The sequence below is a fragment of the Tachysurus vachellii genome, chromosome 18 (genome assembly GCF_030014155.1).
Source record: "Tachysurus vachellii isolate PV-2020 chromosome 18, HZAU_Pvac_v1, whole genome shotgun sequence".
In the NCBI taxonomy this organism is placed as follows: Eukaryota; Metazoa; Chordata; class Actinopteri; order Siluriformes; family Bagridae; genus Tachysurus; species Tachysurus vachellii.
This window is the reverse complement of record NC_083477.1, coordinates 18,961,696-19,232,722: the sequence shown is the minus strand read 5'-3', so window position 1 is coordinate 19,232,722 and position 271,027 is coordinate 18,961,696. Positions and strand designations below refer to the sequence as shown.

Below are 271,027 nucleotides of genomic sequence, written 5' to 3'. Positions count from 1 at the left end.
AAGACAGAAGAGATTGACGATAATTTCTGGACTGAAGTAAAAATGTGACATTTGACTTCTCAACATCAACATCTTATTATTAAAATAAAGATGTGGAAGAATTTGCCCCACGTGACCTTATTATTATTGCGTAACATGAAGTTTGTGGCTCTGTAAAACATTTCAGGTGGAGAATGGATGTGATGCAAACTATGAAAAGTAAAAACAAAACAAGCATATGAAATATAAAAAAAATCACCTAACATATGAGGAAAATGTCCTTTACATTCCTCAGCATGATTTTATTTAGTGAAAAATCACAGTGTGCGATATCTAAGTATTGCAAATTGTATTGCTCTTGTCTCTGGACATGATTAAGTGCAAAGCTGCAGTGTTTATCCTTCTATCAGTCCAGCCTTTTTCCTGGAGGCTTTGGATTCCATCCCGTGCTGTAGCTAGTGAGGGTTATTCAGATAAATAAGAGCCTAGCTGCTGATTCATCTAGGAGAGAAGAAATTGTTGTACTTGCTTTACTCTGTCATTCAAGTAGTGCATTGTAAATTATATTCATTCATTCATTCATTTTCTACTGCTTATCTGAACTACCTCGGGTCACGGGGAGCCTGTGCCTATCTCGGGTGTCATTGGGCATCAAGGCAGGATACACCCTGGACGGAGTGCCAACCCATCGCAGGGCACACACACACTCTCATTCACTCATGCAATCACACACTAGGGACAATTTTCCAGAGATGCCAATCAACCTACCATGCATGTCTTTGGACCGGGGAGGAAACCGGAGTACCCGGAGGAAACCCCCGAGGCACGGGGAGAACATGCAAACTCCACACACACAAGGCGAAGGTGGGAATTGAACCCCCAAGCCTGGAGGTGTGAGGCGAACATGCTAACCACTAAGCCACCGTGCCCCCCTGTAAATTATATATATATTTTTATTTTTAAGCATTTGCTTACAATCTCTTATATAGAACATTTAAGCATATTAACATTGCTAAATTCCAAACATATAATTTTTTCAAACAAAGCTGTGTAGACAGATACTTAAAGAAACATGAATAAATAAGTGAGTTAACAAATTTACCCCGAATATATTTTGATGTTGTTGGTGAGGAAACAAATGAAATAGCATTCTTAAATAAATAATTGTAACACCATTTAATTTAATACTAATTCATTCATCTTTTTTTTTACTTTCTTTTATTTTCTTGTTTGTCTTCAGCCTGAATTAATAGACAGATATAATGAAAAGAAAAAATCTGAACATATAAAAAAGAAAATTTAGAGTTTGAGAAAAGAAGAAGTAAAACTGAGAACTATAATGTCTAATAAATGTCATTGGGGTGCAGGTCCCTGCTGAGGGAATATTTACAGCATAGGAGGATGTGCTGGTGTACGTTTCTGAAGTCTGTTGTGACAGTGTGGCGGTCGTTCCCAGTTATATCTTTATTTCTCAATATGCAAAAATGCCAAAAGGCATGAAATTAATTTTCTCTTGCATTAAACTATTATTAAGCTTCCTCAAACTGATTCAATAATCTGTATTCTTTCACAGTTCACAGAGTTTATATAATTTCACTATTTATAAATATATATAAGTATACAACCAGTTTAAATATCTTGGTTTTAAAATATTACAGATTCTCTCAAAATTTCAAACATTTTTGATATTTACATGATTTTAGTTTCAGCAGCAGGTTTTTGTATTGGCATAAAACACTGTGCCCCACCCGCTACCAGCTATCACAGTGATACAGTCCGGTACAAAAACAACTCCCACATGTTGACTGACCATTTTAGCAACATGTATTTGCCATTACTTTAAATATTTATGTTTATTGGGAAGACATTTAATGAAAAATCTCTTAAATCACTGTGAAACCAGTAAAAATGTATTTCTACAATATTTATTAATGTATAAATCATTTTAAAACTAATGAATGAATTATGGTTAAAAGAAGCTAGTGACATTTATATTAGGAGATTATATTATATTAAGATTATATTAGGCATGCATTATATTATATTAAGATTATATTAGGCCTGCAGAAGTAAACAGATTTCCAAGGACCTGATTACAACCATGTCAAAGTTTAGGAGCAGAAAATGTTGCAAGCTTTGGAATTTTATATTTTAGATTATAAGATAAATATTAACCAAATTTTAGGATTTTTGCAAAAATGCTGATTCAGTAAATTAACACTGTGAAATCAGACATTGATGAGGTGTTGATGTAAAGGGGTGACCTATTGTATGTGATGCAATGTGAATTAAACAAAATAAATGATAAAAGGAAGGGGGACACGGTGGCTTAGTGGTTAGCACGTTCGCCTCACACCTCCAGGGTTGGGGGTTCGATTCCCGCCTCTGCCTTGTGTGTGTGGAGTTTGCATCCCCGTGCCTCGGGGTTTCCTCCGGATACTGCGGTTTCCTCCCCCGGTCCAAAGACATGCATGGTAGGTTGATTGGCATCTCTGGAAAATTGTCCGTAGTGTGTGATTGTGTGAGTGAATGAGTGTGTGTGTGTGCCCTGCGATGGGTTGGCACTCCGTCCAGGGTGTATCCTGCCTTGATGCCCGATGATGCCTGAGATAGGCACAGGCTCCCCGTGACCTGAGGTGGTTCGGATAAGCGGTAGAAAATGAATGAATGAATGAATGAAAATTCAGTAAACCTTGTTTTGCTAGCGTATTAATAGGATTTTGGGGACATCTTTACGGTGGCCGAGAAGTGCAAAACAAATTAACAAATCCGAGAACAAATTAACAAATCCGAAAACAAATTAACAAATCCAAAAACAAATGAACAAATCCGAAAACAAATGAACAAATCCAAAAACACATTAACAAATCCGAAAACAAATTAACAAATCCGAAAACACAACGACAAGTCAGACAACCCGGAAATGGAAACTTACCGATCATTGGACAAGACACCTGTCACACAAGATATACAGGTATGGAATCTTATGTGTAAAGTTCTCCGTTTAAATATAAGAAAATAACAGAATTAATCCACAGTAATCCATTCCAACTTTTCCCTGCGGCAGACTGTTGTACTTCCTGTACTGTATACCTTGAGTGACAGGTGACGTGTTCCAATCACAAACTATACCAACCTCTTCCGGGTTGTCTGAAATGTTGTTGTGTTTTCTGATTTGTTAATGTGTTTTCAGATTTGTTAATGTGTTTCGTGCACCGATTCAGACGACCCGGAAGCGGTAGGTATAGTTTGTGAATGGAAACTTACCAATCATTGGACAAGACACCTGTCATTAAAGATATACAGGTGAATGAAAGGTGATGATGGTAAGTTTCCATTCACAAACTATACCAACCGCTTCCGGGTTGTCTGACTTGTTAATGTGTTTTCGGATTTGTTAATGTGTTTTCGGATTTGTTAATGTGTTTTCGGATTTGTTAATTTGTTTTCGGATTTGTTAATGTGTTTTCGGATTTGTTAATTTGTTTTCGGATTTGTTAATGTGTTTTGGGATTGTTAATGTGTTTTCGGATTTGTTAATGTGTTTTCGGATTTGTTAATTTGTTTTCAGATTTGTTAATTTGTTTTCGGATTTGTTAATGTGTTTTCGGATTTGTTAATGTGTTTTCGGATTTGTTAATTTGTTTTCGGATTTGTTAATTTGTTTTCGGATTTGTTAATTTGTTTAGCACTTCTCGGCCACCGTACAACTTGGAGCAAATGTTTATAAATTTTAAAATGTCATAGCAGTCTACTACACAGTCACCTGAACACGTGCTTTATACTTAAAAATCTATGAATGGAGAAGAAGGATAACGAGAAGAAGAACCATAACAAATTCTGCTAACAGAAAAAATCTTAACTGTTTTTGGACTGTTCTTGACTTAACCTACAAAAACATCAAAATATTAACTTCTTCTAATTTTAGTTGCATAAACTGTGGCCTGATATATTATTGAATTATTAAATATAATATCTATATAATTATAACTTACCCCCTTTTTTGATAACTTACCCCATAGTCATCTACCACTGTTATGCAGTAACTATAGCACAGTGATTCATACCATAACAAATACCTGATATCCCCAGTGTTCAACACAGCACAAGTCTCTCAACAGGATACACTTTTTGCTATATTAAATAATTCTTATCCCAACATTTTATGTCAGTGCGGACTTTTAATTTATTGCATTTATTTGTCGTATTGTTTGTCGCTCTCTTTAATTAGGGACGTTTAAAAAGCTTTTGACTGATATTTATTTGATTGGTGAGCTTTTCAATCCTTTCAAAATATTTTCTTAGATTTTAAAAATACATCAAACACTAAAACAACAATTTTATGTGTTTTTATGAAATTATTTTTATTTTTGTGCATGTGCTAAGCACCATTCATTTATTTCATATGTTATTTGTAATTTTGTCATTATAACATCTTATTCACATGAATTCACGTGTGTTTACTTGAGTACTGTTGAAACAACCTTGTTTTTCATGACAAATCTGTTGTGAAATGAGACATATCTGCCCCTAAAGTTAGTGGTTGACATTATTAGATATTTTACATAATGCATCGTGAGTCATAGACACAGTTCGGGGATTTGGGGACTTAGCCTCTGTGATCAACTGTTAGTGGAGGTTTTTGTCCCACTGTAAATCACCGTGGCCGTAGTTGCCATAGTTATCACAATGATATACAACACAACAAAAACCACATCTATAATTTTAACTTCTGCCATTCACTGGATTCAGGTGAGTAACATTTATATATAAATAATATATATAGTTTTAAGAATTGTTATTAGATTAGTTTATTACAATATCTACTACTTTCAAGGATCTCTTAGATTTTATTGTTTAAAATGTTTTAATTTGCAAATTGTTTAAACATATTTCAAAAGAAATGTTAACATTTTTTAAATGAACATGAGAATGAACATTGTCTGTTTATTGAAGTTATACAATTTTTTCCCTAGAGGCTTCCTGATCAATCCTATATGCTTTAGCTAGTGAAGGCATATCTAGAAATCAGGCAGGAGACAAACTCAGGGTGATGCCATTATATAGTCTTTACTTCACCTTAGACTGAAGCTTTGCTGTACTTGCTGTGTGCTTTCAGGATGTTTACATCTATACAAAGTGTGGAGATTTGCATGCAGTATTAGTTACATTACCAACGTTTATTAGTGACATTAAGTTATTACTTGCAGTATGAAATATAAGGAGCACAAATTTTCAAGCATTTGCTCATTATCTCTTATGTCGAAGATATAAGCACACTAACATGGCTAAATACATGGCAGATACATCTTTTTACATATGTGGGGTACCTTTTCCTGCTGAGGGAATATTTACAGCTCACGAGGACGTGTTTGTGTATGTTTTTTCACAGCTCTGGAGTCTGTTTGTCAGTGTGACACTAAAATGGTTAAATTTGTGTTGTGTAGTTTTGTTAAACTAAACTGTTTAATAATTGATGCTTATTTTAAAGGGACAAAAGATATAAATGACAATAAAAATGTCATATTATTGTTACAGGACATTTTAGAATAGATAAGCAGAGTTTATATACAGTTTAGATCAAGCTTTAGAGAAGGATTTGGGTCTGTTTGTTTTGGTTTATCTTTACTTAGCCATGTCTAAAGTCTTTCTTGTCCCTTTATTCCTTCACTTTCTTTCTGCTTTTGTTTTTAGTTCCTTTTTATCATTTATTTTGTTTAATTCACATCTGCGTCACATACAATAGGTCACCGCTGTACAAAACGAGGGGACGAGGAGCTGAGACAAACGCTGGCCTTAACTGCAGGCGATCCAAATGAATGAACCAGGAGAATTCTGGGTAACCGAGCTCTCCTGCAGCACCCCGCTCAATGTACAATGAAGATTTTGGACCTCCACTGAGACGAGGCCGACTCCGTGAGGATCCTGAGGCATCTAGAGATGTTCCAGGTCCAGTTGGACTCTGCTATATTGAGAGGAGATGCCAACTCCATGTGGTCTTTGAGGACAACAATCTCCTCATCAATACAACTTTTATCAGACTGTATATTTATAATCACACCATCCAGTGTCTCCCATATGAGGATGAGGTTCCCCTTTGAGTCTGGTTCCTCTCAAGGTTTCTTCCTTTACCATCTAACGGAGTTGATTTTGACGTGGCTGATTTTGTTCATGTGACTGTCTCGCCTGTACAGACTTTAACTAGTGGCTGTAAAGTGTCTGGATTCAGCTTGACTGATAGCAGATATTGCCACTGGGGTGCAGTTTCCTGCTGAGGGAATATTTACAGCTCACGAGGACAAAAACATCAAAGTATTAACTTGTTTTAATTTCAGTTTCATAAACTGTGGCCTGATATGTTATTAAATTATTAAATATAATATCTATATATATATATAACTATAATTTAATATCTTTTTTTTGATAACTTACCTCATTTTCATCTACCACTGTTATGCAGTAACTATAGCACAGTGATTCATACCATAACAAATACCTGATATCCCCAGTGTTCAACACAACACAAGTCTCTCAACAGGATACACTTTGTGCTATATTACATAATTCTTATCCCAACATTTTCTGTCTGTTCGGACTTTTAATTTATTGCATTTATCTGTCGCTCTGTTTGTCACACTCTTTATTTAGGGACGTGTAAAAGCCTTTTGACTGATATTTATTTGATTGGTGATCTTTTTAATCCTTTCAAAATATTTTCTGAGATTATAAAAATACATCAAACACTAAAACAACAACAATATTATGGGTTTTTATGGTTATTTTTATTTTTGTGCACATGCATATAATTTTGTCATTATATCATCTTATTCGCATGAATTCACGTGTGTTTACTTGAGTACTGTTGAAACAACCTTGTTTTTCATGACATTACACGTGAAAAAACAATGATCTGTTGTGAAATGAGACGTATCTGCCCCTAAAGTTAGTGGTTGACATTATTAGATATTTTACATAATGCGTAGTGAGTCATAGACACAGTTCGGGGATTTGGGGACTTAGTCTCTGTGATCAACTGTTAGTGGAGGTTTTTGTCCCACTGGAAATCACCGTGGCCGTAGCTGTAGCCATAGTTATCACAATGATATACAACACAACAAAAACCACATCTATAATTTTAACTTCTGCCATTCACTGGATTCAGGTAAGTAACCTTTATATATATATATATATATATATATATATATATATATATATATATATATATATATATATATATATATATATATATATATATATATATAAATATTATCTATAGTATTAAGGATTTTTATTGATTAGTTTATTACAATATCTACTACTTTCAAGGAGCTCTTAGATTTTTGTGTTTAAAATGTTTTATTTTGCAAATTGTTTAAACATATTGCGAAAGAATGTTTTGAAATTTTTAAATTAACATTTAAATGAACATGAAAAATTTCTAAAATTTTTTTCCATGGAGGCTTTCTGATCAATCCTATATGCTTTAGCTAGTGAAGGCATATCTAGAAATCAGGCAGGAGACAAACTCAGGGTGATGCCATTAAATAGTTAAATAGTTACATTACTAAAGTTTATTAGTGACATTAAGTTATTACATGCAGTATGAAATATAAGAAGCTCAAATTTTCAAGCATTTGCTCATTATCTCTTATGTCGAAGATATACAGTACTGTAAGCACACTAACATGGCTAAATAAATGGCAGATACATCTTTTTACATATGTGGGGTACCGTTTCCTGCTGAGGGAATATTTACAGCTCACGAGGACGTGTTTGTGTACGTTTTTTCACTGCTCTGGAGTCTGTTTGTCAGTGTGACACTAAAATGGTTAAATTTGTGTTGTGTAGTTTTGTTAAACTAAACTGTTTAATAATTGATGCTTATTTTAAAGGGACACAAGATACAAATGACAATAAAAATGTCATATTATTGTTACAGGACAGTTCAGAATAAATAAGCAGGGTTTATATACAGTTTAGATCAAGCTTTAGAGAAGGATTTGGGTCTGTTTGTTTTGGTTTATCTTTACTTAGCCATGTCTAAAGTCTTTCTTGTCCCTTTATTCCTTCACTTTCTTTCTGATTTTGTTTTTAGTTCCTTTTTATCATTTATTTTGTTTAATTCACATCTGCATCACATACAATAGGTCACCGCTGTACAAAACGAGGGGACAAGGAGCTGAGACAAACGCTGGCCTTAACTGCAGGCGATCCAAATGAATGAACCAGGAGAATTCTGGGTAACCGAGCTCTCCTGCAGCACCCCACTCAATGTACAATGAAGATTTTGGACCGCCACTGAGACGAGGCCGACTCCGTGAGGATCCTGAGGCATCTAGAGATGTTCCAGGTCCAGTTGGACTCTGCTATATTGAGAGGAGATGCCAACTCCATGTGGTCTTTGAGGACAACAATCTCCTCATCAATACAACATTTATCAGACTGTATATTTATAATCACACCATCCAGTGTCTCCCATATGAGGATGAGGTTCCCCTTTGAGTCTGGTTCCTCTCAAGGTTTCTTCCTTTACCATCTAACGGAGTTGATTTTGGCGTGGCTGATTTTGTTCATGTGACTGTCTCGCCCGGACAGGCTTTAACTAGTGGCTGTAAAGTGTCTGGATTCAGCTTGACTGATATCAGATATTGCCACTGGGGTGCAGTTTCCTGCTGAGGGAATATTTACAGCTCACGAGGACAAAAACATCAAAGTATTAACTTGTTCTAATTTCAGTTGCATAAACTGTGGCCTGATATATTATTGAATTATTAAATAAAATATCTATATATAACTATAATTTAATATCTTTTTTTGATAACTTACCTCATTTTCATTTACCACTGTTTTGCAGTAACTATAGCACAGTGATTCATACCATAACAAATACCTGATATCCCCAGTGTTCAACACAACACAAGTCTTTCAACAGGATACACTTTGTGCTATATTAAATAACTCTTATCCCAACATTTTCTGTCTGTTCAGACTTTTAATTTATTGCATTTATCTGTCGCTCTGTTTGTCACACTCTTTATTTAGGGACGTGTAAAAAGCTTTTGACTCATATTTATTTGATTGGTGATCTTTTTAATCCTTTCAAAATATTTTCTGAGATTTTAAAAATACATCAAACACTAAAACAACAACAATTTTATGTGTTTTTATGAAGTTATTTTTATTTTTGTGCATGTGCTGAACCTATGTCAGATGTTATTCATAATTTTGTCATTATATCATCTTATTCACATAAATTCACATGTATTTACTTGAGTACTGTATAAGCGACCTTGTTTTTCACAACAGTACACATGAAAAAACAATGATCTGTTGTGAAATGAGACGTATCTGCCCCTAAAGTTAGTGGTTGACATTATTAGATATTTTACATAATGCATAGTGAGTCATAGACACAGTTCGGGGATTTGGGGACTTAGCCTCTGTGATCAACTGTTAGTGGAGGTTTTTGTCCCACTGTAAATCACCGTGGCCGTAGTAGCCGCCGTAGTTATCACAATGATATACAACACAACAAAAACCACACCTATAATTTTAACTTCTGCCATTCACTGGATTCAGGTGAGTAATGTTTATATATAAAAATTATCTATAGTATTAAGGATTTTTACTGATTAGATTATTACAATATCTACTACTTTCAAGTATCTCTTAGATTTTAGTGTTTAAAATGTTTTATTTTGCAAATTGTTTAAACATATTTCGAAAGAATGTTTTGAAATTTTTAAATTAACATTTAAATGAACATGAAAAAGTTATACAATTTTTCCCCTGGATGCTTTCTGATCAATCCTATATGCTTTAGCTAGTGAAGGCATATCTAGAAATCAGGCAGGAGACAAACTCAGAGTGATGCCATTATATAGTCTTTACTTCACCTTAGACTGAAGCTTTGCTGTACTTGCTGTGTGCTTTCAGGATGTTTACATCTATACAAAGTGTGGAGATTTGCATGCAGTATTAGTTACATTACCAAAGTTTATTAGTGACATTAAGTTATTACGTGCAGTATGAAATATATGGAGCACAAATTTTCAAGCATTTGATCAGTATCTCTTATGTCGAAGGTATAAGTACACTAACATGGCTAAATACATGGCAGATACATCTTTTTACATATTCAATTCGATTCAATTCAAGTTTATTTGTATAGCGCTTTTTACAATGGACATTGTCACAAAGCAGCTTTACAGAACATAAACATAGAACAAAAGATAAACATAAGGAGTAGTATAAAGAATTAATACAATAAAAATTCAAGATATACAGTATATAGTTCACAGTGTGTATGTATGTATGCATGTATGAATGTATGTATGTGTGTATATGTATTTGTCCCCAATGAGCAAGTCTGAGGAGGCTCAGGCAGCAGTGGCAAGGAAAAACTCCCTTAGATTGGTAAAGGAAGAAACCTTGAGAGGAACCAGACTCAAGGGGAACCCATCCTCATATGGGTGACACTAGATGGTGTGGTTACAAATATACAAGTATCACAGAGTCCAACTGGAGCCGGTAGATCTGTAGATGTCTCAGGATTCTCACAGAGTCAGCCTTGTCTCAGTGGAGGTCCAAAAATTTCATCGCACGGAAGACGATCATAGCATGGGTGTCTCAGCATGGGTAGAAAAAGAGAAGAGAAGAGAAGAGCAGTGCAGAGGGATTAACATATCTGCTGTTCATAAGAATGTGCAAGTCTAGTGTAATAGTGCACAATATAATGGGATGTGTTATGTCATTGCTATATGTCAAGACTATTCCAGAGTTTGGGAGCTAAATGAGAAAATGCTCTTCCGCCTTTAGTAGACTTAGATATTCTGGGGACTACCAGAAGTCCTGAGTTTTGTGATCTCAGAGAGCGTGAAGGATTGTAATGTGTTAAAAGACTAGTTAGATACATGGGAGCTAAACCATTAAGAGCCTTGTACGTAAGTAGCAGCAGTTTGTAATCAATTCTAATCTTAACAGGTAGCCAGTGTAGAGATGATAAAATTGGGGTTATATGGTCATACTTTCTTGTCCTAGTGAGAACTCTGGCAGCTGCATTTTGGATTAACTGTAGCCTATTTATTAAAGATGCAGGACAACCACCTAGTAATGCATTACAATAGTCCAGTCTAGAGGTCATGAAAGCATGAACTAGCTTCTCAGCATCAGATACAGACAGGATGTTTCTCAGCTTGGCAATATTTCTAAGGTGAAAGAAGGCTGTTTTTGTGGTTTGGGCGATATGATTTTCAAAGGACAAGTTGCTGTCTAATATAACATCCAGGTCTTTCACTGTCGAGCTACTAGTAACAGTACATCCCTCTAAATGGAAGTTAAATTGTGAGAGTTTCTGTGTACTGGTTTTTGGGCCTATACGTAGTATTTCTGTCTTATCAGAGTTTAACAACAGAAAATTGCAGCTCATCCAGTCTTTTATCTTTCTAAGGCATTGAGTTAATTTGGACAATTTAGTTATTTCATCTGGTTTTGATGAGATATACTGTATAACTGTGTGTCATCAGCATAGCAATGGAAACTAATCCCATGTCTTCTAATAATGTTCCCTAATGGAAGCATGTATATCGAGAAAAGCAGAGGTCCTAGAACTGATCCTTGAGGGACCCCATGTCTAACTGGTAATAACCTAGAGGGTTCACCATCTAATTCTACAAAATGGTATCGATCAGACAGGTAGGATCTAAACCAACTTAAAACCTGTCCATGAATACCTGTGTAATTTTGTAAGCGATCTAGGAGAATGTTGTGATCTATAGTGTCGAATGCAGCACTAAGGTCAAGTAGAACTAATAGTGACATACAGTCTTTGTCCGAAGCTAAGAACAAGTCATTTGTAACTTTAACAAGAGCAGTTTCTGTGCTATGATGGGGCCTGAAACCTGACTGAAACTCTTCGAGGATATTGTTCTCCTGTAAGAAGGAGCTCATTTGAACAGACACAACCTTTTCTAGTATTTTAGACATAAACGGAAGGTGTGAAATAGGTCTGTAATTTGAAAGTTCATTAGGATCTAAATTAGGTTTCTTAATGAGTGGCCTAATAACTGCCAACTTGAAGGATTTAGGGACGTAACCTAAAGATAACGAGGAGTTAATGATATTAAGGAGAGGTTCACCGGCTTTATATAACACTTCTTTCAGTAGTTTAGTTGGAATGGGGTCTAGTGAACAAGTTGTTGATTTAGCTGTAGTAATAAGTTTAACTAACTCTTCCTGACCTGTACTTGTAATGCAATGTAGTTGTGTTTTTAGAACCTTAGGTGAGACTGGGTAACTAGTTGCTCTCATATGTTGAGCGTCACCTATTTTATTCCTGATACTTTCGATTTTATCAGTGAAGAATCTCATAAAATCGTCACTACTGAACTGTGATGGAATAGTGTGTTCAGATTTCTGGTGTTTTGTTAATCTAGCCACTGTGCTAAATAAAAACCTGGGAATGTTCTGGTTATTTTCTATGAGTTTGCTCAGGTGCTCGACCCTGGCAGCTTTTAGAGCCTGTATATAGTTCGACATACTTTCCTTATACGCAATTCTTAAAACCTCTAATTTAGTTTTTCTCCACTTTCGCTCGAGGTTACGGGTCTCTCTCTTGAGGGTGTGAGTATGACTATTATACCACGGTGCAAGCGTTTTATCTCTAACCTTCTGTAATCTGATTGGGGCAACAGTATCTAATGTGCTAGTGAATATGGCGCCTATGCTGTTAGTAATTTCATCTAGATCGTCTGTGTTTAAGGGTGCAGTAAGAAGTCCAGACAGATCAGGCAGGTTATTTGTGAATCTGTCTTTAGTGGTCGGAATAATAGTTGTACCGAGACGATAATGTGGTGAGACGCAGTTAGCCTGTTCTACAGGTAGTGTGTACTTTATGAGATAATGGTCTGTGATATCATCACTTTGAGGAATGATATCTATATCAGTGACATCTATTCTGTGTGATATTATTAAATCTAGTGTATGATTACGACGGTGAGTTGCTCTAGTGACGTTTTGTTTAAGCCCAAGTGAGTTTAGTAAGTCCATGAATGTGAGTCCTAGCGCATCATTTGTGTCGTCAACATGAATGTTAAAATCTCCTACAATTAATGCTTTATCAAAGTTAACCAATATGTCAGAAAGAAAATCTGTGAATTCTCTAAGAAAATCGGTGTAGGGCCCTGGTGGTCTATACACGGTCGCTAGCGCAAGAGACATCAGGGATTTTTTCGTGTGCATGTGCGATAGTGTAACATTAAGGACAAGCACTTCAAAAAACTTATATCTATACTGTGTTCTCTGGGTAACAGTAAGGCAATCACTAAAGATAGTGGCGACACCACCTCCACGACCAGTCTGACGAGACTCGTGCTTATAGATATAACCTGATGGTGTAGACTCATTTAGACCGATGTAGTCATTTGGTTTAATCCAGGTTCGGTGAGGCAGAATGCAGTAAGGCTATTGTCTGAGATTATTTCATTTACGATAAGTGCTTTGGGGGGGTCACGGTGGCTTAGTGGTTAGCACGTTCGCCTCACACCTCCAGGGTCGGGGTTCGATTCCCGCCTCCACCTTGTGTGTGTGGAGTTTGCATGTTCTCCCCGTGCCTCGGGGGTTTCCTCCGGGTACTCCGGTTTCCTCCCCCGGTCCAAAGACATGCATGGTAGGTTGATTGGCATCTCTGGAAAATTGTCCCTAGTGTGTGAGTGCGTGAGTGAATGAGAGTGTGTGTGTGTGCCCTGCGATGGGTTGGCACTCCGTCCAGGGTGTATCCTGCCTTGATGCCCGATGACGCCTGAGATAGGCACAGGCTCCCCGTGACCCGAGGAAGTTCGGATAAGCGGTAGAAGATGAATGAATGAATGAATGATCTAATGTTCAGAAGCCCAAATTTTAGGAACTGTTTTTGTTTGTTTCTTTGGCATTTTTCTGGTCTAATTACAGTAAGATTATTTCGAGAACGTCTTACATAATTACTTTTTAATCTCACTGCTCGGGGAACAGACACAGTTTCTATGGGGAGAGGTATGTGTGCATTTGTATCGATGTGTTGAGGTGAAGGATGGCTATTGAAATTTAAATTTAAGGCGTAGTTTACCAGTCAGAAGGTCATATGTGGGGTTTCATTTCCTGCTGAGGGAATATTTACAGCTCACGAGGACAAAAACATCAAAGTATTAACTTGTTCTAATTTCAGTTGCATAAACTGTGGCCTGATATGTTATTGAATTATTAAATAAAATATCTATATATATATAACTATAATTTAATAACTTTTTTTGATAACTTACCTCATTTTCATTTACCACTGTTATGCAGTAACTATAGCACAGTGATTCATACCATAACAAATACCTGATATCCCCAGTGTTCAACACAACACAAGTCTTTCAAGAGGATACACTTTGTGCTATATTAAATTATTCTCATCCCAACATTTTCTGTCTGTTCGGACTTTTAATTTATTGCATTTATCTGTCGCTCTGTTTGTCACACTCTTTATTTAGGGACGTGTAAAAAGCTTTTGACTGATATTTATTTGATTGTTGATCTTTTTAATCCTTTCAAAATATTTTCTGAGATTTTAAAAATACATCAAACACTAAAACAACAATATTATGTGTTTTTATGAAATTATTTTTATTTTTGCATGTGCTGAGCACCATTCATTTCTTTCATACAACCATTCATGTTACTTGTAATTTTGTCATTATATTATCTTATTCACATGAATTCACGTGTGTTTACTTGAGTACTGTTGAAACAAGCTTGTTTTTCATGACATTACACATGAAAAAACAATGATCTGTTGTGAAATGAGACGTATCTGCCCCTAAAGTTAGTGGTTGACATTATTAGATATTTTACATAATGCGTAGTGAGTCATAGACACAGTTCGGGGATTTGGGGACTTAGTCTCTGTGATCAACTGTTAGTGAAGGTTTTTGTCCCACTGTAAATCACAGTGGCCGTAGCTGTAGACGTAGCCGCTGTAGTAGTTATCACAATGATATACAACACAACAAAAACCACATCTATAATTTTAACTTGTGCCATTCACGGGATTCAGGTGAGTAACCTTTATATATATATAAAAATTATCTATAGTATTAAGGATTTTCACTGATTAGATTATTACAATATCTACTACTTTCAAGGATTCTCTTAGATTTTAGTGTTTTAAATGTTTTATTTTGCAAATTGTTTAAACATATTTCGAAAGAATGTTTTGAAACTTTTAAATTACCATTTAAATGAACATGAAAAAGTTATACAATTTTTCCCCTAGAGGCTTCCTGATCAATCCTATATGCTTTAGCTAGTGAAGGCATATCTAGAAATCAGGCAGGAGACAAACTCAGGGTGATGCCATTATATAGTCTTTACTTCACCTTAGACTGAAGCTTTGCTGTACTTGCTGTGTGCTTTCAGGATGTTTACATCTATACAAAGTGTGGAGATTTGCATGCAGTATTAGTTACATTACCAACGTTTATTAGTGACATTAAGTTATTACGTGCAGTATGAAATATAAGAAGCTCAAATTTTCAAGCATTTGCTCATTATCTCTTACAGTATGTCAAAGATATACAGTAAGCACACTAACATGGCTAAATACATGGCGGATACATCTTTTTACATATGTGGGGTACCGTTTGTCAGTGTGACACTAACATGGTTAAATTTGTGTTGTGTAGTTTTGTTACTGTTTAATAATTGATGCTCAATTAAAAGGGACACAAGATATAAATGACAATAACAATGTCCTATTATTGTTACAGGACAGTTCAGAATAAATAAGCAGGGTTTATATACAGTTTAGATCAAGCTTTAGAGAAGGATTTGGGTCTGTTTGTTTTGGTTTATCTTTACTTAGCCATGTCTAAAGTCTTTCTTGTGCCTTTATTCATTCACTTTCTTTCTGATTTTGTTTTTAGTTCCTTTTTATCATTTATTTTGTTTAATTCACATCTGCATCACATACAATAGGTCACCCCTGTACAAAATGAGGGGACGAGGAGCTGAGACAAACGCTGGCCTTAACTTCAGGCGATCCAAATGAATGAACCAGGAGAATTCTGGGTAACCGAGCTCTCCTGCAGCACCCCGCTCAATGTACAATGAAGATTTTGGACCTCCACTGAGACGAGGCCGACTCCTTGAGGATCCTGAGGCATCTAGAGATGTTCCAGGTCCAGTTGGACTCTGCTATATTGAGAGGATATGCCAACTCCATGTGGTCTTTGAGGACAACAATCTCCTCATCAATACAACATTTATCAGACTGTATATTTATAATCACACCATCCAGTGTCTCTCATATGAGGATGAGGTTCCCCTTTGAGTCTGGTTCCTCTCAAGGTTTCTTCCTTTACCATCTAACGGAGTTGATTTTGCCGTGGCTGATTTTGTTCATGTGACTGTCTTGCCTATGCAGGCTTTAACTAGTGGCTGTAAAGTGTCTGGATTCAGCTTGACTGATAGCAGATATTGCCACTGGGGTGCAGTTTCCTGCTGAGGGAATATTTACAGCTCACGAGGACAAAAACATCAAAGTATTAACTTGTTTTAATTTCAGTTTCATAAACTGTGGCCTGATATATTATTGATCTATTAAATATATATATCGTCGCTGTCGGGCGGAATCCTCGTATCTCCAAAACCGTTATTTTTCAGGAAATAAAAAAACACAGTATCTTATCGGCAGTGCACAGGGTTTAGTCCGCGTTGCAGTGGATTGTCTTGCGCTAAATTCCTGTCCTGTATATATATATATATATATATATATATATATATATATATATATATATATATATATATATATATATATATATAATGTATATCACTGATTCTTGAGATAAGGGACAAAACATGTCCCCCATCAAAATGTTACAATTTGCCTTAAAAAACAATAAATTGTTTTATTTAAAAAGGCTTTAAAAGTTGGATATGAAAGACTTGTGTATGTTTAGACCCTTAGTTTTGTATATATTTATGTTATTTCATAGTAATTTTATGAAATACCGGCACTGTACTATGAAAGCCCATGCAAATGAACTCGTCCTCTGTAGAGGTCACAGTATCAAACTGCAAAAAAAAAGTGTTTTAAAATGCCCAAAATGCACAAATATGAGGTTAATTGCATGACTTAATAAAATATCACAAAATACTTAAAGTGAAAATTACATTATTTTATACATTAACAACAGCCTTTCAAAATCTGTCATCAATTCATGTCAACTCCGTCAGATATTTTTCAAATTCGAAATAAATCAGGGATATTTTGGTCAGCTTTAACCCTGAGGACCCCCTTTGAATTTTGTCTGTTGATGGATGCAGCAGTTCAACACATGGCCTCGTAAGTTTTACATTTTTTTTTAAATATACAGCAAACAAGTTGAAATCCCTGTGGTCACAGCTTTTATGTGTCAACACTGTCTTCAAAGTAGGGATGATTTTAATCAAGAAATTTGAAATAAAAGTTGGTATTTTGGTTTAGTTTACTGGCAGCTGACCACTGAGGAAAATCAAAATGGCTACCATTTATTAGACATGATTAAGTTGAAAAAACATTTTGTTTTGTCAACTCCGTCAGACGTCAACTCTGTCAGATATTTTGTCTGACGGTGTTGACATGTAAGCTGACGGAGTGGAAAAGTGCTCCCAAATACTTATTAAGTAATGCTTGAAATTACTTTTGTAGACAAAAATATACCTGTGCCAAACAGATTAATTTCTGTTAGAAAACTAATATTTTATTTTAAAATATCATTTTTGAAATAGATGACTTACTGTACACTGAATATTGAAGAAAAACAGCCAATAAGAGCCCAGATTAAATATGAACTTCTTCTATACTATTTAAAATTCATCCTAAATTGAAAATTTAAGAAGCTTTTTGAAAAAATAACACGCGTACGGTTATGCAATTTCTAGGCAAAGGGTGACTGCACTTCAGATGATAAAATATAACAGAGTTTTGATTTATTTTGGATGCTTTTAGTCACCAATATAATTCTCACAGTTACATTTGTGTTATGCCGTAGTTTGGACGAGTTTATTATTTATCTGTAATATGGAAAAAAATATAAATAAAGAACAAGTGAGTGACGCTAAACTTTTGAATGGTACTGTATAACAACTACATAACATGATATTATGATCTAAGTATACATGTTGATTGACTTAAAATATCGTAATATATTTCAAATATCTTAATATATTTTATCTCTACTGTAGGCAGACATGGCTAGACCAAAACTGTCAGTGGAGGAGCAAAGAAAAAGAAAGAAAGAGTACCAGAGAAAAAGGAGAGAAAGAATTAACAGTGACCCAGAAAGCAGAAGAGACCAGTTAGAAAAGGAGAGACAAAGATGGAAGGACAGGGTCCAAAACAAAAAAGTAAAACAATTAGGAGAATTAGGACCAAGAATCCCTGTGTTAAAGTATAGATGGAATTACAACAGACATTTCAACCAATTTAGATTTACAGAAACACTGACATTATGGGTCTGATTGTTCAATTTTTTCAGTGAGTCTTTGGAAGTAGTCAGGAAATGCATGGGGAGAATTCTGGATCCTGTTACACTTCAACATTTGTACACTATTAACACTATTACATACTTTTCTTAATTAGATCTCAGCTTATTGTGTCCTCTTTCAAATCAGTTGTTAGATTTACAGTTTAGTTCGAATATAGATGAGCAATAGAGGAGCTCCTGATACATTTGCTTTTTTCTTTTGATACCAGGACATTTTGACATTTTCATGTGTGCCTTAAAGATCCTGTCACCAGGTACTCTTTGTTTGAAGTTTGATACCCTTTCCTTTGATTCTCTCTCTTTTCCATGTTAAAACTAGGTAAATATCTTTAATCGGTTTAATTCTCGATTAGTTTGTCAACACCGTCAATTGTGTGTCAACACCGTTAGTTGTGTGTCAACACCGTAAGATGAAGATTTTTTATTTTTCTAAAAAAATGTATGTTTCTTTTGTTCAATTGAGTGTGTTCATACATTACAACACCAACTTATCTACATGCATCAGTGTCTTGTGTGCACAAAACCATTGATTTATATATATTAAAAATGAAAAAAATCAGTAAACTAAATGAAGGTAAAATGGCTAATTCCAAAATAATGTAAAATAATATTAAAAGTGTATACAATACAATTTATCACTTAACCTTATATATATATATATAAAATTTAACAACTTTTTTTGATAACTTACCTCATTTTCATTTACCACTGTTATGCAGTAACTAAAGCACAGTGATTCATACCATAACAAATACCTGATATCCCCAGTGTTCAACACAACACAAGTCTCTCAACAGGATACACTTTGTGCTATATTAAATGATTCACTTTTGCATTTATCTGTCGCATTGTTTGTCGCACTCTTTATCTAGGGACGTTTAAAAACCTTTTGACTGATATTTATTTGATATTTTAACTGATATTTTTAAAAGATTGGTGATCTTTTTAATCCTTTCAGAATTTTTTCTGAAATTTTAAAAATACATCAAACACAACAGCAATATTATGGGTTTTCATGAAGTTATTTTTATTTTTGTGCACGTGCTGAACCTATTTCATATGTTATTTGTAATTTTGTCATTATATTATCTTATTCACATGAATTCATGTGTGTTTACTTGAGTACTGTTGAAACTACCTTGTTTTTCACAACATTACACATGAAAAAACAATGATCTGTTGTGAAATGAGACGTATCTGCCCCTAAAGTTAGTGGTTGACATTATTAGATATTTTACATAATGCGTACTGAGTCATAGACACAGTTAGGGGATTTGGGGACTTAGTCTCTGTGATCAACTGTTAGTGGAGGTTTTTGTCCCACTTTAAATCACCGTGGCCGTAGCTGTAGTAGCCACTGTAGTAGTTATCACAATGATATACAACACAACAAAAACCACATCTATAATTTGAACTTGTGCCATTCATGGGATTCAGGTGCGTAACCTTTATATATATAAATATTATCTATAGTATTAAGGATTTTTACTGATTAGATTATTACAATATCTACTACTTTCAAGTATCTCTTAGACTTTAGAGTTTAAAATGTTTTATTTTGCAATTTGTTTAAACATATTTCGAAAGAATGTTTTGAAATTTTTAAATTAACATTTAAATGAACATGAAAATGTTATACAGTTTTTCCCCTGGATGCTTTCTGATCCATCCTATATGCCTTAGCTAGTGAAGACATATCTAGAAATCAGGCAGGAGACAAACTCAGGGTGATGCCATTATATAGTCTTTACTTCAACTTAGACTGAAGCTTTGCTGTACTTGCTGTGTGCTTTCAGGATGTTTACATCTATACAAAGTGTGGCGATTTGCATGCAGATTAGTTACATTACCAAAGTTTATTAGTGACATTAAGTTATTACGTGCAGTATGTAAGAAGCTCAAATTTTCAAGCATTTGCTCATTATCTCTTATGTCGAAGATATACAGTAAGCACACTAATATGGCTAAATACATGGCAGATACATCTTTTTACATATGTGGGGTACCGTTTCCTGCTGAGGGAATATTTACAGCTCACGAGGACGTGTTTGTGTACGTTTTTTCACTGCTCTGGAGTCTGTTTGTCAGCGTGACACTAAAATGGTTAAATTTGTGTTGTGTAGTTTTGTTAAACTAAACTGTTTATTAATTGATGCTTATTTTAAAGGGACAAAAGGTATAAATCACAATAAAAATATCCTATTATTGTTACAGGACATTTTAGAATAGATAAGCAGGGTTTATATACAGTTTAGATCAAGCTTTAGAGAAGTATTTGGGTCTGTTTGTTTTGGTTTATCTTTACTTAGCCATGTCTAAAGTCTTTCTTGTCCCTTTATTCCTTCACTTTCTTTCTGCTTTTGTTTTTAGTTCCTTTTATCATTTATTTTGTTTAATTCACATCTGCATCACATACAGTAGGTCACCCCTGTACAAAACGAGGGGACGAGGATCTGAGACAAATGCTGGCCTTAACTTCAGGCGATCCAAATGAATGAACCAGGAGAATTCTGGGTAACCGAGATCTCCTGCAGCACCCCGCTCAATGTACAATGAAGATTTTGGACCTCCACTGAGACGAGGCCGACTCCGTGAGGATCCTGAGGCATCTAGAGATGTTCCAGCTCCAGTTGGACTCTGCTATATTGAGAGGAGATGCCAACTCCATGTTGTCTTTGAGGACAACAATCTCCTCATCAATACAACATTTATCAGACTGTATATTTATAATCACACCCTCCAGTGTCACCCATATGAGGATGAGGTTCCCCTTTGAGTCTGGTTCCTCTCAAGGTTTCTTCCTTCACCATCTAAGGGAGTTGATTTTGGCATGGCTGATTTTGTTCATGTGACTGTCTCGCCTGTACAGGCTTTAACTAGTGGCTGTAAAGTGTCTGGATTCAGCTTGACTGATAGCAGATATTGCCACTGGGGTGCAGTTTCCTGCTGAGGGAATATTTACAGCTCACGAGGACAAAAACATCAAAGTATTAACTTGTTTTAATTTCAGTTTCATAAACTGTGGCCTGATATGTTATTAAATTATTAAATATAATATCTATATATATATATATAACTATAATTTAATATCTTTTTTTTGATAACTTACCTCATTTTCATCTACCACTGTTATGCAGTAACTATAGCACAGTGATTCATACCATAACAAATACCTGATATCCCCAGTGTTCAACACAACACAAGTCTCTCAACAGGATACACTTTGTGCTATATTAAATAATTCTTATCCCAACATTTTCTGTCTGTTCGGACTTTTAATTTATTGCATTTATCTGTCGCTCTGTTTGTCACACTCTTTATTTAGGGACGTGTAAAAGCCTTTTGACTGATATTTATTTGATTGGTGATCTTTTTAATCCTTTCAAAATATTTTCTGAGATTATAAAAATACATCAAACACTAAAACAACAACAATATTATGGGTTTTTATGGTTATTTTTATTTTTGTGCACATGTATATAATTTTGTCATTATATCATCTTATTCGCATGAATTCACGTGTGTTTACTTGAGTACTGTTGAAACAACCTTGTTTTTCATGACATTACACGTGAAAAAACAATGATCTGTTGTGAAATGAGACGTATCTGCCCCTAAAGTTAGTGGTTGACATTATTAGATATTTTACATAATGCGTAGTGAGTCATAGACACAGTTCGGGGATTTGGGGACTTAGTCTCTGTGATCAACTGTTAGTGGAGGTTTTTGTCCCACTGGAAATCACCGTGGCCGTAGCTGTAGCCATAGTTATCACAATGATATACAACACAACAAAAACCACATCTATAATTTTAACTTCTGCCATTCACTGGATTCAGGTAAGCAACCTTTATATATATATATATATATATATATATATATATATATATATATATATATATATATATATATATATATATATAAATATTATTTATAGTATTAAGGATTTTTATTGATTAGTTTATTACAATATCTACTACTTTCAAGGAGCTCTTAGATTTTTGTGTTTAAAATGTTTTATTTTGCAAATTGTTTAAACATATTGCGAAAGAATGTTTTGAAATTTTTAAATTAACATTTAAATGAACATGAAAAATTTCTAAAATTTTTTTCCATGGAGGCTTTCTGATCAATCCTATATGCTTTAGCTAGTGAAGGCATATCTAGAAATCAGGCAGGAGACAAACTCAGGGTGATGCCATTAAATAGTTAAATAGTTACATGACCAAAGTTTATTAGTGACATTAAGTTATTACATGCAGTATGAAAAATAAGAAGCTCAAATTTTCAAGCATTTGCTCATTATCTCTTATGTCGAAGATATACAGTACTGTAAGCACACTAACATGGCTAAATACATGGCAGATACATCTTTTTACATATGTGGGGTACCGTTTCCTGCTGAGGGAATATTTACAGCTCACGAGGACGTGTTTGTGTACGTTTTTTCACTGCTCTGGAGTCTGTTTGTCAGTGTGACACTAAAATGGTTAAATTTGTGTTGTGTAGTTTTGTTAAACTAAACTGTTTAATAATTGATGCTTATTTTAAAGGGACACAAGATACAAATGACAATAAAAATGTCATATTATTGTTACAGGACAGTTCAGAATAAATAAGCAGGGTTTATATACAGTTTAGATCAAGCTTTAAAGAAGGGTTTGGGTCTGTTTGTTTTGGTTTATCTTTACTTAGCCATGTCTAAAGTCTTTCTTGTCCCTTTATTCCTTCACTTTCTTTCTGATTTTGTTTTTAGTTCCTTTTTATCATTTATTTTGTTTAATTCACATCTGCATCACATACAATAGGTCACCGCTGTACAAAACGAGGGGACAAGGAGCTGAGACAAACGCTGGCCTTAACTGCAGGCGATCCAAATGAATGAACCAGGAGAATTCTGGGTAACCGAGCTCTCCTGCAGCACCCCACTCAATGTACAATGAAGATTTTGGACCGCCACTGAGACGAGGCCGACTCCGTGAGGATCCTGAGGCATCTAGAGATGTTCCAGGTCCAGTTGGACTCTGCTATATTGAGAGGAGATGCCAACTCCATGTGGTCTTTGAGGACAACAATCTCCTCATCAATACAACATTTATCAGACTGTATATTTATAATCACACCATCCAGTGTCTCCCATATGAGGATGAGGTTCCCCTTTGAGTCTGGTTCCTCTCAAGGTTTCTTCCTTTACCATCTAACGGAGTTGATTTTGGCGTGGCTGATTTTGTTCATGTGACTGTCTCGCCCGGACAGGCTTTAACTAGTGGCTGTAAAGTGTCTGGATTCAGCTTGACTGATAGCAGATATTGCCACTGGGGTGCAGTTTCCTGCTGAGGGAATATTTACAGCTCACGAGGACAAAAACATCAAAGTATTAACTTGTTCTAATTTCAGTTGCATAAACTGTGGCCTGATATATTATTGAATTATTAAATAAAATATCTATATAATATATATATAACTATAATTTAATATCTTTTTTTGATAACTTACCTCATTTTCATTTACCACTGTTTTGCAGTAACTATAGCACAGTGATTCATACCATAACAAATACCTGATATCCCCAGTGTTCAACACAACACAAGTCTTTCAACAGGATACACTTTGTGCTATATTAAATAACTCTTATCCCAACATTTTCTGTCTGTTCAGACTTTTAATTTATTGCATTTATCTGTCGCTCTGTTTGTCACACTCTTTATTTAGGGACGTGTAAAAAGCTTTTGACTGATATTTATTTGATTGGTGATCTTTTTAATCCTTTCAAAATATTTTCTGAGATTTTAAAAATACATCAAACACTAAAGCAACAACAATTTTATGTGTTTTTATGAAGTTATTTTTATTTTTGTGCATGTGCTGAACCTATGTCAGATGTTATTCATAATTTTGTCATTATATCATCTTATTCACATAAATTCACATGTATTTACTTGAGTACTGTATAAACGACCTTGTTTTTCACAACAGTACACATGAAAAAACAATGATCTGTTGTGAAATGAGACGTATCTGCCCCTAAAGTTAGTGGTTGACATTATTAGATATTTTACATAATGCGTAGTGAGTCATAGACACAGTTCGGGGATTTGGGGACTTAGCCTCTGTGATCAACTGTTAGTGGAGGTTTTTGTCCCACTGTAAATCACCGTGGCTGTAGTAGCCGCTGTAGTAGTTATCACAATGATATACAACACAACAAAAACCACACCTATAATTTTAACTTCTGCCATTCACTGGATTCAGGTGAGTAATGTTTATATATAAAAATTATCTATAGTATTAAGGATTTTTACTGATTAGATTATTACAATATCTACTACTTTCAAGTATCTCTTAGATTTTAGTGTTTAAAATGTTTTATTTTGCAAATTGTTTAAACATATTTCGAAAGAATGTTTTGAAATTTTTAAATTAACATTTAAATGAACATGAAAAAGTTATACAATTTTTCCCCTGGATGCTTTCTGATCAATCCTATATGCTTTAGCTAGTGAAGGCATATCTAGAAATCAGGCAGGAGACAAACTCAGAGTGATGCCATTATATAGTCTTTACTTCACCTTAGACTGAAGCTTTGCTGTACTTGCTGTGTGCTTTCAGGATGTTTACATCTATACAAAGTGTGGAGATTTGCATGCAGTATTAGTTACATTACCAAAGTTTATTAGTGACATTAAGTTATTACGTGCAGTATGAAATATATGGAGCACAAATTTTCAAGCATTTGATCAGTATCTCTTATGTTGAAGGTATAAGTACACTAACATGGCTAAATACATGGCAGATACATCTTTTTACATATTCAATTCGATTCAATTCAAGTTTATTTGTATAGCGCTTTTTACAATGGACATTGTCACAAAGCAGCTTTACAGAACATAAACATAGAACAAAAGATAAACATAAGGAGTAGTATAAAGAATTAATACAATAAAAATTCAAGATATACAGTATATAGTTCACAGTGTGTATGTATGTATGCATGTATGAATGTATGTATGTGTGTATATGTATTTGTCCCCAATGAGCAAGTCTGAGGAGGCTCAGGCAGCAGTGGCAAGGAAAAACTCCCTTAGATTGGTAAAGGAAGAAACCTTGAGAGGAACCAGACTCAAGGGGAACCCATCCTCATATGGGTGACACTAGATGGTGTGGTTACAAATATACAAGTATCACAGAGTCCAACTGGAGCCGGTAGATCTGTAGATGTCTCAGGATTCTCACAGAGTCAGCCTTGTCTCAGTGGAGGTCCAAAAATTTCATCGCACGGAAGACGATCATAGCATGGGTGTCTCAGCATGGGTAGAAAAAGAGAAGAGAAGAGAAGAGCAGTGCAGAGGGATTAACATATCTGCTGTTCATAAGAATGTGCAAGTCTAGTGTAATAGTGCACAATATAATGGGATGTGTTATGTCATTGCTATATGTCAAGACTATTCCAGAGTTTGGGAGCTAAATGAGAAAACGCTCTTCCGCCTTTAGTAGACTTAGATATTCTGGGGACTACCAGAAGTCCTGAGTTTTGTGATCTCAGAGAGCGTGAAGGATTGTAATGTGTTAAAAGACTAGTTAGATACATGGGAGCTAAACCATTAAGAGCCTTGTACGTAAGTAGCAGCAGTTTGTAATCAATTCTAATCTTAACAGGTAGCCAGTGTAGAGATGATAAAATTGGGGTTATATGGTCATACTTTCTTGTCCTAGTGAGAACTCTGGCAGCTGCATTTTGGACTAACTGTAGCCTATTTATTAAAGATGCAGGACAACCACCTAGTAATGCATTACAATAGTCCAGTCTAGAGGTCATGAAAGCATGAACTAGCTTCTCAGCATCAGATACAGACAGGATGTTTCTCAGCTTGGCAATATTTCTAAGGTGAAAGAAGGCTGTTTTTGTGGTTTGGGCGATATGATTTTCAAAGGACAAGTTGCTGTCTAATATAACATCCAGGTCTTTCACTGTCGAGCTACTAGTAACAGTACATCCCTCTAAATGGAAGTTAAATTGTGAGAGTTTCTGTGTACTGGTTTTTGGGCCTATACGTAGTATTTCTGTCTTATCAGAGTTTAACAACAGAAAATTGCAGCTCATCCAGTCTTTTATCTTTCTAAGGCATTGAGTTAATTTGGACAATTTAGTTATTTCATCTGGTTTTGATGAGATATACTGTATAACTGTGTGTCATCAGCATAGCAATGGAAACTAATCCCATGTCTTCTAATAATGTTCCCTAATGGAAGCATGTATATCGAGAAAAGCAGAGGTCCTAGAACTGATCCTTGAGGGACCCCATGACTAACTGGTAATAACCTAGAGGGTTCACCATCTAATTCTACAAAATGGTATCGATCAGACAGGTAGGATCTAAACCAACTTAAAACCTTTCCATGAATACCTGTGTAATTTTGTAAGCGATCTAGGAGAATGTTGTGATCTATAGTGTCGAATGCAGCACTAAGGTCAAGTAGAACTAATAGTGACATACAGTCTTTGTCCGAAGCTAAGAACAAGTCATTTGTAACTTTAACAAGAGCAGTTTCTGTGCTATGATGGGGCCTGAAACCTGACTGAAACTCTTCGAGGATATTGTTCTCCTGTAAGAAGGAGCTCATTTGAACAGACACAACCTTTTCTAGTATTTTAGACATAAACGGAAGGTGTGAAATAGGTCTGTAATTTGAAAGTTCATTAGGATCTAAATTAGGTTTCTTAATGAGTGGCCTAATAACTGCCAACTTGAAGGATTTAGGGACGTAACCTAAAGATAACGAGGAGTTAATGATATTAAGGAGAGGCTCACCGGCTTTATATAACACTTCTTTCAGTAGTTTAGTTGGAATGGGGTCTAGTGAACAAGTTGTTGATTTAGCTGTAGTAATAAGTTTAACTAACTCTTCCTGACCTGTACTTGTAATGCAATGTAGTTGTGTTTTTAGAACCTTAGGTGAGACTGGGTAACTAGTTGCTCTCATATGTTGAGCGTCACCTATTTTATTCCTGATACTTTCGATTTTATCAGTGAAGAATCTCATAAAATCGTCACTACTGAACTGTGATGGAATAGTGTGTTCAGATTTCTGGTGTTTTGTTAATCTAGCCACTGTGCTAAATAAAAACCTGGGAATGTTCTGGTTATTTTCTATGAGTTTGCTCAGGTGCTCGACCCTGGCAGCTTTTAGAGCCTGTATATAGTTCGACATACTTTCCTTATACGCAATTCTTAAAACCTCTAATTTAGTTTTTCTCCACTTTCGCTCGAGGTTACGGGTCTCTCTCTTGAGGGTGTGAGTATGACTATTATACCACGGTGCAAGCGTTTTATCTCTAACCTTCTGTAATCTGATTGGGGCAACAGTATCTAATGTGCTAGTGAATATAGCGCCTATGCTGTTAGTAATTTCATCTAGATCGTCTGTGTTTAAGGGTGCAGTAAGAAGTCCAGACAGATCAGGCAGGTTATTTGTGAATCTGTCTTTAGTGGTCGGAATAATAGTTGTACCGAGACGATAATGTGGTGAGACGCAGTTAGCCTGTTCTACAGGTAGTGTGTACTTTATGAGATAATGGTCTGTGATATCATCACTTTGAGGAATGATATCTATATCAGTGACATCTATTCTGTGTGATATTATTAAATCTAGTGTATGATTACGACGGTGAGTTGCTCTAGTGACGTTTTGTTTAAGCCCAAGTGAGTTTAGTAAGTCCATGAATGTGAGTCCTAGCGCATCATTTGTGTCGTCAACATGAATGTTAAAATCTCCTACAATTAATGCTTTATCAAAGTTAACCAATATGTCAGAAAGAAAATCTGTGAATTCTCTAAGAAAATCGGTGTAGGGCCCTGGTGGTCTATACACGGTTGCTAGCGCAAGAGACATCAGGGATTTTTTCGTGTGCATGTGCGATAGTGTAACATTAAGGACAAGCACTTCAAAAAACTTATATCTATACTGTGTTCTCTGGGTAACAGTAAGGCAATCACTAAAGATAGTGGCGACACCACCTCCACGACCAGTCTGACGAGACTCGTGCTTATAGATATAACCTGATGGTGTAGACTCATTTAGACCGATGTAGTCATTTGGTTTAATCCAGGTTTCGGTGAGGCAGAATGCAGTAAGGCTATTGTCTGAGATTATTTCATTTACGATAAGTGCTTTGGGTGCAAGTGATCTAATGTTCAGAAGCCCAAATTTTAGGAACTGTTTTTGTTTGTTTCTTTGGCATTTTTCTGGTCTAATTACAGTAAGATTATTTCGAGAACGTCTTACATAATTACTTTTTAATCTCACTGCTCGGGGAACAGACACAGTTTCTATGGGGAGAGGTATGTGTGCATTTGTATCGATGTGTTGAGGTGAAGGATGGCTATTGAAATTTAAATTTAAGGCGTAGTTTACCAGTCAGAAGGTCATATGTGGGGTTTCATTTCCTGCTGAGGGAATATTTACAGCTCACGAGGACAAAAACATCAAAGTATTAACTTGTTCTAATTTCAGTTGCATAAACTGTGGCCTGATATGTTATTGAATTATTAAATAAAATATCTATATATATATAACTATAATTTAATAACTTTTTTTGATAACTTACCTCATTTTCATTTACCACTGTTATGCAGTAACTATAGCACAGTGATTCATACCATAACAAATATCTGATATCCCCAGTGTTCAACACAACACAAGTCTTTCAACAGGATACACTTTGTGCTATATTAAATAATTCTTATCCCAACATTTTCTGTCTGTTCGGACTTTTAATTTATTGCATTTATCTGTCGCTCTGTTTGTCACACTCTTTATTTAGGGACGTGTAAAAAGCTTTTGACTGATATTTATTTGATTGTTGATCTTTTTAATCCTTTCAAAATATTTTCTGAGATTTTAAAAATACATCAAACACTAAAACAACAATATTATGTGTTTTTATGAAATTATTTTTATTTTTGTATGTGCTGAGCACCATTCATTTCTTTCATACAACCATTCATGTTACTTGTAATTTTGTCATTATATTATCTTATTCACATGAATTCACGTGTGTTTACTTGAGTACTGTTGAAACAAGCTTGTTTTTCATGACATTACACATGAAAAATAATGCGTAGTGAGTCATAGACACAGTTCGGGGATTTTGGGACTTAGCCTCTGTGATCAACTGTTAGTGAAGGTTTTTGTCCCACTGTAAATCACCGTGGATGTAGCTGACATAGCTGCTGTAGTAGTTATCACAATGATATACAACACAACAAAAACCACATCTATAATTTTAACTTCTGCCATTCACGGGATTCAGGTGAGTAACCTTTATATATATATAAATATTATCTATAGTATTAAGGATTTTTATTAGATTATTACAATATTTACTACTTTTAAGGATCTCTTAGATTTTAATGTTTGAAATGTTTTATTTTGCAAATTGTTTAAACATATTCCGAAAGAAATTTTTCGAATATTATAAAAAAACATGAGAACATTGTCTGTTTATTGAAGTTATACAACTTTTTCCATGGAGGCTTCCTGATTAATCCTATATGCTTTAGCTAGTGAAGGCATATCTAGAAATCAGGCAGGAGACAAACTCAGGGTGATGCCATTATATAGTCTTTACTTCAACTTAGACTGAAGCTTTGCTGTACTTGCTGTGTGCTTTCAGGATGTTTACATCTATACAAAGTGTGGAGATTTGCATGCAGTATTAGTTACATTACTAAAGTTTATTAGTGACATTATTACATGCAGTATGAAATATAAGGAGCTCAAATTTTCAAGCATTTGCTCATTATCTCTTATGTCAAAGGTATAAACACAATAACTAAATACATGACAGATACATCTTTTTACATATGTGGGGTACCGTTTCATGCTGAGGGAATATTTACAGCTCACGAGGACGTGTTTGTGTACGTTTTTTCACAGCTCTGGAGTCTGTTGTGTCAGTGTGACACTAAAATGGTTAAACTCATGCTGTGTAGTTTTGTTAAACTAAACTGTTTTATAATTGATGTTTATTTTAAAGCGACACAAGATATAAATTAAAATTAAAATGTCTTATTATTTTTACAGGACAGTTCAGAATAGATAAGCATGGTAGAGAATGGTTTGGGACTGTTTGTTTTGGTTTATCTTTACTTAGCCATGTCTAAAGTCTTTCTTGTCCCTTTATTGATTCACTTTCTTTCAGATTTTGTTTTTAGTTCCTTTTTATCATTTATTTTGTTTAAATCACATTTGTCTCACATACGATACAGGTCACCCCTGTACAAAAGGAGGGGACGAGGAGCTGAGACAAACGCTGGCCTTAACTGCAAGCGATCCAAATGAAGGATCCAGGAGAATTCTGGGTAACCGAGTTTTCCTGCAGCACCCCGCTCAATGTACGATGAAGGTTTTGGATCTCCACTGAGACGAGGCCGACTCCATCAGGATCCTGAGGCATCCAGAGGTGTTCCAGGTCCAGTTGGACTCTCCTATACTAAAAGGAGATGCCTATTAATTTATTGCATTGTTTGCATCTGTCGCATTGTTTGTCACACTCTTTATCTAGGGATGTTTAAAAACCTTTTGACTGATATTTATTTAATTGGTGATCTTTTTAATCCTTTCAAAATATATTCTGAGATGATAAAAATACATTAAACGCTAAAACAACAAAATATTATGTGTTTTTATGAAGTTATTTTTATTTTTGTGCATGTGCTGAACCTATTTCATATTTTATTTGTAATTTTGTCATTATATCATCTTATTCACATAAATTCACGTGTTTACTTGAGTACTGTTGAAACTACCTTGTTATTCACAACATTACACACAACAAGTGAGTCATAGACACAGTTCGGGGATTTGGGGACTTTGTGATCAACTGTTAGTGGAGGTTTTTGTCCCACTGTAAATCACCGTGGACGTAGCCGCTGTAGTAGCTATCACAATGATATACAACACAACAAAAACCACATCTAAAATTTTAACTTCTGCCATTCACGGGATTCAGGTGAGTAACGTTTATATATAAATATTATATATAATTTTAAAAATTGTTATATATTAGTTGATTACAATATCTACTTTCAAGGAGCTCTTGGATTTTAGTGTTTAAAATGTTTTATTTTGCAAATTGCTTGAACATATTTCCAAAGAAATGTTTAAATTTTTTTAAATGAACATGAGAACATTGTCTGTTTATTGATGTTATACAACTTTTTTCCCTTGAGGCTTCCTGATCAATCCTATATGCTTTAGCTAGTGAAGTCATATCTAGAAATCAGGCAGGAGACAAACTCAGGGTGATGCCATTATATAGTCTTTACTTCAACTTAGACTGAAGCTTTGCTGTACTTGCTGTGTGCTTTCAGGATGTTTACATCTATACAAAGTGTGGAGATTTGCATGCAGTATTAGTTACATTACCAAAGTTTATTAGTGACATTAAGTTATTACGTGCAGTATGAAATATAAGAAAAAAAAAAGCAGAGACGAAATCCTGTGGTCCCCAAACCGGACTCCCTCCGGCCCCTGACTGTGCCTAAAAATCCTGTCCATATAAATAATGAACAGCACCGGTGACAGAGGGCAGCCCTGCTGGAGTCCAACATGCACCGGGTACAAGTCTGACTTACTGCCGGCAATGCGATCCAAACTCCTGCTCCCAGAGCACCCCCCACAGATCGCCACAAGGGACACAGTTGAATGCCTTCTCCAGATCCACAAAGCACATGTGGACTGGTTGGGCAAACTCCCATGAACCCTCCAGCAACCTGGCGAGGGTATAGAGATGGTCCAGTGTTCCACGACCAGGACGAAAACCGCATTGTTCCTCCTGAATCCGAGGTTCGACTATCGGCTGAATTCTCCTCTCCAGTACCCTGGCATAGACCTTTTCGGGGAGGCTGAGGAGTGTGATCCCCCTGAAGTTGGAACACACCCTCCGGTCCCCCTTCTTAAACAGAGGGACCCCAGTCTGCCAGTCCAGTGGCACTGTCGCCAGCTGCCACGCGATGTTGCAGAAGTGTGTCAACCAAGACAGCCCCACAACATCCAGAGACTTGAGGTACTCAGGGCGGATCTCATCCACCCCCTGGTGCCTTGCCACCGAGGAGTTTCTCAACTACCTAGTGACCTCAGCTTGGGGGATCGACGAGTCCACAACTGAGCCCTCAGCCTCTACTTCCTCAGTGGAAGACATGTCGGTTGGGTTGAGGAGATCCTCGAAGTACTCCTTCCACCGTCCGAGGATGTCCCCAGTCGAAGTCAGCAGATTCCCACTTCCACTGTAAACAGTGTGTGCAGGGCACTGCTTCCCCCTCCTGGGGCGCCGGACAGTTTGCCAGAATTTCTTTGAGGCCGAACGATAGTCCTTCTCCATGGCCTCACTGAACTCCTCCCAGACCTGGGTTTTTGCCTCCGCAACCACCCGGGCTGAAGCTTGCTTGGCCCTCCAGTACCTATCAGCTGCCTCCGGAGTCCTCCGAGCCAACCAGGCTCGATAGGACTCCTTCTTCAGCTTGACGGCATCCCTTACTTCCGGGGTCCACCACCGGGTTTGGGGATTGCCGCCACGACAGGCACCGGAGACCTTACGGCCACAGCTCCGAGCGGCCGCGTCGACAATGGAGATGGAGAACATAGTCCACTCGGACTCAATGTCTCCAACCTCCCTCGGGATCTGGTTGAAGCTCTGCCGGAGGTGAGAGTTGAAGGTCTCTCTGACCGGAGACGTTTCCAGCAGACCCTCACAGTACGTTTGGGTCTGCCAAGTCTGTCCAACTTCCTCCCCCGCCATCAGATCCAACTCACCACCAGGTGGTGATCAGTTGACAGCGCCGCCCCTCTCTTTAACCGGGTGTCCAAGACATACGGTCGATCATTGACCTCCGACCTACAGTAGGGTGTCCTGGTGCCACGTGCACTGATGGACATCCTTATGCTTGAACATGGTGTTTGTTATGTACATACTGTGACTAGCACAGAAGTCCTATAACAAAACACCACTCGGGTTCAGGTCGGGGGGGCTGTTCCTCCCAATCACGCCCCTCTAGGTGTCACTGTCGCTGCCCATGTGAGCGTTCAAGTCCCCCAATAGAACGACGGAGTCCTTGGTTGGAGCACTTTCCAGCACCCCTCCCAGAGACGCCAAGAAGGTCGGGTACTCCAAACTGCCATTTGGCCCGTAAGTGCAAATAACAGTGTGAGACCTATCCCCGACCTGAAGGCGCAGGGAAATGACCCTCTCGTTCACCGGGGTGAACTCCAACACATGGCGGCTGAGCTGGGGGGCTATAAGCAACTCCAGAGTAGTAGAGAGTCCAGCCTCTCTCGAGGAGTTGGGTTCCAGAGCCCAAACTGTGCGTGGAGGCGAGCCCAACTATCTCTAGTCAGTATCTCTCAACCTCCCACACTAGCTCAGGCTCCTTCCCCCCCCAGCGAGGTGACATTCCATGTCCCTATAGCCAGATTCCGTGTCCAGGGATTGGGTCATCGAGGCCCCTGCCTTCGACCGCCACCCAATCCACAATGCAACCCCTTACGGTTCCTCCTGCAGGTGGTGGGCCCACTGGAGATCGGCCCCAAGTCACTCGTTCAGGCTGAGCCCGGCCGGGCCTCGTGGGGTAAGCGAGCCCCAACCCCGGGCCTGGCTCCAGGGTGGGGCCCCGGTTGCGCTATCCGACGTCACGGACCTTGATTTTAACCCTCTGGAGTCGATGAACTCGTATACACGTTTTGTGGCATAATCTCCTGTTAAGGCCGAAAAGAACTTAAATTACACTTTCAGTTTCGATCGTACAGACAAGAGCAATACATCAATCGAATCTGTAAAGCATCTACTTTTATTTGTATACACACATAATAAGAATAAAACATTGTGCTTTTGTAGAATAAAGAAAATATACAGAGTGCGTTCTCTGCCATCTCGGTCTCGGTCACCACTCTTCACACACATAAATAAAACAACCCGAATCGCAGCGAATACTTGCCTCAAATACAAGATAAATATATGCATAGAAAGCTTGAAATGTCTACTTTTAAATAAACAAATTCAAGTCAAAAACAAATAATCTATTTTTATGTAATCCGTATGAAAGTAAGGAGTGGTCCGGTTTCTCCTGTTTCGCCTCATTATAGATAATGTGTTCCCGCCTCCGTCTGAGCGCGCTGTTCATATGCAAATGAACTGAGGAGATTCAGGTAACCACGTACACGCCCCCGAGACACAGGAATGACTCAGAACATGAAATCTGGACCTGTGTGCTTTGCAAAGCAAAGCATGGTAAGAGGCAGGACACTACTTGGAAATGCCAGGCATGTGATGTTCACTTGTGTGTTCAGCTGAAAAGGAACTGTTTCCTAGAGTGGCACAAAGATGTATAACTGTTCAATGCTGGGTACTGTGTGACTGTACTATTTTTGTTTTGCAATTATATATATATATATGACGTGCATTGAGGTGAGGGGAATTAAAACAGGCAAGTAGACTGTTTACTCTTTATTTAACAACAGCCGTGCCGGCCACAACCTTCATCAGTCAAACTCACAGAACAAGAACACACCACTCCCAGAAAATCCCGCCGCCTCTAAGCGGGCACTATTTAACATAAGTATATGTGCGCTGTACAGTACAATATACTACAGTGACAGAGTAGGTTAGTGGGCTTCCTGATTGTGTCTTCTGTGTTATTACTAACTTCTAAAGTGATTTTGTGTGATAGTTAAATATTCTAAATAAACTACAAACAAAAAATACACATTTATTTTGTCCTCACATTCTTTCTTGTAACTCCTCTCTCAGTCACATACCTGCCTGAAAGGCTCATTATGCGGGCCTTTGTCTTCTCAGGTGTAATCACATTAATATTCATGATAGTTGACGCCCACTCGCATATGCCCTTTACAAACAAAAAGTGTCTTAGAAAATTTCAATCAATATATTGTTTTCTGTGAGCGAGTAAACAAGATGATTTTCCACACAATTTTTTATAGCAAAAACTCTAGGCTACAAGATCCAGTTCTCAAAAGTCTTGTGAACCGATGTTCTGTATGTGTTTTGTGGCCTTATTCAAGTGATGTAAAATATTTCATTTTTCACTAACCACGCATAAACATTGTTTTCTCAAAAACACAATCATGTACATACATACTGCTCACATATTATTGTAGTCCAGTTTGTGCTGATTACATTGATATTAGACTTTAGACATTTATGTCTTTATACTGTAAGTAACTGAAAAAAGCACAAATATCAGGGTATGACAAAACTTCTCCAGGCCCTAAAAATACCCCCAGACTCCAGAGGGTTAATTTCCTCATAAGGGATTTGAACCGCTCTTTGTCTGGCCCATCACCCAGGACCTGTTTGCCTTGGGAGACCCTACCAGGGGCAGAAAGCCCCAGACAACATAGCTCCTAGGATCATTCAGGCTTGCAAACCCCTCCACCACAATAAGGTGGCGGTTCAAGGAGGGGAGCAGGGTTTATATACAGTTTAGATCAAGCTTTAGAGAAGGTTTGTTTTGGTTTATCTTTACTTAGCCATGTCTAAAGTCTTTCTTGTCCCTTTATTCATTCATTTTCTTTCTTTGTTTTTAGTTCCTTTTTATCATTTATTTTGTTTAATTCACATTTGTCTCACATATGATACAGGTCACCTCTGTACAAAAGGAGGGGACGAGGAGCTGAGACAAACGCTGGCCTTAACTGCAGGTGATCCAAATGAATGAACCAGGAGAATTCTGGGTAACCGAGTTCTCCTGCAGCACCCTGCGCAATGTACGATGAAGGTTTTGGACCTCCACTGAGACGAGGCTGACTCCGTGAGGATCCTGAGGCATCTAGAGATGTTCCAGGTACAGTTGGACTCTGCTATACTAAGAGGGGATGCCAACTCCATGTTGTCTTTGAGGACAACAATCTTCTCATCAATACAACATTTATCAGACTGTATATTTATAATCACACCCTCCAGTGTCGCTCATATGAGGATGAGGTTCCCCTTTGATTCTGATACCTCTCAAGGTTTCTTCCTTTACCATCTAAGGGAGTTGATTTTGACGTGGCTGATTTTGTTAATGTGACTGTCTTGCCTATACAGGCTTTAACTAGTGGCTGTAAAGTGTCTGGATTCAGCTTGACTGATAGCAGATATTGCCACTGGGGTGCAGTTTCCTGCTGAGGTAATATTTACAGCTCACGAGGACAAAAACATCAAAGTATTAACTTGTTTTAATTTCAGTTTCATAAACTGTGGCCTGATATATTATTGAATTATTAAATATATCTATATATATATATAACTATAATTTAATAACTTTTTTTTGATAACTTACCTCATTTTCATTTACCACTGTTATGGAGTAACTGTAGCACAGTCATTCATACCATAACAAATACCTGATATCCCCAGTGTTCAACACAACACAAGTCTTTCAACAGGATACACTTTGTGCTATATTAAATAATTCTCATCCCAACATTTTCTGTCTGTTCGGACTTTTAATTTATTGCATTTATTTGTCGTATTGTTTGTCGCACTCTTTATTTAGGGACGTGTAAAAACCATTTGACTGATATTTATGAAGATAAATATGAAGTATTTTTTGCATGTGCTGAACCTACTGTATGTCAGATGTTATTCATAATTTTGTCATTATATCATCTTATTCACATAAATTCACGTTTGTTTACTTGAGTACTGTTGAAACAACCTTGTTTTTCATGACATTACATGTGAAAAAACAATGATCTGTTGTGAAATGGGACGTATCTGCCCCTAAAGTTAGTGGTTGACATTATTAGATATTTTACATAATGCATAGTGAGTCATAGACACAGTTCAGGGATTTGGGGACTTAGCCTCTGTGATCAACTGTTAGTGGAGGTTTTTGTCCCACTGTAAATCACCGTGGCCGTAGCTGTAGCCGCTGTAGTAGCTGTAGCTGTAGTAGTTATCACAATGATATACAACAAAAACCACATCTAAAATTTTAACTTCTGCCATTCACGGGATTCAGGTGAGTAACGTTTATATATAAATATTATATATAGTTTTAAGAATTGTTATATTTTATTTAATTACAATATCTACTACTTTACTACTTTTGGGACGTGTAAAAACCTTTTGACTGATGTTTATTTGATTGGTGATATTTTTAATCCTTTCAAAATATTTTCTGAGATTTACTGAAGTACTGAAGAAGTACTGTTGAAACAACCTTGTTTTACATAACATTACACGTGAAAAAACAATGATCTGTTGTGAAATAAGACGTATCTGCCCCTAAAGTTAGTGGTTGACATTATTAGATATTTTACATAATGCGTAGTGAGTCATAGACACAGTTCGGGGATTTTGGGACCTCTGTGATCAACTGTTAGTGGAGGTTTTTGGCCCACTGTAAATCACCGTGGGCGTAGCTGTAGCCGCTGTAGTAGTTATCACAATGATATACAACACAACAAAAACCACATCTATAATTTTAACTTCTGCCATTCACTGGATTCAGGTGAGTAACGTTTATATATAAATATTATATATAGTATTAAGGATTTTTATTGATTAGTGTATTACACTATCTACTACTTTCAACTATCTACTACTACTTTACATTACTAAAGTTTATTAGTGACATTAAGTTATTACGTGCAATATGAAATATAAGGAGCTCAAATTTTCAAGCATTTGCTCATTATCTCTTATGTCGAAGATATAAGCACACTAACATGGCTAAATACATGGCAGATACATCTTTTTTACATATGTGGGGTTTCATTTCCTGCTGAGGGAATATTTACAGATCACGAGGACGTCTTTGTGTACGTTTTTTCACTGCTCTGGAGTCTGTTGTGTCAGTGTGACACTAAAATGGTTAAATTTGTGTTGTGTAGTTTTGTTAAACTAAACTGTTTAATAATTGATGCTTATTTTAAAGGGACACAAGATACAAATGACAATAACAATGTCCTATTATTGTTACAGGACATTTTAGAATAGATAAGCAGGGTTTATATACAGTTTAGATCAAGCTTTAGAGAAGGGTTTGGGTCTGTTTGTTTTTTGTTTTGGTTTATCTTTACTTAGCCATGTCTAACGTCTTTCTTGTCCTTTTATTCCTTCACTTTCTTTCTGCTTTTGTTTGTAGTTCATCTTTATTTATTTTTTTTAATTCACATCTGTCTCACATACGATACAGGTCACCCCTGTACAAAAGGAGGGGACGAGGAGCTGAGACAAACGCTGGCCTTAACTGCAGTTTATCTCCTGCAGCGTCGCGCTCAATGTGCGCTGCTGTCGCCCTCTGCTGGCCGCCGGCGATGTAGCGCGCCCTATTAAGTTATAGGTACATAACCTCCAAAAACCAAAAACTCAGCACTGCTTCATTGATTAATGTCAGCATAAAATACTTTTTATTTCATATTTTAAAGAAAGTTGCTGACTTTCTCTTATAATAAATTGCTTAATAATATGTTCTGAAGTGACTAGGATAGAAAAAAGCAATGCCTCTTTATATGAAGGGATTTATGTACAGATCTGCAGCCTCATGTGTCACTGTGGTTCACGGGCGCAGTAATAAACTGCAGTGTCTTCTGTCCTCATACTGTTCATCTGCAGATACACCTGCATCTTACTGTTGTCTCTGGAGATGGTGAAGCGGCCCTTAACAGCATTGGAGTAATTTATGCTACTACTATCATATTTTATGTTTGCAAGCCATTCCAGCCCTTTTCCAGGTGCCTGTCTGATCCAAGCCATCCAAGAGCCACCAAAGTTAAATCCAGAGGCTGTGCAGGTCAGTTTATGAGACTGATCAGGTTTGATGATCACTGGATCAGACTCGATCAGTGTCTGACTGCAGGAATCTGAAATAGAAGAATATTAAATTAAAAAAGAAGAAAAATTAAAAATCGTTAAAATGTTTCTCTATATGAAGTAAATAATAATACTAACATTGAATGAAGATTACTAGAGTAAAGTAACTCAAAACTCTGTCTAGTCCCATCTCAAAGAATTAAAATGATTCCTGCTGCTGTAAATGAACACAAACTGCTGCTATGTTGTTGGGCTGAATGTTTCAGCATAAATGGTTCAAACACAGGATTTTATTTGCATGACACACCCACTAGAGATATAAAAAGTTTCACATAGAAATAACCATGCAGAGAAAAAGATTGCTGTCAAGTCATTAACTGCTATTTTTGTAGTATTTGCTAACGTGACCTTACACTCCTACTGCTTATTGCACATCAATCCATTTATCATTTATACATTTTTAATGTCAGTTATTTTTTTAAATCCTCTATGAAACCAAAAAGTGAGTATAATTGTAGAATTTATAAAATTTAATCCCAACAAAAAGCCATTATCTGTCAGGTGTTTAAATGAATCTGGGTCGTGATTAGAGCTTTTATAGAAAAAGGAAACGTGAATATGTTAAAATAGATAGAATGGTATCTTTATAGACAATTTATTGTCAAGAACTTTTACTGAAATATAGTTTTTATTGCAGTCATTTTTGGCATGGCTGATTTTGTACATGTGACTGTCTCACCTGTACAGGCTTTAACTAGTGGCTGTAAAGTGGCTGGATTCAGCTTGACTGATATTGCCAGTGGGGTGCATTTTCCTGCTGAGGGAATATTTACAGCTCATAAGGATGTGCTTTTGTGAGTTTTTGTACAGCTGTGGAGTCTGTTGTGTCAGTGTGACTCTCGTGCACAGTAATAAACTGCCGTGTCTTCAGCTTTCAGACTCTTCACTTCTAGGTACAGCAAGTTTTTACTGGTGTCTTTATTGATGGAGAACTGGCCCTGTAGAGACTGAGCGAATATTGTGCCAGTGCCAGCATCAATACGCCCGATCCACTCCAGTCCTTGTCCTGGTTTCTGATGGATCCAGTGCAACCAGCTAAGCGAGATTCCAGACACAGTGCAGGACAGAGTGACCGACTCTCCTGGTTTCTTCACCACAGAAGCAGACGAAGTCAGGGACTGTCCATATGAATCTGAAAAGAAGGGAATTATAAATTAAAGTTAGACTGCTGAGAGAAACAGTAGTGATAAAATCTTTACTTTTCCAAGTGTAGACATGTGAACACCTCTGAAAACTTACATGATATTAGAGCAAATAAAATACAGTATCCTAAAATCATTCTCACAGTTTGTGTACACAGGATTTTAAAACATATAGAAGCGTTATCAAAGAGCACAATGATAACCAGTCCAACCACGATCATGCTGTTTATACCCTAATCTATTTGAATAGGGTGTGTCTGTGACCACTATAGAGGCAATAAAACCTGAGACACAAGATGAGAATGTACTAATCAATGTTAGGGAAATGTGTCGTGTGGTTTGCGTATATATATATATATATATATATATATATATATATATATATATATATATATATATATATATATATATATATATATATAATATTTTTGTATATTTTTACTTATTAGGTTTTGATGACGTGGATGGATGAAAAATGCATTTGCATTTGACTTTGAAATAGTTCAACTCGTGTTGCGTAGTTTAGTTAAACTTCACTGTTTAATAATTGATGCTTATTTTAAAGAGACACAAAAAATAAATGACACACAGCACTTTAAGCACAAAAAAAAAGACAAAAAGAAATACTGTCTATTGGCTTTGCATCTGTTTGACTGTGATTTGGTAAAAGAGAGTTTATTATTCTCTTTATTCTCATTATAATGTATACTTGTCAGTTTGATTGAAGTTGATGCTTCTTTGATTGCATGAAGTTGATGAAGTTTTTGTACACCCCTCCCACTGAGTTGTATAGCTGTGGCTGTCTTTGCACAGTAGTAAACAGCCGTGTCCTCTGGTTTCAGGCTGCTGATTTCTAAGTAAAGCACATTGCTGCTCGTGTCTCTGGAGATGCTGAACCGAGTTTTAAAGGAAGCTCCATTATTTATGCTTCCACCACCATATGATCCCGATCCACTCCATGCTTTTTCCTGGAGGTTGCCTGATCCAGGCTGTACCATAGTCAGTCAGGGCATAACCAGAAATCTGACAGGACAACTTCACTGTTTCTCCAGGAGGTTTAACCTCATCAGGAGACGAGGTCAAACTGATGCAACACACATCTGAAAAGAGGAGAGTGGATTCAACACAGACTGAAATATGTAGCATATTAAAACTATTAAAAGTTGAGTACGGTGTGAGACACGTGTTTACTCACAGGGCACAAAGGATATCAGAAGAAGAAAAGACCAGCTCATGATTCCTCTGCTGTATGCAACCAAACACAGAGACAGCAGTGTCCTTGCAGTGTCTTTATATCTGCTTGTGAATAGTGAAATTTGCATACATTATGGTTTATATATTTTTTTCCTATAGTTAATATGGCAGAATTTCTATAACACATCATTTCTTTAAAGATTTTCCATTAAATTGTGAAGAAAAGATTTAAATAGCAAAAACATTTTTACTATTTTTAAAAAAAAATAAATGTAACACTATTTAATGATATTTTTAGGGCCTGAGCACCGAATGGTGCGACGCCCTATTGTTTTTCCTCGGGAGTATTATGTTTTTATTTATTTATTATTTATTTTTTATTTTTATTTTTTTCCCACACATTGGCCAATTGGGGTCCCTTAACATGCTCGAAAACTCTTGAAATTTGGCAGACACGTCAGAGTCGCGCGACACTAGGATTGGACAAAGGTTGGAATACGGGCGTGGCAGGGGGGCTCTGTAGCGCCCCCTGTAATGCAAAAACAAACATTGGTGCACAGATCGGGCAATTATGTACGCACATGTACGAGAGTTGGTACGCATATAGATCTCATCGACTCGAACAACTTTCGCGCTCTAAACTATGAGCTTCACCCAACAGGAAGTCGGCCATTTTGGATTGTTTTATAAGTGCATGCGGTGAACTTTTAAATACTCCTCCTAGGGAATTCATGCGATTGACATCAAATGTGGTGAACATGATGCCGAGACATTGCACTTGCTAAATTGCGAAGGGATTTTTGATATCTCGAACGGTGCTGCCATGGCGAGGCGACAAAGTTATGGCGAATTCAGAGAAACAGGAAGTGTCTAATATCTAAAGCAAAAAATGTCTCATTGGGATGACACGCGGTGTGTATGTTCGGCCAAGGATTCCGATCGCATCGATGTGCCTATTGTGAATCTCGGACATAGCGCCACCAACAGGCACCAGGAAGTGTGTAAGTCACAACAGTTGCATGTGGTGAACTTTTAAATACTCCTCCTAGGGAATTCATGCGATTTACATCAAACATAGTGAACATGATGCCGAGACATTGCACTTGCTAAATTGCGAAGGGATTTTTGATATCTCGAACGGTGCTGCCATGGCGAGGCGACAAAGTTAAGGCGAATTCAGAGAAATAGAAAGTGTCTAATATCTAAAGCAAAAAATGTCTTATTGTAATGACACGCGGTGTGTATGTTCAGCCAAGGATTCCGATCGCATCGATGTGCTTATTGTGAGTCCCGGGTATAGCGCCACCAACAGGGCCCAGGAAGTGTGTCAGTCACAAAGGTGGATTTTTTGTCAGCTGCATGCGGTAAACTTTTAAATACTCCTCCTAGGGGATTCATGTAATTGAGACCAGACTTGGCCACCATGATGCAGAGATATTGCAGATGCGAAATTGCGAAGGGATTTTTGATATCTCAAACACTGTTGCCATGGCATCGTGTCAAATTTGACTTTTATTTCAGGCATATTTAAGGCTTTTGGCGTGCTTAGATTAACTTGAAATTTGACACATACATCACATTTGTCGGCTGTTAAGTGTGGACAAAAAGGTCAGACAAAGGTGTGTCTCTTAAGTGGCTCACTAGCGCCCCCATTTGTCTAAAATGTGGGGTTTCATTTACCTACAGTCCCCAAATGGGTCAGTAACAACATAAAATAGTCCACTGATATTTACCCACTTGATGCACTTGCCCACCGTGCATTGTTTTCTGGAAGGCCACGTATAGCGATGAAAAAACGTGCGAAGGCCCGTCATCGCTGCTTGCAGCTATATTTGTCCTTGTTTTTACTTCATTTTACTTTCTTGTTTGTCTTCAGCCTTAATTTCCATCCAGAGATAATGAAAAGAAAAAAATCTGAAAATTTAAAAGAGAAATATTGAGAGTTAATGGACTTTGAGAAAAGAAGAAATAAAATCGAGAACTATAATATCTAATAAATGTCATTGGGGTGCAGGTCCCTGCTGAGGGAATATTTACAGCTCAGGAGGATGTGCTGGTGTACGTTTCTGAATCTGTTGTGTCAGTGGGGCTCTCGTGCACATTTATATGTTTATATAAATAATATTTTTGTATATTTTTACTTGTTAGGTTTTGATGTGATGGTTCTCATGTTGCGTAGTTTAGTTAAACTTCACTGTTTAATAATTGATGCTTATTTTAAAGAGACACAAAAAATAAATGACACACAGCACTTTAAGCACAAAAAAAAGACAAAAAGAAATACTGTCTATTGGCTTTGCATCTGTTTGACTGTGATTTGGTAAAAGAGAGTTTATTATTCTCTTTATTCTCATTATAATGTATACTTGTCAGTTTGATTGAAGTTGATGCTTCTTCTAAGTTTTTGTACACCCCTCCCACTGAGTTGTATAGCTGTGGCTGTCTTTGCACAGTAGTAAACAGCCGTGTCCTCTGGTTTCAGGCTGCTGATTTCTAAGTAAAGCACATTGCTGCTTGTGTCTCTGGAGATGCTGAACCGAGTTTTAAAGGAAGCTCCATTATTTATGCTTCCACCACCCCATATGATCCCGATCCACTCCATGCTTTTTCCTGGAGGTTGCCTGATCCAGGCTGTACCATAGTCAGTCAGGGCATAACCAGAAATCTGACAGGACAACTTCACTGTTTCTCCAGGAGGTTTAACCTCATCAGGAGACGAGGTCAAACTGATGCAACACACATCTGAAAAGAGGAGAGTGGATTCAACACAGACTGAAATATGTAGCATATTAAAACTATTAAAAGTTGAGTACGGTGTGAGACACGTGTTTACTCACAGGGCACAAAGGATATCAGAAGAAGAAAAGACCAGCTCATGATTCCTCTGCTGTATGCAACCAAACACAGAGACTGCAGTGTCCTAGCAGTGTCTTTATATCTGCTTGTGAATGGTGCAATTTGCATACATTATGGTTTATATATTTTTTTCCTATAGTTAATATGGCAGAATTTCTATAACACATCATTTCTTTAAAGATTTTCCATTAAATTGTGAAGAAAAGATTTAAATAGCAAAAACATTTTTACTATTTTTTAAAAAAAAAGAAATTTAACACTATTTAATGAAAATTTTGTCCTTGTTTTTACTTCATTTTACTTTCTTGTTTGTCTTCAGCCTTAATTTCCATCCAGAGATAATGAAAAGAAAAAAATCTGAAAATTTAAAAGAGAAATATTGAGAGTTAATGGACTTTGAGAAAAGAAGAAATAAAATCGAGAACTATAATATCTAATAAATGTCATTGGGGTGCAGGTCCCTGCTGAGGGAATATTTACAGCTCAGGAGGATGTGCTGGTGTACGTTTCTGAATCTGTTGTGTCAGTGGGGCTCTCGTGCACATTTATATGTTTATATTTTTATTTAGAAAATTCTAGGATGAAGGAATAAAACATGTGGGGACGTCGTGTTATTGTTACAGGACAGTTCAGAACAGATAAGCAGGGTTTATATACAGTTTAGATCAAGCTTTAGAGAAGGGTTTGGGTCTGTTTTTTTTTGTTTTTCTTTACTTAGCCATGTCTAAAGTATTTCTTGTCCCTTTATTACTTCACTTTCTTTCTGCTTTTGTTTTTAGTTCTTTTTTATTTATTTTTTTAAATTCACATCTGTCTCGCATACGATACAAGTCTCCCCTGTACAAAAGGAGGGGACAAGGAGCTGAGACAAACGCTGGCCTTAACTGCAGGTGATCCAAATGCTTTTTATTTCATATTTTGAAGAAGGTTGCTGTCTTTCTCTTATAATAAATGTAATAAATTCCTTAATAATATGTTCTGAAGTGACTAGGATAGAAAAAAGCAATGACTCTTTATATGAAGCGATTTATGTACAGATCTGCAGCCTCATCTGTCACTGTGTGTGATGGGCGCAATAATAAACTGCAGTGTCTTCTGTCCTCATGCTGTTCATCTGCAGATACACCTGCTTCTTACTGTTGTCTCTGGAGATGGTGAAGCGGCCCTTAACAGCATTGGAGTAATTTATGCTACTACTATCATATTTTATGTTTGCAAGCCATTCCAGCCCTTTTCCAGGCACCTGTCTGATCCAAGCCATTTGATGATCACTGGATCAGACTCGATCAGTGTCTGACTGCAGGAATCTGAAATAGACGAATATTAAATTAAAAAAGAAGAAAAATGAAAAATCATTAAAATGTTTCTCTATATGAAGTAAATAATAATACTAACATTGAATGAAGATTGCTAGAGTAAAGTAACTCAAAACTCTGTCTAGTCCCATCTCAAAAAATTAAAATGATTCCTGCCGCTGTAAATGAACACAAACTGCTGCTATGTTGTTGGGCTGAATGTTTCAGCATAAATGGTTCAATCACAGGATTTTATTTGCATGACACACCCACTAGAGATATAAAAAGTTTCACATCGAAATAGCAATGCAGAGAAAAAGTTTCCTGTCCAGTCATTAAGTGCTATTTTTATGATATATATTTATAACACTTCTGCTGCTTATTGCACATTTTTTACATTTTTTGTGCCAGTTATTTAAATCCTCTATAAAAACCACAAACAAAAAGTTCGTATCATTGTAGAATTTATAAAATGTAATCCCAACCAAAAGCCATTATCTGTGAAGCTGGTTCGTGATTAGAGCTTTTTTAGAAAAAGGAAAAGTGAATATGTTAAAATAGATAGAATTGTGTATTTATATACAATTTATCGTCAAAATCTTTCAATGAAATATAGTTTTTATTGCAGTTAATTTGGGGGTTGCTGATTTTGTACATGTGACTGTCTCGACTGGACAGGCTTTAACTAGTGGCTGTAAAGTGTCTGGATTCAGCTTGACTGATAGCAGATATTGCCACTGGGGTGCAGTTTCCTGCTGAGGGAATATTTACAGCTCACGAGGACATGCTTGTGTAAGTTTTTGTACAGCTCTGGAGTCTGTTGTGTCTAGTGTGACTCTCGTGCACAGTAATAAACTTTCAGACTCTTCACTTCTACAGTAGGTACAGCAAGTTTTTATTGATGTCTTTATTGATGGAGAACTGGCCCTGTAGAGACTGAGCGAATATTGTGCCAGTGCCACCATCAATGAGCCCGATCCACTCCAGTCCTTGTCCTGGTTTCTGACGGATCCAGTGCATGTAGTAGCTCATTGAGAATCCGGAGACAGTACAGGACAGAGTGACCGACTCTCCAGGTCTCTTCACCACAGAATCAGAGGAGGTCAGGGACTGTCCATAAGAATCTGGAAGAGTAAGAAATGTTATCTTATACTGATTATAATGCTAATAATCAGCACATAAAAAACATAAACATACATGAAATTAGCAATAAAATACACTGTCCTAAAATCATCCTTCTCTGAGTTCTGCTTCAGCCAGATTTAAAGTGTATGGGAGTGTTATCTCTCACAGAGCTCACTGTAAACTAGAGCAGCCAAGAACATGTTGTTTATACACCACTCTATTTGAATAGGGAGCGTCCATGACCACTATGGAGGTGTTCAATCCACAACCACACGCTGCTCACTGGATAGATAACTTTAGATGAAACTAATTGTTTCAATATCACTATTTAGTAGAAGCAGAGAACCCTATAATTATCCACAAAACTTTACATCATTTTAATAAAAATGTCTCTAAAATGTCTCAAATTTTAAATGAAATGTTTAATCAGGTTTTTTTTCGTTTGTATAAAATTAGACAATCATTCCTTTCGCTCGTTTGACTCCACAAGAATTTTCCATGAAATCAGGTTTTCCATAATAAAGAGCCTTATTTACTGACCAACACTAAACAGGTCACCACAGACATTTTATGTAACTGAGTTTAATCTGAGTGTCATGATGCTGGATGCAGTCAGAGCAGAATGTGAAAAGAGAGATTGCCTAAATGTGCAGAAGGAAACAGATGGAGATGGTTGAGTTTGTACAGACTGCCCTCTAGTGGCACAATGGTAAATGAGGTCATTTATAACAGAGTCTTTATAATGGAGCTTTTCTTTACTCTCTGTGAAGTGTGCTTCTGTGACATTATTTTGAACTAAAAAATGAGCTTTCTAAAAGATTATTTAAGTGTTCTAATTACACTTATATCTTATAAGACAATTCACAGTTTCATTTTAAATGTAATAAGTTATCACTTCAATGCAACCACTTACATGTGTGTAATTGTAAATATGGTGAAGCATGCTAAAATAAAGAAAGTGATCAGTTTGTTTATTTTGTTCTTCTAAACATACAGGCAGGTTTAGCACCTGACTTGATGAGAAAAAGAGAGAGGAGCAAGGAGACAGAGACTTACCTGCGAATGTTTCATTTTATGTCTATAATATTTAAAATGCTGGACATCCTATTATTGTCATATACTGTAATTATTACACTTATTACAGACATGTATATGAAACTACCTGAAGTGCATGATTAAAAGTCTTTCTTTAAAATATGTAGACTTTTGCAGTCTGGTTAACTGCTTAACAAATATTACAAAAATTATACACCATAAAGAATAAGTACATCACTTTCCTGTGTTCGGCACATCACCTGTTAGATAGCAGCACTTTTCTTATGCATATAAAGTAATAGTGAACATAGTGAGAGCTTATACATTCAAAGTCAGAAAAAAAGACATTCAGAAATAATAGTTTTAACACTTTTAAAGAATAAAATCCTGTTTTAAAATTTCAATACAAATAAAAATAAGACTTTAATTTTACTTTATACCGATTTATCATTTTTATTTAATTTTTTTTTTTTATAATTATGTTATAACCTCCCCTCCTCGAACCGCCACCTTATTGTGGTTGAGGGGTTTGCGTGCCTGAATGATCCTAGGAGCTATGTTGTCTGGGGCTTTCTGCCCCTGGTAGGGTCTCCCAAGGCAAACAGGTCCTGGGTGACAGGCCAGACCAAGAGCGGTTCAAATACCCCTTATGAGTGATTTAATAACAAGGTCCGTGACGTCGCCCGGTATGGCGCAACCGGGGACCCACTCTGGAGCCAGGCCCAGGGTTGGGGCTCGCATGCGAGCGCCTGGTGGCCGGGTCTTACCCCACGGGGCCCGGCCGGGCTCAGCCCGAAGGAGCGACGTGGGGCCGATCTCCTGTGGGCCCACCACCTGCAGGAGGGACCGTAAGGGGCTGGTGCAATGTGGATTGGGTGGCAGTCAAAGGCGGGGGCCTCGGCAACCCAATCCCCGGACACGGAATCTGGCTCTAGGGACATGGAATGTCACCTTGCTGGGGGGAAAGGAGCCTGAGCTGGTGCGGGAGGTTGATAGATACCGACTAGAGATAGTTGGGCTTGCCTTCCTGCACAGCTTGGGCTCTGGAACCCAACTCCTTGAGAGAGGCTGGACTCTCTACTACTCTGGAGTTGCCCGCGGTGAGAGGCGGCGGGCTGGTGTGGGCTTGCTCATAGCCCCCCAGCTCAGCAACCATGTGTTGGAGTTCAGCCCGGTGAACGAGAGGGTCGTTTCCCTGCGCCTGCGGGTCGGGGATAGGTCTCTCACTGTTATTTGTGCTTACGGGCCAAATGGCAGTGTAGAGTACCCGACCTTTTTGGCGTCTCTGGAAGGGGTGCTGGAAAGTGCTCCAACCGGGGACTCCATCGTTCTACTGGGGGACTTCAACGCTCATGGGGGCAGCGACTTTGACACCTGGAGGGGCGTGATTGGGAGGAACGGCCCCCCCGACCTGAACCCGAGTGGTGTTCTGTTATTGGACTTCTGTGCTAGTCACAGTTTGTCCATAACGAACACCATGTTCAAGCATAAGGGTGTCCATCAGTATACATGGCACCAGGACACCCTAGGTCGGAGGTCGATGATCGATTTTGTGGTTGTTTCATCTGACCTCCGGCCGTATGTCTTGGACACTCGGGTGAAGAGAGGGGCTGAGCTGTCAACTGATCACCACCTAATGGCGAGTTGGATCCGATGGCGGGGGAGGAAGTTGGACAGACTTGGCAGACCCAAACGTACTGTGAGGGTCTGCTGGGAACGTTTGACAGAGTCTCCAGTCAGAGAGAACTTCAACTCCCACCTCCGGCAGAGCTTCAACTAGATCCTGAGGGAGGTTGGTGACATTGAGTCCGAGTGGACCATGTTCTCCACCTCCATTGTCGACGCAGCCGCTCGGAGCTGTGGCCGTAAGGTCTCTGGTGTCTGTCGTGGCGGCAATCCCCGAACCCGGTGGTGGACCCTGGAAGTAAGGGATGCCGTCAAGCTGAAGAAGGAGTCCTATCAAGCCTGGTTGGCTCGGGGGACTCCGGAGGCAGCTGATAGGTACCGGGGGGCAAAGCGAGCTTCAGCCTGGGTGGTTGCGGAGGCAAAAACTTGGGTCTGGGAGGAGTTCGGTGAGGCCATGGAGAAGGACTATCGGTTGGCCTCGAAGAAATTCTGGCAAACCGTCCGGCGCCTCAGGAGGGGGAAGCAGTGCCCTGCTCACGCTGTTTACAGTGGGAGTGGGAATCTGCTGACTTCGACTGGGGACATCCTCGGACGGTGGAAGGAGTACTTCGAGGTTCTCCTCAACCCCACCGACATGTCTTCCATTGAGGAAGCAGAGGCCGAGGGCTCAGTTGTGGACTCATCGATCCCCCAAGCTGAGGTCACTGAGGTAGTTGAGAAGCTCCTCGGTGGCAAGGCACCGGGGGTGGATGAGATCCGCCCTGAGTACCTCAAGTCTCTGGATGTTGTGGGGCTGTCTTGGTTGACACGCCTCTGCAAAGTCGCATGGAGGCTGCATGGGACAGTGCCTCTGGACTGGCAGACTGGGGTGGTGGTCCCTCTGTTTAAGAAGGGGGACCGGAGGGTGTGTTCCAACTACAGGGGGATCACACTCCTCAGCCTCCCCGGAAAAGTCTATGCCAGGGTACTGGAGAGGAGAATTCGGCCGATAGTCGAACCTCGGATTCAGGAGGAACAATGCGGGTTTCGTCCCGGTCGTGGAACACTGGACCATCTCTATACCCTCGCCAGGTTGCTGGAGGGTTCATGGGAGTTTGCCCAACCAGTCCACATGTGCTTTGTGGATCTGGAGAAGGCATTCGACTGTGTCCCTCGTTTTGACCTGTGACCTGGGGTGCTCTGGGAGTATGGGGTCCGGGGCCCTCTGCTAAGGGCTGTCCGGTCCCTATATGACCGGAGCAGGAGTTTGGTTCGCATTGCCGGCAGTAAGTCAGACTTGTTCCCGGTGCATGTTGGACTCCGGCAGGGCTGCCCTTTGTCACCGGTCCTGTTCATTATCTATATGGACAGGATTTCTAGGCGCAGTCGGGGGCTGGAGGGAGTCCGGTTTGGGGACCACAGGATTTCGTCTATGCTTTTTGCAGATGATGTTGTCCTGTTGGCTTCCTCAAATCAGGACCTTTAGCGTGCACTGGGACGGTTTGCAGCCGAGTGTGAAGCGGCGGGGATGAGAATCAGCACCTCCAAGTCCGAGGCCATGGTTCTCAACCGGAAAAGGGTGGCTTGTCCCCTTCAGGTTGGTGGAGAGCTCCTGCCTCAAGTGGAGGAGTTTAAGTATCTTGGGGTCTTGTTCACGAGTGAGGGAAGGATGGAGCGGGAGATCGACAGGCGGATCGGTGCATCTTCTGCAGTGATGCGGTCGATATACCGGTCTGTTGTGGTGAAGAAAGAGCTGAGCCGCAAGGCTCAGCTCTCTATTTACCAGTCGATCTACGTTCCTACCCTCACCTATGGTCATGAGCTTTGGGTCATGACCGAAAGGACAAGATCCCGGATACAGGCGGCTGAAATGAGTTTCCTCCGCAGGGTGGCTGGGCGCTCCCTTAGAGACAAGGTGAGGAGCTCGGTCACCCGGGAGGAGCTCAGAGTAGAGCCGCTGCTCCTCCACATCGAGAGGAGTCAGCTAAGGTGGCTCGGGCATCTGTTTCGGATGCCTCCTGGACGCCTCCCTGGGGAGGTGTTCCGGGCATGTCCAACCGGGAGGAGGCCCCGGGGAAGACCTAGGACACGCTGGAGGGACTATGTCTCTCGGCTGGCCTGGGAACGCCTCGGTATTCCCCCGGAAGAGCTGGAGGAAGTGTCTGGGGAGAAGGAAGTCTGGGCATCCCTGCTTAGACTGCTGCCCCCGCGACCCGGCCCCGGATAAGCGGTAGAAAATGGATGGATGGATGGAATTAATACCACTGATTATTCAGCCTGATATGATCACTTTTCCTCTTAAACAGCAGCAATCTCTGAATGGTTCCGATTTATTTATTAATTAATTAAAAAAGAATATGGTGAACTCTTTTTACATTTAAACTAACAGTTAATGTTGTAGAACTTTTGTGAAATGTATGTATTCAATAATCATGAATTGAAAGTCGACTATTTTTCTATCAATGTTATTTATTTCCCTATTTATTGTTCCTTTGTGGGAATTTGTTTATAAGTGACAGTCTCAGTGTTCATTGTCTAACAGAAACACACTGAAATTATGGAGTATCGAGATCTGACTGAGGATATGTTGTAATTTAAGGAAACCTAAACTGTTACAGCATATTTGTTAAGCCTTTCCACCACCTACAGATCTTGTGAAAATGGCCTCTATATTGAATGCACTTTTTTTCTTTACTACATCTATGGAAAGATTTTGGATGGCTCATTAACATGTTTGTACCACTATGATGTCTAGCACAATAAATAAAAAGCAGAATCCTGGGCACTCAAACCAGTCAAACCAGAATGAATCTGAAATGTATTTAAATCATGAGGAGGAGATTCATCTGATGGAGGAAATGTGAATCATATGTAGAAACAGCCATCAAGAATTATATACAAAATTTACCTTTGAGGATTATTATCTATGACTGAGAAGATTGGGATTATGATAATAGAACAAGTTTTACCTTTCTATAGTCATGGAATAATCACACTTTCACACTTTCTCACACAAATTCTAATTTGTTGATGGGATTATTATTAGTTAAAAATACAACAGTATCTAAAGTTCAGGATTGTGATATTATTATAATAGTCTTTATGATCTGCAGCAATAAATATTATGGATTTAAATGAACTTAAACAAATAACTAGCTTGAAACTTTCTGTGATCATTTGCAGGATTATTGTTTTTTATTTAGACTCGGATAGATTAGTGTTGTGTCTTGTGTCACACTGAATGAGAAGTTTTTGTACAGGGATGTTGTTTATTCGTCTCATTGTGAGTAACGAGCGCAGTAATACACAGCTGTGTTTTCAGTCTGCATGTTCTGTCCTGTTAATGTCACTGTGCTGCTGGACGTGTCTCTGGAAACCTGAAACCTGCTTTTCAGTTTCTCACTGTAGGCAGTGCCCCCACCACTACATATACGTCCAATCCACTCCCGAGTTTTTCCTGCAGGTTGTTGTATCCAGTCTGTACAGTAGCTGTAATCAGTTACTGAATATCCAGACACTTTACAGGTCAGAGTCAGTGACTGACCAGGAGTTAATACTGTGGATCCGGTCTGGATCAGCTCAACACTGTGAACACCTGTTAAAGAAAAGTTATTTTAATGATGTAAAAGCAAAAAGCTTTAAGGAACCAAAACTGTATTACATGTCAAATGTAAAAACACTTACAGTGTACGGCTGCCAGCAGCAGCAGCAGTAGGGATGTAGAGATCATGGTGGGTGTTGGAGCAAAAGAAGTAAAAGCTCTTGGTCTTTGTTGCTTAAATATATAACAGAGAATGACATTTGCATAGAGACACTCCTTATCTTAGGGTCAACATGGGATGGATTCTTATATATATAAATATAAATGAGAAAACCTCCTCATCTTATAAACATGTCTGTATTTTTTAGAGATATCTATCACTGCAGCTTGAGTTTATGTTTGAACCAATAAGAAGCTTAAGGCAGGTGTTAATGAGTAAGTTTATACGCTATCAGGTGTTTTCAGGTGAATTTATAATAAGAAAACTCACAGAAATTATTATTCATTTAAATCAGGAAGTTATTTTATATACATGCATTGCTATATTTAATTTAGAACCTTACATTATAACAGCATTATAAAATACATCTTGTCATGTTACTGAGAAACCTCACAACCACAGGAGGATGTAGTTACATAAATTATAGTGTTTTTATTTGTCCAACCTGTGTTTAACAACCCAGATAACTAATCACACATTATGGAAAGAGTGAAAAAGAAGAGAAAATGTAGATATTTGTCTGATAATGACTGATACTGAATGAGTCTCATACAGAATGCAGTTTGTGGATTCACTTTTTTCACTTTATTTGTTGAGCTCTGCTGCCTCCTTCAGTTGTTTCAGTTATTGAACCTCAGACTATGTGTTAAACACAACACACTGCTGGAAACATGCTGTATTATTCCTGAATCCACTCATTAAACACTGATTCCAACTGCTGGTTAAAAATCCTGTAAAATGAAGGGATTAATAATGGTTCAGAATGAAGACTCTTTCAATAATGTTTTCTTTTTTATTTAAAAATGACTTTGTGTGACTGTGTTTTAAAATGCTGAAAACGATTCTGACTTCATTCCAGTGGAAGAAAGTGAAAGTGTGACTGAGATGATTTATTAGTTACACTGAGAGGATGTCTGTAACATGTCTCATAAGATTTTTGTAAGAGGAATCCACTATTCTGTCTCACTGTGTGTAACAAGCGCAGTAATACACAGCTGTGTCTTCAGTCTGCATGTTCTGTCCTCCAATTGTTATTGTGTTAGTAGAAGTGTCTCTGGAGATGCTGAACTTATTTTTCAGTTTCTCACTGTAAGCTGTACTCCCAGCACTTCTGATGTATCCAATCCATTCCAGAGCTTTTCCTGCAGGTTGTCGAATCCAATCTGTAGTGTAGCTTGTAACTGAATATGAAACCTTGCACTGGATGGAGAGACTCTGGCCTGGCTGGACTGTCATGGACGCAGGCTGAGTCAGTTCCTCACCATGCACATCTGTGGAGGAAAACACATGGTGATATCTCACACAATATATGCTGCACCTTTATTCTTCATCTAGTAAATGAATGAATTTGATAAAGCACTCACAAGAAGCAGCTGCCAGCAGTTGCAGTAGAGATGTAGAGAACATGGTGTGTGTTGTTTGGACTGGAGTCTTCTCTGTTCTCCAAAGTTTAACAGACACCATCACATCATATAAATAGAGTGAGATCCAGCTCTGACACTTGGATTTGTTTATCTGCTGATGATGGGAGGAGAATGTATCTGAAATGAATTTAAATCATGAGGAGGAGATTCATCTGATGGAGGATGTGTTGGTTTATAAACTCAACTTTCAACAAGATTTTATATTTGGAACATTGTCTTTGGAGTTGTAAAAATGTTTTCTCAAAATATTTATGCTATAATTGATCTAAAATTGTGATTCACATCATTTAACTGCCACCTGAAAATGTGGGTTTGTCATGTGTCTATAGTAAGTCTGTGTTTTTGTACTGATGTCTAAGGGGAAGTATCACTGTGTGTGACGGGCGCAGTAATAAACTGCAGTGTCTTCTGTCCTCATGCTGTTCATCTGCAGATACACCTGCTTCTTACTGTCGTCTCTGGAGATGGTGAAGCGGCCCTTTACAGCACTGGAGTAATATATGCTACTACTACTGTAGATGCTTGCAACCCATTCCAGCCCTTTTCCAGGTGCCTGTCTGATCCAAGCCAAGTAATAGCCACTAATGTCTAATCCAGAGGCTGTGCAGGTCAGTTTATGAGACTGATCAGGTTTGATGATCACTGGATCAGACTCGATCAGTGTCTGACTGCAGGAATCTGCAAGATCACAAAGAGATAGGTGTTAAAGTAAAAAAGAAGAAAAATAGAAAATTAAGTCATTTCTCTATAGGAAATAAATAATAATACTAACATTGAATGAAGATTACTAGAGTAAAGTAACTCAAAACTCTGCCTAGTCCCATCTCAAAGAATTAAAATGATTCCTGCTGCTGTAAATGAACACAAACTGCTGCTATGTTGTTGGGCTGAATGTTTCAGCATAAATGGTTCAAACACAGGATTTGGTTTGCATGACACACCCACTAGAGATATAAAAACATCCACAGAGGAACAGACGAGAGGAGAAAACTATTTCTGTAAGTTTCACATTGTCAGGTCACTAACTGTTCTGTTTGTAGTATTAGTTAACGCTCCCTAACACTCCTGTTGCTTGGCTTTGAATTAGAATTTTTCTTGCACTGAGATTGACATAAATACATGAACTTTCCTGATCCGACTCATTCAGCATTTATTATTTAAATCATTTATAAATCTGTCCAGTGAGTTAAATGAAGCTGGAGAACGATTAGAGTGTTTAAAGATAGAGACAATGAATGTGTTCAAATAGACTTAAAAGATTTTCTTTACAAAGACTGACATCTAGAGGCATAAAAACACACAGACAATTATAATCATAATAATAGCTTTAATTGTGTGTTACACTGACATCCACTTTAGGAAGCTGCACAAAAGCTTTGGAATAGATTGGTGTTGTATTAATGATGGATTAACTGTGTATTCACTTGTGTTCAGGACAACAATTTAATTTAATGTTGAGACAAAGATGAAACCTTATGTAGATATCTTTGAACTACAGAAGTGTCTTAGCTCTGCTAGCTCATATATACCAGACCTCTCTGGGGACATGTGTACTGCAGAGAGAGGAAAATGACCAGGGATGTTTTTGTACAGGGCTTCAATGAGTTTGTAGTGTTGTGTGTCTTTGGCACAGTAATACACAGCCGTGTCCTCGACCTGAAAGTTTTGTCCTCTTAAATAAACTGTGCTGCTGGATTTGTCCTGGCTGAGACTGATCTTGCTCTTCATTGTGTCTTTGAGATAAGTGCTATCACCGCTACACAGATATCCGAGCCATTCCAGTGCTTTTCCAGCAGGTTGCCGTATCCAGTTAATACAATAACTCGACTCTGAGATCTTACAAGAGATGGAGAACGACTCTCCAGGCTTCACCAGCACAGAGTCTGTCTGAGTGAGCTCCACACCTCCAACACCACCTGTGAATAAGAGCGACAGAACATCATCAAAAGTCATCAAGTCTTTTTCACGAAACGAGAATTAAATCTAAATTCATTCAGCCGACACGGAGACGTACAGAAAGTAGCTGAAAGCAGCAGCAACACTGATAATGACAGCATTGTTGTTGATATAAATGTGAAGTGAAGTAAAATGCTCAGCTGCTCTCCTCCTCCTCACTACACACACACACACACTCACACAGACCTCCTTAATGTAAGAGACACAAGTGGAGGATTTGCATGAAATGCATCATCATGGTCTTGAAGTCTCAGGTTTACTCATTTATACATTAACGTTCTTCCTCTTAGAAGAATTGGTCTTAGAGTGAAATGAACAAAACACTAACGTGTCTCTGTGATTAACTGAACTGAACATGTTCAATCAACAATCGTCTAAAATGAGCCTTACACGATACAGTCACAGTTTCTGTGTTCAGAAGGTGTTAGTTACATTTCTAGAATAAAGCTGTGTATATTGAGACTGGGATGTGTATATTACAGTGTGTATTGGGACTATGATGTGTGTATTACAGTGTGTATTGAGACTGGGATGTGTGTATTACAGTGTGTATTGGGACTGGGATGTGTGTATTACAGTGTGTATTGGGACTGGGATGTGTGTATTACAGTGTGTATTGGGACTGGGATGTGTGTATTACAGTGTGTATTGGGACTGGGATGTCTACTAGTTTGTTGGTTTGAGGAACAGTCAGAACCACATTAACACAGCATGCTGACAGAGCTGTTATTTCTACCTGTGGGTTTTCCAGTGTTTTCAGGAGCATAGAAATGTATGAAAAATGTATATTTTTAAAAAACTAGTTTATGCCACACCCACATTTGAGTTATAGCCAGATATATTTATAGATAATTGGAGTAGAAAACAGATACAGAGTGTTTATCTCTCTATGAATTATAAGTGAAGCCACTTTAGTTAGTTCAGTTACAATGTGTGTCTGGTTTTTGTACAGCTGCTTCCTCAGCTCCAGTCACTGTGGGACTTCGGGCGCAGTAATAAACCGCAGTGTCCTCTGTCCTCAGGGTCTTGGCCTCTAAGTACTGTGTGCTTGCTGAGACGTCTTCTGTTAAAGTGAGCTGGTTCTTCACAGTCTCTGCATATATTGGTGCATTTTTGCCTGTATCCATCCTGCCAAGCCATTCCAGAGCTTTCCCTGGTTTCTGTCTGATCCAGTGTATGTTGTAGCTTGTCATTGAATATCCATTTATCTTACAGGAGATCTTCACAGTTTCTCCAGGTCTCTTTACCACAGCAGGAGACTGGTCCAGTCTGATCTCATCACTGCTGACACCTAGCAGATAAAACATAACAAAGATCATCATCAACACAGTCAAGATATTCTGAGGGAAGAAATAAACAGTACAGAAGTCTCAGGTACCTTTGGTTAACATTATAACAAAGATGTAGTACTGAGTGACCCTCAGCCCCATCATCATGCTCTTTGATTCAGTCGTGTGTCACAAACTTGGGGTGAGCAAGAGGCTGTTATTTTATAACAGGGTGAATTTGCATAAACACACTTCAGCTGTTAGATTTCATAGAATCCTTCACAAAAACAAGCAGCTGCTGCCCCCTACAGGTGGAGATACAAAATATTATAAAAAATGTTCTGGCTGTCAGTAAAAAAAAAAGAAAATTTAAAAAAATGGAGGAATTCAGAAACTGAACATTTTCATCAGCAAGGTTTAAAAGAGAGAAAACACTCAGATACAGTATCAGCAGTAACATAGTAAATCATTTGGATTTAGATTTCTAATCAGTTAATTGGGAAATCAATATTAGTCTCAATGATTATGGCACTGAGCTCTTTTTCTAGCTTAGTTAACATCTACTTCTATAGTTGTCAATCTGTCAGTTCAATTTAATTCATTTGTATAGCACATTTAACAATAGATATTGTCTCAAAGCAGCTTTTAGAGAAAAATACAAAAAAAAAAAAAAATTAAGTTTAAAAGTGAGATAAATATTTATCTCTAAAATTGATGCTTAATGAGCAAGTCTGAGGCAATGTGTCAAGAACTTTTTTTAAGATGATATGAGGAAGAAACCTTGTGTCAGGAAACAGGGGTGTCTTAAAGGATAAAAAGACCCGTATGCACTGATAACAAACAGGGGCTTATTAAGGGAAAAAATGACAAAGGGCTCGAAACACTAGGAACAGATACAGATTCCTGCTGCTGTAAATGAACACAAACTGCTGCTATGTTGTTGGGCTGAATGTTTCAGCATAAATGGTTCAAACACAGGATTTGGTTTGCATGACACACCCACTAGAGATATAAAAACATCATGTGTTTCAGACAAAACATTGCTGTGTTGAGTGCAACTCTGCAGCTGTTAATCACACTCACACCCCGTTTCATCTCCATATCAATTTAATGTGGGAAATAATTCAGCTGTTTGTTATTATTAATAATGATATGAACGTGTTGTGATGTAATTAACGCTTTCCTGAACTACACTGAACATTATAATCAAACTGTGTAACCGAACATGACGTTCATTCTGCACTCTGACCCAACAAAACACTTCCTAATGATGACCGAGTGACTGAATACATTACCCTGATTATTGTCTGGTGATACTGAATGATTATATGATTAGTTACAGTATATATATCCTTACACCTCTAATTCCAGTAGTTTTGTTCTCTATTAATAAGAGCACAGACATTTGTTCTCTTCTGGACTCCTGAACGCATAAAACCTGCAGACGCAGACGGGTCATTTAAAGAACGGAATATGAACATGTCTGAATCTGAACTTGGGGTGAGCAAGAGGATGTTTTTGTATTATAACAGGGTGAATTTGCATAAACACACTTCAGCTGTTAGATTCCATAGTTTCATGAATCCTTCTTGAAAACAAGCAGCTGCTGCCCCCTACAGGTGATTTTTAATTCCAGGAGTTTGTAGTAGTGATGCTGCAGTAAACATCTACATTTCAGTTTGATCTCTCGTCAGATTCTGTGCTGCTGAACAGACTCTGTGTTTCTAAATTCAGGAAATGAACCATCGACCTGTAGTGTTCCTGCAGCTGGCATCACAATCAGGAGGAATAAAAACATGAATAGTACAGTATATAGTCCCAACTAGTCATCACAATCATTGTCCTAGAGCTGATTTACCTCCAGTCAAATACGTAAAGACGTCATAATGTAAATAGGGAGCGTCCTTGACCACTATGGAGGTGTTCAACACACAACCACACGCTGCTCACAGTAGTGTTAATTTCGTCACCTATTTTTAATTTAGTCTTAGTCTTGTGCCAAATGTCCTTGTTAGTTTTAGTCATATTTAGTCATTCACATATCTTTTTTGTTAGTCCTAGTTTTAGTCGACTAAAAGTCTTTTAATTTTAGTCTAGTTTTAGTCAAAAAATTGTAGCTTGACCACATCTGGAATCTATTGTAAGATTAAATACAACAAGGCCTCATTAAATGCAATAATATCAGGAACACAAGTGTTAATAACTTAATGAAAAGTCTAAGATCAAAACTGTAGGTGTGTGTGTAATATATATATATATATATATATATATATTATATATAAATTACCGACTTAATGCAAGTTATACATGCTTCCAAACTCCATTATTGATGATATTTGGAGCAATATTACATGTAATTGTTAAACTTGATTCCCTTACATATACATTTGCTTTTAAGCCTAATTATTAATTTTGATTATGATGTGATTGTGACAGGGGGTGGGAAGAGGTTTCAGGTTGGGGTGTGCTGAGTTTTTTTCTGTCACCACTTTTGAATAAGAAACAGTATCAAGGCTATAAAACTTGTCAAAACTCCGTGAATCACAAAAGTATCAGTGAGAAGTTGAGAACACTCGTTTAAACAGTGCATACACTCGAACTTGACTGCACATCACATTATTTACTTTATTGATACTGCTTTTAATCGTAATGCAAAGACCGGTCATCGGGACATAAGCTGTCATGTACAATAAAAGAGCCTGTGCAGTGACAGGAAATATAATTTAACACAAAAAGCTGCCTAGACCAGGGGTGGACTTACGCTCAGGAGTTTATTTATGTATTTATTTATTTATTTATTTATTTATTTGAGCGGCATGTGGATGAATTCTTTCTACGCACACACTATTTTATTTCTTGATAACACACTGTTGCCATGAAAAACAGAGCGTTGCCATGGACACACAGGATTCTAACCGTAGAGACGGAGCACACTATTTTCTTTAGCAGAAACAATACAATTGTTTTTAAATCAATAAACTCCTTTTTAAATCATCATTTTGAGTCAAATTATTGATTTATTTGGTAGGTAGCAATATAATAAGCGGGATCCGCCTTGCAGACCTGTAACTTGAGCAACAGCGGAGCCGCGAACTCGTGCTGAATATTTTAAAGGAGTAACAGCTGATGAAAAAGCAGAGACAATTGTAGACGAAAATGAAGAGAGATTTTATCTTAATTTTTATTTTGTACAAAACATTTTCGTCTCGTCTTTTTTCGTCAACAATAATGCATGTTAATTTAGTCTTAGTCAGCGTTTTTGGACAGTGGTGCAGTCTTGTCATCGTCTCGTCTTAGTCATGAAAAAAAAGGTTGTTGACGAACATGTTTCGTCTCGTCTCGTCTGACGAAATGAACACTAGCTCACTGGATAGATGAGTGGATGATAAGGTACTATGTAAATCTCTACAACAGAATGTTTCTCTATCAGAAAGGGAACCAAATCGAATCATTTTTAGAAGACACCTCACTCATCTAAGGAACACATTAGGAAACCTAAATGTAGGAATGGTTAAGTGGTGATGGTTTATTTCACACAGACGGCTTTCTCCTGCTCCTGTATTGAGAAGGAGTAAAACTCAGTGACAGAAAGTAAGGAATAAAACACTTGGGGAGGTTTTGTTGCAGAAAAATAATCAACAATGAATCAAAGCAGAGTTTCTGTTGTCATCACAACATGAAGTCTTTTATTCATCACTATTTACAATTTTTCTTTTTTTATTTATTTATAGTTATGTTTAATCTTGTGTTAAGGCCAGAAAAACAAGTTATTTCCTGTTATCGTGTTCATTATTACAGCTAGAAACAGTCCTTCCCTCAACACTTGTCCTGAAACTGAGGAAAAAGTACAAACTTTTCTGTCCTGAAGACTTTCTCATGCTGAAAATAAAGTCACAGCTTTAACCCTGATCTAGCTCTGACACTGGAGACTCCTTCCAACAACACGAAATAAACATTCTCTTTACAGAAATCTTCATCATATCAAACACTGCAGATATTTTATCTTCTAATTAAATGTTCACAAACAATTTGTACTTCAATGTATTCATAATTGTTTGAGAAGTTTTTAAATAATGTATAAAGTGGTTGGAATGTAGGGATTAGTTACTCAGTAAAATGTAGTTATTATTTAATTAAAGAAGTGAATTGTGATGAGGTTTTTGTGCAGCACTGCAGCTTGTCGTGTCACTGTGTGGATCACGAGCGCAGTAATACACAGCTGTGTCTTCAGTCTGCATGTTCTGTACTCTCAGTGTCACCGTGCTGCTGGAGGCATCTTTAGAAATACTGAACTTGCTTTTTAGAGACTCTTTATAACGTATGGTTCCACCCCCCAAATTTCCTTTATCCATTCCAGAGTTTTCCCTGCAGGTTGTCGAATCCAAGCTGTGGCGTAGCTGTCATCAGTAAGTGAGTAACCGGATACTTTACAGCTGAGGATTAAAGAATCTCCAGGTTTTAACATCACTGAGGTGTCCTGAGTGAGCTCTACTGCACATTCCACATCTGAAAAAAAGACATGTCACAATTCCAGTCAAAAATCTATGTACAGTAGGTTATAACTGCAGGAATTTACTAGCAGCTCTGAGATCATTAGTGAAGTGAAACTCACAGGATGAAGCTACCAGCAGCAGCAGAACTGGAAGGAACATCGTATAACTAAAAGCTGTGCTAAACTCTCCAGAGCCCACAGTGACCGTGGCTGATATTTCTATATGTAGCTGTAAGGGGAACATTTTACATATTCATTTGCATATTGTTATGCTGGTGTTGTTTTTAGTCCATCACTGTGGATCAACTGTAACATCCAGAAGAACTTTCTGTTTTTTTTCAGAAACTGTAATTCTTCAGGTGAAACATGGATTCCTCTAGATGTAAAAACCTCCTCATCTTATGAACATTTCTAATTTGTGATTATAAATCTATAATATTAGGAAGATTAAGAGATGTTCTCAGGTGAATTTATGTGAAGTGAACACACTCTTCATATCAGCATATTCAGTAAGGAGTAAAACACATGTGTGTGTTGTTATAGGACAATAATCAAGGATCAGGTGGTGTGATGTCAGGAATTGTAGAGTTGGTGGATGCAGGTGCTGATAATTTATTGTATAAAGTACAAACAAAACCCATGAAATTGTGTAATTCTGCACCCTTTGGCTCTACTGTGACATGAAGTTACTGCTACAAACATGAAGATAATTATTTTCTAATAATCAATGGCACTGATTACTATGATCACTTTTCCTCTTATACAGCAGCAGTCTGTAAACGGTGACAATTTATTTATTAATCTAAGAAGAATATGGTGAATTCTTTTTATGTTGATAGTTACAGTTCTTGTTGTGATAATTTTGTAAAATACACGTTGGTGATAAACGTTAGTGAATGTTCAGTAAATGTTATTTATTTCCCTTGTTGTTTCTTTCAGGAAATTATGACTATAAGAGACAGTCTCAGTGTTCAATGTCTCACAGAAAGACTTAGAAATTGTGGAGTGTCTAGCTGTGACTGAGGATATGAGAATATGTTGTACTTTAATGAAGCCTACAATGTTACAGTATATTTGTTAAGCTGTAGCGCCACCTGCAGATCTTGTGAAAATGGCCTCTACATTGAATACACTTTTCTCTTTGACCACATCTGAGATTTTTAATAAACAGCAGAATCCTGGGCACTCAAACCAGTCAGCTGCAGATACACCATGTTTTTGGAGTTGTCTCTGGTAATTTCTAAACGTCCCTCAATGTCTTTGGTGTATATTGTTTTACTGGCATCAGACCAGATAACCCCAATCCATTCTAGAGCTTTTCCAGCTTGTTGTCTGATCCAGTTGTCTGATCCACACTTGCTCAGACATGTTTACACAAATTCTAATTTGTTGATGTGATTATTATTAGACAAAAACACTACTTTATATAAAGTTCAGGAAAGTGTTGTGATTATAATAGTCTTTATGATGTGCAGCAATATTAGAGATATAATAATATGGATTTAAATCAACATCATTAACTTAAACAAATAACTAGATTGAAGTGTTTTGTGATCATTTGTGGGATCATTTTTTTAATTTAACCTTGGATCGATCAGTGATGTGTCTTGTGTCCTGTTATTGTGAACATCGAAGGAGGAGTTTTTGTACAGGGATGTTGTTTATTCGTCTCACTGTGGTTCACAAGCGCAGTAATACACAGCTGTGTCTTCAGTCTGCATGTTCTGTCCTCCAATTGTTATTGTGTTAGTAGACGTGTCTCTGGAGATGCTGAACTTATTTTTCAGTTTCTCACTGTAAACTGTACTCCCACCACTGCTGATGTATCCAATCCACTCCAGAGCTTTTCCTGCAGGTTGTCGAATCCAAGCTGAATAATAGCTCGTAACTGAATATGAAACCTTGCACTGGATGGAGAGACTCTGGCCTGGCTGGACTGTCATGGAAGCAGGCTGAGTCAGTTCCACACCATGCACATCTGTGGAGGAAAACACATGGTGATATCTCACACAATATATGCTGCACCTTTATTCTTCATCTAGTAAATGAATGAATTTGATAAAGCACTCACAAGAAGCAGCTGCCAGCAGGAGCAGTAGAGATGTAGAGAACATGGTGTGTGTTGTTTGGACTGGAGTCTTCTCTGTTCTCCAAAGTTTAACACACACCATCACATCATATAAATAGAGTGAGATCCAGCTCTGACACTTGGATTTGTTTATCTGCTGATGATGGGAGGAGAATGTATCTGAAATGTATTTATATCATGAGGAGGAGATTCCTCTTTGTAGTTGTCAAAAGGTTTCCTTACAATATACATCATTCAACTGCCTAAAGACTAGATTCATTTTACTATGTCTTAGTAGTTAAACCCAGAATTCAAGAGGATGCACTTTCTTTTTTACATGACTGTAAATGTATTGACACGTGAATTAATAATATTTCATTAGTATAAACGTCTAGACCAGGGGTCGGCAACCCGCGGCTCCGGAGCCGCAAATGGCTCTTTCATCCCTCTGCTGCGGCTCCATGTAGATTTGGAAAATAAATATTTAATTTATATTTATTTTATTTTAGTTAGTTTTTAAAAAAAATCTAATTCTAAATTCTAAGATTATGATGCTCTTGTAACATTACAATAAACCGTGTTTAATTTTTTTGTCGCTCAAAATATTGCGTCATAACTGCCGACTTGCAAAATCTGACACAGAAGCAGAGGCATTTTTTTGGTTTGCTGCAGCCAGCAAGTTAAAATTTTGATGTCATGCAGGGCTGTCAAGTGTCACGCATTGAGAGTGACAGTCACGCATTTGGGTCTTTTGTCACGCTCCCCGCCACACATTCTATCTCTCACGCACTCTTTTTGGCTATTTATTATATATTTAATATGCCGCAGCGCCCAAAATGTATCAGTCCGCTGTCTCTATGGAACCGGGCAGGATTAAAGCGCATCTCAGTTCTTAGTCGAGCCTGACATTTATCAGCCTGACATTATCAGCCATTTATCAGGGGGGGTGTCACGCTTGCCTGCCTTCAAAACTTGAGAGCCCTGGTCATTAATACGAAGAGGACTTAATTAGACATTAAACATTTTATTTGAAAGTAACCTTCAACCCAGTGTCTTTGTTGTTAAGGTTAGTTAAAATATTTAAATATTTTTGTTTGCTTGAAGAAATACAATTTTTTTTACTCGGTAGCAGTTCATTGATTTCATAAATGCAACACACTACAGTTTTTTCTATACTTTCCATAAAGGTAAAAAAAACGATATTTGCAGTGTTCTCTTCATTTTAGATGTCAAAAGGGTTTTGTGGCTCCCTGTGTTTTTTTTTTCTGTGGGAAACGGGTCCAAATGGCTCTTTGAGTGTTTAAGGTTGCCGACCGCTGGTCTAGACAATGTTCAGAATAGTCCAGTAAAAGTCAGCAAGTGGTAACATGTAACTCAGAGACACTGTAAACATTTTGTTTCTTTCACCTCCATGAATCTGAAAATGTGGGTTTGTTATGTGTCTATAGTAAGTCTGTGTTTTTGTACTGATGTCTAAGGGGAAGTATCACTGTGTGCGACGGGCGCAGTAATAAACTGCAGTGTCTTCTGTCCTCATGCTGTTCATCTGCAGATACACCTGCTTCTTACTGTTGTCTCTGGAGATGGTGAAGCGGCCCTGAACAGCGCTGGAGTAAAACTTGTTATCACTATCACCCTCGATAATTGCAACAAATTCCAGCCCTTTTCCAGGTGCCTGTCTGATCCAAGCCATCCAGTAGCTACTAATGTCTAATCCAGAGGCTGTGCAGGTCAGTTTATGAGACTGATCAGGTTTGATGATCACTGGATCAGACTCGATCAGTGTCTGACTGCAGGAATCTGAAATAGAAGAATATTCAAAGGTAGGAATTAACATTAAAACAGGACCAAAACAAAACAAAAAAAATTATGTAATAAATAAAACTAACATTGAATGAAGATTACTAGAGTAAAGTAACTCAAAACTCTGCCTAGTCCCATCTCAAAGAATTAAAATGATTCCTGCTGCTGTAAATGAACACAAACTGCTGCTATGTTGTTGGGCTGAATGTTTCAGCATAAATGGTTCAAACACAGGATTTGGTTTGCATGACACACCCACTAGAGATATAAAAACATCCACAGAGGAACAGACGAGAGGAGAAAAAGCTTCCTGTAAAACTCCGGGTGTGTTTCATGCTGTCAGCTTCATCACTGCTCTTTACTCATTAGATCTCATGTCTTTTTTGAAGCATAAGAGCTCAGTAAAAACATAGAGTAAGAAATTAAAGACATACGGGCATGATGTTTTAGGCAGGGTGATGGGATGCAGTAGCATGTGTGGACGTCTTTTGTTCCTCTAAGACCTCTCTCTGTGTTGTGTCATGTTTTAAATCAACATTATTGGAGAAATTATTGTGATTATATAACAGTGTGTTTGGAATGTAGGGATTCGTTACTCAGTACATTACATTATTTGTTAATTTAGGTAAATGAGGATTGGGATGGACTCTGGAGCCTGCACTCTGACCCAATAAAACACTTTCTAATGATGACCGAGTGACTGAATACATTACCCTGATTATTGTCTGGTGATACTGAATGATTATATGATTAGTTACAGTATATATATCCTTACACCTCTAATTCCAGTAGTTTTGTTCTCTATTAATAAGAGCACAGACATTTGTTCTCTTCTGGACTCCTGAACACATAAAACCTGCAGACGCAGATGGGGAAAATGAGCTGCAGTTTATTTACAGAGTCATTTAAAGAACCGGAATATGAACATGTCTGAATCTGAACTTGGGGTGAACAAGAGGATGTTTTTGTATTATAACAGGGTGAATTTGCATAAACACACTTCAGCTGTTAGATTTCATAGTTTCATGAATCCATCTTGAAAACAAGCAGCTGCTGCCCCCTACAGGTGATTTTTAATTCCAGGAGTTTGTAGTAGTGATGCTGCAGTAAACATCTACATTTCAGTTTGATCTCTCGTCAGATTCTGTGCTGCTGAACAGACTCTGTGTTTCTAAATTCAGGAAATGAAGCATCGACCTGTAGTAATAATAATAGTAATAATTATTATTATTACTATTATTATTATCATTATAAATATTAATAACTAGAAGAGATTGGAATAAAGAGGAAGATCTGAGTGCTGAGTGTGAATAGATGATGTTGTTTATAATAAATTCAATTCAATTCAAGTTTATTTGTATAGCACTTTTTACAATAGACATTGTCTCAAAGCAGCTTTACAGAACATAAACATAGAACAGAAGATAAACATGAGGAGTAGTATAAAGAATTAATATAATAAAAATTCAAAATATATATAGTTCACAGTGTGTATGTATGTATGTATGTATGTATGTATGTATGTATGTATGTATGTTTACATTTACATTTACATTTACAGCATTTGGCAGACGCCCTTATCCAGAGCGACGTACATAAGTGCTTAAATCTCTAACATTGAATACATTAATTTGTTAGATGTATGTATGTATGTATGTATATGTATTTATCCGCAATGAGCAAGTCTGAGGTGACTCAAGCAGCAGTGGCAAGGAAAAACTCCCTTAAATTGGTAAAGGAAGAAACCTTGAGAGGAACCAGACTCAAAGGGGAACCCATCCTCATATGGGTGACACTAGATGGTGTGATTACAAATATACAGTCAGACAAGTGTTGTATTGGTGTAAGGATCACATGGAGTTCAGATCTCCTCTTAGTATCACAGAGTCCAACTGGAGCTGGTAGATCTCTAGATGTCTCAGGATTCTCACAGAGTCGGCCTCATCTCGGTGGAAGTCCAAAAACTTCATCGCACGGAAGACGATCGGAGCTGGTACAATGTCTGGGTGTCTCGGCATGGGTAGAAAAAGAGAAGAGCAGTGCAGGGGGATTAACATATCTGCTGTTCATAAAAATGTTCAAGTCTAGTGTAATAGTGCACAATATAATGGGATGTGTTATGTGTGTATGCCTGACTAAAGAGATGAGTTTTTAATCTACATTTAAACTGGGAAAGTGTGTCTGAGCCCCGAACACTATCAGGAAGACTATTCCAGAGTTTGGGAGCTAAATGAGAAAACGCTCTACCGCCTTTAGTGACTTAGATATTCTGGGAACTACCAGAAGTCCTGAGTTTTGTGATCTCAGAGAGCGTGAAGGATTGCAACGTGTTAGAAGATTAGTTAGATACGTGAGAGCTAAACCGTTAAGAGCCTTGTATGTTAGTAGCAGCAGTTTGTAATCAATTCTAAACTTAACAGGTAGCCAGTGTAGAGATGATAAAATTGGGGTTATATGATCATACTTTCTTGTCCTAGTAAACTGTAAACTGTTAAAAATAAAAAAATAAACTGTAGCCTATTTATTAAAGATGCAGGACAACCACCTAGTAATGCAATACAATAGTCCAGTCTAGAGGTCAAGCGTGAACTAACTTCTCAGCATCAGATACAGACAGGATGTTTCTAAGCTTGGCAATATTTCTAAGGTGAAAGAAGGCTGTTTTTGTGGTATGGGCGACATGATTTTCAAAGGACAAGTTGCTGTCTAATATAACACCCAGGTCTTTCACTGTCGAGCTACTAGTAACAGTACATCCCTCTAATTGGAAGTTAAATTGTGATAGTTTCTGTGTACTGGTTTTTGGACCTATAAGCAGTATTTCTGTCTTATCAGAGTTTAACAACAGAAAATTGCAGCTCATCCAGTCTTTTATCTTTCTAAGGCATTAGTTATTTCATCTGGTTTTGATGAGATATACAGTATAACTGTGTGTCATCAGCATAGCAGTGGAAACTAATCCCATGTCTTCTAATAATGTTCCCTAATGGAAGCATGTATATCGAGAAAAGCAGAGGTCCTAGAACTGATTCTTGAGGGACCCCATGACTAACTGGTAATAAACTGGAGGGTTCACCATCTAATTCTACAAAATGGTATCGGTCAGATGGGTAGGATCTAAACCAACTTAAAGCTTGTCCATGAATACCTGTGTAATTTTGTAATCGATCTAGGAGAATGTTGTGATCTATAGTGTCGAATGCAGCACTAAGGTCAAGTAGGACTAATAGTGACATACAGTCTTGGTCCGAAGCTAGGAACAGGTCATTTGTGACTTTCACAAGTGCAGTTTCTGTGCTATGGTGGGGCCTGAAACCTGACTGAAACTCTTCGAGGATATTGTTCTCCTGTAAGAAGGAGCTCAGTTGAACAGACACAACCTATTCAAGTATTTTAGACATAAACGGAAAATGTGAAATAGGTCTGTAATTTGATAGTTCATTTGGATCTTTGGAGTTAATAATATAAAGAAGAGGCTCACCAGCTTTATTTAACACTTCTGTCAGTAATTTAGTTGGAATGGGGTCTAGTGAACAAGTTGTTGATTTAGCTCTAGTAATAAGCTCATCTAACTCTTCCTGTCCTGTACTTGCAAAGCAATGTAGTTGTGTGTCTAGAGCCTTAGGTGAGACTGGGTCACTAGCTCTCATATGTTGAGTGTCACCTATTTTATTCCTGATACTTTTGATTTTATCAGTGAAGAATCTCATAAAATCCTCACTACTGAACTGTGATGGAATAGTGTGTTCAGATTTCTGGTGTTTTGTTAATCTAGCCACTGTACTAAATAAAAACCTGGGATTGTTCTGGTTATTTTCTATGAGATTGCTCAGGTGCTCAGCCCTGGCAGCTTTTAGAGCCTGTCTATAGTTGGACATACTTTCCTTATACGCAATTCTAAAAACCTCTAATTTAGTTTTTTTCCACTTTCGCTCGAGGTTACGTGTCTCTCTCTTGAGGGTGTGAGTATGACTATTATACCAAGGTGCAAGCGTTTTATCTCTAACTTTCTGTAATCTGATTGGGGCAACAGTATCTAATGTGCGAGTGAATGTAGTGCCTATGCTGTTAGTAATTTCATCTAGATCATCTGTGTTTAAGGGTGCAGTAAGAAGTTGAGACAGATCAGGCAGGTTATTTGTGAATCTGTCTTTAGTGGTCGGAGTAATAGTTCTACCGTGAGTCGATAACGTGGTGAGACACAGTTAGTCTGTTCTACAGGTAGTGTGTACAGTACATTATGAGGTAATGGTCTGTGATGTCATCACTTTGAGGAATGATATCTATATCAGTGACATCTATTCTGTGTGATATTATTAAATATAGTGTATGATTACGACGGTGAAGAATCTGGAAGAGAAGAATAGAACTCAGTAATGTTATCTTCTAACTTCTCTATCAGAAAGGGAACCAAATCGAATCATTTTTAGAAGACACCTCACTCATCTAAGGAACACATAGGAAACCTAAATGTAGGAATGGTTACGTGGTGATGGTTTATTTCACACAGACGGCTTTCTCCTGCTCCTGTATTGAGAAGGAGTAAAGCTCAGTGACAGAAAGTAAGGAATAAAACACTTGGGGAGTTTTTGTTACAGAAAAATAATCAACATTAAATCAAACAGAGGCAATCAGCCCTATATGCTCACTACGTAAGTTGCGTAGGGCCCCGCAAATTACGCAAGGCCCAGCCTCCCCATGCCTTATTTTACTGGGTGTGTTGATGTTTACTGTGTAGATGACAATATGAAGCGGAGCAATACAAAATGAGAGTGAGTGAGTGCGAGAACAGCAATCAGGTAAACTTGTGTTCTTTTAAGTTTGATGTCAGCAAGAGCAAATAACAGTAAAGTTACGTTGATGTGATTCTGTCTCTAGTCGCTATCTGACTAGCTAAATTAGCTGTGCAGTGCTGCCAGTGCATCTCTTGGCCTGTCTGTCACACAACAATTTATTGCTTCCTTCACCAGCTGAGGAAGTTCAACCTGCCACAGGATCTGCTGAAACAGTTCTACACTGCCATCATGGAATCCTCTGCACCTCAATTACTGTTTGGTTCAGCTCAGCTACCAAATCTGACCTCAGAAGACTACAGACTAGTCCAGACTGCTGAGCGAACCACTGGCACAACACTCATCACTCTCCAAGACCTGTACTTCTCCAGAGTGAGCAAAAGGGCAAAGACAATCACTCTGGACCCCTCACATCCAGCACACTCCCTCTTTGAACTGTTTCCATCTGGTCGACGCTACAGAGCCCTGAGCACCAGAACGACCAGACATTGTAGCAGTTTCTTTTCTCAGGCAAACAATCTATCTGATACTTGACACTTGACATACACAAAACACACAACATATTCTTACACATAGTGCTTGTGTAAGTTTTTGTACAGCTCTGGAGTCTGTTGTGTCAGAGTGACTCTCATGCACAGTATTAAACTGCCGTGTCTTCAGCTTTCAGACTCTTTACTTCTAGGTATAGCAATTTTTTATTGGTGTCTTTATTGATGGAGAACTGTCACTGTAGAGACTGAGCGAATATTGTGCCAGTGCCACCATCAATGTGCCCGATCCACTCCAGTCCTTGTCCTGGTTTCTGACGGATCCAGTGCATGTAGTAGCTGCCCATTGAGAATCCGGAGACAGTACAGGACAGAGTGACCGACTCTCCAGGTCTCTTCACCACAGAATCAGAGGAGGTCAGGGACTGTCCATAAGAATCTGTAAGAGAAGAATAGAACTCAGTAATGTTATCTTCTACTGATTATAATGCTAATAATCAGCACATAAAAAACATAAACGTACATGAAATGAGTAGCAATAAAATACACTGTCCTAAAATCATCCTTCTCTGAGTTCTGCTTCACCCAGATTTAAAGTGTATGGGAGTGTTATCTCTCACAGAGCTCACTGTAAACTAGAGCAGCCAAGAACATGCTGTTTATACACCACTCTATTTGAATAGGGAGCATCCATGACCACTATGGAGGTGTTCAACCCACAACCACACGCTGCTCACTGGATAGATGAGTGGATGATAAGGTACTATGTAAATCTCTACAACAGAATGTTTCTCTATCAGAAAGGGAACCAAATCGAATCATTTTTAGAAGACACCTCACTCATCTAAGGAACACATTAGGAAACCTAAATGTAGGAATGGTTACGTGGTGATGGTTTATTTCACACAGACGGCTTTCTCCTGCTCCTGTATTGAGAAGGAGTAAAGCTCAGTGACAGAACGTAAGGAATAAAACACTTGGGGAGGTTTTGTTACAGAAAAATAATCAACAATGAATCAAAGCAGAGTTTCTGTTATCATCACAACATGAAGTCTTTTATTCATCACCATTTACAATTTTTCTTTTCTTTTTCAATTTATGTATAGTTATGTTTAATCTTGTGTTAGGCGCCAGAAAAACAAGTTATTTCCCGTTATTGTGTTCATTATTACAGCTAGAAACAGTCCTTCCCTCAACACTTGTCCTGAAACTGAGGAAAAAGTACAAACTTTTCTGTCCTGAAGACTTTCTCATGCTGAAAATAAAGTCAAATTTAATATTTTCCAATTATTTGAGAAGATTTTAAATAAGGTATGAAGTGTTTGGAATGTAGGGATTAGTTACTCAGTAAAATGTAGTTATTTAATTAAAGAAGTGAATTGTGATGAGGTTTTTGTGCAGCACTGCAGCTTGTTGTGTCACTGTGTGTAAGACGAGCGCAGTAATACACAGCTGTGTCTTCAGTCTGCATGTTCTGTCCTCTCAGTGTCACCGTGCTGCTGGAGGCATCTTTAGAAATACTGAACTTGCTTTTTAGAGACTCTTTATGATACGTGCTTCCACCCCCCCAAATGTTGTTTATCCATTCCAGAGTTTTCCCTGCAGGTTGTCGAATCCAAGCCGTGGCGTAGCTGTTATCAGTAACTGAGTAACTTTACAGCTGAGGATTAAAGAATCTCCAGGCTTTGACATCACTGAGGTGTCCTGAGTGAGGTCTACTGCACATTCCACATCTGAAAAAAAGACATGTCACAATTCCAGTCAAAAATCTATGTACAGTAGGTTATAACTGCAGGAATTTACTAGCAGCTCTGAGATCATTAGTGAAGTGAAACTCACAGGATGAAGCTGCCAGCAGCAGCAGAACTGGAAGGAACATCGTATAACTAAAAGCAGTGCTAAACTCTCCAGAGCCCACAGTGACCGTGGCTGATATTTCTCTATATGTAGCTGTAAGGGGAACATTTTACATATTCATTTGCATATTGTTATGCTGGTCTTCTACAGGTGTCAATAATCACAGTGAAAAATGTTCCTTAGTGTTTAAATTAGTTTGTATTTATTTAACACTGAATCTGTAAGTTACATTTAGTATGTAAATGACTTTCATCCTCTGATTTTAAACTGCTTCTATAGTTCTCACTCTGTCTCTGTTTGTAGTATTAGTTAACGCTTCCTAACACTCCTGCTGCTTGGCTTTGAATTTTTCTTGCACTGTGATACACATAAATGCATAAATATAAAAGTGAGTCAAACTGTAGAATTTCTGAAATACACAGAATATTGTTGTTAAATATGAATCACTTTTGCAGAATCCAAAAAATCAATAATCTGTCCAGTGAGTGTGTTTCATGCTGTCAGCTTCATCACTGCTCTTTACTTATTAGATCTCATGTCTTTTTAGTCCATCACTGTGGATCGTTGGAACATCCAGAAGAACATTCTGGCCTTTTCAGAAACTGTCATTGTTCATCTGTGTGTCTAATAAAAACTACATTTCATTACAGAAATAATTCAGGTCACAAATCATCACTGATTACTCATTAAACACTGATCATGTAGTCTTTTTCAATTATGTTTTCTTTTTTAATTAAAAATGATTTTGTGTGACTGTGTTTTAAAATGCTACCAACGATTAGGACTTTATTCATGAAGTGTGACTGAGATGATTTATTAGTCACACTGAGAGGATGTCTGTAACATGTCTTAAGGTTTTTGCAAGAGGAATCCACTATCCACTGTCTGTTTTTTTCAGCATGACTGCTACTGCATGTGCTTGAATATACAAAATTTTGAAGATTTTATTCATTACATTTTTTCTTGTTAAAATAAGCAACCACATAAAGGTCTAAAATCATGAAACATAAAGGTTTATCATGGACATGACCAAATGCAGACTAAAGGGAGCTCATCACAGCATGACCTTGGTTTTTGTACAGCTGTACCAGTAATCTGAATGACTGTGGCTCTCGGGCACAGTAATACACAGCTGTGTCCTCAGTCTGAAAGTTTTGCCCCTTTAAAAACACTGTGCTGCTGGAAACGTCTGCAGAGAAACTGATTTTGTTCTTGAGTGAGTCTTTTACAGAAGAGCTGCTGCTACACACATATCCAATATATTCCATAGCCTTGGATGGCGTTTGTCGAATCCAGTGTGGACAGTAGCTGGATATTGAAAACCCAGAGAATTTACAGGAGATGGTAAACACCTCTCCAGGTCGAACCACTATATTATCTGACTGAGTAAATTCAACCGAATCCACACCTGTAAAGAGCAACACAGAATCAAATGCTTTGTTCGACGATACAGTCAATGCTCTTTCATATCCATAAGAGATGCACAATGAAATAAAAACAGTTACTTTAGCGAGTGAAAAAACTGCACTTACAGGACACAGCTGTCAGAAACAGCAGGAGACAGATGGAGCTCATGGTGATTTGATTAGCACCGGGTACGGCTGCTGATCCAGAATCTCCCCAGGTCAGAGAGCTTTTTATTACGTCTCTGTTCCTCACTTGATGAGAAAAAGAGAGAGGAGGAAGGAGACACAGGCTTACATGCAAATTTCTCATATTGTGTTTTAATCGTAAGCATCATCCTCTTTCATTCACATCCTCAGAAGAGGACTTGTAGTCTCTGCTCACTTTATTCAACAATTTGAAATTTTGCATACTCCATATACACACAATAATTGAAAGGAAATAGTATACATTTATACAGTCTCCAGCTTCTTACTATCAATCGGTATGATTTTCTCCTTCTCTCTATAATATTTATCATTTCCTACAATTATGTAGAAGTGAATCCCACTGGACCAGGAACAATTACTCAGTAGACTGCAGGACAGTAATCTGGTCATGATCAATCTTAATCATAACTTAATTATAATATGATGTAGAGATGTCAGTGTTTATTTTCTTGATTTAAAACGTATACTTTTAAAAAATCTAATTGTAGTTTAAAATTTAGCACTACAATCTCATCAAATCAACTGACAGAAAGCTAGCTGATGTCATCTTCTTACACTTCTGAGAAACTTAGAAGGTGAAACATGGATTTCTCTAGATGTAAAAACCTTCTCATCTCATGAACATCTCTAATCTGTGATTTTAAATCTATAAAATTTGGAACATTGAGAGATGTTCCCATGTAAATTTATGTGAAGTGAACACACTCTTCATATCAGCATATTCAGTAAGGAGTAAAACACATGGGGTGTGTTGTTATAGGACAATAATCAGGATGTCAGGAATTGTAGTATGTGGTGTATGCAGTTGCTGATAATTTATTGTGTAAAATACAAACAAAACCCATGAAATTGTGTAATTCTGCACCCTTTGGTTCTACTTTGACATGAAATTACTACTTCAAACATTAATGGCACTGATTACTATGATCACTTTTCCTCTTATACAGCAGCAGTCTGTGAACGGTTCTGATTTATTTATTAATTAAAGAAGAATATGGTGAACTCTATTTACGTTTATACTTACAGTTAATGTTGTAGAACTTTTGTGAAATGTATGTATTCCATAATCATGAATTAAAAGTCAACTATTTTTCTGTCAGTGTCATTTATTTCCCTCTTTGTTCTTCTGTAAGAATTTGTTTATAAGAGACAGTCTCAGTGTTCAATGTCTCACAGAAATACATAGAAATTGTGGAGTATCTAGATCTGACTGAGGATATGAGACTATGTTGTAATTTAAAGAAACCTAAAATGTTACAGTATATTTGTTAAGCCTTAGCACCACCTGCAGATCATGTGAAAATGCCCCGTATATTGTATGCACTTGTTTCCTTTACCACATTTGGGGAAAGATTTTGGATATCTCATTAACATGTTTGTACCACTATGTTGTCTAGAACAATAAATAAAAAGCAGAATCCTGGGCACTCAAACCAGTCAAACCAGAATGAATCTGAAATGTATTTAAATCATGAGGAGGAGATTCATCTGATGGAGGAAATATGAATCATATGTAGAAACAGCCATCAAGAATTATATACAAAATTTACCTTTAAGGATTATTATCTATGAATGGAAGATTGGGATCATGATAATAGAACATAAGGATAGTTTTACCTTTTTATAGTCATGGATTAATGCTCTCACACTTTCTCACACATGTTCACACAAATTCAAATTTTTTGATATGAATATTATTAATCAAAGACACAACAATAATAAAGTTCAGAAGTGTGATATTATTATAATAGTCGTTATGATGTGCAGCAATATTAGAGATATAATATTATGGATTTAAATCAACTTAAACAAATATCTAGCTTGAAACTTTCTGTGATAATCCGCAGGATTATTGTTTTTGATTTAGACTCGGATAGATCACTGTTGTGTCTTGTGTCACACTGAATGAGGAGTTTTTGTACAGTGAGGTTGTTTATTTGTCTCACTGTGAGGTTCACGAGTACAGTAATACACAGCTGTGTCTTCAGTCTGCATGTTCTGTCCTGTTAATGTCACTGTGCTGCTGGACGTGTCTCTGGAAACCTGGAACCTGCTTTTCAGTCTTTCATTGTAGCCAGTGACTCCACCACCACATATCATTCCGATCCACTCCAGAGTTTTTCCTGCAGGTTGTCGTATCCAGTGTGTACAGTAGCTGTTATCAGTTAATGAATATCCAGACACTTTACAGGTCAGAGTCAGTGACTGACCAGGAGTTAATACTGTGGATTCGGTCTGGATCAGCTCAACACTGTGAACACCTGTTAAAGAAAAGTTATTTTAATGATGTAAAAGCAAAAAGCTTTAAGGAACCAAAACTGTATTACATGTCAAATGTAAAAACACTTACAGTGTACGGCTGCCAGCAGCAGCAGCAGTAGGGATGTAGAGATCATGGTGTGTGTTGGAGCAGAAGAAGTAAAAGCTCTTGGTCTTTGTTGCTTAAATATATAACAGAGAAGGACATTTGCATAGAGACACTCCTTATCTTAGGGTCAAAATAGGATGGATTCTTATATATAAGTATAAATGAGAAAGCTTCCTCATCTTTTAAACATGTCTGTATTTTTTACAGATATCTATCACTGCAGCTTGAGTTTATGTTTGAACAAATAAGAAGCTAAAGGCAGGTATTAATGAGTAAGTTTATACACTATCAGGTGTTTTCAGGTGAGTTTAAAATGAGAAAACACAGCAAACTTTATTTCTGTTTATTTATAATTCTGTTTAATTTAGAACCTTACATTATAACAGCATTATAAAATACATAAAGAGAAACTTCACAACCACAGGAGGATGTAGTTACATAAATTATAGTGTTTTATTTGTCCAACCTGTGTTTAACAACCCAAATAACTAATCACACGTTATGGAAAGAGTGAAAAATAAGAGAAAATGTAGATATTTGTCTGATAATGACTGATACTGAATGAGTCTCATACAGAATGCAGTTTGTGGATTCACTTTTTTTTTTACTTTACTTGATCTCTGTTTCCTCCTTCAGTTGTTTCAGTTATTGACGTCAGACTATAAGTCTGTGTTTTTATACTGATGCCTAAGGGGAAGTATCACTGTGTGTCACGGGCGCAGTAATAAACTGCAGTGTCTTCTGTCCTCATGTTGTTCATCTGCAGATACACCTGCATCTTACTGTCGTCTCTGGAGATGGTGAAGCGGCCCTTAACAGCACTGGAGTAATATATGTTACTGCTGTGCATAGTTGCAAGAAATTCCAGCCCTTTTCCAGGCGCCTGTCTGATCCAAGCCATGTAATAGCCACCAAAGTTAAATCCAGATGCTGTGCAGGTCAGTTTATGAGACTGATCAGGTTTGATGGTCACTGGATCAGACTCGATCAGTGTCTGACTGCAGGAATCTGAAATAGAAGAATATTCAAAGGTAGGAATTAATATTATAAATGAATGAGTGAAAAATATTTTAATTATGTAACAAATAATACTAACATTTAATGAAGATTACTAGAGTAAAGTAACTCAAAACTCTGCCTAGTCCCATCTCAAAGAATTAAAATGATTCCTGCTGCTGTAAATGAACACAAACTGCTGCTATGTTGTTGGGCTGAATGTTTCAGCATAAATGGTTCAAACACAGGATTTGGTTTGCATGACACACCCACTAGAGATATAAAAACATCATGTGTTTCAGACAAAACATTGCTGTGTTGAGTGCAGCTCTGCAGCTGTTAATCGCACTCACACCCGTTTCATCTCCATATCAATTTAATGTGGAAAATAATTCAGCTGTTTGTTATTATTAATAATGATATGAATGTGTTGTGATGTAATTAACGCTTTCCTGAACTACACTGAACATTATAATCAAACCATGTAACCGAATATAACGTTCATTCTGGTATAGGCTGAAACCCTCTAGAGGCTTTATCTGACGAATCCAGAGAGAAAGAGCTGAGAAGATTCTAGATCAGGTGTTTTTAAATCCTAAAGATTTGTAATCTCTAGTGAGCAGAAGAGAAAGCTGAAATCTAATATCACAACAGCTAGACGTTGAAACTATTCTTTATTCTTCTTCTTCTTTCTTAATCAAAAGTCTAAAATAATCTGCTTCAAGAAATGGAATCAGGAGTGAAGCAGGTGACTCGGCTTCTGTAAATTCCCCCTCAGTGTGAATGAGTGTGTGAATGTGTAACATGACCAGAATGTACGCTCAGTGTTCCTGGGATGGACTCTGGAGCCTGCACTCTGACCCAATAAAACACTTCCTAATGATGACCGAGTGACTGAATACATTACCCTGATTATTGTCTGGTGATACTGAATGATTATATGATTAGTTACAGTATATATATCCTTACACCTCTAATTCCAGTAGTTTTATTCTCTATTAATAAGAGCACAGACATTTGTTTTCTTCTGGACTCCTGAACACATAAAACCTGCATAAAACATGTCTGAATCTGAACTTGGGGTGAACAAGAGGATGTTTTTGTATTATAACAGGGTGAATTTGCATAAACACACTTCAGCTGTTAGATTTCATAGTTTCATGAATCCATCTTGAAAACAAGCAGCTGCTGCCCCTACAGGTGATTTTTAATTCCAGGAGTTTGTAGTAGTGATGCTGCAGTAAACATCTACATTTCAGTTTGATCTCTCGTCAGATTCTGTGCTGCTGAACAGACTCTGTGTTTCTAAATTCAGGAAATGACGCATCGACCTGTAGTGTTCCTGCAGCTGGCATCACAATCAGGAGGAATAAAAGCATGAATAGTACAGTATATAGTCCCAACTAGTCATCACAATCATTGTCCTAGAGCTGATTTACCTCCAGTCAAATACGTAAAGACATCATAATGTAAATGTGATACATAACATGTGGATTATTATTATAAATATTAATAACTGCTAGAAGATATTCGAATAATTCAATTCAATTCAAGTTTATTTGTGTAGCGCTTTTTACAGTGGACATTGTCTCAAAGCAGCTTTACAGAACATAAACATAGAACAGAAAATAAACTTAAGGAGTAGTATAAAGAATTAATATAATAAAAATTCAAAATATAAATAGTTCACAGTGTGTATGTATGTATGTATGTATGTATGTATGTATGTATGTATGTATGTATGTATGTATGTATGTATATGTATTTTTTTCCCCAATGAGCAAGTCTGAGGAGACACTGAGGCAGCAGTGGCAAGTAAAAACTCCCTTAGATTGGTAAAGGAAGAAACCTTGAGAGAAACCAGACTCAAAGGGGAACCCATCCTCATATGGGTGACACTAGATGCTGTGATTACAAATATACAGTCAGACAAGTGTTGTATTGGTGTAAAGATCACATGGAGTTGAGATCTCCTCTTAGTATCACAGAGTCCAACTGGAGCTGGTAGATCTGTGGATGTCTCAGGATTCTCACAGAGTCGGCCTCATCTCGGTGGAAGTCCAAAAACGTCATCGCATGGAAGACGATCGGAGCTGGTTCAATGTCTGGGTGTCTCGGCATGGGTAGAAAAAGAGAAGAGCAGTGCAGGGGGATTAACATATCTGCTGTTCATAAAAATGTGCAAGTCTAGTGTAATAGTGCACAATATAATGCAATGTGTTATGTGTGTACGCCTGACTAAAGAGATTAGTTTTTAATCTACATTTAAACTGGGAAAGTGTGTCTGAGCCCCGAACACTATCAGGAAGACTATTCCAGAGTTTGGGAGCTAAATGAGAAAACGCTCTACCGCCTTTAGTAGACTTAGATATTCTGGGAACTACCAGAAGTCCTGAGTTTTGTGATCTCAGAGAGTGTGAAGGTGTTAGAAGACTAGTTACTAGTAACGTGTTAGAAGACTAGTTAGATACGTGGGAGCTAAACCGTTAAGAGCCTTGTATGGAAGTAGCAGCAGTTTGTAGTCGATTCTAAACTTAACAGGTTCCAGCAGCTGGAAGGGGATAAATAGGAAGACCTGAGTGCTGAGTGTGAATAGATGATGTTGTTTATAATAAAGGTCTCTGGGGTGCAGCTTCCTGCTGAGGGAATATTTACAGCTCACAAGGACGTGCTTGTTGAAGTAATTTAGTGACACATGTTTTCGTATTGTGTAGGAAACCCTTCTTCATTTCTGTCTCAGTACAGAATCTGATTCTTTTTTCATCCATTGATTTCTTCATTCCTCAAGCTTTATATTCTTTATTTTATTCAACAGTTGTTTTATTTCTGATGCTGCTTTTTCTATTCTCTTCTTTTTTTTCTTCTTTTTTTCTTTCTCTCCTAGCTCTAGGTTTTCTGGTATTTGTAGCTTTAATCTCACTTTTGTTTTGTATGGAATATGAGAGCAGGTTTGTGAAGTTGGATAGCATTGATAAGGTTCATCTAATGAGCATGAAATTAAACATTCATGTCCTTCATCATCCATTCTACCTACCATTCTAACAACATTGTGTAAGTTTTTGTACAGCTGTGTTATCTATCACAGAGCTCACTGTAAACTAGAGCAGCCAAGAACATGCTGTTTATACACCACTCTATTTGAATAGGGAGCGTCCATGACCACTATGGAGGTGTTCAACCCACAACCACATGCTGCTCACTGGATAGATGAGTGGATGATAAGGTACTATGTAAATCTCTACAACAGAATGTTTCTCTATCAGAAAGGGAACCAAATCGAATCATTTTTAGAAGACACCTCACTCATCTAAGGAACACATTAGGAAACCTAAATGTAGGAATGGTTACGTGGTGATGGTTTATTTCACACAGACGGCTTTCTCCTGCTCCTGTATTGAGAAGGAGTAAAGCTCAGTGACAGAAAGTAAGGAATAAAACACTTGGGGAGGTTTTGTTACAGAAAAATAATCAACAATGAATCAAAGCAGAGTTTCTGTTATCATCACAACATGAAGTCTTTTATTCATCACCATTTACAATTGTTCTTTTTTTATTTATTTATAGTTATGTTTAATCTTGTGTTAAGGCCAGAAAAACAAGTTATTTCCTGTTATCGTGTTCATTATTACAGCTAGAAACAGTCCTTCCCTCAACACTTGTCCTGATACTGAGGAAAAAGTACAAACTTTTCTGTCCTGAAGACTTTCTCATGCTGAAAATAAAGTCACAGCTTTAACCCTGATCTAGCTCTGACACTGGAGACTCCTTCCAACAACACGAAATAAGCATTCTCTTTACAGAAATCTTCATCGTATCAAACACTGCAGATATTTTATCTTCTAATTAAATGTTCTCAAACAATTTGTACTTCTCCAGAGCCCACAGTGACAGTGGCTGATATTTCTCTATATGTAGCTGTAAGGGGAACATTTTACATATTCATTTGCATATTGTTATGCTGGTCTTCTACAGGTGTCAATAATCACAGTGAAAAATGTTCCTTAGTGTTTAAATTAGTTTGTATTTATTTAACACTGAATCTGTAAGTTACTGATGACTTTCATCCTCTGATTATAAACTGCTTCTATAGTTTTCACTCTGTCACACTATGAAACTTTTCTACTGACTGGATCTCATTACACAGACTCCTGAAAGTGTGTAGGAAAGTCACACTGTTGTGTCTGTTGTGTTATATTTTTACTGGACAAATTCAAAAATGTATTAATTAATCTAGCAGCAGAGTAAATGTACAGACAATGTTTAGAACAGTCCAGTAAAAGTCAGCAACATGTAAGTCAGAGACACTGTAAACATTTTGGTTCTTTCACCTCCATGAATCTCCAAATGTGGGTTTGTCATGTGTCTATAGTAAGTCTGTGTTTTTGTACTAATGTCTAAGGGGAAGTATCACTGTGTGTGACGGGCGCAGTAATAAACTGCTGTGTCTTCTGTCCTCATGCTGTTCATCTGCAGATACACCTGCTTCTTACTGTTGTCTCTGGAGATGGTGAAGCGGCCCTGAACAGCACTGGAGTAATACTTCCTATCACTATCACCCTCAATAGTTGCAACAAATTCCAGCCCTTTTCCAGGCGCCTGTCTGATCCAAGCCATCCAGTAGCTACCAAAGTTAAATCCAGAGGCTGTGCAGGTCAGTTTATGAGACTGATCAGGTTTGATGGTCACTGGATCAGATTCGATCAGTGTCTGACTGCAGGAATCTGAAATAAAAGAATATTCAAAGGTAGGAATTAACATTAAAAATGAATGAATGAAAAATATTTAAATAATGTAAATAATAATACTAACATTGAATGAAGATTGCTAGAGTAAAGTAACTCAAAACTCTGCCTAGTCCCATCTCAAAGAATTAAAATGATTCCTGCTGCTGTAAATGAACACAAACTGCTGCTATGTTGTTGGGCTGAATGTTTCAGCATAAATGGTTCAAACACAGGATTTGGTTTGCATGACACACCCACTAGAGATATAAAAACATCCACAGAGGAACAGACGAGAGGAGAAAAAGCTTTCTGTAAAACTCCGGGTGTGTTTCATGCTGTCAGCTTCATCACTGCTCTTTACTCATTAGATCTCATGTCTTTTTAGTCCATCACTGTGGATCACTGGAACATCCAGAAGAACATTCTGCTCTACTTATTGCACAGAAATATATATATAACACTACCAACTGCATAAGGTGAACACTTTCTAAAAAAAAAACACTTACAAATTTGCAGTCTATGAATATTATTCTTTGTAAATAATAAGTTCAGCATTTTCCTGTTTACATCAGATCAGCTGTCAGATAGCAGCACTGTTCTTATGCATGTAAAGTCATCGTGATGATACCGAGCGCTTACACATTACAGAGGACACATGAAGAATTCAACATTATGAAGTCCAGTAAAAAGAGTGAAATTGTGAAAGGAATCACTATATACAGATTTATCTTATTTTTCCCGACAAATATGTAAAAGTCAATTCCACTGGACAAGGAACAATGATTCAGTGGACTGCAGGACAGTAATCTGGTCATGATCAATCTAAATCATAACTCAATTATAATGTGATGTAGAGATGACAGGGTTTATTCAGTAGATTTAAAACGTACACATTAAAGATGTAATTTTAGTTTAAATTTTAGCACTACAATCTAATCTAATCAACTGACAAACAGTTAGCTGATGTCTTGTCACACTTCTGAGAAACTCAGAAGCAAAATATTAGTTACTTACTATGTACTTACTGTGTAGTTGATCAAATGGTGAAGATTATACAGTCTGGAGCTCTAAGGTCTTGGCTTCATAAGAATGGTGTCTTTATTGTTTATGACTTTAATGTAAATCCCAAGAGAACATGTTCTCATATTTATGACACACTGTCAGTCATTAGATCTTTAACTTGTTGGTAAGATGTTGTGAATAAAGAAAGAGCGACCATCACAGGCCTTAAAGGTTAAAGAAGAATGTAATGTGCAATAATTTCTAATGTGTTTGCAGTTTAAATATACAGGATACAGATAAGGACCAAAGGTCGAGTAAACCTTTACTGTTGGTCTGCAAGTAAAATTGGAAAATTATGTGTACTACAAATACAAAAAGATGTAAAAAAAACATTTCTCCATCTGTCTTTGTCTGTAATCATTTATTATTTCCTTTCAGAATAAATGACGCGTGATGGAAAATAAAAATGGATGTGTGGTCAGGGAAATCTTATCAGATGCAGGTGGAGGAGAATTTTATTTCAGTGTTCTTGGAGTTTTTGTACAGCGATGTTGTTTATTCGTCTCACTGTGTGTAACGAGTGCAGTAATACACAGCTGTGTCTTCAGTCTGCATGTTCTGTCCTGTTAATGTCACTGTGCTGCTGGACGTGTCTCTGGAAGCCTGAAACCTGCTTTTCAGTTTCTCACTGTAGTAAGTGTTACCACTACCACATATACCTCCGATCCATTCCAGAGTTTTTCCTGCAGGTTGTCGTATCCAGTATGTACAGTAGCTGCTATCAGTTAATGAATATCCAGACACTTTACAGGTCAGAGTCAGTGACTGACCAGGAGTTAATACTGTGGATCCGGTCTGGATCAGCTCAACACTGTGAACACCTGTTAAAGAAAAGTTATTTTAATGATGTAAAAGCAAAAAGCTTTAAGGAACCAAAACTGTATTACATGTCAAATGTAAAAACACTTACAGTGTACGGCTGCCAGCAGCAGCAGCAGTAGGGATGTAGAGATCATGGTGTGTGTTGGAGCAGAAGAAGTAAAAGCTCTTGGTCTTTGTTGCTTAAATCTATAACAGAGAAGGACATTTGCATAGAGACACTCCTTATCTTAGGGTCAACATGGGATGGATTCTTATATATAAATATAAATGAGAAAACCTCCTCATCTTTTAAACATGTCTGTATTTTTTAGAGATATCTATCACTGCAGCTTGAGTTTATGTTTGAACCAATAAGAAGCTTAAGGCAGGTGTTAATGAGTAAGTTTATACACTATCAGGTGTTTTCAGGTGAATTTATAATAAGAAAACTTACAGAATTTTATATTCATCTAAGAACAGGAAACTTTATTTCTATTCACTTATAATTCTGTTTAATTTAGAACCTTACTTTATAACAGCATTATAAAATACATCTTGTCATGTTACTGAGAAACCTCACAACCACAGGAGGATGTAGTTACATAAATTATAGTGTTTTTATTTGTCCAACCTGTGTTTAACAACCCAAATAACTAATCACATATTATTGAAAGAGTGAAAAAGAAGAGAAAATGTAGATATTTGTCTGATAATGACTGATACTGAATGAGTCTCATACAGAATGCAGTTTGTGGATTCACTTTTTTTCACTTTATTTGTTGAGCTCTGCTGCCTCCTTCAGTTGTTTCAGTTATTGAACCTCAGACTATGAGAACAGACTGTGTGTTAAACACAACACACTGCTGGAAACATGCTGTATTATTCCTGAATCCACTCATTAAACACTGATTCCAACTGCTGGTTAAAAATCCTGTAAAATGAAGGGATTAATAATGGTTCAGAATGAAGACTCTTTCAATAATCTTTTCTTTTTTATTTAAAAATGACTTTGTGTGACTGTGTTTTAAAATGCTGCAAACGATTCTGACTTCATTCTAGTGGAAGAAAGTGAAAGTGTGACTGAGATGATTTATTAGTTACACTGAGAGGATGTCTGTAACATGTCTCATAAGGTTTTTGTAAGAGGAATCCACTATTCTGTCTCACTGTGTGTAACGAGCGCAGTAATACACAGCTGTGTCTTCAGTCTGCATGTTCTGTCCTCCAATTGTTATTGTGTTAGTAGACGTGTCTCTGGAGATGCTGAACTTATTTTTCAGTTTCTCACTGTAAGCTGTACCCCCAGCACTATCGATGTATCCAATCCACTCCAGAGCTTTTCCTGTAGGTTGTCGAATCCAAGCTGTATGATAGCTCGTAACTAAATATGAAACCTTGCACTGGATGGAGAGACTCTGGCCTGGCTGGACTGTCATGGAAGCAGGCTGAGTCAGTTCCTCACCATGCACATCTGTGGAGGAAAACACATGGTGATATCTCACACAATATATGCTGCACCTTTATTCTTCATCTAGTAAATGAATGAATTTGATAAAGCACTCACAAGAAGCAGCTGCCAGCAGGAGCAGTAGAGATGTAGAGAACATGGTGTGTGTTGTTTGGACTGGAGTCTTCTCTGTTCTCCAAAGTTTAACACACACCATCACATCATATAAATAGAGTGAGATCCATCTCTGACACTTGGATTTGTTTATCTGCTGATGATGGGAGGAGAATGTATCTGAAATGTATTTAAATCATGAGGAGGAGATTCATCTGATGGAGGATGTGTTGGTTTATAAACTCAACTCTTTCTCTTTGGAGTTGTAAACATGTTTTCTAACAATGTTCATGCTATAATTGATTCATAATTGATTTTCATCATTCAACTGCCACCATGAACATAAAGAATGACTGGAGTTTTTCTTTCTTAACTGTGTGTATTTACAAATGATAAGTAGTTCATGCTAAAAAGTGTGTTATACAAGATATAAAACACTTGTGGGTGTGATGTAATACAGTCATGTTAAATAGAAAGTACACACAACTGAACTCTATGGTCATTCAAATTATTTAAAAATTACCTTATAACACTTTCCAGATTGATGGACAGATTCTCTAAGATAACTGCTGATGCTTCATTTTTGTTAAATATATAATGAATGTAAAATGTTATGTGTTCTTGTTCATCTGAGGTTTTATTATCTAATTTCAAGACCTGCTAAAGTCTAGATAATTTTTTATTATGTCTTAATAGTAAACCCAGAATTCAAGAGGGTGCACTTTCTTGAATTAAATTAATAATCTTTCATCAGTATAAATGTCCAGACAATGTTCAGAACAGTCCAGTAAAAGTCAGCAAGTGGTAAACTTGTAAGTCAGAGACACTGTAAACATTTTGGTTCTTTCACTTCCATGAATCTGAAAATGTGGGTTTGTCATGTGTCTATAGTAAGTCTATAGCCACGTTCACACTGCAAGTCTTAATGCTCAATTCGGATATTTTGCTCAGATCTGATTTTTTTGTTTGTCTGTTCACATTACCTTTTAAAATGTGGCCTATATCAGATACCAGTGTGAACTGTTTGCTGTTTCGAACTGACCCGCCTGTGCAAACGAACAATAACAATGACGTCACACGGAGCACGCCGTTGCGCTAAAGTTGGCGAAGTTATGGAGGAAGTAAGAATTTTCGCTTTTCTTTCTAAATGTTTGTGTAATGGCAGCACAGAGACGCAGTGTTTTGAAAATTTTCGGATGTCGAGGGCAACTTTTGATTATTTGATCCCTTTTGTAGGCGTTGTCACGTTTGTGTGCGTACTCACCGGCGAATAATTGTGACGAATGTCTATGTAGATTGAAGTAAAAGTCCCATCAAATCCGAATTGGTTGTTCACACTGCGGCCACATTGGAAAAAATCAGATTTCGGTCTGATTCAGGACCACATATGGAAGTGGTCTGAATCTGATTTGAAAAAATCAGATCTGGGCTAGATGTGAGTGTTCACACTACTCCTGAAGAAGTCTGACCTGGTCACTTGACCCCAAAAAAATCAGATTTGGGCCACTTTTACCTGCAGTGTGAACGGGGCTTTAGTTTTTGTACTGATGTCTAAGGGGAAGTATCACTGTGTGTGACGGGCGCAGTAATAAACTGCAGTGTCTTCTGTCCTCATGTTGTTCATCTGCAGATACACCTGCTTCTTACTGTTGTCTCTGGAGATGGTGAAGCGGCCCTTAACAGCGCTGGAGTAATATATGCTAGTAACGTCGATGGTTGCAACCCATTCCAGCCCTTTTCCAGGCGCCTGTCTGATCCAAGCCATCCAGTAGCCACTAATGTCTAATCCAGAGGCTGTGCAGGTCAGTTTATGAGACTGATCAGGCTTGATGATCACTGGATCAGACTCGATCAGTGTCTGACTGCAGGAATCTGAAATAGAAGAATATTGAAAGGTAAAAATTAACATTAACAAAAGAATAAAAAATATATATATACTGTATATATTTTAATAATGTAAAAAAATAATACTAACATTGAATGAAGATTACTAGAGTAAAGTAACTCAAAACTCTGTCTAGTCCCATCTCAAAGAATTAAAATGATTCCTGCTGCTGTAAATGAACACAAACTGCTGCTATGTTGTTGGGCTGAATGTTTCAGCATAAATGGTTCAAACACAGGATTTGGTTTGCATGACACACCCACTAGAGATATAAAAACATCATGTGTTTCAGACAAAACATTGCTGTGTTGAGTGCAGCTCTGCAGCTGTTAATCACACTCACACCCCGTTTCATCTCCATATCAATTTAATGTGGAAAATAATTCAGCTGTTTGTTATTATTAATAATGACATGAATGTGTTGTGATGTAATTAACACTTTCCTGAACTACACTGAACATTATAATCAAATCATGTAACCGAACATGACGTTCATTCTGGTATAGGCTGAAACCCTCTAGAGGCTTTATGTGACGAATGCAGAGAGAAAGAGCTGAGAAGATTCTAGATCAGGTGTTTTTAAATCCTAAAGATTTGTAATCTCTAGTGAGCAGAAGAGAAAGCTGAAATCTAATATAACAACAGCTAGATGTTGAAACTATTCTTTATTCTTCTTCTTCTTTCTTAATCAAAAGTATAAAATAATCTGCTTCAAGAAATGGAATCAGGAGTGAAGCAGGTGACTCGTCTTCTCTAAATTGCCCCTCGGTGTGAATGAGTGTGTGAATGTGTAACATGACCAGAATGTACGCTCAGTGTTCCTGGGATGGACTCTGGAGCCTGCACTCTGACCCAATAAAACACTTCCTAATGATGACCGAGTGACTGAATACATTACCCTGATTATTGTCTGGTGATACTGAATGATTATATGATTAGTTACAGTATATATATCCTTACACCTCTAATTCCAGTAGTTTTGTTCTCTATTAATAAGAGCACAGACATTTGTTCTCTTCTGGACTCCTGAACACATAAAACCTGCAGACGCAGACGGGGAAAATGAGCTGCAGTTTATTTACAGAGTCATTTAAAGAACCGGAATATGAACATGTCTGAATCTGAACTTGGGGTGAGCAAGAGGATGTTTTTGTATTATAACAGGGTGAATTTGCATAAACACACCAGCTGTTAGATTTCATAGTTTCATGAATCCATCTTGAAAACAAGCAGCTGCTGTCCCCTACAGGTGATTTTTAATTCCAGGAGTTTGTAGTAGTGATGCTGCAGTAAACATCGACCTGTAATGAACCATCGACCTGTAGTGTTCCTGCAGCTGGCATCACAATCAGGAGGAATAAAAGCATGAATAGTACAGTATATAGTCCCAACTAGTCATCATAATAAAAGCTCTTGGTCTATGTTGCTTAAATCTTTAACAGAGAAGGAGATTTGCATAGAGACACTCCTTATCTTAGGGTCAACATGTGATAGATTCCTCTAAATGTGAAAACCTCCTAATCTCATGAACATCTCTGAACTGTGATTATAAATCTATAATATTAGGAACATTAAAAGATGTTCTCAGGTGAATTTATGTGAAGTGAACACACTCTTCATATCAGCATATTCAGTAAGGAGTAAAACACATGTGTGTGTTGTTATAGGACAATAATCAAGGACCAGGTGGTGTGATGTCAGGAATTGTAGAGGTGGTGGATGCAGGTGCTGATAATTTATTGTATAAAGTACAAACAAAACCCATGAAATTGTGTAATTCTGCACCCTTTGGCTCTACTGTGACATGAAGTTACTGCTACAAACAAGAAGATAATAATTTTCTAATAATCAATGGCACTGATTACTATGATCACTTTTCCTCTTATACAACAGCAGTTTGTGAACGGTGACAATTTATTTATTAATTAAAGAAGAATATGGTGAACTCTTTTTACGTTTATAGTTACAGTTAATGTTATGGAACTTTTATGAAATGTATGTATTTAATAATCACTAATTAAAGTCTGACATTTTTCTTTAAATGTTATTTATTTCCCTCATGGTTCCTCTGTAAGAATATGACTATAAGAGACAGTCTCAGTGTTCATTGTGTCAGAAATACATAGAAATTGTGGAGTATCTAGATCTGACTGAGGATATGAGAATATGTTGTACTTTAAAGAAACCTACAATGTTACAGTATATTTGTTGTGCTGTAGCGCCACCTGCAGATCTTGTGAAAATGTACCGTATATTGAAAGCTCTTTTCTCTTTGACCACATCTTGGGGAGGATTTTGGACGGTTGATTAACATGTTTGTACCACTGTGGTGTTTAGCACAGTAATAAACAGCAGAATCCTGGGCACCCAAACCAGTCAGCTGCAGATACACCATGTTTTTGGAGTTGTCTCTGGTCATTTCCAAATGTCCCGCAATGTCTTTGCCGTATAGTGTTTTACTGGCATCATGCCAGATAACCCCAATCCATTCTAGAGCTTTTCCAGCTTGTCTGATCCAAATGATGTAACAGAGAGGAACAGCAACTAATCCTTCAACCTACATTATCATAAGTTCTTGTTAGTGATATGATTATTACAGTGTTTATCATGTGCAGAAACATTAAAAAAATTGTATTATTGTTTAAAATCTATATTAATTTTTTTTTTTTTAAATTAACAAACTTCAATCTGGGGGGCATGGTGGCTTAGTGGTTAGCGCGTTCGCCTCACACCTCCAGGGTCGGGGTTCGATTCCCGCCTCCACCTTGTGTGTGTGGAGTTTGCATGTTCTCCCCGTGCCTCGGGGGTTTCCTCCGGGTACTCCGGTTTCCTCCCCCGGTCCAAAGACATGCATGGTAGGTTGATTGGCATCTCTGGAAAATTGTCCCTAGTGTGTGATTGCGTGAGTGAATGAGAGTGTGTGTGTGCCCTGCGATGGGTTGGCACTCCGTCCAGGGTGTATCCTGCCTTGATGCCCAATCACGCCTGAGATAGGCACAGGCTCCCCGTGACCCGAGGTAGTTCGGATAAGCGGTAGAAGATGAATGAATGAATAAACTTCAATCTGTTTGTTCATATTTGTGGATTATTTACTTACTTACTTACTTATTTTATATTTTCTAAGACTCGGATAGATCTGTGACACTCACAAAATAAGTTTTATTATTTTTGTTCCTTTCCTTCTATTGCAATTGTATTTGGTTTTATTATTTATATAATAGAATACTAATGAGAGATTATGGGATAAAAACACTATGACGTACTTCATCAATTGGACACAGGGTGGCAGTAACCACGAACAGTGTTACACTGGGACAATTAGCGGTGCAGAGCAAGATGAGCTCATAATCCGTGTTACTGGAGAATGAGCAACAGTTGTCCTGCGTCGCTGATTTCTCAGGAATATTTCTGATATTTTCAGGTTAGTTACACACCTTTTATGTGACTACAGATGTTTATCGGCTAATATGAATCTCCAGTGATGTGTATTCTGTAAGCTAAAAGTATGTCATGTGTAAGCAGTTAAAGTTTAACAATACGCAGTGGCGAAAATGGTGGCCGACGTCCGCATATTGTTTATCTTGGTTGTTCCTTATGGTTTTGGGGCATTTGTGGGTTATTTCAGTGTGTGTGGAAAACAGCTATGTGTGTAGTGCAATGTTAAAAGTGTAAAAAGGTAAATGTGAATGCACAACAGAAGACCAGTTACGACTGCGGCCTTGTTTATGGGGGCGCGCATGTTAATGTTATAATGATACAGATTCAGTTAATAGAACTGAGCGCCAAGTTATGCAACAGATACAGTATGTGTATTATTGAAGTTTGGGTTCTAATACAGTAAATGTAATACAGTTTAACTGCAAATGGAATTTATTCTGTTGTATAAAGTGAACACGTATAAAATGGAGTTATTACAAAAATACTCTTTTGGATAAAAGAACAAAGATGTAAGGTGTTTAAAGGGAAAATGCCTGTTTTTGGTTTCATACAAATGTTTGAGTTGTAAAATATGTGAGGATGCATTTATGTGAAAACAGACCTTTTGAAGAATATAAGGCAATTGTTATCCAAATGTGGATATAACCTGTGCTTCAATACAAAGCAGACAAAAATAACAGAAAATGATTCATGATTGCAGATGCAAAGTTAAAATGAAGTTGAAAATAAATATAATCCGTGTTACTGGAGAATGAGCAACAGTTGTCCTGAGTCGCTGATTTCTCAGGAATATTTCTGATATTTTCAGTTTCAGGATTATATATATATCTGCCAGTGGGGACCTAGCCAGGACCCGCTATAGATCAGTGTTGTGTCTTGTATGTTGTTATTGTGAACACTGAATGAGGAGTTTTTGTACAGGAATGTTGTTTATTCGTCTCACTGTGGATCACGAGCGCAGTAATACACAGCTGTGTCTTCAGTCTGCATGTTCTGTCCTGTTAATGTCACTGTGCTGCTGGACGTGTCTCTGGAAACCTGAAACCTGCTTTTCAGTTTCTCACTGTAGTAAGTGTTACCATTATAACCCATAAGTGTGACCCACTCCAGAGCTTTTCCTGCAGGTTGTCGAATCCAAGCTGTACCATAGCTCGTAACTGAATATGAAACCTTGCACTGGATGGAGAGACTCTGGCCTGGCTGGACTGTCATGGAAGCAGGCTGAGTCAGTTCCTCACCATGCACATCTGTGGAGGAAAACACATGGTGATATCTCACACAATATATGCTGCACCTTTATTCTTCATCTAGTAAATGAATGAATTTGATAAAGCACTCACAAGAAGCAGCTGCCAGCAGGAGCAGTAGAGATGTAGAGAACATGGTGTGTGTTGTTTGGACTGGAGTCTTCTCTGTTCTCCAAAGTTTAACAGACACCATCACATCATATAAATAGAGTGAGATCCAGCTCTGACACTTGGATTTGTTTATCTGCTGATGATGGGAGGAGATTGTATCTGAAATGTATTTATATCATGAGGAGGAGATTCATCTGATCTGAATTCATAATGGAACAGCAGCCTTTTTATCAAATACTGTCATTTTCCCAAACCAGAAATCTTAAAGACTCAATGAAGCAAACAAGGAACACAAATTAATTTTAGCATAATAATTATTATGTATGCTTGAGGATCCTTTTGAACATTGATACGTACTAGATCTAAATCAATCAAATGTTTAATCAGGCTTTTGTTTGTATAAAATTAGACATTCATTCGTTTCACTCGATCGACTCCACTTGAATTTTCCATGAAATCAGGTTTTCCATAATAAAGAGCCTTATTTACTGATCAACACTAAACAGGTCACCACAGACATTTTATGTCACTGAGTTTAATCTGAGTGTCATGATGCTGGATGCAGTCAGAGCAGAATGTGAAAAGAGAGATTGTCTAAATGTGCAGATGGAAACAGATGGAGATGGTTGAGTTTGTACAGACTGCCCTCTAGTGGCAAAAAGACCTGGTGTCAGATGATACACACCTAAAATGAGAAAATGTTTCAAATGTCCTGGCTGTCAATTAAAAAAACTTTCACATGGACCAGCAATGAAAATAAAGTAAGTAGGAATTCAGTAATGGATCATTTTTATCAGCGTGGTTTAAAAGAGAAAACACTCAGATACAGTATCAGCAGTAACATAGTAAATCATTTGGTTTAAATAATCAGTTAATTGGGAAATCAATATTAGTCTCAATTATTATGGCACTGAGCTCTTTTTCTAGTTTGTAAACATCTACTTCCATATTTCTCAAACTGTCAATTCAACTCAATTAATTTATGTAATGCATTTAACAATGGACTTTGTCTCAAAGCAGCTTTACACAAGTACAGAAACATAAAATAAAAATTTTAAAGTTTACATTTTAGCTAATTCTGGTTTTCCAATGATCAATTTTTGTGTTTGTTTTTTTCCTTTTAATTTGTACATTACCAAAAAATAAGTAATCAGATTATACAATGCTTAAATTTAACATTTAATTGCATGGGATTCTTATTAATTATTAGATTTAGATTGAGGAGTTTTTGGATGGTTTTTGTTCATTCAGGATGAAGAGTTAAAGCCTGATTGCTGAGTGTGAATGGATGTTGTTCTTTATAATAAATGTCTTTTGCAGACACATTTCATTTCAACTAGTTATAAAAAGAGACTATTATTCCTAAGTAAACTTTTATTTATTTATTTATTTATTTATTTATTTATTTTTATTAATGCCAGTGTTGGTGTCTGTGTTGAAATATTTGTAATTATTTACTCAGTAAAATGTAGTTGTTGTTTAATTAAAGAAGTGAATTGTGATGAGGTTTTTGTGCAGCACTGCAGCTTGTTGTGTCACTGTGTGGTCTTCGAGCGCAGTAATACACAACTGTGTCTTCAGTCTGCATGTTCTGTCCCCGTAAGGTCACGGAGTTACTGGAAGTGTCTCGAGAGACCACAAACTTGTCTTTAAGTGAATCTTTCTTATCAATACCCCCATTATAATAAATGATGTTGATCCATTCTAAAGATTTTCCTGCAGGTTGTCGAATCCAAGCTGTTCCAAGGTGGCTGCTGCTATCAGTGATAGAAGCTCCAGACACTTTACAGGTGATGGTTAAAGTCTCTCCTGGCTTTATAAGCAGTGAGTCTGGCTGGATGAGCTCAGTAGCACAGAACACATCTGTAAAAAGAGAAAAAGAAAAGGTGGACATGTCGAACTGAAAGGATCAGATGAAATAATAAAGCTTCAATCCAAACACTCACAGGGGGCGAGAGCCAGCAGCAGCAGTGGAGCTGAAGCAAACATGTTTGTGTTGAAGGAAGACTAATGAGAAGTGTTTCCTCTCTAGATCAGAACGCTGCTAATATTACAAGAGGAGATGCAGATTTGCATAAACATTACAGAGAGGCTGTGTTGAGTGCAGCTCTGCAGCTGTTAATCACACTCACACCCCGTTTCATCTCCATATCAATTTAATGTGGGAAATAATTCAGCTGTTTGTTATTATTAATAAAGATATGAACGTGTTGTGATGTAATTAATGCTTCCTGTGATGGTCAGATTGAAAACTGATCTATTTCCAGTTCCCACAAATTAATCTGAATCTCCACCATAATCCATGAAAATGATAATAATTAGATAAACGATCCTTTATGTCGTTATCAGTCGTGTGTAGGCTGCACTCTAGAGAATTACATTAACACAGAAATGATTCTCATGTCTACAAAGTTCCTTTTTTTCTGTTTTGGTGAGCAAGAGGCTGTTTTTTGTTTTTTTCTTAACAAAGTGAATTTGCATAAACACACTTCAGCTGTTAGATTTCATAGTTTCATGAATCCTTCTAGAAAAAAAGCAGCTGCTGCCCCCTACAGATGCAGATACAGAAGTTGAAAATGTTCTGGCTGCCAGAAAAATAAATAATTAAATAACAATACATTTTCAAATGGACTAGCGGAAATAAAGAAAGTATGAATTCAGAAATGGAGAAATTTTTATCAGCATGGTTTAAAAGAGAGAAAACACTCAGATACAGTATCAGCAGTAACATAGTAAATCATTTGGTTTAATTAATCAATTAATTGGGAAATCAATATTTGTCTCAATGATTATTTACAAATGAACATCTACTTCCTCAGTTCTCAATCTATCAATTCAATTCAATTGAAATCAAAAAATTTATTTGTTTAGCACATTTAACAATGTACATTGTCTCAAAGCAGCTTTACAAAAGAACAGAATCATATATATATATATATATATATATATATATTTTAAGTTTAACTTTAGTAACATTTTGAGGAAACCTTGAGAGGATCCAGGCTCAGTTTGGAACCTCATCCTCATTTGGGTGACACAGGACAGTAAATAATGTAAATGTAAAAATATCCTTTCTACAACATTTTGTAGTCAGTTTGTCACAATGTGAAATATAGTCAATAAATATTAGATATATTCAGGGAATTAAATAAATATTATATCAGTATAAATGTCCAGACACTGTGATCTTGTCATGTGTCTATAGTAAGTCTGTGTTTTTGTACTGATGTCTAAGGGGAAGTATCACTGTGTGTCACGGGCGCAGTAATAAACTGCAGTGTCTTCTGTCCTCATGCTGTTCATCTGCAGATACACCTGCTTCTTACTGTCGTCTCTGGAGATGGTGAAGCGGCCCTTAACAGCACTGGAGTAATATATGCTACTACTGTAGATGCTTGCAAGCCATTCCAGCCCTTTTCCAGGTGCCTGTCTGATCCAAGCCATCCGGTAGTCACCGAAGGTAAATCCAGATGCTGTGCAGGTCAGTTTATGAGACTGATCAGGTTTGATGGTCACTGGATCAGACTCGATCAGTGTCTGACTGCAGGAATCTGAAATAGAAGAATAATCAAAGGTAGGAATTAACATTAAAAATAGAACAAAACAAAATAGTTTTTAAATAATGTAATAAATAATACTAACATTGAATGAAGATTACTAGAGTAAAGTAACTCAAAACTCTGTCTAGTCCCATCTCAAAGAATTAAAATGATTCCTGCTGCTGTAAATGAACACAAACTGCTGCTATGTTGTTGGGCTGAATGTTTCAACATAAATGGTTCAAACACAGGATTTGGTTTGCATGACACACCCACTAGAGATATAAAAACATCATGTGTTTCAGACAAAACATTGCTGTGTTGAGTGCAGCTCTGCAGCTGTTAATCACACTCACACCCCGTTTCATCTCCATATCAATTTAATGTGGAAAATAATTCAGCTGTTTGTTATTATTAATAATGATATGAATGTGTTGTGTTGTAATTAACACTTTCCTGAACTACACTGAACATTATAATCAAACTGTGTAACCGAACATGACATTCATTCTGGTATAGGCTGAAACCCTCTACAGGCTTTATCTGATGAATCCAGAGAGAAAGAGATGAGAAGATTCTAGATCAGGTGTTTTTAAATCCTAAAGATTTGTAATCTCTAGTGAGCAGAAGAGAAAGCTGAAATCTAATATCACAACAGCTAGATGTTGAAACTATTCTTTCTTCTTCTTCTTCTTTCTTAATCAAACGTCTAAAATAATCTGCTTCAAGAAATGGAATCAGGAGTAAATAATGTGACTCGTCTTCTGTAAATTGCCCCTCGGTGTGAATGAGTGTGTGAATGTGTAACATGACCAGAATGTATGCTCACTGTTCCTGGGATGGACTCTGGAGCCTGCACTCTGACCCAATAAAACACTTCCTAATGATGACCGAGTGACTGAATACATTACCCTGATTATTGTCTGGTGATACTGAATGATTATGAGATTAGTTACCAGAGATGGGGGACTCGAGTCATATGACTTGACTCGAGTCGGACTTAAGTCGCACATTTGAGACTTGAGACTTGCTTGGCAAATATTAAAAAAAGACTCGACTTGACTTTGACTTGACATTCATGACTTGAGACTTGACTCGGACTTGAGTTAAATGACTCGAAATAACTTGTTTTTTTGTTTTATCTTGTTTTTAAATCTGTTTTTAAACGCACGCAAGAACGTAATCTAACCACGTGACGCAGCAGGCAAGCAGAGGGAGCGCGCGCACTAACTAATAAACTTTAACAGTTGTGACGAAACATGGAAGGCGCTACACCAAAAATAATTAAGTTCAGGTACCGGGATTTTGTGCGAGATGGAGAAGTGAAGAACAGAAGGATGCGACCACACATCGCTCACAATTGAATGAGAAAGTTCTATCAAAGTAAATTTTTTTTGCATGCACAATGTAGTGTAAATGGTTGGGAATGTCAGCTGTTTTGCAATAGCACTTGTAATTGGTCTTCAGTGTTAGGCTTTGAGTGAAAAGCGCATGGATCGTATATGGGGATGCACATATATAAAAATAAAAAAACTTCAGAGTTGCAAGCACAGTCATATTCTTGTCTCGCATGCACACGCACACACATTCAATTTAAAGGGACAGTTCACCCAAAAATAAAAAATAAAAATCTTTCATAATTTTCTCACCCTCATGATGGAAGATATTTTAAGGAATGTTTGTAACTAAACCATTCATGAGCCCCATTCACTTTTACAGTATTCTTTTTTCCCACTATAGAAGTGAATGGGGCTCATAAATGGTTTGGTTACAAACATTCCGCAAAATATCTACATGTGTGTTCATCAAAACAAAGAAATCTATACAGGTTTGTAACATCATGAGGGTGAGAAAATGATATCAGAATTTTCATTTTTAGGTGAACTATCCCTTTAATAAATTACACTCACTTCAATCATCTCTCTCTCTCTCTCTCTCTCTCTCTCTCTCTCTCTCTCTCTCTCTCTCCCCCCCCATAGTTAATTCACCTCAAGGTTTGTGGGATTCAATAATTTACATTTTTTGGTTGACGTGATTGATTGTTGTTGTTATTCTGTTGTTAAAAAGGAAGGATCTAATTTAAGGATGTGTTCATGTCCCGTTAAAGGTGAATGCCTGTACAAAAAATGCCATTTGGTTGCAAAGTAACCATTGTACTTTATTATATATCTACTTTTCCATGGTCTTCTGCCATGTTTGAGGCATATTGAAACTTTTCATGCTTTTATGTTGGCCTTATTTCAATTACATTTACATCTTATTCTTTGTAGTTTTGATTTTTATTCATTTTTAGATTTTTATTGTATTTACAACTCACCTGTATGTGGACACCTTTTAAAAATAAATGCATATAATCATTTTTGTTGCAAATAAAACTCTCATAGTCCATAAATACTGTAGTTATAACTTTGTTTAATATATACATTTAGTTAAATCATCAAACATCTGTATGACTTGCCAGTGACTTGCTTGACTCAAGCTACGACTTGACTTGACTTGCTTGACATAAAGCTATGACTTGACTTGACTTGACTTGACTCTCACAAAAAATGACTCGGACTTGCTTGAGACTTGAAGGTTAAGACTTGAGACTTACTTGTGACTTGCACATGTGTGACTTACTCCCACCTCTGTTAGTTACAGTATATATATCATTACACCTCCAATTCCAGTAGTTTTGTTCTCTATTAATAAGAGCACAGACATTTGTTCTCTTCTGGACTCCTGAACACATAAAACCTGCAGACGCAGAGGGGGAAAATGAGCTGCAGTTTATTTACAGAGTCATTTAAAGAACCGGAATATGAACATGTCTGAATCTGAACTTGGGGTGAGCAAGAGGATGTTTTTGTATTATAACAGGGTGAATTTGCATAAACACACTTCAGCTGTTAGATTTCATAGTTTCATGAATCCTTCTTGAAAACAAGCAGCTGCTGCCCCCTACAGGTGATTTTTAATTCCAGGAGTTTGTAGTAGTGATGCTGCATTAAACATCTGCATTTCAGTTTGATCTCTCGCCAGATTCTGTGCTGCTGAACAGACTCTGTGTTTCTAAATTCAGGAAATGAACCATCGACCTGTAGTGTTCCTGCAGCTGGCATCACAATCAGGAGGAATAAAAGCATGAATAGTACAGTATATAGTCCTAACTAGTCATCACAATCATTGTCCTAGAGCTGATTTACCTCCAGTCAAATACGTAAAGACATCATAATGTAAATGTGATACATAACATGTGGATTATCATTATTATAAATATTAATAACTGCTAGAAGATATTGGAATAATTCAGTTCAATTCAGGTTTATTTGTATAGCGCTTTTTACAATAGACAATGTCTCAAAGCAGCTTTACAGAACATAAACATAGAACAGAAGATAAACATAAGGAGTAGTATAAAGAATTAATATAATAAAAATTAAAAATATATATAGTTCACAGTGTGTATGTACGTATGTATGTATGTATGTATGTATGTATGTATGTATGTATTTATCCCCAATGAGCAAGTGTGAGGAGACTCAGGCAGCAGTGGCAAGTAAAAACTCCCTTAAATTGGTAAAGGAAGAAACCTTGAGAGGAACCAGACTCAAAGGGGAACCCATCCTCATATGGGTGACACTAGATGGTGTGATTACAAATATACAGTTAGACAAGTGTTGTATTGGTGTAGGGATCACATGGAGTTCAGATCTCCTCTTAGTATCACAGAGTCCAACTGGAGCTGGTAGATCTGTAAATGTCTCAGGATTCTCACAGAGTCGGCCTCATCTAGTTGGAAGTCCAAAAACTTCATCGCATGGAAGACGATCGGAGCTGGTACAATGTCTGGGTGTCTCGGCATGGGTAGAAAAAGAGAAGAGCAGTGCAGAGGGATTAACATATCTGCTGTTCATAAAAATGTTCAAGTCTAGTGTAATAGTGCACAACATAATGGGATGTGTTATGTGTATGCCTGACTAAAGAGATGAGTTTTTAATCTACATTTAAACTGGGAAAGTGTGTCTGAGCCCCGAACACTATCAGGAAGACTATTCCAGAGTTTGGGAGCTAAATGAGAAAACGCTCTACCGCCTTTAATAGACTTAGATATTCTGGGAACTACCAGAAGTCCTGAGTTTTTTTATCTCAGAGAGCGTGAAGGATTGTAACGTGTTAGAAGACTAGGTAGATACGTGGGAGCTAAACCGTTAAGAGCCTTGTATGGAAGTAGCAGCAGTTTGTAGTCGATTCTAAACTTAACAGGTTCCTGCAGCTGGAAGGGGATAAAGAGGAAGACCTGAGTGCTGAGTGTGAATAGATGATGTTGTTTATAATAAAGGTCTCTGGGGTGCAGCTTCCTGCTGAGGGAATATTTACAGCTCACAAGGACATGCTTGTTGAAGTAATTTAGTGACACATGTTTTCGTATTGTGTAGGAAACCCTTCCACAATCCCACTAAGGAATGGGTCCTAGTTTGCATGGGTTAGTGTTGAAAACACAAGATTAACTATCAGAGTTGGACTGACCATTAACTCAGGTGTCCTTCGAAGTCCCCTCGGTCTTCTAACAAAGGATCCTCTTCAAGTTCTTCTACCTAATCTATTGTGTGAATCTTTAAATGAAGGAGTCAGACTTTGTCTTTTCAGGGTCCTCACAATGGGAGGCCTTGTTTTTATTAAAAGTAGTGTAATACAAATAAGTGTGTGTAATATATGTAAAGTAAAATAAAAGAAAATTACAAATAAAATCTCCTTCAAATAATCAAACAGTATTAGAATAAGTAAAAGTAATTAAAATGTAAAGATTATAACAAACCAAGAAACACTCTCCAAGTGTAAGCTTGCATTTGTTCTATGATGCACACAGAGTATAACATGCACTGAGTCTGTCTACAATAGAATGCACACACAATGTAATTCAAGACAAGCTTTTATACGTTTCCAAGCCTTTCACCAATATTTAATATTTCAATATCAATTCTTATTGACTTTAAAGCCTACATTCCTTCCCATTCCTCTTTCCCCAAACCGGTAACCCTGTGGTCAGTGACCAGTTGTATTCTTTAAGGTATACATTCCTTTTAAACAGCACAAGCTTGCAATATCATCTTACTAACTAAGTCCCTCCCCCCACGAGTGTTGGGGTTTCCCTTTACGGATTACTGTCAGCGGTATCCTTCTGAGCACTGAAGGTTGACTTTTTCTTAAAAGAGAGCCTCCATATAACATACTCAGCACGTCTTATCTTTTAACACACAAGCAATATTATTGGATACATATTTTGAAAGCAAAGAAAGAAAAAATATACAAAGAAATAAAGAAAACTTAATCACTTTAATATTCTTGATATTGATCCATTCTTCATTTCTGTCTCAGTACAGAATCTGATTCTTTTTTCATCCATTGATTTCTTCATTCCTCAAGCTTTGTATTCTTTATTTTATTCAACAGTTGTTTTATTTCTTCTGCTGCTTTTTCTATTCTCTTCTTTTTTCTTCTTTTTGTCTTTCTCTACTATCTCTAGGTTTTCTGGTATTTGAAGCCTTAATCTCACTTTTGTTTTGTATGGAATATGAGAGCAGGTTTGTGAAGTTGGAAAGCATTGATAAGGTTCATCTAATGAGCATGAAATTAAACATTCATGTCCTTCATCATCCATTCTACCTACCATTCTAACAACATTATGTAAGTTTTTGTACAGCTGTGTTATCTATCACAGAGCTCACTGTAAACTAGAGCAGCCAAGAACATTCTCTTTATACACCACTCTATTTGAATAGGGAGCGTCCATGACCACTATGGAGATGTTCAACCCACAACCACACGCTGCTCACTGGATAGATGAGTGGATGATAAGGTACTATGTAAATCTCTACAACAGAACGTTTCTCTATCAGAAAGGGAACCAAATCGAATCATTTTTAGAAGACACCTCACTCATCTAAGGAACACATTAGGAAACCTAAATGTAGGAATGGTTACGTGGTGATGGTTTATTTCACACAGACGGCTTTCTCCTGCTCCTGTATTGAGAAGGAGTAAAGCTCAGTGACAGAAAGTAAGGAATAAAACACTTGGGGAGGTTTTGTTACAGAAAAATAATCAACAATGAATCAAAGCAGAGTTTCTGTTATCATCACAACATGAAGTCTTTTATTCATCACCATTTACAATTGTTCTTTTTTTATTTATTTATAGTTATGTTTAATCTTGTGTTACGGCCAGAAAAACAAGTTATTTCCTGTTATCGTGTTCATTATTACAGCTAGAAACAGTCCTTCCCTCAACACTTGTCCTGATACTGAGGAAAAAGTACAAACTTTTCTGTCCTGAAGACTTTCTCATGCTGAAAATAAAGTCACAGCTTTAACCCTGATCTAGCTCTGACACTGGAGACTGCTTCCAACAACACGAAATAAACATTCTCTTTACAGAAATCTTCATCGTATCAAACACTGCAGATATTTTATCTTCTAATTAAATGTTCTCAAACAATTTGTACTTCTCCAGAGCCCACAGTGACAGTGGCTGATATTTCTCTATATGTAGCTGTAAGGGGAACATTTTACATATTCATTTGCATATTGTTATGCTGGTCTTCTACAGGTGTCAATAATCACAGTGAAAAATGTTCCTTAGTGTTTAAATTAGTTTGTATTTATTTAACACTGAATCTGTAAGTTACTGATGACTTTCATCCTCTGATTATAAACTGCTTCTATAGTTTTCACTCTGTCACACTATGAAACTTTTCTACTGACTGGATCTCATTACACAGACTCCTGAAAGTGTGTAGGAAAGTCACACTGTTGTGTCTGTTGTGTTATATTTTTACTGGACAAATTCAAAAATGTATTAATTAATCTAGCAGCAGAGTAAATGTACAGACAATGTTTAGAACAGTCCAGTAAAAGTCAGCAACATGTAAGTCAGAGACACTGTAAACATTTTGGTTCTTTCACCTCCATGAATCTCCAAATGTGGGTTTGTCATGTGTCTATAGTAAGTCTGTGTTTTTGTACTAATGTCTAAGGGGAAGTATCACTGTGTGTGACGGGCGCAGTAATAAACTGCTGTGTCTTCTGTCCTCATGTTGTTCATCTGCAGATACACCTGCTTCTTACTGTTGTCTCTGGAGATGGTGAAGCGGCCCTGAACAGCACTGGAGTAATACTTCCTATCACTATCACCCTCAATAGTTGCAACAAATTCCAGCCCTTTTCCAGGCGCCTGTCTGATCCAAGCCATCCAGTAGCTACCAAAGTTAAATCCAGAGGCTGTGCAGGTCAGTTTATGAGACTGATCAGGTTTGATGGTCACTGGATCAGATTCGATCAGTGTCTGACTGCAGGAATCTGAAATAAAAGAATATTCAAAGGTAGGAATTAACATTAAAAATGAATGAATGAAAAATATTTAAATAATGTAAATAATAATACTAACATTGAATGAAGATTGCTAGAGTAAAGTAACTCAAAACTCTGCCTAGTCCCATCTCAAAGAATTAAAATGATTCCTGCTGCTGTAAATGAACACAAACTGCTGCTATGTTGTTGGGCTGAATGTTTCAGCATAAATGGTTCAAACACAGGATTTGGTTTGCATGACACACCCACTAGAGATATAAAAACATCCACAGAGGAACAGACGAGAGCAGAAAAAGCTTCCTGTAAAACTCCGGGTGTGTTTCATGCTGTCAGCTTCATCACTGCTCTTTACTCATTAGATCTCATGTCTTTTTAGTCCATCACTGTGGATCACTGGAACATCCAGAAGAACATTCTGCTCTACTTATTGCACAGAAATATATATATAACACTACCAACTGCATAAGGTGAACACTTTCTAAAAAAAAAACACTTACAAATTTGCAGTCTGTGAATATTATTCTTTGTAAATAATAAGTTCAGCATTTTCCTGTTTACATCAGATCAGCTGTCAGATAGCAGCACTGTTCTTATGCATGTAAAGTCATCGTGATTCCTGAGCACTTACACATTACAGAGGACACATGAAGAATTCAACATTATGAAGTCCAGTAAAAAGAGTGAAATTGTGAAAGGAATCACTATATACAGATTTATCTTATTTTTCCCTACAAATATGTAAAAGTCAATTCCACTGGACAAGGAACAATGATTCAGTGGACTGCAGGACAGTAATCTGGTCATGATCAATCTAAATCATAACTCAATTATAATGTGATGTAGAGATGACAGGGTTTATTCAGTAGATTTAAAACGTACACATTAAAGATGTAATTTTAGTTTAAATTTTAGCACTACAATCTAATCTAATCAACTGACAAACAGTTAGCTGATGTCTTGTCACACTTCTGAGAAACTCAGAAGCAAAATATTAGTTACTTACTATGTACTTACTGTGTAGTTGATCAAATGGTGAAGATTATACAGTCTGGAGCTCTAAGGTCTTGGCTTCATAAGAATGGTGTCTTTATTGTTTATGACTTTAATGTAAATCCCAAGAGAACATGTTCTCATATTTATGACACACTGTCAGTCATTAGATCTTTAACTTGTTGGTAAGATGTTGTGAATAAAGAAAGAGCGACCATCACAGGCCTTAAAGCTTAAAGAAGAACGTAATGTGCAATAATTTCTAATGTGTTTGCAGTTTAAATATACAGGATACAGATAAGGACCAAAGGGCGAGTAAACCTTTACTGTTGGTCTGCAAGTAAAATTGGAAAATTATGTGTACTACAAATACAAAAAAGATGTAAAAAACATTTTTCCATCTGTCTTTGTCTGTAATCATTTATTATTTCCTTTCAGAATAAATGAAGCGTGATGGAAAATAAAAATGGATGTGTGTGGTGGTCGGGGAAATCTTATCAGATGCAGGTGGAGGAGAATTTTATTTCAGTGTACTTGGAGTTTTTGTACAGGGATGTTGTTTATTCGTCTCACTGTGTGTAACGAGTGCAGTAATACACAGCTGTGTCTTCAGTCTGCATGTTCTGTCCTGTTAATGTCACTGTGCTGCTGGACGTGTCTCTGGAAACCTGAAACCTGCTTTTCAGTTTCTCACTGTAGTAAGTGTTACCATCACCACATATCTGTCCCGATCCACTCCAGAGCTTTTCCTGCAGGTTCTCGTATCCAGTTCGTACAGAGGCTGCTATCAGTTAATGAATATCCAGACACTTTACAGGTCAGAGTCAGTGACTGACCAGGAGTTAATACTGTGGATCCGGTCTGGATCAGCTCAACACTGTGAACACCTGTTAAAGAAAAGTTATTTTAATGATGTAAAAGCAAAAAGCTTTAAGGAACCAAAACTGTATTACATGTCAAATGTAAAAACACTTACAGTGTACGGCTGCCAGCAGCAGCAGCAGTAGAGATGTAGAGATCATGGTGTGTGTTGGAGCAGAAGAAGTAAAAGCTCTTGGTCTTTGTTGCATAAATATATAACAGGGAAGGACATTTGCATAGAGACACTCCTTATCTTAGGGTCAACATGGGATGGATTCTTATATATAAATATAAATGAGAAAACCTCCTCATCTTTTAAACATGTCTGTATTTTTTAGAGATATCTATCACTGCAGCTTGAGTTTATGTTTGAACCAATAAGAAGCTTAAGGCAGGTGTTAATGAGTAAGTTTATACACTATCAGGTGTTTTCAGGTGAATTTATAATAAGAAAACTTACAGAATTTTATATTCATTTAGAACAGGAAACTTTATTTCTATTCACTTATAATTCTGTTTAATTTAGAACCTTACTTTATAACAGCATTATAAAATACATCTTGTCATGTTACTGAGAAACCTCACAACCACAGGAGGATGTAGTTACATAAATTATAGTGTTTTTATTTGTCCAACCTGTGTTTAACAACCCAAATAACTAATCACATATTATTGAAAGAGTGAAAAAGAAGAGAAAATGTAGATATTTGTCTGATAATGACTGATACTGAATGAGTCTCATACAGAATGCAGTTTGTGGATTCACTTTTTTTCACTTTATTTGTTGAGCTCTGCTGCCTCCTTCAGTTGTTTCAGTTATTGAACCTCAGACTATGAGAACAGACTGTGTGTTAAACACAACACAATGCTGGAAACATGCTGTATTATTCCTGAATCCACTCATTAAACACTGATTCCAACTGCTGGTTAAAAATCCTGTAAAATGAAGGGATTAATAATGGTTCAGAATGAAGACTCTTTCAATAATGTTTTCTTTTTTATTTAAAAATGACTTTGTGTGACTGTGTTTTAAAATGCTGCAAACGATTCTGACTTCATTCCAGTGGAAGAAAGTGAAAGTGTGACTGAGATGATTTATTAGTTACACTGAGAGGATGTCTGTAACATGTCTCATAAGGTTTTTGTAAGAGGAATCCACTATTCTGTCTCACTGTGGTTCACGAGCGCAGTAATACACAGCTGTGTCTTCAGTCTGCATGTTCTGTCCTCCAATTGTTATTGTGTTAGTAGAAGTGTCTCTGGAGATGCTGAACTTATTTTTCAGTTTCTCACTGTAACCTGTACTCCCACCACTGCTGATGTATCCAATCCACTCCAGAGCTTTTCCTGCAGGTTGTCGAATCCAATTTGTATAATAGCTCGTAACTGAATATGAAACCTTGCACTGGATGGAGAGACTCTGGCCTGGCTGGACTGTCATGGAAGCAGGCTGAGTCAGTTCCTCACCATGCACATCTGTGGAGGAAAACACATGGTGATATCTCACACAATATATGCTGCACCTTTATTCTTCATCTAGTGAATGAATTAATTTGATAAAGCACTCACAAGAAGCAGCTGCCAGCAGGAGCAGTAGAGATGTAGAGAACATGGTGTGTGTTGTTTGGACTGGAGTCTTCTCTGTTCTCCAAAGTTTAACACACACCATCACATCATATAAATAGAGTGAGATCCAGCTCTGACACTTGGATTTGTTTATCTGCTGATGATGGGAGGAGATTGTATCTGAAATGTATTTAAATCATGAGGAGGAGATTCATCTGATGGAGGATGTGTTGGTTTATAAACTCAACTTTCAACAAGATTTTTTATTTGGAACGTTGTCTTTGAAGTTGTAAACATGTTTTCTCACAATATTTATGCTATAATTGACCTAAACAATAACTGTAAAATTTATAAAATACACAGATTATTGTAGTTAAATATGAATCAGTTTTGCAGAATCCCAATAATCAAATATCTGTCCGGTGAGTTAAATGAAGCTGGAGAACGATTATAATGTTTAAAGTGAGAGAGTTTCTTTACAAAGACTGACATCTAGAGGCACATAAAGAATTATAATTATAATAATAGCTTAAATTGTGAGTTACAAAAAGCTTTGGAATAGATTGGTGTTGCATTAATGATGGATTAACTGTGTATTCACTTGTGTTCAAGACAACAATTTATTTTAATGTTGAGACAAAGATGAAACTTTATGTAGATATCTTTGAACTACAGAAGTGTCTTAGCTCTGCTAGCTCATATATACCAGACCCCTCTGGGGACATGTGTACTGCAGAGAGAGGAAAATGACCAGGGATGTTTTTGTACAGGGCTTCAATGAGTTTGTAGTGTTGTGTGTCTTTGGCACAGTAATACACAGCCGTGTCCTCGACCTGAAAGTTTTGTCCTCTTAAATAAACTGTGCTGCTGGATTTGTCCTGGCTGAGACTGATCTTGCTCTTCATCGTGTCTTTGAGATTAGTGCTATCACCATCACACAGATATCCGAGCCATTCCAGTGCTTTTCCAGCAGGTTGCCGTATCCAGTTAATACAATAACTCGACACCGAGATCTTACAAGAGATGGAGAACGACTCTCCAGGCTTCACCAGCACAGAGTCTGTCTGAGTGAGCTCCACACCTCCAACACCACCTGTGAATAAGAGCGACAGAACATCATCAAAAGTCATCAAGTCATTTTCACAAAACAAGAATTAAATCTAAATTCATTCAGCCGACACGGAGACGTACAGAATGCAGCTGAAAGCAGCAGCAACACTGATAATGACAGCATTGTTGTTGATATAAATGTGAAGTGAAGTAAAATGCTCAGCTGCTCTCCTCCTCCTCACTATACACACACACACACACACTCACACAGACCTCCTTAATGTAAGAGACACAAGTGGAGGATTTGCATGAAATGCATCATCATGATCTTGAAGTCTCAGGTTTACTCATTTATACATTAACGTTCTTCCTATTAGAAGAATTTTTCTTAGAGTGAAATGAACAAAACACTAACATGTCTCTGTGATTAACTGAACTGAACATGTTCAATCAACAATCGTCTAAAATGAGCCTCACACGATAAAGTCACAGTTTCTGTGTTCAGAAGGTGTTAGTTACATTTCTATAACAGAAGCTGTGTATCTTGATGTGTGTATTACAGTTTGTATTGGGACTGGGATGTGTGTATTACAGTGTGTATTTGGACTGGAATGTGTGTATCACAGTGTGTATTGGAATTGTGGTGTGTCTATTACAGTGTGTACTGAGATGGGATGTGTGTAATATATAGTGTATTGGGACTGTGATGTGTGTATTACAGTTTGTATTGGGACTGTGATGTGTGTATTTCAGTGTGTATTGGGACTGTGATGTGTGTATTACAGTGTGTATTGGGACTGTGATGTGTGTATTACAGTGTGTATTGGGACTGTGATGTGTGTATTACAGTGTGTATTGGGACTGGGATGTGTGTATTACAGTGTGTATTGGGACTGTGATGTGTGTATTACAGTGTGTATTGGGACTGGGATGTGTGTATTACAGTGTGTATTGGGACTGTGATGTGTGTATTACAGTGTGTATTGGGACTGTGATGTGTGTATTACAGTGTGTATTGGGATTGGGATGTGTGTATTACAGTGTGTATTGGGACTGTGGTGTGTGTATTACAGTGTGTATTGGGACTGTGATGTGTGTATTACAGTGTGTATTGGGACTGTGATGTGTGTATTACAGTGTGTATTGGGACTGGGATGTGTGTATTACAGTGTGTATTGGGACTGTGATGTGTGTATTACAGTGTGTATTGGGACTGTGATGTGTGTATTACAGTGTGTATTGGGATTGGGATGTGTGTATTGCAGTGTGTATTGGGAATGGGATGTGTGTATTACAGTGTTTATTGGGACTGTGATGTGTGTATTACAGTGTGTATTGGGACTGTGATGTGTGTATTACAGTGTGTATTGGGACTGTGGTGTCTACTAGTTTGTTGGTTTGAGGAACAGTCAGATCCACATTAACACAGTATGCTGACAGATCTGTTATTTCTACCTGTGGGCTTTTCCCAGCGTTTTCAGGAGCTTAGAATAGTTAATTTATATTTTCATTCCTAATAATTACTTTAGGCCACGCCCACTTTAGGGTTATATCCAGGTATCTTTGCTTCAGTTGTGTGACACGAAAGTCATGTGAGCAAAAGGGTGCTATTTTTATAACAGGGTGAATTTGCATAAATCAGCTGTTAGATTTCATAGTTTCATGAATCCTTCTTGAAAACAAGCAGCTGCTGCCCCCTACAGGTGCAGATACAAAATATTATAATGTTCTTGCTGCCAATTAAAAAATAACTTTCACATGGACCAAAAATAAAAATAAAGAAAGTAGGAAGTCAGAATTGGAGCATTTTTATCAGCATGGTTTAAAAGAGAGTAAACACTCAGATACAGTATCAGCAGTAACATAGTAAATCATTTGGTTTAACCAAATCAATTAATAGGGAAATTAATATTAATTTTTTCCCTAGATTTGTGAACATCTACTTCCGTAGTTCTTAATCTGTTAATTCAATTCACTTTATTTATATAACACATTTAATAATGGATATTTTCTCAAAGCAGCTTTAAAACTGCTTAAGAAACATAAAATAAAAATTTTAAAATTAAAGTTTAAATTTTGTAACATTTTTTGTAACAGACTGTGAGCTTTTCATGTGTCTATAGTAAGTCTGTGTTTTTGTATTGATGTCTAAGGGGAAGCATCACTGTGTGCTGTAACTCCCTCGGGCACAGTAATAAACTGCAGTGTCTTCTGTCCTCATGCTGTTCATCTGCAGATACACCTGCTTCTTACTGTCGTCTTTGGAGATGGTGAAGCGGCCCTTAACAGTGCTGGAGTAATATACAGGGAGTGCAGAATTATTAGGCAAATGAGTATTTTGACCACATCATCCTCTTTATGCATGTTGTCTTACTCCAAGCTGTATAGGCTCGAAAGCCTACAACCAATTAAGCATATTAGGTGATGTGCATCTCTGTAATGAGAAGGGGTGTGGTCTAATGACATCTACACCCTATATCAGGTGTGCATAATTATTAGGCAACTTCCTTTCCTTTGGCAAAATGGGTCAAAAGAAGGACTTGACAGGCTCCGAAAAGTCAAAAATAGTGAGATATCTTGCAGAGGGATGCAGCACTCTTAAAATTGCCAAGCTTCTGAAGCGTGATCATCGAACAATCAAGCGTTTCATTCAAAATAGTCAACAGGGTCGCAAGAAGGGTGTGGAAAAACCAAGGCGCAAAATAACTGCCCATGAACTGAGAAAAGTCAAGCGTGCAGCTGCCAAGATGCCACTTGCCACCAGTTTTGCCATATTTCAGAGCTGCAACATCACTGGAGTGCCCAAAAGCACAAGGTGTGCAATACTCAGAGACATGGCCAAGGTAAGAAAGGCTGAAAAACGACCACCACTGAACAAGACACACAAGCTGAAACGTCAAGACTGGGCCAAGAAATATCTGAAGACTGATTTTTCTAAGGTTTTATGGACTGATTAAATGAGAGTGAGTCTTGATGGGCCAGATGGATGGGCTCGTGGCTGGATCAGTAAAGGGCAGAGAGCTCCAGTCCGACTGAGACGCCAGCAAGGTGGAGGTGGAGTACTGGTTTGGGCTGGTATCATCAAAGATGAGCTTGTGGGGCCTTTTCGGGTTGAGGATGGGGTCAAGCTCAACTCCCAGTCCTACTGCCAGTTTCTGGAAGACACCTTCTTCAAGCAGTGGTACAGGAAGAAGTCTGCATCCTTCAAGAAAAACATGATTTTCATGCAGGACAATGCTCCATCACACGCGTCCAAGTACTCCACAGCGTGGCTGGCAAGAAAGGGTCTAAAAGAAGAAAAACTAATGACATGGCCTCCTTGTTCACCTGATCTGAACCCCATAGAGAACCTGTGGTCCATCATCAAATGTGAGATTTACAAGGAGGGAAAACAGTACACCTCTCTGAAGAGTGTCTGGGAGGCTGTGGTTGCTGCTGCACGCAATGTTGACGGTGAACAGATCAAAACACTGACAGAATCCATGGATGGCAGGCTTTTGAGTGTCCTTGCAAAGAAAGGTGGCTATATTGGTCACTGATTTGTTTTTGTTTTGTTTTTGAATGTCAGAAATGTATATTTGTGAATGTTGAGATGTAATATTGGTTTCACTGGTGAAAATAAATAATTGAAATGGGTATATATTTGTTTTTTGTTAAGTTGCCTAATAATTATGCACAGTAATAGTCACCTGCACACACAGATATCCTCCTAAAATAGCTAAAACTACAAACAAACTAAAAACTACTTCCAAAAATATTCAGCTTTGCTATTAATGAGTTTTTTGGGTTCATTGAGAACATGGTTGTTGTTCAATAATAAAATTAATCCTCAAAAATACAACTTCCCTAATAATTCTGCACTCCCTGTATGTAACTACTACTGTAGATGCTTGCAAGCCATTCCAGCCCTTTTCCAGGTGCCTGTCTGATCCAAGTCATGTAATAGCCACTAATGTCTAATCCAGAGGCTGTGCAGGTCAGTTTATGAGACTGATCAGGTTTGATGATCACTGGATCAGACTCGATCAGTGTCTGACTGCAGGAATCTGAAACAGAAGAATATGTAGGAATTAACATTAATAGTAGAATATGTAGGAATTAACATTAAAACAGGAACAAAACATTTTTTTAAATGATGTAATAAATAATACTAACATTGAATGAAGATTACTAGAGTAAAGTAACTCAAAACTCTGTCTAGTCCCATCTCAAAGAATTAAAATGATTCCTGCTGCTGTAAATGAACACAAACTGCTGCTATGTTGTTGGGCTGAATGTTTCAGCATAAATGGTTCAAACACAGGATTTGGTTTGCATGACACACCCACTAGAGATATAAAAACATCCACAGAGGAACAGACAAGAGGAGAAAAAGCTTCCTGTAAGACTAAAGGTGTTTCATGCTGTCAGCTTCATCACTGCTCTTTACTCATTAGATGTTTTTTTTAAGCTGAATGTGTATTAATGAGCAGTTAAAGATGGTCTTGTTCACACAGATCGCTCTCACAAGGCATCAAACATCAGTAACTTGGTCCTGTATTGAGAATAATTTCTAATTTCTCCTAGAAGAAATGAAGACCTGGACCTTTATCTAAAATCCAACAGAAGCATAAGAGCTCAGTGAAACATAGAGTAAGGAATTATAAACATAGAGGCATGATGTTCTAGGAAAATAATCAAGGGCAGGGTGACGGGATGCAGTAGCATGTGTGGACGTCTTTTGTTCCTCTAAGACCTCTTTCTGTGTGGTGTCATATATTGAATCAACATTATTGGAGGAATTATTGTGATTATATAACAGTGTGTTTGGAATGTAGGGATTCGTTGCTCAGTACATTACATTAATTATCCATTTAGGTGAATGAGGACTGGGATGGACTCTGGAGCCTGCACTCTGACCCAATAAAACACTTCCTAATGATGACCGAGTGACTGGATACATTACCCTGATTATTGTCTGGTGATACTGAATGATTATATGATTAGTTACAGTATATATATCCTTACACCTCTAATTCCAGTAGTTTTGTTCTCTATTAATAAGAGCACAGACATTTGTTCTCTTCTGGACTCCTGAACACATAAAACCTGCAGACGCAGACGGGGAAAATGAGCTGCAGTTTATTTACAGAGTCATTTAAAGAACCGGAATATGAACATGTCTGAATCTGAACTTGGGGTGAACAAGAGGATGTTTTTGTATTATAACAGGGTGAATTTGTATAAACACACTTCAGCTGTTAGATTTCATAGTTTCATGAATCCTTCTTGAAAACAAGCAGCTGCTGCCCCCTACAGGTGATTTTTAATTCCATGAGTTTGTAGTAGTGATGCTGCAGTAAACATCTACATTTCAGTTTGATCTCTCGTCAGATTCTGTGCTGCTGAACAGACTCTGTGTTTCTAAATTCAGGAAATGAACCATCGACCTGTATTAATAATAATTATTATTATTATCATTATAAATATTAATAACTGCTAGAAGAGATTGGAATAAAGAGGAAGATCTGAGTGCTGAGTGTGAATAGATGATGTTGTTTATAATAAATTCAATTCATTCAATAGCACTTTTTACAATAGACATTGTCTCAAAGCAGCTTTACAGAACATAAACATAGAACAGAAGATAAACATAAGGAGTAGTATAAAGAATTAATATAATAAAAATTAAAAATATATATATAGTTCACAATGTGTACGTGTGTATGTATGTATGTATGTATGTATGTATGTATGTATGTATATGTATTTATCCCCAATAAGCAAGTCTGAGGTTGCTCAGGCAGCAGTGGCAAGGAAAAACTCCCTTAGATTGGTAAAAGAAGAAACCTTGAGAGGAACCAGACTCAAAGGGGAACCCTCAATCCTCATATGGGTGACACTAGATGCTGTGATTACAAATATACAGTCAGACAAGTGTTGTATTGGTGTAGGGATCACATGGAGTTCAGATCTCCTCTTAGTATCAGAGAGTCCAACTGGAGCTGGTAGATCTGTAGATGTCTCAGGATTCTCACAGAGTCGGCCTCATCTCGGTGGAAGTCCAAAAACTTCATCGCACGGAAGACGATCGGAGCTGGTACAATGTCTGGGTGTCTCGGCATGGGTAGAAAAAGAGAAGAGCAGTGCAGGGGGATTAACATATCTGCTGTTCATAAAAATGTGCAAGTCTAGTGTAATAGTGCACAATATAATGGTATGTGTTATGTGTGTACACCTGACTAAAGAGATGAGTTTTTAATCTACATTTAAACTGGGAAAGTGTGTCTGAGCCCCGAACACTATCAGGAAGACTATTCCAGAGTTTGGGAGCTAAATGAGAAAACGCTCTACCGCCTTTAGTAGACTTAGATATTCTGGGAACTACCAGAAGTCCTGAGTTTTGTGATCTCAGAGAGCATGAAGGATTGTAACGTGTTAGAAGATTAGTTAGATACGTGGGAGCTAAACCGTTAAGAGCCTTGTATGTTAGTAGCAGCAGTTTGTAATCAATTCTAAACTTAACAGGTAGCCAGTGTAGAGATGATAAAATTGGGGTTATATGATCATACTTTCTTGTCCTAGTGAGAACTCTGGCAGCTGCATTTTGGACTAACTGTAGCCTATTTATTAAAGATGCAGGACAACCACCTAGTAATGCATTACAATAATCCAGTCTAGAGGTCATGAAAGCATGAACTAGCTTCTCAGCATCAGATACAGACAGGATGTTTCTCAGCTTGACAATATTTCTAAGGTGAAAGAAGGCTGTGTTTGTGGTATGGGCGACATGATTTTCAAAAGACAAGTTGCTGTCTTATATAACACCCAGGTCTTTCACTGTCGAGCTACTAGTAACAGTACATCCCTCTAAATGGAAGTTAAATTGTGAGAGTTTCTGTGTACTGGTTTTTGGGCCTATAAGTAGTATTTCTGTCTTATCAGAGTTTAACAACAGAAAATTGCAGCTCATCCAGTCTTTTATCTTTCTAAGGCATTGAGTTAATTTGGACAATTTAGTTATTTCATCTGGTTTTGATGAGATATATAATTGTGTGTTATCAGCATAGCAGTGGAAACTAATCCCATGTCTTCTAATAATGTTCCCTAACGGAAGCATGTATATCGAGAAAAGCAGAGGTCCTAGGACTGATTCTTGAGGGACCCCATGACTAACTGGTAATAAACTCTAGGGTTCACCATCTAATTCTACAAAATGGTATCAGTCAGATGGGTAGGATCTAAACCAACTTAAAGCTTGTCCATGAATACCTGTGTAATTTTGTAATCGATCTAGGAGAATGTTGTGATCTATAGTGTCGAATGCAGCACTAAGGTCAAGTAGAACTAATAGTGACATACAGTCTTGGTCCGAAGCTAGGAACAGGTCATTTGTGACTTTCACAAGTGCAGTTTCTGTGCTATGGTGGGGCCTGAAACCTGACTGAAACTCTTCGAGGATATTGTTCTCCTGTAAGAAGGAGCTCAGTTGAACAGACACAACTTTTTCAAGTATTTTAGACATAAACGGAAAATGTGAAATAGGTCTATAATTTGATAGTTCATTTGGATCTTTGGAGTTAAAAGAAGAGGCTCACCAGCTTTATTTAACACTTCTTTCAGTAATTTAGTTGGAATGGGGTCTAGTGAACAAGTTGTTGATTTAGCTCTAGTAATAAGCTTATCTAACTCTTCCTGTCCTGTACTTGCAAAGCAATGTAGTTGTGTGTCTAGAGCCTTAGGTGAGACTGGGTCACTAGTTGCTCTCATATGTTGAGCGTCACCTATTTTATTCCGGATACTTTCGATTATATCAGTGAAGAATCTCATAAAATCTACTGCACATAAGACATGTCACAATTCCAGTCAAAACTCTATGTACAGTAGGTTATAACTGCAGGAATTTACTAGCAGCTCTGAGATCATTAGTGAAGTGAAACTCACAGGATGAAGCTGCCAGCAGCAGCAGAACTGGAAGGAACATCGTATAACTAAAAGCAGTGCTAAACTCTCCAGAGCCCACAGTGACCGTGGCTGATATTTCTCTATATGTAGCTGTAAGGGGAACATTTTACATATTCATTTGCATATTGTTATGCTGGTCTTCTACAGGTGTCAATAATCACAGTAAAAAATGTTCCCTGGTGTTTAAATTAGTTTGTATTTATTTAACACTGAATCTGTAAGTTACATTTAGTATGTAAATGACTTTCATCTTCTGATTATAAACTGCTTCCATAGTTCTCACTCTGTCACACTGTGAAACTTTTCTACTGACTGGATCTCATTACACAGACTCCTGAAAGTGTGTAGGAAAGTCCCACTGGTGTGTGTGTTGTGTTATATTTTTCTGGACAAATTCAAAAATGTATTAATTAATCTAACATCAGAGTAAATGTCCAGACAATGTTCAGAACAGTCCAGTAACAGTCAGCAACATGTAAGTCAGAGACACTGTAAACATTTTGGTTCTTTCACCTCCATGAATCTGAAAATGTGGGTTGGTCATGTGTCTATAGTAAGTCTGTGTTTTTGTACTGATGTCTAAGTGAAGTATCACTGTGTGTCACAGGCGCAGTAATAAACTGCAGTGTCTTCATGCTGTCAGCTTCATCACTGCTCTTTGCTCATTAGATCTCATGTCTTTTTAGTCCATCACTGTGGATCACTGGAACATCCAGAAGAACATTCTGCTCTACTTATTGCACAGAAATATATATATATATATATATAACACTACCAACTGCATAAGGTGAACACTTTCTAAAAAAAAAAACACTTACAAATTTGCAGTCTGTGAATATTATTCTTCATAAATAATAAGTACTGTACAGCATTTTCCTGTGTACATCAGATCAGCTGTCAGATAGCAGCACTGTTCTTATGCATGTAAAGTCATCGTGATGATACTGAGCGCTTACACATTACAGAGGACACATGAAGAATTCAACATTATGAAGTCCAGTAAAAAGAGTGAAATAGTGAAAGGAATCACTATATACAGATTTATCTAATTTTTCCCGACAAATATGTAAAAGTCAATTCCACTGGACAAGGAACAATGATTCAGTGGACTGCAGGACAGTAATCTGGTCATGATCAATCTAATTCATAACTCAATTATAATGTGATGTAGAGATGACAGGGTTTATTCAATAGATTTAAAAAGTACACATTAAAGATGTAATTTTAGTTTAAATTTTAGCACTACAATCTAATCTAATCAACTGACAAACAGTTAGCTGATGTCTTGTCACACTTCTGAGAAACTCAGAAGCAAAATATTAGTTACTTACTATGTACTTACTGTGTAGTTGATCAAATGGTGAAGATTATACAGTCTGGAGCCGTAAGGTCTTGGCTTCATAAGAATTGTGTCGTTAGTGTTTATAACTTTAATGTAAATCCAAGGAAAACATGTTCTCATATTTATGACACACTGTCAGTCATTAGATCTTTAACTTGTTGGTTAGATGTTGTGAATAAAGAAAGAGCGACCATCACAGGCCTTAAAGCTTAAAGAAAAACGTAATGTGCAATAATTTCTAATGTGTTTGCAGTTTAAATATACAGGATACAGATAAGGACCAAAGGTCGAGTAAACATTTACTGTTGAACTGTCAGTAAAATTGGAAAGTTATGTGTACTACAAATACAAAAAGATGTAAAAACATTTCTCCATCTGTCTTTGTCTGTCATCATTTATTATTTCCTTTCAGAATAAATGAAGCGTGATGGAAAATAAAAATGGATGTGTGTGGTGGTCGGGGAAATATTATCAGATGCAGGTGGAGGAGAATTTTACATGGATATGTACATGGATGTTGTTTATTCGTCTCACTGTGGTTCACGAGCGCAGTAATACACAGCTGTGTCTTCAGTCTGCATGTTCTGTCCTGTTAATGTCACTGTGCTGCTGGACGTGTCTCTGGAAGCCTGAAACCTGCTTTTCAGTTTCTCACTGTAGTAAGTGTTACCATCACCACATATACCTCCGATCCACTCCAGAGTTTTTCCTGCAGGTTGTCGTATCCAGTCTGTACAGTAGCTGCTATCAGTTAATGAATATCCAGACACTTTACAGGTCAGAGTCAGCGACTGACCAGGAGTTAATACTGTGGATCCGGTCTGGATCAGCTCAACACTGTGAACACCTGTTAAAGAAAAGTTATTTTAATGATGTAAAAGCAAAAAGCTTTAAGGAAACAAAACTGTATTACATGTCAAATGTAAAAACACTTACAGTGTACGGCTGCCAGCAGCAGCAGCAGTAGGGATGTAGAGATCATGGTGTGTGTTGGAGCAGAAGAAGTAAAAGCTCTTGGTCTTTGTTGCTTAAATACATAACAGAGAAGGACATTTGCATAGAGACACTCCTTATCTTATGGTCAACATGGGATGGATTCTTATATATATAAATATAAATGAGAAAACTTCCTCATCTTTTAAACATGTCTGTATTTTTTAGAGATATCTATCACTGCAGCTTGAGTTTATGTTTGAACCAATAAGAAGCTTAAGGCAGGTGTTAATGAGTAAGTTTATACACTATCAGGTGTTTTCAGGTGAATTTATAATAAGAAAACTTACAGCTAAATTTATTTTTATTTATTTATTATTTATTTTGGAACCTTACATTATAACAGTATTATAAAATTCATCTTGTCATGTTACTGAGAAACTTCCACAGGAGGATGTAGTTACATAAATTATAGTGTTTTTATTTGTCCAACCTGTGTTTAACAACCCAAATAACTAATCACACATTATGGAAAGAGTGAAAAAGAAGAGAAAATGTAGATATTTGTCTGATAATGACTGATACTGAATGAGTCTCATACAGAATGCAGTTTGTGGATTCACTTTTTTTCACTTTATTTGTTGAGCTCTGCTGCCTCCTTCAGTTGTTTCAGTTATTGAACCTCAGACTATGAGAACAGACTGTGTGTTAAACACAACACACTGCTGGAAACATGCTGTATTATTCCTGAATCCACTCATTAAACACTGATTCCATCTGCTGGTTAAAAATCCTGTAAAATGAAGGGATTAATAATGGTTCAGAATGAAGACTCTTTCAATAATCTTTTCTTTTTTATTTAAAAATGACTTTGTGTGACTGTGTTTTAAAATGCTGCAAACGATTCTGACTTCATTCCAGTGGAAGAAAGTGAAAGTGTGACTGAGATGATTTATTAGTTACACTGAGAGGATGTCTGTAACATGTCTCATAAGGTTTTTGTAAGAGGAATCCACTATTCTGTCTCACTGTGTGTAACGAGCGCAGTAATACACAGCTGTGTCTTCAGTCTGCATGTTCTGTCCTCCAATTGTTATTGTGTTAGTAGACGTGTCTCTGGAGATGCTGAACTTATTTTTCAGTTTCTCACTGTAAACAGTACTCCCATCAGTATGGATGATTCCAATCCACTCCAGAGCTTTTCCTGCAGGTTGTCGAATCCAATGTGTATGATAGCTCGTAACTGAATATGAAACCTTGCACTGGATGGAGAGACTCTGGCCTGGCTGGACTGTCATGGAAGCAGGCTGAGTCAGTTCCTCACCATGCACATCTGTGGAGGAAAACACATGGTGATATCTCACACAATATATGCTGCACCTTTATTCTTCATCTAGTAAATGAATGAATTTGATAAAGCACTCACAAGAAGCAGCTGCCAGCAGGAGCAGTAGAGATGTAGAGAACATGGTGTGTGTTGTTTGGACTGGAGTCTTCTCTGTTCTCCAAAGTTTAACACACACCATCACATCATATAAATAGAGTGAGATCCAGCTCTGACACTTGGATTTGTTTATCTGCTGATGATGGGAGGAGAATGTATCTGAAATGTATTTATATCATGAGGAGGAGATTCATCTGATGGAGGATGTGTTGGTTTATAAACTCAACTTTCAACAAGATTTTTTATTTGGAACGTTGTCTTTGGAGTTTTAAACATGTTTCTCACAATATTTATGCTATAATTGATCTAAACAATAACTGTAAAATTTCTAAAAAAACACTGATTATTGTAGTTAAATATGAATCAGTTTTGCAGAATCCCAATAATCAAATATCTGTCCGGTGAGTTAAATGAAGCTGGAGAACGATTATAATGTATAAAGTGAGAGAGTTTCTTTACAAAGTCTGACATCTAGAGGCACATAAAGAATTATAATTATAATAATAGCTTAAATTGTGAGTTACAAGAAGCTTTGGTATAGATTGGTGTGGTATTAATGATGGATTAACTGTGTATTCACTTGTGTTCAGGACAACAATTTATTTTAATGTTGAGACAAAGATGAAACTTTATGTAGATATCTTTGAACTACAGAAGTGTCTTAGCTCTGCTAGCTCATATATACCAGACCCCTCTGGGGACATGTGTACTGCAGAGAGAGGAAAATGACCAGGGATGTTTTTGTACAGGGCTTCAGTGAGTTTGTAGTGTTGTGTGTCTGGCACAGTAATACACAGCCGTGTCCTCGACCTGAAAGTTTTGTCCTCTTAAATAAACTGTGCTGCTGGATTTGTCCTGGCTGAGACTGATCTTGCTCTTCATCGTGTCTTTGAGATTAGTGCTATCACCGCTACACAGATATCCGAGCCATTCCAGTGCTTTTCCAGCAGGTTGCCGTATCCAGTTAATACAATAACTCGACACTGAGATCTTACAAGAGATGGAGAACGACTCTCCAGGCTTCACCAGCACAGAGTCTGTCTGAGTGAGCTCCACACCTCCAACACCACCTGTGAATAAGAGCGACAGAACATCATCAAAAGTCATCAAGTCAAGAAATGAGAGAAACGAGAATTAAATCTAAATTCATTCAGCCGACACGGAGACGTACAGAATGCAGCCGAAAGCAGCAGCAACACTGATAATGACAGCATTGTTGTTGATATAAAAGTGAAGTGAAGTAAAATGCTCAGCTGCTCTCCTCCTCCTCACTACTCACTCACAGACACACTCACACACACACTCACACAGACCTCCTTAATGTAAGAGACACAAGTGGAGGATTTGCATGAAATGCATCATCATGATCTTGAAGTCTCAGGTTTACTCATTTATACATTAACGTTCTTCCTCTTAGAAGAATTGGTCTTAGAGTGAAATGAACAAAACACTAACGTGTTCAATCAACAATCGTCTAAAATGAGCCTCACATGATAGTCACAGTTTCTGTGTTCAGAAGGTGTTAGTTACATTTCTAGAACAGAAGCTGTGTATATTGAGACTGGGGTGTGTGTATTACAGTGTGTATTGGGACTGTGATGTGTGTATTACAGTGTGTATTGGGACTGTGATGTGTGTATTACAGTGTTTATTGGGACTGGGATGTCTACTAGTTTGTTGGTTTGAGGAACAGTCAGAAACACATTAACACAGCGTTAACACACAAGTGTTTTCAGGAGTATAAAAAAAAGGGTTTATGTATATTTTTAAAAAAGTAGTTTATGCCACATCCACATTTGAGTTATAGCCAGATATATTTATAGATAATTGTAGCAGAAAACAGATACAGAGTGTTTATCTCTCTATGAATTATAAGTGAAGCAACTTCAGTTAGTTCAGTTTCAATGTGTGTCTGGTTTTTGTACAGCTGCTTCCTCAGCTCCAGTCACTGTGGGGTCTCGGGCGCAGTAATAAACCGCAGTATCCTCTGTCCTCAGGGTCTTGGCCTCTAAGTACTGTGTGCTTGCTGAGACGTCTTCAGAGAGGAGAAAATGCCCTTTCACTGAGTCTGCATATGTGGGTTCATCTGTTGTACCAGAGTTCACATATCCAAGCCATTCCAGAGCTTTCCCTGGTTTCTGTCTGATCCAGTGCATGAGGTACTTAGTCATATCAAAGCCGTGTATCTTACAGGAGATCTTCACAGTTTCTCCAGGTCTCTTTACCACAGCAGGAGACTGGTCCAGTCTGATCTCATCACTGCTGACACCTAGCAGATAAAACATAACAAAGATCATCATCAACACAGTCAAGATATTCTGAGGGAAGAAATATACAGTACAGAAGTCTCAGGTACCTTTGGTTAACATTATAACAAAGATGTAGTACTGAGTGACCCTCAGCCCCATCATCATGGTCTTTGATTCAGTCGTGTGACACAAACTTCGGGTGAGCAAGAGGCTGTTTTTTTATAACAGAGTGAATTTGCATAAACACACTTCAGCTGTTAGATTTCATAGTTTCATGAATCCTTCTCAAAAACAAGCAGCTGCTGCCCCCTACAGGTGCAGATACAAAATATTATAATGTTCTGGCTGTCAGAAAAAAAAAGGAGGGATTCAGAAACTGAACATTTTTATCAGCAAGGTTTAAAAGAGAGAAAACACTCAGATACAGTATCAGCAGAAACATAGTAAATAATTTGGATTTCTAATCATTGATTCATTGATTCATTCATTCATTCATTCATTCATTCATTCATTTTCTACCGCTTATCCGAACTATTCTCAGGCGTCATCGGTCATCGAGGTAGGATACACCCTGCACGGAGTGCCAACCCATCACAGGGCACACACATGCATTTACATTTACTTCCATAGGTCTCAATCTGTGAATTCAATTTAATTCATTTGCATAGCACATTTAACAATAGATATCGTCTCAAAGCAGCTTTTATAGAAAAATAAAATAGTTTAAAATTGATATAAATATTTATCTCTAACATTTATCCTTAATGAGCAAGTCTGTGGCAACAAGTCAAGAACATTTTTTTAAGATGATATGAAGAAGAAACCTTGTGTCAGGAAACAGGGGTGTCTTCAAGGATTAAAAGACCCAAATGCAGGGATAACATAAAGGGTATTATTAAAGGAAAAAAATGACAAAGGGCTAGAAACACTAGGAACAGATACAGATTCCTGCTGCTGTAAATGAACACAAACTGCTGCTATGTTGTTGGGCTGAATGTTTCAGCATAAATGGTTCAAACACAGGATTTGGTTTGCATGACACACCCACTAGAGATATAAAAACATCCACAGAGGAACAGACGAGAGGAGAAAAAGCTTCCTGTAAAACTCCGGGTGTGTTTCATGCTGTCAGCTTCATCACTGCTCTTTACTCATTAGATCTCATGTCTTTTTTGTCCATCACTGTGGATCACTGGAACATCCAGAAGAACGTAAAGTTTTCTGATCACTGATTATCACTGAACAACAAAAACGTGTCGATGTTGTCATTTTTTAGCTAATCCTGGTTTTCTGATGATCTATTAATAAAAATTATTTGGTGAGATGATAAAACACTTTGTGTTTCTTTTATTTTCCCTTTTTGTTTGTAAATTACCAGAAATTCATAATCAAATTACACAATGTTCACATATCACATTTAATTGCATGGGATTCTTATTAATTATTAGATTTAGATTGAGAAGTTTTTGGATGGTTTTTGTTCATTCAGGATGAAGAGTTAAAGCCTGAGGGCTGAGTGTGAATGGATGTTGTTCTTTATAATAAATGTCTTTTGCAGACACATTTCATTTCAACTAGTTATAAAAAGAGACTATTATTCCTAAGTAAACTTTTATTTATTTATTTTATTAATGCCAGTGTTGGTGTCTATGCTGAAATATTTGTAATATGGGGATTATTTACTCAGTAAAATGTAGTTGTTATTTAATTAAATAAATGAATTGTGATGAGGTTTTTGTGCAGCACTGCAGCTTGTCGTGTCACTGTGTGGATCACGAGCGCAGTAATACACAGCTGTGTCTTCAGTCTGCATGTTCTGTCCCCGTAAGGTCACAGAGTTACTGGAAGTGTCTCGAGAGACAACAAACTTGTCTTTAAGTGAATCTTTCTTATTAATATCTCCATCATAATAAATTAAATTGATCCATTCTAAAGCTTTTCTTGCAGGTTGTCGTATCCAAGCTGTTCCAAAGTGGCTGCTGCTATCAGTGATAGAAGCTCCAGACACTTTACAGGTGATGGTTAAAGTCTCTCCTGGCTTTATAAGCAGTGAGTCTGGCTGGATGAGCTCAGTAGCACAGAACACATCTGTAAAAAGAGAAAAAGAAAAGGTAGACATGTCGAACTGAAAGGATCAGATGAAATAATAAAGCTTCAATCCAAACACTCACAGGGGGCGAGAGCCAGCAGCAGCAGTGGAGCTGAAGCAAACATGTTTGTGTTGAAGGAAGACTAATGAGAATTGTTTCCTCTCTAGATCAGAACGCTGCTAATATTACAAGAGGAGATGCAGATTTGCATAAACATTACAGAGAGGCTGTGTTGAGTGCAGCTCTGCAGCTGTTAATCACACTCACACCCCGTTTCATCTCCATATCAATTTAATGTGGGAAATAATTCAGCTGTTTGTTATTATTAATAATGATAGGAACGTGTTGTGATGTAATTAACGCTTCCTGTGACGGTCAGATTGAAAACTGATCTATTTCCAGTTCCCTTAAATTAATCTGAATCTCCACCATAATCCATGAAAATGATAATAATTAGATAAACGATCCTTTATGTCGTTATCAGTCATGTGTAGGCTGCACTCTAGAGAATTACATTAACACAGAAATGATTCTCATGTCTACAAATTTCCTGGTTTCTGTTTTGAGAAGGTGAATATGAACATGACTGAAGCTGTTAAAGCCAAACTTACAGTACAGAGGTACAGTTAGACTACGGAGTTCACATATCCAACCCATTCCAGAGCTTTCCCTGGTTTCTGTCTGATCCAGTGCATGTTGTACTCAGTCATATCAAAGCCGTGTATCTTACAGGAGATCTTCACAGTTAAAGTTGAGATATTCAATTCATGAAGTTACTGCTACAAACCTGAAGATGATTATTTTCTAATAATCAATGGCACTGATTACTATGATCACTTTTCCTCTTATACAGCAGCAGTCTGTGAACGGTGACAATTTATTTATTAATTAAAGAATAACTCTTTTTACGTTTATAGTTACAGTTAATGTTATGGAACTTTTGTGAAAAGTATGTATTTAATAATCACTAATTAAAGTCTGACATTTTTTCTGTAAATGTTATTTATTTCCCTTTTGGTTCCTCTGTAAGAATATGACTATAAGAGACAGTCTTAGTGTTCATTGTGTCACAGAAATACATAGAAATTGTGGAGTATCTAGATCTGACTGAGGATATGAGAATATGTTGTACTTTAAATAAACCTACAATGTTACAGTATATTTGTTGTGCTGTAGCGCCACCTGCAGATCTTGTGAAAATGCCCCGTATATTGAAAGCTCTTTTCTCTTTTATTGCATCTGGGGGAGGATTTTGGACGGTTGATTAACATGTTTGTACCACTGTGGTGTTTAGCACAGTAATAAACAGCAGAATTCTGGGCACTCAAACCAGTCAGCTGCAGATACACCATGTTTTTGGAGTTGTCTCTGGTCATTTCCAAACGTCCCTCAATGTCTTTGGCGTATATTGTTTTACTGGCATCAGACCAGATAACCCCAATCCATTCTAGAGCTTTTCCAGCTTGTTGTCTGATCCAGTTCATGCCATAGCCACCAAAGTTAAACCCAGATCCTTTACAGGAAAGACTCAGAGTTTCTCCAGGTTTTTTCAACACTGAAACAATGGGAATAGACTCAAGACTCTGACACTGAATACCTGATACAGAAAAAAAAAAACATGAGTGTATTTAAAAATAAATAATAAGATACATTCCGGATTCATCATGAGAACTCACCTATGAGGCTGATTAGTAGCAGGAATAAGGAGAGTGGGATCTTCATGGTGAGTGTTGATGAGACTCGATCGCTCCACTCAGCTCAGCTGCACATAAATACTGCATGGACACACAGCAGTCTGGATTTGCATCATGACGTCATGATAGAAAACATGTGGGAGTCATGATGATGTTACAGAGAGGAACAGCAACTAATCCGTCAACCTACATTATCATAAGTTCTTATTAGTGATATGATTATTACAGTGTTTATCATGTGCAGTAACATTAAAGAATTTGTATTATGGTTTAAAATCTATATTACAATTATTTAAAAAATGAACTAAATTCAATCTCTTTGTTTTCATTTGTGGATTATTTATTTATTTATTTATTTTACATTTTCTAATATTTGGATAGATCAGTGTTGTGTCTTGTTATTGTGATCACTGAATGTCCAGATCACCATTTTTCAGTTTCTCACTGTAAGCTGTACTCCCACTAGGAGCAATGTATCCAATCCACTCCAGAGCTTTTCCTGCAGGTTGTCGAATCCAAGCTGTATCATAGCTCGTAACTGAATATGAAACCTTGCACTGGATGGAGAGACTCTGGCCTGGCTGGACTGTCATGGACGCAGGCTGAGTCAGTTCCTCACCATGCACATCTGTGGAGGAAAACACATGGTGATATCTCACACAATATATGCTGCACCTTTATTCTTCATCTAGTAAATGAATGAATTTGATAAAGCACTCACAAGAAGCAGCTGCCAGCAGGAGCAGTAGAGATGTAGAGAACATGGTGTGTGTTGTTTGGACTGGAGTCTTCTCTGTTCTCCAAAGTTTAACACACACCATCACATCATATAAATAGAGTGAGATCCAGCTCTGACACTTGGATTTGTTTATCTGCTGATGATGGGAGGAGAATGTATCTGAAATGTATTTAAATCATGAGGAGGAGATTCATCTGATGGAGGATGTGTTGGTTTATAAACTCAACTTTCAACAAGATTTTTTATTTGGAACGTTGTCTTTGGAGTTTTAAACATGTTTTCTCACAATATTTATGCTATAATTGATCTAAACAATTACTGTAACATTTCTAAAAAACACAGATTATTGTAGTCAAATATGAAACAGTTTTGCAGAATCCCAATAATCAAATATCTGTCCGGTGAGTTAAATGAAGCTGGACAACGATTATAATGTATAAAGTGAGAGAGTTTCTTTACAAAGACTGACATCTAGAGGCACAAAAAGAATTATAATTATAATAATAGCTTAAATTGTGAGTTACAAAAAGCTTTGGAATAGGTTGGTGTGGTATTAATGATGGATTAACTGTGTATTCACTTTTGTTCAGGACAACAATTTATTTTAATGTTGAGACAAAGATGAAACCTTATGTAGATATCTTTGTACTACAGAAGTGTCTTAGCTCTGAGCACACCTCCAACACCACCTGTGAATAAGAGCGACAGAACATCATCAAAAGTCATCAAGTCATTTTCACGAAACGAGAATTAAATCTAAATTCATTCAGCTGACACGGAGACGTACAGAATGCAGCTGAAAGCAGCAGCAACACTGATAATGACAGCATTGTTGTTGATATAAAAGTGAAGTGAAGTAAAATGCTCAGCTGCTCTCCTCCTCCTCACTACACACTCACACACACTCACACAGACCTCCTTAATGTAAGTGGAGGATTTGCATGAAATGCATCATCATGATCTTGAAGTGTCAGGTTTACTCATTTATACATTAACGTTCTTCCTCTTAGAAGAATTGGTCTTAGAGTGAAATGAACAAAACACTAACGTGTCTCTGTGATTAAATGAACTGAACATTTTCGATCAACAATCTTCCAACAAGAGCATCACACAATAAAGTTGCAGTTGTTGCGTTCAGAAGGTGTTAGTTACATTTCTAGAACAGAGGCTGTGTATGTTGAGACTGGGATGTGTATTTCTGCGTGTATGTGGACTGAAATGTGTGTATTACAGTGTGTATTGGTACTGGGTTGTGTGTATTACAGAGTATACTGCTACTGGGATGTGTGTATTACAGTGTGTTTTAGGACTGGGCTGTCTGTATTACAGTGTGTATTAGGACTGGGCTGTGTGTATTACAGTGTGTATTAGGACTGTGATGTGTGTATTACAGTGTGCATTGGGACTGTGATGTGTGTATTACAGTGTGTATTGGGACTGGGATGTGTGTATTACAGTGTGTATTTGGGATTGTAGTGTGTTTATTACAGTGTGTATTTGGCAGTGATGTGGGGATAAAAACAGACCCAAATGCAGGATAGCTAAAATAAAATGGTTTATTAACTAAAAAACACAAAACAGGGACAAGGACACAGACGATACCACACATGACACGACTAGACACAGGATGACAGATGAGAACAAGGATTCAGCACTGCCATAGACAACGCGGGATGGCTGAATAGACATGACAATTAAACACGTGAGGAACAGGTGTGCAGGTGTGTTTTATACTATGATGTGTGTGTTACAGTGTGAACTGGGACTGGGGTGTGTGTTACAGTATGATGTGTCTATTATAGTGTTTATTGGGATTGTGGTGTATTTATTACAGTGTGAATTGGGATGTTTGTATTACAGTGTGTATTGGGACTGGGACATGTGTATTACATTGTGTAGTTGTGACTGTAATGTTTGTATTACAGTGTGTATTGGGACTGGTGTGTGTGTATTTCAGTGTGTATTGGGACTGGTGTGTGTGTATTACAGTCTTTATTGGGACTGAGATTTGTGTATTACAGTGTGTACTGGGACTGGGATGAGTGTATTACAATGTGTATTGGGACTGTGGTGTCTACTACTTTGTTGGTTTGAGGAACAGTCAGAACCACATTAACACAGCATGCTGACAGAGCTGTTATTTCTACCTGTGGCTTTTTTTAAGTGTTTCCAGGAGCAGAGAAAGCTGGATTATGTATATTTTCATTCATGATCATTAGTTTAGGCCACGCCCACTTTAGGGTTATATCCAGGTACACTTATAGATAATTGGAGCAGTAAATAGATACAAACTCTGGTCATCTGTGTTACAATTATAAGTGAAGCCACTTCAGTTAGTTCAGTTACAATGTGTGTCTTGTTTTTGTACAGCTGCTTCCTCAGCTCCAGTCACTGTGGGACGTCGGGCGCAGTAATAAACCGCAGTGTCCTCTGTCCTCAGGGTCTTGGCCTCTAAGTACTGTGTGCTTGCTGAGACGTCTTCTGTTAAAGTGAGCTGGTTCTTCACAGACTCTGCATATATTGGTGCATTATTGCCTGTATCCATCCTGCCAAGCCATTCCAGAGCTTTACCTGGTTTCTGTCTGATCCAGTGTATGTAGTACTTAGTCATATCAAAGCCGTGAATCTTACAGGAGATCTTCACAGTTTCTCCAGGTCTCTTTACCACAGCAGGAGACTGGTCCAGTCTGATCTCATCACTGCTGACACCTAGCAGATAAAACATAACAAAGATCATCATCAACACAGTCAAGATATTCTGAGGGAAGAAATAAACAGTACAGAAGTCTCAGGTACCTTTGGTTAACATTATAACAAAGATGTAGTACTGAGTGACCTTCAGCCCCATCATCATGCTCTTTGATTCAGTCGTGTGACACAAACTTCGGGTGAGCAAGAGGCTGTTATTTTTTTATAACAGGGTGAATTTGCATGAACACACTTCAGCTGTTAGATTTCATAGTTTCATGAATCCTTCTCGAAAACAAGCAGCTGCTGCCCCCTACAGGTGCAGATACAGAAGATGAAAATGTTCTGGCTGCCAGAAAAATAAATAATTAAATAACAATACATTTTTACATGGACTAGCGTAAATAAAGAAAGTTGGAATTCAGAAATGGAGAAATTTTTATCAGCATGGTTTAAAAGCGAGAAAACACTCAGATACAGTATCAGCAGTAACATAGTAAATCATCTGGTTTAATTAATTAGTTAATTGGGAAATCAATATTAGTCTCAATGATTATTTACAAATGAACATCTACTTCCTCAGTTCTTAGTATGTCAATTCAATTCAATTTATTTGTTTAGCACATTTAACAACGTACAATGTAACCGAACATGACGTTCATTCTGGTATAGGCTGAAACCCTCTAGAGGCTTTATCTGATGAATCCAGAGAGAAAGAGATGAGAAGATTCTAGATCAGGTGTTTTTAAATCCTAATTTGTAATCTCTAGTGAGCAGAAGAGAAAGCTGAAAAATAATATCACAACAGCTAGATGTTGAAACTATTCTTTATTCTTCTTCTTCTTTCTTAATCAAAAGTCTAAAATAATCTGCTTCAAGAAATCGAATCAAGAGTCAATAACGTAACTATCTTCTCTAAATTGCCCCTCGGTGTGAATGAGTGTGTGAATGTGTAACAGAATGTACGCTCAGTGTTCCTGGGATGGACTCTGGAGCCTGCACTCTGACCCAATAAAACACTTCCTAATGATGACCGAGTGACTGAATACATTACCCTGATTATTGTCTGGTGATACTGAATGATTATATGATTAGTTACAGTATATATATCCTTACACCTCTAATTCCAGTAGTTTTGTTCTCTATTAATAAGAGCACAGACATTTGTTCTCTTCTGGACTCCTGAACACATAAAACCTGCAGACGCAGACGGGGAAAATGAGCTGCAGTTTATTTACAGAGTCACTTAAAGAACCGGAATATGAACATGTCTGAATCTGAACTTGGGGTGAGCAAGAGGATGTTTTTGTATTATAACAGGGTGAATTTGCATAAACACACTTCAGCTGTTAGATTTCATAGTTTCATGAATCCTTCTTGAAAACAAGCAGCTGCTGCCCCCTACAGGTGATTTTTAATTCCAGGAGTTTGTAGTAGTGATGCTGCAGTAAACATCTGCATTTCAGTTTGATCTATCGTCAGATTCTGTGCTGCTGAACAGACTCTGTGTTTCTAAATTCAGGAAATGAACCATCGACCTGTAGTGTTCCTGCAGCTGGCATCACAATCAGGAGGAATAAAAGCATGAATAGTACAGTATATAGTCCAAACTAGTCGTCACAATCATTGTCCTAGAGCTGATTTACCTCCAGTCAAATACGTAAAGACATCATAATGTAAATGTGATACATAACATGTGGATTATCATTGTTATAAATATTAATTACTGCTAGAAGATATTGGAATAATTCAATTCAATTCAGGTTTATTTGTATAGCGCTTTTTACAATAGACATTGTCTCAAAGCAGCTTTACAGAGCATAAACATAGAACAGAAGATAAACATAAGGAGTAGTATAAAGAATTAATATAATAAAAATTAAAAATATATAGTTCACAGTGTGTACTGTATGTATGTATGTATGTATGTATGTATGTATTTATCCCCAATCAGCAAGTCTGAGGTGACTCAGGCAGCAGTGGCAAGTAAAAACTCCCTTAAATTGGTAAAGGAAGAAACCTTGAGAGGAACCAGACTCAAAGGGGAACCCATCCTCATATGGTGACACTAGATGGTGTGATTACAAATATACAGTCAGACAAGTGTTGTATTGGTGTAAGGATCACATGGAGTTCTGATCTCCTCTTAGTATCACAGAGTCCAACTGGAGCTGGTAGATCTGTAGATGTCTCAGGATTCTCACAAAGTCGGCCTCATCTTGGTGGAAGTCCAAAAACTTCATCGCACGGAAGATGATCGGAGCTGGTACAATGTCTGGGTGTCTCGGCATGGGTAGAAAAAGAGAAGAGCAGTGCAGAGGGATTAACATATCTGCTGTTCATAAAAATGTGCAAGTCTAGTGTAATAGTGCACAATATAATGGGATGTGTTATGTGTGTACGCCTGACTAAAGTTTTGTGAGTTTTTAATCTACATTTAAACTGGGAAAGTGTGTCTGAGCCCCGAATACTATCAGGAAGACTATTCCAGAGTTTGGGAGCTAAATGAGAAAACGCTCTACCGCCTTTAATAGACTTAGATATTCTGGGAACTACCAGAAGTCCTGAGTTTTTTTATCTCAGAGAGCGTGAAGGATTTTAACGTGTTAGAAGACTAGTTAGATACGTGGGAGCTAAACCGTTAAGAGCCTTGTATGTTAGTAGCAGCAGTTTGTAGTCGATTCTAAACTTAACAGGTTCCTGCAGGGGATAAGAAAGGGGATAAAGAGGAAGATCTGAGTGCTGAGTGTGAATAGATGATGTTGTTTATAATAAAGGTCTCTGGGGTGCAGCTTCCTGCTGAAGGAATATTTACAGCTCACAAGGACGTGCTTGTTGAAGTAATTTAGTGACACATGTTTTCGTATTGCGTAGGAAACCCTTCCACAATCCCACTAAGGAATGTGTCCTAGTTTGCACGGGTTAGTGTTGAAAACACAAGATCAACTATCAGAGTTGGTCTGACCACGAACTCAGGTGTCCTTCCAAGTCCTCTCGGTCTTCTAACAAAGGATCCTCTTCAAGTTCTTTTACCTAATCTATTGTGTGAATCTTTAAATGAAGGAGTCAGACTTTGTCTTTTCAGGGTCCTCACAATGGGAGGCCTTGTTTTTATTAAAAGTAGTGTAATACAGATAAATTTGTGTAATATATGTAAAGTAAAATAAAAGAAAATTACAAACAAAATCTCCTTCAAATAATCAAACAGTATTAGAATAAGTAAAAGTAATTAAAATGCAAAGATTATAACAAACAAAGAAACACTCTCCAAGCGTAAGCTTGCGTTTGTTCTATGATGCACACAGAGTATAACATGCACTGAGCCTGTCTACAATAGAATGCACACACAATGTAATTCAAGACAAGCTTTTATACTTTTCCAGGCCTTTCACCATTATTTAATATTTCAATATCAATTCTTATTGACTTTAAAACCAACATTCCTTCCCATTCCTCTTTCCCCAAACCGGTAACCCTGTGGTCAGTGACCAGTTGTATTCTTTAAGGTATACATTCCTTTTAAACAGCACAAGCTTGCAATATCATCTTACTAACTAAGTCCCTCCCCCACGAGTGTTGGGGTTTCCCTTTACGGATTACTGTCAGCGGTATCCTTCTGAGCACCAAGGGTTGACTATTTTTTTAAGAGAGCCTCCATATAACATACTCAGCACGTCTTATCTTTTAACACACAAACAATATTATTGGATACATATTTTGAAAGCAAAGAAAGAAAAAAATATATGAAGAAATAAAGAAAACTTAATCACTTTAATATTCTTGATATTGATCCATTCTTCATTTCTGTCTCAGTACAGAGTCTGATTCTTTTTTCATCCATTGATTTCTTCATTCCTCAAGCTTCATATTCTTTATTTTATTCAACAGTTGTTTTATTTCTTCTGCTGCTTTTTCTATTCTCTTCTTTTTTTCTTCTTTTTGTCTTTCTCTCCTAGCGCTATGTTTTCTGGTATTTATAGCCTTAATCTCACTTTTGTTTTGTATAGGAATATGAGAGCAGGGTTGTGAAGTTGGATAGCATTGATAAGGTTCATCTAATGAGCATGAAATTAAACATTGATTTCCTTCATCATCCATTCTACCTACCATTCTAACAACATTGTGTAAGTTTTTGTACAGCTGTGTTATCTATCACAGAGCTCACTGTAAACTAGAGCAGCCAAGAACATTCTCTTTATACACCACTCTATTTGAATAGGGAGCGTCCATGACCACTATGGGGGTGTTCAACCCACAACCACACGCTGCTCACTGGATAGATTAGTGGATGATAAGTATTCCTAATTGTTTGAAAAGCTTTTAAATAATGTATAAAGGATTTGGAATGCTGGGATTAGTTACTCAGTAAAATGTAGTTATTATTTAATTAAAGAAGTGAATTGTGATGAGGTTTTTGTGCAGCACTGCAGCTTGTCGTGTCACTGTGTGAATGACGAGCGCAGTAATTCACAGCTGTGTCTTCAGTCTGCATGTTCTGTCCTCTCAATGTCACTGTGCTGCTGGAGGCATCTTTAGAAATACTGAACTTGCTTTTTAGAGACTCTTTATGATACGTGCTTCCACCCCCCCAAATGTGGTTTATCCATTCCAGAGTTTTCCCTGCAGGTTGTCGAATCCAAGCTGTGGCGTAGCTGCTATCAGTAACTAAGTAACCGGATACTTTACAGCTGAGGATTAAAGAATCTCCAGGCTTTAACATCACTGAGGTGTCCTGAGTGAGCTCTACTGCACATTCCACATCTGAAAAAAAGACATGTCACAATTCCAGTCAAAAATCTATGTACAGTAGGTTATAACTGCAGGAATTTACTAGCAGCTCTGAGATCATTAGTGAAGTGAAACTCACAGGATGAAGCTGCCAGCAGCAGCAGAACTGGAAGGAACATCGTATAACTAAAAGCAGTGCTAAACTCTCCAGAGCCCACAGTGACCGTGGCTGATATTTCTCTATATGTAGCTGTAAGGGGAACATTTTACATATTCATTTGCATATTGTTATGCTGTTCTTCTACAGGTGTCAATAATCACAGTGAAAAATGTTCCCTGGTGTTTAAATTAGTTTGTATTTATTTAACACTGAATCTGTAAGTTACATTTAGTATGTAAATGACTTTCATCCTCTGATTTTAAACTGCTTCCATAGTTCTCACTCTGTCACACTGTGAAACTTTTCTACTGACTGGATCTCATTACACAGACTCCTGAAAGTGTGTAGGAACGTCCCACTGGTGTGTGTGTGTGTGTGTGTGTGTGTGTGTGTGTGTGTGTGTGTTGTGTTATATTTTTACTGGATGAATTAAAAATGTTTTAAATAATCTAACATCAGAGTAAATGTCCAGACAATGTTCAGAACAGTCCAGTAAAAGTCAGCAAGTGGTTACATGTAAGTCAGAGACACTGTAAACATTTTGTTTCTGTCTCCTCTATGAATGTGGGTTTGTTATGTGTCTATAGTAAGTGTACTTTTTCAGTTTAATTGTTAATTGTAAAGAGATGATTTTGTTTATATGTTGAACTTTAAGCGCCATCTTGTGGCGCGGATTGGGATGGTAACTTCCATATTTCAAGTGTTGAGTTCATTGTTAAGTGTCATGGCTGAAGAGCGGCTTGTACAGTGAAGTTGTGACCCACATAAAGCTGTAAGTCGCTATTATTTGTCATATAAATATAAAGTTTAGTAGGTTAAAGATGTTGACAGTAAATTCATTAATCTAGAGATGCAAATATTGCTAAAAACAAGCGCAAAGTGCAAAGAGTTAGCATTAGTTAGCTCCGTATGCTAGCGGTCTTTTGTTATGCTAATTAAGGTCATTTAGATTTCGTGATTACAAGCCATTACCTATAACTAAGAATATAAGAACCAGATGCACATGACAATGTAAAGTTAAATGCTTATTGTGTTGATTTGTGTTTCTTTTGAATGTTTTAAGGCAGTAAATACTGTTTAGTTAGTTATGCTTGAATATGTAATTGAATACAATTCTAATTGCTGTATATTCTTTGTCTGTTTACAGTTTTACAAGAAAAAAATATTATATTATAACTTTAACATTATAATGTTAAAGTTAATTGAGAAAAGATTCATGAAAGCTACTGAAAGATTAAAAGCCATGAACCAACATCTCACTTGTTCACTGTCTGTCTAACTGGATAGAGAAGTTACATGTCTAGTGAGGACAGAACAGTAAGTCTGTGTTTTTGTACTGATGTCTAAGGGGAAGTATCACTGTGTGTCACGGGCGCAGTAATAAACTGCAGTGTCTTCTGTCCTCATGCTGTTCATCTGCAGATACACCTGCTTCTTACTGTCGTCTCTGGAGATGGTGAAGCGGCCCTGAACAGCACTGGAGTGATATATGTAACTACTGCCACTGTAGATGCTTGCAAGCCATTCCAGCCCTTTTCCAGGCGCCTGTCTGATCCAAGCCAAGTAATAGCTACTAATGTCTAATCCAGAGGCTGTGCAGGTCAATTTATGAGACTGATCAGGTTTGATGATCACTGGATCAGACTCGATCAGTGTCTGACTGCAGGAATCTGAAATAGAAGATTATTCATAGGTAGGAATTAACATTAAAAATAGAACAAAACAAAATATTTTTTTAAATGATGTAATAAATAATACTAACATTGAATGAAGATTACTAGAGTAAAGTAACTCAAAACTCTGCCTAGTCCCATCTCAAAGAATTAAAATGATTCCTGCTGCTGTAAATGAACACAAACTGCTGCTATGTTGTTGGGCTGAATGTTTCAGCATAAATGGTTCAAACACAGGATTTGGTTTGCATGACACACCCACTAGAGATATAAAAACATCCACAGAGGAACAGACGAGAGGAGAAAACTATTTCTGTAAGTTTCACATTGTCAGGTCACTAACTGTTCTGTTTGTAGTATTAGTTAACGCTCCCTAACACTCCTGCTGCTTGGGATTGAATTAGAATTTTTCTTGCACTGAGATTGACATAAATACATGAACTTTCCTGACCCGACTCATTCAGCATTTATTGTTTAAATCAAATATAAAACCACAAAAAGTGAATATAACTGCAGAATTTCTAAAATACACAGAATATGAATAGAATAGAACAAAGAATTGTAGTTAAATATGAATCACTTTTGCAGAATCACAAAAATCATTAATCTGTCCAGTGAGTTAAATGAAGCTGGAGAACGATTAGAGTGTTTAAGAAAGAGACACTGAATAGGTTCAAATAGACTGAGATTTTCTTTACAAAGAGAGAATTCTAATCATATTAATTGCTTAAATTCTATGTTGGAATAAAGGTTTTGTACAAAAAAAGATTAACTCTGACTTTGCAGACATTTTAACAACAAAAGAAACAATACCCCTGTTTAGCTAACAATAACTAAAAATCCTCTGTGAAATGAATTAATGACTAGTTACAACATTTGACAGTAAACTATTCATTCATTCATTCATTCATCTTCTACCGCTTATCCGAACTATTCTCGGGTTGACAATAAACTATGATATACATAAATCAGTGACATTTGACTTAATGAATGGAAAGAAAAAAAATCTCTCAGGAATCTCACTCTCTCTCTCTCTCTCTCATTTTCTACCGCTTATCCGAACTACCTCGGGTCATGGGGAGCCTGTGCCTATCTCAGGCGTCATTGGGCATCAAGGCAGGATACACCCTGGACGGAGTGCCAACCCATCGCAGGGCACACACACACACTCTCATTCACTCACGCACTCACACACTACGGACAATTTTCCAGAGATGCCAATCAACCTACCATGCATGTCTTTGGACCGGGGGAGGAAACCGGAGTACCCGGAGGAAACCCCCGAGGCACGGGGAGAACATGCAAACTCCACACACACAAGGCGGAGGCGGGAATCGAACCCCCAACCCTGGAGGTGTGAGGCGAACGCGCTAACCACTAAGCCACCGTGACCCCCTCTTTCAGGAATCTAAATGTTATATTTTAATGTTATCTCTGATTTCCAATGACTTCCAGTCCCAATAAACTCCTGATTCTAATTCTTATAATTTAGACATGATTTACACTAAAATGTTTAAGGTAAAAAAAGTAGTCTATCTGTTACAGTAACTACTTTAGGACATGTCAGTAGCTGTATCCTGCAGCCCCTTCACCATTACACCAAATGAGCAATAGTACTATTTTGCATGAGGTTAAATTATGTAAACTCTGTCCCTGACTATACATCAATAAAGCTGGATGATTAGAGAGCAGCACCCACCAGTACAGCTTCAACTGTAACCATGCTGCTTGTTTATCTCCTAGTGTTGGACATATCTACGTCCTGTAAGTTTGTTTAAACCATACATTGTTGTACTTTGTCTATTTCATGTTGAGATCTTTTAGAAAAAAATATTATGTTTACTATCTATTTTTTTTTTTTTTTATTGCAGTTGTTTTTAGCGCAATTGATTTTACTCAGCCAGGTCATGTGATTGTCCGGCCTGGACAGACTTTGACCACTGGCTGTAAAGTGTCTGGTTACAGCTTGACTGATAGCACTTATTGTACAAACTGGATTCGACATGCTACTGGGAAAAATATGCAGTGGATTGGATACATTTGTAGTGATGGAAGCACAGGGGGCACAGAGTCACTGAAAAACAGGTTCAGCATCACTCAGGACACCTCCAGTAACACAGTGACCCTCCATGGTCAGAATGTGCAGATGGAAGACACAGCTGTGTATTATTGTGTGCGCTATCATAACACAGTGCTACAGATCACTGAAGTGCCTGTACAAAAACCTCCTCAGATCAGCCTCATGCCTTTTGTCATCGTCCCAATGTTCATCATCTGATCTCTACATTTATCTCATCCTTTACTGTCTCAGTCATATCAATATACTGGAATTTCACAGTGTAGAGTGGCTTTTACAAACACTTTTTATCAGTCTCCTTATTTTAAAGAAGTGAGATTTCAGGAAATTCTGTAGTGAGAGTAGAGAGCAGGTGGAGGAATACCTGGAAAGTTAGATGTCTGCTCTGGAAAGAAGAGGAATGACAGTTAGTCATAGTAAGACAGAATACGTGTGTTTGAACGTGACGATGACCGAGTGACTGAATACATTACCCTGATTATTGTCTGGTGATACTGAATGATTATATGATTAGTTACAGTATATATATCCTTACACCTCTAATTCCAGTAGTTTTGTTCTCTATTAATAAGAGCACAGACATTTGTTCTCTTCTGGACTCCTGAACACATAAAACCTGCAGACGCAGACGGGGAAAATGAGCTGCAGTTTATTTACAGAGTCATTTAAAGAACCGGAATATGAACATGTCTGAATCTGAACTGGGGTGAGCAAGAGGATGTTTTTGTATTATAACAGTGTGAATTTGCATAAACCCACTTCAGCTGTTAGATTTCATAGTTTCATGAATCCATCTTGAAAACAAACAGCTGCTGCCCCCTACAGGTGATTTTTAATTCCAGGAGTTTGTAGTAGTGATGCTGCAGTAAACATCTACATTTCAGTTTGATCTCTCGTCAGATTCTGTGCTGCTGAACAGACTCTGTGTTTCTAAATTCAGGAAATGAACCATCGACCTGTAGTGTTCCTGCAGCTGGCATCACAATCAGGAGGAATAAAAGCATGAATAGTACAGTATATAGTCCCAACTAGTCATCACAATCATTGTCCTAGAGCTGATTTACCTCCAGTCAAATACGTAAAGACATCATAATGTAAATGTGATACAAAAGATGGTTATTATTAATATTATTAATATTAATAACTGCTAGAAGAGATTGGAATAAAGAGGAAGATCTGAGTGCTGAGTGTGAATAGATGATGTTCTTTATAATAAAGGTCTCTGAGGTGCAGCTTCCTGTTGAGGGAATATGTACAGATCACGAGGACGTGCTTGTGTGTTTTTGTACAGCTCTGGACTCTGTTGTGTCAGTGTGACTCTCGTGCACAGTAATAAACTGCCGTGTCTTCAGCTTTCAGACTCTTCACTTCTAGGTACAGCAAGTTTTTATTGGTGTCTTTATTGATGGAGAACTGGCCCTGTAGAGACTGAGCGAATATTGTGCCAGTGCCACCATCAATGAGCCCGATCCACTCCAGTCCTTGTCCTGGTTTCTGACGGATCCAGTGCATGTAGTAGCTGCCCATTGAGAATCCGGAGACAGTACAGGACAGAGTGACCGACTCTCCAGGTCTCGTCACCACAGAATCAGAGGAGGTCAGGGACTGTCCATAAGAATCTGGAAGAGAAGAATAGAACTCAGTAATGTTATCTTATACTGATTATAATGCTAATAATCAGCACATAAAAAACATAAACGTACATGAAATGAGTAGCAATAAAATACACTGTCCTAAAATCATCCATTTCTGAGTTCTGCTTCACCCAGATTTAAAGTGTATGGGAGTGTTATCTCTCACAGAGCTCACTGTAAACTAGAGCAGACAAGAACATGCTGTTTATACACCACTCTATTTGAATAGGGAGCGTCCATGACCACTATGGAGGTGTTCAATCCACAACCACACGCTGCTCACTGGATAGATGAGTGGATGATAAGGTACTATGTAAATCTCTACAACAGAATGTTTCTCTATCAGAAAGGGAACCAAATCGAATCATTTTTAGAAGACACCTCACTCATCTAAGGAACACATTAGGAAACCTAAATGTAGGAATGGTTACGTGGTGATGGTTTATTTCACACAGACGGCTTTCTCCTGCTCCTGTATTGAGAAGGAGTAAAGCTCAGTGACAGAAAGTAAGGAATAAAACACTTGGGGAGGTTTTGTTACAGAAAAATAATCAACAATGAATCAAAGCAGAGTTTCTGTTATCATCACAACATGAAGTCTTTTATTCATCACCATTTACAATTTTTCTTTTCTTTTTATTTATTTATAGTTATGTTTAATCTTGTGTTAAGGCCAGAAAAACAAGTTATTTCCTGTTATCGTGTTCATTATTACAGCTAGAAACAGTCCTTCCCTCAACACTTGTCCTGATACTGAGGAAAAAGTACAAACTTTTCTGTCCTGAAGACTTTCTCATGCTGAAAATAAAGTCACAGCTTTAACCCTGATCTAGCTCTGACACTGGAGACTCCACGAAACAACACGAACACGAATAACAACACGAAATAAACATTCTCTTTACAGAAATCTTCATCATATCAAACACTGCAGATATTTTATCTTCTAATTAAATGTTCACAAACAATTTGTAATTCAGTATTTTCCAATTGTTTGAGAAGTTTTTAAATAATGTATAAACTGTTTGGAATGTAGGGATTAGTTACTCAGTAAAATGTAGTTATTATTTAATTAAAGAAGTGAATTGTGATGAGGTTTTTGTGCAGCACTGCAGCTTGTCGTGTCACTGTGTGGATCACGAGCGCAGTAATACACAGCTGTGTCTTCAGTCTGCATGTTCTGTCCTCTCAGTGTCACCGTGCTGCTGGAGGCATCTTTAGAAATACTGAACTTGCTTTTTAGAGACTCTTTATGATACATGCTTCCACCTCCCCAAATGTTGTTTATCCATTCCAGAGTTTTCCCTGCAGGTTGTCGAATCCAAGCTGTGCCGTAGCTGCTATCAGTAAGTGAGTAACCGGATACTTTACAGGTGAGGATTAAAGAATCTCCAGGCTTTAACATCACTGAGGTGTCCTGAGTGAGCTCTACTGCACATTCCACATCTGAAAAAAAGACATGTCACAATTCCAGTCAAAAATCTATGTACAGTAGGTTATAACTGCAGGAATTTACTAGCAGCTCTGAGATCATTAGTGAAGTGAAACTCACAGGATGAAGCTGCCAGCAGCAGCAGAACTGGAAGGAACATCGTATAACTAAAAGCAGTGCTAAACTCTCCAGAGCCCACAGTGACCGTGGCTGATATTTATCTATATGTAGCTGTAAGGGGAACATTTTACATATTCATTTGCATATTGTTATGCTGGTTTTCTTTTTAGTCCATCACTGTGGATCAACTGTAACATCCAGAAGAACTTTCTGTTTTTTTTTTCAGAAACTGTAATTCTTCAGGTGAAACATGGATTCCACTAGATGTAAAAACCTCCTCATCTTATGAACATTTCTAATTTGTGATTATAAATCTATAATATTAGGAACATTAAGAGATGTTCTCAGGTGAATTTATGTGAAGTGAACACACTCTTCATATCAGCATATTCAGTAAGGAGTAAAACACATGTGTGTGTTGTTATAGGACAATAATCAAGGACCAGGTGGTGTGATGTCAGGAATTGTAGAGGTGGTGGATGCAGGTGCTGATAATTTATTGTGTAAAGTACAAACAAAACCCATGAAATTGTGTAATTCTGCACCCTTTGGCTCTACTGTGACATGAAGTTACTGCTACAAACCTGAAGATAATTATTTTCTAATAATCAATGGCACTGATTACTATGATCACTTTTCCTTTTATACAGCAGCAGTCTGTAAACGGTGACAATTTATTTATTAATCTAAGAAGAATATGGTGAATTCTTTTCATGTTTATAGTTACAGTTCTTGTTGTGATAATTTTGTAAAATACACGTTGGTGATAAACGTTAGCGAATATTCTGTAAATGTTATTTATTTCCCTTGTTGGTTCTTTCAGGAAATTATGACTATAAGAGACAGTCTCAGTGTTCAATGTCTCACAGAAAGACTTAGAAATTGTGGAGTGTCTAGCTGTGACTGAGGATATGAGAATATGTTGTACTTTAATGAAGACTACAATGTTACAGTATATTTGTTAAGCTGTAGCGCCACCTGCAGATCTTGTGAAAATGGCCTCTACATTGAATACGTGTTTCTCTTTGACCACATCTGAGATTTTTAATGAACAGCAGAATCCTGGGCACTCAAACCAGTCACGTGCAGATACACCATGTTTTTGGAGTTTTCTCTGGTAATTTCTAAACGTCCCTCAATGTCTTTGGTGTATATTGTTTTACTGGCATCAGACCAGATAACCCCAATCCATTCTAGAGCTTTTCCAGCTTGTTGTCTGATCCAGTTGTCTGATCCACACTTGCTCAGACATGTTTACACAAATTCTAATTTGTTGATGTGATTATTATCAACATTACATAAAATGTTACATACAAAACATTACAAAACACTACTTTATATAAAGTTCAGGAAAATGTTGTGATTATAATAGTCTTTATGATGTGCAGCAATATTAGAGATATAATAATATGGATTTAAATCAATATCATTAACTTAAACAAATAACTAGAGTGAAATGTTTTGTGATCATTTGTGGGATTATTTTTTTTATTTAACCTTGAATCGATCAGTGTTGTGTCTTGTGTCCTGTTATTGTGAACATCGAAGGAGGAGTTTTTGTACAGGGATGTTGTTTATTCGTCTCACTGTGGTCGCCGAGCACAATAATACACAGCTGTGTCTTCAGTCTGCATGTTCTGTCCTGTTAATGTCACTGTGCTGCTGGACGTGTCTCTGGAAACCTGAAACCTGCTTTTCAGTTTCTCACTGTAGTAAGTGTTACCATTACCACATATCTCTCCGATCCATTCCAGAGTTTTTCCTGCAGGTTGTCGTATCCAGTCTGTACAGTAGCTGCTATCAGTTAATGAATATCCAGACACTTTACAGGTCAGAGTCAGTGACTGACCAGGAGTTAATACTGTGGATCTGGTCTGGATCAGCTCAACACTGTGAACACCTGTTAAAGAAAAGATATTTTAATGATGTAAAAGCAAAAAGCTTTAAGGAACCAAAACTGTATTACATGTCAAATGTAAAAACACTTACAGTGTACGGCTGCCAGCAGCAGCAGCAGTAGGGATGTAGAGATCATGGTGTTTGTTGGAGCAGAAGAAGTAAAAGCTCTTGGTCTTTGTTGCTTAAATACATAACAGAGAAGGACATTTGCATAGAGACACTCCTTATCTTAGGGTCAACATGGGATGGATTCTTATATATAAATATAAATGAGAAAACCTCCTCATCTTTTAAACATTTCTGTATTTTTTAGAGATATCTATCACTGCAGCTTGAGTTTATGTTTGAACCAATAAGAAGCTTAAGGCAGATGTTAATGAGTAAGTTTATACACTATCAGGTGTTTTCAGGTGAATCTATAATAAGAAAACTCACAGAACTTATAATTCATCTAGAACAGGACCGTTTATTTCTATTGATTTATAATGTGTTTAATTTAGAACCTTACATTATAACAGCATTATAAAATACATCTTGACATGTTACTGAGAAACCTCACAACCACAGGAGGATGTAGTTACATAAAGTATAGTGTTTTTATTTGTCCAACCTGTGTTTAACAACCCAAATAACTAATCACACATTATGGAAAGAGTGAAAAAGAAGAGAAAATGTAGATATTTGTCTGATAATGACTGATACTGAATGAGTCTCATACAGAATGCAGTTTGTGGATTCACTTTTTTTCACTTTATTTGTTGAGCTCTGCTGCCTCCTTCAGTTGTTTCAGTTATTGAACCTCAGACTATGAGAACAGACTGTGTGTTAAACACAACACACTGCTGGAAACATGCTGTATTATTCCTGAATCCACTCATTAAACACTGATTCCAACTGCTGGTTAAAAATCCTGTAAAATGAAGGGATTAATAATGGTTCAGAATGAAGACTCTTTCAATAATGTTTTCTTTTTTATTTAAAAATGACTTTGTGTGACTGTGTTTTAAAATGCTGCAAACGATTCTGACTTCATTCCAGTGGAAGAAAGTGAAAGTGTGACTGAGATGATTTATTAGTTACACTGAGAGGATGTCTGTAACATGTCTCATAAGGTTTTTGTAAGAGGAATCCACTATTCTGTCTCACTGTGTGTCACGAGCGCAGTAATACACAGCTGTGTCTTCAGTCTGCATGTTCTGTCCTCCAATTGTTATTGTGTTAGTAGAAGTGTCTCTGGAGATGCTGAACTTATTTTTCAGTTTCTCACTGTAAGCTGTACTCCCACCACTATTGATGTTTCCAATCCACTCCAGAGCTTTTCCTGCAGGTTGTCAAATCCAAGCTGTATGATAGCTCGTAACTGAATATGAAACCTTGCACTGGATGGAGAGACTCTGGCCTGGCTGGACTGTCATGGAAGCAGGCTGAGTCAGTTCCTCACCATGCACATCTGTGGAGGAAAACACATGGTGATATCTCACACAATATATGCTGCACCTTTATATGCTGATCTTTTCCCCCCCCTATCTTTCCGATCTTCTCTCATCCTATGTACCTTCACGATCACTTCGGTCTTCAAATTCTGAACTTCTTTGTATTCCTAGGTACCGTTTATCCTCTGCAGGTGGCAGATCCTTTTCTGTCATTGCTCCAACACTATGGAACTCCCTACCCATTGCACTCAGAATCATCACCACTTTGTCTGAATTTAAATCAAGGCTTAAGACCCACCTTTTCAACCTTCACTACCAGTAAATGGATATATATTAGGAATCCTTAATTTTTCTGAAATGTGGTGTATGTACTGTGTACTATGTAGAGTCCTATCTCTTGTACTGTATGTTCTTGTGTTTAATCCTGTTTTCTGTTATTATCTCATGCAGCTGCATGTGATCTTTCGTTCTGGGCAAATGTCCGACGTATATGTATGAACCTTCGTCCTGGGCAAATGCCCGACGTAAATGTATGTTACCTTGTAAAGCGTCCTTGAGCTTGGGAAAGGCGCTATATAAATTAAACATATTATTATTATTATTATTATTATTATTATTATTATTCTTCATCTAGTAAATGAATGAATTTGATAAAGCACTCACAAGAAGCAGCTGCCAGCAGGAGCAGTAGAGATGTAGAGAACATGGTGTGTGTTGTTTGGACTGGAGTCTTCTCTGTTCTCCAAAGTTTAACACACACCATCACATCATATAAATAGAGTGAGATCCAGCTCTGACACTTGGATTTGTTTATCTGCTGCTGATGGGAGGAGAATGTATCTGAAATGTATTTAAATCATGAGGAGGAGATTCATCTGATGGAGGATGTGTTGGTTTATAAACTCAACTTTCAACAAGATTTTTTATTTGGAACGTTGTCTTTGAAGTTGTAAACATGTTTTCTCACAATATTTATGCTATAATTGATCTAAACAATAAAACTATAAAAAACAAAAAAATCTAAACTGTAAAATTTATAAAATACACAGATTATTGTAGTTAAATATGAATCAGTTTTGCAGAATCACAATAATCAAATATCTGTCCGGTGAGTTAAATGAAGCTGGAGAACGATTATAATGTATAAAGTGAGAGAGTTTCTTTACAAAGACTGACATCTAGAGGCACATAAAGAATTATAATTATAATAATAGCTTAAATTGTGAGTTACACCGACATCCACTTCAGCAAGCTGCACAAAAGCTTTGGAATAGATTGGCATGGTATTAATGATGGATTAACTGTGTATTCACTTGTGTTCAGGACAACAATTTATTTTAATGTTGAGACAAAGATGAAAACTTATGTAGATATCTTTGAACTACAGAAGTGTCTTAGCTCTGCTAGCTCATATATACCAGACCCCTCTGGGGACATGTGTACTGCAGAGAGAGGAAAAGAACCAGGGATGTTTTTGTACAGGGCTTCAGTGAGTTTGTAGTGTTGTGTGTCTGGCACAGTAATACACAGCCGTGTCCTCGACCTGAAAGTTTTGTCCTCTTAAATAAACTGTGCTGCTGGATTTGTCCTGGCTGAGACTGATCTTGTTCTTCATCGTGTCTTTGAGATTAGTGCCACCACCATCACACAGATATCCGAGCCATTCCAGTGCTTTTCCAGCAGGTTGCCGTATCCAGTTAATACAATAACTCGACACTGAGATCTTACAAGAGATGGAGAACGACTCTCCAGGCTTCACCAGCACAGAGTCTGTCTGAGTGAGCTCCACACCTCCAACGCCACCTGTGAATAAGAGCGACAGAACATCATCAAAAGTCATCAAGTCATTTTCACGAAACGAGAATTAAATCTAAATTCATTCAGCCGACACGGAGACGTACAGAATGTAGCTGAAAGCAGCAGCAACACTGATAATGACAGCATTGTTGTTGATATAAAAGTGAAGTGAAGTAAAATGCTCAGCTGCTCTCCTCCTCCTCACTACACACTCACACACACACACACACTCACACAGACCTCCTTAATGTAAGAGACACAAGTGGAGGATTTGCATGAAATGCATCATTATGATCTTGAAGTCTCAGGTTTACTCATTTATACATTAACGTTCTTCCTCTTAGAAGAATTGGTCTTAGAGTGAAATGAACAAAACACTAACGTGTCTCTGTGATAAACTGAACTGAACATGTTCAATCAACAATCGTCTAAAATGAGCCTCATATGATAAAGTCACAGTGTCTGTGTTCAGAAGGTGTTAGTTACATTACAGAACAGAGGCTGTGTATTTTGAAACTGGGATTTGTGTATTTCGGTGTGTATTTGGACTGGAATGTGTGTATTACAGTGTGTTTTGGAATTGTAGTGTGTTTATTACAGTGTGTACTGTAATGGGGATGTGTGTATTACAGTGTGCATTAGGACTGGGATGTGTGTATTACAGTGTGTATTAGGACTGGGATGTGTGTATTACAGTGTGTATTTGGACTGGGATGTCTGTATTACAGTGTGTATTGGTACTGGGAGGTGTGTATTGCAGTGTGTATTTGGACTGGGAGGTGTGTATTACAGTGTGTATTTGGACTGGGAGGTGTGTATTACAGTGTGTTTTGGGATTGTAGTGTGTTTATTACAGTGTGTATTTGTCAGTGACGTGGGGATAACAACAGACCCAAATGCAGGATAGCTAAAATAAAAGGGTTTATTAACTAAAAACACAAAACAGGGACAAGGACACAGACGATACCAGACATGACACGACTAGACATGGGATGACAGATGACAACAAGGATTCCGCACAGCCATAGGCAACGCGGCACGGCTGAATAGACATGACAATTAAACACATGAGGAACAGGTGTGAAGAGACGGAGAGGAAGAGACAAGGGCGGGGCAGATACGTGAACATATAACATAAACAAAAGCACATGGCCAAAGTCTGGGCAGGATCCTGACAGTATTAGCACTGGGATGTTTGTATGAAAGTATGTATTGGGACTGTGATGTGTGTATTAGACTGTGCATTGGGACTGGGATGTGTGTATTAGACTGTGCATTGGGACTGGGATGTGTGTATTAGTGTGTGCAGTGGGGCTGGGATGTGTGTGTTACAGTGTGTATTAGGACAGTATGTTTTGTACTATGTGTGTGTTACAGTGTGTACTAGGACTGGGGTGTGTGTTACAGTGTGTATTGCTAGTATGATGTGTGTATTACAGTATAGTGTTTATTGTAATTGTGGTGTCTTTATTACAGTATGAATTGGGATGTGTGTATTACAGTGTGTATTGGGACTGAGATGTGTGTATTACAGTGTGTATTGGGACTGGGATGTGTGTGTTACAGTGTGTATTGGGACTGGGATGTGTGTGTTACAGTGTGTATTGGGACTGGGACATTTGTATTACAGTGTGTAGTTGTCACTGTGATGTGTGTATTACAGTGTGTAGTGGGACTGGGATGTGTGTGTTACAGTGTGTATTGGGACTGGGACATTTTTATTACAGTGTGTAGTTGTCACTGGGATGTGTGTATTACAGTGTATATTGGGAATGGCACGTCTACTAGTTTGTTGGTTTGAGGAACAGTTAGAACCACATTCACACAGCATGCTGACAGAGCTGTTACTGTATTTCTACCTGTGGCTTTCCAGGAGCAGAGAAACAGAGTTTATGTATATTTTCATTCATGATAATTAATTTAGGCCACGCCCACTTTAGGGTTATATCCAGGTACATTTATATATAATTGGAGCAGTAAATAGATACAAACTCTGTTCATCTGTGTTACAATTATAAGTGAAGCAACTTCAGTTAGTTCAGTTACAATGTGTGTCTGGTTTTTGTACAGCTGCTTCCTCAGCTCCAGTCACTGTGGGACTTCGGGCGCAGTAATAAACCGCAGTGTCCTCTGTCCTCAGGGTCTTGGCCTCTAAGTACTGTGTGCTTGCTGAGACGTCTTCTGTTAAAGTGAGCTGGTTCTTCACAGACTCTGCATATGTTGCATCATTACTGCCTGCATCCATCCTGCCAAGCCATTCCAGAGCTTTCCCTGGTTTCTGTCTGATCCAGTGTATGTAGTGCTCAGTCATAACAAAGCCGTGTATCTTACAGGAGATCTTCACAGTTTCTCCAGGTCTCTTTACCACAGCAGGAGACTGGTCCAGTCTGATCTCATCACTGCTGACACCTAGCAGATAAACCATAACAAAGATCATCATCAACACAGTCAAGATATTCTGTGGGAAGAAATAAACAATACAGAAGTCTCAGGTACCTTTGGTTAACATTATAACAAAGATGTAGTACTGAGTGACCCTCAGCCCCATCATCATGCTCTTTGATTCAGTCGTGTGACACAAACTTCGGGTGAGCAAGAGGCTGTTTTTTTTTTTTTTTATAACAGAGTGAATTTGCATAAACACACTTCAGCTGTTAGATTTCATAGCTTCATGAATCCTTCTCAAAAACAAGCAGCTGCTGCCCCCTACAGGTGCAGATACAAAATATTATAATGTTCTCGCTGTCAGTAAAAATCAAAAATTAAATAACAATACATTTTTACATGGACTAGTGAAAATGAAGAAAGTATGAATTCAGAAATGGAGAAATTTTTATCAGAATGGTTTAAAAGAGAGAAAATACTCAGATACAGTATCAGCAGTGACATAGTAAATCATCTGGTTTAATTAATCAGTTAATTGGGAAATCGATATTAGTCTCAATTATTATGGCCCCGAGCTCTGTTTCTAGTTTGTGAACATCTACTTCCATATTTCTCAATCTGTGAAATATAGGCAATATTTATTACATACATTCAATTAAACAAATCTAACATCAGTATAAACGTCTAGACAATGTTCAGAACAGTCCAGTAAAAGTCAGCAAGTGGTAACATGTAAGTCAGAGACACTGTAAACATTTTAGTTCTTTCACCTCCATGAATCTGAAAATGTGGGTTTGTCATGTGACTATAGTAAGTCTGTGTTTTTGTACTGATGTCTAAGGGGAAGTATCACTGTGTGTCACAGGAGCAGTAATAAACTGCAGTGTCTTCTGTCCTCATTTTTTTCCCTGTGAAATCAAGCTAACCCTAGGTCTAAAATACAATGTTCAGTCTTCAATCAGGTCTTTGTCTAATGTTCATCACAGGACATGACCAAATGCAGACTAAAGGGAGCTCAACACAGCATGACCCTGGTTTTTGTACAGCCGCAGCAGTAATCAGAATGACTGTGGCTCTCGTGCACAGTAATACACAGCTGTGTCCTCAGTCTGAAATTGTTGCCCATGTAAAGTCACAGTGTTGGTGGAGGCTTCAGCTGAGAAACGGATCTTGTTCTTTAGTGAATCGCTGCTGCCAGTATTACTGGAGCTGCAGTACCAGCCGATCCATTCCAGTTTTTGTCCTGATTGTCGTATCCAGTTAGTACAGTAACTAGTGGCTGAGTATCCAGTGATCTTACAGGGGACTGAAAATGATTCTCCAGGCTTAACCAGCATGACTGCAGGCTGAATCAGTTCAATACATTTAATACCTGTGAACAACAATCATGCCATTATTCAGGTGCATTCTATCAAACAGGAAAATGTACACAGTGATCTGCATCTTTCCAAAATTCTCCACACACTTACCAGATGTAGCTGTTAACAGCAAGAGTAGAAGTGTAGAGAACATGGTTTGATCTGAACCTGAACCCAGACCCTCACTTCTCCTGAGAACACCTCTAATCATTTATGAAGGGGTTTGATTTGCATGACAGTGTTTAGGCTTTCAGAAAACATGAGGCATTTCCTACAAATGTTAAAATAACACAATCACAAAATATTAGTTTCTTACGATGTAGTTGATGAAACAGTGTGGATGATGCAGTCTGGTTTAATGAGATGCTGATATAATGGAGCTGTAATGTCTTAGCTTTATAAGAATGTTGTAGTTAGTGTTTATGACTTTAATGTAAATCCCAGGAGAACATGTTCACATATTTATGACACACTGTCAGTCCTTTGATCCTCAACATGTAGCTTAGATGTTGTGTGAATAAAGAAAGAGCGATCATCACAGGCCTTAAAGCTTAAAGAACAGCATAATGTTCAAACCTTTCTAATGTGGGTACAGTTTAAATATACAGGATACAGTTAAAGACCAAATGTTGATTAAACTTTGTGAGTAAAAATGGAAAATTACTTGCAGTAAAGTCATAAAAGTTATTACTTATTTTTTTTGACACTTTAAAAGAATAAATCCTGTTTAACAATTTTTCAGAGATTCATCTGATGGAAGAAATGTGGATCATATGTGGAAATAGGCATCAAGGATCAAACACTAAATTTACCTTTTAATTTTAATTTGTTGATGGGATTTTTATTAGTCAAATATACAACAGGTTCTAAAGATGAGGCTCGTGAAATTATTAGAGTAGTCGTTATGATGTGCAGCAATTTTAGATCTCTACAATCTCTACAACAGAATGTTTCTCTATCAGAAAGGGAACCAAATCGAATCGTTTTTAGAAGACACCTCACTCATCTAAGGAACACATTAGGAAACCTAAATCTAGGAATGGTTACGTGGTGATGGTTTATTTCACACAGACGACTTTCTCCTGCTCCTGTATTGAGAAGGAGTAAAGCTCAGTGACAGAAAGTAAGGAATAAAACACTTGGGGAAGTTTTGTTACAACCTTTTTGTTGCTTATTTTACAGCGCATGTTAATGTTTACTGTGTAGATGACAATATGAAGCGGAGCTATACAAAATGAGAGTGAAATGCGAGAACAACAATCAGGTAAACTTGTGTTCTTTTCAAGTTTGATGTCAGCAAGAGCAAATAACAGTAAAGTTAAGTTGATGTGATTCTGTCTCTAGTCGCTATCTGACTAGCTAAATTAGCTGTGCAGTGCTGCCAGTGCATCTCTTGGCCTGTCTGTCACACAACAATTTATTGCTTGAATAAAGGCCCAAGGACAACGGTGTTTATAAACGGCAGCTCAATAACCACACCACTCGTGAACATGCCTTCATATGCGCGTGTAATCGTGCACGAAATGTAGGATGGCCCCTTAGCAGAATTTTGCTTAGGGCCCCGGGGAGGTCAGGATCGGCTCTGGAATCAAAGCAGATTTTCTATCATCACAACATGAAGTCTTTTATTTATCACCATTTATAAATGTTTAACATGTGCAGTAATGTTAATTTTGAATTACGGTTTAAAATCTATATTACAATTATTTAAAATATGATCTAACTTCAATCGATTTATTCTCATTTGTGTATTATTTATTTATTTATTTACTTATTTGTTTATTTTAATAGATAAAGTCCTTCTGCTCACCTGGAAAAATAAGGATTTTTCGAACTCTGCTGCTCTCTGTTTCATCTGGGTGAAACACAACCTGGCTGAACGACTCCATTCCGGACAGAGCGTTAAGTCTGCCGGGATTTCAGCTCTTTAGATTGGACCGCGACGCGGAATCAACGGGGAAATCGCGCGGCGGCGGGACGTGTTTTTACATCAATGAAAGGTGGTGTTCTGATGTAACTGTGTTAAAGATGTGCTGTCCCGATCTTGAAACACTCATTCATTCATTAACTGCAAACCGTTCTATTCGCCGCGGGAGTTTTGCTTGTTCATTCTGGTGAGTGTTTACATTCCCCCGCAAGCGCACGTGAGCTTGGCACTACAGACACTCGCTGACATGATCACAGAGAGTGAGCAACAACATCCGGACTCTGTACTAATAATTCTTGGGGACTTTAATAAAGCAATTCTCACACGTGAACTGCCAAAATGCAGACAGCATGTTACATGTCCCACCAGAGACAGTAACACACTGGATCACTGTTAAACAACAATAAAGGATGCATATCACTCTGTCCCACAGGCAGCTCTGAGGAATCTCTGATCACTGCTTAGTTCATCTGATACTGACCTACAGGGAGAAACTGAAATCAGCTAAACCATTATTAAGGACTGTAAAAAGATGGACCAAGGAAGCGGAGCAGAATTTACAAACCTGTTTCTCTCTCACTGATTGGACTGTTTTTGAAGCTGCCACAGGATCTGCTGAAATAGTTCTACACTGCCATCATGGAATCCATCCTCTGCCATTGGCACAACACTCATCACTCTCCAAGACCTGTACTTCTCCAGAGTGAGCAAAAGGGCAAAGACAATCACTCTGGACCCCTCACATCCAGCACACTCCCTCTTTGAACTGTTGCCATCTGGTCGACGCTACAGAGCCTTGAGCACCAGAACGACCAGACATAGGAACAGTTTCTTCACTCAGGCAATCCATCTGATGAACACTTAACATCCGCGGAACACACAACACTATTCTTAAACATTATTTACTTAAAACACATACTATTTATATTTCAATTGCACATTTCACACTTGTACATTTGTACATACAAATTGTATATATTCTATATGTCATTCTGTTGTATATGTCATTCTGTTACACTGTTACACTGTGGAGCTTCTGTCACTAAAACAAATAGATTTCATAGTTTCATGACTCTTTCTTGAAAACAAACAGCTGCTGCCCCCTACAGGTGATTTTTAATTCCAGGTGATTGTAGTAGTGATGCTGCAGTAAACATCTACATTTCAGTTTGATCTCTCGTCAGATTCTGTGCTGCTGAACAGACTCTGTGTTTCTAAATTCAGGAAATGAACCATCGACCTGTAGTAATAAAAATAATAGTAATAATAATAATTATTATTATTATAAATATTAATAACTGCTAGAAGAGATTGGAATGAAGAGGAAGATCTGAGTGCTGAGTGTGAATAGATGATGTTGTTTATAATAAAGGTCTCTATACGGAATATTTACAGCTCACAAGGACGTGCTTGTTGAAGTAATTTAGTGACACATGTTTTCGTATTGAGTAGGAAACCCTTCCACAATCCCACTAAGAATTGTGTCCTAGTTTGCACGGGTTAGTGTTGAAAACACAAGATAAACTATCAGAGTTGGTCTGACCATGAACTCAGGTGTCCTTCCAAGTCCCCTTGGTCTTCTAACAAACCATCCTCTTCAAGTTCTTCTACTTAAAGATTCAAACAATAGATTAGGTAGAAGAACTTGAAGAGATCCTTGTTTTTATTAAAAGTAGTGTAATACAGATAAATGTGTGTAATATATGTAAAGTAAAATAAAAGAAAATTACAAATAAAATCTCCTTCAAATAATCAAACAGTATTAGAATAAGTAAAAGTAATTAAAATGTGTAAGCTTGCGTTTGTTCTATGATGCACACAGAGTATAACATGCACTGAGCCTGTCTACAATAGAATGCACACACAATGTAATTCAAGACAAGCTTTTATACTTTTCCAAGCCTTTCACCAATATTTAATATTTCAATATCAATTCTTATTGACTTTAAAACCAACATTCCTTCCCATTTCTCTTTCCCCAAACCGGTAATCCTGTGGTCAGTGACTAGTTGTATTCTTTAAGGTATACATTCCTTTTAAACAGCACAAGCTTGCAATATCATCTTACTAACTAAGTCCCTCCCTCCCCCACGAGTGTTGGGGTTTCCCTTTACGGATTACTGTCAGCGGTATCCTTCTGAGCACTGAGGGTTGACTATTTTTTTAAGAGAGCCTCCATACAACATACTCAGCACGTCTTATCTTTTAACACACAAGCAATATTATTGGATACATATTTTGAAAGCAAAGAAAGAAAAGAATATACAAAGAAATAAAGAAAACTTAATCACTTTAATATTCTTGATATTGATCCATTCTTCATTTCTGTCTCAGTACAGAATCTGATTCTTTTTTCATCCATTGATTTCTTCATTCCTCAAGCTTCATATTCTTTATTTTATTCAACAGTTGTTTTATTTCTTCTGCTGCTTTTTCTATTCTCTTCTTTTTTTCTTCTTTTTGTCTTTCTCTCCTAGCGCTATGTTTTCTGGTATTTATAGCCTTAATCTCACTTTTCTTTTGTATGGAATATGAGAGCAGGGTTGTGAAGTTGGATAGCATTGATAAGGTTCATCTAATGAGCATGAAATTAAACATTCATTTCCTTCATCATCCATTCTACCTACCATTCTAACAACATTGTGTAAGTTTTTGTACAGCTGTGTTATCTATCACAGAGCTCACTGTAAACTACAGCAGCCAAGAACATGATGTTTATACACCACTCTATTTGAATAAGGAATGTCTATGACCACTATGGAGGTGTCATACCACACGCTGCTCACTGGATAGATTAGTGGATGATAAGTATTCCTAATTGTTTGAAAAGCTTTTAAATAATGTATAAAGGATTTGGAATGTAGGGATTAGTTACTCAGTAAAATGTAGTTATTATTTAATTAAAGAAGTGAATTGTGATGAGGTTTTTGTGCAGCACTGCAGCACTTGTCGTGTCACTGTGTGGATAACGAGCGCAGTAATACACAGCTGTGTCTTCAGTCTGCATGTTCTGTCCTCTCAGTGTCACCGTGCTGCTGGAGGCATCTTTAGAAATACTGAACTTGCTTTTTAGAGACTCTTTATGATACGTGCTTCCACCCCCCCCAAATGTGGTTTATCCATTCCAGAGTTTTCCCTGCAGGTTGTCGAATCCAAGCTGTGGCGTAGCTGTTATCAGTAAGTGAGTAACCGGATACTTTACAGCTGAGGATTAAAGAATCTCCAGGCTTTAACATCACTGAGGTGTCCTGAGTGAGCTCTACCGCACATTCCACATCTGATAAAAGACATGTCACAATTTCAGTCAAAAATCTATGTACAGTAGGTTATAACTGCAGGAATTTACTAGCAGCTCTGAGATCATTAGTGAAGTGAAACTCACAGGATGAAGCTGCCAGCAGCAGCAGAACTGGAAGGAACATCGTATAACTAAAAGCAGTGCTAAACTCTCCAGAGCCCACAGTGACCGTGGCTGATATTTCTCTATATGTAGCTGTAAGGGGAACATTTTACATATTCATTTGCATATTGTTATGCTGGTCTTCTACAGGTGTCAATAATCACAGTGAAAAATGTTCCCTGGTGTTTAAATTAGTTTGTATTTATTTAACACTGAATCTGTAAGTTACATTTAGTATGTAAATGACTTTCATCCTCTGATTATAAACTGCTTCCATAGTTCTCACTCTGTCACACTGTGAAACTTTTCTACTGACTGGATCTCATTACACAGACTCCTGAAAGTGGCAAGTGGTAACTTGTAAGTCAGAGACACTGTAAACATTTTGTTTCTGTCTCCTCTATGAATGTGGGTTTGTTATGTGTCTATAGTAAGTGTAATGGTTAAGTTTAATTGTTAATTGTAAAGAGATGATTTTGGTTATATGTTGATCTTTAAGCGCCCTCTTGTGGCGCAGATTGGGATGGTAACTTCCGTATTTCAAGTGTTGAGTTCATTGTTAAGTGTCATGGCTCGTACAGTATTTGTCATATAAATATAAAGTTTAGTAGGTTAAAGATGTTGACAGTAAATTAATTAATCTAGAGATGCAAATATTGCTAAAAACAAGCGTAAAGTGCAGAAAGTTAGCATTAGTGCCGTATGCTAGCGGTCTTTTGTTATGCTAATTAAGGTCATTTAGATTTCGTGATTACAAGCCATTACCTAAAACTAAGAATATAAGAACCAGATGCACATGACAATGTAAAGTTTAATGCTTATTGTGTTGATTTATGTTTCTTTTGAATCTTTTTGGGCAGTAAATACTGTTTAGTTAGTTATGCTTGAATATGTAATTGAATACAATTCTAATTGCTGTATATTCTTTGTTTACAGTTTTACAAGAAAAAATATTATATTATAACTTTAACATTATAATGTTAAAGTTAATTGAGAAAAGATTCATGAAAGCTATTGAAAGATTAAAAGCCATGAACCAACATCTCTCTTGTTCACTGTCTGTCTAACTGGATAGAGAAGTTACATGTCTAGTGAGGACAGAACAGTAAGTCTGTGTTTTTGTACTGATGTCTAAGGGGAAGTATCACTGTGTGTCACGGGCGCAGTAATAAACTGCAGTGTCTTCTATCCTCATGCTGTTCATCTGCAGATACACCTGCTTCTTACTGTCGTCTCTGGAGATGGTGAAGCGGCCCTTAACAGCAGTGGAGTGATATATGAGACTACTGCCACTGTAGATGCTTGCAAGCCATTCCAGCCCTTTTCCAGGTGCCTGTCTGATCCAAGCCAAGTAATAGCCACTAATGTCTAATCCAGAGGCTGTGCAGGTCAGTTTATGAGACTGATCAGGTTTGAGGATCACTGGATCAGACTCGATCAGTGTCTGACTGCAGGAATCTGAAATAGAAGAGTAATCAAAGGTAGAAATTAATATTAAAAATAGAACAAAACAAAAGATTTTTTAAATGATGTAACAAATAATACTAACATTGAATGAAGATTGCTAGAGTAAAGTAACTCAAAACTCTGCCTAGTCCCATCTCAAAGAATTAAAATGATTCCTGCTGCTGTAAATGAACACAAACTGCTGCTATGTTGTTGGGCTGAATGTTTCAGCATAAATGGTTCAAACACAGGATTTGGTTTGCATGACACACCCACTAGAGATATAAAAACATCATGTGTTTCAGACTAAACATTGCTGTGTTGAGTGCAGCTCTGCAGCTGTTAATCACACTCACACCCCGTTTCATCTCCATATCAATTTAATGTGGAAAATAATTCAGCTGTTTGTTATTATTAATAATGATATAAACGTGTTGTGATGTAATTAACACTTTCCTGAACTACACTGAACATTATAATCAAACTGTGTAACCGAACATGACATTCATTCTGGTATAGGCTGAAACCCTCTACAGGCTTTATCTGATGAATCCAGAGAGAAAGAGATGAGAAGATTCTAGATCAGGTGTTTTTAAATCCTAAAGATTTGTAATCTCTAGTGAGCAGAAGATAAAGCTGAAATCTAATATCACAACAGCTAGATGTTGAAACTATTCTTTCTTCTTCTTCTTCTTTCTTAATCAAACGTCTAAAAAAACACTGAGCGTACATTCTGTTCATGTATGCTCAGTGTTCCTGGGATGGACTCTGGAGCCTGCACTCTGACCCAATAAAACACTTCCTAATGATGACCGAGTGACTGAATACATTACCCTGATTATTGTCTGGTGATACTGAATGATTATATGATTAGTTACAGTATATATATCCTTACACCTCTAATTCCAGTAGTTTTGTTCTCTATTAATAAGAGCACAGACATTTGTTCTCTTCTGGACTCCTGAACACATAAAACCTGCAGACGCAGACGGGGAAAATGAGCTGCAGTTTATTTACAGAGTCATTTAAAGAACCGGAATATGAACATGTCTGAATCTGAACTTGGGGTGAACAAGAGGATGTTTTTGTATTATAACAGGGTGAATTTGCATAAACACACTTCAGCTGTTAGATTTCATAGTTTCATGAATCCTTCTTGAAAACAAACAGCTGCTGCCCCCTACAGGTGATTTTTAATTCCAGGAGTTGTAGTAGTGATGCTGCAGTAAACATCTACATTTCAGTTTGATCTCTCGTCAGATTCTGTGCTGCTGAACAGACTCTGTGTTTCTAAATTCAGGAAATGAACCATCGACCTGTAGTGTTCCTGCAGCTGGCATCACAGTCAGGAGGAATAAAAGCATGAATAGTACAGTATATAGTCCCAACTAGTCATCACAATCATTGTCCTAGAGCTGATTTACCTCCAGTCAAATACGTAAAGACATCATAATGTAAATGTGATACATAAGATGGTTATTATTAATATTATAATAAAAAAAAAAAGACGTCACAATTCCAGTCAAAAATAAAAAAAAAATGATGGATTAACTGTGTATTCAATTGTGTTCAGGAAAACTATTTATTTTAATGTTGAGACAAAGATGAAACTTTATGTAGATATCTTTGAACTACAGAAGTGTCTTAGCTCTGCTAGCTCATATATATCAGACCCCTCTGGGGACATGTGTACTGCAGAGAGAGGAAAATGACCAGGGATGTTTTTGTACAGGGCTTCAGTGAGTTTGTAGTGTTGTGTGTCTTTGGCACAGTAATACACAGCCGTGTCCTCGAACTGAAAGTTTTGTCCTCTTAAATAAACTGTGCTGCTGGATTTGTCCTGGCTGAGACTGATCTTGCTCTTCATCGTGTCTTTGAGATTAGTGCTATCACCGCTACACAGATATCCGAGCCATTCCAGTGCTTTTCCAGCAGGTTGCCGTATCCAGTGAATACAATAACTCGACACCGAGATCTTACAAGAGATGGAGAACGACTCTCCAGGCTTCACCAGCACAGAGTCTGTCTGAGTGAGCTCCACACCTCCAACACCACCTGTGAATAAGAGTGAGATCTTCACAGTTTCTCCAGTTCTCTTTACCACAGCAGGAGACTGGTCCAGTCTGATCTCATCACTGCTGACAACTAGCAGATAAAACATAACAAAGATCATCATCAACACAGTCAAGATATCCTGATGGAAGAAATATACAGTACAGATGTCTCTTATAACAAAGATGTAGTACTGAGTGACCCTCAGCCCCATCCTCATGCTCTTTGATTCAGTCATGTGACACAAACTTTGGGTGAACAAAAGGCTGTTTTTGTATTATAACAGGGTGAATTTGCATAAAGACACTTCAGCTGTTAGATTTCATAGTTTCATGAATCCTTCTCAAAAACAACCAGGTGCTGCCTCCTACAGGTGCAGATACAGAAGATTATAATGTTCTGGCTGTCAGTAAAAAAAAACTTTCACAAGGACCAACAATGAAAATATATATATATATTATCAGCATGGTTTAAAAGAGAGTAAACACTCAGATACAGTATCAGCAGTAACATAGTAAATCATTTGGTTTGACCAAATCAATTAATAGGGAAATTAATATAATTTTTTTCCCCTAGATTTGTGAACATCTACTTCCATAGTTCTTAATCTGTTAATTCAATTCACTTTATTTATATAACACATTTAACAATGGATATTTTCTCAAAGCAGCTTTAAAAAAGAAAAGAAACATACAATAAAAATTTTTAAAATTAAAGTTTAAATTTTGGAACATTTTTTGTAACAGACTGTGATCTTGTCATGTGTCTATAGTAAGTCTGTGTTTTTGTATTAATGTCTAAGGGGAAGTATCACTGTGGTTCACGGGCGCAGTAATAAACTGCAGTGTCTTCTGTCCTCATGCTGTTCATCTGCAGATACACCTGCTTCTTACTGTCATCTCTAGAGATGGTGAAGCGGCCCTTAACAGCACTGGAGTAATATATGTAAGTATTAGCACTGCTTAAAGTTGCAACCCATTCCAGTCCTTTTCCAGGTGCCTGTCTGATCCAAGCCATCCACGAGCCACCAAAGTTAAATCCAGAGGCTGTGCAGGTCAGTTTATGAGACTGATCAGGTTTGATGATCACTGGATCAGACTCGATCAGTGTCTGACTGCAGGAATCTGAAATAGAAGAATATTCAAAGGTAGGAGTTAAAGTTAAAAAATAAGAAAAATAAAAAAATCGTTAAAATATTCGTCTATATGAAATAAATAATAATACTAACATTGAATGAAGATTGCTAGAGTAAAGTAACTCAAAACTCTGTCTAGTCCCATCTCAAAGAATTAAAATGATTCCTGCTGCTGTAAATGAACACAAACTGCTGCTATGTTGTTGGGCTGAATGTTTCAGCATAAATGGTTCAAACACAGGATTTGGTTTGCATGACACACCCACTAGAGATATAAAAACATCCACAGAGGAACAGACGAGAGGACAAAAAAGCTTCCTGTAAAACTTCGGGTGTGTTTCATGCTTTCAGCTTCATCACTGCTCTTTACTCATTAGATCTCATGTCTTTTTAGTCCATCACTGTGGATCACTGGAACATCCAGAAGAACGTAAAGTTTTCTGATCACTGATTATCACTGAACAACACAAACGTGTCCAGTCCTTCATGATGTTGTCGTTTTTAGCCAATCCTGGTTTTCCGATGATCCATTAATAAAAATCATTTGGTGAGATGATAAAGCACTTTGTGTTTCTTTTATTCATTTTAATTTGTACATTTTCCAGAAATTCATGATCAAATTATACAGTGTTCATATTTCACATTTAATTGCATGGGATTCTTATTAATTATTAGATTTAGATTGAGGAGTTTTTGGATGGTTTTTGTTCATTCAGGATGAAGAGTTAAAGCCTGAGTGCTGAGTGTGAATGGATGTTGTTCTTTATAATAAATGTCTTTTGCAGACACATTTCATTTCAACTAGTTATAAAAAGAGACTATTATTCCTGAGTAAATTTAATATATTTAAATATTTAAATTTAAATTTTCTTTGTCTTAACAGTGAAAAGACTGAGATTATGCTTGTTGGCTCACTCCACCAACTACGGAAAGCTGGGTCAGGCAAAGCTCCACATTTGAATCAACTCTTGATGATTCAAATGTGGAGTTTCAAACAAAATTGAGGAATCTAGGGGTAATTTTTGATGCCAATTTAACGTTTGAGCTACATATCCAAAATAAAAACTAGAGATGAGCCGGATACTCGGCTGAAATGAGTATCCGGTACGCATAAAGCACTTCTGCCGAGTACGAGTATTATACGAGTAATACGAGTCAATATCTGTGCTCGGATTGAATGAAAATCATCATTGGGTATCTGATTGTGTCAGCGTTCTGTGATAGACTAGTCACAGCGCCCCTCCCCTACAGTGATAGACTAGTCACAGCGCCCCTCCCCTACACACATACAGATGTATTGTGTTGCTGTGTCTCGCTCTGCTCACTCACAGTCACACACAGAACAGCTCTCTGTCTCTCCCTCAGTCACTCGGGTTCGCGGGTCTTTTCCATTAACATTTAGGGTTTCTTCAGCTTTTTAATTCGGGTTGTAATGTTAATAATACGTACTTAATAACCAGCAGTGTTGTATAAAGTATTAGAAAGAAATACTTGAGTAAAAGTACAAGTATCGTACTAGAAAAAGACTTTGGTAGAGTTGAAAGTCACCTTTTAGAATATTACTCAAGTAAAAGTCTTAAAGTATCTGATATTTACTGTACTTAAGTATCAAAAGTAATTTTCTGATATTTAATGTACTTAAGTATTTGAAGTAAAAGTAAAAAGTAAAATTTCAGTGTTTTTCGGTAGGCATAAGAGACACTTCATCCGGTAGGAAGAATCTTTCATTCCGATGTACAGAAACATTTCTTACAAATACGGCCACGGGTGTATAACGTTATCTTCTTCACCCTGTTCACCACTATTGTCGGGGTGGTCGTCTACGACAGAGGTGGCTAAACCGCGGCTCCAGAGCCGCATGCGGCTCTTTGCCCGGTTTCATTCGAGACGCATGTTACGTTCATATCGAAGTTTGTGTGTCTTTTTATTGTGTGTGTTCGCTTCGCTTGAGTTAAATACGGTATTTTCGTCAAACGCGCATGTGAGTGGGATGAAAATACCTCAAAGTTTCCCAGTAGGAGCAAGATCATTTGAGTAAACAATTTGTGTCAAGTTCGCTCTCAAAATGGCAGGGAAAAAAGGTGATGATCATTTGTGCCCATGTGTATGATGTGGCTCTTTGTGGTAACACAGTAAAAAATGTGGCTCTGTTGTGGCTCAGGTTCAGTTGTGCTTCCGCCTCCTTTTGGTAACATTACGCTGAAATAGAGCATGCGGAGCTGCGTAATGCAATCTAGGAGCAGTGATTCGCCAAACCTCCCTTATTGCAGTCGCAATTTTATTTTTTTTTTATTTTGTAGTAACGAGTAACGAAGATGCCTAGTGGAAATATAGCGGAGTAAAAGTATACATTTTATCTAGAAAATGTAGTGGAGTAAAAGTGAAAGTGAAAGTTGACATACATTAAATTTAAATAGCGAAGTAAAGTACAGATACATGAAATTTCTACTTAAGTACAGTAACGAAGTATTTGTACTTTGTTACATCTCAACACTGCTAACCAGTAGAGTTCTGGTAAACGTGGGTTCGTTCAGACGTGGTGCTTGCTTGGTAGAATGCGACTCGCATTGCGTCTCTGCCTGTCGGAGATTTTTTTCTTTTTTAAACCTTCAGCTGTCTCTAACCAGTAACCAGACACTGTGTGTCTGACAAGTTTTTGCTGTATTTCATAAAAACATAAAGGTAGTAAGCTAGTGTTATAAATATTACAAATTAATTATTACCGTTTAAAGCCCCGCCCATTTCAAGACAAGCCCCGCCTACTTCTAGTACAGATACAGATACAGATAATTCATATGGTTAACAGATACGGATACAGATACAGATAATGCTGTACTCACTCATCCCTAGTTAAAACTTCGTTCTTCCATCTCAGAAATATTGCCAGATTGCGTCCAATTCTGTCATTTTCTGTTGCTGAGAGACTGATCAACACTTTTGTGTTTTCCCGTATTGATTACTGCAATGCCTTGTTGACTGGGGTGTCTAAAGCTACCTTAAATAAATTACAGGTAGTGCAAAATTCGGCGGCGAGAATACTTACTAGAACAAAGTTAAAAGATCACATTACTCCCGTTCTGGAGTCCTTGCACTGGCTCCCTGTTAGGTTTAGGGTTGATTTTAAGATTCTGATGCTTACCTACAAGGCCTTACACGGGTTAGCTCCGCAATATTTGGCTGATCTTTTAATTCCTTATATTCCATCTCGCGATCTTCGTTCTTCGGAAACTGGTCTTTTAACTGTTCCTTTAACTCAGTTTAAAATCGATGGGAGATAGGGCCTTCTCTTCACTAGCTCCAAAACTGTGGAATTCACTACCAACTGAGATAAGGCAAGCAACATCTCTTGGCACTTTTAAATCTCTGCTTAAAACTTATTTTTTTTAGAGTAGCTTTTAATTTGACTAATTGTAATTTTACATAGTGCTTATTTTATTGTCTATTTTTGTTGCTTTAATTTTAATCTTTATATTATGTGTGTAATTTTGTTGCTTTTATTTTGCTTTTGTAAAGAGCTTTGAGATGTTCTTTTAAAGGCGCTATAGAAAATAAAGGTTATTATTATTATTATTATTATTATTATTATTATTATTATTATTATTAATTCCAGTGTTGGTGTCTATGTTGAAATTTTTGTAATATGAGGATTAGTTACTCAGTAAAATGTAGTTGTTATTTAATTAAAGAAGTGAATTGTGATGAGGTTTTTTTGCAGCACTGCACTTTACGTTTATAGTTACAGTTATTGTTGGGAATTTTTTGTGAAATGTATGTATTCAATAATCACTGACTGAATTCGACAATTTTTTTTTTAAATGTTATTTATTTCCCTCTTTGTTCCTTTGTGGGAATTTGACAATAAGAGACAGTCTCACAGAAAAACATAAAAAATATGGAGTATCTAGATCTGACTGAGGATTTGAGAATATGTTGCACTTTAAAGAAACCTACAATGTTATAGTATGCGGTATTTTTTTGAGCTGTAGCGCCACCTGCAGATCTTATGAAAATGCCCTTTATATTGAATGCATTTTTCTATTTGACCACATCTGGGGGATGATTTTGTACAGCTGATTAACATGTTTGTACCACTGTGATATCTAGCACAGTAATAAACAGCAGAATCCTGGCCACTCAAACCAGTCAGCTGCAGATACACCATGTTTTTGGAGTTGTCTCTGGTAATTTCCAAACGTCCCTCAATGTTTTTGGTGAATATTGTTTTACTGGCATCAGACAGATAACCCCAATCCATTCTAGAGCTTTTCCAGCTTGTTGTCTGATCCAGTTCATGCCATAGCCACCAAAGTTAAACTCAGATCCTTTACAGGAAAGACTCAGAGTTTCTCCAGGTTTTTTCACCACTGAACCAGTGGGAATAGACTCAAGACTCTGACACTGAATACCTGATACAGAAAAAAGAACAACATTAGTGTAATTAAAAAGAAAACTAATGTCTAATATATTTGGGATTCATCATGAGAACTCACCTATGAGGCTGATTAGTAGCAGGAATAAGGAGAGTGGGATCTTCATGGTGAGTGTTGATGAGACTCGATCGCTCCACTCAGCTCAGCTGCACATAAATACTGCATGGACACACAGCAGTCTGGATTTGCATCATGACGTCATGATAGAAAGCATGTGGGAGTCATGATGATGTAACAGAGAGGAACTGCAACTAATCCTTCAACCTGCATTATCATAAGTTCTTGTTAGTGATATGATTATTACAGTGTTTATCATGTGCAGTAACATTAAAAATTTTGTATTATGGTTTAAAATCTTTATTACAATTATTTAAAAAATGAACTAGCTTTAATCTCTTTGTTCTCATTTGTGGATTATTTATTTATTTATTTATTTAACATTTTCTAAGATACGTATACATCAGTGTTGTGTCTTGTGTCCTGTTATTGTGAACACTGAAAGAGGAGTTTTTGTACAGGGATGTTGTTTATTCCTCTCACTGTGGTTCACGAGCGCAGTAATACACAGCTGTGTCTTCAGTCTGCATGTTCTGTCCTCCAATTGTTATTGTGTTAGTAGAAGTGTCTCTGGAGATGCTGAACTTATTTTTCAGTTTCTCACTGTAAGCTGTACTCCCACCACTCCAGCTGATTCCAATCCACTCCAGAGCTTTTCCTGCAGGTTGTCGAATCCAAGCTGTATGATAGCTCGTAACTGAATATGAAACCTTGCACTGGATGGAGAGACTCTGGCCTGGCTGGACTGTCATGGAAGCAGGCTGAGTCAGTTCCTCACCATGCACATCTGTGGAGGAAAACACATGGTGATATCTCACACAATATATGCTGCACCTTTATTCTTCATCTAGTAAATGAATGAATTTGATAAAGCACTCACAAGAAGCAGCTGCCAGCAGGAGCAGTAGAGATGTAGAGAACATGGTGTGTGTTGTTTGGACTGGAGTCTTCTCTGTTCTCCAAAGTTTAACACACACCATCACATCATATAAATAGAGTGAGATCCAGCTCTGACACTTGGATTTGTTTATCTGCTGATGATGGGAGGAGAATGTATCTGAAACGTATTTAAATCATGAGGAGGAGATTCATCTGATCTGAATTCATAATGGAACAGCAGCCTTTTTATCAAATACTGTCATTTTCCCAAACCAGAAATCTTAAAGTCTCAATGAAGGAAACAAGGAACACAAATTAATTTTAGCATAATAATTATTATGTATGCTTGAGGATCCTTTTGAACAGTGATACGTACAAGATCTAAATCAATCAAATGTTTAATCAGGCTTTTGTTTGTATAAAATTAGACAATCATTCGTTTCACTCGATCGACTCCACTTGAATTTTCCATGAAATCAGGTTTTCCATAATAAAGAGCCTTATTTACTGATCAACACTAAACAGGTCACCACAGACATTTTATGTAACTGAGTTTAATCTGAGTGTCATGATGCTGGATGCAGTCAGAGCAGAATGTGAAAAGAGAGATTGTCTAAATGTGCAGATGGAAACAGATGGAGATGGTTGAGTTTGTACAGACTGCCCTCTAGTGGCAAAAAGACCTGGTGTCAGATTTATACACACCTAAAATGAGAAAATGTTTCAAAGGTCCTGGCTGTCAATTAAAAAAACTTTCACATGGACCAGCAATGAAATTAAGTAAGTAGGAATTCAGTAATGGATCATTTTTATCAGCATGGTTTAAAAGAGAGAAAACACTCAGATACAGTATCAGCAGTAACATAGTAAATCATTTGGTTTAATTAATCAGTTAATTGGGAAATCAATATTAGTCTCAATGATTATGGCACTGAGCTCTTTTTATAGTTTTTGAACATCTACTTCCATATTTCTCAAACTGTCGATTCAATTAAATGTATTTCTGTAATGCATTTAACAATGGACTTTGTCTCAAAGCAGCTTTACACAAGTACAGAAACATAAAATAAAAATTTTAAAGTTTACATTTTAGCTAATTCTGGTTTTCCAATGATCAATTAATAAAACTCATTTGGTGAGTTGATAAAAATCTTTTTGTGTTTGTTTTCTTCCTTTTAATTTGTACATTACCAAAAAAAAAAGTAATCAAATTATGTTCATATTTATACAATGTTCATATTTCACATTTAATTACATGGGATTCTTATTAATTATTAGATTTAGACTGAGGAGTTTTTGGATGGTTTTTGTTCATTCAGGATGGAGAATTAAAGCCTGAGTGCTGAGTGTGAATGGATGTTGTTCTTTATAATAAATGTCTTTTGTAGACACATTTCATTTCAACTAGTTATAAAAAGAGACTATTATTACTAAGTAAACTTTTATTTATTTATTTTATTAATGCCAGTGTTGGTGTCTGTGTTGAAATATTTGTAATATGGGGATTAGTTACTCAGTAAAATGTAGTTGTTATTTAATTAAAGAAGTGAATTGTGATGAGGTTTTTGTGCAGCACTGCAGCTTGTCGTGTCACTGTGTGGTCTTCGAGCGCAGTAATACACAGCTGTGTCTTCAGTCTGCATGTTCTGTCCTCGTAAGGTCACGGAGTTACTGGAAGTGTCTCGAGAGACCACAAACTTGTCTTTAAGTGAATCTTTCTTATCAATACCCCCACTGTAATTAATGGTGTTGATCCATTCTAAAGCTTTTCCTGCAGGTTGTCGAATCCAAGCTGTTCCATAGTGGCTGCTATCAGTGATAGAAGCTCCAGACACTTTACAGGTGATGGTTAAAGTCTCTCCTGGCTTTATAAGCAGTGAGTCTGGCTGGATGAGCTCAGTAGCACAGAACACATCTGTGAAAAGAGAAAAAGAAAAGGTGGACATGTCGAACTGAAAGGATCAGATGAAATAATAAAGCTTCAATCCAAACACTCACAGGGGGCGAGAGCCAGCAGCAGCAGTGGAGCTGAAGCAAACATGTTTGTGTTGAAGGAAGACTAATGAGAAGTGTTTCCTCTCTAGATCAGAACGCTGCTAATATTACAAGAGGAGATGCAGATTTGCATAAACATTACAGAGAGGCTGTGTTGAGTGCAGCTCTGCAGCTGTTAATCACACACACACACCGTTTCATCTCCATATCAATTTAATGTGGGAAATAATTCAGCTGTTTGTTATTATTAATAATGATATGAACGTGTTGTGATGTAATTAACGCTTCCTGTGACGGTCAGATTGAAAACTGATCTATTTCCAGTTCTCTTAAATTAATCTGAATCTCCACCATAATCCATGAAAATGATAATAATTAGATAAACGATTCTTTATATCGTTATCAGTCAGAAATGGAGAAATTTTTTATCAGCATGGTTTAAAAGAGAGAAAACACTCAGATACAGTATCAGCAGTAACATAGTAAATCATTTGGTTTAATTAATCAGTTAATTGGGAATCTCCACAATAATCCATGTAAATGATAATAATTAGATAAACGATCCTTTATGTCGTTATCAGTCATGTGTAGGCTGCACTCTAGAGAATTACATTAACACAGAAATGATTCTCATGTCTGCAAAGTTCCTGGTTTCTCTTTTGAGAAGATGAATATGAACATGACTGAAGCTGTTAAAGCCAAACTTACAGTACAAAGATACAGATAGACTACGGAGTTCACATATCCAACCCATTCCAGAGCTTTTCCTGGTTTCTGTCTGATCCAGTGCATGTTGTACTCAGTCATTAGTGATGGCCAGTTCGTGAATGAATTGTTCTTTTGAACCAGTTCTTTTTAGTGAACTGGATGAATAGGTTCACCAAATCGGACTGATTCGTTCTAAACAGTTCGCGTCGTGAGTCAGCGCTGATCTACAAGTTACTAAAGTTACTCACTTTCGGTCATGCCTGACAGTTGGTCCGACTCTAAATAAACTAATATCCAGGAGTATACAGTATGTAACTCCTGTACACTGAAATGAGACATGTTGTGCTGAGAGAACTGTGAGCTCGAGCTGTTGATACTGCGCATGCGTGAATCACTGAACTGATACAGCGAATCATCAGTACACTGAACTGAGAACTGTTTCTTTCGGACGCGTCCGACATACTGAGAACCGATTAGCTGTTGATACTGCGCATGCGTGAACCTTCAGAGCAAATTATACATATTGGGATATGCATAGTAACTAGTCATAGGTTATTAAACATTTTTATAAAAAAAAAAAAAACCAACTGTTCACTCAATATGTGTCAGTTAATTTTACTATTGACTGTTGTGCAGGTTAGTCTGTATTTTTATATGCCGCTTTTTGTAAGTTGATGAAGATTAGTTTAATAACTTTATATCTTTAAGACACGTAAAACATCTACGTTTGCACATCAATGCCTGTACTGGGTGTTTTAGTTGCAAAACTTAAATGTAAGAAACGTATTCAACTAAAGTTTTGATTACAAAGAACTTTTCGAATGTGTTAAATTGATTGTATTAATATCAGCCGGCAGCGGGATGATGGAATTTGCGCCATTACGTCATTGTGAATGACGTCATTACGTCAGGACGTAAAAGAACTGGTGAACTGGATTTTTGAACTGATTCATTAAATCGAACTGTCCGAAAGAACCGGTTCGCAGAAAAGAACCGAACTTCCCATCACTATCAGTCATATCAAAGCCGTGTATCTTACAGGAGATCTTCACAGTTGAAATTGAGATATTCAATTCATGAAGTTACTGCTACAAACCTGAAGATAATTATTTTCTAATAATCAATGGCACTGATTACTATGATCACTTTTCCTCTTATACAGCAACAGTCTGTGAACGGTGACAATTTATTTATTAATTAAAGAAGAATATGGTGAACTCTTTATATGTTTAAAGTTACAGTTAATGTTATGGAACTTTTGTGAAATGTATGTATTTAATAATCACTAATTAAAGTCAGACATTTTTCTGTAAATGTTATTTATTTCCCTTTTGGTTCCTCTGTAAGAATATGACTATAAGAGACAGTCTCAGTGTTCATTGTGTCACAGAAATACATAGAAATTGTGGAGAATCTAGATCTGACTGAGGATATAAGAATATGTTGTACTTTAAATAAACCTACAATGTTACAGTATATTTGTTGAGCTGTAGCGCCACCTGCAGATCTTGTGAAAATGCCCAGTATATTGAAAGGTCTTTTCTCTTTTACTGCATCTGGCGGAGGATTTTGTACAGCTGATTAACATGTTTGTACCACTGTGGTTTCTAGCACAGTAATAAACAGCAGAATCCTGGGCACTCAAACCAGTCAGCTGCAGATACACCATGTTTTTGGAGTTGTCTCTGGTAATTTCTAAACGTCCCTCAATGTTTTTGGCGTATATTGTTTTACTGGCATCAGACCAGATAACCCCAATCCATTCTAGAGCTTTTCCAGCTTGTTGTCTGATCCAGTTCATGCCATAGCCACCAAAGTTAAACCCAGATCCTTTACAGGAAAGACTCAGAGTTTCTCCAGGTTTTTTCACCACTGAACCAGTGGGAATAGACTCAAGACTCTGACACTGAATACCTGATACAGAAAAAAGAACAACATTAGTGTATTTTAAAATAAATAATAAGATACATTCCGGATTCATCATGAGAACTCACTTATGAGTCTGATTAGTAGCAGGAATAAGGAGAGTGGGATCTTCATGGTGAGTGTTGATGAGACTCGATCGCTCCACTCAGCTCAGCTGCACATAAATACTGCATGGACACACAGCAGTCTGGATTTGCATCATGACGTCATGATAGAAAACATGTGAGAGTCATTATGATGTAACAGAGAGGAACAGCAACTAATCCTTCAACCTACATTATCATAAGTTCTTGTTAGTGATATAATTATTACAGTGTTTATCATGTGCAGTAACATTAAAAATTTTGTATTATGGTTTAAAATCTATATTACAATTATTTAAAAAAGAACTAACTTTAATCTCTTTGTTCTCATTTGTGGATTAATTAATTCAATCAATCAATCAATCAATCAACTTTTATTTATAGAGCACCTTACAACAGCCAAAAGGAGCACAAGGTGCTTTCCAGTGAAACAACAATAAAAAATAAAATCAATAAGAACACAATGAACATAAAAAAGCAGTTGAAACAGGGTCTACATGTTAAAAGCTTGTATGAATAAATGAGTTTTCACCTGCGATTTAAAAACACTCAGAACAGTGATGGATCGTAAGTGTGCTGGAAGTGCGTTCCACAGCTTTGGTCCCTTGATGGCAAATGACCGGCCTCCAAACCTCTCATATTTGTAACTGGGAGTGACCAGAGAGGTATGTCCAGAGGAGCAGAGAGATCTGGCTGGTTGGTAGACCTTTATTAATTCTGTGAGGTAGGCCGGGGCCAGACCATTGATGGCCTTAAATACGAAGAGAAGGACCTTATACTCCACCCTAAACCGCACCGGAAGCCAGTGAAGCGAGTGGAGGACAGGGGTGAGCGTTTGGAGGTGTTGGAGAGAAGACGTGCCGCCGCATTTTGTACCATTTGAAGCCGATTGAGAAGTGAATGGTTAAGTCCAGTGTAGAGAGCATTACAGTAGTCGATCCTTGAGCTGATGAAGGCATGTATAGCTTTTTCAAGGTCAGCTTGAGACAAAAATGATTTTACCTTGCTGAGTAGTCTTAGCTGGTAAAAACTCGCCTTCACTACTGCACTGATCTGCTTATCAAAGTGCATACTCTTGTCAAAGAGAACACCCAGGTCACGCACGGTAGGAGCAAACTGAGGTGTTAGAGGACCAAAACTAAGAGAACTGCTGGGTGAATCTGGGCTAAACAGGATGTACTCAGTCTTTTCTTCATTCAGATGAAGGAGGTTCTGGGAAAGCCACTGTTTGATATCCTGAAGGCAATTATGGAGCGGGTCCAATGCAGAACGATTACTCAGAATCACAGGAAGATAGATCTGGAGATCGTCAGCATAGAAATGAAATTGAACGTTGTGGTTGGAGATGAGTTGACCAAGTGGCAGCATATAGAGTGAGAACAGAGTATGACCAAGAATAGATCCTTGAGGCACACCAGATGACAGAGGAGCAACCGAGGAAGAATAATCATTAAGCATTACTGAAAAGGTTCTGTTAGAGAGGTATGACGAGAACCAATTTAGCACCGCACCCCGTAGACCAACAACATGTTGTAGACGAGAGATGAGGATGGCATGATCCACGGTGTCAAATGCAGCGGTTAGGTCCAGTAACACCAAAACCACAGAGCTTTTACCATCCAGGGCTCCAAGAATGTCATTATGGACCCTCAATAGCGCTGATTCAGTGCTATGTCTTGACCTGAAACCGGGCTGAAATGTATCACCAATGCCGTGCAGTTGAAGGTGAGACTGAAGCTGCGCGAAAACAAGCTTCTCCATCAACTTAGACAGAAATGACAGGTTAGATATAGGACAGAAGTTGGAGAGTATGGAGGGATCAAGGTTGGGTTTCTTGGACAGCTTTTTTGAGGTCCACCAGAGTAACTGCAACAAAGTTCTCTAACACACATTGCGCCGCACAAGTAGACATGGCAACAAAGGGGACTTGTGTAATGGTTTGCCTAACAGACAAAACCTTGTCCAAAAAATGTTGCTTGAATGCATTGCATGCGTTTACAGATACGTCATTCAAGGTGACAGACACCGGATTCATAACAGAATTGATAGTGCTGAATAAAATTCCGGGGCGGTGGCTATTGCTATTAATGAGAGCAGAAAGATACTGTCCTTTAGCTTCCTTCAGAGCACTCTGAAAGGTGGCAAGACTGTCTCTAAACATCTCCAGTGACACCTGCAGCCTGTCCTTCTTCCATTTTCGCTCAGCCTGTCTACACCGGCGCCTGAGGGCCCGAGTTGTATCATTGAGCCAGGGGTCCAATGCACCATTGGTCGACTTCACCTTGTAGGGCGCAACAGAGTCCATAATCTGGGAGCAGATGTTATGGAAGGAGGCAAGGAAACGGTCCGGGCAAAGAGGCGATGCTAATTCAGCAGAAGAGGCGAGATCAGAAACAGTGAAGGCAGCAACAAAATCATCGACTGTGGATGAGGTAATAATGCGACGGCGATGGGCGGCAATAGACGTTGGTGCAGGTGGAACAGCACAAATGTCAAACCGTATGAGAGAGTGGTCAGAGATAGGAAAATCCATGACCTCACAGGTTGACACAATCACCCCACGAGAGATAATAAGGTCAAGAGTGTGACCTAACCTATGGGTGGGAGAGGAAATGGATTGAGCCAGATCTAATGAGTCTAAAAGTGCCTTAAATTCATTAGCAGGTTTATTAGAGGGGCAGCAAACATGAATGTTAAAGTCACCACATGTTAGAATATTGTCAAACTTTGCTAAAAACTCTGTCAGAAACTCTGAGAACTCAATTAAACAATCCTTATTTAATTTGGGTCGGCCGGTAGATTACTGCACATAAAATTGGACAGGGTAGTGTAAGCACAAATACTTGTAACTCGAAACTGGAAACTGGAAAAACTCTTCTGTGGCGCTTCCTGCCTGGTAGCAGACAGACAGGGCGTCTGAGGAAAGGAGGGATTAATGTCAACAGTGGCGGTGGTGGTTTAAAGGACTGGGTATTTAAAAGGCGATTAGTTGTACAACGCAGATCCAACAACATGGTGCGATCATACACAATCAAGACGGTAGCAAAATCAAACATGAAAAAACAGAGGAACAAGTGGCAGGCCAAGCACAGCGGCGCCATCTTGATTGGCTATTAGAATATAATTCTAATTAATTAGTTTGTTTCTTTACTTATTTTACAATTTCTAAGATTTGGATTGATCAGTGTTGTGTCTTGTGTCCTGTTATTGTGAACACTAAATGAGGAGTTTTTGTAAAGGGACGTTGTTTATTCGTCTCACTGTGTGTAACGAGCACAGTAATACACAGCTGTGTCTTCATTCTGCATTTTCTGTCCTCCAATTGTTATTGTGTTAGTAGAAGTGTCTCTGGAGATGCTGAACTTATTTTTCAGTTTCTCACTGTAAGCTGTACTCCCATCAGTCACAGTGTACTCCCATCCAATCCACTCCAGAGCTTTTCCTGCAGGTTGTCGAATCCAATCTGTACGATAGCTTGTAACTGAATATGAAACCTTGCACTGGATGGAGAGACTCTGGCCTGGCTGGACTGTCATGGAAGCAGGCTGAGTCAGTTCCTCACCATGCACATCTGTGGAGGAAAACACATGGTGATATCTCACACAATATATGCTGCACCTTTATTCTTCATCTAGTAAATGAATGAATTTGATAAAGCACTCACAAGAAGCAGCTGCCAGCAGGAGCAGTAGAGATGTAGAGAACATGGTGTGTGTTGTTTGGACTGGAGTCTTCTCTGTTCTCCAAAGTTTAACACACACCATCACATCATATAAATAGAGTGAGATCCAGCTCTGACACTTGGATTTGTTTATCTGCTGATGATGGGAGGAGAATGTATCTGAAATGTATTTAAATCATGAGGAGGAGATTCATCTGATCTGAATTCATAATGGAACAGCAGCCTTTCTATCAAATACTGTCATTTTCCCAAACCAGAAATCTTAAAGTCTCAATGAAGGAAACAAGGAACACAAATGAATTTTAGCATAACAATTATTATGTATGCTTGAGGATCCTTTTGAACATTGATACGTACAAGATCTAAATAAATCAAATGTTTAATCAGGCTTTTGTTTGTATAAAATTAGACAATCATTCGTTTCACTCGATCGACTCGATCGCCTTATTTACTGATCAACACTAAACAGGTCACCACAGACATTTTATGTAACTGAGTTTAATCCGAGTGTCATGATGCTGGATGCAGTCAGAGCAGAATGTGAAAAGAGAGATTGCCTAAATGTGCAGATGGAAACAGATGGAGATGGTTGAGTTTGTACAGACTGCCCTCTAGTGGCAAAAAGACCTGGTGTCAGATGATACACACCTAAAATGAGAAAATGTTTCAAATGTCCTGGCTGTCAATTAAAAAAACTTTCATATGGACCAGCAATGAAAATAAAGAAAGTAGGAATTCACTAATGGATCATTTTCATCAGCATGGTTTAAAAGAGAGAAAACACTCAGATACAGTATCAGCAGTAACATAGTAAATCATTTGGTTTAAATAATCAGTTGATTGGGAAATCAATATTAGTCTCAATTATTATGGCACTGAGCTCTTTTTCTAGTTTGTTAACATCTACTTCCATATTTCTCAATCTGTCAATTCAGCTCGATTTATTTCTGCAATGCATTTAACAATGGACTTTGTCTCAAAGCAGCTTTACACAAGTACAGAAACATGAAATAATAAATAATAAAATTTTAAAGTTTACATTTTAGATAATTCTGGTTTTCCAATGATCAATTAATAAAACTCATTTGGTGAGATGATAAAAAACTTTTTTGTTTGTTTTCTTCCTAGTCATTTGTACATTACCAAAAAATACATAATCAAATTACACAATGTTCATATTTTACATTTAATTGCATGGGAATCTTATTAATTATTAGATTTAGATTGAGGAGTTTTTGGATGGTTTTTGTTCATTTGGGATGAAGAGTTAAAGCCTGAGTGCTGAGTGTGAATGGATGTTGTGTGAGATATTCAATTCATAAAGTTACTGCTACAAACCTGAAGATAATTATTTTCTAATAATCAATGGCACTGATTACTATGATCACTTTTCCTCTTATACAGCAGCAGTCTGTGAACGGTGACAATTTATTTATTAATTAAAGAAGAATATGGTGAACTCTTTTTATGTTTAAAGTTACAGTTAATGTTATGGAACTTTTGTGAAATGTATGTATTTAATAATCACTAATGAAAGTCTGACATTTTTCTGTTGTTACAGCAGTGGAGTCATTCAGATTCCGTGGAACCACAATCTCCCAGGACCTGAAGTGGGACATTCACATAGACTCCATTGTAAAAAAGGCCCAGCAGAGGTTGTACTTCCTTCACCAGCTGAGGAAGTTCAACCTGCCACAGGATCTGCTGAAACAGTTCTACACTGCCATCATGGAATCCATCCTCTGCACCTCAATGACTGTTTGGTTCAGCTCAGCTACCAAATCTGACCTCAGAAGACTACAGAGGGTAGTCCTGACTGCTGAGCAAACCATTGGCACAACTCTCATCACTCTCCAATACCTGTACTTCTCCAGAGTGTGCAAAAGGGCAAAGACAATCACTCTGGACCCCTCACATCCAGCACACTCCCTCTTTGAACTGTTGCCATCTGGTCGACGCTACAGAGCCCTGAGCACCAGAACGACCAGACATAGGAACAGTTTCTTCACTCAGGCAATCCATCTGATGAACACTTAACATACACAGAACAAACCCTATTCTTACATTGTTTACAAGTACTCATTTATATTTTAATTTGCAAATTTATATTTCATTTTGCACATTCTTTTTTTCCACTGTACATACAACTGTCTATTATATATGTGTTCATTTCTTATCATTGCCATTCTGTATACACTGTGGAGCTCCTGTACTAGAACAAATTCCTCGTATGTGAAAACATACTTGGCAATAAAGACCTTTCTGATTCTGATTCTGATTTATTTCCCTTTTGGTTCCTCTGTAAGAATATGACTATAAGAGACAGTCTCAGTGTTCATTGTGTCACAGAAATACATAGACATTGTGGAGTATCTAGATCTGACTGAGGATATGAGAATATGTTGTACTTTAAATAAACCTACAATGTTACAGTATATTTGTTGAGCTCTAGCGCCACCTGCAGATCTTGCGGAGGATTTTGTACAGCTGATTAACATGTTTGTACCACTGTGGTTTCTAGCACAGTAATAAACAGCAGAATCCTGGGCACTCAAACCAGTCAGCTGCAGATACACCATGTTTTTGGAGTTGTCTCTGGTCATTTCCAAACGTCCCTCAATGTTTTTGGTGTATATTGTTTTACTGGCATCAGACAGATAACCCCAATCCATTCTAGAGCTTTTCCAGCTTGTTGTCTGATCCAGTTCATGCCATAGCCACCAAAGTTAAACCCAGATCCTTTACAGGAAAGACTCAGAGTTTCTCCAGGTTTTTTCACCACTGAACCAGTGGGAATAGACTCAAGACTCTGACACTGAATACCTGATACAGAAAAAAGAGCAACATTAGTGTATTTTAAAATAAATAATAAAATATACTGCAGATTCAGCATGAGAACTCACCTATGAGGCTGATTAGTAGCAGGAATAAGGAGAGTGGGATCTTCATGGTGAGTGTTGATGAGACTCGATCGCTCCACTCAGCTCAGCTGAACATAAATACTGCATGGACACACAGCAGTCTGGATTTGCATCATGACGTCATGATAGAAAGCATGTGGGAGTCTTGATGATGTAAAAGAGAGGAACAGCAACTAATCCTTCAACCTACATTATCATAAGTTCTTGTTAGTGATATGATTATTACAGTGTTTATCATGTGCAGTAATATTAAAAATTTTGTATTATGGTTTAAAATCTTTATTACAATTATTTAAAAAATGAACTAACTTTAATCTCTTTGTTCTGGTTTGTGGATTATTTATTTATTTATTTATTTTACATTTTCTAACATTTGGATAGATCAGTGTTGTGTCTTGTTATTGTGATCACTGAATGAGGAGTTTTTGTACAGGGATGTTGTTTATTCCTCTCACTGTGGTCTTCGAGCGCAGTAATACACAGCTGTGTCTTCAGTCTGCATGTTCTGTCCTCCAATTGTTATTGTGTTAGTAGAAGTGTCTCTGGAGATGCTGAACTTATTTTTCAGTTTCTCACTGTAAGCTGTACTCCCACCAGTATAGATGATTCCAATCCACTCCAGAGCTTTTCCTGCAGGTTGTCGAATCCAAGCTGTATAATAGCTCGTAACTGAATATGAAACCTTGCACTGGATGGAGAGACTCTGGCCTGGCTGGACTGTCATGGAAGCAGGCTGAGTCAGTTCCTCACCATGCACATCTGTGGAGGAAAACACATGGTGATATCTCACACAATATATGCTGCACATTTATTCTTCATCTAGTAAATGAATGAATTTGATAAAGCACTCACAAGAAGCAGCTGCTAGCAGGAGCAGTAGAGATGTAGAGAACATGGTGTGTGTTGTTTGGACTTGAGTCTTCTCTGTTCTCCAAAGTTTAACACACACCATCACATCATATAAATAGAGTCAGATCCAGCTCTGACACTTGGATTTGTTTATCTGCTGATGATGGGAGGAGAATGTATCTGAAATGTATTTAAATCATGAGGAGGAGATTCATCTGATGGAGGATGTGTTGGTTTATAAACTCAACTTTCAACAAGATTTTTTATTTGGAACCTTACTTTTTAGTTTTAAACATGTTTTCTTACAATATTTATGCTCTAATTGATCTAAACAATAACTGTAACATTTCTAAAATACACAGATTATTGTAGTTAAATCAGAATCAGTTTTGCAGAATCCCAATAATCAAATATCTGTCCGGTGAGTTAAATGAAGCTGGAGAACGATTATAATGTTTAAAGTGAGAGAGTTTCTTTACAAAGACTGACATCTAGAGGCACACAAAGAATTATAATTATAATAATAGCTTAAATTGTGAGTTACACCGACATCCACTTCAGCAAGCTGCACAAAAGCTTTGGAATAGATTGGTGTTGTATTAATGATGGATTAACTGTGTATTCACTTGTGTTCAGGACAACAATTTATTTTAATGTTGAGACAAAGATGAAACCTTATGTAGATATCTTTGAACTACAGAAGTGTCTTAGCTCTGCTAGCTCATATATACCAGACCCCTCTGGGGACATGTGTACTGCAGAGAGAGGAAAATGACCAGGGATGTTTTTGTACAGGGCTTCAGTGAGTTTGTAGTGTTGTGTGTCTCTGGCACAGTAATACACAGCCGTGTCCTCGACCTGAAAGTTTTGTCCTCTTAAATAAACTGTGCTGCTGGATTTGTCCTGGCTGAGACTGATCTTGCTCTTCATTGTGTCTTTGAGATTAGTGCTATCACCGCTACACAGATATCCGAGCCATTCCAGTGCTTTTCCAGCAGGTTGCCGTATCCAGTTAATACAATAACTCGACACTGAGATCTTACAAGAGATGGAGAACGACTCTCCAGGCTTCACCAGCACAGAGTCAGTCTGAGTGAGCTCCACACCTCCAACACCACCTGTGAATAAGAGCGACAGAACATCATCAAAAGTCATCAAGTCATTTTCACGAAACGAGAATTAAATCTAAATTCATTCAGCCGACACTGAGACGTACAGAATGCAGCAGAAAGCAGCAACACTGATAATGACAGCATTGTTGTTGATATAAAAGTGAAGTGAAGTAAAATGCTCAGCTGCTCTCCTCCTGCTCACTACACACACACATACACACACACACTCACACAGACCTCCTTAATGTAAGAGACACAAGTGGAGGATTTGCATGAAAAACATCAACATGATCTTGAAGTCTCAGGTTTACTCATTTATACTTTAACGAATGTCTAAAATGAGCCTCACTATGAAGTCACAGTTTCTGTGTTCAGAAGGTGTTAGTTACATTTAGAGAACAGAGGCTGTGTATTTTGAAACTGGGATTTGTGTATTTCGGTGTGTGTATTGTGTATTTGGACTAGAATGTGTGCATCACAGTGTGTTTTGGAATTGTGGTGTGTTTATTACAGTGTGTACTGGGACTGGGATGTGTGTATTACAGTGTGTATTAGGACTGGTATGTGTGTATTACAGTGTGTATTGGGACTGGGATGTGTCTATTACAGTGTGTATTTGGACTGGGATGTGTGTATTATAGTGTGTTTTGGGATTGTAGTGTGTTTATTACAGTGTGTATTTGTCAGTGACGTGGGGATAAAAACAGACCCAATTGCAGGATAGCTAAAAGAGAAGAGTTTATTAACTAAAAAACACAAAACAGGGACAAGGACACAGACGATACCAGACATGACACAACTAGACACGGATTGACAGATGAGAGCAAGGATTCCACACTGCCATAGGCAACGCGAGGAAGAGACAAGGGCGGGGCAGATACATGAACATAGAACATAAAAAAAAGCACGTGGCCAAAGTCCGGGCAGGATCCTGACAGTATTAGCACTGGGATGTTTGTATGAAAGTGTGTATTGGGACTGTGATGTGTGTATTCGTGTGTGCAGTGGGGCTGGGATGTGTGTGTTACAGTGTGTATTAGGACAGTATGTTTTATACTATGGTGTGTGTTACAGTGTGTACTGGGACTGGGGTGTGTGTTACAGTGTGTATTGCTAGTATGATGTATGTATTATAGTGTTTATTGTAATTGTGGTGTCTTTATTACAGTATGAATTGGGATGTGTGTATTACAGTGTGTATTGGGACTTTGATGTGTGCATTACAGTGTGTATTGGGACTGGGATGTGTGTATTACAGTGTGTATTGGGATTGGGATGTGTGTATTACAGTGTGTATTGGGACTGTGATGTCTACTAGTTTGTTGGTTTGAGGAACAGTCAGATCCACATTAACACAGTATGCTGACAAAGCTGTCATTTCTACATTTCTACTTTTTCCAGTGTTTTCAGGAGCTTAGAATAGTTAATTTATATTTTCATTCCTAATAATTACTTTAGGCCACGCCCACTTTAGGGTTATATCCAGGTATCTTTGCTTCAGTTGTGTGACACGAAAGTCATGTGAGCAAAAGGGTGCTATTTTTATAACAGGGTGAATTTCCATAAACACACTTCATCTGTTAGATTTCATAGTTTCATGAATCCTTCTTGAAAACAAGCAGCTGCTGCCCCCTACAGGTGCAGATACAAAATATTATAATGTTCTTGCTGCCAATTAAAAAATAACTTTCACATGGACCAACAATAAAAAATAAAGAAAGTAGGAAGTCAGAATTGGAGCATTTTTATCAGCATGGTTTAAAATAGAGTAAACACTCAGACACAGTATCAGCAGTAACATAGTAAATCATTTGGTTTAACCAAATCAATTAATAGGGAAATTAATATTAATTTCTTTCCCTAGATTTGTGAACATCTACTTCCATAGTTCTTAATCTGTTAATTCAATTCACTTTATTTATATAACAAATTTAACAATGGATATTTTCTCAAAGCAGCTTTAAAAAAGAAAAGAAACATAAAATAAAAATTTTAAAATTAAAGTTTAAATTTTGTAACATTTTTTGTAACAGACTGTGAGCTTTTCATGTGTCTGTAGTAAGTCTGTGTTTTTGTACTGATGTCTAAGGGGAAGTATCACTGTGTGTCACGGGCGCAGTAATAAACTGCAGTGTCTTCTGTCCTCATGCTGTTCATCTGCAGATACACCTGCTTCTTATTGTCGTCTCTGGAGATGGTGAAGCGGCCCTGAACAGCCCTGGAGTAATATATGTCACTACTACTGTACATGCTTGCAACCCATTCCAGTCCTTTTCCAGGAGCCTGTCTGATCCTAACCATACCATAGTAAAGAATGTCTAATCCAGAGGCTTTGCAGGTCAGTTTATGAGACTGAGCAGGTTTGATGATCACTGGATCAGACTCGATAAGAGGAATCCACTATTCTGTCTCACTGTCTGTAATGAGCACAGTAATACACAGCTGTGTCTTCACTCTGCATGTTCTGTCCTCCAATTGTTATTGTGTTAGTAGAAGTGTCTCTGGAGATGCTGAACTTATTTTTCAGTTTCTCACTGTAAGCTGTACTCCCACCAGAATAGAAGTATCCAATCCACTCCAGAGCTTTTCCTGCAGGTTTTCGAATCCAAGCTGTACTGTAGCTTGTAACTGAATATGAAACCTTGCACTGGATGGAGAGACTCTGGCCTGGCTGGACTGTCATGGAAGCAGGCTGAGTCAGTTCCTCACCATGCACATCTGTGGAGGAAAACACATGGTGATATCTCACACAATATACTGTATGCTGCACCTTTATTCTTCATCTAGTAAATGAATGAATTTGATAAAGCACTCACAAGAAGCAGCTGCCAGCAGGAGCAGTAGAGATGTAGAGAACATGGTGTGTGTTGTTTGGACTGGAGTCTTCTCTGTTCTCCAAAGTTTAACACACACCATCACATCATATAAATAGAGTGAGATCCAGCTCTGACACTTGGATTTGTTTATCTGCTGATGATGGGAGGAGATTGTATCTGAAATGTATTTATATCATGAGGAGGAGATTCATCTGATGGAGGATGTGTGGGTTTATAAACTCAACTTTCAACAAGATTTTTTATTTGGAATGTTGTCTTTGAAGTTGTAAACATGTTTTCTCACAATATTTATGCTATAATTGATCTAAAATTGTGATTCACATAATTTAACTGCCACCTGAAAATGTGGGTTTGTCATGTGTCTATAGTAAGTCTGTGTTTTTGTACTGATGTCTAAGGGGAAGTATCACTGTGTGTCACGGGCGCAGTAATAAACTGCAGTGTCTTCTGTCCTCATGCTGTTCATCTGCAGATACACCTGCTTCTTACTGTTGTCTCTGGAGATGGTGAAGCGGCCCTGAACAGCGTTGGAGTAATATATGCTACCACTGCTACCTGAGATAGTTGCAACCCATTCCAGCCCTTTTCCAGGTGCCTGTCTGATCCAATCCATCCAGTAGCCACCAAAGTCTAATCCAGAGGCTGTGCAGGTCAGTTTATGAGACTGATCAGGTTTGATGATCACTGGATCAGACTCGATCAGTGTCTGACTGCAGGAATCTGAAATAGAAGAATATTCAAATGTAGGAATTAACATTTAAAAAATGTTAATGAATGAAAAATATTTTAATCAATTAACAAATAATACTAACATTGAATGAAGATTGCTAGAGTAAAGTAACTCAAAACTCTGTCTAGTCCCATCTCAAAGAATTAAAATGATTCCTGCTGCTGTAAATGAACACAAACTGCTGCTATGTTGTTGGGCTGAATGTTTCAGCATAAATGGTACAAACACAGGATTTGGTTTGCATGACACACCCACTAGAGATATAAAAACATCCACAGAGGAACAGACGAGAGGAGAAAAAGCTTCCTGTATTATAACAGGGTGAATTTGCATAAACACACTTCAGCTGTTAGATTCCATAGTTTCATGAATCCTTCTTGAAAACAAGCAGCTGCTGCCCCCTACAGGTGATTTTTAATTTCAGGAGTTTGTAGTAGTGATGCTGCAGTAAACATCTACATTTCAGTTTGATCTATCGTCAGATTCTGTGCTGCTGAACAGACTCTGTGTTTCTAAATTCAGGAAATGAACCATCGACCTGTAGTGTTCCTGCAGCTGGCATCACAATCAGGATGAATAAAAGCATGAATAGTACAGTATATAGTCCCAACTAGTCATCACAATCATTGTCCTAGAGCTGATTTACCTCCAGTCAAATACATAAAGACATCATAATGTAAATAGGGAGCGTCCATGACCACTATGGAGGTGTTCAACCCACAACCACACGCTGCTCACTGGATAGATGAGTGGATGATAAGGTACTATGTAAATCTCTACAACAGAATGTTTGTCTATCAGAAAGGGAACCAAATCGAATCATTTTTAGAAGACACCTCACTCATCTAAGGAACACATTAGGAAACCTAAATGTAGGAATGGTTACGTGGTGATGGTTAATTTCACACAGACGGCTTTCTCCTGCTCCTGTATTGAGAAGGAGTAAAGCTCAGTGACAGAAAGTAAGGAATAAAACACTTGGGGAGGTTTTGTTACAGAAAAATAATCAACAATGAATCAAAGCAGAGTTTCTGTTATCATCACAACATGAAGTCTTTTATTCATCACCATTTACAATTTTTCTTTTCTTTTTTATTTATTTATAGTTATGTTTAATCTTGTGTTAGGGCCAGAAAAACAAGTTATTTCCTGTTATGGTGTTCATTATTACAGCTAGAAACAGTCCTTCCCTCAACACTTGTCCTGAAACTGAGGAAAAAGTACAAACTTTTCTGTCCTGAAGACTTTCTCATGCTGAAAATAAAGTCACAGCTTTAACCCTGATCTAGCTCTGACACTGGAGACTCCTTCCAACAACACGAAATAAACATTCTCTTTACAGAAATCTTCATCATATCAAACACTGCAGATATTTTATCTTCTAATTAAATGTTCACAATCAATTTGTATTTCAATGTATTCCTTATTATTTATTTAAATAAGTGAATTGTGATGAGGTTTTTTTGCAGCACTGCAGCTTGTTGTGTCACTGTGTGGATAACGAGCGCAGTAATACACAGCTGTGTTTCAGTCTGCATGTTCAGAAGAATATTCAATGGTAGGAATTAACATTAAATGAAAATGAATGAAAAGTGAATGAAATAATGAATGAAAAATATTTAGATGATGTAATAAATAATACTAACACTGAATGAAGATTGCTAGAGTAAAGTAACTCAAAACTCTGCCTAGTCCCATCTCAAAGAATTAAAATGATTCCTGCTGCTGTAAATGAACACAAACTGCTGCTATGTTGTTGGGCTGAATGTTTCAGCATAAATGGTTCAAACACAGGATTTGGTTTGCATGACACACCCACTAGAGATATAAAAACATCCACAGAGGAACAGACGAGAGGAGAAAAAGCTTCCTGTAAAACTCCGGGTGTGCTTCATGCTGTCAGCTTCATCACTGCTCTTTACTCATTAGATCTCATGTCTTTTTAGTCCATCACTGTGGATCAATGGAACATCCAGAAGAACATTCTGCTCTACTTATTGCACATATATATATAACACTACCAACTGCATAAGGTGAACACTTTCTAAAAAAAAAAACACTTACAAATTTGCAGTCTGTGAATATTATTCTTCGTAAATACTAAGTACAGCATTTTCCTGTGTACATCATATCAGCTGTCAGATAGCAGCACTGTTCTTATGCATGTAAAGTCATCGTGATGATACTGAGCACTTACACATTACAGAGGACACATGAAGAATTCAACATTATGAAGTCCAGTAAAAAGAGTGAAATAGTGAAAGGAATCACTATATACAGATTTATCTAATTTTTCCCTACAAATATGTAAAAGTCAATTCCACTGGACAAGGAACAATGATTCAGTGGACTGCAGGACAGTAATCTGGTCATGATCAATCTAAATCATAACTCAATTATAATGTGATGTAGAGATGACAGGGTTTATTCAATAGATTTAAAAAGTACACATTAAAGATGTAATTTTAGTTTAAATTTTAGCACTACAATCTAATCTAATCAACTGACAAACAGTTAGCTGATGTCTTGTCACACTTCTGAGAAACTCAGAAGCAAAATATTAGTTACTTACTATGTACTTACTGTGTAGTTGATCAAATGGTGAAGATTATACAGTCTGGAGCTGTAAGGTCTTGGCTTCATAAGAATTGTGTCGTTAGTGTTTATGACTTTAATGTAAATCCCAGGAAAACATGTTCTCATATTTATGACACACTGTCAGTCATTAGATCTTTAACTTGTTGGTTAGATGTTGTGAATAAAGAAAGAGCGACCATCACAGGCCTTAAAGCTTAAAGAAAAACGTAGTGATGGAAAATAAAAATGGATGTGTGTGGTGGTCGGGGAAATCTTATCAGATGCAGGTGGAGGAGAATTTTATTTCAGTGTACTTGGGGTTTTTGTACATGGATGTTGTTTATTCGTCTCACTGTGGTTCACGAGCGCAGTAATACACAGCTGTGTCTTCAGTCTGCATGTTCTGTCCTGTTAATGTCACTGTGTTGCTGAATGTGTCTCTGGAAACCTGAAACCTGCTTTTCAGTTTCTCACTGTAGTAAGTGTTACCATCACCACATATCTCTCCGATCCACTCCAGAGTTTTTCCTGCAGGTTGTCGTATCCAGTCTGTACAGTAGCTGCTATCAGTTAATGAATATCCAGACACTTTACAGGTCAGAGTCAGTGACTGACCAGGAGTTAATACTGTGGATCCGGTCTGGATCAGCTCAACACTGTGAACACCTGTTAAAGAAAAGTTATTTTAATGATGTAAAAGCAAAAAGCTTTAAGGAACCAAAACTGTATTACATGTCAAATGTAAAAACACTTACAGTGTACGGCTGCCAGCAGCAGCAGCAGTAGGGATGTAGAGATCATGGTGTGTGTTGGAGCAGAAGAAGTAAAAGCTCTTGGTCTTTGTTGTTTAAATATATAACAGAGAAGGACATTTGCATAGAGACACTCCTTATCTTAGGGTCAACATGGGATGGATTCTTATATATAAATATAAATGAGAAAACCTCCTCATCTTTTAAACATGTCTGTATTTTTTAGAGATATCTATCACTGCAGCTTGAGTTTATGTTTGAACCAATAAGAAGCTTAAGGCAGGTGTTAATGAGTAAGTTTATACACTATCAGGTGTTTTCAGGTGAATTTATAATAAGAAAACTTACAGCTAAATTTATTTTTATTTATTTATTATTTATTTTGGAACCTTACATTATAACAGCATTATAAAATACATCTTGTCATGTTACTGAGAAACTTCACAACCACAGGAGGATGTAGTTACATAAATTATAGTGTTTTTATTTGTCCAACCTGTGTTTAACAACCCAAATAACTAATCACACATTATGGAAAGAGTGAAAAAGAAGAGAAAATGTAGATATTTGTCTGATAATGACTGATACTGAATGAGTCTCATACAGAATGCAGTTTGTGGATTCACTTTCTTTCACTTTATTTGTTGAGCTCTGCTGCCTCCTTCAGTTGTTTCAGTTATTGAACCTCAGACTATGAGAACAGACTGTGTGTTAAACACAACACACTGCTGGAAACATGCTGTATTATTCCTGAATCCACTCATTAAACACTGATTCCAACTGCTGGTTAAAAATCCTGTAAAATGAAGGGATTAATAATGGTTCAGAATGAGTCTTTCAATAATGTTTTCTTTTTTATTTAAAAATGACTTTGTGTGACTGTGTTTTAAAATGCTGTAAACGATTCTGACTTCATTCCAGTGGAAGAAAGTGAAAGTGTGACTGAGATGATTTATTAGTTACACTGAGAGGATGTCTGTAACATGTCTCATAAGGTTTTTGTAAGAGGAATCCACTATTCTGTCTCACTGTGGTTCACGAGAGCAGTAATACACAGCTGTGTCTTCAGTCTGCATGTTCTGTCCTCCAATTGTTATTGTGTTAGTAGAAGTGTCTCTGGAGATGCTGAACTTATTTTTCAGTTTCTCACTGTAAGCTGTACTCCCATCAGTATGGATGATTCCAATCCACTCCAGAGCTTTTCCTGCAGGTTGTCGAATCCAAGCTGTATGATAGCTCGTAACTGAATATGAAACCTTGCACTGGATGGAGAGACTCTGGCCTGGCTGGACTGTCATGGAAGCAGGCTGAGTCAGTTCCTCACCATGCACATCTGTGGAGGAAAACACATGGTGATATCTCACACAATATATGCTGCACCTTTATTCTTCATCTAGTAAATGAATGAATTTGATAAAGGACTCACAAGAAGCAGCTGCCAGCAGGAGCAGTAGAGATGTAGAGAACATGGTGTGTGTTGTTTGGACTGGAGTCTTCTCTGTTCTCCAAAGTTTAACACACACCATCACATCATATAAATAGAGTGAGATCCAGCTCTGACACTTGGATTTGTTTATCTGCTGATGATGGGAGGAGAATGTATCTGAGATGTATTTAAATCATGAGGAGGAGATTCATCTGATGGAGGATGTGTTGGTTTATAAACTCAACTTACAACAAGATTTTTTATTTGGAACGTTGTCTTTGGAGTTTTAAACATGTTTTCTCACAATATTTATGCTATAATTGATCTAAACAATAACTGTAAAATTTAAAAAAAAAAAACACAGATTATTGTAGTTAAATATGAATCAGTTTTGCAGAATCCCAATAATCAAATATCTGTCCGGTGAGTTAAATGAAGCTGGAGGACGATTATAATGTATAAAGTGAGAGAGTTTCTTTACAAAGACTGACATCTAGAGGCACATAAAGAATTATAATTATAATAATAGCTTAAATTGTGAGTTACACTGACATCCACTTCAGCAAGCTGCACAAAAGCTTTGGAATAGATTGGTGTGGTATTAATGATGTATTAACTGTGTATTCACTTGTGTTCAGGACAACAATTTATTTTAATGTTGAGACAAAGATGAAAATTTATGTAGATATCTTTGAACTACAGAAGTGTCTTAGCTCTGCTAGCTCATATATACCAGACCCCTCTGGGGACATGTGTACCGCAGAGAGAGGAAAATGACCAGGGATGTTTTTGTACATGGCTTCAGTGAGTTTGTAGTGTTGTGTGTCTGGCACAGTAATACACAGCCGTGTCCTCGACCTGAAAGTTTTGTCCTCTTAAATAAACTGTGCTGCTGGATTTGTCCTGGCTGAGACTGATCTTGCTCTTCATTGTGTCTTTGAGATTAGTGCTATCACCGCTACACAGATATCCGAGCCATTCCAGTGCTTTTCCAGCAGGTTGCCGTATCCAGTGAATACAATAACACCGAGATCTTACAAGAGATGGAGAACGACTCTCCAGGCTTCACCAGCACAGAGTCTGTCTGAGTGAGCTCCACACCTCCAACACCACCTGTGAATAAGAGCGACAGAACATCATCAAAAGTCATCAAGTCATTTTCACGAAACGAGAATTGAATCTAAATTCATTCAGCCGACACGGAGACGTACAGAATGCAGCTGAAAGCAGCAGCAACACTGATAATGACAGCATTGTTGTTGATATAAATGTGAAGAGAAGTAAAATGCTCAGCTGCTCTGCTCCTCCTCACTACACACTTACACACACACACACACACTCACACAGACCTCCTTAATGTAAGAGACACAAGTGGAGGATTTGCATGAAATGCATCATCATGATCTTGAAGTCTCAGGTTTACTCATTTATACATTAATGTTCTTCCTCTTAGAGGAATTGGTCTTAGAGTGAAATGAACAAAACACTAATGTGTCTCTGTGATTAACTGAACTGAACATGTTCAATCAACAATCGTCTAAAATGAGCCTTATATGATAAAGTCACAGTTTCTGTGTTCAGAAGGTGTTAGTTACATTTCTATAACAGAAGCTGTGTATTTTAATGTGTGTATTACAGTGTGTATTGGAACTGGGATTTGTGTATTTCGGTGTGTATTTGGACTGGAATGTGTGTATCACAGTGTGTATTGGAATTGTGGTGTGTTTATTACAGTGTGTACTGGGACGGGGATGTGTGTATTACATAGTGTATTGGGACTGGGATGTGTGTATTACAGTGTGTATTAGGACTGGGATGTGTGTATTACAGTGTGTATTGGGACTGTGATGTGTGTATTAAGTGTGTATTGAGACTGGGATGTGTGTATTACAGTGTGTGTTGGGACTGGGATGTGTGTATTACAGTGTTTATTCTGACTGCAATGTGTGTATTACAGTGTGTTCTGGGACTGGGATGTGTGTATTACAGTGTGTATTGGGACTGGGATGTGTGTATTACAGTGTTTATTGGGACTGGGATGTGTGTATTACAGTCTATATTGGGATTGGGGTGTGTGTATTACAGTGTTTATTGGGACTGTGCTGTGTGTATTACAGTGTGTATTGGGACTGGGATGTGTGTATTACAATGTGTATTGGGACTGGTGTGTGTGTATTACAGTGTTTATTGGGATTGTGATGTGTGTATTACAGTGTTTATTGGGACTGTGATGTGTGTATTACGGTGTGTATTGGGACTGGGATGTATGTATTACAGTGTGTATTGGGACTGGGATGTGTGTATTACAGTGTGTATTGGGACTGTGATGTGTGTGTTACAATGTGTATTTGGACTGGGGTGTGTGTATTACAGTGTGTATTGGGACTGGGATGTGTGTATTAAAGTGTTTATTGGGACTGTGATGTGTGTGTTACAGTGTGTATTGAGACTGGGATGTGTGTATTACAGTGTGTGTTGGGACTGGGATGTGTGTATTACAGTGTGTATTGGGACTGCAATGTGTGTATTACAGTGTTTATTGGGACTGTGATGTGTGTATTACAGTGTATATTGGGACTGGGATGTGTGTATTACAGTGTTTATTGGGACCGGGATGTGTGTATTACAGTCTATATTGGGATTGGGGTGTGTGTATTACAGTTTTATTGGGACTGTGATGTGTGTATTACAGTGTCTATTGGGACTGGGATGTGTGTATTACAGTGTGTATTGGGACTGGGGTGTGTATTACAGTGTGTATTGGGACTGGAATGTGTGTATCACAGTGTGTATTGGAATTGTGGTGTGTTTATTACAGTGTGTACTGGGACGGGGATGTGTGTATTACATAGTGTATTGGGACTGGGATGAGTGTATTACAGTGTGTATTAGGACTGGGATGTGTGTATTACAGTATGTATTGGGACCGTGATGTGTGTATTACAGTGTGTATTGAGACTGGGATGTGTGTATTACAGTGTGTGTTGGGACTGGGATGTGTGTATTACAGTGTTTATTCTGACTGCAATGTGTGTATTACAGTGTGTTCTGGGACTGTGATGTGTGTATTACGGTGTGTATTGGGACTGGGATGTATGTATTACAGTGTGTATTGGGACTGGGATGTGTGTATTACAGTGTGTATTGGGACTGTGATGTGTGTATTACAGTGTGTATTGGGACTGGGATGTGTGTATTAAAGTGTTTATTGGGACTGTGATGTGTGTGTTACAGTGTGTATTGAGACTGGGATGTGTGTATTGCAGTGTGTGTTGGGACTGGGATGTGTGTATTACAGTGTGTATTGGGACTGCAATGTGTGTATTACAGTGTTTATTGGGACTGTGATGTGTGTATTACAGTGTATATTGGGACTGGGATGTGTGTATTACAGTGTTTATTGGGACCGGGATGTGTGTATTACAGTCTATATTGGGATTGGGGTGTGTGTATTACAGTTTTATTGGGACTGTGATGTGTGTATTACAGTGTCTATTGGGACTGGGATGTGTGTATTACAGTGTGTATTGGGACTGGGGTGTGTATTACAGTGTGTATTGGGACTGGAATGTGTGTATCACAGTGTGTATTGGAATTGTGGTGTGTTTATTACAGTGTGTACTGGGACGGGGATGTGTGTATTACATAGTGTATTGGGACTGGGATGAGTGTATTACAGTGTGTATTAGGACTGGGATGTGTGTATTACAGTATGTATTGGGACCGTGATGTGTGTATTACAGTGTGTATTGAGACTGGGATGTGTGTATTACAGTGTGTGTTGGGACTGGGATGTGTGTATTACAGTGTTTATTCTGACTGCAATGTGTGTATTACAGTGTGTTCTGGGACTGGGATGTGTGTATTACAGTGTGTATTGGGATTGGGATGTGTGTATTACAGTGTTTATTGGGACTGGGATGTGTGTATTACAGTCTATATTGGGATTGGGGTGTGTGTATTACAGTGTTTATTGGGACTGTGCTGTGTGTATTACAGTGTGTATTGGGACTGGGATGTGTGTATTACAATGTGTATTGGGACTGGTGTGTGTGTATTACAGTGTTTATTGGGACTGTGATGTGTGTATTACAGTGTTTATTGGGACTGTGATGTGTGTATTATGGTGTGTATTTGTACTGGGATGTATGTATTACAGTGTGTATTGGGACTGGGATGTGTGTATTACAGTGTGTATTGGGACTGTGATGTGTGTATTACAGTGTGTATTGGGACTGGAAGGTGTGTATTATAGTGTGTTTTGGGATTGTAGTGTGTTTATTACAGTGTGTATTTGCCACTGACGTGGGGATAAAAACAGACCCAAATGCAGGATAGCTAAAACAAAAGGGTTTATTAACTAAAAAACACAAAACAGGGACAAGGACACAGATAATACCAGACATGACACGACTAGTCACGGAATGACAGATGAGAGCAAGGATTCAGCACTGCCATAGGCTACGCGGCACCGCTGAATAGACATGACAATTAAACACATGAGGAACAGGTGTGAAGAGACGGGGAGGAAAAGACAAGGGCGGGGCAGATACCTGAACATAGAACATAAACAAAAGCACATGGCCAAAGTCTGGGCAGGATCCTGACAGTGTTAGCACTGGGATGTTTGTATGAAAATGTGCATTGGGACTGGGATGTGTGTATTACTGTGTGCAGTGGGGCTAGGATGTGTGTGTTACAGTGTGTATTAGGACAGTATGTTTTATACTATGGTGTGTGTTACAGTGTGTACCGGGACTAGGGTGTGTGTTACAGTGTGTATTGCTAGTATGATGTGTGTATTATAGTGTTTATTGTAATTGTGGTGTCTTTATTACAGTATGAATTGGGATGTGCGCATTACAGTGTGTATTGGGATTGGGATGTGTGTATTAAAGCGTTTATTGGGACTGTGATGTGTGTATTACAGTGTGTATTGGGACTGTGATGTGTGTATTACAGTGTGTACTGGGACATTGATGTGTGTATTACAGTGTGTATTGGGGCTGGGATGTGTGTATTACAGTGTGTATTGGGACTGTGATGTGTGTATTACAGTATGTATTGGGGCTGGGATGTGTGTATTACAGTTTGTATTGGGACTGTGATGTGTGTGTTCCGGTGTGTATTGGGACTGGGATGTGTCTATTACAGTGTGTATTGGGACTGGGATGTGTGTATTGCAGTGTTTATTGGGACCGGGATGTGTGTATTACAGTCTATATTGGGATTGGGGTGTGTGTATTACAGTGTGTATTGGGACTGGTGTGTGTGTATTACAGTGTTTATTGGGACTGTGATGTGTGTATTACAGTGTGTATTGGGACTGGGATGTGTGTATTACAGTGTGTATTGGGGCTGAGGTGTGTGTATTACAGTGTGTATTGGGACTGTGATGTGTGTATTACAGTGTGTATTGGGACAGTGATGTGTGTATTACAGTGTGTATTGGGACTGTGGTGTGTGTATTACAGTGTGTATAGGGACTGTGGTGTCTACTAGTTTGTTGGTTTGAGGAACAGTCAGATCCACATTAACACAGTATGCTGACAGAGCTGTTATTTATACCTGTGGGCTTTTTCCAGCGTTTTCAGGAGCTTAGAATAGTTCATTTATATTTTCATTACTAATAATTACTTTAGGCCACGCCCACTTTAGGGTTATATCCAGATATCTTTGCTTCAGTTGTGTGACACGAAAGTCATGTGAGCAAAAGGGTGCTATTTTTATAACAGGGTGAATTTGCATAAATCAGCTGTTAGATTTCATAGTTTCATGAATCCTTCTTGAAAACAAGCAGCTGCTGCCCCCTACAGGTGCAGATACAAAATATTATAATGTTCTTGCTGCCAATTAAAAAATAACTTTCACATGGACCAACAATAAAAATAAAGAAAGTAGGAAGTCAGAATTGGAGCATTTTTATCAGCATGGTTTAAAAGAGAGTAAACACTCAGACACAGTATCAGCAGTAACATAGTAAATCATTTGGTTTAACCAAATCAATTAATAGGGAAATTAATATTAATTTTTTCCCTAGATTTGTGAACATCTACTTCCATAGTTCTTAATCTGTTAATTCAATTCACTTTATTTATATAACACATTTAACAATGGATATTTTCTCAAAGCAGCTTTAAAAAAGAAAAGAAACATACAATAAAAATTTTAAAATTAAAGTTTAAATTTTGTAACATTTTTTGTAACAGACTGTGAGCTTTTCATGTGTCTGTAGTAAGTCTGTGTTTTTGTACTGATGTCTAAGGGGAAGTATCACTGTGTGTCACGGGCGCAGTAATAAACTGCAGTGTCTTCTGTCCTCATGCTGTTCATCTGCAGATACACCTGCTTCTTACTGTTGTCTCTGGAGATGGTGAAGCGGCCTTTAACAGTGCTGGAGTAATATATGCTACTACTGTAGATGCTTGCAACCCATTCCAGTCCTTTTCCAGGAGCCTGTCTGATCCTAACCATACCATAGTAAAGAATGTCTAATCCAGAGGCTTTGCAGGTCAGTTTATGAGACTGAGCAGGTTTGATGATCACTGGATCAGACTTGATCAGTGTCTGACTGCAGGAATATGAAATAGAAGAATAATCAAAGGTAGGAATTAACATTAAAAATAGAACAAAACAAAATATTTTTTAAATAATGTAATAAATAATACTAACATTGAATGAAGATTGCTAGAGTAAAGTAACTCAAAACTCTGTCTAGTCCCATCTCAAAGAATTAAAATGATTCCTGCTGCTGTAAATGAACACAAACTGCTGCTATGTTGTTGGGCTGAATGTTTCAGCATAAATGGTTCAAACACAGGATTTGGTTTGCATGACACACCCACTAGAGATATAAAAACATCATGTGTTTCAGACTAAACATTGCTGTGTTGAGTGCAGCTCTGCAGCTGTTAATCACACTCACACCCCGTTTCATCTCCATATCAATTTAATGTGGGAAATAATTCAGCTGTTTGTTATTATTAATAATGATATGAACGTGTTGTGATGTAATTAACACTTTCCTGAACTACACTGAACATTATAATCAAACCGTGTAACCGAACATGACATTCATTCTGGTATAGGCTGAAACCCTCTAGAGGCTTTATCTGATGAATCCAGAGAGAAAGAGCTGAGAAGATTCTAGATCAGGTGTTTTTAAATCCTAAAGATTTGTAATCTCTAGTGAGCAGAAGAGAAAGCTGAAATCTAATATCACAACAGCTAGATGTTGAAACTATTCTTTCTTCTTCTTCTTCTTTCTTAATCAAACGTCTAAAATAATCTGCTTCAAGAAATGGAATCAGGAGTGAAGCAGGTGACTCGTCTTCTGTAAATTGCCCCTCAGTGTGAATGAGTGTGTGAATGTGTAACATGACCAGAATGTATGCTCACTGTTCCTGGGATGGACTCTGGAGCCTGCACTCTGACCCAATAAAACACTTCCTAATGATGACCGAGTGACTGAATACATTACCCTGATTATTGTCTGGTGATACTGAATGATTATATGATTAGTTACAGTATATATATCCTTACACCTCTAATTCCAGTAGTTTTGTTCTCTATTAATAAGAGCACAGACATTTGTTCTCTTCTGGACTCCTGAACACATAAAACCTGCAGACGCAGACGGGGAAAATGAGCTGCAGTTTATTTACAGAGTCATTTAAAGAACCGGAATATGAACATGTCTGAATCTGAACTTGGGGTGAACAAGAGGATGTTTTTGTATTATAACAGGGTGAATTTGTATAAACACACTTCAGCTGTTAGATTTCATAGTTTCATGAATACTTCTTGAAAACAAGCAGCTGCTGCCCCCTACAGGTGATTTTTAATTCCAGGAGTTTGTAGTAGTGATGCTGCAGTAAACATCTACATTTCAGTTTGATCTCTCATCAGATTCTGTGCTGCTGAACAGACTCTGTGTTTCTAAATTCAGGAAATGAACCATCGACTTGTAGTAATAATAATAATAGTAATAATAATAATAATAATTATTATTATTATTATTATTATCATTATAAATATTAATAACTGCTTGAAGAGATTGGAATAAAGAGGAAGATCTGAGTGCTGAGTGTGAATAGATGATGTTGTTTATAATAAAGGTCTCTGGGGTGCAGCTTCCTGCTGAGGGAATATATACAGCTCACGAGGACGTGCTTGTGTGAGTTTTTGTACAGCTCTGGAGTCTGTTGTGTCAGTGTGACTCTCGTGCACAGTAATAAACTGCCGTGTCTTCAGCTTTCAGACTCTTCACTTCTAGGTACAGCAAGTTTTTATTGGTGTCTTTATTGATGGAGAACTGGCCCTGTAGAGACTGAGCGAATATTGTGCCAGTGCCACCATCAATGCGCCCGATCCACTCCAGTCCTTGTCCTGGTTTCTGACGGATCCAGTGCATGTAGTAGCTGCCCATTGAGAATCCGGAGACAGTACAGGACAGAGTGACTGACTCTCCAGGTCTCTTCACCACAGATTTAAAGTGTATGGGAGTGTTATCTCTTACAGAGCTCACTGTAAACTAGAGCAGACAAGAACATGCTGTTTATACACCACTCTATTTGAATAGAGAGCGTCCATGACCACTATGGAGATGTTCAACCCACAACCACACGCTGCTCACTGGATAGATGAGTGGATGATAAGGTACTATGTAAATCTCTACAACAGAATGTTTCTCTATCAGAAAGGGAACCAAATCGAATCATTTTTAGAAGACACCTCACTCATCTAAGGAACACATTAGGAAACCTAAATGTAGGAATGGTTACGTGGTGATGGTTTATTTCACACAGACGGCTTTCTCCTGCTCCTGTATTGAGAAGGAGTAAAGTTCAGTGACAGAAAGTAAGGAATAAAACACTTGGGGAGGTTTTGTTACAGAAAAATAATCAACAATGAATCAAAGCATAGTTTCTTTTACTTTCACAACATGAAGTCTTTTATTCATCACCATTTACAATTTTTCATTTTTTATTTATTTATAGTTTTGTTTAATCTTGTGTTAAGGCCAGAAAAACAAGTTATTTCCTGTTATGGTGTTCATTATTACAGCTAGAAACAGTCCTTCCCTCAACACTTGTCCTGAAACTGAGGAAAAAGTACAAACTTTTCTGTCCTGAAGACTTTCTCATGCTGAAAATAAAGTCAAATTTAATATTTTCCAATTATTTGAGAAGATTTTAAATAAGGTATGAAGTGTTTGGAATGTAGGGATTAGTTACTCAGTAAAATGTAGTTATTATTTAATTAAAGAAGTGAATTGTGATGAAGTTTTTGTGCAGCACTGCAGCTTGTTGTGTCACTGTGTGGTCTTTGAGCGCAGTAATACACAGCTGTGTCTTCAGTCTGCATGTTCTGTCCTCTCAGTGTCACCGTGCTGCTGGAGGCATCTTTAGAAATACTGAACTTGCTTTTTAGAGACTCTTTATGATACGTGCTTCCACCTCCCCAAATGTGGTTTATCCATTCCAGAGTTTTCCCTGCAGGTTGTCGAATCCAAGCTGTGGCGTAGCTGTTATCAGTAACTGAGTAACCGGATACTTTACAGCTGAGGATTAAAGAATCTCCAGGCTTTAACATCACTGAGGTGTCCTGAGTGAGCTCTACTGCACATTCCACATCTGAAAAAAAGACATGTCACAATTCCAGTCAAAAATCTATGTACAGTAGGTTATAACTGCAGGAATTTACTAGCAGCTCTGAGATCATTAGTGAAGTGAAACTCACAGGATGAAGCTGCCAGCAGCAGCAGAACTGGAAGGAACATCGTATAACTAAAAGCAGTGCTAAACTCTCCAGAGCCCACAGTGACCGTGGCTGATATTTCTCTATATGTAGCTTTAAGGGGAACATTTTACATATTCATTTGCATATCGTTATGCTGGTCTTCTTTTTAGTCCATCACTGTGGATCAACTGTAACATCCAGAAGAACTTTCTGTTTTTTTTTTAAGAAACTGTAATTCTTCAGGTGAAACATGGATTCCACTAGATGTAAAAACCTCCTCATCTTATGAACATTTCTAATTTGTGATTATAAATCTATAATATTAGGAACATTAAGAGATGTTCTCATGTGAATTTATGTGAAGTGAACACACTCTTCATATCAGCATATTCAGTAAGGAGTAAAACACGTGTGTGTTGTTATAGGACAATAATCAAGGACCAGGTGGTGTGATGTCAGGAATTGTAGAGGTGGTGGATGCAGGTGCTGATAATTTATTGTATAAAGTACAAACAAAACCCATGAAATTGTGTAATTCTGCACCCTTTGGCTCTACTGTGACATGAAGTTACTGCTACAAACCTGAAGATAATTATTTTCTAATAATCAATGGCACTGATTACTATGATCACTTTTCCTTTTATACAGCAGCAGTCTGTAAACGGTGACAATTTATTTATTAATCTAAGAAGAATATGGTGAATTCTTTTTACGTTTATAGTTACAGCTCTTGTTGTGATAATTTTGTAAAATACATGCTTTCAATACACGTTGGTGATAAACGTTAGCGAATATTCTGTAAATGTTATTTATTTCCCTTGTTGTTTCTTTCAGGAAATTATGACTATAAGAGACAGTCTCAGTGTTCAATGTCTCACAGAAAGACTTAGAAATTGTGGAGTGTCTAGCTGTGACTGAGGATATGAGAATATGTTGTACTTTAATGAAGCCTACAATGTTACAGTATATTTGTTAAGCTGTAGCGCCACCTGCAGATCTTGTGAAAATGGCCTCTACATTGAATACGCTTTTCTCTTTGACCACATCTGAGATTTTGGATGATTGATTAACATGTTTGTACCACTGTGGTGTCTAGCACAGTAATAAACAGCAGAATCCTGGGCTCTCAAACCAGTCAGCTGCAGATACACCATGTTTTTGGAGTTGTCTCTGGTAATTTCTAAACGTCCCTCAATGTCTTTGGTGTATATTGTTTTACTGGCATCAGACCAGATAACCCCAATCCATTCTAGAGCTTTTCCAGCTTGTTGTCTGATCCAGTTGTCTGATCATGTTTACACAAATTCTAATTTGTTGATGTGATTATTATTAGACAAAAACACTACTTTATATAACGTTCAGGAAAGTGTTGTGATTATAATAGTCTTTAAGATGTGCAGCAATATTAGAGATATAATAATATGGATTTAAATCAACATCATTAACTTAAACAAATAACTAGAGTGAAATGTTTTGTGATCAATTGTGGGATCATTTTTTTAATTTAACCTTGAATCGATCAGTGTTGTGTCTTGTGTCCTGTTATTGTGAACATCGAAGGAGGAGTTTTTGTACATGGATGTTGTTTATTCGTCTCACTGTGGGTTACGAGCGCAGTAATACACAGCTGTGTCTTCAGTCTGCATGTTCTGTCCTGTTAATGTCACTGTGTTGCTGGACGTGTCTCTGGAAGCCTGAAACCTGCTTTTCAGTTTCTCACTGTAGTAAGTGTTACCATCACCACATATCTCTCCGATCCACTCCAGAGTTTTTCCTGCAGGTTGTCGTATCCAGTGTGTACAGTAGCTGCTATCAGTTAATGAATATCCAGACACTTTACAGGTCAGAGTCAGTGACTGACCAGGAGTTAATACTGTGGATCCGGTCTGGATCAGCTCAACACTGTGAACACCTGTTAAAGAAAAGTTTTTTTAATGATGTAAAAGCAAAAAGCTTTAAGGAACCAAAACTGTATTACATGTCAAATGTAAAAACACTTACAGTGTACGGCTGCCAGCAGCAGCAGCAGTAGGGATGTAGAGATCATGGTGTGTGTTGGAGCAGAAGAAGTAAAAGCTCTTGGTCTTTGTTGCTTAAATCTATAACAGAGAAGGACATTTGCATAGAGACACTCCTTATCTTAGGGTCAACATGGGATGGATTCTTATATATAAATATAAATGAGAAAACCTCCTCATCTTTTAAACATGTCTGTATGATTTAGAGATATCTATCACTGCAGCTTGAGTTTATGTTTGAACCAATAAGAAGCTTAAGGCAGGTGTTAATGAGTAAGTTTATACACTATCAGGTGTTTTCAGGTGAATTTATAATAAAAAACTTACAGAAATTTATATTCATTTAGAACAGGAAACTTTATTTCTATTCATTTATAATTCTGTTTCATTTAGAACCTTACATTATAACAGCATTATAAAATACATCTAATCATTTTACTGAGAAACTTCACAACCACAGGAGGATGTAGTTACATAAATTATTGTGTTTTTATTTGTCCTACCTGTGTTTAACAACCCAAATAACTAATCACACATTATGGAAAGAGTGAAAAAGAAGAGAAAATGTAGATATTTGTCCGATAATGACTGATACTGAATGAGTCTCATACAGAATGCAGTTTGTGGATTCACTTTTTTTCACTTTATTTGTTGAGCTCTGCTGCCTCCTTCAGTTGTTTCAGTTATTGAACCTCAGACTATGAGAACAGACTGTGTGTTAAACACAACACACTGCTGGAAACATGCTGTATTATTCCTGAATCCACTCATTAAACACTGATTCCAACTGCTGGTTAGAAATCCTGTAAAATGAAGGGATTAATAATGGTTCAGAATGAAGACTCTTTCAATAATGTTTTCTTTTTTATTTAAAAATGACTTTGTGTGACTGTGTTTTAAAATGCTGCAAATGATTCTGACTTCATTCCAGTGGAAGAAAGTGAAAGTGTGACTGAAATGATTTATTAGTTACACTGAGAGGATGTCTGTAACATGTCTCATAAGGTTTTTGTAAGAGGAATCCACTATTCTGTCTCACTGTGTGTAACGAGTGCAGTAATACACAGCTGTGTCTTCAGTCTGCATGTTCTGTCCTCCAATTGTTATTGTGTTAGTAGAAGTGTCTCTGGAGATGCTGAACTTATTTTTCAGTTTGTCACTGTAAACTGTACTCCCACCACTCCAGCTGATGCGTCCAATCCACTACCATCATAACCCATAAGTGTGACCCACTCCAGAGCTTTTCCTGCAGGTTGTCGAATCCAAGCTGTATTGTAGCTCGTAACTGAATATGAAACCTTGCACTGGATGGAGAGACTCTGGCCTGGCTGGACTGTCATGGAAGCAGGCTGAGTCAGTTCCTCACCATGCACATCTGTGGAGGAAAACACATGGTGATATCTCACACAATATATGCTGCACCTTTATTCTTCATCTAGTAAATGAATGAATTTGATAAAACACTCACAAGAAGCAGCTGCCAGCAGGAGCAGTAGAGATGTAGAGAACATGGTGTGTGTTGTTTGGACTGGAGTCTTCTCTGTTCTCCAAAGTTTAACACACACCATCACATCATATAAATAGAGTGAGATCCAGCTCTGACACTTGGATTTGTTTATCTGCTGATGATGGGAGGAGAATGTATCTGAAATGTATTTAAAGGAGGATGTGTGTGTTTATAAACTCAACTCGTTCCCTTTGGAGTTATTAACATGTTTTCTCACAATATTCATGCTATATTTGATCTAATATTGTGATCTACAGCATTCAACTGCCACCATTATCATAAAGAATGACTGGAGTTTTTCTTTCTGAACTGTGTGTATTTACAAATGATAAGTAGTTCATGCTAATAAGCATGTTATACAAGAATCTTTATTCTTGTGGAAGCAGTGAGGTTGTACTTATTTTTTCACACATGGCTTCTCAATATTAGCTTCATTTTTGTTAAATAAATAATTCTATTAAAATAATAATTCTATTATATCTTAATAGTTAAACCCAAAATTCAAGAGAGTATTCACATGACTGCAAATATGTTGAGAAGTGAATTAATAATATTTCATCAGTATAAATGTCCAGACAATGTTCAGAACAGTCCAGTAAAAGTCAGCAAGTGGTAACATGTAAGTCAGAGACACTGTAAACATTTTGGTTCTTTCACCTCCATGAATCTGAAAATGTGGGTTTGTCATGTGTCTATAGTAAGTCTGTGTTTTTGTACTGATGTCTAAGGGGAAGTATCACTGTGTGTCACGGGCGCAGTAATAAACTGCAGTGTCTTCTGTCCTCATGCTGTTCATCTGCAGATACACCTGCTTCTTACTGTCGTCTCTGGAGATGGTGAAGCGGCCCTGAACAGCACTGGAGTAACGTATGTCATTGCTGTAGATAGTTGCAACAAATTCCAGTCCTTTTCCAGGCGCCTGTCTGATCCAAGCCATGTAATAGCCACTAATGTCTAATCCAGACGCTGTGCAGGTCAGTTTATGAGACTGATCAGGTTTGATGATCACTGGATCAGACTCGATCAGTGTCTGACTGCAGGAATCTGAAATAGAAGAATATTTAAAAGTAGGAATTAAAGTTAATAAAGAAGTAATATTAAAAATCGTTAAAATGTTTCTCTATATGAAATAAATAATAATACTAACATTGAATGAAGATTGCTAGAGTAAAGTAACTCAAAACTCTGCCTAGTCCCATCTCAAAGAATTAAAATGATTCCTGCTGCTGTAAATGAACACAAACTGCTGCTATGTTGTTGGGCTGAATGTTTCAGCATAAATGGTTCAAACACAGGATTTGGTTTGCATGACACACCCACTAGAGATATAAAAACATCATGTGTTTCAGACTAAACATTGCTGTGTTGAGTGCAGCTCTGCAGCTGTTAATCACACTCACACCCCGTTTCATCTCCATATCAATTTAATGTGGAAAATAATTCAGCTGTTTGTTATTATTAATAATGATATGAACGTGTTGTGATGTAATTAACACTTTCCTGAACTACACTGAACATTATAATCAAACTGTGTAACCGAACATGACATTCATTCTGGTATAGGCTGAAACCCTCTACAGGCTTTATCTGATGAATCCAGAGAGAAAGAGATGAGAAGATTCTAGATCAGGTGTTTTTAAATCCTAAACATTTGTAATCTCTAGTGAGCAGAAGAGAAAGCTGAAATCTAATATCACAACAGCTAGATCTTGAAACTATTCTTTCTTCTTCTTCTTTTTTAATCAAACGTCTAAAATAATCTGCTTCAAGAAATGGAATCAGGAGTGAAGCAGGTGACTCGTCTTCTCTAAATTGCCCCTCGGTGTGAATGAGTGTGTGAATGTGTAACATGACCAGAATGTACGCTCAGTGTTCCTGGGATGGACTCTGGAGCCTGCACTCTGACCCAATAAAACACTTCCTAATGATGACCGAGTGACTGAATACATTACCCTGATTATTGTCTGGTGATACTGAATGATTATATGATTAGTTACAGTATATATATCCTTACACCTCTAATTCCAGTAGTTTTGTTCTCTATTAATAAGAGCACAGACATTTGTTCTCTTCTGGACTCCTGAACACATAAAACCTGCAGACGCAGACGGGGAAAATGAGCTGCAGTTTATTTACAGAGTCATTTAAAGAACCGGAATATGAACATGTCTGAATCTGAACTTGGGGTGAGCAAGAGGATGTTTTTGTATTATAAGAGGGTGAATTTGCATAAACACACTTCAGCTGTTAGATTTCATAGTTTCATGAATCCATCTTGAAAACAAGCAGCTGCTGCCCCCTACAGGTGATTTTTAATTCCAGGAGTTTGTAGTAGTGATGCTGCAGTAAACATCTACATTTCAGTTTGATCTCTCGTCAGATTCTGTGCTGCTGAACAGACTCTGTGTTTCTAAATTCAGGAAATGAACCATCGACCTGTAGTGTTCCTGCAGCTGGCATCACAATCAGGAGGAATAAAAACATGAATAGTACAGTATATAGTCCCAACTAGTCATCACAATCATTGTCCTAGAGCTGATTTACCTCCAGTCAAATACGTAAAGACATCATAATGTAAATGTGATACATAACATGTGGATTATTATTTTTATTAATATTAATAACTGCTAGAAGAGATTGGAATAAAGAGGAAGACCTGAGTGCTGAGAGTGAATAGATGATGTTGTTTATAATAAAGGTCTCTGGGGTGCAGCTTCCTGCTGAGGGAATATTTACAGCTCACGAGGACGTGCTTCTGTGAGTTTTTGTACAGCTCTGGAGTCTGTTGTGTCAGACTCTCCTGCACAGTAATAAACTGCCGTGTCTTCAGCTTTCAGACTCTTCACTTCTAGGTACAGTAAGTTTTTATTGGTATCTTTATTGATGGAGAACTGGCCATGTAGAGACTGAGCGAATATTGTGCCAGTGCCACCATCAATGAGCCCGATCCACTCCAGTCCTTGTCCTGGTTTCTGACGGATCCAGTGCATGTAGTAGCTGCTCATTGAGAATACGGAGACAGTACAGGACAGAGTGACCGACTCTCCAGGTCTCTTCACCACAGAATCAGAGGAGGTCAGGGACTGTCCATAAGAATCTGGAAGAGAAGAATAGAACTCAGTAATGTTATCTTCTACTGATTATAATGCTAATAATCTTCGCATAAAAAACATAAACATACATGAAATGAGTAGCAATAAAATACACTGTCCTAAAATCATCCTCATCATCTCTGAGTTCTGCTTCACCCAGATTTAAAGTGTATGGGAGTGTTATCTCTTACAGAGCTCACTGTAAACTAGAGCAGACAAGAACATGCTGTTTATACACCACTCTATTTGAATAGGGAGCGTCCATGACCACTATGGAGGTGTTCAACCCACAACCACACGCTGCTCACTGGATAGATGAGTGGATGATAAGGTACTATGTAAATCTCTACAACAGAATGTTTCTCTATCAGAAAGGGAACCAAATCGAATCATTTTTAGAAGACACCTCACTCATCTAAGGAACACATTAGGAAACCTAAATGTAGGAATGGTTACGTGGTGATGGTTTATTTCACACAGACGGCTTTCTCCTGCTCCTGTATTGAGAAGGAGTAAAACTCAGTGACAGAAAGTAAGGAATAAAACACTTGGGGAGGTTTTGTTACAGAAAAATAATCAACAATGAACCAAAGCAGAGTTTCTGTTATCATCACAACATGAAGTCTTTTATTCATCACTATTTACAATTTTTCTTTTCTTTTTTATTTATTTATAGTTATGTTTAATCTTGTGTTAGGGCCAGAAAAACAAGTTATTTCCTGTTATCGTGTTCATTATTACAGCTAGAAACAGTCCTTCCCTCAACACTTGTCCTGAAACTGAGGAAAAAGAACAAACTTTTCTGTCCTGAAGACTTTCTCATGCTGTAAATAAAATCAAATTTTATATTTTCCAATTATTTGAGAAGATTTTAAATAATGTATGAGGATTTGGAATGTAGGGATTAGTTACTCAGTAAAATGTAGTTATTATTTAATTAAAGAAGTGAATTGTGATGAGGTTTTTGTGCAGCACTGCAGCTTGTTGTGTCACTGTGTGGATCACGAGCGCAGTAATACACAGCTGTGTCTTCAGTCTGCATGTTCTGTCCTCTCAGTGTCACCGTGCTGCTGGAGGCATCTTTAGAAATACTGAACTTGCTTTTTAGAGACTCTTTATGATACGTGCTTCCACCCCCCAAATGTGGTTTATCCATTCCAGAGTTTTCCCTGCAGGTTGTCGAATCCAAGCTGTGGCGTAGCTGCCATCAGTAACTGAGTAACCGGATACTTTACAGCTGAGGATTAAAGAATCTCCAGGCTTTAACATCACTGAGGTGTCCTGAGTGAGCTCTACTGCACATTCCACATCTGAAAAAAAGACATGTCACAATTCCAGTCAAAAATCTATGTACAGTAGGTTATAACTGCAGGAATTTACTAGCAGCTCTGAGATCATTAGTGAAGTGAAACTCACAGGATGAAGCTGCCAGCAGCAGCAGAACTGGAAGGAACATCGTATAACTAAAAGCAGTGCTAAACTCTCCAGAGCCCACAGTGACCGTGGCTGATATTTATCTATATGTAGCTGTAAGGGGAACATTTTACATATTCATTTGCATATCGTTATGCTGGTCTTCTTTTTAGTCCATCACTGTGGATCAACTGTAACATCCAGAAGAACTTTCTGTTTTTTTTCAGAAACTGTAATTCTTCAGGTGAAACATGGATTCCTCTAGATGTAAAAACCTCTTCATCTTATGAACATTTCTAATCTGTGATTATAAATCTATAATATTAGGAACATTAAGAGATGTTCTCATGTGAATTTATGTGAAGTGAACACACTCTTCATATCAGCATATTCAGTAAGGAGTAAAACACATGTGTGTGTTGTTATAGGACAATAATCAAGGACCAGGTGGTGTGATGTCAGGAATTGTAGAGGTGGTGGATGCAGGTGCTGATAATTTATTGTATAAAGTACAAACAAAACCCATGAAATTGTGTAATTCTGCACCCTTTGGCTCTACTGTGACATGAAGTTACTGCTACAAACATGAAGATAATTATTTTCTAATAATCACTGATTACTATGATCACTTTTCCTTTTATACAGCAGCAGTCTGTAAACGGTGACAATTTATTTATTAATCTAAGAAGAATATGGTGAACTCTTTTCATGTTTATAGTTACAGTTCTTGTTGTGATAATTTTGTAAAATACATGCTTTCAATACACATTGGTGATAAACGTTAGTGAATATTCTGTAAATGTTATTTATTTCCCTTGTTGTTTCTTTCAGGAAATTATGACTATAAGAGACAGTCTCAGTGTTCAATGTCTCACAGAAAGACTTAGAAATTGTGAAGTGTCTAGCTGTGACTGGGTATATGAGAATATGTTGTACTTTAATGAAGCCTACAATGTTACAGTATATTTGTTAAGCTGTAGCGCCACCTGCAGATCTTGTGAAAACGGCCTCTACATTGAATACGCTTTTCTCTTTGACCACATCTGAGATTTTGGATGATTGATTAACATGTTTGTACCACTGTGGTTTCTAGCACAGTAATAAACAGCAGAATCCTGGGCACTCAAACCAGTCAGCTGCAGATACACCATGTTTTTGGAGTTGTCTCTGGTCATTTCTAAACGTCCCTCAATGTCTTTGTTTTATATTGTTTTACTGGCATCAGACCAGATAACCCCAATCCATTCTAGAGCTTTTCCAGCTTGTTGTCTGATCCAGTTGTCTGATCCACACTTGCTCAGACATGTTTAGACAAATTCTAATTTGTTGATGTGATTATTATTAGACAAAAACACTACTTTATATAAAGTTCAGGAAAGTGTTGTGATTATAATAGTCTTTATGATGTGCAGCAATATTAGAGATATAATAATATGGATTTAAATCAACATCATTAACTTAAACAAATAAATAGAGTGAAATGTTTTGTGATCATTTGTGGGATCATTTTTTTAATTTAACCTTGGATCGATCAGTGTTGTGTCTTGTGTCCTGTTATTTTGAACACTGAATGAGGAGTTTTTGTACAGGGATGTTGTTTATTCGTCTCACTGTGGGTTACGAGCGCAGTAATACACAGCTGTGTCTTCAGTCTGCATGTTCTGTCCTGTTAATGTCACTGTGTTGCTGGACGTGTCTCTGGAAACCTGAAACCTGCTTTTCAGTTTCTCACTGTAGTAAGTGTTACCATCACCACATATCTCTCCGATCCACTCCAGAGTTTTTCCTGCAGGTTGTCGTATCCAGTCTGTACAGTAGCTGCTATCAGTTAATGAATATCCAGACACTTTACAGGTCAGAGTCAGTGACTGACCAGGAGTTAATACTGTGGATCCGGTCTGGATCAGCTCAACACTGTGAACACCTGTTAAAGAAAAGTTATTTTAATGATGTAAAAGCAAAAAGCTTTAAGGAACCAAAACTGTATTACATGTCAAATGTAAAAACACTTACAGTGTACGGCTGCCAGCAGCAGCAGCAGTAGGGATGTAGAGATCATGGTGTGTGTTGGAGCAGAAGAAGTAAAAGCTTTTGGTCTTTGTTGCTTAAATCTATAACAGAGAAGGACATTTGCATAGAGACACTCCTTATCTTAGGGTCAACATGGGATGGATTCTTATATATAAATATAAATGAGAAAACCTCCTCATCTTTTAAACATGTCTGTATTTTTTAGAGATATCTATCACTGCAGCTTGAGTTTATGTTTGAACCAATAAGAAGCTTAAGGCAGGTGTTAATGAGTAAGTTTATACACTATCAGGTGTTTTCAGGTGAATTTATAATAAAAAAACTTACAGAAATTTATATTCATTTAGAACAGGAAACTTTATTTCTATTCATTTATCATTCTGTTTCATTTAGAACCTTACATTATAACAGCATTATAAAATACATCTCGTCATGTTACTGAGAAACCTCACAACCACAGGAGGATGTAGTTACATAAATTATAGTGTTATTATTTGTCCAACCTGTGTTTAACAACCCAAATAACTAATCACACATTATGGAAAGAGTGAAAAAGAAGAGAAAATGTAGATATCTGTCTGATAATGACTGATACTGAATGAGTCTCATACAGAATGCAGTTTGTGGATTCACTTTTTTTCACTTTATTTGTTGAGCTCTGCTGCCTCCTTCAGTTGTTTCAGTTATTGAACCTCAGACTATGAGAACAGACTGTGTGTTAAACACAACACACTGCTGGAAACATGCTGTATTATTCCTGAATCCATTCATTAAACACTGATTCCAACTGCTGGTTAAAATTCCTGTAAAATGAAGGGATTAATAATGGTTCAGAATGAAGACTCTTTCAATAATGTTTACTTTTTTATTTAAAAATGACTTTGTGTGACTGTGTTTTAAAATGCTGCAAACGATTCTGACTTCATTCCAGTGGAAGAAAGTGAAAGTGTGACTGAGATGATTTATTAGTTACACTGAGAGGATGTCTGTAACATGTCTCATAAGGTTTTTGTAAGAGGAATCCAATATTCTGTCTCACTGTGTGTAACGAGCGCAGTAATACACAGCTGTGTCTTCAGTCTGCATATTCTGTCCTCCAATTGTTATTGTGTTAGTAGAAGTGTCTCTGGAGATGCTGAACTTATTTTTCAGTTTGTCACTGTAAGCTGTACTCCCACCACTATTGATGTATCCAATCCACTCCAGAGTTTTTCCTGCAGGTTGTCGAATCCAAGCTGTAGTGTAGCTTGTAACTGAATATGAAACCTTGCACTGGATGGAGAGACTCTGGCCTGGCTGGACTGTCATGGAAGCAGGCTGAGTCAGTTCCTCACCATGCACATCTGTGGAGGAAAACACATGGTGATATCTCACACAATATATGCTGCACCTTTATTCTTCATCTAGTAAGTGAATGAATTTGATAAAGCACTCACAAGAAGCAGCTGCCAGCAGGAGCAGTAGAGATGTAGAGAACATGGTGTGTGTTGTTTGGACTGGAGTCTTCTCTGTTCTCCAAAGTTTAACAGACACCATCACATATAAATAGAGTGAGATCCAGCTCTGACACTTGGATTTGTTTATCTGCTGATGATGGGAGGAGAATGTATCTGAAATGTATTTAAATCATGACGAGTAGATTCATCTGATCTGAATTTATAATGTAATAGCAGCCTTTTTATCAAATACTGTCATTTTCCCAAACCAGAAATCTTAAAGACTCAATGATGGAAACAAGGAACACAAATTAATTTTAGCATAATAATTATTATGTATGCTTGAGGATCCTTTTGAACATTGATACGTACAAGATCTAAATCAATCAAATGTTTAATCAGGCTTTTGTTTGTAAAAAATTAGACAATCATTCGTTTCACTCGATCGACTCCACTTGAATTTTCCATGAAATCAGGTTTTCCATAATAAAGAGCCTTATTTACTGATCAACACTAAACAGGTCACCACAGACATTTTATGTAACTGAGTTTAATCCGAGTGTCATGATGCTGGATGCAGTCAGAGCAGAATGTGAAAAGAGAGATTGTCTAAATGTGCAGATGGAAACAGATAGAGATGGTTGAGTTTGTACAGACTGCCCTCTAGTGGCAAAAAGACCTGGTGTCAGATGATACACACCTTAAATGAGAAAATGTTTCATATGTCCTGGCTGTCAATTAAAAAAACTTTCACATGGACCAGCAATGAAAATAAAGTAAGTAGGAATTCAGTAATGGATCATTTTTATCAGCATGGTTTAAAAGAGAAAACACTCAGATACAGTATCAGCAGTAACATAGTAAATCATTTGGTTTAAATAATCAGTTAATTGGGAAATCAATATTAGTCTCAATTATTATGGCACTGAGCTCTTTTTCTAGTTTGTGAACATCTACTTCCATATTTCTCAATCTGTCGATTCAATTCAATTAATTTATGTAATGCATTTAACAATGGACTTTGTCTCAAAGCAGCTTTACACAAGTACAGAAACATAAAATAAAAATTTTAAAGTTTACATTTTAGCTAATTCTGGTTTTCCAATGATCAATTAATAAAACTCATTTGGTGAGATGATAAAAAACTTTTTGTGTTTGTTTTTTTCCTTTTAATTTGTACATTACCAAAAAATAAGTAATCAGATTATACAATGCTTAAATTTAACATTTAATTGCATGGGATTCTTATTAATTATTAGATTTAGATTGAGGAGTTTTTGGATGGTTTTTGTTCATTCAGGATGAAGAGTTAAAGCCTGAGTGCTGAGTGTGAATGGATGTTGTTCTTTATAATAAATGTCTTTTGCAGACACATTTCATTTCAACTAGTTATAAAAAGAGACTATTATTCCTAAGTAAACTTTTATTTATTTATTTTATTAATGCCAGTGTTGGTGTCTGTGTTGAAATATTTATAATATGGGGATTAGTTACTCAGTAAAATGTAGTTGTTATTTAATTAAAGAAGTGAATTTTGATGAGGTTTTTGCGCAGCACTGCAGCTTGTTGTGTCACTGTGTGGATCACGAGCGCAGTAATACACAGCTGTGTCTTCAGTCTGCATGTTCTGTCCTCGTAATGTCACAGAGTTACTGGAAGTGTCTCGAGAGACCACAAACTTGTCTTTAAGTGAATCTTTTTGACCAATAACTCCATTATAATAAATGATGTTGATCCATTCTAAAGCTTTTCCTGCAGGTTGTCGAATCCAAGCTGTTCCATAGTGGCTGCTGCTATCAGTGATAGAAGCTCCAGACACTTTACAGGTGATGGTTAAAGTCTCTCCTGGCTTTATAAGCAGTGAGTCTGGCTGGATGAGCTCAGTAGCACAGAACACATCTGTAAAAAGAGAAAAAGAAAAGGTGGACATGTCGAACTGAAAGGATCAGATGAAATAATAAAGCTTCAATTCAAACACTCACAGGGGGCGAGAGCCAGCAGCAGCAGTGGAGCTGAAGCAAACATGTTTGTGTTGAAGGAAGACTAATGAGAAGTGTTTCCTCTCTAGATCAGAACGCTGCTAATATTACAAGAGTGCAGCTCTGCAGCTGTTAATCACACTCACACCCTGTTTCATCTCCATATCAATTTAATGTGGGAAATAATTCAGCTGTTTGTTATTATTAATAATGATATGAACGTGTTGTGATGTAATTAACACTTTCCTGAACTACATTAAACATTATAATCAAACCTTGTAACCAAACATGACGTTCATTCTGGTATAGGCTGAAACCCTCTAGAGCTTTTATCTGACAAATCCAGAGAGCAAGAGCTGAGAAGATTCTAGATCAGGTGTTTTTAAATCTCGTGATACTGAATGATTATATGATTAGTTACAGTATATATATCCTTACACCTCTAATTCCAGTAGTTTTGTTCACTATTAATAAGAGCACTGAGATTTGTTCTCTTCTGGACTCCTGAACACATAAAACCTGCAGACGCAGAGGGGGAAAATGAGCTGCAGTTTATTTACAGAGTCATTTAAAGAACCGGAATATGAACATGTCTGAATCTGAACTTGGGGTGAGCAAGAGGATGTTTTTGTATTATAACAGTGTGAATTTGCATAAACACACTTTAGCTGTTAGATTTCATAGTTTCATGAATCCTTCTTGAAAACAGGGCGGTCAAGTGTCACACATTGAGAGTGACAGTCACTCATTTGGGTCTTTTCTCACGCTCTCCTGCCACAAATCGTATTTCTCACGCAGAAAAACTTTTTGACTATTTATCATATATTTAATAAGCCACAGCACCCAAAATGTATCAGTCCGCACCGCTATCTCTATGGAACCGCTCAGGAATCAATTTTAGTCGAGCCTGACACTTATCAGCCAATCAAAAAAAAGAGCCTACACAAAAGCCAATCAGAAAATAGCACTATCTGGGTAAGATTTAACGCAACAACCAATGAAAAAAAAAATCTTTAGAGAGGGTATTTTTGATGGTCAGTTTGAACAAAACCTCAACATGAAACAGCTTGTCTCTGGACGGGACATTATCCTCAGTCATGACCCTAAAAATGGCTGTGCTCGAGCCGAACTGTTTTAAAGGTAGGGTCTCTGATATTTGAGAAATGCTTCTGAAAATTGCGTTGGGGCACCAAACAAAACAAAAATCAAAACAAACGTGTAGCCAATGAGCAGAAAGGGGCGGGTCTTGACAATATGGGCGGAGAGAGTGTTCGGTGCGCACAGGTCCATGTGCTCATATTCACAGATTGGAGTTTCCAGAGTCAGTAACTCCTGAGCTAAACGCTGTTACTACACAAAAAGCTGCCTCTCTACATTACTACGATAGAAAAGAGGTGTTATTTGTGTAGTAACAGCGTTTAGCTCAGGAGTTATTTTCTCGGGAATCTCCAATCTGGGAATATGCGGCCAACTTCCTGCTCCTTCAGTTCTCTCCAGTGCTGGAAAGCTGATCCTCCTGTGCCTCTTTTCCACCGGAAAGAGCCGGGTGCTGGGTCAGAGCTAGCGCTGGTGCTGGTTCAAAGTTGGTTCCACTGGCGAACCTTCTAAGAACCGGTTTGCCTTTCCACCGGCTAGAGAGCATCACAGCGCCGAGTCTCACGTCACTGTATACGTGTCATGTGTCCCAGCAACTTTAGCGCAGCAGCGGCAAACAGAAATACATCAACAATGGCGGATGTTGCTTTACTGTTAATGCTCATGGCTTTGCGAACATACATTGGCATCCAAACGCGGCGAATAAAACATGTACGTGCAGCTCCATGTAATCTGTATAAACGGAGATTGTAATCGATAAAGTACATAACGTTATTTTATCATTAACACAGAAAAAAGTTAGCCTTAGCATGTCGCTACTTACTATCATGTGTGCTGATAATGTATCATATTACGGTAAAGTAAAAGTGTATTAAACATTAATATACTTAAGGTACATTATCAAATGCGCTAACAGTAGCCCCGCCCACAGCCCCGGACACAAGCGGTTCTTAAGTCTAGACCAGCAATGTTTTGGTGCTACTTAAGAACCACTTTTCCTGGTTCAGAGCCAGTGCTTTGGCTGTCGAAAAAGAAAGAACTGGTTCTAAATTAGGCTCTGGCTCTGATCCAGCACTCGAACTGCCTCGGTGGAAAAGGGGCACTGGAGATGTCACGCTTGCCTGTCTTCAAAACTTGAGAGCACTGTGAAAACAAGCAGCTGCTGCCCCCTACAGGTGATTTTTAATTCCAGTTTGTAGTCGTGATTCTGCAGTAAACATCTACATTTCAGATTAATCTCTCGTCAGTGTTCCTGAAGCTGGCATCACAATTAGGAGGAACAATGCATGAATAGTACAGTATATAATGTAGTCCCAACTAGTCATCACAATCATTGTCCAAGAGCTGATTTACCTCCAGTCAAATACGTAAAGACATCATAATGTAAATATGATACATAACGTGGATTATAATTAATATTAATAACTGCTAGAAGATATTGGAATTGGAGGTGCAGCTTCCTGCTAAGGGAATATTTACAGCTCACGAGGACGTGCTTGAGTGAGTTTTTGTACAGCTCTGGAGTCTGTTGTGTCAGTGTGACTCTCGTGCACAGTAATAAACTGCCGTGTCTTCAGCTTTCAGACTCTTCACTTCTAGGTAGGTTTTTATTGGTGTCTTGATGGAGAACTGGCCCTGTAGTGACTGAGCGAATGCAGTGCCAGTGCTAGTGTCAATGTGCCCGAACCACTCCAGTCCTTGTCCTGGTTTCTGACGGGTCCAGAGCATGTAGTAGCTGCCCATTGAGAATCCGGAGACAGTACAGGACAGAGTGACCGACTCGCCAGGTCTCTTCACCACAGAATCAGAGGAGGTCAGGGACTGTCCATAAGAATCTGGAAGAGAAGAATAGAACTCAGTAATGTTATCTTATATTGATTATAATGCTAATAATCTTCACATAAAAAACATAAACATACATGAAATGAGTAGGAATAAAATACACTGTCCTAAAATCATCCTTCTCTGAGTTCTGCTTCACCCAGATTTAAAGTGTATGGGAGTGTTATCTCTCACAGAGCTCACTGGAAACTAGAGCAGCCAAGAACATGCTGTTTATACACCACTCTATTTGAATAGGGAGCGTCCATGACCACTATGGAGGTGTTCAACCCACAACCACACGCTGCTCACTGGATAGATGAGTGGATGATAAGGTACTATGTAAATCTCTACAACAGAATGTTTCTCTATCAGAAAGGGAACCAAATCGAATCATTTTTAGAAGACACCTCACTCATCTAAGGAACACATTAGGAAACCTAAATGTAGGAATGGTTACGTGGTGATGGTTTATTTCACACAGACGGCTTTCTCCTGCTCCTGTATTGAGAAGGAGTAAAGCTCAGTGACAGAAAGTAAGGAATAAAACACTTGGGGAGGTTTTGTTACAGAAAAATAATCAACAATGAATCAAAGCAGAGTTCTGTTATCATCACAACATGAAGTCTTTTATTCATCACTATTTACAATTTTTCTTGTTAGTGATATAATTATTACAGTGTTTATCATGTGCAGTAATGTTAAAATTTTGAATTACGGTTTAAAATCTATATCACAATTGAAAAAAAAATGAACTGACTTCAATCTATTTATTCTCATTTGTGAATTATTTATTTATTTACTTATTAATTTATTTCATATTTTTTCAGTCTCGGATAGATCAGTGTTGTGTCTTGCTATTGTGAACACTGAATTTTTGTACAGGGATGTTGTTTATTCCTCTCACTGTGTGGATCACGAGCGCAGTAATACACAGCTGTGTCTTCAGTCTGCATGTTCTGTCCCCGTAAGGTCACGGAGTTACTGGAATTGTCTCGAGAGACCACAAACTTGTCTTTAAGTGAATCTTTCTCATTAATATGCCCATTATAATAAATGGTGTTGATCTATTCTAAAGCTTTTCCTGCAGGTTGCCGAATCCACCAGTTTAAAAAAAATCTTGACCCCCGCTAGTTCTGGTGCTCGTCTGAGGACATGAATTTAGCGCAAGACAGTCCACTGCAACGCGGACTAAACCCTGTGCACTGCAGATAAGGTACGGCGTTTTTTTAATTTCCTGAAAAATAACGGTATTGGACATCCGAGGATTCCGCCTGACAGCGACAATTTGCATCATGACGTCATGAGAGAAAACATGTGGGAGTCATGATGATGTAACAGAGAGGAACAGCAACTAATCCTTCAATCTACATTATCAAAAGTTTTTGTTAGTAATATGATTATTACAGTGTTTATCATGTGCAGTAACATTAAAGATTTGTATTATGGTTTAAAATCTTTATTACAATTATTAAAAAAAGTGAACTAACGTTAATCTCTTTGTTCTCATTTGTGGATTATTTATTTATTTATTTATTTATTTATTTATTTATTTATTTATTTATTTATTTATTTATTTGTTTGTTTGTTTGTTTGTTTGTTTGTTTGTTTGTTTGTTTTACATTTTCTAAGATTTGGATAGATCAGTGTTGTGTCTTGTGTCTTGTTATTGTGAACGCTGAATGAGGAGTTTTTGTACAGGGATGTTGTTTATTCGTCTCACTGTGGTGTACCGAGCGCAGTAATACACAGCTGTGTCTTCAGTCTGCATGTTCTGTCCTGTTAATGTCACTGTGCTGCTGGACGTGTCTCTGGAAACCTGAAACCTGCTTTTCAGTTTCTCACTGTAGGCAGTGCCCCCACTAGAACATATGATTCCAATCCACTCCAGAGTTTTTCCTGCAGGTTGTCGTATCCAGCTTGTACAGTAGCTGCTATCAGTTAATGAATATCCAGACACTTTACAGGTCAGAGTCAGTGACTGACCAGGAGTTAATACTGTGGATCCGGTCTGGATCAGCTCAACACTGTGAACACCTGTTAAAGAAAAGATATTTTAATGATGTAAAAGCAAAAAGCTTTAAGGAACCAAAACTGTATTACATGTCAAATGTAAAAACACTTACAGTGTACGGCTGCCAGCAGCAGCAGCAGTAGGGATGTAGAGATCATGGTGTGTGTTGGAGCAGAAGAAGTAAAAGCTCTTGGTCTTTGCTGTTTAAATATATAACAGAGAAGGACATTTGCATAGAGACACTCCTTATCTTAGGGTCAACATGGGATGGATTCTTATATATAAATATAAATGAGAAAACCTCCTCATCTTTTAAACATGTCTGTAATTTTTAGAGATATCTATCACTGCAGCTTGAGTTTATGTTTGAACCAATAAGAAGCTTAAGGCAGGTGTTAATGAGTAAGTTTATACACTATCAGGTGTTTTCAGGTGAAAAAGAAAACTCACAGAAATTATTATTCATCTAGAACAGGCCCCTTTATTTCTATTCATTTATCATTCTGTTTAATTTAGAACCTTACATTATAACAGCATTATAAAATACATCTTGTCATGTTACAGAGAAACCTCACAACCACAGGAGGATGTAGTTACATAAATTATAGTGTTTTTATTTGTCCAACCTGTGTTTAACAACCCAAATAACTATTCACACATTATGGAAAGAGTGAAAAAGAAGAGAAAATGTAGATATCTGTCTGATAATGACTGATACTGAATGAGTCTCATACAGAATGCAGTTTGTGGATTCACTTTTTTTCACTTTATTTGTTGAGCTCTGCTGCCTCCTTCAGTTGTTTCAGTTATTGAACCTCAGACTATGAGAACAGACTGTGTGTTAAACACAACACACTGCTGGAAACATGCTGTATTATTCCTGAATCCACTCATTAAACACTGATTCCAACTGCTGGTTAAAAATCCTGTAAAATGAAGGGATTAATAATTGTTCAGAATGAAGACTCTTTCAATAATGTTTTCTTTTTTATTTAAAAATGACTTTGTGTGACTGTGTTTTAAAATGCTGCAAACGATTCTGACTTCATTCCAGTGGAAGAAAGTGAAAGTGTGACTGAGATGATTTATTAGTTACACTGAGAGGATGTCTGTAACATGTCTCATAAGGTTTTTGTAAGAGGAATCCACTATTCTGTCTCACTGTGTGTAACGAGCGCAGTAATACACAGCTGTGTCTTCAGTCTGCATGTTCTGTCCTCCAATTGTTATTGTGTTAGTAGAAGTGTCTCTGGAGATGCTGAACTTATTTTTCAGTTTCTCACTGTAAGCTGTACTCCCACCAGAATAGATGTATCCAATCCACTCCAGAGCTTTTCCTGCAGGTTGTCGAATCCAAGCTGTATAATGGCTCGTAACTGAATATGAAACCTTGCACTGGATGGAGAGACTCTGGCCTGGCTGGACTGTCATGGAAGCAGGCTGAGTCAGTTCCTCACCATGCACATCTGTGGAGGAAAACACATGGTGATATCTCACACAATATATGCTGCACCTTTATTCTTCATCTAGTAAATGAATGAATTTGATAAAGCACTCACAAGAAGCAGCTGCCAGCAGGAGCAGTAGAGATGTAGAGAACATGGTGTGTGTTGTTTGGACTGGAGTCTTCTCTGTTCTCCAAAGTTTAACAGACACCATCACATCATATAAATAGAGTGAGATCCAGCTCTGACACTTGGATTTGTTTATCTGCTGATGATGGGAGGAGAATGTATCTGAGATGTATTTAAATCATGAGGAGGAGATTCATCTGATTGAGGATGTGTTGGTTTATAAACTCAACTTTCAACAAGATTTTTTATTTGGAACATTGTCTTTGAAGTTGTAAACATGTTTTCTCACAATATTTATGCTATAATTGATCTAAACAATAACTGTGACATTTCTAAAAACACAGATTATTGTAGTTAAATATGAATCAGTTTTGTAGAATCCCAATAATCAAATATCTGTCCGGTGAGTTAAATGAAGCTGGACAACAATTATAATGTATAAAGTGAGAGAGTTTCTTTACAAAGACTGACATCTAGAGGCACATAAAGAATTATAATTATAATAATAACTTAAATTGTGAGTTACACCGACATCCACTTCAGCAATCTGCACAAAAGCTTTGGAATAGATTGGTGTTGTATTATTGATGGATTAACTGTGTATTCACTTGTGTTCAGAACAACAATTTATTTTAATGTTGAGACAAAGATGAAACTTTATGTAGATATCTTTGAACTACAGAAGTGTCTTAGCTCTGCTAGCTCATATATACCAGACCCCTCTGGGGACATGTGTACTGCAGAGAGAGGAAAATGACCAGGGATGTTTTTGTACAGGGCTTCAGTGAGTTTGTAGTGTTGTGTGTCTGGCACAGTAATACACAGCCGTGTCCTCGACCTGAAAGTTTTGTCCTCTTAAATAAACTGTGCTGCTGGATTTGTCCTGGCTGAGACTGATCTTGTTCTTCATCGTGTCTTTGAGATCAGTGCAATCACCGCTACACAGATATCCGAGCCATTCCAGTGCTTTTCCAGCAGGTTGCCGTATCCAGTTAATACAATAACTCGACACTGAGATCTTACAAGAGATGGAGAACGACTCTCCAGGCTTCACCAGCACAGAGTCTGTCTGAGTGAGCTCCACCATTAATGTTCTTCCTCTTAGAAGAATTGGTCTTAGAGTGAAATGAACAAAACACTAACGTGTCTCTGTGATTAACTGAACTGAACATGTTCAATCAACAATCGTCTAAAATGAGCCTCACACGATAGTCACAGTTTCTGTGTTCAGAAGGTGTTAGTTAAATTTCTAGAACAGAAGCTGTGTATATTGAGACTGGGGTGTGTGTATTACAGTGTGTATTAGGACTGTGATGTGTGTATTACAGTGTGTATTGGGAGTGTGATGTGTGTATTACAGTGTTTATTGGGACTGGGATGTCTACTAGTTTGTTGGTTTGAGGAACAGTCAGAAACACATTAACACAGCGTTAACACACAAGTGTTTTCAGGAGCATAAAAAAAAGGGTTTATGTATATTTTTAAAAAAGTAGTTTATGCCACATCCACATTTGAGTTATAGCCAGATATATTTATAGATAATTGGAGCAGAAAACAGATACAGAGTGTTTATCTCTCTATGAATTATAAGTGAAGCAACTTCAGTTAGTTCAGTTACATATTTAACATATTTAACATTTCAATAAAACATTACAGAGTTTAAAACAAAATGTTAATGAGCTCTTTAATAAATATAGAACATAACAGATAAATGATAACAGGACATGTGACTTGTTCAAAATAAACTCTGTGTGAAAATGTGTGTCTGGTTTTTGTACAGCTGCTTCCTCAGCTCCAGTCACTGTGGGACTTCGGGCGCAGTAATAAACCGCAGTGTCCTCTGTCCTCAGGGTCTTGGCCTCTAAGTACTGTGTGCTTGCTGAGACGTCTTCAGAGAGGAGAAAATGCCCTTTCACTGAGTCTGCGTATGTGGGTTCATCTGTTGTACCAGAGTTCACATATCCAAGCCATTCCAGAGCTTTCCCTGGTTTCTGTCTGATCCAGTGCATGTAGTACTCAGTCATATCAAAGCCGTGTATCTTACAGGAGATCTTCACAGTTTCTCCAGGTCTCTTTACCACAGCAGGAGACTGGTCCAGTCTGATCTCATCACTGCTGACACCTAGCAGATAAAACATAACAAAGATCATCATCAACACAGTCAAGATATTCTGAGGGAAGAAATATACAGTACAGAAGTCTCAGGTACCTTTGGTTAACATTATAACAAAGATGTAGTACTGAGTGACCCTCAGCCCCATCATCATGCTCTTTGATTCAGTCGTGTGTCACAAACTTCGGGTGAGCAAGAGGCAGTTTTTTTTATAACAGAGTGAATTTGCATAAACACACTTCAGCTGTTAGATTTCATAGTTTCATGAATCCTTCTCAAAAACAAGCAGCTGCTGCCCCCTACAGGTGCAGATACAAAATATAATGTTCTGGCTGTCAGTAAAAAAAGGAGGGATTCAGAAACTGAACATTTTTATCAGCAAGGTTTAAAAGAGAGAAAACACTCAGATACAGTATCAGCAGTAACATAGTAAATAATTTGGATTTCTAATCATTCATTCATTGATTCATTCATTCATTCATTCATTCATTCATTCATTCATTTTCTACCGCTTATCCGAACTATTCTCAGGCGTCATCGGTCATCGAGGTAGGATACACCCTGCACGGAGTGCCAACCCATCACAGGGAACACACATGCATTTACATTTACTTCCATAGGTCTCAATCTGTGAATTCAATTTAATTCATTTGCATAGCACTATAACAATAGATATCGTCTCAAAGCAGCTTTTATAGAAAAATAAAATAGTTTAAAATTGAGATAAATATTTATCTCTAACATTTATCCTTAATGAGCAAGTCTGTGGCAACAAGTCAAGACCATTTTTTTAAGATGATATGAAGAAGAAACCTTGTGTCAGGAAACAGGGGTGTCTTCAAGGATTAAAAGACCCAAATGCAGGGATAACATAAAGGGTATTATTAAGGGAAGAAAATGACAAAGGGCTAGAAACACTAGGAACAGATACAGATTCCTGCTGCTGTAAATGAATACAAACTGCTGCTATGTTGTTGGGCTGAATGTTTCAGCATAAATGGTTCAAACACAGGATTTGGTTTGCATGACACACCCACTAGAGATATAAAAACATCCACAGAGGAACAGACGAGAGGAGAAAAAGCTTCCTGTAAAACTCCGGGTGTGTTTCATGCTGTCAGCTTCATCACTGCTCTTTACTCATTAGATCTCATGTCTTTTTAGTCCATCACTGTGGATCACTGGAACATCCAGAAGAACGTAAAGTTTTCTGATCACTGATTATCACTGAACAACAAAAACGTGTCGATGTTGTCATTTTTTACCTAATCCTGGTTTTCTGATGATCTATTAATAAAAAATATTTGGTGAGATGATAAAACACTTTGTGTTTCTTTTATTTTCCCTTTTTATTTGTACATTACCAGAAATTCATAATCAAATTACACAATGTTCACATATCACATTTAATTGCATGGGATTCTTATTAATTATTAGATTTAGATTGAGGAAGTTTTTGGATGGTTTTTGTTCATTCAGGATGAAGAGTTAAAGCCTGAGTGCTGAGTGTGAATGGATGTTGTTCTTTATAATAAATGTCTTTTGCAGACACATTTCATTTCAACTAGTTATAAAAAGAGACTATTATTCCTAAGTAAACTTTTATTTATTTATTTTATTAATGCCAGTGTTGGTGTCTATGCTGAAATATTTGTAATATGGGGATTATTTACTCAGTAAAATGTAGTTGTTATTTAATTAAAGAAGTGAATTGTGATCAGGTTTTTGTGCAGCACTGCAGCTTGTTGTGTCACTGTGTGGATCACGAGCGCAGTAATACACAGCTGTGTCTTCAGTCTGTCTGTTCTGTCCCCGTAAGGTCACGGAGTTACTGGAAGTGTCTCGAGAGACCACAAACTTGTCTTTAAGTGAATCTTTCTTATTAATACTCCCATCATAATAAATGCCGTTGATCCATTCTAAAGCTTTTCCTGCAGGTTGTCGAATCCAAGCTGTTCCATAGTGGCTGCTATCAGTGATAGAAGCTCCAGACACTTTACAGGTGATGGTTAAAGTCTCTCCTGGCTTTATAAGCAGTGAGTCTGGCTGGATGAGCTCAGTAGCACAGAACACATCTGTAAAAAGAGAAAAAGAAAAGGTGAACATGGCGAACTGAAAGGATCAGATGAAATAATAAAGCTTCAATCCAAACACTCACAGGGGGCGAGAGCCAGCAGCAGCAGTGGAGCTGAAGCAAACATGTTTGTGTTGAAGGAAGACTAATGAGAAGTGTTTCCTCTCTAGATCAGAACGCTGCTAATATTACAAGAGGAGATGCAGATTTGCATAAACATTACAGAGAGGCTGTGTTGAGTGCAGCTCTGCAGCTGTTAATCACACTCACACCCCGTTTCATCTCCATATCAATTTAATGTGGGAAATAATTCAGCTGTTTGTTATTATTAATAATGATATGAACGTGTTGTGATGTAATTAACACTTCCTGTGATGGTCAGATTGAAAAGTGATCTATTTCCAGTTCCCTCAAATTAATCTGAATCTCCACCATAATCCATGAAAATTATAATAATTAGATAAAAGATGCTTTATGTCGTTATCAGTCATGTGTAGGCTGCACTCTAGAGAATTACATTAACACAGAAATGATTCTCATGTCTGCAAATTTCCTGGTTTCGGTTTTGAGAAGGTGAATATGAACATGACTGAAGCTGTTAAAGCCAAACTTACAGTACAGAGGTACAGATATTATGGGGAACAGAAATGGTGTCACTTGGCCTTTAGAGAGTCTGAATGCTGCAGAAATATATTTAACATTTCAATAAAACATTACAGAGTTTAAAGCAAAATGTTAATGAGCTCTTTAATAATCATAGAACATAACAGATAAATGATAACAGGACATGTGACTTGTTCAAAATAAACTCTGTGTGAAAATGTGTGTCTGGTTTTTGTACAGCTGCTTCCTCAGCTCCAGTCACTGTGGCTTGTCGGGCGCAGTAATAAACCGCAGTGTCCTCTGTCCTCAGGGTCTTGGCCTCTAAGTACTGTGTGCTTGCTGAGACGTCTTCTGTAAAAGTGAGCTGGTTCTTCACAGACTCTGCATATGTTGGATCATTATTGCCTGTATTCATCCAGCCAAGCCATTCCAGAGCTTTCCCTGGTTTCTGTCTGATCCAGTGTATGTTGTGGCTTGTCATTGAATATCCATTTATCTTACAGGAGATCTTCACAGTTTCTCCAGGTCTCTTTACCACAGCAGGAGACTGGTCCAGTCTGATCTCATCACTGCTGACACCTAGCAGATAAAACATAACAAAGATCATCATCAACACAGTCAAGATATTCTGTGGGAAGAAATAAACAGTACAGAAGTCTCAGGTACCTTTGGTTAACATTATAACAAAGATGTAGTATTGAGTGACCTTCAGCCCCATCATCATGCTCTTTGATTCAGTCGTGTGACACAAACTTCGTGTGAGCAAGAGGCTGTTTTTTTTTTATAACAGAGTGAATTTGCATAAACACACATCAGCTGTTAGATTTCATAGCTTCATAAATCCTTCTCGAAAAAAAGCAGCTGCTGCCCCCTACAGGTGCAGATACAGAAGATGAAAATGTTCTGGCTGCCAGAAAAATAAATTATTAAATAACAATACATTTTTAAATGGACTAGCGGAAATAAAGAAAGTTGGAATTCAGAAATGGAGAAATTTTTATCAGCATGGTTTAAAAGAGAGAAAACACTCAGATACAGTATCAGCAGTAACATAGTAAATCATCTGGTTTAATTAATCAGTTAATTGGGAAATCAATATTAGTCTCAATGATTATTTACAAATGAACATCTACTTCCTCAGTTCTCAATCTATCAATTCAATTCAATTTATTTGTTTAGCACATTTAACAATGTACATTGTCTCAAAGCAGCTTTACAAAAGAACAGAATCATATATATATTTTTTTAAGTTTAAATTTAGTACCATTTTGAGGTAACCTTGAGAGGATCCAGGCTCAGTTGGGAACCTCATCCTCATTTGGGTGACACAGGACAGTAAATAATGTAAATGTAAATAATGTCCTTTCTACAACAGTTTGTAGTCAGTTTGTCACAATGTGAAATATAGTCAATAAATATTAGATATATTCAGGGAATTAAATAAATATTATATCAGTATAAATGTCCAGACACTGTGATCTTGTCATGTGTCTATAGTAAGTCTGTGTTTTTGTACTGATGTCTAAGGGGAATCACTGTGTGTCACGGGCGCAGTAATAAACTGCAGTGTCTTCTGTCCTCATGCTGTTCATCTGCAGAAACACCTGCTTCTTACTGTCGTCTCTGGAGATGGTGAAGCGTCCCTGAACAGTGCTGGAGTGATATATGTAACTACTGCCACTGTAGATGCTTGCAAGCCATTCCAGTCCTTTTCCAGGCGCCTGTCTGATCCAAGCCAAGTAATGGCTACTAATGTCTAATCCAGAGGCTGTGCAGGTCAGTTTATGAGACTGATCAGGTTTGATGATCACTGGATCAGACTCGATCAGTGTCTGACTGAAGGAATCTGAAATAGAAGAATAATCAAAGGTAAGAATTAACATTAAAAATAGAACAAAACAAAATATTTTTATTTCTGAATGTTTCAGCATAAATGGTTCAAACACAGGATTTGGTTTGCATGACACACCCACTAGAGATATAAAAACATCCACAGAGGAACAGACGAGAGGAGAAAAAGCTTCCTGTAAAACTCCGGGTGTGTTTCATGCTGTCAGCTTCATCACTGCTCTTTACTCATTAGATCTCATGTCCTTTTAGTCCATCACTGTGGATCACTGGAACATCCAGAAGAACATTCTGCTCTACTTATTGCACAGAAATATATATAACACTACCAACTGCATAAGGTGAACACTTTCTAAAAAAAAAAAAACACTTACAAATTTGCAGTCTGTGAATATTATTCTCATAAATAATAAGTTCAGCATTTTCCTGTGTACATCATATCAGCTGTTAGATAGCAGCACTTTTCTTATGCATGTAAAGTCATCGTGATGATACTGAGCACTTACACATTACAGAGGACACATGAAGAATTCAACATTATGAAGTCCAGTAAAAAGAGTGAAATAGTGAAAGGAATCACTATATACAGATTTATCTAATTTTTCCCTACAAATATGTAAAAGTCAATTCCACTGGACAAGGAACAATGATTCAGTGGACTGCAGGACAGTAATCTGGTCATGATCAATCTAAATCATAACTCAATTATAATGTGATGTAGAGATGACAGGGTTTATTCAGTAGATTTAAAACGTACACATTAAAGATGTAATTTTAGTTTAAATTTTAGCACTACAATCTAATCTAATCAACTGACAAACAGTTAGCTGATGTCTTGTCACACTTCTGAGAAACTCAGAAGCAAAATATTAGTTACTTACTATGTACTTACTGTGTAGTTGATCAAATGGTTAATATTATACAGTCTGGAGCTGTAAGGTCTTAGCTTCATAAGAATGATGTCTTTATTGTTTATGACTTTAATGTAAATCCCAGGAGAACATGTTCTCATATTTATGACACACTGTCAGTCATTAGATACTTAACTTGTTGGTTAGATTTTGTGAATAAAGAAAGAGCGACCATCACAGGCCTTAAAGCTTAAAGAAAAACGTAATGTGCAATAATTTCTAATGTGTTTGCAGTTTAAATATACAGGATACAGATAAGGACCAAAGGTCGAGTAAACCTTTACTGTTGGTCTGCAAGTAAAATTGGAAAATTATGTATACTACAAACACAAAAAAGATGTAAAAAACATTTCTCCATCTGTCTTTGTCTGTCATCATTTATTATTTCCTTTCAGAATAAATGACGCGTGATGGAAAATAAAAATGGATGTGTGTGGTGGTCGGGGAAATCTTATCAGATGCAGGTGGAGGAGAATTTTATTTCAGTGTACTTGGAGTTTTTGTACAGGGATGTTGTTTATTCGTCTCACTGTGGTTCACGAGCGCAGTAATACACAGCTGTGTCTTCAGTCTGCATGTTCTGTCCTGTTAATGTCACTGTGCTGCTGGACGTGTCTCTGGAAACCTGAAACCTGCTTTTCAGTTTCTCACTGTAGTAAGTGTTACCACTACCACATATACCTCCGATCCATTCCAGAGCTTTTTCTGCAGGTTGTCGTATCCAGTGTGTACAGTAGCTGCTATCAGTTAATGAATATCCAGACACTTTACAGGTCAGAGTCAGTGACTGACCAGGAGTTAATACTGTGGATCCGGTCTGGATCAGCTCAACACTGTGAACACCTGTTAAAGAAAAGATATTTTAATGATGTAAAAGCAAAAAGCTTTAAGGAACCAAAACTGTATTACATGTCAAATGTAAAAACACTTACAGTGTACGGCTGCCAGCAGCAGCAGCAGTAGGGATGTAGAGATCATGGTGTGTGTTGGAGCAGAAGAAGTAAAAGCTCTTGGTCTTTGTTGCTTAACTATATAACAGAGGAGGACATTTGCATAGAGACACTCCTTATCTTAGGGTCAACGTGGGATGGATTCTTATATATAAATATAAATGAGAAAACCTCCTCATCTTTTAAACATGTCTGTATTTTTTAGAGATATCTATCACTGCAGCTTGAGTTTATGTTTGAACCAATAAGAAGCTTAAGGCAGGGGTTAATGAGTAAGTTTATACACTATCAGGTGTTTTCAGATGAATTTATAATAAGAAAACTCAGAAATTATTATTCATTTAAATCAGGAAGTTATTTTTTATACATGTATTGCTATATTTAATTTAGAACCTTACATTATAACAGCATTATAAAATACATCTTGTCATGTTACTGAGAAACCTCACAACCACAGGAGGATGTAGTTACATAAATTATAGTGTTTTATTTGTCCAACCTGTGTTTAACAACCCAAATAACTAATCACACATTATGGAAAGAGTGAAAAAGAAGAGAAAATGTAGATATTTGTCTGATAATGACTGATACTGAATGAGTCTCATACAGAATGCAGTTTGTGGATTCACTTTTTTTCACTTTATTTGTTGAGCTCTGCTGCCTCCTTCAGTTGTTTCAGTTATTGAACCTCAGACTATGAGAACAGACTGTGTGTTAAACACAACACACTGCTGGAAACATGCTGTATTATTCCTGAATCCATTCATTAAACACTGATTCCAACTGCTGGTTAAAAATCCTGTAAAATGAAGGGATTAATAATGGTTCAGAATGAAGACTCTTTCAATAATGTTTTCTTTTTTATTTAAAAATGACTTTGTGTGACTGTGTTTTAAAATGCTGCAAATGATTCTGACTTCATTCCAGTGGAAGAAAGTGAAAGTGTGACTGAGATGATTTATTAGTTACACTGAGAGAATGTCTGTAACATGTCTCATAAGGTTTTTGTAAGAGGAATCCACTATTCTGTCTCACTGTGTGTAACGAGCGCAGTAATACACAGCTGTGTCTTCAGTCTGCATGTTCTGTCCTCCAATTGTTATTGTGTTAGTAGAAGTGTCTCTGGAGATGCTGAACTTATTTTTCAGTTTCTCACTGTAAGCTGTACCCCCTCCACTGCTGATGCGTCCAATCCACTCCAGAGCTTTTCCTGCAGGTTGTCGAATCCAATGTGTACTGTAGCTTGTAACTGAATATGAAACCTTGCACTGGATGGAGAGACTCTGGCCTGGCTGGACTGTCATGGAAGCAGGCTGAGTCAGTTCCTCACCATGCACATCTGTGGAGGAAAACACATGGTGATATCTCACACAATATATGCTGCACCTTTATTCTTCATCTAGTAAATGAATGAATTTGATAAAGCACTCACAAGAAGCAGCTGCCAGCAGGAGCAGTAGAGATGTAGAGAACATGGTGTGTGTTGTTTGGACTGGAGTCTTCTCTGTTCTCCAAAGTTTAACACACACCATCACATCATATAAATAGAGTGAGATCCAGCTCTGACACTTGGATTTGTTTATCTGCTGATGATGGGAGGAGAATGTATCTGAAATGTATTTAAATCATGAGGAGGAGATTTGATGGAGGATGTGTGTGTTTATAAACTCAACTTTCAACAAGATTTAATATTTGGAACGTTGGTTTTGGAGTTGTAAACATGTTTTCTCAAAATATTTATGCTGTAATTGATCTAAAATTGTGATTCACATCATTTAACTGCCACCTGCAAATGTGGGTTTGTCATGTGACTATAGTAAGTCTGTGTTTTTGTACTGATGTCTAAGGGGAAGTATCACTGTGTGTGTCACGGGCGCAGTAATAAACTGCAGTGTCTTCTGTCCTCATGCTGTTCATCTGCAGATACACCTGCTTCTTACTGTCATCTCTGGAGATGGTGAAGCGGCCCTTAACAGCACTGGAGTAATATATGCTACTACTACTGTAGATGCTTGCAACCCATTCCAGCCCTTTTCCAGGTGCCTGTCTGATCCAAGCCATCCAGTAGCCACTAATGTCTAATCCAGATGCTGTGCAGGTCAGTTTATGAGACTGAGCAGGTTTGATGGTCACTGGATCAGACTCGATCAGTGTCTGACTGCAGGAATCTGCAAGAACATACAAAGATAGGTGTTAAAGTAAAAAAAAAATAAAATGAAAAATGTTTTATCTATATGAAATAAACAATAATAATACTAACATTGAATGAAGATTACTAGAGTAAAGTAACTTAAAACTCTTCCTAGTCCCATCTCAAAGAATTAAAATGATTCCTTCTGCTGTAAATGAACACAAACTGCTGCTATGTTGTTGGGCTGAATGTTTCAGCATAAATGGTTCAAACACAGGATTTGGTTTGCATGACACACCCACTAGAGATATAAAAACATCCACAGAGGAACAGACGAGAGGAGAAAACTATTTCTGTAAGTTTCACATTGTCAGGTCACTAACTGTTCTGTTTGTAGTATTAGTTAACGCTCCCTAACACTCCTGTGCTTGGGTTTAATTAGAATTTTTCTTGCACTGTGATACACATAAATGCATAAATATAAAACTGAGCGAAACTGTAGAGTTTCTAAAATACACAGAATATTGTTGTTAAATATGAATCACTTTTGCAGAATCCAAAAAATCAATAATCCGTCCAGTGAGTTAAAGTGGGACTGGGATGACTGGGATGGGATGTTTATTACAGTGTGTATTGTGACTGTGATCTGTCTGTGATCTGTGCAATACAGTGTGTACTGGGACTGGGATGTCTATTAGTTTGTTGGTTTGAGGAACAGTCAGAACCACATTCACACAGCATGCTGACAGAGCTGCTAGGGTTTATGTATATTTTCATTCCTGATAATTAGGCCATGCCAATTTTAGGGTTATATCAAAGTACATTTATAGATAATTGGAGCAGTAAATAGATACAAACTTTGTTCATCTGTGTTTCAATTACTGTATAAGTGAAGCAACTTGTTACGTTAGAATGTGTGTCTGGTTTTAGTACAGCTGCTTCCTCAGCTCCAGTCACTGTGGCTTGGTCTCTAAGTCCTGTGTGCTTGCTGAGACGTCTTCCGTTAAAGTGAGCTGGTTCTTCACAGACTCTGCATATATTGCTTTATTACTGCCTGTATCCATCCTACCAAGCCATTCCAGAGCTTTCCCTGGTTTCTGTGTGATCCAGTGCATGTAGCTGCTCGTCATAACAAAGCCGTGTATCTTACAGGAGATCTTCACAGTTTCTCCAGGTCTCTTTACCACAGCAGGAGACTGGTCCAGTCTGATCTCATCACTGCTGACACCTAGCAGATAAAACATAACAAAGATCATCATCAACACAGTCAAGATATTCTGAGGGAAGAAATAAACAGTACAGAAGTCTCACGTACCTTTGGTTAACATTATAACAAAGATGTAGTACTGAGTGACCCCCCCCCAGCCCCATCATAACTCTCTTCGATTCAGTCGTGTGACACAAACTTCGGGTGAGCAAGAGGTTGTTTTTTTTTTATAACAGGGTGAATTTGCATAAACACACTTCAGCTGTTAGATTTCATAGCTTCATGAATCCTTCTGAAAAACAAGCATCTGCTGCCCCCTACAGATGCAGATACAAAATATTATAATGTTCTGGCTGTCAGTAAAAAAAAACTTTTCACATGGTTCAGCAAAAAAAAATAAGTAGGCATTCAAAATTGGAGCATTTTTATCAGCATGGTTTAAAAGAGAAAACACTCAGATACAGTATCAGCAGTAACATAGTAAATCATTTGGTTTAAATAATCAGTTAATTGGGAAATCAATATTGGTCTCAATTATTATGGCACTGACCTCTTTTTCTAGTTTGTGAACATCTACTTCCATATTTCTCAGTCTGTGACAACATGAAATATAGGCAATATTTATTAAATACATTCAATTAAATAAATCTAACATCAGAGTAAATGTCCAGACAAATTCCAGTCCTTTTCTAGGTGACTATCAGATCCAAGTCATCCAGTAGCTACCAATCTCTAATCAAGAGGCTGTGCAGGTCAGTTTATGAGACTCGATCAGATTTGATGATCACTGGATCAGACTCGATCAGTGTCTGAGTGCAGGAATCTGAAATAGAAGAATATTTAATAATGAGACCAAAAAACCTACAAGAACAAAAGAATCTTTATCTTTGTGAATAATAGAATAAGTTAAAGCATCTTCTTCTCTTTTTTCCTCTATAATTTCTGACGAAACCAAAATAAGCAAAACTTTGAGAGGATGTCTTTTATGTACATCACCTGAATAAAGTCCAATAAAAAGACATTCATAAAACCCCAAGATTCACAGCAAATCAATGAAAAGTTCTAAACAAAAATAAATGTTAATAGTTTTATTTATCTGACACTTTAAAATAATAAATCCTGTTTAACAATTTTAATACAAATCAAAATAACTTTTATGACTTTACTAAACTGCTTAACTATATAACAGTTTATCATTTCCTATAATTATGTAAAAGTCAAACCTACTGGATAAGGAACAATTATTTAGTGGACTGCAGAAAATTAATATGGCCTGATCAATCTGAGTCATAACTAAAATATAATGTGATGTAGAGATGTCAGGGTTTCTTTAATAGATTTAAAAATTATACATTTAACATCTAAATGTAGGTCCAAAATTAGCACTGCAATCTCATCCATTCAACTGACAGAAAGTTAGCTGATGTCGTTTTCTCACTCTTCTGAGAAACTCAGAAGGTGAAACATTAAAGTAAGACACAGTTTCTGCCTCTAACAGACTTCTGTATTGGATGTTTTTGTACAGTGTCTTTGTTGATCTGTCTCACTGTGAGTTACGAGCGCAGTAATAAACAGCTGTGTCTTCAGTCTGAAATTGTTGCCCATGTAAAGTCACAGTGTTGGTGGAGGCTTCAGCTGAGAAACGGATCTTGTTCTTTAGTGAATCGCTGCTGCCAGTATTACTGGAGCTGCAGTACCAGCCGATCCATTCCAGTTTTTGTCCTGATTGTCGTATCCAGTTAGTACAGTAACTAGTGGCTGAGTATCCAGTGATCTTACAGGGGACTGAAAATGATTCTCCAGGCTTAACCAGCATGACTGCAGGCTGAACCAGTTCAATACATTTAATACCTGTGAACAACAATCATGCCATTATTCAGCTGCATTCTATCAAACAAATAAGGAAAATGTAGAAAATGATCTGCATATCTTCCAAAATTCTCCACACACTTACCAGATGTAGCTGTTAACAGCAAGAGTAGAAGTGTAGAGAACATGGTTTGATCTGAACCTGAACCCAGACCCTCACTTCTCCTGAGAACACCTCTAATCATTTATGAAGGGGTTTGATTTGCATGACAGTGTTTAGGCTTTCAGAAGACATGAGGCATTTCCTACAAATGTTAAAACAACACAATCACAAAATATTAGTTTCTTACAATGTAGCTGATGAAACAGTGTGGATGAGATGAGATGGTGATAAAATACCGCTGTAACGTCTTAATAAGAATAAGAATGTAATGATGTAAATCCCAGGAGAACATGTTCTCATATTTATTACACAGTCAATCCTTTCATCCACAACATGTTGCTTAAATGGTGTGTGAATAAATCACACACCATTTTTGTTGAGCTCTGTTGCCTCCTTCAGTTGTTTCAGTTATTGAACCTCACACTATAGCCCTATTCGGACGGGACTAGTTTTACAGGGGGTCGTTAGAGAAATTTCAGTTTCACAGACGTACTTTGTGATTTTAATCCCGTCCAAATCTGCCATTTCTGTCTTTTTCTCACATGACCTGTGTAAAAATTCCAGAGCAAATTGCCTACTGTTTTTCAGCAAATCGGCGCTCCTCTGAGAAATATAATCCCGTCTGAATGCGAATGTCTGTGATTGCCGAAAATGTTTTTTCCAAAACGTGTTTTCTTGTCTGTTTCAGTCAACATGAACTACCGTATTAACCCTTACACACCGGTATTCAAGTTTCTGCTTTCTGCACACCAATAATGGATGTAAATGTGTTTGCTACCCTGCGAAGAAATAAAAAAATGAAATCAACAAGAAGAGCCAAATCACGTAAATTGTTAATACTGGCTACTGTAATCAGTTTCAGGTAAGAGTACTTTCATTTCTATAGTCAATTACATAACGTGAAAATTGTATAAAAACGTATTTATTCCAGTGGGTTTATAAGGAGTTCTATATAGAAATATGACCATACGCAATCCACGCATCCTGGACATGTGGTCTTGTGCAACGACCACATGTACAACACAGACACTCCTACCTCCGTAATAAACACAGAGATGTTAGTCCCGTCTGAATCCATACACGAAATGACAGACATTGGCTGAAAAAAAATCTAACTCAAACGTTGTTCCCGTCCGAATAGGGCTTATGAGAACAGACTGTGTGTTAAACACAACACACTGCTGGAAACATGCTTTATTTTTGAATCCACTCATTAAACACTGATTCCAACTGCTGGTTAAAAATCCTGTAAAATGAAGGGATAAATAATGGTTCAGAATGAAGACTCTTTCAATAATGTTTTCTTTTTTATTTAAAAATGACTTTGTGTGACTGTGTTTTAAAATGCTGCAAACGATTCTGACTTCATTCCAGTGGAAGAAAGTGAAAGTGTGACTGAGATGATTTATTAGTTACACTGAGAGGATGTCTGTAACATGTCTCATAAGGTTTTTGTAAGAGGAATCCACTATTCTGTCTCACTGTGGTTCACGAGAAAATACCTCAAAGTTTCCCAGTAGGAGCAAGATCATTTGAGTAAACAATTTGTGTCAAGTTTGCTCTCAAAATGGCAGGGAAAAAAGGTGATGATCATTTGTGCCCATGTGTATGATGTGGCTCTTTGTGGTAACACAGTAAAAAATGTGGCTCTGTTGTGGCTCAGGTTCAGTTGTGCTTCCGCCTCCTTTTGGTAACATTACGCTGAAATAGAGCGTGCGGAGCTGCGTAATGCAATCTAGGAGCAGTGATTCGCTAAACCTCCCTTATTGCAGTCGCAATTTTATTATTATTTTTTTTATTTTGTAGTAACGAGTAACGAAGATGCCTAGTGGAAATATAGCGGAGTAAAAGTATACATTTTATCTAGAAAATGTAGTGGAGTAAAAGTGAAAGTGAAAGTTGACATACATTAAATTTAAATAGCGAAGTAAAGTACAGATACATGAAATTTCTACTTAAGTACAGTAACGAAGTATTTGTACTTTGTTACATCTCAACACTGCTAACCAGTAGAGTTCTGGTAAATGTGGGTTCGTTCAGACGTGGTGCTTGCTTGGTAGAATGCGACTCGCATTGCGTCTCTGCCTGTCGGAGATTTTTTTCTTTTTTAAACCTTCAGCTGTCTCTAACCAGTAACCAGACACTGTGTGTCTGACAAGTTTTTGCTGTATTTCATAAAAACATAAAGGTAGTAAGCTAGTGTTATAAATATTACAAATTAATTATTACCGTTTAAAGCCCCGCCCATTTCAAGACAAGCCCCGCCTACTTCTAGTACAGATACAGATACAGATAATTCATATGGTTAACAGATACGGATACAGATACAGATAATGCTGTACTCGCTCATTCCTAGTTAAAACTTCGTTCTTCCATCTCAGAAATATTGCCAGATTGCGTCCAATTCTGTCATTTTCTGTTGCTGAGAGACTGATCAACACTTTTGTGTTTTCCCGTATTGATTACTGCAATGCCTTGTTGACTGGGGTGTCTAAAGCTACCTTAAATAAATTACAGGTAGTGCAAAATTCGGCGGCGAGAATACTTACTAGAACAAAGTTAAAAGATCACATTACTCCCGTTCTGGAGTCCTTGCACTGGCTCCCCGTTAGGTTTAGGGTTGATTTTAAGATTCTGATGCTTACCTACAAGGCCTTACACGGGTTAGCTCCGCAATATTTGGCTGATCTTTTAATTCCTTATATTCCATCTCGCGATCTTCGTTCTTCGGAAACTGGTCTTTTAACTGTTCCTTTAACTCAGTTTAAAATCGATGGGAGATAGGGCCTTCTCTTCACTAGCTCCAAAACTGTGGAATTCACTACCAACTGAGATAAGGCAAGCAACATCTCTTGGCACTTTTAAATCTCTGCTTAAAACGTATTTTTTTTAGAGTAGCTTTTAATTTGACTAATTGTAATTTTACATAGTGCTTATTTTATTGTCTATTTTTGTTGCTTTAATTTTAATCTTTATATTATGTGTGTAATTTTGTTGCTTTTATTTTGCTTTTGTAAAGAGCTTTGAGATGTTCTTTTAAAGGCGCTATAGAAAATAAAGGTTATTATTATTATTATTATTATTATTATTATTATTATTATTATTATTATTATTATTATTAATTCCAGTGTTGGTGTCTATGTTGAAATTTTTGTAATATGAGGATTAGTTACTCAGTAAAATGTAGTTGTTATTTAATTAAAGAAGTGAATTGTGATGAGGTTTTTTTGCAGCACTGCACTTTACGTTTATAGTCACAGTTATTGGGAATTTTTTGTGAAATGTATGTATTCAATAATCACTGACTGAATTCGGACATTTTTTTTTAAAATGTTATTTATTTCCCTCTTTGTTCCTTTGTGGGAATTTGACAATAATAGACAGTCTCACAGAAAAACATAAAAAATATGGAGTATCTAGATCTGACTGAGGATTTGAGAATATGTTGCACTTTAAAGAAACCTACAATGTTATAGTATGCGGTATTTTTTTAAGCTGTAGCGCCACCTGCAGATCTTATGAAAATGGCCTTTATATTGAATGCATTTTTCTATTTGACCACATCTGGGGGAGGATTTTGTACAGCTGATTAACATGTTTGTACCACTGTGATATCTAGCACAGTAATAAACAGCAGAATCCTGGACACTCGAACCAGTCAGCTGCAGATACACCATGTTTTTGGAGTTGTCTCTGGTCATTTCCAAACGTCCCTCAATGTTTTTGGTGAATATTGTTTTACTGGCATCATACCAGATAACCCCAATCCATTCTAGAGCTTTTCCAGCTTGTTGTCTGATCCAGTTCATGCCATAGCCACCAAAGTTAAACTCAGATCCTTTACAGGAAAGACTCAGAGTTTCTCCAGGTTTTTTCACCACTGAACCAGTGGGAATAGACTCAAGACTCTGACACTGAATACCTGATACAGAAAAAAGAACAACATTAGTGTAATTAAAAAGAAAACTAATGTCTAATATATTTGGGATTCATCATGAGAACTCACCTATGAGGCTGATTAGTAGCAGGAATAAGGAGAGTGGGATCTTCATGGTGAGTGTTGATGAGACTCGATCGCTCCACTCAGCTCAGCTGCACATAAATACTGCATGGACACACAGCAGTCTGGATTTGCATCATGACGTCATGATAGAAAACATGTGGGAGTCATGATGATGTAACAGAGAGGAACAGCAACTAATCCTTCAACCTGCATTATCATAAGTTCTTGTTAGTGATATGATTATTACAGTGTTTATCATGTGCAGTAACATTAAAAATTTTGTATTATGGTTTAAAATCTTTATTACAATTATTTAAAAAATGAACTAGCTTTAATCTCTTTGTTCTCATTTGTGGATTATTTATTTATTTATTTATTTATTTATTTATTTATTTATTTATTTATTTAACATTTTCTAAGATTTGTATACATCAGTGTTGTGTCTTGTGTCCTGTTATTGTGAACACTGAAAGAGGAGTTTTTGTACAGGGACGTTGTTTATTCGTCTCACTGTGTGTAACGAGCGCAGTAATACACAGCTGTGTCTTCAGTCTGCATGTTCTGTCCTCCAATTGTTATTGTGTTAGTAGAAGTGTCTCTGGAGATGCTGAACTTATTTTTCAGTTTCTCACTGTAAGCTGTACTCCCACCACTCCAGCTGATTCCAATCCACTCCAGAGCTTTTCCTGCAGGTTGTCGAATCCAAGCTGTAGCATAGCTCGTAACTGAATATGAAACCTTGCACTGGATAGAGAGACTCTGGCCTGGCTGGACTGTCATGGAAGCAGGCTGAGTCAGTTCCTCACCATGCACATCTGTGGAGGAAAACACATGGTGATATCTCACACAATATATGCTGCACCTTTATTCTTCATCTAGTAAATGAATTTGATAAAGCACTCACAAGAAGCAGCTGCCAGCAGGAGCAGTAGAGATGTAGAGAACATGGTGTGTGTTGTTTGGACTGGAGTCTTCTCTGTTCTCCAAAGTTTAACACACACCATCACATCATATAAATAGAGTGAGATCCAGCTCTGACACTTGGATTTGTTTATCTGCTGATGATGGGAGGAGAATGTATCTGAAATGTATTTATATCATGAGGAGGAGATTCATCTGATCTGAATTCATAATGGAACAGCAGCCTTTTTATCAAATACTGTCATTTTCCCAAACCAGAAATCTTAAAGACTCAATGAAGGAAACAAGGAACACAAATTAATTTTAGCATAATAATTATTATGTATGCTTGAGGATCCTTTTGAACATTGATACGTACAAGATCTAAATCAATCAAATGTTTAATCAGGCTTTTGTTTGTATAAAATTAGACAATCATTCATTTCACTCGATCGACTCCACTTGAATTTTCCATGAAATCAGGTTTTCCATAATAAAGAGCCTTATTTACTGATCAACACTAAACAGGTCACCACAGACATTTTATGTAACTGAGTTTAATCCGAGTGTCATGATGCTGGATGCAGTCAGAGCAGAATGTGAAAAGAGAGATTGTCTAAATGTGCAGATGGAAACAGATGGAGATGGTTGAGTTTGTACAGACTGCCCTCTAGTGGCAAAAAGACCTGGTGTCAGATGATACACACCTTAAATGAGAAAATGTTTCATATGTCCTGGCTGTCAATTAAAAAAACTTTCACATGGACCAGCAATGAAAATAAAGAAAGTAGGAATTCAGTAATGGATCATTTTTATCAGCATGGTTTAAAAGAGAAAACACTCAGATACAGTATCAGCAGTAACATAGTAAATCATTTGGTTTAAATAATCAGTTAATTGGGAAATCAATATTAGTCTCAATTATTATGGCACTGAGCTCTTTTTCTAGTTTGTAAACATCTACTTCCATATTTCTCAATCTGTCAATTCAGCTCGATTTATTTCTGCAATGCATTTAACAATGGACTTTGTCTCAAAGCAGCTTTACACAAGTACAGAAACATAAAATAAAAATTTTAAAGTTTACATTTTAGCTAATTCTGGTTTTCCAATGATCAATTAATAAAACTCATTTGGTGAGATGATAAAAAACTTTTTGTTTGTTTTCTTCCTAGTCATTTGTACATGACAAAAATACATAATCAAATTACACAATGTTCATATTTTACATTTAATTGCATGGGAATCTTATTAATTATTAGATTTAGATTGAGGAGTTTTTGGATGGTTTTTGTTCATTTGGGATGAAGAGTTAAAGCCTGAGTGCTGAGTGTGAATGGATGTTGTGTGAGATATTCAATTCATAAAGTTACTGCTACAAACCTGAAGATAATTATTTTCTAATAATCAATGGCACTGATTACTATGATCACTTTTCCTCTTATACAGCAGCAGTCTGTGAACGGTGACAATTTATTTATTAATTAAAGAAGAATATGGTGAACTCTTTTTATGTTTAAAGTTACAGTTAATGTTATGGAACTTTTGTGAAATGTATGTATTTAATAATCACTAATTAAAGTCTGACATTTTTCTGTTGTTACAGCAGTGGAGTCATTCAGATTCCGTGGAACCACAATCTCCCAGGACCTGAAGTGGGACATTCACATAGACTCCATTGTGAAAAAGGCCCAGCAGAGGTTGTACTTCCTTCACCAGCTGAGGAAGTTCAACCTACCACAGGATCTGCTGAAACAGTTCTACACTGCCATCATGGAATCCATCCTCTGCACCTCAATGACTGTTTGGTTCAGCTCAGCTACCAAATCTGACCTCAGAAGACTACAGAGGGTAGTCCGGACTGCTGAGCGAACCATTGGCACAACTCTCATCACTCTCCAAGATCTGTACTTCTCCAGAGTGTGCAAAAGGGCAAAGACAATCACTCTGGACCCCTCACATCCAGCACACTCCCTCTTTGAACTGTTGCCATCTGGTCGACGCTACAGAGCCCTGAGCACCAGAACGACCAGACATAGGAACAGTTTCTTCACTCAGGCAATCCATCTGATGAACACTTAACATACACAGAACAAACCCTATTCTTACATTGTTTACAAGTACTCATTTATATTTTAATTTGCACATCTATATTTGAATTTGCAAATTTATATTTCATTTTGCACATTCTTTTTTTCCACTGTACATACAACTGTCTATTATATATGTGTTCATTTCTTATCATTGCCATTCTGTATACACTGTGGAGCTCCTGTACTAGAACAAATTCCTCGTATGTGAAAACATACTTGGCAATAAAGACTTTTCTGATTCTGATTCTGATTTATTTCCCTTTTGGTTCCTCTGTAAGAATATGACTATAAGAGACAGTCTCAGTGTTCATTGTGTCACAGAAATACATAGAAATTGTGGAGTATCTAGATCTGACTGAGGATATGAGAATATGTTGTACTTTAAATAAACCTACAATGTTACAGTATATTTGTTGAGCTGTAGCGCCACCTGCAGATCTTGCGGAGGATTTTCTACAGCTGATTAACATGTTTGTACCACTGTGGTTTCTAGCACAGTAATAAACAGCAGAATCCTGGGCACTCAAACCAGTCAGCTGCAGATACACCATGTTTTTGGAGTTGTCTCTGGTCATTTCCAAACGTCCCTCAATGTTTTTGGCGTATATTGTTTTACTGGCATCAGACAGATAACCCCAATCCATTCTAGAGCTTTTCCAGCTTGTTGTCTGATCCAGTTCATGCCATAGCCACCAAAGTTAAACCCAGATCCTTTACAGGAAAGACTCAGAGTTTCCCCAGTTTTTTTCACCACTGAACCAGTGGGAATAGACTCAAGACTCTGACACTGAATACCTGATACAGAAAAAAGAGCAACATTAGTGTATTTTAAAATAAATAATAAAATATACTGCAGATTCAGCATGAGAACTCACCTATGAGGCTGATTAGTAGCAGGAATAAGGAGAGTGGGATCTTCATGGTGAGTGTTGATGAGACTCGATCGCTCCACTCAGCTCAGCTGCACATAAATACTGCATGGACACACAGCAGTCTGGATTTGCATCATAACGTCATGATAGAAATCATGTGGGAGTCATTATGATGTAAAAGAGAGGAACAGCAACTAATCCTTCAACCTACTTTATCATAAGTTCTTGTTAGTGATATAATTATTACAGTGTTTATCATGTGCAGTAACATTAAAAATTTTGTATTATGGTTTAAAATCTTTATTACAATTATTTAAAAAATGAACTAACTTTAATCTCTTTGTTCTCGTTTGTGGATTATTTATTTATTTTACATTTTCTAACATTTGGATAGATCAGTGTTGTGTCTTGTTATTGTGAACACTGAATGAGGAGTTTTTGTACAGGGACGTTGTTTATTTGTCTCACTGTGGTCTTCGAGCGCAGTAATACACAGCTGTGTCTTCAGTCTGCATGTTCTGTCCTCCAATTGTTATTTTGTTAGTAGAAGTGTCTCTGGAGATGCTGAACTTATTTTTCAGTTTCTCACTGTAAGCTGTACTCCCACCAGTATAGATGTATCCAATCCACTCCAGAGCTTTTCCTGCAGGTTGTCTAATCCAAGCTGTTTCATAGCTCGTAACTGAATATGAAACCTTGCACTGGATGGAGAGACTCTGGCCTGGCTGGACTGTCATGGAAGCAGGCTGAGTCAGTTCCTCACCATGCACATCTGTGGAGGAAAACACATGGTGATATCTCACACAATATATGCTGCACCTTTATTCTTCATCTAGTAAATGAATGAATTTGATAAAGCACTCACAAGAAGCAGCTGCCAGCAGGAGCAGTAGAGATGTAGAGAACATGGTGTGTGTTGTTTGGACTGGAGTCTTCTCTGTTCTCCAAAGTTTAACACACACAATCACATCATATAAATAGAGTGAGATCCAGCTCTGACACTTGGATTTGTTTATCTGCTGATGATGGGAGGAGAATGTATCTGAAATGTATTTAAATCATGAGGAGGAGATTCATCTGATTGAGGATGTGTTGGTTTATAAACTCAACTTTCAACAAGATTTTTTATTTGGAACGTTGTCTTTGGAGTTGTAAACATGTTTTCTTACAATATTTATGCTATAATTGATCTAAACAATAACTGTAACATTTCTAAAATACACAGATTATTGTAGTTAAATCTGAATCAGTTTTGCAGAATCCCAATAATCAAATATCTGTCCGGTGAGTTAAATGAAGCTGGAGAACGATTATAATGTATAAAGTGAGAGAGATTCTTTACAAAGACTGACATCTAGAGGCACATAAAGAATTATAATTATAATAATAGCTTAAATTATGAGTTACACCGACATCCACTTCAGCAAGCTGCACAAAAGCTTTGGAATAGATTGGTGTCGTATTAATGATGTATTAACTGTGTATTCAGTTGTGTCCAGGACAACAATTTATTTTAATGTTGAGACAAAGATGAAACTTTATGTAGATATCTTTGAACTACAGAAGTGTCTTAGCTCTGCTAGCTCATATATACCAGACCCCTCTGGGGACATGTGTACTGCAGAGAGAGGAAAATGACCAGGGATGTTTTTGTACAGGGCTTCAATGAGTTTGTAGTGTTGTGTGTCTGGCACAGTAATACACAGCCGTGTCCTCGACCTGAAAGTTTTGTCCTCTTAAATAAACTGTGCTGCTGGATTTGTCCTGGCTGAGACTGATCTTGCTCTTCATCGTGTATTTGAGATTAGTGCTATCACCGCTACACAGATATCCGAGCCATTCCAGTGCTTTTCCAGCAGGTTGCCGTATCCAGTTAATACAGTAACTCGACACTGAGATCTTACAAGAGATGGAGAACGACTCTCCAGGCTTCACCAGCACAGAGTCTGTCTGAGTGAGCTCCACACCTCCAACACCACCTGTGAATAAGAGCGACAGAACATCATCAAAAGTCATCCAGTCATTTTCACGAAACGAGAATTAAATCTAAATCCATTCAGCCGACACGGAGACGTACAGAATGCAGCTGAAAGCAGCAGCAACACTGATAATGACAGCATGTTGTTGATATAAAAGTGAAGTGAAGTAAAATGCTCAGCTGCTCTCCTCCTTCTCACTACACACTCACACACACTCACACACACACTCACACAGACCTCCTTAATGTAAGAGACACAAGTGGAGGATTTGCATGAAATGCATCATCATGGTCTTGAATCCTCAGGTTTACTCATTTATACATTAATGTTCTTCCTCTTAGAAGAATTGGTCTTAGAGTGAAATGAACAAAACACTAACGTGTCTCTGTGATTAACTGAACTGAACATGTTCAATCAACAACCGTCTAAAATGAGCCTCACACGATAAAGTCACAGTTTCTGTGTTCAGAAGGTGTAAGTTACATTTCTATAACAGAAGCTGTGTATATTGAGACTGTGATGTGTGTATTACAGTGTGTATTGAGACTGGGATGTGTGTATTACAGTGTGTATTGGGACTGGGATGTGTGTATTACAGTGTGTATTGGGACTGGGATGTGTGTATTACAGTGTGTATTGGGACTGGGATGTGTGTATTACAGTGTTTATTGGGACTGGGATGTGTGTATTACAGTGTGTATTGGGACTGGGATGTGTGTATTACAGTGTGTATTGGGACTGGGATGTGTGTATTACAGTGTGTATTGGGACTGGGATGTGTGTATTACAGTGTGTATTGGGACTGGGATGTGTGTATTACAGTGTGTATTGGGACTGGGATGTGTGTATTACAGTGTGTATTGGGACTGGGATGTCTACTAGCTTGTTGGTTTGAGGAACAGTCAGAACCACATTAACACAGTATGCTGACAGAGCTGTTATTTCTACCTTTGGGTTTTCCAGTGTTTTCAGGAGCATATAAATGTATGAAAAATGTATATTTTTAAAAAACTAGTTTATGCCACACCCATATTTGAGTTATAGCCACATATATTTATAGATAATTGGAGTAGAAAACAGATACAGAGTGTTTATCTCTCTATGAATTATAAGTGAAGCCACTTTAGTTAGTTCAGTTACAATGTGTGTCTGGTTTTTGTACAGCTGCTTTCTCAGCTCCAGTCACTGTGGGACTTCGGGCGCAGTAATAAACCGCAGTGTCCTCTGTCCTCAGGGTCTTGGCCTCTAAGTACTGTGTGCTTGCTGAGACGTCTTCTGTTAAAGTGAGCTGGTTCTTCACAGTCTCTGCATATATTGGTGCATTTTTGCCTGTATCCATCCTGCCAAGCCATTCCAGGGCTTTCCCTGGTTTCTGTCTGATCCAGTGTATGTAGTTGCTTGTCATTGAATATCCATTTATCTTACAGGAGATCTTCACAGTTTCTCCAGGTCTCTTTACTACAGCAGGAGACTGGTCCAGTCTGATCTCATCACTGCTGACACCTAGCAGATAAAACATAACAAAGATCATCATCAACACAGTCAAGATATTCTGAGGGAAGAAATAAACAGTACAGAAGTCTCAGGTACCTTTGGTTAACATTATAACAAAGATGTAGTACTGAGTGACCCTCAGCCCCATCATCATGCTCTTTGATTCAGTCGTGTGTCACAAACTTGGGGTGAGCAAGAGGCTGTTTTTTTTATAACAGGGTGAATTTGCATAAACACACTTCAGCTGTTAGATTTCATAGAATCCTTCACAAAAACAAGCAGCTGCTGCCCCCTACAGGTGGAGATACAAAATATTATAAAAAATGTTCTGGCTGTCAGTAAAAATAAAAAAAGAAAATTTAAAAAGAAGGAGGAATTCAGAAACTGAACATTTTCATCAGCAAGGTTTAAAAGAGAGAAAACACTCAGATACAGTATCAGCAGTAACATAGTAAATCATTTGGATTTAGATTTCTAATCAGTTAATTGGGAAATCAATATTAGTCTCAATGATTATGGCACTGAGCTCTTTTTCTAGCTTAGTTAACATCTACTTCTATAGTTGTCAATATGTCAGTTCAATTTAATTCATTTGTATAGCACATTTAACAATAGATATTGTCTCAAAGCAGCTTTTAGAGAAAAATACAAAAAAAAAATTTTTTAAGTTTAAAAGTTAGATAAATATTTATCTCTAAATTTGATGCTTAATGAGCAAGTCTGAGGCAATGTGTCAAGAACTTTTTTTAAGATGATATGAGGAAGTAACCTTGTGTCAGGAAACAGGGGTGTTTTAAAGGATAAAAAGACCCATATGCACTGATAACAAAAAGGGGCTTATTAAGGGAAAAAATGACAAAGGGCTCGAAACACTAGGAACAGATACAGATTCCTGCTGCTGTAAATGAACACAAACTGCTGCTATGTTGTTGGGCTGAATGTTTCAGCATAAATGGTTCAAACACAGGATTTGGTTTGCATGACACACCCACTAGAGATATAAAAACATCATGTGTTTCAGACAAAACATTGCTGTGTTGAGTGCAGCTCTGCAGCTGTTAATCACACTCACACCCCGTTTCATCTCCATATCAATTTAATGTGGGAAATAATTCAGCTGTTTGTTATTATTAATAATGATATGAACGTGTTGTGATGTAATTAACACTTTCCTGAACTACACTGAACATTATAATCAAACCGTGTAACCGAACATGACGTTCATTCTGGTATAGGCTGAAACCCTCTAGAGGCTTTATCTGACGAATCCAGAGAGAAAGAGCTGAGAAGATTCTAGATCAGGTGTTTTTAAATCCTAAAGATTTGTAATCTCTAGTGAGCAGAACAGAAAGCTGAAATCTAATATCACAACAGCTAGACGTTGAAACTATTCTTCTTCTTCTTCTTTCTTAATCAAAAGTCTAAAATAATCTGCTTCAAGAAATGGAATCAGGAGTGAAGCAGGTGACTCGTCTTCTGTAAATTGCCCCTCGGGGTGAATGAGTGTGTGAATGTGTAACATGACCAGAATGTACGCTCAGTGTTCCTGGGATGGACTCTGGAGCCTGCACTCTGACCCAATAAAACACTTCCTAATGATGATGACCGAGTGACTGAATACATTACCCTGATTATTGTCTGGTGATACTGAATGATTATATGATTAGTTACAGTATATATATCCTTACACCTCTAATTCCAGTAGTTTTGTTCTCTATTAATAAGAGCACAGACATTTGTTCTCTTCTGGACTCCTGAACACATAAAACGGGGAACATGAGCTGCAGTTTATTTACAGAGTCATTTAAAGAACCGGAATATGAACATGTCTGAATCTGAACTTGGGGTGAGCAAGAGGATGTTTTTGTATTATAACAGGGTGAATTTGCATAAACACACTTCAGCTGTTAGATTTCATAGTTTCATGAATCCTTCTTGAAAACAAGCAGCTGCTGCCCCCTACAGGTGATTTTTAATTCCAGGAGTTTGTAGTAGTGATGCTGCAGTAAACATCTACATTTCAGTTTGATCTCTCGTCAGATTCTGTGCTGCTGAACAGACTCTGTGTTTCTAAATTCAGGAAATGAACCATCGACCTGTAGTGTTCCTGCAGCTGGCATCACAATCAGGAGGAATAAAAGCATGAATAGTACAGTATATAGTCCCAACTAGTCATCATAATAAAAGCTCTTGGTCTATAAAAGCTCTTGGTCTATGTTGCTTAAATCTATAGCAGAGAATGACATTTGCATAGAGACACTCCTTATCTTAGGGTCAACATGTGATAGATTCCTCTAAATGTGAAAACCTCCTAATCTCATGAACATCTCTGAACTGTGATTATAAATCTATAATATTAGGAACATTAAGAGATGTTCTCAGGTGAATTTATGTGAAGTGAACACACTCTTCATATCAGCATATTCAGTAAGGAGTAAAACACATGTGTGTGTTGTTATAGGACAATAATCAAGGACCAGGTGGTGTGATGTCAGGAATTGTAGAGGTGGTGGATGCAGGTGCTGATAATTTATTGTGTAAAGTACAAACAAAACCCATGAAATTGTGTAATTCTGCACCATTTGGCTCTACTGTGACATGAAGTTACTGCTACAAACAAGAAGATAATAATTTTCTAATAATCAATGGCACTGATTACTATGATCACTTTTCCTCTTATACAACAGCAGTTTGTGAACGGTGACAATTTATTTATTAATTAAAGAAGAATATTGTGAACTCTTTTTACGTTTATAGTTACAGTTAATGTTATGGAACTTTTATTAAATGTATGTATTTAATAATCACTAATTAAAGTCTGACATTTTTCTTTAAATGTTATTTATTTCCCTTTTGGTCCCTTATAGAATATGACTATAAGAGACAGTCTCAGTGTTCATTGTGTCAGAAATACATAGAAATTGTGGAGTATCTAGATCTGACTGAGGATATGAGAATATGTTGTACTTTAAAGAAACCTACAATGTTACAGTATATTTGTTGTGCTGTAGCGCCACCTGCAGATCTTGTGAAAATGTACCGTATATTGAAAGCTCTTTTCTCTTTGACCACATCTTGGGGAGGATTTTGGACGGTTGATTAACATGTTTGTACCACTGTGGTGTTTAGCACAGTAATAAACAGCAGAATCCTGGGCACCCAAACCAGTCAGCTGCAGATACACCATGTTTTTGGAGTTGTCTCTGGTCATTTCCAAATGTCCCGCAATGTCTTTGCCGTATAGTGTTTTACTGGCATCATGCCAGATAGCCCCAATCCATTCTAGAGCTTTTCCAGCTTGTCTGATCCAAATGATGTAACAGAGAGGAACAGCAACTAATCCTTCAACCTACATTATCATAAGTTCTTGTTAGTGATATGATTATTACAGTGTTTATCATGTGCAGAAACATTAAAAAAATTGTATTATTGTTTAAAATCTATATTAATTTTTTTTTTTTAAATTAACAAACTTCAATCTGGGGGGCATGGTGGCTTAGTGGTTAGCACGTTCGCCTCACACCTCCAGGGTCGGGGTTCGATTCCCGCCTCCACCTTGTGTGTGTGGAGTTTGCATGTTCTCCCCGTGCCTCGGGGGTTTCCTCCGGGTACTCCGGTTTCCTCCCCCGGTCCAAAGACATGCATGGTAGGTTGATTGGCATCTCTGGAAAATTGTCCGTAGTGTGTGATTGCGTGAGTGAATGAGAGTGTGTGTGTGCCCTGCGATGGGTTGGCACTCCGTCCAGGGTGTATCCTGCCTTGATGCCCAATGACGCCTGAGATAGGCACAGGCTCCCCGTGACCCGAGGTAGTTCGGATAAGCGGTAGAAGATGAATGAATGAATAAACTTCAATCTGTTTGTTCATATTTGTGGATTATTTACTTACTTACTTACTTACTTACTTACTTATTTTATATTTTCTAAGACTCGGATAGATCTGTGACACTCACAAAATAAGTTTTATTATTTTTGTTCCTTTCCTTCTATTGCAATTGTATTTGGTTTTATTATTTATATAATGGAATACTAATGAGAGATTATTGGATAAAAACACTATGACGTACTTCATCAATTGGACACAGGGTGGCAGTGACCACGAACAGTGTTACACTGGGACAATTAGCGGTGCAGAGCAAGATGAGCTCATAATCCATGTTACTGGAGAATGAGCAACAGTTGTCCTGCGTCGCTGATTTCTCAGGAATATTTCTGATATTTTCAGGTTAGTTACACACCTTTTATGTGACTACAGATGTTTATCAGTTAATATGAATCTCCAGTGATGTGTATTCTGTAAGCTAAAAGTATGTCATGTGTAAGCAGTTAAAGTTTAACAATACGCAGTGGCGAAAATGGTGGCCGACGTCCGCATATTGTTTATCTTGGTTGTTCCTTATGGTTTTGGGGCATTTGTGGGTTATTTCAGTGTGTGTGGAAAACAGCTATGTGTGTAGTGCAATGTTAAAAGTGTAAAAAGGTAAATGTGAATGCACAACAGAAGACCAGTTACGACTGCGGCCTTGTTTATGGGGGCGCGCATGTTAATGTTATAATGATACAGATTCAGTTAATAGAACTGAGCGCCAAGTTATGCAACAGATACAGTATGTGTATTATTGAAGTTTGGGTTCTAATACAGTAAATGTAATACAGTTTAACTGCAAATGGAATTTATTCTGTTGTATAAAGTGAACACTTATAAAATGTAGTTATTACAAAAATACTCTTTTGGATAAAAGAACAAAGATGTAAGGTGTTTAAAGGGAAAATGCTTGTTTTTGGTTTCATACAAATGTTTGAGTTGTAAAATATGTGAGGATGCATTTATGTGAAAACAGACCTTTTGAAGAATATAAGGCAATTGTTAGTCAAATGTGGATATAACCTGTGCTTCAATACAAAGCAGACAAAAATAACAGAAAATGATTCAAGATTGCAGATGCAAAGTTAAAATGAAGTTGAAAATAAATATAATCCGTGTTACTGGAGAATGAGCAACAGTTGTCCTGAGTCGCTGATTTCTCAGGAATATTTCTGATATTTTAAGTTTCAGGATTATATATATATCTGCCAGTGGGGACCTAGCCAGGACCCGCTATAGATCAGTGTTGTGTCTTGTATGTTGTTATTGTGAACACTGAATGAGGAGTTTTTGTACAGGGATGTTGTTTATTCGTTTCACTGTGGATCACGAGCGCAGTAATACACAGCTGTGTCTTCAGTCTGCATGTTCTGTCCTGTTAATGTCACTGTGCTGCTGGACGTGTCTCTGGAAACCTGAAACCTGCTTTTCAGTTTCTCACTGTAGTAAGTGTTACCATTATAACCCATAAGTGTGACCCACTCCAGAGCTTTTCCTGCAGGTTGTCGAATCCAAGCTGTATAATGGCTCGTAACTGAATATGAAACCTTGCACTGGATGGAGAGACTCTGGCCTGGCTGGACTGTCATGGAAGCAGGCTGAGTCAGTTCCTCACCATGCACATCTGTGGAGGAAAACACATGGTGATATCTCACACAATATATGCTGCACCTTTATTCTTCATCTAGTAAATGAATGAATTAGTTAAAGCACTCACAAGAAGCAGCTGCCAGCAGGAGCAGTAGAGATGTAGAGAACATGGTGTGTGTTGTTTGGACTGGAGTCTTCTCTGTTCTCCAAAGTTTAACACACACCATCACATCATATAAATAGAGTGAGATCCAGCTCTGACACTTGGATTTGTTTATCTGCTGATGATGGGAGGAGAATGTATCTGAGATGTATTTAAATCATGAGGAGGAGATTCATCTGATGGAGGATGTGTTGGTTTATAAACGTAACTTGCAACAAGATTTTTTATTTGGAACGTTGTTTTTGACGGTAGATTATGCTATAATTGATCTAAACGATAGCTGTAACATTTCTAAAAAACACAGATTATTGTAGTTAAATCTGAATCAGTTTTGCAGAATCCCAATAATCAAATATCTGTCCGGTGAGTTAAATGAAGCTGGAGGACGATTATAATGTATAAAGTGAGAGAGTTTCTTTACAAAGACTGACATCTAGAGGCACATAAAGAATTATAATTATAACATTATACGACATCCACTTCAGGAAGCTGCACAAAAGCTTTGGAATAGATTGGTGTTGTATTAATGATGGATTAACTGTGTATTCACTTGTTTTCAGGACAACAATTTATTTTAATGTTGAGACAAAGATGAAACTTTATGTAGATATCTTTGAACTACAGAAGTGTCTTAGCTCTGCTAGCTCATATATACCAGACCCCTCTGGGGACATGTGTACTGTAGAGAGAGGAAAATGACCAGGGATGTTTTTGTACATGGCTTCAGTGAGTTTGTAGTGTTGTGTGTCTGGCACAGTAATACACAGCCGTGTCCTCGACCTGAAAGTTTTGTCCTCTTAAATAAACTGTGCTGCTGGATTTGTCCTGGCTGAGACTGATCTTGCTCTTCATCGTGTCTTTGAGATCAGTGCTATCAGCGCTACACAGATATCCGAGCCATTCCAGTGCTTTTCCAGCAGGTTGCCGTATCCAGTTAATACAATAACTCGACACTGAGATCTTACAAGAGATGGAGAACGACTCTCCAGGCTTCACCAGCACAGAGTCTGTCTGAGTGAGCTCCACACCTCCAACGCCACCTGTGAATAAGAGCGACAGAACATCATCAAAAGTCATCAAGTCATTTTCACGAAACGAGAATTAAATCTAAATTCATTCAGCCGACACGGAGACGTACAGAATGTAGCTGAAAGCAGCAGCAACACTGATAATGACAGCATTGTTGTTGATATAAATGTGAAGTGAAGTAAAATGCTCAGCTGCTCTCCTCCTCCTCACTACACACACACACTCACACAGACCTCCTTAATGTAAGAGACACAAGTGGAGGATTTGCATGAAATGCATCATCATGATCTTGAAGTCTCAGGTTTACTCATTTATACATTAACGTTCTTCGTCTTAGAAGAATTGGTCATAGAGTGAAATGAACAAAACACTAACGTGTCTCCGTGATTAACTGAACTGAACATGTTCAATCAACAACTGTCTAAAATGAGCCTCACACGATAAAGTCACAGTTTCTGTGTTCAGAAGGTGTTAGTTACATTTCTATAACAGAAGCTGTGTATTTTGATGTGTGTATTACAGTGTGTATTGGGACTGGGATTTGTGTATTTCGGTGTGTATTTGGACTGGAATGTGTGTATTGGAATTGTGGTGTGTCTATTACAGTGTGTACTGAGACGGGATGTGTGTATTACATAGTGTATTGGGACTGGGATGTGTGTATTACAGTGTGTATTTGGACTGGAATGTGTGTATCACAGTGTGTATTGGGACTGTGATGTATGTATTACAGTTTGTATTGGGACTGGGATGTGTGTTTTACAGTGTGTATTGGAATTGTGGTGTGTCTATTACAGTGTGTACTGAGACGGGATCTGTGTATTATATAGTCTATTGGGACTGTGATGTGTGTATTACAGTTTGTATTGGGACTGTGATGTGTGTATTTCAGTGTGTATTGGGACTGTGATGTGTGTATTACAGTGTGTATTGGGACTGGGATGTGTGTATTACAGTGTGTATTGGGACTGGGATGTGTGTATTACAGTGTGTATTGGGACTGTGGTGTGTGTTACAGTGTTTATTGGGACCGGGATGTGTGTATTACAGTCTATATTGGGATTGGGGTGTGTGTATTACAGTGTTTGTTGGGACTGGGATGTGTGTATTACAGTGTGTATTGGGACTGGGATGTGTGTATTACAGTGTGTATTGGGACTGTGGTGTCTACTAGTTTGTTGGTCAGATCCACATTAACACAGTACGCTGACAGAGCTGTTATTTCTACCTGTGGGCTTTTCCCAGCGTTTTCAGGAGCTTAGAATAGTTAATTTATATTTTCATTCCTAATAATTACTTTAGGCCACGCCCACTTTAGGGTTATATCCAGGTATCTTTGCTTCAGTTGTGTGACACGAAAGTCATGTGAGCAAAAGGGTGCTATTTTTATAACAGGGTGAATTTGCATGAATCAGCTGTTAGATTTCATAGTTTCATGAATCCTTCTTGAAAACAAGCAGCTGCTGCCCCCTACAGGTGCAGATACAAAATATTATAATGTTCTTGCTGCCAATTAAAAAATAACTTTCACATGGACCAAAAATAAAAATAAAGAAAGTAGGAAGTCAGAATTGGAGCATTTTTATCAGCATGGTTTAAAATAGAGTAAACACTCAGACACAGTATCAGCAGTAACATAGTAAATCATTTGGTTTAACCAAATCAATTAATAGGGAAATTAATATTAATTTTTTCCCCTAGATTTGTGAACATCTACTTCCGTAGTTCTTAATCTGTTAATTCAATTCACTTTATTTATATAACACATTTAACAATGGATATTTTCTCAAAGCAGCTTTAAAAAAGAAAAGAAACATACAATAAAAATTTTAAAATTAAAGTTTAAATTTTGTAACATTTTTTGTAACAGACTGTGAGCTTTTCATGTGTCTATAGTAAGTCTGTGTTTTTGTACTGATGTCTAAGGGGAAGTATCACTGTGTGCTGTAACTCCCTCGGGCACAGTAATAAACTGCAGTGTCTTCTGTCCTCATGCTGTTCATCTGCAGATACACCTGCTTCTTACTGTCGTCTCTGGAGATGGTGAAGCGGCCCTGAACAGCACTGGAGTAATATATGTAACTACTGTAGATGCTTGCAACCCATTCCAGCCCTTTTCCAGGTGCCTGTCTGATCCAAGCCATGTAATAGCCACTAATGTCTAATCCAGAGGCTGTGCAGGTCAGTTTATGAGACTGATCAGGTTTGATGATCACTGGATCAGACTCGATCAGTGTCTGACTGCAGGAATCTGCAAGAACACACAAAGATAGGTGTTAAAGTAAAAAAGAAGAAAAATAGAAAATTAAGTCATTTCTATATGAAATAAATAATAATACTAACATTGAATGAAGATTACTAGAGTAAAGTAACTCAAAACTCTGTCTAGTCCCATCTCAAAGAATTAAAATGATTCCTGCTGCTGTAAATGAACACAAACTGCTGCTATGTTGTTGGGCTGAATGTTTCAGCATAAATGGTTCAAACACAGGATTTGGTTTGCATGACACACCCACTAGAGATATAAAAACATCCACAGAGGAACAGACGAGAGGAGAAAAAGCTTCCTGTAAAACTCCGGGTGTGTTTCATGCTGTCAGCTTCATCACTGCACTTTACTCATTAGATCTCATGTCTTTTTAGTCCATCACTGTGGATCACTGGAACATCCAGAAGAACGTAATGTTTTCTGATCACTGATTATCACTGAACAACACAAACGTGTCCAGTCCTTCATGATGATGTCATTTTTTAGCTAATCCTGGTTTTCTGATGATTCATTAATAAAAATTTGGTGAGATGATAAAACACTTTGTGTTTCTTTTATTCATTTTAATTTGTACATTACCAGAAATTCTTGATCAAATTATACAATGTTCACATATCACATTTAATTTCATGGGATTCTTATTAATTATTAGATTTAGATTGAGGAGTTTTTGGATGGTTTTTGTTCATTCAGGATGAAGAGTTAAAGCCTGAGTGCTGAGAGTGAATGGATGTTGTTCTTTATAATAAATGTCTTTTGCAGACACATTTCATTTCAACTAGTTATAAAAAGAGACTATTATTCCTAAGTAAACTTTTATTTATTTATTTTATTAATGCCAGTGTTGGTGTCTAAGCTGTAATATATTTATTTATCATTGTTATATCTGTTTATAATTGTAATATGAGGATTAGTTACTCAGTAAAATGTAATTGTTATTTAATTGAAGAAGTGAATTGTGATGAGGTTTTTTTTTGCAGCACTGCACTTTACGTTTATAGTTACAGTTATTGTTGGGAATTTTTTGTGAAATGTATGTATTCAATAATCACTGATTGAAGTCAGACATTTTTTTTTTAAATGTTATTTGTTTCCCTCTTTGTTCCTTTGTGGGAATTTGACAATAAGAGACAGTCTCACAGAAATACATAAAAAATATGGAGTATCTAGATGTGACTGAGGATATGAGAATATGTTGTACTTTAAAGACACCTGCAATGTTACAGTATATTTGTTGAGCTGTAGCGCCACCTGCAGATCTTATGAAAATGCCCTTTATATTGAATGCATTTTTCTCTTTGACCACGTCTGGGGGAGGATTTTGTACAGCTGATTAACATGTTTGTACCACTGTGATATCTAGCACAGTAATAAACAGCAGAATCCTGGGCACTCAAACCAGTCAGCTGCAGATACACCATGTTTTTGGAGTTGTCTCTGGTAATTTCCAAACGTCCCTCAATGTTTTTGGCGTATATTGTTTTACTGGCATCATACCAGATAACCCCAATCCATTCTAGAGCTTTTCCAGCTTGTTGTCTGACCCAGTTCATGCCATAGCCACCAAAGTTAAACCCAGATCCTTTACAGGAAAGACTCAGAGTTTCTCCAGGTTTTTTTCACCACTGAACCAGTGGGAATAGACTCAAGACTCTGACACTGAATATCTGATACAGAAAAAAGAACAACATTAGTGTAATTAAAAAGAAAACTAATGTCTAATATATTTGGGATTCGTCATGAGAACTCACCTATGAGGCTGATTAGTAGCAGGAATAAGGAGAGTGGGATCTTCATGGTGAGTGTTGATGAGACTCGATCGCTCCACTCAGCTCAGCTGCACATAAATACTGCATGGACACACAGTAGTCTGGATTTGCATCATGACGTCATGATAGAAAACAAGTGGGAGTCATGATGATGTAACAGAGAGGAACAGCAACTAATCCTTCATCCTACATTATCATAAGTTCTTGTTAGTGATATGATTATTACAGTGTTTATCATGTGCAGTAACATTAAAGATTTTGTATTATGGTTTAAATTCTATATTACAATTATAAAAAAAATAACTAACTTTAATCTCTTTGTTCTCATTTGTGGAATATTTATTTATTTATTTATTTATTTAACATTTTCTAAGATTTGTATACATCAGTGTTGTGTCTTGTGTCCTGTTATTGTGAACACTGAAAGAGGAGTTTTTGTACAGGGACGTTGTTTATTCCTCTCACTGTGGTCGTCGAGCGCAGTAATACACAGCTGTGTCTTCAGTCTGCATGTTCTGTCCTCCAATTGTTATTGTGTTAGTAGAAGTGTCTCTGGAGATGCTGAACTTATTTTTCAGTTTGTCACTGTAAGCTGTACTCCCACCAGTATAGATGTCTCCAATCCACTCCAGAGCTTTTCCTGCAGGTTGTCGAATCCAAGCTGTACCATAGCTTGTAACTGAATATGAAACCTTGCACTGGATGGAGAGACTCTGGCCTGGCTGGACTATCATGGAAGCAGGCTGAGTCAGTTCCTCACCATGCACATCTGTGGAGGAAAACACATGGTGATATCTCACACAATATATGCTGCACCTTTATTCTTCATCTAGTAAATGAATGAATTTGATAAAGCACTCACAAGAAGCAGCTGCCAGCAGGAGCAGTAGAGATGTAGAGAACATGGTGTGTGTTGTTTGGACTGGAGTCTTCTCTGTTCTCCAAAGTTTAACACACACCATCACATCATATAAATAGAGTGAGATCCAGCTCTGACACTTGGATTTGTTTATCTGCTGATGATGGGAGGAGAATGTATCTGAGATGTATTTATATCATGAGGAGGAGATTCATCTGATGGAGGATGTGTTGGTTTATAAACTCAACTTTCAACAAGATTTTTTATTTGGAACGTTGTCTTTGAAGTTGTAAACATGTTTTCTCACAATATTTATGCTATAATTGATCTAAACAATAACTGTAAAATTTCTAAAATACACAGATTATTGTAGTTAAATCTGAATCATTTTTGCAGAATCCCAATAATCAAATATCTGTCCGGTGAGTTAAATGAAGCTGGAGAACGATTATAATGTATAAAGTGAGAGAGTTTCTTTACAAAGACTGACATCTAGAGGCACATAAAGAATTATAATTATAATTATAGCTTAAATTGTGTGTTACACCGACATCCACTTCAGTAAGCTGCACAAAAGCTTTGGAATATATTGGTGTTGTATTAGTGATGTATTAACTGTGTATTCACTTGTGTTCAGGACAACAATTTATTTTAATGTTGAGACAAAGATGAAATCTTATGTAGATATGGTAAAAGAATTTTTCCAAGTTATGGACACTTTTAACCTTATACAATCTGTTGTTGGTCCCACTCATAACCAAGGGCACACACTTGATTTAATTTTATCCTGTGGTCTTTTAGTAAGTGATGTTGGCATCAAAGAATTTTTCTTGTTTGATCATAAGTCTATTATTTTTAACATAGCTGTTCCTAATTTGGTACCACATACGGCCTCGGTGGGCCGGTATGCCCGTTCTTTTAATTCATCTACATCTAAAAAATTCTTAGATGCTTATTCTGTTATCCTCTAAAATTGAGTCTATCGGTCCTGGTGCTAATCCCGATGAGTTAGTTAATAAGTTTAATGGGCTGTGTTCAAATATACTTGATGCTGTTGCACCTTTTAAATTGAAAAGACCTAGAAGTTGTGTACATCCTTGATTTAATGATGAAACTAGGGTGATTAGACAGAAATGGAGGAAAGCAGAAAGAAAGTGGAAGAGGGATAGATTACAAGTATCATATGATTGCGTTAAAGAGTGTATGATTCACTATAAAAAAAAACAGTTAAAATTGCAAAGGCAAATTACTTCTCTGATCTTATTGCTAAGAACGCTTATAGCCCAAAAATATTATTTAATACCATCAATAGCGTTCTAAATCCGATGTCTAATTTATATCCAGATCCATTTCCTATGGCCTGTGAAAACTTGCTTACGTTTTTTACTGACAAAATCAATGGTATAAGATCATGTATTGTTCCCTCCTCTCTGGACTTCCCTCAGTCCACATCAAATACCATATATTTATCTGAATTTACTCCAGTGTCTCACAGTTATTTGGTGCATGTGATCAATAAATTGAAGCCCACCTTTTGTTCGTCGGATGTTGTCCCTCCTCGTCTTTTATTAGAGACATTCAACTCTTAGTCCTAGTTTACTGTCAATAATTAATAGCAGTTTAATCAGCGGGATAGTCCCATCCTATTTTAAACATACCACTGTACAGCCACTACTTAAAAAAACAAATCTTGATTCAACAGATCTAAATAATTACCGTCCCAGTTCTAAATTACCGTTTTTATCAAACTTTTTGGAGAAGGTTGTGTTTAATCAGCTTTCTTCCTTTCTACAGGAAAATGGTGATTTCGATAAATATCAGCCTGGCTTTAGACTTCAACACAGAACGGAATCTGCATTGCTGAAAGTTCTAAATGACTTATTGTTGATTGTTGTTTCTGGAAATTGTGCAGTTTTAATCCTGCTGGACATTAGTGCGGCATTTGACACACTCGATCATGGCATTCTTTTAAACCGCTTACAGCAAATTGGGATTCTAGGACGTGTTTTAGATTGGTTTGTATCCTACTGTATTTAAAGGATCGAACCCTCTCTGTAGAGACTGGTAAATATTCATCATCTTGTGCACCAGTTTTGTATGGGGTCCCACAGGGCTCAATTTTGGGTCCTGCTCTATTTTCTTTATATATGCTTCCTTTGTATACAATATTTAGGAGGCACGATGTTTCATACCACTGTTACGCAGAAGATACTCAGTGTTATGTTCCCGTGCACCCAAAGGACGTCTCCAGTTTACAGTGTCTGTCTGATTGTCTGATAGTGCAGAGGTCAAAGAGTGGATGTCTGCCAACTTCCTTCAGTTAAATGAGTCTAAGACTGAGGTCTTAATCTTTGGCTCCCCTGCTTCTACGGAGGTAGTGGCTAGTAAACTAGGACCTCTGTGTAGGCTGCACTCTAGAGAATTACATTAACACAAAAATAATTCTCATGTCTGCAAATTTCCTTTTTTCATAAATCCTTTTAGGGGGGCACGGTGGCTTAGTGGTTAGCACGTTCTCACACCTCCAGGGTCGGGGTTCGATTCCCGCCTCCACCTTGTGTGTGTGGAGTTTGCATGTTCTCCCCGTGCCTCGGGGGTTTCCTCCGGGTACTCCGGTTTCCTCCCCCGGTCCAAAGAAATGCATGGTAGGTTGATTGGCATCTCTGGAAAATTGTCCCTAGTGTGTGATTGCGTGAGTGAATGAGTGTGTGTGTGCCCTGCGATGGGTTGGCACTCCGTCCAGGGTGTATCCTGCCTTGATGCCCGATGACGCCTGAGATAGGCACAGGCTCCCCGTGACCCGAGGTAGTTCGGATAAGCGGTAGAAGATGAATGAATGAATAAATCCTTCTAGAAAACAAGCATCTGCTGCCCCCTGATAGTGCAGATAGGTGCAGATACAGAAGATTATAATGTTCTGGCTGCCAGAAAAATAAATTAATAAACAAATCAATATATATTATATAATATATATTATATAATATTATATATAATAAATTAAATAACAATACATTTTTACATGGACTAGCGGAAATAAAGAAAGTTGGAATTCAGAAATGGAGAAATTTTTATCAGCATGGTTTAAAAGAGGGAAAACACTCAGATACAGTATCAGCAGTAACATAGTAAATCATTTGGTTTAATTAATCAGTTAATTGGGAAATCAATATTAGTCTCAATGATTATTTACAAATGAACATCTACTTCCTCAGTTCTCAATCTATCAATTCAATTCAATTTATTTGTTTAGCACATTTAACAATGGACATTGTCTCAAAGCAGCTTTACAAAAGAACAGAATCATATATATATATTTTAAGTTTAACTTTAGTAACATTTTGAGGAAACCTTGAGAGGATCCAGGCTCAGTTGGGAACCTCATCATTTGGGTGACACAGGACAGTAAATAATGTAAATGTAAATAATGTCCTTTCTACAACAGTTTGTAGTCAGTTTGTCACAATGTGAAATATAGTCAATAAATATTAGATATATTCAGGGAATTAAATAAATATTATATCAGTATAAATGTCCAGACACTGTGATCTTGTCATGTGTCATGTGTCTGTGTTTTTGTACTGATGTCTAAGGGGAAGTATCACTGTGTGTGTGTCGGGCGCAGTAATAAACTGCAGTGTCTTCTGTCCTCATGCTGTTCATCTGCAGATACACCTGCTTCTTACTGTCGTCTCTGGAGATGGTGAAGCGGCCCTGAACAGCACTGGAGTAATATATGTAACTACTACTGTAGATGCTTGCAACCCATTCCAGCCCTTTTCCAGGCGCCTGTCTGATCCAATCCAAGTAATGGCTACTAATGTCTAATCCAGAGGCTGTGCAGGTCAGTTTATGAGACTGATCAGGTTTGATGGTCACTGGATCAGACTCGATCAGTGTCTGACTGCAGGAATCTGAGATAGAAGAATAATCAAAGGTAAGAATTAACATTAAAAATAGAACAAAACAAAATATTTTTTAAAAGATGTAATAAATAATACTAACATTGAATGAAGATTGCTAGAGTAAAGTAACTAAAAACTCTGTCTAGTCCCATCTCAAAGAATTAAAATGATTCCTGCTGCTGTAAATGAACACAAACTGCTGCTATGTTGTTGGGCTGAATGTTTCAGCATAAATGGTTCAAACACAGGATTTGGTTTGCATGACACACCCACTAGAGATATAAAAACATCCACAGAGGAACAGACGAGAGGAGAAAAAGCTTCCTGTAAAACTCCGGGTGTGTTTCATGCTGTCAGCTTCATCACTGCTCTTTACTCATTAGATCTCATGTCTTTTTAGTCCATCACTGTGGATCACTGGAACATCCAGAAGAACGTAAAGTTTTCTGATCACTGATTATCACTGAACAACAAAAACGTGTCGATGTTGTCATTTTTTACCTAATCCTGGTTTTCTGATGATCTATTAATAAAAATTATTTGGTGAGATTATAAAACACTTTGTGTTTCTTTTATTTTCCCTTTTTATTTGTACATTACCAGAAATTCATAATCAAATTACACAATGTTCACATATCACATTTAATTGCATGGGATTCTTATTAATTATTAGATTTAGATTGAGAAGTTTTTGGATGGTTTTTGTTCATTCAGGATGAAGAGTTAAAGCCTGAGTGCTGAGTGTGAATGGATGTTGTTCTTTATAATAAATGTCTTTTGCAGACACATTTCATTTCAACTAGTTATAAAAAGAGACTATTATTCCTAAGGAAACTTTTATTTATTTATTTTATTAATGCCAGTGTTGGTGTCTATGCTGAAATATTTGTAATATGGGGATTATTTACTCAGTAAAATGTAGTTGTTATTTAATTAAAGAAGTGAATTGTGATGAGGTTTTTGTGCAGCACTGCAGCTTGTGTCACTGTGTGGTCTTTGAGCGCAGTAATACACAGCTGTGTCTTCAGTCTGCATGTTCTGTCCCCGTAAGGTCACAGAGTTACTGGAAGTGTCTCGAGAGACAACAAACTTGTCTTTAAGTGAATCTTTCTTATTAATATCTCCATCATAATAAATTAAATTGATCCATTCTAAAGCTTTTCTTGCAGGTTGTCGTATCCAAGCTGTTCCAAAGTGGCTGCTGCTATCAGTGATAGAAGCTCCAGACACTTTACAGGTGATGGTTAAAGTCTCTCCTGGCTTTATAAGCAGTGAGTCTGGCTGGATGAGCTCAGTAGCACAGAACACATCTGTAAAAAGAGAAAAAGAAAAGGTGGACATGTCGAACTGAAAGGATCAGATGAAATAATAAAGCTTCAATCCAAACACTCACAGGGGGCGAGAGCCAGCAGCAGCAGTGGAGCTGAAGCAAACATGTTTGTGTTGAAGGAAGACTAATGAGAAGTGTTTCCTCTCTAGATCAGAACGCTGCTAATATTACAAGAGGAGATGCAGATTTGCATAAACATTACAGAGAGGCTGTGTTGAGTGCAGCTCTGCAGCTGTTAATCACAATCACACCCCGTTTCATCTCCATATCAATTTAATGTGGGAAATAATTCATCTGTTTGTTATTATTAATAATGATATGAACGTGTTGTGATGTAATTAACGCTTCCTGTGACGGTCAGATTGAAAAGTGATCTATTTCCAGTTCCCTCAAATTAACCTGAATCTCCACCATAATCCATGAAAATTATAATAATTAGATAAAAGATGCTTTATGTCGTTATCAGTCATGTGTAGGCTGCACTCTAGAGAATTACATTAACACAGAAATGATTCTCATGTCTTCAAATTTCCTGGTTTCGGTTTTGAGAAGGTGAATATGAACATGAATGAAGCTGTTAAAGCCAAACTTACAGTACAAAGGTACAGATATTATGGGGAACAGAAATGGTGTCACTTGGCCTTTAGAGAGTCTGAATGCTGCAGAAATATATTTAACATTTCAATAAAACATTACAGAGTTTAAAACAAAATGTTAATGAGCTCTTTAATAAATATAGAACATAACAGATAAATGATAACAGGACATGTGACTTGTTCAAAAACTCTGTGTGAAAATGTGTGTCTGGTTTTTGTACAGCTGCTTCCTCAGCTCCAGTCATTGTGGCTCGTCGGGCGCAGTAATAAACCGCAGTGTCCTCTGTCCTCAGGGTCTTGGCCTCTAAGTACTGTGTGCTTGCTGAGACGTCTTCTGTAAAGGTGAGCTGGTTCTTCACAGACTCTGCGTATGTTCCTGCATTATTGCCTGTACTCATCTCGCCAAGCCATTCCAGAGCTTTCCCTGGTTTCTGTCTGATCCAGTGTATGTTGTTGCTTGTCATTGAATATCCATTTATCTTACAGGAGATCTTCACAGTTTCTCCAGGTCTCTTTACCACAGCAGGAGACTGGTCCAGTCTGATCTCATCACTGCTGACACCTAGCAGATAAAACATAACAAAGATCATCATCAACACAGTCAAGATATTCTGAGGGAAGAAATAAACAATACAGAAGTCTCAGGTACCTTTGGTTAACATTATAACAAAGATGTAGTATTGAGTGACCTTCAGCCCCATCATCATGCTCTTTGATTCAGTCGTGTGACACAAACTTCGTGTGAGCAAGAGGCAGTTTTTTTTATAACAGGGTGAATTTGCATAAACACACTTCAGCTGTTAGATTTCATAGAATCCTTCTTGAAAACAAGCAGCTGCTGCCCCCTACAGGTGCAGATACAGAAGATGAAAATGTTCTGGCTGCCAGAAAAATAAATAATTAAATAACAATACATTTTTACATGGACTAGCGGAAATAAAGAAAGTTGGAATTCAGAAATGGAGAATTTTTTATCAGCATGGTTTAAAAGAGAGAAAACACTCAGATACAGTATCAGCAGTAACATAGTAAATCATTTGGTTTAATTAATCAGTTAATTGGGAAATCAATATTAGTCTCAATGATTATTTACAAATGAACATCTACTTCCTCAGTTCTCAAACTTTCAATTCAATTCAATTTATTTGTTTGGCACATTTAACAATGTACATTGTCTCAAAGCAGCTTTACAAAAGAACGGAATCATATATATATATTTTTAAGTTTAAATTTAGTAACATTTTGAGGAAACCTTGAGAGGATCCAGGCTCAGTTGGGAACCTCATAATCATTTGGGTGACACAGGACAGTAAATAATGTAAATATAAATAATATCCTTTCTACAACAGTTTGTAGTCAGTTTGTCACAATGTGAAATATAGTCAATAAATATTAGATATATTCAGGGAATTAAATAAATATTATATCAGTATAAATGTCCAGACACTGTGATCTTGTCATGTGTCTGTGTTTTTGTACTGATGTCTAAGGGGAAGTATCACTGTGTGTCACGGGCGCAGTAATAAACTGCAGTGTCTTCTGTCCTCATGCTGTTCATCTGCAGATACACCTGCTTCTTATTGTCGTCTCTGGAGATGGTGAAGCGGCCCTTAATAGTGCTGGAGTAATATATGTAACTACTGCCACTGTAGATGCTTGCAACCCATTCCAGCCCTTTTCCAGGCGCCTGTCTGATCCAAGCCAAAAAATGGCTACTAATGTCTAATCCAGAGGCTGTGCAGGTCAGTTTATGAGACTGATCAGGTTTGATGATCACTGGATCAGACTCGATCAGTGTCTGACTGCAGGAATCTGAGATAGAAGAATATGTAGGAATTAACATTAATAGTAGAATATGTAGGAATTAACATTAAAACAGGAACAAAACATTTTTTTAAATGATGTAATAAATAATACTAACATTGAATGAAGATTACTAGAGTAAAGTAACTCAAAACTCTGTCTAGTCCCATCTCAAAGAATTAAAATGATTCCTGCTGCTGTAAATGAACACAAACTGCTGCTATGTTGTTGGGCTGAATGTTTCAGCATAAATGGTTCAAACACAGGATTTGGTTTGCATGACACACCCACTAGAGATATAAAAACATCATGTGTTTCAGACAAAACATTGCTGTGTTGAGTGCAGCTCTGCAGCTGTTAATCACACTCACACCCCGTTTCATCTCCATATCAATTTAATGTGGAAAATAATTCAGCTGTTTGTTATTATTAATAATGATATGAACGTGTTGCGATGTAATTAACGCTTCCTGAACTACATTGAACATTATAATCAAACCGTGTAACCGAACATGACGTTCATTCTGGTATAGGCTGAAACCCTCTAGAGGCTTTATCTGACGAATCCAGAGAGAAAGAGCTGAGAAGATTCTAGATCAGGTGTTTTTAAATCCTAAAGATTTGTAATCTCTAGTGAGCAGAAGAGAAAGCTGAAATCTAATATCACAACAGCTAGATGTTGAAACTATTCTTTATTCTTCTTCTTCTTTCTTAATCAAACGTCTAAAATAATCTGCTTCAAGAAATGGAATCAGGAGTGAAGCAGGTGACTCGTCTTCTGTAAATTGCCCCTCGGTGTGAATGAGTGTGTGAATGTGTAACATGACCAGAATGTACGCTCAGTGTTCCTGGGATGGACTCTGGAGCCTGCACTCTGACCCAATTAAACACTTCCTAATGATGACCGAGTGACTGAATACATTACCCTGATTATTGTCTGGTGATACTGAATGATTATATGATTAGTTACAGTATATATATCCTTACACCTCTAATTCCAGTAGTTTTGTTCTCTATTAATAAGAGCACAGACATTTGTTCTCTTCTGGACTCCTGAACACATAAAACCTGCAGACGCAGACGGGGAAAATGAGCTGCAGTTTATTTACAGAGTCATTTAAAGAACCGGAATATGAACATGTCTGAATCTGAACTTGGGGTGAGCAAGAGGATGTTTTTGTATTATAACAGGGTGAATTTGCATAAACACACTTCAGCTGTTAGATTTCATAGTTTCATGAATCCTTCTTGAAAACAAACAGCTGCTGCCCCCTACAGGTGATTTTTAATTCCAGGAGTTTGTAGTAGTGATGCTGCAGTAAACATCTACATTTCAGTTTGATCTCTCGTCAGATTCTGTGCTGCTGAACACAGACTCTGTGTTTCTAAATTCAGGAAATGAACCATCGACCTGTAGTGTTCCTGCAGCTGGCATCACAATCAGGAGGAATAAAAGCATGAATAGTACAGTATATAGTCCCAACTAGTCATCACAATCATTGTCCTAGAGCTGATTTACCTCCAGTCAAATACGTAAAGACATCATAATGTAAATGTGATACATAAGATGGTTATTATTAATATTATTAATATTAATAACTGCTAGAAGAGATTGGAATAAAGAGGAAGATCTGAGTGCTGAGTGTGAATAGATGATGTTGTTTATAAGAAAGGTCTCTGAGGTGCAGCTTCCTGTTGAGGGAATATTTACAGCTCACGAGGACGTGCTTGTGTGAGTTTTTGTACAGCTCTGGAGTCTGTTGTGTCAGTGTGACTCTCGTGCACAGAAATAAACTGCCGTGTCTTCAGCTTTCAGACTCTTCACTTCTAGGTACAGCTAAGTTTTTATTATTTTATCTAAGTTTTTATTGGTGTCTTTATTGATGGAGAACAGGCCCTGTAGAGACTGAGCGAATATTGTGCCAGTGCCACCGTCAATGCGCCCGATCCACTCCAGTCCTTGTCCTGGTTTCTGACGGATCCAGTGCATGTAGTAGCTCATTGAGAATCCAGAGACAGTACAGGACAGAGTGACCGACTCTCCAGGTCTCTTCACCACAGAATCAGAGGAGGTCAGGGACTGTCCATAAGAATCTGGAAGAGAAGAATAGAACTCAGTAAGGTTATCTTCTACTGATTATAATGCTAATAATCTTCACATAAAAAACATAAACATACATGAAATGAGTAGCAATAAAATACACTGTCCTAAAATCTTCCTTCTCTGAGTTCTGCTTCACCCAGATTTAAAGTGTATGTGAGTGTTATCTCTCACAGAGCTCACTGTAAACTAGAGCAGCCAAGAACATGCTGTTTATACACCACTCTATTTGAATAGGGAGCGTCCATGACCACTATGGAGGTGTTCAACCCACAACCACACGCTGATCACTGGATAGATGAGTGGATGATAAGGTACTATGTAAATCTCTACAACAGAATGTTTCTCTATCAGAAAGGGAACCAAATCGAATCATTTTTAGAAGACACCTCACTCATCTAAGGAACACATTAGGAAACCTAAATGTAGGAATGGTTACGTGGTGATGGTTTATTTCACACAGACGACTTTCTCCTGCTCCTGTATTGAGAAGGAGTAAAGCTCAGTGACAGAAAGTAAGGAATAAAACACGGGGAGGTTTTGTTATAGAAAAATAATCAACAATGAATCAAAGCAGAGTTTCTGTTATTATCACAACATGAAGTCTTTTATTCATCACTATTTACAATTTTTCTTTTCTTTTTTGTATTTATTCATAGTTATGTTTAATCTTGTGTTACGGCCAGAAAAACAAGTTATTTCCTGTTATCGTGTTCATTATTACAGCTAGAAACAGTCCTTCCCTCAACACTTGTCCTGAAACTAAGGAAAAAGTACAAACTTTTCTGTCCTGAAGACTTTCTCATGCTGAGAATAAAGTCACAGCTTTAACCCTGATCTAGCTCTGACACTGGAGACTCCTTCCAACAACACGAAATAAACATTCTCTTTACAGAAATCTTCATCATATCAAACACTGCAGATATTTTATCTTCTAATTAAATGTTCACAAACAATTTGTACTTCAACATATTCCTAATTGTTTGAGAAGTTTTTAAATGATGTATCAAGTGTTTGGAATGCTGGGATTAGTTAAAATGTTAGTTATTATTTAATTAAATAAGTGAATTGTGATGAGGTTTTTGTGCAGCACTGCAGCTTGTTGTGTCACTGTGTGGATAACGAGCGCAGTAATACACAGCTGTGTCTTCAGTCTGCATGTTCTGTCCTCTCAGTGTCACCGTGCTGCTGGAGGCATCTTTAGAAATACTGAACTTGCTTTTTAGAGACTCTTTATGATACGTGCTTCCACCCCCCAAAATGTAGTTTATCCATTCCAGAGTTTTCCCTGCAGGTTGTCGAATCCAAGCTGTGGCGTAGCTGTTATCAGTAACTGAGTAACCGGATACTTTACAGCTGAGGATTAAAGAATCTCCAGGCTTTAACATCACTGAGGTGTCCTGAGTGAGCTCTACTGCACATTCCACATCTGAAAAAAGACATGTCAGAATTCCATTAAAAAAAAAAAAAAAATGATGCATTAACTGTGTATTCACTTGTGTTCAGGAAAACAATTTATTTTAATGTTGAGACAAAGATGAAACTTTATGTAGATATCTTTGAACTACAGAAGTGTCTTAGCTCTGCTAGCTCATATATACCAGACCCCTCTGGGGACATGTGTACTGCAGAGAGAGGAAAATGACCAGGGATGTTTTTGTACAGGGCTTCAGTGAGTTTGTAGTGTTGTATGTCTTTGGCACAGTAATACACAGCCGTGTCCTCGACCTGAAAGTTTTGTCCTCTTAAATAAACTGTGCTGCTGGATTTGTCCTGGCTGAGACTGATCTTGTTCTTCATCGTGTCTTTGAGATCAGTGCTATCACCGCTACACAGATATCCGAGCCATTCCAGTGCTTTTCCAGCAGGTTGCCGTATCCAGTTAATACAATAACTCGACACTGAGATCTTACAAGAGATGGAGAACGACTCTCCAGGTTTCACCAGCACAGAGTCTGTCTGAGTGAGCTCCACACCTCCAACACCACCTGTGAATAAGAGCGAGATCTTCACAGTTTCTCCAGGTCTCTTTATCACAGCAGGAGACTGGTCCAGTCTGATCTCATCACTGCTGACACCTAGCAGATAAAACATAACAAAGATCATCATCAACACAGTCAAGATATTCTGATGGAAGAAATAAACAATACAGAAGTCTCAGGTACCTTTGGTTAACATTATAACAAAGATGTAGTACTGAGTGACCCTCAGCCCCATCATCATGCTCTTTGATTCAGTCATGTGACACAAACTTTGGGTGAACAAGAGGCTGTTTTTGTATTATAACAGGGTGAATTTGCATAAAGACACTTCAGCTGTTAGATTTCATAGTTTCATGAATCCTTCTCAAAAACAAGCAGGTGCTGCCCCCTACAGGTGCAGATACAGAAGATTATAATGTTCTGGCTGTCAGTAAAAAAAACTTTCACAAGGACCAACAATGAAAATATATATATTTTATCAGCATGGTTTAAAAGAGAGTAAACACTCAGACACAGTATCAGCAGTAACATAGTAAATCATTTGGTTTGACCAAATCAATTAATAGGGAAATTAATATTAATTTTTTCCCCTAGATTTGTGAACATCTACTTCCATAGTTCTTAATCTGTTAATTCAATTCACTTTATTTATATAACAATTTAACAATGGATATTTTCTCAAAGCAGCTTTAAAAAAGAAAAGAAACATACAATAAAAATTTTAAAATTAAAGTTTAAATTTTGTAACATTTTTTGTAACAGACTGTGAGCTTTTCATGTGTCTGTAGTAAGTCTGTGTTTTTGTATTGATGTCTAAGGGGAAGTATCACTGTGGTTCACGGGCGCAGTAATAAACTGCAGTGTCTTCTGTCCTCATGCTGTTCATCTGCAGATACACCTGCTTCTTACTGTTGTCTCTGGAGATGGTGAAGCGGCCCTTAACAGCACTGGAGTAATATATGTAAGTATTAGCATTGCTTAAAGTTGCAACCCATTCCAGTCCTTTTTCCAGGTGCCTGTCTGATCCAAACCATACCATAGTAAAGAATGTCTAAACCAGAGGCTGTGCAGGTCAGTTTATGAGACTGAGCAGGTTTGATGATCACTGGATCAGACTCGATCAGTGTCTGACTGCAGGAATCTGAAATAGAAGAATATTCAAAGGTAGGAGTTAAAGTTAAAAAATAAGAAAAATAAAAAAATCGTTAAAATATTCGTCTATATGAAGTAAATAATAATACTAACATTGAATGAAGATTGCTAGAGTAAAGTAACTCAAAACTCTGTCTAGTCCCATCTCAAAGAATTAAAATGATTCCTGCTGCTGTAAATGAACACAAACTGCTGCTATGTTGTTGGGCTGAATGTTTCAGCATAAATGGTTCAAACACAGGATTTGGTTTGCATGACACACCCACTAGAGATATAAAAACATCCACAGAGGAACAGACGAGAGGAGAAAAAGGTGATCACTTTGTGTTTCTTTTATTCATTTTTATTTGTACATTACCAGAAATTCATGATCAAATTATACAGTGTTCATATTTCACATTTAATTGCATGGGATTCTTATTAATTATTAGATTTAGATCGAGGAGTTTTTGGATGGTTTTTGTTCATTCAGGATGAAGAGTTAAAGCCTGAGTGCTGAGTGTGAATGGATGTTGTTCTTTATAATAAATGTCTTTTGCAGACACATTTCATTTCAACTAGTTATAAAAAGAGACTATTATTCCTAAGTAAACTTTTATTTATTTATTTTATTAATGCCAGTGTTGGTGTCTGTGCTGAAATATTTGTAATATGGGGATTATTTACTCAGTAAAATGTAGTTGTTATTTAATTAAAGAAGTGAATTGTGATGAGGTTTTTGTGCAGCACTGCAGCTTGTTGTGTCACTGTGTGGATCACGAGCGCAGTAATACACAGCTGTGTCTTCAGTCTGCATGTTCTGTCCTCCAATTGTTATTGTGTTAGTAGAAGTGTCTCTGGAGATGCTGAACTTATTTTTCAGTTTCTCACTGTAAGCTGTACCCCCACCAGCATAGATGATTCCAATCCACTCCAGAGCTTTTCCTGCAGGTTGTCGAATCCAAGCTGTACGATAGCTCGTAACTGAATATGAAACCTTGCACTGGATGGAGAGACTCTGGCCTGGCTGGACTGTCATGGAAGCAGGCTGAGTCAGTTCCTCACCATGCACATCTGTGGAGGAAAACACATGGTGATATCTCACACAATATATGCTGCACCTTTATTCTTCATCTAGTAAATGAATGAATTTGATAAAGCACTCACAAGAAGCAGCTGCCAGCAGGAACAGTAGAGATGTAGAGAACATGGTGTGTGTTGTTTGGACTGGAGTCTTCTCTGTTCTCCAAAGTTTAACACACACCATCACATCATATAAATAGAGTGAGATCCAGCTCTGACACTTGGATTTGTTTATCTGCTGATGATGGGAGGAGAATGTATCTGAAATGTATTTAAATCATGAGGAGGAGATTCATCTGATGGAGGATGTGTGGATCATATGTGGAAATAGGCATCAATGATTAAATACTAAATTTACATTTGAGGATTATTATCTATGTCAGAAGTTTAACATTTCTATAGTCATGGAATAATGCTCTCACACTTTCTCACATATGTTAACACAAATTGTAATTTGTTGATGTGATTATTATTAGTCAAAAATGCAACAGGTTCTAAAGTTTCTTTAGTAGTACAAAAGTTGTCACGGACGCGGGGTAAAAACGGACCCAAATGCAGGACAGCTTAACAGAAACAGGATTTATTAACTTAAAAACCACTAAACAGGACGAGGACAACAGCAAATGACAACAGAGGATTCCGCGTTGCACAAGGCAACACGGCTCAACTAAATACTAATGATAATCATGACACATGAGGCACAGGTGTGCAGAGGCAGGGAGGAAAAGACAAGGGCGGGGCAGACACGTGAACAAAGAACATAAACAAAAGGCACATGGCCAAAGTCCGGGCAGAGTCCTGACAGTACACCCCCCCACCCCCCACCCCCCACCCCACCCCCCCTCGAGGTGCGGCTCCCAACGCGCCAATCCGTCCTGACAGTCCTGACGGGTCCGGGAGGGGGGAGCAAGGCACACGGCAAGGCAGGTGCGGGGAGCAAGGCACACGGCGAGGCAGGTGGGGGGAGCAAGGCACATGGCGAGGCAGGTGGGGGGAGCAAGGCACACGGCGGCGCAGTCAGAGGGGCCGAGAGACGTCCACAGCCGAACAGGAGGGCCGAGCGACGTCCCCAGCGGAACAGGAGAGCCGAGCGCGTCCCCAGCCAAACAGGAGGGCCGAGCGATGTCCACAGCCGAACAGGAGGGCCCAGCGACGTCCACAGCCAAACAGGAGGGCTGAGCGACGTCCACAGCCGAACACGAGGGCCCAGCGACGTCCACAGCCAAACAGGAGGGCCGAGCGACCTCCACAGCCGAACCGGAGGGCCAAGCGACATCCACAGCTGAACGGGGGGGCCGAGCAATATCCACAGCTGAGCGGGGGGGGCGAGCGCAACCCCCAACGCACCGCAGCCAGACCCATCTCTCGGGAACCAGGAAAAGGGGAGGGAGGGCAGGGGAAAAAAAAATCCTCCACAGAACAGAAAATATACATGGGTGCAAAACACGGGCCTGCAACACCCCCCGCGGACAGGAAGTGGGGCGGCGTCCTCCACGGAAACCTGAAGTGAAGCGAAAGCCCCCCACCGGACAGGTGTGGGGCGATGTCACAGGACACCGAAAAAAAACAAAACTCGGGCTGGTGACATGGCCCACAACCAGGAAGTGAGGCGGCGCCCCCCGCGGAGAAACCGGAAGCGGAGCGGTGTCCCTCACCGGAAAAATGCGGACCAATGTCGCCAAAACCGCGAAGTCCAATGAAAAAAAAAAACAATAAGAAAAAAAAATGCTCCCAATATCGGCCAGTCCAGGCTGCAGCTGTCCTGCTGGGTCCTGGTCTGGCGGAATCCTTCTGTCACGGACGCGGGGGTAAAAACGAACCCAAATGCAGGACAGCTTAACAAAAACAGGATTTATTAACTTAAAAACCACTAAACAGGACAAAGACAACAGAGGATTCCGCGCTGCACAAGGCAACGCGGCTCAACTACATACTAATGATAATCATGACACATGAGGGACAGGTGTGCAGAGGCGGGAGGAAAAGACAAGGGCGGGGCAGACACGTGAACAAAGAACATAAACAAAAGGCACATGGCCAAAGTCCAGGCAGAGTCCTGACAAAAGTAGTCTTTATGATGTGCAGCAATGTTAGATATATAATATTATGGATTTAAGTCAACACTACTAACTTAAACAAATAACTAGCTGGAATTGTTTTGTGATTATTTGTGGGATATATTTTTTCAGTTAGCCTCAGATAGATAAGTGTTGTGTCTTTTGTTCTGTTATTGTGAACACTGAATGAGGAGTTTTTGTACAGGGATGTTGTTTATTCGTCTCACTGTGGTCGCCGAGCGCAGTTATACACAGCTGTGTCTTCAGTCTGCATGTTCTATCCTGTTAATGTCACTGTGCTGCTGGACGTGTCTCTGGAAACCTGAAACCTGCTTTTCAGTTTCTCACTGTAGTAAGTGTTACCATCATAACCTATAGTTGCGACCCACTCCAGAGCTTTTCCTGCAGGTTGTCGAATCCAAGTTGTACTGTAGCTCGTAAGTGAATATGAAACCTTGCACTGGATGGAGAGACTCTGGCCTGGCTGGACTGTCATGGAAGCAGGCTGAGTCAGTTCCTCACCATGCACATCTGTGGAGGAAAACACATGGTGATATCTCACACAATATATGCTGCACCTTTATTCTTCATCTAGTAAATGAATGAATTAGTTAAAGCACTCACAAGAAGCAGCTGCCAGCAGGAGCAGTAGAGATGTAGAGAACATGGTGTGTGTTGTTTGGACTGGAGTCTTCTCTGTTCTCCAAAGTTTAACAGACACCATCATATAAATAGAGTGAGATCCAGCTCTGACACTTGGATTTGTTTATCTGCTGATGATGGGAGGAGAATGTATCTGAAATGTATTTAAATCATGAGGAGGAGATTCATCTGATGGAGGATGTGTTGGTTTATAAACTCAACTTTCAACAAGATTTTTTATTTGGAACGTTGTCTTTGGAGTTTTAAACATGTTTTCTCACAATATTTATGCTATAATTGATCTAAACAATAACTGTAAAATTTCTAAAAAAAACACAGATTATTGTAGTTAAATATGAATCAGTTTTGCAGAATCCCAATAATCAAATATCTGTCCGGTGAGTTAAATGAAGCTGGACAACGATTATAATGTTTAAAGTGAGAGAGTTTCTTTACAAAGACTGACATCTAGAGGCACATAAAGAATTATAATTATAATAATAGCTTAAATTGTGAGT

At 37.6% G+C, this 271,027-nt stretch overlaps 9 pseudogenes and 58 gene segments (V, D, J or C); 1 reads left to right on the top strand and 66 right to left on the bottom strand.

Annotated features, from left to right (window-relative positions):
• Positions 1 to 40,229: 40,229 nt before the first annotated feature.
• LOC132860791 (immunoglobulin heavy variable 3-74-like) lies at positions 40,230 to 40,727 on the bottom strand. The segment is given in 2 exon segments: positions 40,230 to 40,534; positions 40,642 to 40,727. Coding segments are annotated over 2 exon segments (345 nt in total).
• On the bottom strand, positions 40,728 to 41,796 carry LOC132860790 (Ig heavy chain V region 914-like; annotated as a pseudogene).
• A 2,295-nt stretch (positions 41,797 to 44,091) lies between these two features.
• On the bottom strand, positions 44,092 to 44,637 carry LOC132860789 (Ig heavy chain V region 914-like). The segment is given in 2 exon segments: positions 44,092 to 44,480; positions 44,576 to 44,637. Coding segments are annotated over 2 exon segments (429 nt in total).
• Positions 44,638 to 46,762: 2,125 nt separating this feature from the next.
• Positions 46,763 to 47,123, bottom strand: LOC132860976 (immunoglobulin heavy variable 1-46-like). The segment is given in 2 exon segments: positions 46,763 to 47,013; positions 47,087 to 47,123. Coding segments are annotated over 2 exon segments (288 nt in total).
• A 5,809-nt stretch (positions 47,124 to 52,932) lies between these two features.
• LOC132860788 (Ig heavy chain V region 914-like) lies at positions 52,933 to 53,384 on the bottom strand. The segment is given in 2 exon segments: positions 52,933 to 53,249; positions 53,339 to 53,384. Coding segments are annotated over 2 exon segments (363 nt in total).
• Positions 53,385 to 54,378: 994 nt separating this feature from the next.
• LOC132860786 (Ig heavy chain V region PJ14-like) lies at positions 54,379 to 54,940 on the bottom strand. The segment is given in 2 exon segments: positions 54,379 to 54,686; positions 54,780 to 54,940. Coding segments are annotated over 2 exon segments (408 nt in total).
• Positions 54,941 to 55,221: 281 nt separating this feature from the next.
• Positions 55,222 to 55,663, bottom strand: LOC132860969 (Ig heavy chain V region 914-like; the record flags this gene model as incomplete). The annotated part of the segment is given in 2 exon segments: positions 55,222 to 55,517; positions 55,612 to 55,663. Coding segments are annotated over 2 exon segments (348 nt in total), but the record flags the coding sequence as incomplete, so codon positions are not given.
• A 6,602-nt stretch (positions 55,664 to 62,265) lies between these two features.
• On the bottom strand, positions 62,266 to 62,715 carry LOC132860970 (immunoglobulin heavy variable 2-26-like; annotated as a pseudogene).
• Positions 62,716 to 66,124: 3,409 nt separating this feature from the next.
• Positions 66,125 to 66,564, bottom strand: LOC132860965 (immunoglobulin heavy variable 3-30-like; the record flags this gene model as incomplete). The annotated part of the segment is given in 2 exon segments: positions 66,125 to 66,423; positions 66,513 to 66,564. Coding segments are annotated over 2 exon segments (351 nt in total), but the record flags the coding sequence as incomplete, so codon positions are not given.
• Positions 66,565 to 71,943: 5,379 nt separating this feature from the next.
• LOC132860785 (Ig heavy chain V region 914-like) lies at positions 71,944 to 73,586 on the bottom strand (annotated as a pseudogene).
• A 1,018-nt stretch (positions 73,587 to 74,604) lies between these two features.
• LOC132860784 (Ig heavy chain V region 914-like) lies at positions 74,605 to 75,214 on the bottom strand. The segment is given in 2 exon segments: positions 74,605 to 74,972; positions 75,097 to 75,214. Coding segments are annotated over 2 exon segments (411 nt in total).
• A 1,859-nt stretch (positions 75,215 to 77,073) lies between these two features.
• LOC132860783 (Ig heavy chain V region PJ14-like) lies at positions 77,074 to 77,573 on the bottom strand. The segment is given in 2 exon segments: positions 77,074 to 77,438; positions 77,528 to 77,573. Coding segments are annotated over 2 exon segments (411 nt in total).
• A 687-nt stretch (positions 77,574 to 78,260) lies between these two features.
• LOC132861475 (immunoglobulin heavy variable 3-11-like) lies at positions 78,261 to 78,693 on the bottom strand (the record flags this gene model as incomplete). The annotated part of the segment is given in 2 exon segments: positions 78,261 to 78,553; positions 78,642 to 78,693. Coding segments are annotated over 2 exon segments (345 nt in total), but the record flags the coding sequence as incomplete, so codon positions are not given.
• Positions 78,694 to 84,831: 6,138 nt separating this feature from the next.
• On the bottom strand, positions 84,832 to 86,735 carry LOC132860962 (Ig heavy chain V region 914-like). The segment is given in 2 exon segments: positions 84,832 to 85,148; positions 86,693 to 86,735. Coding segments are annotated over 2 exon segments (360 nt in total).
• Positions 86,736 to 87,905: 1,170 nt separating this feature from the next.
• LOC132860782 (Ig heavy chain V region 914-like) lies at positions 87,906 to 88,736 on the bottom strand. The segment is given in 3 exon segments: positions 87,906 to 88,026; positions 88,270 to 88,561; positions 88,665 to 88,736. Coding segments are annotated over 3 exon segments (465 nt in total).
• A 4,215-nt stretch (positions 88,737 to 92,951) lies between these two features.
• Positions 92,952 to 93,516, bottom strand: LOC132860781 (immunoglobulin heavy variable 1-18-like). The segment is given in 2 exon segments: positions 92,952 to 93,259; positions 93,353 to 93,516. Coding segments are annotated over 2 exon segments (408 nt in total).
• A 9,855-nt stretch (positions 93,517 to 103,371) lies between these two features.
• Positions 103,372 to 104,389, bottom strand: LOC132860780 (immunoglobulin heavy variable 3-7-like). The segment is given in 3 exon segments: positions 103,372 to 103,443; positions 103,954 to 104,249; positions 104,338 to 104,389. Coding segments are annotated over 3 exon segments (420 nt in total).
• A 1,443-nt stretch (positions 104,390 to 105,832) lies between these two features.
• LOC132861429 (immunoglobulin heavy variable 2-70-like) lies at positions 105,833 to 106,273 on the bottom strand (the record flags this gene model as incomplete). The annotated part of the segment is given in 2 exon segments: positions 105,833 to 106,138; positions 106,228 to 106,273. Coding segments are annotated over 2 exon segments (352 nt in total), but the record flags the coding sequence as incomplete, so codon positions are not given.
• A 1,881-nt stretch (positions 106,274 to 108,154) lies between these two features.
• LOC132860779 (Ig heavy chain V region 914-like) lies at positions 108,155 to 108,912 on the bottom strand. The segment is given in 3 exon segments: positions 108,155 to 108,170; positions 108,447 to 108,771; positions 108,870 to 108,912. Coding segments are annotated over 3 exon segments (384 nt in total).
• A 1,977-nt stretch (positions 108,913 to 110,889) lies between these two features.
• On the bottom strand, positions 110,890 to 112,935 carry LOC132860778 (Ig heavy chain V region 914-like). The segment is given in 4 exon segments: positions 110,890 to 111,009; positions 112,129 to 112,163; positions 112,604 to 112,774; positions 112,884 to 112,935. Coding segments are annotated over 4 exon segments (378 nt in total).
• A 5,609-nt stretch (positions 112,936 to 118,544) lies between these two features.
• On the bottom strand, positions 118,545 to 118,996 carry LOC132860777 (Ig heavy chain V region 914-like). The segment is given in 2 exon segments: positions 118,545 to 118,861; positions 118,951 to 118,996. Coding segments are annotated over 2 exon segments (363 nt in total).
• A 2,175-nt stretch (positions 118,997 to 121,171) lies between these two features.
• Positions 121,172 to 121,605, bottom strand: LOC132861020 (immunoglobulin heavy variable 5-51-like; the record flags this gene model as incomplete). The annotated part of the segment is given in 2 exon segments: positions 121,172 to 121,461; positions 121,563 to 121,605. Coding segments are annotated over 2 exon segments (333 nt in total), but the record flags the coding sequence as incomplete, so codon positions are not given.
• Positions 121,606 to 122,292: 687 nt separating this feature from the next.
• LOC132860775 (immunoglobulin heavy variable 1-3-like) lies at positions 122,293 to 122,799 on the bottom strand. The segment is given in 2 exon segments: positions 122,293 to 122,660; positions 122,748 to 122,799. Coding segments are annotated over 2 exon segments (420 nt in total).
• A 995-nt stretch (positions 122,800 to 123,794) lies between these two features.
• LOC132860774 (immunoglobulin heavy variable 3-33-like) lies at positions 123,795 to 126,452 on the bottom strand. The segment is given in 4 exon segments: positions 123,795 to 123,832; positions 124,483 to 124,728; positions 126,010 to 126,327; positions 126,407 to 126,452. Coding segments are annotated over 4 exon segments (648 nt in total).
• A 3,049-nt stretch (positions 126,453 to 129,501) lies between these two features.
• Positions 129,502 to 130,011, bottom strand: LOC132860773 (immunoglobulin heavy variable 1-69-2-like). The segment is given in 2 exon segments: positions 129,502 to 129,872; positions 129,960 to 130,011. Coding segments are annotated over 2 exon segments (423 nt in total).
• Positions 130,012 to 136,110: 6,099 nt separating this feature from the next.
• On the bottom strand, positions 136,111 to 136,553 carry LOC132860966 (Ig heavy chain V region 6.96-like; the record flags this gene model as incomplete). The annotated part of the segment is given in 2 exon segments: positions 136,111 to 136,409; positions 136,502 to 136,553. Coding segments are annotated over 2 exon segments (351 nt in total), but the record flags the coding sequence as incomplete, so codon positions are not given.
• Positions 136,554 to 138,133: 1,580 nt separating this feature from the next.
• LOC132860772 (Ig heavy chain V region 3-6-like) lies at positions 138,134 to 138,690 on the top strand. The segment is given in 2 exon segments: positions 138,134 to 138,176; positions 138,284 to 138,690. Coding segments are annotated over 2 exon segments (450 nt in total).
• Positions 138,691 to 139,797: 1,107 nt separating this feature from the next.
• Positions 139,798 to 140,363, bottom strand: LOC132860771 (Ig heavy chain V region 6.96-like). The segment is given in 3 exon segments: positions 139,798 to 140,108; positions 140,193 to 140,245; positions 140,299 to 140,363. Coding segments are annotated over 3 exon segments (429 nt in total).
• Positions 140,364 to 140,505: 142 nt separating this feature from the next.
• On the bottom strand, positions 140,506 to 141,712 carry LOC132860770 (Ig heavy chain V region 914-like). The segment is given in 3 exon segments: positions 140,506 to 140,513; positions 141,261 to 141,566; positions 141,673 to 141,712. Coding segments are annotated over 3 exon segments (354 nt in total).
• A 1,543-nt stretch (positions 141,713 to 143,255) lies between these two features.
• On the bottom strand, positions 143,256 to 143,707 carry LOC132860769 (Ig heavy chain V region 914-like). The segment is given in 2 exon segments: positions 143,256 to 143,572; positions 143,662 to 143,707. Coding segments are annotated over 2 exon segments (363 nt in total).
• A 2,700-nt stretch (positions 143,708 to 146,407) lies between these two features.
• On the bottom strand, positions 146,408 to 146,948 carry LOC132860768 (Ig heavy chain V region 914-like). The segment is given in 3 exon segments: positions 146,408 to 146,446; positions 146,521 to 146,807; positions 146,906 to 146,948. Coding segments are annotated over 3 exon segments (369 nt in total).
• A 1,891-nt stretch (positions 146,949 to 148,839) lies between these two features.
• Positions 148,840 to 149,349, bottom strand: LOC132860767 (immunoglobulin heavy variable 1-69-2-like). The segment is given in 2 exon segments: positions 148,840 to 149,210; positions 149,298 to 149,349. Coding segments are annotated over 2 exon segments (423 nt in total).
• Positions 149,350 to 150,244: 895 nt separating this feature from the next.
• LOC132860766 (immunoglobulin heavy variable 1-8-like) lies at positions 150,245 to 150,728 on the bottom strand. The segment is given in 2 exon segments: positions 150,245 to 150,558; positions 150,656 to 150,728. Coding segments are annotated over 2 exon segments (357 nt in total).
• A 3,270-nt stretch (positions 150,729 to 153,998) lies between these two features.
• Positions 153,999 to 155,893, bottom strand: LOC132860764 (Ig heavy chain V region 914-like; annotated as a pseudogene).
• Positions 155,894 to 160,877: 4,984 nt separating this feature from the next.
• LOC132860763 (immunoglobulin heavy variable 3-30-like) lies at positions 160,878 to 165,040 on the bottom strand (annotated as a pseudogene).
• A 1,396-nt stretch (positions 165,041 to 166,436) lies between these two features.
• On the bottom strand, positions 166,437 to 167,911 carry LOC132860762 (immunoglobulin heavy variable 4-61-like). The segment is given in 3 exon segments: positions 166,437 to 166,444; positions 167,465 to 167,785; positions 167,869 to 167,911. Coding segments are annotated over 3 exon segments (372 nt in total).
• Positions 167,912 to 170,041: 2,130 nt separating this feature from the next.
• Positions 170,042 to 170,613, bottom strand: LOC132860761 (immunoglobulin heavy variable 3-33-like). The segment is given in 2 exon segments: positions 170,042 to 170,487; positions 170,568 to 170,613. Coding segments are annotated over 2 exon segments (492 nt in total).
• A 5,448-nt stretch (positions 170,614 to 176,061) lies between these two features.
• Positions 176,062 to 177,213, bottom strand: LOC132860760 (immunoglobulin heavy variable 3-30-like; annotated as a pseudogene).
• A 379-nt stretch (positions 177,214 to 177,592) lies between these two features.
• LOC132860759 (Ig heavy chain V region 914-like) lies at positions 177,593 to 179,290 on the bottom strand. The segment is given in 3 exon segments: positions 177,593 to 177,646; positions 178,866 to 179,152; positions 179,251 to 179,290. Coding segments are annotated over 3 exon segments (381 nt in total).
• Positions 179,291 to 181,577: 2,287 nt separating this feature from the next.
• LOC132860972 (Ig heavy chain V region 5A-like) lies at positions 181,578 to 182,005 on the bottom strand (the record flags this gene model as incomplete). The annotated part of the segment is given in 2 exon segments: positions 181,578 to 181,864; positions 181,963 to 182,005. Coding segments are annotated over 2 exon segments (330 nt in total), but the record flags the coding sequence as incomplete, so codon positions are not given.
• A 3,634-nt stretch (positions 182,006 to 185,639) lies between these two features.
• LOC132860758 (Ig heavy chain V region 914-like) lies at positions 185,640 to 186,091 on the bottom strand. The segment is given in 2 exon segments: positions 185,640 to 185,956; positions 186,046 to 186,091. Coding segments are annotated over 2 exon segments (363 nt in total).
• Positions 186,092 to 187,079: 988 nt separating this feature from the next.
• Positions 187,080 to 187,511, bottom strand: LOC132860971 (Ig heavy chain V region 5A-like; the record flags this gene model as incomplete). The annotated part of the segment is given in 2 exon segments: positions 187,080 to 187,375; positions 187,469 to 187,511. Coding segments are annotated over 2 exon segments (339 nt in total), but the record flags the coding sequence as incomplete, so codon positions are not given.
• A 785-nt stretch (positions 187,512 to 188,296) lies between these two features.
• On the bottom strand, positions 188,297 to 188,722 carry LOC132860973 (Ig heavy chain V region MC101-like; annotated as a pseudogene).
• A 6,955-nt stretch (positions 188,723 to 195,677) lies between these two features.
• Positions 195,678 to 197,249, bottom strand: LOC132860756 (Ig heavy chain V region 5A-like). The segment is given in 3 exon segments: positions 195,678 to 196,001; positions 196,802 to 197,103; positions 197,210 to 197,249. Coding segments are annotated over 3 exon segments (666 nt in total).
• Positions 197,250 to 198,804: 1,555 nt separating this feature from the next.
• LOC132860961 (Ig heavy chain V region 914-like) lies at positions 198,805 to 200,738 on the bottom strand. The segment is given in 2 exon segments: positions 198,805 to 199,121; positions 200,696 to 200,738. Coding segments are annotated over 2 exon segments (360 nt in total).
• A 747-nt stretch (positions 200,739 to 201,485) lies between these two features.
• Positions 201,486 to 201,894, bottom strand: LOC132860977 (immunoglobulin heavy variable 3-66-like; the record flags this gene model as incomplete). The annotated part of the segment is given in 2 exon segments: positions 201,486 to 201,778; positions 201,882 to 201,894. Coding segments are annotated over 2 exon segments (306 nt in total), but the record flags the coding sequence as incomplete, so codon positions are not given.
• Positions 201,895 to 203,466: 1,572 nt separating this feature from the next.
• Positions 203,467 to 203,961, bottom strand: LOC132860755 (Ig heavy chain V region 6.96-like). The segment is given in 2 exon segments: positions 203,467 to 203,831; positions 203,916 to 203,961. Coding segments are annotated over 2 exon segments (411 nt in total).
• A 45-nt stretch (positions 203,962 to 204,006) lies between these two features.
• LOC132860754 (probable non-functional immunoglobulin heavy variable 3-38-3) lies at positions 204,007 to 205,282 on the bottom strand (annotated as a pseudogene).
• Positions 205,283 to 206,846: 1,564 nt separating this feature from the next.
• LOC132860753 (Ig heavy chain V region 914-like) lies at positions 206,847 to 207,298 on the bottom strand. The segment is given in 2 exon segments: positions 206,847 to 207,163; positions 207,253 to 207,298. Coding segments are annotated over 2 exon segments (363 nt in total).
• Positions 207,299 to 210,225: 2,927 nt separating this feature from the next.
• On the bottom strand, positions 210,226 to 210,731 carry LOC132860752 (immunoglobulin heavy variable 4-61-like). The segment is given in 2 exon segments: positions 210,226 to 210,605; positions 210,689 to 210,731. Coding segments are annotated over 2 exon segments (423 nt in total).
• A 2,582-nt stretch (positions 210,732 to 213,313) lies between these two features.
• Positions 213,314 to 213,806, bottom strand: LOC132860751 (immunoglobulin heavy variable 7-4-1-like). The segment is given in 2 exon segments: positions 213,314 to 213,615; positions 213,700 to 213,806. Coding segments are annotated over 2 exon segments (342 nt in total).
• Positions 213,807 to 215,267: 1,461 nt separating this feature from the next.
• Positions 215,268 to 215,773, bottom strand: LOC132860750 (Ig heavy chain V region 914-like). The segment is given in 2 exon segments: positions 215,268 to 215,638; positions 215,728 to 215,773. Coding segments are annotated over 2 exon segments (417 nt in total).
• Positions 215,774 to 218,401: 2,628 nt separating this feature from the next.
• On the bottom strand, positions 218,402 to 219,450 carry LOC132860749 (immunoglobulin heavy variable 1-3-like). The segment is given in 3 exon segments: positions 218,402 to 218,410; positions 218,968 to 219,311; positions 219,399 to 219,450. Coding segments are annotated over 3 exon segments (405 nt in total).
• Positions 219,451 to 221,069: 1,619 nt separating this feature from the next.
• LOC132861225 (immunoglobulin heavy variable 4-61-like) lies at positions 221,070 to 221,503 on the bottom strand (the record flags this gene model as incomplete). The annotated part of the segment is given in 2 exon segments: positions 221,070 to 221,377; positions 221,461 to 221,503. Coding segments are annotated over 2 exon segments (351 nt in total), but the record flags the coding sequence as incomplete, so codon positions are not given.
• Positions 221,504 to 222,130: 627 nt separating this feature from the next.
• LOC132860748 (immunoglobulin heavy variable 1-3-like) lies at positions 222,131 to 222,697 on the bottom strand. The segment is given in 2 exon segments: positions 222,131 to 222,558; positions 222,646 to 222,697. Coding segments are annotated over 2 exon segments (480 nt in total).
• A 2,527-nt stretch (positions 222,698 to 225,224) lies between these two features.
• Positions 225,225 to 225,716, bottom strand: LOC132861150 (Ig heavy chain V region 914-like). The segment is given in 2 exon segments: positions 225,225 to 225,581; positions 225,671 to 225,716. Coding segments are annotated over 2 exon segments (363 nt in total).
• Positions 225,717 to 226,728: 1,012 nt separating this feature from the next.
• Positions 226,729 to 227,163, bottom strand: LOC132861151 (Ig heavy chain V region 186-1-like; the record flags this gene model as incomplete). The annotated part of the segment is given in 2 exon segments: positions 226,729 to 227,027; positions 227,121 to 227,163. Coding segments are annotated over 2 exon segments (342 nt in total), but the record flags the coding sequence as incomplete, so codon positions are not given.
• Positions 227,164 to 228,772: 1,609 nt separating this feature from the next.
• Positions 228,773 to 229,609, bottom strand: LOC132860747 (immunoglobulin heavy variable 1-69-2-like). The segment is given in 3 exon segments: positions 228,773 to 229,047; positions 229,135 to 229,165; positions 229,577 to 229,609. Coding segments are annotated over 3 exon segments (339 nt in total).
• Positions 229,610 to 230,569: 960 nt separating this feature from the next.
• LOC132860745 (immunoglobulin heavy variable 1-8-like) lies at positions 230,570 to 231,132 on the bottom strand. The segment is given in 2 exon segments: positions 230,570 to 230,877; positions 230,981 to 231,132. Coding segments are annotated over 2 exon segments (408 nt in total).
• LOC132860744 (immunoglobulin heavy variable 3-33-like) lies at positions 231,112 to 235,050 on the bottom strand. The segment is given in 3 exon segments: positions 231,112 to 231,140; positions 234,603 to 234,920; positions 235,005 to 235,050. Coding segments are annotated over 3 exon segments (393 nt in total).
• Positions 235,051 to 238,245: 3,195 nt separating this feature from the next.
• Positions 238,246 to 238,915, bottom strand: LOC132860743 (immunoglobulin heavy variable 3-30-like; annotated as a pseudogene).
• Positions 238,916 to 240,528: 1,613 nt separating this feature from the next.
• On the bottom strand, positions 240,529 to 240,986 carry LOC132860742 (Ig heavy chain V region 914-like). The segment is given in 2 exon segments: positions 240,529 to 240,845; positions 240,944 to 240,986. Coding segments are annotated over 2 exon segments (360 nt in total).
• Positions 240,987 to 241,977: 991 nt separating this feature from the next.
• On the bottom strand, positions 241,978 to 242,487 carry LOC132860741 (immunoglobulin heavy variable 1-69-2-like). The segment is given in 2 exon segments: positions 241,978 to 242,348; positions 242,436 to 242,487. Coding segments are annotated over 2 exon segments (423 nt in total).
• A 5,032-nt stretch (positions 242,488 to 247,519) lies between these two features.
• LOC132860740 (Ig heavy chain V region 5A-like) lies at positions 247,520 to 247,963 on the bottom strand. The segment is given in 2 exon segments: positions 247,520 to 247,827; positions 247,921 to 247,963. Coding segments are annotated over 2 exon segments (351 nt in total).
• A 318-nt stretch (positions 247,964 to 248,281) lies between these two features.
• On the bottom strand, positions 248,282 to 249,137 carry LOC132860739 (Ig heavy chain V region PJ14-like). The segment is given in 3 exon segments: positions 248,282 to 248,389; positions 248,710 to 248,996; positions 249,095 to 249,137. Coding segments are annotated over 3 exon segments (438 nt in total).
• Positions 249,138 to 250,919: 1,782 nt separating this feature from the next.
• On the bottom strand, positions 250,920 to 251,380 carry LOC132860738 (Ig heavy chain V region 6.96-like). The segment is given in 2 exon segments: positions 250,920 to 251,236; positions 251,329 to 251,380. Coding segments are annotated over 2 exon segments (369 nt in total).
• An 18,764-nt stretch (positions 251,381 to 270,144) lies between these two features.
• Positions 270,145 to 270,587, bottom strand: LOC132860661 (immunoglobulin heavy variable 3-30-3-like). The segment is given in 2 exon segments: positions 270,145 to 270,398; positions 270,492 to 270,587. Coding segments are annotated over 2 exon segments (297 nt in total).
• Between the last annotated feature and the right edge of the window lie 440 nt (positions 270,588 to 271,027).